Below are 288,358 nucleotides of genomic sequence, written 5' to 3'. Positions count from 1 at the left end.
CCAATCTCCTGAACCAGCGGGTCTGCACTTGCCTGCAGATCACGGCTGTCCTTGAAGCCTTCTGGTGTTTTCCTCACCAGGGCTTCTCCATCTTCCCGGGCTGCTCCACAGATGGGATTTTCATGAGGCAGCTGGTGAGGGCTCTTCAACAGCCTTTCCCGAACTCCCTTCAGCAGTTGCGTGGTGTTTCCCACTGACCAATACCCGGCATCTTGATTCAGGGCAGCCAGAGCAAGAAGCTGGAACGGGAGAGGACTGGCCTTCGGCTCGGATGATGCGACAGCTCCACGGGCTTGTGCGTCCGGTTCGGTCTTCTCCATGCCTTTTCCAGAGACTTCCTCGTTCTGGGCACACTGCCACTTTCTTCTTCGGAAGCTGAGTGCACTCTTTCCCAGGAACACCACCACTGCAGTGCACACCAGGATCTCCCAGCGAAACCCAGAGACTCGTGGCACATGTGGCCAACGTTCGTCTATCACCAACCCAGCAGCCCACAGCTGCTCCAGGACAGCCCACAGCGGCTCCAGAACTGTGTGGGGAGGCATTTGGATGGCCCCCAGCTGGCTCCAAAGAGCCTTGTGGCTTGGTCTCCGATCACCAGTGTCTTCTGGGCCACTAGGAAGTGCTTGGAACCCCTACGAGGGTTCCGTCTCCAACGCAAACCAGTGCCTGGCAACAGGAGCTGAAGGGAGGAGGGGTGGGGGAGGTGCACCTGAGTCTCCAAGGCACATCAGTGCCTGCAACCGGAGCTGACAGCAGGTGGGGTAGGGGAGGGGAATCGCTCTATTGTACACCTGAAACAAAGACAACCCTATCGATCAATTTCTCGGAAGTACAATTTCAACATTAAAAAAAATATATTTAAAAAGCAAACTAGGTATCCAAAGGAGAAAACGAACAAATATCCAAACACTGAGAAAGTAAACTTCTAGATGATCAAAGATCAAAGATCAAATCTCAATGCCTTGAAGTGAAGGAAAATGAACATACAACATATGAAAATGTGTGGGACACAGCACAATCAATGGACAGCACCATGTAGAGCAATCACTGCCTATGTTAGAAAGGAGGAGGAGCATCTGGGAGGCTCAGTCAGTTAGTCCAACTCTTGATTTTGACTCGGGTCACGATGAAACTCGAGGTTGTGAGACTGAACCTGCATTGTGCTGGTGCTGGGCATGGAGGCTGTTTAATAATCTCTCTCTCTCTCTCTCTCTCTCTCTCTGTACCCCTTCCCTGTCTCTCTCTCTCTCTCTCTCTCTGTCTCAAAACAATAAGCTCTCCACGTCAGAACCTAGAAAAAGATGAGAAAATAAAACTAAAGAAGAAAACCAAAGGAATCCTTCCACCCAGTTTCAAGATCTACAGCTATAGTAATCAAAAATGTGTGGTGTTGGTGAAGGGATAGACAAATGGAACAGTATAAAGATAGATAAGTGGAACAGGATCAAACCCAGAAAGAGACCAACCACCAACATGTCAATGGGATTCTGACAAAGGGGAAAAGCAATTCAATGGAGGAGTGACAGCGTTTTGAAGAAATGGTGCTAGAGCAAGTGGACTTCCAGAGACAAAGAAGAAGAAGGAGAAGAAGAAGAGGGAGGGGCAGAGAGGAGGAGGAGGTGGAGGTGGAGGACGAGGAGGACGAGGACCACAATCGAAGGCTCATCCTCTGTACAAAACTGAACTCGTGGCGCCTGGGTGACTCAGTCGCTGAGGCAGCCAGCTCTTAATTTCGGCTCTTGTCATGCTCTCAGGGTCCCGGGACAAAATCAGGCTCCAAGCTCACTGGGGAGTCTGCTTAAGGACGCTCTTTTCGCTTCTCCCTCCACCCCACGCCCCACTCATGCGCATGCTCACTCTCTCAAAAAGAAAAAAAAATTTGTTAAATTAACTCAAAATTAATCACCGCCTTCTAGGTAAAATGATAAATCTTCTAGGGAAAAAAATGTCCAGAATGGACAGCTAGGGAAAGAATCCTCCGACTGGACATCAAATCATGTTCCGTTCAAGAAGAGTTGATTCATTAGACATGATCCAACAATCAGAATTGGAAGTCTGTAATGTGTGAAACACCTTGTGAAGAAGACCCAAAAGGGAAGCTACAAACTGGGAGAAAATAGGTGCAAACCACATACCTGATAAAGGACTCCTGTCGGAAGGAGAGAACCTCAAAAGTTGACCCCCAAAGAAGCAAGCCATCCAGTCTGAAAAGAACAAAAACAAAAAAAATGGGCAAAAGACCGAAACACTTTACCAAAGAGTATACAGATGGAAATCCCATAAAAAGTTACCATCGGGGCAATTCAAATTCAAACTCCAATGAGCTCTCACTGCACACCTATCAGCATGATGCAAACCAAATGCACCCGAGAGGGAGAGAGAGACCCCACTCCCCAGTGCAAGGCAGGATGTGGAACGACTGGATCGCTCCTGCATCGCTGTTGGGAATGGAAGATGATAGAGCTCCCTCTTGAAAACAGTTCACAGTTCCTTTTCTTTTTCAAGGCCTGGATTTAAATTCCAGGGAACAAGCAGTAGAATATGCTTTTCGGGTGCACAGGATAGTGACCCAACCCTCCACACAGTTTCTCTGAAAACTAGACTTGCAACCACCCTAGGACCCCAGTCATTGCACTCTTGGCATTTCTCTGCGAGAAATCCAAACTTACGTTTGCTCAAAAACCTGTACAGGAACGGATCTGTGTCCTGATGGAAGCAGTGGGGCTGCCAAGGGGGTACAAGTGACTGCAGTGGTTGGATATTGACACTGGACAGCCTTGTAAGAGATGTTCTCATCTTGCTTCTTTGAAGGCCCCTTCCCATTCATGGTGGTCCTGGGGACAAGGAGAAAAGGAATGTCAACGATTTCAAGAAGTTGAAAGGATTTCAAGAAGTTGAAACCAAGCATTAGAACACCATCTCTTCTACATGAATTCATTCTCATATTCACCCCCAGTCTCCCAAAGCAGACAGGAGGGGTCTGGTCCAACAGGGGTTGCGGGCAGTGGCCCTTCCACAGGCCATCTCCCCTCCAGTCTAGAAGTCCAACGACCAGGTCCCAGGCTTTCAACTCATCTCATTCTCTAGGGGCCTTCTCTAGGGGCCCCAGGGAACTTCTGGGCTCTTTCTCTGCCTTCTAGGAGGCTCTGTGGGGCTGGGTCGAGTGCTCTCAGCCGACTTGGACCACACTGGAGGTGTCTCCCCTGCATTTGCCACCCTTCGACACAGGAGGATCAAGTGGGAGGATGTCCTCTCAGAGAGATCCATGGCGATCAGACTAGATGTCCTCTCTCTTCCATTGTTTACCCTCATCTCTCAGGCGTTTCTACCATCTCTTGATTTCCCTGGAATTTCAACCCCAGGAGAGGGGGGGTGGGTCAGAAGCCCAACATTTGGCTTCCCACTCCTGTCTTTCTTGAAGGTTTTCCCCGAACCAATGGGCCTAAAACAACATTCATAACCTGATATGGTTTCTGTGGGCCAGCCATCCAGGTGCAACTAGCCAGGTCCCTGTGGCTCAGGATCTCTCACAAGGCTGCAGTCCAGAGGGCCTCTGGATCTTCAGTCATCTGCGGGCTTGTTGGGGGTAAGTCTGCTTTTGAGCTCACTCAGCTGGCTGTGAGCAGCCAGAGGCCCTCCATTGCTGGAAGCAAGAAATAGTCATTCCTTGCCCCATGGGCCTCTCCAGCATAAAGCTCCCAAGGAGCAGCTGGCTTCCCTGGGAACAGATGAGGGAGGGAGGGACGGAGGGCGGGCAAGCCCAAGAGGAGACCAGTCTCTTTGTAAACTCACCTCCGAAGGGACATCCTATCACTTTGGCCACATTCTGTCCTTTACAAGGGAGTCAGTAGTTCTGACTCGAATCAAGAGGTGGAGTATGGAACACAAAACGATGTGTACCCAAGATGGGAATCGTTGGAGACCCTTAAAGGCTGCCCTCCCTACTTGGCTGGGACTTGACCTCAGCTAGCCACCACTATAATCTCTGCATCCTTATATTATTATATATTATGTTAGATTATATTATATGCACTATTATCTTTGCATAGAATCATCACATCCTAGGACGTGAACGAGGGGAACATTTTACCAAGCCCTTCTGGGATCCTTCAGCAGCTTGCCTAGAAGTTCCTTGCCCAAGGGTGCCTGTCAGTTCAGTGTCTGGCTCCTGATTTCGGTTCAGGGCTGATCACGTGATCTGGGAAATCCAGAACAGCGTCTGGTTCAGCACTTGTGTCCGAAGCCTGACGAGGAATCTCTCTAACTCGGCCCCTCCCCCGCCTGCATGTGTGTGCGTTCCTTTGTGAGTGTGTGTGTGTATGTGTGCGCCGTCACCCTTTCTGTCTCTCCGAAGAAGAAGAAGAAGAAGAAGAAGAAGAAGAAGAAGAAGAAGAAGAAGAAGAAGAAGAAGAAGAAGAAGAAGAAGAACAGTAGTAGGCATTGTAGTAGAAGTTATTGGCACAGCAGGTGATCATTAGACAACCCTGGTTTGGAACAGGAGCTCTGAAATTCACTAGCTGTGTGATCTTGGGGCAAGTTGTTTCCCCTGTCTGAACCTCAGTCAGACATGACACACTGGGTTATTGGGACGATTAAGGGATCGATACAAGACACTTCAAACCGTCCCTTGCTTGGCATAGAATCCCTTAATCAAATCCATTCTCAGTAGCAGTAGTCTCAGCCATTGGATATTTTTATTTTTATTTGTGTTACGCTGAACACTGAAAAATATTCTCTCACACTCATACGGCTCCAGGGAATATGGAGCATCAGGCTAAAGGATGGGGTGGATCTCAAGTCAAAGGAGCCATGGGTATGGCTGAAGGGGTCAGCACAGGAGCTTCTGTGCTCTGGTTGTGAGTGTTGGTGGCTGCTGGGCAAGGGAATCAGACCTGCAGGGGACCCGAGAACTTGGAGTCTGGCCAGTGCACCCTTGCTCCCTTCTTGGGCTTCCTGGGTTTCAGGGGAGCCTTTGGCCCTTGAGGGTATTTGGAGGCTGTGCCCGGAACAGCAGGAGCAGGAGCAGGAGGCCCCCCGGAGACAGGCTGGACCTTGGGCCCAGAGTTGGCCAGCTTCTGCCTGAGGCAATGGTTTTGGGCCTGGAGCCTTTGGAACTCCCTCTCTGCCCACAGGACAGCCTTCTGGCTCTCCTCACTCCTCTTCTCCACCAGGAGGCGCTCCCGCTCATGCAAGGAGGCGATTTGCTGCCATTCTCGGTGCAGGTCGGCGGCCATGTTCCTATAGAGGCCCAAGTGCCAGTGGGCAGCATCCGCCTTCCTGCGCACCTTGGCAAGCTCGTTCTTCACTTGCAGGCAGCGTGCCTTCTCCTCCATCATCTTCCTCTCCAGGTGTCTGAGGTGCTCTTCGCACAGCTTCGGCTCTGCCTCAAGCTTCAGGCGCAACTTCGGAATCTCACTGTCCAGGAGGGTGTTCCGAAGGTGAACAGGTCCTTGCTCAGCTTGGTGGCTTGTTGGGTTTCTTGGGAGCTCTTCATTCCTCTGACGTGCCTTCTTCAGTGCCCTGGACGGCTTTAATTGGTTCACGGGGCTCCCGCCTGAGGGCACGTGGTCAGGGGAGGAGGAGCCAGTCTCCACCTGCCTCCTTGAGCCCCCACCTTCCAGATGATCTCCAAGCAGCTCTAGCACATGCATCCCCTTCAGGAGGATCTGGCTGAGGGTGTGCTGTTGGCTCTGGCCCTCAGCGCTGGCCTGCCGCCGCACTCCTCCTTCAGGAAGCTCTGGCCTGCCTGCCTGCCCTGCCTCGTCCTGCACTCTCTGTCCACAGCTGCCAATCTCCTGAACCAGCGGGTCTGCACTTGCCTGCAGATCACGGCTGTCCTTGAAGCCTTCTGGTGTTTTCCTCACCAGGGCTTCTCCATCTTCCCGGGCTGCTCCACAGATGGGATTTTCATGAGGCAGCTGGTGAGGGCTCTTCAACAGCCTTTCCCGAACTCCCTTCAGCAGTTGCGTGGTGTTTCCCACTGACCAATACCCGGCATCTTGATTCAGGGCAGCCAGAGCAAGAAGCTGAAACGGGAGAGGACTGGCCTTCGGCTCGGATGATGCGACAGCTCCACGGGCTTGTGCGTCCGGTTCGGTCTTCTCCATGCCTTTTCCAGAGACTTCCTCGTTCTGGGCACACTGCCACTTTCTTCTTCGGAAGCTGAGTGCACTCTTTCCCAGGAACACCACCACTGCAGTGCACACCAGGATCTCCCAGCGAAACCCAGAGACTCGTGGCACATGTGGCCAACGTTCGTCTATCACCAACCCAGCAGCCCACAGCTGCTCCAGGACAGCCCACAGCGGCTCCAGAACTGTGTGGGGAGGCATTTGGATGGCCCCCAGCTGGCTCCAAAGAGCCTTGTGGCTTGGTCTCCGATCACCAGTGTCTTCTGGGCCACTAGGAAGTGCTTGGAACCCCTACGAGGGTTCCGTCTCCAACGCAAACCAGTGCCTGGCAACAGGAGCTGAAGGGAGGAGGGGTGGGGGAGGTGCACCTGAGTCTCCAAGGCACATCAGTGCCTGCAACCGGAGCTGACAGCAGGTGGGGTAGGGGAGGGGAATCGCTCTATTGTACACCTGAAACAAAGACAACCCTATCGATCAATTTCTCGGAAGTACAATTTCAACATTAAAAAAAATATATTTAAAAAGCAAACTAGGTATCCAAAGGAGAAAACGAACAAATATCCAAACACTGAGAAAGTAACCTTCTAGATGATCAAAGATCAAAGATCAAATCTCAATGCCTTGAAGTGAAGGAAAATGAACATACAACATATGAAAATGTGTGGGACACAGCACAATCAATGGACAGCACCATGTAGAGCAATCACTGCCTATGTTAGAAAGGAGGAGGAGCATCTGGGAGGCTCAGTCAGTTAGTCCAACTCTTGATTTTGACTCGGGTCATGATGAAACTCGAGGTTGTGAGACTGAACCTGCATTGTGCTGGTGCTGGGCATGGAGGCTGTTTAATAATCTCTCTCTCTCTCTCTCTCTCTCTCTCTGTACCCCTTCCCTGTCTCTCTCTCTCTCTCTCTCTCTCTGTCTCAAAACAATAAGCTCTCCACGTCAGAACCTAGAAAAAGATGAGAAAATAAAACTAAAGAAGAAAACCAAAGGAATCCTTCCACCCAGTTTCAAGATCTACAGCTATAGTAATCCAAAATGTGTGGTGTTGGTGAAGGGATAGACAAATGGAACAGTATAAAGATAGATAAGTGGAACAGGATCAAACCCAGAAAGAGACCAACCACCAACATGTCAATGGGATTCTGACAAAGGGGAAAAGCAATTCAATGGAGGAGTGACAGCGTTTTGAAGAAATGGTGCTAGAGCAAGTGGACTTCCAGAGACAAAGAAGAAGAAGGAGAAGAAGAAGAGGGAGGGGCAGAGAGGAGGAGGAGGTGGAGGTGGAGGACGAGGAGGACGAGGACCACAATCGAAGGCTCATCCTCTGTACAAAACTGAACTCGTGGCGCCTGGGTGACTCAGTCGCTGAGGCAGCCAGCTCTTAATTTCGGCTCTTGTCATGCTCTCAGGGTCCCGGGACAAAATCAGGCTCCAAGCTCACTGGGGAGTCTGCTTAAGGACGCTCTTTTCGCTTCTCCCTCCACCCCACGCCCCACTCATGCGCATGCTCACTCTCTCAAAAAGAAAAAAAAATTTGTTAAATTAACTCAAAATTAATCACCGCCTTCTATGTAAAATGATAAATCTTCTAGGGAAAAAAATGTCCAGAATGGACAGCTAGGGAAAGAATCCTCCGACTGGACATCAAATCATGTTCCGTTCAAGAAGAGTTGATTCATTAGACATGATCCAACAATCAGAATTGGAAGTCTGTAATGTGTGAAACACCTTGTGAAGAAGACCCAAAAGGGGAGCTACAAACTGGGAGAAAATAGGTGCAAACCACATACCTGATAAAGGACTCCTGTCGGAAGGAGAGAACCTCAAAAGTTGACCCCCAAAGAAGCAAGCCATCCAGTCTGAAAAGAACAAAAACAAAAAAAAAATGGGCAAAAGACCGAAACACTTTACCAAAGAGTATACAGATGGAAATCCCATAAAAAGTTACCATCGGGGCAATTCAAATTCAAACTCCAATGAGCTCTCACTGCACACCTATCAGCATGATGCAAACCAAATGCACCCGAGAGGGAGAGAGAGACCCCACTCCCCAATGCAAGGCAGGATGTGGAACGACTGGATCGCTCCTGCATCGCTGTTGGGAATGGAAGATGATAGAGCTCCCTCTTGAAAACAGTTCACAGTTCCTTTTCTTTTTCAAGGCCTGGATTTAAATTCCAGGGAACAAGCAGTAGAATATGCTTTTCGGGTGCACAGTAGAGTGACCCAACCCTCCACACAGTTTCTCTGAAAACTAGACTTGCAACCACCCTAGGACCCCAGTCATTGCACTCTTGGCATTTCTCTGAGAGAAATCCAAACTTACGTTTGCTCAAAAACCTGTACAGGAACGGATCTGTGTCCTGATGGAAGCAGTGGGGCTGCCAAGGGGGTACAAGTGACTGCAGTGGTTGGATATTGACACTGGACAGCCTTGTAAGAGATGTTCTCATCTTGCTTCTTTGAAGGCCCCTTCCCATTCATGGTGGTCCTGGGGACAAGGAGAAAAGGAATGTCAACGATTTCAAGAAGTTGAAAGGATTTCAAGAAGTTGAAACCAAGCATTAGAACACCATCTCTTCTACATGAATTCATTCTCATATTCACCCCCAGGCTCCCAAAGCAGACAGGAGGGGTCTGGTCCAACAGGGGTTGCGGGCAGTGGCCCTTCCACAGGCCATCTCCCCTCCAGTCTAGAAGTCCAACGACCAGGTCCCAGGCTTTCAACTCATCTCATTCTCTCGGGGCCTTCTCTAGGGGCCCCAGGGAACATCTGGGCTCTTTCTCTGCCTTCTAGGAGGCTCTGTGGGGCTGGGTCGAGTGCTCTCAGCCGACTTGGACCACACTGCCAGGTGTCTCCCCCTGCATTTGCCACCCTTCGACACAGGAGGATCAAGTGGGAGGATGTCCTCTCAGAGAGATCCATGGCGATCAGACTAGATGTCCTCTCTCTTCCATTGTTTACCCTCATCTCTCAGGCGTTTCTACCATCTCTTGATTTCCCTGGAATTTCAACCCCAGGAGAGGGGGGGTGGGTCAGAAGCCCAACATTTGGCTTCCCACTCCTGTCTTTCTTGAAGGTTTTCCCTGAACCAATGGGCCTAAAACAACATTCATAACCTGATATGGTTTCTGTGGGCCAGCCATCCAGGTGCAACTAGCCAGGTCCCTGTGGCTCAGGATCTCTCCCAAGGCTGCAGTCCAGAGGGCCTCTGGATCTTCAGTCATCTGCGGGCTTGTTGGGGGTAAGTCTGCTTTTGAGCTCACTCAGCTGGCTGTGAGCAGCCAGAGGCCCTCCACTGCTGGAAGCAAGAAATAGTCATTCCTTGCCCCATGGGCCTCTCCAGCATAAAGCTCCCAAGGAGCAGCTGGCTTCCCTGGGAACAGATGAGGGAGGGAGGGACGGAGGGCGGGCAAGCCCAAGAGGAGACCAGTCTCTTTGTAAACTCACCTCCGAAGGGACATCCTATCACTTTGGCCACATTCTGTCCTTTACAAGGGAGTCAGTAGTTCTGACTCGAAGCAAGAGGTAGACTATGGAACACAAAACGATGTGTACCCAAGATGGGAATCGTTGGAGACCCTTAAAGGCTGCCCTCCCTACTTGGCTGGGACTTGACCTCAGCTAGCCACCACTATAATCTCTGCATCCTTATATTATTATATATTATGTTAGATTATATTATATGCACTATTATCTTTGCATAGAATCATCACATCCTAGGACGTGAACGAGGGGAACATTTTACCAAGCCCTTCTGGGATCCTTCAGCAGCTTGCCTAGAAGTTCCTTGCCCAAGGGTGCCTGTCAGTTCAGTGTCTGGCTCCTGATTTCGGTTCAGGGCTGATCACGTGATCTGGGAAATCCAGACCAGCGTCTGGTTCAGCACTTGTGTCCGAAGCCTGACGAGGAATCTCTCTAACTCGGCCCCTCCCCCGCCTGCATGTGTGTGCGTTCCTTTGTGAGTGTGTGTGTGTATGTGTGCGCCGTCACCCTTTCTGTCTCTCCGAAGAAGAAGAAGAAGAAGAAGAAGAAGAAGAAGAAGAAGAAGAAGAAGAAGAAGAAGAAGAAGAAGAAGAACAGTAGTAGGCATTGTAGTAGAAGTTATTGGCACAGCAGGTGATCATTAGACAACCCTGGTTTGGAACAGGAGCTCTGAAATTCACTAGCTGTGTGATCTTGGGGCAAGTTGTTTCCCCTGTCTGAACCTCAGTCAGACATGACACACTGGGTTATTGGGACGATTAAGGGATCGATACAAGACACTTCAAACCGTCCCTTGCTTGGCATAGAATCCCTTAATCAAATCCATTCTCAGTAGCAGTAGTCTCAGCCATTGGATATTTTTATTTTTATTTGTGTTACGCTGAACACTGAAAAATATTCTCTCACACTCATACGGCTCCAGGGAATATGGAGCATCAGGCTAAAGGATGGGGTGGATCTCAAGTCAAAGGAGCCATGGGTATGGCTGAAGGGGTCAGCACAGGAGCTTCTGTGCTCTGGTTGTGAGTGTTGGTGGCTGCTGGGCAAGGGAATCAGACCTGCAGGGGACCCGAGAACTTGGAGTCTGGCCAGTGCACCCTTGCTCCCTTCTTGGGCTTCCTGGGTTTCAGGGGAGCCTTTGGCCCTTGAGGGTATTTGGAGGCTGTGCCCGGAACAGCAGGAGCAGGAGCAGGAGGCCCCCCGGAGACAGGCTGGACCTTGGGCCCAGAGTTGGCCAGCTTCTGCCTGAGGCAATGGTTTTGGGCCTGGAGCCTTTGGAACTCCCTCTCTGCCCACAGGACAGCCTTCTGGCTCTCCTCACTCCTCTTCTCCACCAGGAGGCGCTCCCGCTCATGCAAGGAGGCGATTTGCTGCCATTCTCGGTGCAGGTCGGCGGCCATGTTCCTATAGAGGCCCAAGTGCCAGTGGGCAGCATCCGCCTTCCTGCGCACCTTGGCAAGCTCGTTCTTCACTTGCAGGCAGCGTGCCTTCTCCTCCATCATCTTCCTCTCCAGGTGTCTGAGGTGCTCTTCGCACAGCTTCGGCTCTGCCTCAAGCTTCAGGCGCAACTTCGGAATCTCACCGTCCAGGAGGGTGTTCCGAAGGTGAACAGGTCCTTGCTCAGCTTGGTGGCTTGTTGGGTTTCTTGGGAGCTCTTCATTCCTCTGACGTGCCTTCTTCAGTGCCCTGGACGGCTTTAATTGGTTCACGGGGCTCCCGCCTGAGGGCACGTGGTCAGGGGAGGAGGAGCCAGTCTCCACCTGCCTCCTTGAGCCCCCACCTTCCAGATGATCTCCAAGCAGCTCTAGCACATGCATCCCCTTCAGGAGGATCTGGCTGAGGGTGTGCTGTTGGCTCTGGCCCTCAGCGCTGGCCTGCCGCCGCACTCCTCCTTCAGGAAGCTCTGGCCTGCCTGCCTGCCCTGCCTCGTCCTGCACTCTCTGTCCACAGCTGCCAATCTCCTGAACCAGCGGGTCTGCACTTGCCTGCAGATCACGGCTGTCCTTGAAGCCTTCTGGTGTTTTCCTCACCAGGGCTTCTCCATCTTCCCGGGCTGCTCCACAGATGGGATTTTCAGGAGGCAGCTGCTGAGGGCTCTTCAACAGCCTTTCCCGAACTCCCTTCAGCAGTTGCGTGGTGTTTCCCACTGACCAATACCCGGCATCTTGATTCAGGGCAGCCAGAGCAAGAAGCTGGAACGGGAGAGGACTGGCCTTCGGCTCGGATGATGCGACAGCTCCACGGGCTTGTGCGTCCGGTTCGGTCTTCTCCATGCCTTTTCCAGAGACTTCCTCGTTCTGGGCACACTGCCACTTTCTTCTTCGGAAGCTGAGTGCACTCTTTCCCAGGAACACCACCACTGCAGTGCACACCAGGATCTCCCAGCGAAACCCAGAGACTCGTGGCACATGTGGCCAACGTTCGTCTATCACCAACCCAGCAGCCCACAGCTGCTCCAGGACAGCCCACAGCGGCTCCAGAACTGTGTGGGGAGGCATTTGGATGGCCCCCAGCTGGCTCCAAAGAGCCTTGTGGCTTGGTCTCCGATCACCAGTGTCTTCTGGGCCACTAGGAAGTGCTTGGAACCCCTACGAGGGTTCCGTCTCCAACGCAAACCAGTGCCTGGCAACAGGAGCTGAAGGGAGGAGGGGTGGGGGAGGTGCACCTGAGTCTCCAAGGCACATCAGTGCCTGCAACCGGAGCTGACAGCAGGTGGGGTAGGGGAGGGGAATCGCTCTATTGTACACCTGAAACAAAGACAACCCTATCGATCAATTTCTCGGAAGTACAATTTCAACATTAAAAAAAATATATTTAAAAAGCAAACTAGGTATCCAAAGGAGAAAACGAACAAATATCCAAACACTGAGAAAGTAACCTTCGAGATGATCAAAGATCAAAGATCAAATCTCAATGCCTTGAAGTGAAGGAAAATGAACATACAACATATGAAAATGTGTGGGACACAGCACAATCAATGGACAGCACCATGTAGAGCAATCACTGCCTATGTTAGAAAGGAGGAGGAGCATCTGGGAGGCTCAGTCAGTTAGTCCAACTCTTGATTTTGACTCGGGTCATGATGAAACTCGAGGTTGTGAGACTGAACCTGCATTGTGCTGGTGCTGGGCATGGAGGCTGTTTATTAATCTCTCTCTCTCTCTCTCTCTCTCTCTCTGTACCCCTTCCCTGTCTCTCTCTCTCTCTCTCTCTCTGTCTCAAAACAATAAGCTCTCCACGTCAGAACCTAGAAAAAGATGAGAAAATAAAACTAAAGAAGAAAACCAAAGGAATCCTTCCACCCAGTTTCAAGATCTACAGCTATAGTAATCAAAAATGTGTGGTGTTGGTGAAGGGATAGACAAATGGAACAGTATAAAGATAGATAAGTGGAACAGGATCAAACCCAGAAAGAGACCAACCACCAACATGTCAATGGGATTCTGACAAAGGGGAAAAGCAATTCAATGGAGGAGTGACAGCGTTTTGAAGAAATGGTGCTAGAGCAAGTGGACTTCCAGAGACAAAGAAGAAGAAGGAGAAGAAGAAGAGGGAGGGGCAGAGAGGAGGAGGAGGTGGAGGTGGAGGACGAGGAGGACGAGGACCACAATCGAAGGCTCATCCTCTGTACAAAACTGAACTCGTGGCGCCTGGGTGACTCAGTCGCTGAGGCAGCCAGCTCTTAATTTCGGCTCTTGTCATGCTCTCAGGGTCCCGGGACAAAATCAGGCTCCAAGCTCACTGGGGAGTCTGCTTAAGGACGCTCTTTTCGCTTCTCCCTCCACCCCACGCCCCACTCATGCGCATGCTCACTCTCTCAAAAAGAAAAAAAAATTTGTTAAATTAACTCAAAATTAATCACCGCCTTCTAGGTAAAATGATAAATCTTCTAGGGAAAAAAATGTCCAGAATGGACAGCTAGGGAAAGAATCCTCCGACTGGACATCAAATCATGTTCCGTTCAAGAAGAGTTGATTCATTAGACATGATCCAACAATCAGAATTGGAAGTCTGTAATGTGTGAAACACCTTGTGAAGAAGACCCAAAAGGGAAGCTACAAACTGGGAGAAAATAGGTGCAAACCACATACCTGATAAAGGACTCCTGTCGGAAGGAGAGAACCTCAAAAGTTGACCCCCAAAGAAGCAAGCCATCCAGTCTGAAAAGAACAAAAACAAAAAAAATGGGCAAAAGACCGAAACACTTTACCAAAGAGTATACAGATGGAAATCCCATAAAAAGTTACCATCGGGGCAATTCAAATTCAAACTCCAATGAGCTCTCACTGCACACCTATCAGCATGATGCAAACCAAATGCACCCGAGAGGGAGAGAGAGACCCCACTCCCCAATGCAAGGCAGGATGTGGAACGACTGGATCGCTCCTGCATCGCTGTTGGGAATGGAAGATGATAGAGCTCCCTCTTGAAAACAGTTCACAGTTCCTTTTCTTTTTCAAGGCCTGGATTTAAATTCCAGGGAACAAGCAGTAGAATATGCTTTTCGGGTGCACAGGATAGTGACCCAACCCTCCACACAGTTTCTCTGAAAACTAGACTTGCAACCACCCTAGGACCCCAGTCATTGCACTCTTGGCATTTCTCTGCGAGAAATCCAAACTTACGTTTGCTCAAAAACCTGTACAGGAACGGATCTGTGTCCTGATGGAAGCAGTGGGGCTGCCAAGGGGGTACAAGTGACTGCAGTGGTTGGATATTGACACTGGACAGCCTTGTAAGAGATGTTCTCATCTTGCTTCTTTGAAGGCCCCTTCCCATTCATGGTGGTCCTGGGGACAAGGAGAAAAGGAATGTCAACGATTTCAAGAAGTTGAAAGGATTTCAAGAAGTTGAAACCAAGCATTAGAACACCATCTCTTCTACATGAATTCATTCTCATATTCACCCCCAGTCTCCCAAAGCAGACAGGAGGGGTCTGGTCCAACAGGGGTTGCGGGCAGTGGCCCTTCCACAGGCCATCTCCCCTCCAGTCTAGAAGTCCAACGACCAGGTCCCAGGCTTTCAACTCATCTCATTCTCTAGGGGCCTTCTCTAGGGGCCCCAGGGAACTTCTGGGCTCTTTCTCTGCCTTCTAGGAGGCTCTGTGGGGCTGGGTCGAGTGCTCTCAGCCGACTTGGACCACACTGGAGGTGTCTCCCCTGCATTTGCCACCCTTCGACACAGGAGGATCAAGTGGGAGGATGTCCTCTCAGAGAGATCCATGGCGATCAGACTAGATGTCCTCTCTCTTCCATTGTTTACCCTCATCTCTCAGGCGTTTCTACCATCTCTTGATTTCCCTGGAATTTCAACCCCAGGAGAGGGGGGGTGGGTCAGAAGCCCAACATTTGGCTTCCCACTCCTGTCTTTCTTGAAGGTTTTCCCCGAACCAATGGGCCTAAAACAACATTCATAACCTGATATGGTTTCTGTGGGCCAGCCATCCAGGTGCAACTAGCCAGGTCCCTGTGGCTCAGGATCTCTCACAAGGCTGCAGTCCAGAGGGCCTCTGGATCTTCAGTCATCTGCGGGCTTGTTGGGGGTAAGTCTGCTTTTGAGCTCACTCAGCTGGCTGTGAGCAGCCAGAGGCCCTCCATTGCTGGAAGCAAGAAATAGTCATTCCTTGCCCCATGGGCCTCTCCAGCATAAAGCTCCCAAGGAGCAGCTGGCTTCCCTGGGAACAGATGAGGGAGGGAGGGACGGAGGGCGGGCAAGCCCAAGAGGAGACCAGTCTCTTTGTAAACTCACCTCCGAAGGGACATCCTATCACTTTGGCCACATTCTGTCCTTTACAAGGGAGTCAGTAGTTCTGACTCGAATCAAGAGGTGGAGTATGGAACACAAAACGATGTGTACCCAAGATGGGAATCGTTGGAGACCCTTAAAGGCTGCCCTCCCTACTTGGCTGGGACTTGACCTCAGCTAGCCACCACTATAATCTCTGCATCCTTATATTATTATATATTATGTTAGATTATATTATATGCACTATTATCTTTGCATAGAATCATCACATCCTAGGACGTGAACGAGGGGAACATTTTACCAAGCCCTTCTGGGATCCTTCAGCAGCTTGCCTAGAAGTTCCTTGCCCAAGGGTGCCTGTCAGTTCAGTGTCTGGCTCCTGATTTCGGTTCAGGGCTGATCACGTGATCTGGGAAATCCAGACCAGCGTCTGGTTCAGCACTTGTGTCCGAAGCCTGACGAGGAATCTCTCTAACTCGGCCCCTCCCCCGCCTGCATGTGTGTGCGTTCCTTTGTGAGTGTGTGTGTGTATGTGTGCGCCGTCACCCTTTCTGTCTCTCCGAAGAAGAAGAAGAAGAAGAAGAAGAAGAAGAAGAAGAAGAAGAAGAAGAAGAAGAAGAAGAAGAAGAAGAAGAAGAAGAACAGTAGTAGGCATTGTAGTAGAAGTTATTGGCACAGCAGGTGATCATTAGACAACCCTGGTTTGGAACAGGAGCTCTGAAATTCACTAGCTGTGTGATCTTGGGGCAAGTTGTTTCCCCTGTCTGAACCTCAGTCAGACATGACACACTGGGTTATTGGGACGATTAAGGGATCGATACAAGACACTTCAAACCGTCCCTTGCTTGGCATAGAATCCCTTAATCAAATCCATTCTCAGTAGCAGTAGTCTCAGCCATTGGATATTTTTATTTTTATTTGTGTTACGCTGAACACTGAAAAATATTCTCTCACACTCATACGGCTCCAGGGAATATGGAGCATCAGGCTAAAGGATGGGGTGGATCTCAAGTCAAAGGAGCCATGGGTATGGCTGAAGGGGTCAGCACAGGAGCTTCTGTGCTCTGGTTGTGAGTGTTGGTGGCTGCTGGGCAAGGGAATCAGACCTGCAGGGGACCCGAGAACTTGGAGTCTGGCCAGTGCACCCTTGCTCCCTTCTTGGGCTTCCTGGGTTTCAGGGGAGCCTTTGGCCCTTGAGGGTATTTGGAGGCTGTGCCCGGAACAGCAGGAGCAGGAGCAGGAGGCCCCCCGGAGACAGGCTGGACCTTGGGCCCAGAGTTGGCCAGCTTCTGCCTGAGGCAATGGTTTTGGGCCTGGAGCCTTTGGAACTCCCTCTCTGCCCACAGGACAGCCTTCTGGCTCTCCTCACTCCTCTTCTCCACCAGGAGGCGCTCCCGCTCATGCAAGGAGGCGATTTGCTGCCATTCTCGGTGCAGGTCGGCGGCCATGTTCCTATAGAGGCCCAAGTGCCAGTGGGCAGCATCCGCCTTCCTGCGCACCTTGGCAAGCTCGTTCTTCACTTGCAGGCAGCGTGCCTTCTCCTCCATCATCTTCCTCTCCAGGTGTCTGAGGTGCTCTTCGCACAGCTTCGGCTCTGCCTCAAGCTTCAGGCGCAACTTCGGAATCTCACCGTCCAGGAGGGTGTTCCGAAGGTGAACAGGTCCTTGCTCAGCTTGGTGGCTTGTTGGGTTTCTTGGGAGCTCTTCATTCCTCTGACGTGCCTTCTTCAGTGCCCTGGACGGCTTTAATTGGTTCACGGGGCTCCCGCCTGAGGGCACGTGGTCAGGGGAGGAGGAGCCAGTCTCCACCTGCCTCCTTGAGCCCCCACCTTCCAGATGATCTCCAAGCAGCTCTAGCACATGCATCCCCTTCAGGAGGATCTGGCTGAGGGTGTGCTGTTGGCTCTGGCCCTCAGCGCTGGCCTGCCGCCGCACTCCTCCTTCAGGAAGCTCTGGCCTGCCTGCCTGCCCTGCCTCGTCCTGCACTCTCTGTCCACAGCTGCCAATCTCCTGAACCAGCGGGTCTGCACTTGCCTGCAGATCACGGCTGTCCTTGAAGCCTTCTGGTGTTTTCCTCACCAGGGCTTCTCCATCTTCCCGGGCTGCTCCACAGATGGGATTTTCATGAGGCAGCTGGTGAGGGCTCTTCAACAGCCTTTCCCGAACTCCCTTCAGCAGTTGCGTGGTGTTTCCCACTGACCAATACCCGGCATCTTGATTCAGGGCAGCCAGAGCAAGAAGCTGGAACGGGAGAGGACTGGCCTTCGGCTCGGATGATGCGACAGCTCCACGGGCTTGTGCGTCCGGTTCGGTCTTCTCCATGCCTTTTCCAGAGACTTCCTCGTTCTGGGCACACTGCCACTTTCTTCTTCGGAAGCTGAGTGCACTCTTTCCCAGGAACACCACCACTGCAGTGCACACCAGGATCTCCCAGCGAAACCCAGAGACTCGTGGCACATGTGGCCAACGTTCGTCTATCACCAACCCAGCAGCCCACAGCTGCTCCAGGACAGCCCACAGCGGCTCCAGAACTGTGTGGGGAGGCATTTGGATGGCCCCCAGCTGGCTCCAAAGAGCCTTGTGGCTTGGTCTCCGATCACCAGTGTCTTCTGGGCCACTAGGAAGTGCTTGGAACCCCTACGAGGGTTCCGTCTCCAACGCAAACCAGTGCCTGGCAACAGGAGCTGAAGGGAGGAGGGGTGGGGGAGGTGCACCTGAGTCTCCAAGGCACATCAGTGCCTGCAACCGGAGCTGACAGCAGGTGGGGTAGGGGAGGGGAATCGCTCTATTGTACACCTGAAACAAAGACAACCCTATCGATCAATTTCTCGGAAGTACAATTTCAACATTAAAAAAAATATATTTAAAAAGCAAACTAGGTATCCAAAGGAGAAAACGAACAAATATCCAAACACTGAGAAAGTAACCTTCTAGATGATCAAAGATCAAAGATCAAATCTCAATGCCTTGAAGTGAAGGAAAATGAACATACAACATATGAAAATGTGTGGGACACAGCACAATCAATGGACAGCACCATGTAGAGCAATCACTGCCTATGTTAGAAAGGAGGAGGAGCATCTGGGAGGCTCAGTCAGTTAGTCCAACTCTTGATTTTGACTCGGGTCATGATGAAACTCGAGGTTGTGAGACTGAACCTGCATTGTGCTGGTGCTGGGCATGGAGGCTGTTTAATAATCTCTCTCTCTCTCTCTCTCTCTCTCTCTCTGTACCCCTTCCCTGTCTCTCTCTCTCTCTCTCTCTCTGTCTCAAAACAATAAGCTCTCCACGTCAGAACCTAGAAAAAGATGAGAAAATAAAACTAAAGAAGAAAACCAAAGGAATCCTTCCACCCAGTTTCAAGATCTACAGCTATAGTAATCAAAAATGTGTGGTGTTGGTGAAGGGATAGACAAATGGAACAGTATAAAGATAGATAAGTGGAACAGGATCAAACCCAGAAAGAGACCAACCACCAACATGTCAATGGGATTCTGAAAAAGGGGAAAAGCAATTCAATGGAGGAGTGACAGCGTTTTGAAGAAATGGTGCTAGAGCAAGTGGACTTCCAGAGACAAAGAAGAAGAAGGAGAAGAAGAAGAGGGAGGGGCAGAGAGGAGGAGGAGGTGGAGGTGGAGGACGAGGAGGACGAGGACCACAATCGAAGGCTCATCCTCTGTACAAAACTGAACTCGTGGCGCCTGGGTGACTCAGTCGCTGAGGCAGCCAGCTCTTTATTTCGGCTCTTGTCATGCTCTCAGGGTCCCGGGACAAAATCAGGCTCCAAGCTCACTGGGGAGTCTGCTTAAGGACGCTCTTTTCGCTTCTCCCTCCACCCCACGCCCCACTCATGCGCATGCTCACTCTCTCAAAAAGAAAAAAAAATTTGTTAAATTAACTCAAAATTAATCACCGCCTTCTAGGTAAAATGATAAATCTTCTAGGGAAAAAAATGTCCAGAATGGACAGCTAGGGAAAGAATCCTCCGACTGGACATCAAATCATGTTCCGTTCAAGAAGAGTTGATTCATTAGACATGATCCAACAATCAGAATTGGAAGTCTGTAATGTGTGAAACACCTTGTGAAGAAGACCCAAAAGGGAAGCTACAAACTGGGAGAAAATAGGTGCAAACCACATACCTGATAAAGGACTCCTGTCGGAAGGAGAGAACCTCAAAAGTTGACCCCCAAAGAAGCAAGCCATCCAGTCTGAAAAGAACAAAAACAAAAAAAATGGGCAAAAGACCGAAACACTTTACCAAAGAGTATACAGATGGAAATCCCATAAAAAGTTACCATCGGGGCAATTCAAATTCAAACTCCAATGAGCTCTCACTGCACACCTATCAGCATGATGCAAACCAAATGCACCCGAGAGGGAGAGAGAGACCCCACTCCCCAATGCAAGGCAGGATGTGGAACGACTGGATCGCTCCTGCATCGCTGTTGGGAATGGAAGATGATAGAGCTCCCTCTTGAAAACAGTTCACAGTTCCTTTTCTTTTTCAAGGCCTGGATTTAAATTCCAGGGAACAAGCAGTAGAATATGCTTTTCGGGTGCACAGGATAGTGACCCAACCCTCCACACAGTTTCTCTGAAAACTAGACTTGCAACCACCCTAGGACCCCAGTCATTGCACTCTTGGCATTTCTCTGCGAGAAATCCAAACTTACGTTTGCTCAAAAACCTGTACAGGAACGGATCTGTGTCCTGATGGAAGCAGTGGGGCTGCCAAGGGGGTACAAGTGACTGCAGTGGTTGGATATTGACACTGGACAGCCTTGTAAGAGATGTTCTCATCTTGCTTCTTTGAAGGCCCCTTCCCATTCATGGTGGTCCTGGGGACAAGGAGAAAAGGAATGTCAACGATTTCAAGAAGTTGAAAGGATTTCAAGAAGTTGAAACCAAGCATTAGAACACCATCTCTTCTACATGAATTCATTCTCATATTCACCCCCAGTCTCCCAAAGCAGACAGGAGGGGTCTGGTCCAACAGGGGTTGCGGGCAGTGGCCCTTCCACAGGCCATCTCCCCTCCAGTCTAGAAGTCCAACGACCAGGTCCCAGGCTTTCAACTCATCTCATTCTCTAGGGGCCTTCTCTAGGGGCCCCAGGGAACTTCTGGGCTCTTTCTCTGCCTTCTAGGAGGCTCTGTGGGGCTGGGTCGAGTGCTCTCAGCCGACTTGGACCACACTGGAGGTGTCTCCCCTGCATTTGCCACCCTTCGACACAGGAGGATCAAGTGGGAGGATGTCCTCTCAGAGAGATCCATGGCGATCAGACTAGATGTCCTCTCTCTTCCATTGTTTACCCTCATCTCTCAGGCGTTTCTACCATCTCTTGATTTCCCTGGAATTTCAACCCCAGGAGAGGGGGGGTGGGTCAGAAGCCCAACATTTGGCTTCCCACTCCTGTCTTTCTTGAAGGTTTTCCCTGAACCAATGGGCCTAAAACAACATTCATAACCTGATATGGTTTCTGTGGGCCAGCCATCCAGGTGCAACTAGCCAGGTCCCTGTGGCTCAGGATCTCTCACAAGGCTGCAGTCCAGAGGGCCTCTGGATCTTCAGTCATCTGCGGGCTTGTTGGGGGTAAGTCTGCTTTTGAGCTCACTCAGCTGGCTGTGAGCAGCCAGAGGCCCTCCATGGCTGGAAGCAAGAAATAGTCATTCCTTGCCCCATGGGCCTCTCCAGCATAAAGCTCCCAAGGAGCAGCTGGCTTCCCTGGGAACAGATGAGGGAGGGAGGGACGGAGGGCGGGCAAGCCCAAGAGGAGACCAGTCTCTTTGTAAACTCACCTCCGAAGGGACATCCTATCACTTTGGCCACATTCTGTCCTTTACAAGGGAGTCAGTAGTTCTGACTCGAATCAAGAGGTGGAGTATGGAACACAAAACGATGTGTACCCAAGATGGGAATCGTTGGAGACCCTTAAAGGCTGCCCTCCCTACTTGGCTGGGACTTGACCTCAGCTAGCCACCACTATAATCTCTGCATCCTTATATTATTATATATTATGTTAGATTATATTATATGCACTATTATCTTTGCATAGAATCATCACATCCTAGGACGTGAACGAGGGGAACATTTTACCAAGCCCTTCTGGGATCCTTCAGCAGCTTGCCTAGAAGTTCCTTGCCCAAGGGTGCCTGTCAGTTCAGTGTCTGGCTCCTGATTTCGGTTCAGGGCTGATCACGTGATCTGGGAAATCCAGAACAGCGTCTGGTTCAGCACTTGTGTCCGAAGCCTGACGAGGAATCTCTCTAACTCGGCCCCTCCCCCGCCTGCATGTGTGTGCGTTCCTTTGTGAGTGTGTGTGTGTATGTGTGCGCCGTCACCCTTTCTGTCTCTCCGAAGAAGAAGAAGAAGAAGAAGAAGAAGAAGAAGAAGAAGAAGAAGAAGAACAGTAGTAGGCATTGTAGTAGAAGTTATTGGCACAGCAGGTGATCATTAGACAACCCTGGTTTGGAACAGGAGCTCTGAAATTCACTAGCTGTGTGATCTTGGGGCAAGTTGTTTCCCCTGTCTGAACCTCAGTCAGACATGACACACTGGGTTATTGGGACGATTAAGGGATCGATACAAGACACTTCAAACCGTCCCTTGCTTGGCATAGAATCCCTTAATCAAATCCATTCTCAGTAGCAGTAGTCTCAGCCATTGGATATTTTTATTTTTATTTGTGTTACGCTGAACACTGAAAAATATTCTCTCACACTCATACGGCTCCAGGGAATATGGAGCATCAGGCTAAAGGATGGGGTGGATCTCAAGTCAAAGGAGCCATGGGTATGGCTGAAGGGGTCAGCACAGGAGCTTCTGTGCTCTGGTTGTGAGTGTTGGTGGCTGCTGGGCAAGGGAATCAGACCTGCAGGGGACCCGAGAACTTGGAGTCTGGCCAGTGCACCCTTGCTCCCTTCTTGGGCTTCCTGGGTTTCAGGGGAGCCTTTGGCCCTTGAGGGTATTTGGAGGCTGTGCCCGGAACAGCAGGAGCAGGAGCAGGAGGCCCCCCGGAGACAGGCTGGACCTTGGGCCCAGAGTTGGCCAGCTTCTGCCTGAGGCAATGGTTTTGGGCCTGGAGCCTTTGGAACTCCCTCTCTGCCCACAGGACAGCCTTCTGGCTCTCCTCACTCCTCTTCTCCACCAGGAGGCGCTCCCGCTCATGCAAGGAGGCGATTTGCTGCCATTCTCGGTGCAGGTCGGCGGCCATGTTCCTATAGAGGCCCAAGTGCCAGTGGGCAGCATCCGCCTTCCTGCGCACCTTGGCAAGCTCGTTCTTCACTTGCAGGCAGCGTGCCTTCTCCTCCATCATCTTCCTCTCCAGGTGTCTGAGGTGCTCTTCGCACAGCTTCGGCTCTGCCTCAAGCTTCAGGCGCAACTTCGGAATCTCACCGTCCAGGAGGGTGTTCCGAAGGTGAACAGGTCCTTGCTCAGCTTGGTGGCTTGTTGGGTTTCTTGGGAGCTCTTCATTCCTCTGACGTGCCTTCTTCAGTGCCCTGGACGGCTTTAATTGGTTCACGGGGCTCCCGCCTGAGGGCACGTGGTCAGGGGAGGAGGAGCCAGTCTCCACCTGCCTCCTTGAGCCCCCACCTTCCAGATGATCTCCAAGCAGCTCTAGCACATGCATCCCCTTCAGGAGGATCTGGCTGAGGGTGTGCTGTTGGCTCTGGCCCTCAGCGCTGGCCTGCCGCCGCACTCCTCCTTCAGGAAGCTCTGGCCTGCCTGCCTGCCCTGCCTCGTCCTGCACTCTCTGTCCACAGCTGCCAATCTCCTGAACCAGCGGGTCTGCACTTGCCTGCAGATCACGGCTGTCCTTGAAGCCTTCTGGTGTTTTCCTCACCAGGGCTTCTCCATCTTCCCGGGCTGCTCCACAGATGGGATTTTCATGAGGCAGCTGGTGAGGGCTCTTCAACAGCCTTTCCCGAACTCCCTTCAGCAGTTGCGTGGTGTTTCCCACTGACCAATACCCGGCATCTTGATTCAGGGCAGCCAGAGCAAGAAGCTGAAACGGGAGAGGACTGGCCTTCGGCTCGGATGATGCGACAGCTCCACGGGCTTGTGCGTCCGGTTCGGTCTTCTCCATGCCTTTTCCAGAGACTTCCTCGTTCTGGGCACACTGCCACTTTCTTCTTCGGAAGCTGAGTGCACTCTTTCCCAGGAACACCACCACTGCAGTGCACACCAGGATCTCCCAGCGAAACCCAGAGACTCGTGGCACATGTGGCCAACGTTCGTCTATCACCAACCCAGCAGCCCACAGCTGCTCCAGGACAGCCCACAGCGGCTCCAGAACTGTGTGGGGAGGCATTTGGATGGCCCCCAGCTGGCTCCAAAGAGCCTTGTGGCTTGGTCTCCGATCACCAGTGTCTTCTGGGCCACTAGGAAGTGCTTGGAACCCCTACGAGGGTTCCGTCTCCAACGCAAACCAGTGCCTGGCAACAGGAGCTGAAGGGAGGAGGGGTGGGGGAGGTGCACCTGAGTCTCCAAGGCACATCAGTGCCTGCAACCGGAGCTGACAGCAGGTGGGGTAGGGGAGGGGAATCGCTCTATTGTACACCTGAAACAAAGACAACCCTATCGATCAATTTCTCGGAAGTACAATTTCAACATTAAAAAAAATATATTTAAAAAGCAAACTAGGTATCCAAAGGAGAAAACGAACAAATATCCAAACACTGAGAAAGTAACCTTCTAGATGATCAAAGATCAAAGATCAAATCTCAATGCCTTGAAGTGAAGGAAAATGAACATACAACATATGAAAATGTGTGGGACACAGCACAATCAATGGACAGCACCATGTAGAGCAATCACTGCCTATGTTAGAAAGGAGGAGGAGCATCTGGGAGGCTCAGTCAGTTAGTCCAACTCTTGATTTTGACTCGGGTCATGATGAAACTCGAGGTTGTGAGACTGAACCTGCATTGTGCTGGTGCTGGGCATGGAGGCTATTTAATAATCTCTCTCTCTCTCTCTCTCTCTCTCTCTGTACCCCTTCCCTGTCTCTCTCTCTCTCTCTCTCTCTGTCTCAAAACAATAAGCTCTCCACGTCAGAACCTAGAAAAAGATGAGAAAATAAAACTAAAGAAGAAAACCAAAGGAATCCTTCCACCCAGTTTCAAGATCTACAGCTATAGTAATCCAAAATGTGTGGTGTTGGTGAAGGGATAGACAAATGGAACAGTATAAAGATAGATAAGTGGAACAGGATCAAACCCAGAAAGAGACCAACCACCAACATGTCAATGGGATTCTGACAAAGGGGAAAAGCAATTCAATGGAGGAGTGACAGCGTTTTGAAGAAATGGTGCTAGAGCAAATGGACTTCCAGAGACAAAGAAGAAGAAGGAGAAGAAGAAGCGGGAGGGGCAGAGAGGAGGAGGAGGTGGAGGTGGAGGACGAGGAGGACGAGGACCACAATCGAAGGCTCATCCTCTGTACAAAACTGAACTCGTGGCGCCTGGGTGACTCAGTCGCTGAGGCAGCCAGCTCTTAATTTCGGCTCTTGTCATGCTCTCAGGGTCCCGGGACAAAATCAGGCTCCAAGCTCACTGGGGAGTCTGCTTAAGGACGCTCTTTTCGCTTCTCCCTCCACCCCACGCCCCACTCATGCGCATGCTCACTCTCTCAAAAAGAAAAAAAAATTTGTTAAATTAACTCAAAATTAATCACCGCCTTCTAGGTAAAATGATAAATCTTCTAGGGAAAAAAATGTCCAGAATGGACAGCTAGGGAAAGAATCCTCCGACTGGACATCAAATCATGTTCCGTTCAAGAAGAGTTGATTCATTAGACATGATCCAACAATCAGAATTGGAAGTCTGTAATGTGTGAAACACCTTGTGAAGAAGACCCAAAAGGGGAGCTACAAACTGGGAGAAAATAGGTGCAAACCACATACCTGATAAAGGACTCCTGTCGGAAGGAGAGAACCTCAAAAGTTGACCCCCAAAGAAGCAAGCCATCCAGTCTGAAAAGAACAAAAACAAAAAAAAAAATGGGCAAAAGACCGAAACACTTTACCAAAGAGTATACAGATGGAAATCCCATAAAAAGTTACCATCGGGGCAATTCAAATTCAAACTCCAATGAGCTCTCACTGCACACCTATCAGCATGATGCAAACCAAATGCACCCGAGAGGGAGAGAGAGACCCCACTCCCCAATGCAAGGCAGGATGTGGAACGACTGGATCGCTCCTGCATCGCTGTTGGGAATGGAAGATGATAGAGCTCCCTCTTGAAAACAGTTCACAGTTCCTTTTCTTTTTCAAGGCCTGGATTTAAATTCCAGGGAACAAGCAGTAGAATATGCTTTTCGGGTGCACAGTAGAGTGACCCAACCCTCCACACAGTTTCTCTGAAAACTAGACTTGCAACCACCCTAGGACCCCAGTCATTGCACTCTTGGCATTTCTCTGAGAGAAATCCAAACTTACGTTTGCTCAAAAACCTGTACAGGAACGGATCTGTGTCCTGATGGAAGCAGTGGGGCTGCCAAGGGGGTACAAGTGACTGCAGTGGTTGGATATTGACACTGGACAGCCTTGTAAGAGATGTTCTCATCTTGCTTCTTTGAAGGCCCCTTCCCATTCATGGTGGTCCTGGGGACAAGGAGAAAAGGAATGTCAACGACTTCAAGAAGTTGAAAGGATTTCAAGAATTTGAAACCAAGCATTAGAACACCATCTCTTCTACATGAATTCATTCTCATATTCACCCCCAGGCTCCCAAAGCAGACAGGAGGGGTCTGGTCCAACAGGGGTTGCGGGCAGTGGCCCTTCCACAGGCCATCTCCCCTCCAGTCTAGAAGTCCAACAACCAGGTCCCAGGCTTTCAACTCATCTCATTCTCTAGGGGCCTTCTCTAGGGGCCCCAGGGAACATCTGGGCTCTTTCTCTGCCTTCTAGGAGGCTCTGTGGGGCTGGGTCGAGTGCTCTCAGCCGACTTGGACCACACTGCCAGGTGTCTCCCCCTGCATTTGCCACCCGTCGACACAGGAGGATCAAGTGGGAGGATGTCCTCTCAGAGAGATCCATGGCGATCAGACTAGATGTCCTCTCTCTTCCATTGTTTACCCTCATCTCTCAGGCGTTTCTACCATCTCTTGATTTCCCTGGAATTTCAACCCCAGGAGAGGGGGGGTGGGTCAGAAGCCCAACATTTGGCTTCCCACTCCTGTCTTTCTTGAAGGTTTTCCCTGAACCAATGGGCCTAAAACAACATTCATAACCTGATATGGTTTCTGTGGGCCAGCCATCCAGGTGCAACTAGCCAGGTCCCTGTGGCTCAGGATCTCTCACAAGGCTGCAGTCCAGAGGGCCTCTGGATCTTCAGTCATCTGCGGGCTTGTTGGGGGTAAGTCTGCTTTTGAGCTCACTCAGCTGGCTGTGAGCAGCCAGAGGCCCTCCATTGCTGGAAGCAAGAAATAGTCATTCCTTGCCCCATGGGCCTCTCCAGCATAAAGCTCCCAAGGAGCAGCTGGCTTCCCTGGGAACAGATGAGGGAGGGAGGGACGGAGGGCGGGCAAGCCCAAGAGGAGACCAGTCTCTTTGTAAACTCACCTCCGAAGGGACATCCTATCACTTTGGCCACATTCTGTCCTTTACAAGGGAGTCAGTAGTTCTGACTCGAAGCAAGAGGTAGACTATGGAACACAAAACGATGTGTACCCAAGATGGGAATCGTTGGAGACCCTTAAAGGCTGCCCTCCCTACTTGGCTGGGACTTGACCTCAGCTAGCCACCACTATAATCTCTGCATCCTTATATTATTATATATTATGTTAGATTATATTATATGCACTATTATCTTTGCATAGAATCATCACATCCTAGGACGTGAACGAGGGGAACATTTTACCAAGCCCTTCTGGGATCCTTCAGCAGCTTGCCTAGAAGTTCCTTGCCCAAGGGTGCCTGTCAGTTCAGTGTCTGGCTCCTGATTTCGGTTCAGGGCTGATCACGTGATCTGGGAAATCCAGACCAGCGTCTGGTTCAGCACTTGTGTCCGAAGCCTGACGAGGAATCTCTCTAACTCGGCCCCTCCCCCGCCTGCATGTGTGTGCGTTCCTTTGTGAGTGTGTGTGTGTATGTGTGCGCCGTCACCCTTTCTGTCTCTCCGAAGAAGAAGAAGAAGAAGAAGAAGAAGAAGAAGAAGAAGAAGAAGAAGAAGAAGAAGAAGAAGAACAGTAGTAGGCATTGTAGTAGAAGTTATTGGCACAGCAGGTGATCATTAGACAACCCTGGTTTGGAACAGGAGCTCTGAAATTCACTAGCTGTGTGATCTTGGGGCAAGTTGTTTCCCCTGTCTGAACCTCAGTCAGACATGACACACTGGGTTATTGGGACGATTAAGGGATCGATACAAGACACTTCAAACCGTCCCTTGCTTGGCATAGAATCCCTTAATCAAATCCATTCTCAGTAGCAGTAGTCTCAGCCATTGGATATTTTTATTTTTATTTGTGTTACGCTGAACACTGAAAAATATTCTCTCACACTCATACGGCTCCAGGGAATATGGAGCATCAGGCTAAAGGATGGGGTGGATCTCAAGTCAAAGGAGCCATGGGTATGGCTGAAGGGGTCAGCACAGGAGCTTCTGTGCTCTGGTTGTGAGTGTTGGTGGCTGCTGGGCAAGGGAATCAGACCTGCAGGGGACCCGAGAACTTGGAGTCTGGCCAGTGCACCCTTGCTCCCTTCTTGGGCTTCCTGGGTTTCAGGGGAGCCTTTGGCCCTTGAGGGTATTTGGAGGCTGTGCCCGGAACAGCAGGAGCAGGAGCAGGAGGCCCCCCGGAGACAGGCTGGACCTTGGGCCCAGAGTTGGCCAGCTTCTGCCTGAGGCAATGGTTTTGGGCCTGGAGCCTTTGGAACTCCCTCTCTGCCCACAGGACAGCCTTCTGGCTCTCCTCACTCCTCTTCTCCACCAGGAGGCGCTCCCGCTCATGCAAGGAGGCGATTTGCTGCCATTCTCGGTGCAGGTCGGCGGCCATGTTCCTATAGAGGCCCAAGTGCCAGTGGGCAGCATCCGCCTTCCTGCGCACCTTGGCAAGCTCGTTCTTCACTTGCAGGCAGCGTGCCTTCTCCTCCATCATCTTCCTCTCCAGGTGTCTGAGGTGCTCTTCGCACAGCTTCGGCTCTGCCTCAAGCTTCAGGCGCAACTTCGGAATCTCACCGTCCAGGAGGGTGTTCCGAAGGTGAACAGGTCCTTGCTCAGCTTGGTGGCTTGTTGGGTTTCTTGGGAGCTCTTCATTCCTCTGACGTGCCTTCTTCAGTGCCCTGGACGGCTTGAATTGGTTCACGGGGCTCCCGCCTGAGGGCACGTGGTCAGGGGAGGAGGAGCCAGTCTCCACCTGCCTCCTTGAGCCCCCACCTTCCAGATGATCTCCAAGCAGCTCTAGCACATGCATCCCCTTCAGGAGGATCTGGCTGAGGGTGTGCTGTTGGCTCTGGCCCTCAGCGCTGGCCTGCCGCCGCACTCCTCCTTCAGGAAGCTCTGGCCTGCCTGCCTGCCCTGCCTCGTCCTGCACTCTCTGTCCACAGCTGCCAATCTCCTGAACCAGCGGGTCTGCACTTGCCTGCAGATCACGGCTGTCCTTGAAGCCTTCTGGTGTTTTCCTCACCAGGGCTTCTCCATCTTCCCGGGCTGCTCCACAGATGGGATTTTCATGAGGCAGCTGGTGAGGGCTCTTCAACAGCCTTTCCCGAACTCCCTTCAGCAGTTGCGTGGTGTTTCCCACTGACCAATACCCGGCATCTTGATTCAGGGCAGCCAGAGCAAGAAGCTGGAACGGGAGAGGACTGGCCTTCGGCTCGGATGATGCGACAGCTCCACGGGCTTGTGCGTCCGGTTCGGTCTTCTCCATGCCTTTTCCAGAGACTTCCTCGTTCTGGGCACACTGCCACTTTCTTCTTCGGAAGCTGAGTGCACTCTTTCCCAGGAACACCACCACTGCAGTGCACACCAGGATCTCCCAGCGAAACCCAGAGACTCGTGGCACATGTGGCCAACGTTCGTCTATCACCAACCCAGCAGCCCACAGCTGCTCCAGGACAGCCCACAGCGGCTCCAGAACTGTGTGGGGAGGCATTTGGATGGCCCCCAGCTGGCTCCAAAGAGCCTTGTGGCTTGGTCTCCGATCACCAGTGTCTTCTGGGCCACTAGGAAGTGCTTGGAACCCCTACGAGGGTTCCGTCTCCAACGCAAACCAGTGCCTGGCAACAGGAGCTGAAGGGAGGAGGGGTGGGGGAGGTGCACCTGAGTCTCCAAGGCACATCAGTGCCTGCAACCGGAGCTGACAGCAGGTGGGGTAGGGGAGGGGAATCGCTCTATTGTACACCTGAAACAAAGACAACCCTATCGATCAATTTCTCGGAAGTACAATTTCAACATTAAAAAAAAATATATTTAAAAAGCAAACTAGGTATCCAAAGGAGAAAACGAACAAATATCCAAACACTGAGAAAGTAACCTTCTAGATGATCAAAGATCAAAGATCAAATCTCAATGCCTTGAAGTGAAGGAAAATGAACATACAACATATGAAAATGTGTGGGACACAGCACAATCAATGGACAGCACCATGTAGAGCAATCACTGCCTATGTTAGAAAGGAGGAGGAGCATCTGGGAGGCTCAGTCAGTTAGTCCAACTCTTGATTTTGACTCGGGTCATGATGAAACTCGAGGTTGTGAGACTGAACCTGCATTGTGCTGGTGCTGGGCATGGAGGCTGTTTAATAATCTCTCTCTCTCTCTCTCTCTCTCTGTACCCCTTCCCTGTCTCTCTCTCTCTCTCTCTCTCTGTCTCAAAACAATATGCTCTCCACGTCAGAACCTAGAAAAAGATGAGAAAATAAAACTAAAGAAGAAAACCAAAGGAATCCTTCCACCCAGTTTCAAGATCTACAGCTATAGTAATCAAAAATGTGTGGTGTTGGTGAAGGGATAGACAAATGGAACAGTATAAAGATAGATAAGTGGAACAGGATCAAACCCAGAAAGAGACCAACCACCAACATGTCAATGGGATTCTGACAAAGGGGAAAAGCAATTCAATGGAGGAGTGACAGCGTTTTGAAGAAATGGTGCTAGAGCAAGTGGACTTCCAGAGACAAAGAAGAAGAAGGAGAAGAAGAAGAGGGAGGGGCAGAGAGGAGGAGGAGGTGGAGGTGGAGGACGAGGAGGACGAGGACCACAATCGAAGGCTCATCCTCTGTACAAAACTGAACTCGTGGCGCCTGGGTGACTCAGTCGCTGAGGCAGCCAGCTCTTAATTTCGGCTCTTGTCATGCTCTCAGGGTCCCGGGACAAAATCAGGCTCCAAGCTCACTGGGGAGTCTGCTTAAGGACGCTCTTTTCGCTTCTCCCTCCACCCCACGCCCCACTCATGCGCATGCTCACTCTCTCAAAAAGAAAAAAAAATTTGTTAAATTAACTCAAAATTAATCACCGCCTTCAACGTAAAATGATAAATCTTCTAGGGAAAAAAATGTCCAGAATGGACAGCTAGGTAAAGAATCCTCCGACTGGACATCAAATCATGTTCCGTTCAAGAAGAGTTGATTCATTAGACATGATCCAACAATCAGAATTGGAAGTCTGTAATGTGTGAAACACCTTGTGAAGAAGACCCAAAAGGGGAGCTACAAACTGGGAGAAAATAGGTGCAAACCACATACCTGATAAAGGACTCCTGTCGGAAGGAGAGAACCTCAAAAGTTGACCCCCAAAGAAGCAAGCCATCCAGTCTGAAAAGAACAAAAACAAAAAAAAAAATGGGCAAAAGACCGAAACACTTTACCAAAGAGTATACAGATGGAAATCCCATAAAAAGTTACCATCGGGGCAATTCAAATTCAAACTCCAATGAGCTCTCACTGCACACCTATCAGCATGATGCAAACCAAATGCACCCGAGAGGGAGAGAGAGACCCCACTCCCCAATGCAAGGCAGGATGTGGAACGACTGGATCGCTCCTGCATCGCTGTTGGGAATGGAAGATGATAGAGCTCCCTCTTGAAAACAGTTCACAGTTCCTTTTCTTTTTCAAGGCCTGGATTTAAATTCCAGGGAACAAGCAGTAGAATATGCTTTTCGGGTGCACAGTAGAGTGACCCAACCCTCCACACAGTTTCTCTGAAAACTAGACTTGCAACCACCCTAGGACCCCAGTCATTGCACTCTTGGCATTTCTCTGCGAGAAATCCAAACTTACGTTTGCTCAAAAACCTGTACAGGAACGGATCTGTGTCCTGATGGAAGCAGTGGGGCTGCCAAGGGGGTACAAGTGACTGCAGTGGTTGGATATTGACACTGGACAGCCTTGTAAGAGATGTTCTCATCTTGCTTCTTTGAAGGACCCTTCCCATTCATGGTGGTCCTGGGGACAAGGAGAAAAGGAATGTCAACGATTTCAAGAAGTTGAAAGGATTTCAAGAAGTTGAAACCAAGCATTAGAACACCATCTCTTCTACATGAATTCATTCTCATATTCACCCCCAGGCTCCCAAAGCAGACAGGAGGGGTCTGGTCCAACAGGGGTTGCGGGCAGTGGCCCTTCCACAGGCCATCTCCCCTCCAGTCTAGAAGTCCAACAACCAGGTCCCAGGCTTTCAACTCATCTCATTCTCTCGGGGCCTTCTCTAGGGGCCCCAGGGAACATCTGGGCTCTTTCTCTGCCTTCTAGGAGGCTCTGTGGGGCTGGGTCGAGTGCTCTCAGCCGACTTGGACCACACTGCCAGGTGTCTCCCCCTGCATTTGCCACCCTTCGACACAGGAGGATCAAGTGGGAGGATGTCCTCTCAGAGAGATCCATGGCGATCAGACTAGATGTCCTCTCTCTTCCATTGTTTACCCTCATCTCTCAGGCGTTTCGACCATCTCTTGATTTCCCTGGAATTTCAACCCCAGGAGAGGGGGGGTGGGTCAGAAGCCCAACATTTGGCTTCCCACTCCTGTCTTTCTTGAAGGTTTTCCCTGAACCAATGGGCCTAAAACAACATTCATAACCTGATATGGTTTCTGTGGGCCAGCCATCCAGGTGCAACTAGCCAGGTCCCTGTGGCTCAGGATCTCTCACAAGGCTGCAGTCCAGAGGGCCTCTGGATCTTCAGTCATCTGCGGGCTTGTTGGGGGTAAGTCTGCTTTTGAGCTCACTCAGCTGGCTGTGAGCAGCCAGAGGCCCTCCATTGCTGGAAGCAAGAAATAGTCATTCCTTGCCCCATGGGCCTCTCCAGCATAAAGCTCCCAAGGAGCAGCTGGCTTCCCTGGGAACAGATGAGGGAGGGAGGGACGGAGGGCGGGCAAGCCCAAGAGGAGACCAGTCTCTTTGTCAACTCACCTCCGAAGGGACATCCTATCACTTTGGCCACATTCTGTCCTTTACAAGGGAGTCAGTAGTTCTGACTCGAAGCAAGAGGTAGACTATGGAACACAAAACGATGTGTACCCAAGATGGGAATCGTTGGAGACCCTTAAAGGCTGCCCTCCCTACTTGGCTGGGACTTGACCTCAGCTAGCCACCACTATAATCTCTGCATCCTTATATTATTATATATTATGTTAGATTATATTATATGCACTATTATCTTTGCATAGAATCATCACATCCTAGGACGTGAACGAGGGGAACATTTTACCAAGCCCTTCTGGGATCCTTCAGCAGCTTGCCTAGAAGTTCCTTGCCCAAGGGTGCCTGTCAGTTCAGTGTCTGGCTCCTGATTTCGGTTCAGGGCTGATCACGTGATCTGGGAAATCCAGACCAGCGTCTGGTTCAGCACTTGTGTCCGAAGCCTGACGAGGAATCTCTCTAACTCGGCCCCTCCCCCGCCTGCATGTGTGTGCGTTCCTTTGTGAGTGTGTGTGTGTATGTGTGCGCCGTCACCCTTTCTGTCTCTCCGAAGAAGAAGAAGAAGAAGAAGAAGAAGAAGAAGAAGAAGAAGAAGAAGAAGAAGAAGAACAGTAGTAGGCATTGTAGTAGAAGTTATTGGCACAGCAGGTGATCATTAGACAACCCTGGTTTGGAACAGGAGCTCTGAAATTCACTAGCTGTGTGATCTTGGGGCAAGTTGTTTCCCCTGTCTGAACCTCAGTCAGACATGACACACTGGGTTATTGGGACGATTAAGGGATCGATACAAGACACTTCAAACCGTCCCTTGCTTGGCATAGAATCCCTTAATCAAATCCATTCTCAGTAGCAGTAGTCTCAGCCATTGGATATTTTTATTTTTATTTGTGTTACGCTGAACACTGAAAAATATTCTCTCACACTCATACGGCTCCAGGGAATATGGAGCATCAGGCTAAAGGATGGGGTGGATCTCAAGTCAAAGGAGCCATGGGTATGGCTGAAGGGGTCAGCACAGGAGCTTCTGTGCTCTGGTTGTGAGTGTTGGTGGCTGCTGGGCAAGGGAATCAGACCTGCAGGGGACCCGAGAACTTGGAGTCTGGCCAGTGCACCCTTGCTCCCTTCTTGGGCTTCCTGGGTTTCAGGGGAGCCTTTGGCCCTTGAGGGTATTTGGAGGCTGTGCCCGGAACAGCAGGAGCAGGAGCAGGAGGCCCCCCGGAGACAGGCTGGACCTTGGGCCCAGAGTTGGCCAGCTTCTGCCTGAGGCAATGGTTTTGGGCCTGGAGCCTTTGGAACTCCCTCTCTGCCCACAGGACAGCCTTCTGGCTCTCCTCACTCCTCTTCTCCACCAGGAGGCGCTCCCGCTCATGCAAGGAGGCGATTTGCTGCCATTCTCGGTGCAGGTCGGCGGCCATGTTCCTATAGAGGCCCAAGTGCCAGTGGGCAGCATCCGCCTTCCTGCGCACCTTGGCAAGCTCGTTCTTCACTTGCAGGCAGCGTGCCTTCTCCTCCATCATCTTCCTCTCCAGGTGTCTGAGGTGCTCTTCGCACAGCTTCGGCTCTGGCTCAAGCTTCAGGCGCAACTTCGGAATCTCACCGTCCAGGAGGGTGTTCCGAAGGTGAACAGGTCCTTGCTCAGCTTGGTGGCTTGTTGGGTTTCTTGGGAGCTCTTCATTCCTCTGACGTGCCTTCTTCAGTGCCCTGGACGGCTTTAATTGGTTCACGGGGCTCCCGCCTGAGGGCACGTGGTCAGGGGAGGAGGAGCCAGTCTCCACCTGCCTCCTTGAGCCCCCACCTTCCAGATGATCTCCAAGCAGCTCTAGCACATGCATCCCCTTCAGGAGGATCTGGCTGAGGGTGTGCTGTTGGCTCTGGCCCTCAGCGCTGGCCTGCCGCCGCACTCCTCCTTCAGGAAGCTCTGGCCTGCCTGCCTGCCCTGCCTCGTCCTGCACTCTCTGTCCACAGCTGCCAATCTCCTGAACCAGCGGGTCTGCACTTGCCTGCAGATCACGGCTGTCCTTGAAGCCTTCTGGTGTTTTCCTCACCAGGGCTTCTCCATCTTCCCGGGCTGCTCCACAGATGGGATTTTCATGAGGCAGCTGGTGAGGGCTCTTCAACAGCCTTTCCCGAACTCCCTTCAGCAGTTGCGTGGTGTTTCCCACTGACCAATACCCGGCATCTTGATTCAGGGCAGCCAGAGCAAGAAGCTGGAACGGGAGAGGACTGGCCTTCGGCTCGGATGATGCGACAGCTCCACGGGCTTGTGCGTCCGGTTCGGTCTTCTCCATGCCTTTTCCAGAGACTTCCTCGTTCTGGGCACACTGCCACTTTCTTCTTCGGAAGCTGAGTGCACTCTTTCCCAGGAACACCACCACTGCAGTGCACACCAGGATCTCCCAGCGAAACCCAGAGACTCGTGGCACATGTGGCCAACGTTCGTCTATCACCAACCCAGCAGCCCACAGCTGCTCCAGGACAGCCCACAGCGGCTCCAGAACTGTGTGGGGAGGCATTTGGATGGCCCCCAGCTGGCTCCAAAGAGCCTTGTGGCTTGGTCTCCGATCACCAGTGTCTTCTGGGCCACTAGGAAGTGCTTGGAACCCCTACGAGGGTTCCGTCTCCAACGCAAACCAGTGCCTGGCAACAGGAGCTGAAGGGAGGAGGGGTGGGGGAGGTGCACCTGAGTCTCCAAGGCACATCAGTGCCTGCAACCGGAGCTGACAGCAGGTGGGGTAGGGGAGGGGAATCGCTCTATTGTACACCTGAAACAAAGACAACCCTATCGATCAATTTCTCGGAAGTACAATTTCAACATTAAAAAAAATATATTTAAAAAGCAAACTAGGTATCCAAAGGAGAAAACGAACAAATATCCAAACACTGAGAAAGTAACCTTCTAGATGATCAAAGATCAAAGATCAAATCTCAATGCCTTGAAGTGAAGGAAAATGAACATACAACATATGAAAATGTGTGGGACACAGCACAATCAATGGACAGCACCATGTAGAGCAATCACTGCCTATGTTAGAAAGGAGGAGGAGCATCTGGGAGGCTCAGTCAGTTAGTCCAACTCTTGATTTTGACTCGGGTCATGATGAAACTCGAGGTTGTGAGACTGAACCTGCATTGTGCTGGTGCTGGGCATGGAGGCTGTTTAATAATCTCTCTCTCTCTCTCTCTCTCTCTCTCTGTACCCCTTCCCTCTCTCTCTCTCTCTCTCTCTCTCTGTCTCAAAACAATAAGCTCTCCACGTCAGAACCTAGAAAAAGATGAGAAAATAAAACTAAAGAAGAAAACCAAAGGAATCCTTCCACCCAGTTTCAAGATCTACAGCTATAGTAATCCAAAATGTGTGGTGTTGGTGAAGGGATAGACAAATGGAACAGTATAAAGATAGATAAGTGGAACAGGATCAAACCCAGAAAGAGACCAACCACCAACATGTCAATGGGATTCTGACAAAGGGGAAAAGCAATTCAATGGAGGAGTGACAGCGTTTTGAAGAAATGGTGCTAGAGCAAGTGGACTTCCAGAGACAAAGAAGAAGAAGGAGAAGAAGAAGAGGGAGGGGCAGAGAGGAGGAGGAGGTGGAGGTGGAGGACGAGGAGGACGAGGACCACAATCGAAGGCTCATCCTCTGTACAAAACTGAACTCGTGGCGCCTGGGTGACTCAGTCGCTGAGGCAGCCAGCTCTTAATTTCGGCTCTTGTCATGCTCTCAGGGTCCCGGGACAAAATCAGGCTCCAAGCTCACTGGGGAGTCTGCTTAAGGACGCTCTTTTCGCTTCTCCCTCCACCCCACGCCCCACTCATGCGCATGCTCACTCTCTCAAAAAGAAAAAAAAAATTTGTTAAATTAACTCAAAATTAATCACCGCCTTCAACGTAAAATGATAAATCTTCTAGGGAAAAAAATGTCCAGAATGGACAGCTAGGGAAAGAATCCTCCGACTGGACATCAAATCATGTTCCGTTCAAGAAGAGTTGATTCATTAGACATGATCCAACAATCAGAATTGGAAGTCTGTAATGTGTGAAACACCTTGTGAAGAAGACCCAAAAGGGAAGCTACAAACTGGGAGAAAATAGGTGCAAACCACATACCTGATAAAGGACTCCTGTCGGAAGGAGAGAACCTCAAAAGTTGACCCCCAAAGAAGCAAGCCATCCAGTCTGAAAAGAACAAAAACAAAAAAAATGGGCAAAAGACCGAAACACTTTACCAAAGAGTATACAGATGGAAATCCCATAAAAAGTTACCATCGGGGCAATTCAAATTCAAACTCCAATGAGCTCTCACTGCACACCTATCAGCATGATGCAAACCAAATGCACCCGAGAGGGAGAGAGAGACCCCACTCCCCAATGCAAGGCAGGATGTGGAACGACTGGATCGCTCCTGCATCGCTGTTGGGAATGGAAGATGATAGAGCTCCCTCTTGAAAACAGTTCACAGTTCCTTTTCTTTTTCAAGGCCTGGATTTAAATTCCAGGGAACAAGCAGTAGAATATGCTTTTCGGGTGCACAGTAGAGTGACCCAACCCTCCACACAGTTTCTCTGAAAACTAGACTTGCAACCACCCTAGGACCCCAGTCATTGCACTCTTGGCATTTCTCTGAGAGAAATCCAAACTTACGTTTGCTCAAAAACCTGTACAGGAACGGATCTGTGTCCTGATGGAAGCAGTGGGGCTGCCAAGGGGGTACAAGTGACTGCAGTGGTTGGATATTGACACTGGACAGCCTTGTAAGAGATGTTCTCATCTTGCTTCTTTGAAGGCCCCTTCCCATTCATGGTGGTCCTGGGGACAAGGAGAAAAGGAATGTCAACGATTTCAAGAAGTTGAAAGGATTTCAAGAAGTTGAAACCAAGCATTAGAACACCATCTCTTCTACATGAATTCATTCTCATATTCACCCCCAGGCTCCCAAAGCAGACAGGAGGGGTCTGGTCCAACAGGGGTTGCGGGCAGTGGCCCTTCCACAGGCCATCTCCCCTCCAGTCTAGAAGTCCAACGACCAGGTCCCAGGCTTTCAACTCATCTCATTCTCTAGGGGCCTTCTCTAGGGGCCCCAGGGAACTTCTGGGCTCTTTCTCTGCCTTCTAGGAGGCTCTGTGGGGCTGGGTCGAGTGCTCTCAGCCGACTTGGACCACACTGCCAGGTGTCTCCCCCTGCATTTGCCACCCTTCGACACAGGAGGATCAAGTGGGAGGATGTCCTCTCAGAGAGATCCATGGCGATCAGACTAGATGTCCTCTCTCTTCCATTGTTTACCCTCATCTCTCAGGCGTTTCTACCATCTCTTGATTTCCCTGGAATTTCAACCCCAGGAGAGGGGGGGTGGGTCAGAAGCCCAACATTTGGCTTCCCACTCCTGTCTTTCTTGAAGGTTTTCCCCGAACCAATGGGCCTAAAACAACATTCATAACCTGATATGGTTTCTGTGGGCCAGCCATCCAGGTGCAACTAGCCAGGTCCCTGTGGCTCAGGATCTCTCACAAGGCTGCAGTCCAGAGGGCCTCTGGATCTTCAGTCATCTGCGGGCTTGTTGGGGGTAAGTCTGCTTTTGAGCTCACTCAGCTGGCTGTGAGCAGCCAGAGGCCCTCCATTGCTGGAAGCAAGAAATAGTCATTCCTTGCCCCATGGGCCTCTCCAGCATAAAGCTCCCAAGGAGCAGCTGGCTTCCCTGGGAACAGATGAGGGAGGGAGGGACGGAGGGCGGGCAAGCCCAAGAGGAGACCAGTCTCTTTGTAAACTCACCTCCGAAGGGACATCCTATCACTTTGGCCACATTCTGTCCTTTACAAGGGAGTCAGTAGTTCTGACTCGAAGCAAGAGGTAGACTATGGAACACAAAACGATGTGTACCCAAGATGGGAATCGTTGGAGACCCTTAAAGGCTGCCCTCCCTACTTGGCTGGGACTTGACCTCAGCTAGCCACCACTATAATCTCTGCATCCTTATATTATTATATATTATGTTAGATTATATTATATGCACTATTATCTTTGCATAGAATCATCACATCCTAGGACGTGAACGAGGGGAACATTTTACCAAGCCCTTCTGGGATCCTTCAGCAGCTTGCCTAGAAGTTCCTTGCCCAAGGGTGCCTGTCAGTTCAGTGTCTGGCTCCTGATTTCGGTTCAGGGCTGATCACGTGATCTGGGAAATCCAGACCAGCGTCTGGTTCAGCACTTGTGTCCGAAGCCTGACGAGGAATCTCTCTAACTCAGCCCCTCCCCCGCCTGCATGTGTGTGCGTTCCTTTGTGAGTGTGTGTGTGTATGTGTGCGCCGTCACCCTTTCTGTCTCTCCGAAGAAGAAGAAGAAGAAGAAGAAGAAGAAGAAGAAGAAGAAGAAGAAGAAGAACAGTAGTAGGCATTGTAGTAGAAGTTATTGGCACAGCAGGTGATCATTAGACAACCCTGGTTTGGAACAGGAGCTCTGAAATTCACTAGCTGTGTGATCTTGGGGCAAGTTGTTTCCCCTGTCTGAACCTCAGTCAGACATGACACACTGGGTTATTGGGACGATTAAGGGATCGATACAAGACACTTCAAACCGTCCCTTGCTTGGCATAGAATCCCTTAATCAAATCCATTCTCAGTAGCAGTAGTCTCAGCCATTGGATATTTTTATTTTTATTTGTGTTACGCTGAACACTGAAAAATATTCTCTCACACTCATACGGCTCCAGGGAATATGGAGCATCAGGCTAAAGGATGGGGTGGATCTCAAGTCAAAGGAGCCATGGGTATGGCTGAAGGGGTCAGCACAGGAGCTTCTGTGCTCTGGTTGTGAGTGTTGGTGGCTGCTGGGCAAGGGAATCAGACCTGCAGGGGACCCGAGAACTTGGAGTCTGGCCAGTGCACCCTTGCTCCCTTCTTGGGCTTCCTGGGTTTCAGGGGAGCCTTTGGCCCTTGAGGGTATTTGGAGGCTGTGCCCGGAACAGCAGGAGCAGGAGCAGGAGGCCCCCCGGAGACAGGCTGGACCTTGGGCCCAGAGTTGGCCAGCTTCTGCCTGAGGCAATGGTTTTGGGCCTGGAGCCTTTGGAACTCCCTCTCTGCCCACAGGACAGCCTTCTGGCTCTCCTCACTCCTCTTCTCCACCAGGAGGCGCTCCCGCTCATGCAAGGAGGCGATTTGCTGCCATTCTCGGTGCAGGTCGGCGGCCATGTTCCTATAGAGGCCCAAGTGCCAGTGGGCAGCATCCGCCTTCCTGCGCACCTTGGCAAGCTCGTTCTTCACTTGCAGGCAGCGTGCCTTCTCCTCCATCATCTTCCTCTCCAGGTGTCTGAGGTGCTCTTCGCACAGCTTCGGCTCTGCCTCAAGCTTCAGGCGCAACTTCGGAATCTCACCGTCCAGGAGGGTGTTCCGAAGGTGAACAGGTCCTTGCTCAGCTTGGTGGCTTGTTGGGTTTCTTGGGAGCTCTTCATTCCTCTGACGTGCCTTCTTCAGTGCCCTGGACGGCTTGAATTGGTTCACGGGGCTCCCGCCTGAGGGCACGTGGTCAGGGGAGGAGGAGCCAGTCTCCACCTGCCTCCTTGAGCCCCCACCTTCCAGATGATCTCCAAGCAGCTCTAGCACATGCATCCCCTTCAGGAGGATCTGGCTGAGGGTGTGCTGTTGGCTCTGGCCCTCAGCGCTGGCCTGCCGCCGCACTCCTCCTTCAGGAAGCTCTGGCCTGCCTGCCTGCCCTGCCTCGTCCTGCACTCTCTGTCCACAGCTGCCAATCTCCTGAACCAGCGGGTCTGCACTTGCCTGCAGATCACGGCTGTCCTTGAAGCCTTCTGGTGTTTTCCTCACCAGGGCTTCTCCATCTTCCCGGGCTGCTCCACAGATGGGATTTTCATGAGGCAGCTGGTGAGGGCTCTTCAACAGCCTTTCCCGAACTCCCTTCAGCAGTTGCGTGGTGTTTCCCACTGACCAATACCCGGCATCTTGATTCAGGGCAGCCAGAGCAAGAAGCTGGAACGGGAGAGGACTGGCCTTCGGCTCGGATGATGCGACAGCTCCACGGGCTTGTGCGTCCGGTTCGGTCTTCTCCATGCCTTTTCCAGAGACTTCCTCGTTCTGGGCACACTGCCACTTTCTTCTTCGGAAGCTGAGTGCACTCTTTCCCAGGAACACCACCACTGCAGTGCACACCAGGATCTCCCAGCGAAACCCAGAGACTCGTGGCACATGTGGCCAACGTTCGTCTATCACCAACCCAGCAGCCCACAGCTGCTCCAGGACAGCCCACAGCGGCTCCAGAACTGTGTGGGGAGGCATTTGGATGGCCCCCAGCTGGCTCCAAAGAGCCTTGTGGCTTGGTCTCCGATCACCAGTGTCTTCTGGGCCACTAGGAAGTGCTTGGAACCCCTACGAGGGTTCCGTCTCCAACGCAAACCAGTGCCTGGCAACAGGAGCTGAAGGGAGGAGGGGTGGGGGAGGTGCACCTGAGTCTCCAAGGCACATCAGTGCCTGCAACCGGAGCTGACAGCAGGTGGGGTAGGGGAGGGGAATCGCTCTATTGTACACCTGAAACAAAGACAACCCTATCGATCAATTTCTCGGAAGTACAATTTCAACATTAAAAAAAATATATTTAAAAAGCAAACTAGGTATCCAAAGGAGAAAACGAACAAATATCCAAACACTGAGAAAGTAACCTTCTAGATGATCAAAGATCAAAGATCAAATCTCAATGCCTTGAAGTGAAGGAAAATGAACATACAACATATGAAAATGTGTGGGACACAGCACAATCAATGGACAGCACCATGTAGAGCAATCACTGCCTATGTTAGAAAGGAGGAGGAGCATCTGGGAGGCTCAGTCAGTTAGTCCAACTCTTGATTTTGACTCGGGTCATGATGAAACTCGAGGTTGTGAGACTGAACCTGCATTGTGCTGGTGCTGGGCATGGAGGCTGTTTAATAATCTCTCTCTCTCTCTCTCTCTCTCTCTCTGTACCCCTTCCCTGTCTCTCTCTCTCTCTCTCTCTCTGTCTCAAAACAATAAGCTCTCCACGTCAGAACCTAGAAAAAGATGAGAAAATAAAACTAAAGAAGAAAACCAAAGGAATCCTTCCACCCAGTTTCAAGATCTACAGCTATAGTAATCCAAAATGTGTGGTGTTGGTGAAGGGATAGACAAATGGAACAGTATAAAGATAGATAAGTGGAACAGGATCAAACCCAGAAAGAGACCAACCACCAACATGTCAATGGGATTCTGACAAAGGGGAAAAGCAATTCAATGGAGGAGTGACAGCGTTTTGAAGAAATGGTGCTAGAGCAAATGGACTTCCAGAGACAAAGAAGAAGAAGGAGAAGAAGAAGCGGGAGGGGCAGAGAGGAGGAGGAGGTGGAGGTGGAGGACGAGGAGGACGAGGACCACAATCGAAGGCTCATCCTCTGTACAAAACTGAACTCGTGGCGCCTGGGTGACTCAGTCGCTGAGGCAGCCAGCTCTTAATTTCGGCTCTTGTCATGCTCTCAGGGTCCCGGGACAAAATCAGGCTCCAAGCTCACTGGGGAGTCTGCTTAAGGACGCTCTTTTCGCTTCTCCCTCCACCCCACGCCCCACTCATGCGCATGCTCACTCTCTCAAAAAGAAAAAAAAATTTGTTAAATTAACTCAAAATTAATCACCGCCTTCTAGGTAAAATGATAAATCTTCTAGGGAAAAAAATGTCCAGAATGGACAGCTAGGGAAAGAATCCTCCGACTGGACATCAAATCATGTTCCGTTCAAGAAGAGTTGATTCATTAGACATGATCCAACAATCAGAATTGGAAGTCTGTAATGTGTGAAACACCTTGTGAAGAAGACCCAAAAGGGGAGCTACAAACTGGGAGAAAATAGGTGCAAACCACATACCTGATAAAGGACTCCTGTCGGAAGGAGAGAACCTCAAAAGTTGACCCCCAAAGAAGCAAGCCATCCAGTCTGAAAAGAACAAAAACAAAAAAAAAAATGGGCAAAAGACCGAAACACTTTACCAAAGAGTATACAGATGGAAATCCCATAAAAAGTTACCATCGGGGCAATTCAAATTCAAACTCCAATGAGCTCTCACTGCACACCTATCAGCATGATGCAAACCAAATGCACCCGAGAGGGAGAGAGAGACCCCACTCCCCAATGCAAGGCAGGATGTGGAACGACTGGATCGCTCCTGCATCGCTGTTGGGAATGGAAGATGATAGAGCTCCCTCTTGAAAACAGTTCACAGTTCCTTTTCTTTTTCAAGGCCTGGATTTAAATTCCAGGGAACAAGCAGTAGAATATGCTTTTCGGGTGCACAGTAGAGTGACCCAACCCTCCACACAGTTTCTCTGAAAACTAGACTTGCAACCACCCTAGGACCCCAGTCATTGCACTCTTGGCATTTCTCTGCGAGAAATCCAAACTTACGTTTGCTCAAAAACCTGTACAGGAACGGATCTGTGTCCTGATGGAAGCAGTGGGGCTGCCAAGGGGGTACAAGTGACTGCAGTGGTTGGATATTGACACTGGACAGCCTTGTAAGAGATGTTCTCATCTTGCTTCTTTGAAGGCCCCTTCCCATTCATGGTGGTCCTGGGGACAAGGAGAAAAGGAATGTCAACGATTTCAAGAAGTTGAAAGGATTTCAAGAAGTTGAAACCAAGCATTAGAACACCATCTCTTCTACATGAATTCATTCTCATATTCACCCCCAGGCTCCCAAAGCAGACAGGAGGGGTCTGGTCCAACAGGGGTTGCGGGCAGTGGCCCTTCCACAGGCCATCTCCCCTCCAGTCTAGAAGTCCAACAACCAGGTCCCAGGCTTTCAACTCATCTCATTCTCTCGGGGCCTTCTCTAGGGGCCCCAGGGAACATCTGGGCTCTTTCTCTGCCTTCTAGGAGGCTCTGTGGGGCTGGGTCGAGTGCTCTCAGCCGACTTGGACCACACTGCCAGGTGTCTCCCCCTGCATTTGCCACCCTTCGACACAGGAGGATCAAGTGGGAGGATGTCCTCTCAGAGAGATCCATGGCGATCAGACTAGATGTCCTCTCTCTTCCATTGTTTACCCTCATCTCTCAGGCGTTTCGACCATCTCTTGATTTCCCTGGAATTTCAACCCCAGGAGAGGGGGGGTGGGTCAGAAGCCCAACATTTGGCTTCCCACTCCTGTCTTTCTTGAAGGTTTTCCCTGAACCAATGGGCCTAAAACAACATTCATAACCTGATATGGTTTCTGTGGGCCAGCCATCCAGGTGCAACTAGCCAGGTCCCTGTGGCTCAGGATCTCTCACAAGGCTGCAGTCCAGAGGGCCTCTGGATCTTCAGTCATCTGCGGGCTTGTTGGGGGTAAGTCTGCTTTTGAGCTCACTCAGCTGGCTGTGAGCAGCCAGAGGCCCTCCACTGCTGGAAGCAAGAAATAGTCATTCCTTGCCCCATGGGCCTCTCCAGCATAAAGCTCCCAAGGAGCAGCTGGCTTCCCTGGGAACAGATGAGGGAGGGAGGGACGGAGGGCGGGCAAGCCCAAGAGGAGACCAGTCTCTTTGTAAACTCACCTCCGAAGGGACATCCTATCACTTTGGCCACATTCTGTCCTTTACAAGGGAGTCAGTAGTTCTGACTCGAAGCAAGAGGTAGACTATGGAACACAAAACGATGTGTACCCAAGATGGGAATCGTTGGAGACCCTTAAAGGCTGCCCTCCCTACTTGGCTGGGACTTGACCTCAGCTAGCCACCACTATAATCTCTGCATCCTTATATTATTATATATTATGTTAGATTATATTATATGCACTATTATCTTTGCATAGAATCATCACATCCTAGGACGTGAACGAGGGGAACATTTTACCAAGCCCTTCTGGGATCCTTCAGCAGCTTGCCTAGAAGTTCCTTGCCCAAGGGTGCCTGTCAGTTCAGTGTCTGGCTCCTGATTTCGGTTCAGGGCTGATCACGTGATCTGGGAAATCCAGACCAGCGTCTGGTTCAGCACTTGTGTCCGAAGCCTGACGAGGAATCTCTCTAACTCGGCCCCTCCCCCGCCTGCATGTGTGTGCGTTCCTTTGTGAGTGTGTGTGTGTATGTGTGCGCCGTCACCCTTTCTGTCTCTCCGAAGAAGAAGAAGAAGAAGAAGAAGAAGAAGAAGAAGAAGAAGAAGAAGAAGAAGAAGAAGAACAGTAGTAGGCATTGTAGTAGAAGTTATTGGCACAGCAGGTGATCATTAGACAACCCTGGTTTGGAACAGGAGCTCTGAAATTCACTAGCTGTGTGATCTTGGGGCAAGTTGTTTCCCCTGTCTGAACCTCAGTCAGACATGACACACTGGGTTATTGGGACGATTAAGGGATCGATACAAGACACTTCAAACCGTCCCTTGCTTGGCATAGAATCCCTTAATCAAATCCATTCTCAGTAGCAGTAGTCTCAGCCATTGGATATTTTTATTTTTATTTGTGTTACGCTGAACACTGAAAAATATTCTCTCACACTCATACGGCTCCAGGGAATATGGAGCATCAGGCTAAAGGATGGGGTGGATCTCAAGTCAAAGGAGCCATGGGTATGGCTGAAGGGGTCAGCACAGGAGCTTCTGTGCTCTGGTTGTGAGTGTTGGTGGCTGCTGGGCAAGGGAATCAGACCTGCAGGGGACCCGAGAACTTGGAGTCTGGCCAGTGCACCCTTGCTCCCTTCTTGGGCTTCCTGGGTTTCAGGGGAGCCTTTGGCCCTTGAGGGTATTTGGAGGCTGTGCCCGGAACAGCAGGAGCAGGAGCAGGAGGCCCCCCGGAGACAGGCTGGACCTTGGGCCCAGAGTTGGCCAGCTTCTGCCTGAGGCAATGGTTTTGGGCCTGGAGCCTTTGGAACTCCCTCTCTGCCCACAGGACAGCCTTCTGGCTCTCCTCACTCCTCTTCTCCACCAGGAGGCGCTCCCGCTCATGCAAGGAGGCGATTTGCTGCCATTCTCGGTGCAGGTCGGCGGCCATGTTCCTATAGAGGCCCAAGTGCCAGTGGGCAGCATCCGCCTTCCTGCGCACCTTGGCAAGCTCGTTCTTCACTTGCAGGCAGCGTGCCTTCTCCTCCATCATCTTCCTCTCCAGGTGTCTGAGGTGCTCTTCGCACAGCTTCGGCTCTGCCTCAAGCTTCAGGCGCAACTTCGGAATCTCACCGTCCAGGAGGGTGTTCCGAAGGTGAACAGGTCCTTGCTCAGCTTGGTGGCTTGTTGGGTTTCTTGGGAGCTCTTCATTCCTCTGACGTGCCTTCTTCAGTGCCCTGGACGGCTTGAATTGGTTCACGGGGCTCCCGCCTGAGGGCACGTGGTCAGGGGAGGAGGAGCCAGTCTCCACCTGCCTCCTTGAGCCCCCACCTTCCAGATGATCTCCAAGCAGCTCTAGCACATGCATCCCCTTCAGGAGGATCTGGCTGAGGGTGTGCTGTTGGCTCTGGCCCTCAGCGCTGGCCTGCCGCCGCACTCCTCCTTCAGGAAGCTCTGGCCTGCCTGCCTGCCCTGCCTCGTCCTGCACTCTCTGTCCACAGCTGCCAATCTCCTGAACCAGCGGGTCTGCACTTGCCTGCAGATCACGGCTGTCCTTGAAGCCTTCTGGTGTTTTCCTCACCAGGGCTTCTCCATCTTCCCGGGCTGCTCCACAGATGGGATTTTCATGAGGCAGCTGGTGAGGGCTCTTCAACAGCCTTTCCCGAACTCCCTTCAGCAGTTGCGTGGTGTTTCCCACTGACCAATACCCGGCATCTTGATTCAGGGCAGCCAGAGCAAGAAGCTGGAACGGGAGAGGACTGGCCTTCGGCTCGGATGATGCGACAGCTCCACGGGCTTGTGCGTCCGGTTCGGTCTTCTCCATGCCTTTTCCAGAGACTTCCTCGTTCTGGGCACACTGCCCCTTTCTTCTTCGGAAGCTGAGTGCACTCTTTCCCAGGAACACCACCACTGCAGTGCACACCAGGATCTCCCAGCGAAACCCAGAGACTCGTGGCACATGTGGCCAACGTTCGTCTATCACCAACCCAGCAGCCCACAGCTGCTCCAGGACAGCCCACAGCGGCTCCAGAACTGTGTGGGGAGGCATTTGGATGGCCCCCAGCTGGCTCCAAAGAGCCTTGTGGCTTGGTCTCCGATCACCAGTGTCTTCTGGGCCACTAGGAAGTGCTTGGAACCCCTACGAGGGTTCGTCTCCAACGCAAACCAGTGCCTGGCAACAGGAGCTGAAGGGAGGAGGGGTGGGGGAGGTGCACCTGAGTCTCCAAGGCACATCAGTGCCTGCAACCCGAGCTGACAGCAGGTGGGGTAGGGGAGGGGAATCGCTCTATTGTACACCTGAAACAAAGACAACCCTATCGATCAATTTCTCGGAAGTACAATTTCAACATTAAAAAAAAATATATTTAAAAAGCAAACTAGGTATCCAAAGGAGAAAACGAACAAATATCCAAACACTGAGAAAGTAACCTTCTAGATGATCAAAGATCAAAGATCAAATCTCAATGCCTTGAAGTGAAGGAAAATGAACATACAACATATGAAAATGTGTGGGACACAGCACAATCAATGGACAGCACCATGTAGAGCAATCACTGCCTATGTTAGAAAGGAGGAGGAGCATCTGGGAGGCTCAGTCAGTTAGTCCAACTCTTGATTTTGACTCGGGTCATGATGAAACTCGAGGTTGTGAGACTGAACCTGCATTGTGCTGGTGCTGGGCATGGAGGCTGTTTAATAATCTCTCTCTCTCTCTCTCTCTCTCTGTACCCCTTCCCTGTCTCTCTCTCTCTCTCTCTCTCTGTCTCAAAACAATATGCTCTCCACGTCAGAACCTAGAAAAAGATGAGAAAATAAAACTAAAGAAGAAAACCAAAGGAATCCTTCCACCCAGTTTCAAGATCTACAGCTATAGTAATCAAAAATGTGTGGTGTTGGTGAAGGGATAGACAAATGGAACAGTATAAAGATAGATAAGTGGAACAGGATCAAACCCAGAAAGAGACCAACCACCAACATGTCAATGGGATTCTGACAAAGGGGAAAAGCAATTCAATGGAGGAGTGACAGCGTTTTGAAGAAATGGTGCTAGAGCAAGTGGACTTCCAGAGACAAAGAAGAAGAAGGAGAAGAAGAAGAGGGAGGGGCAGAGAGGAGGAGGAGGTGGAGGTGGAGGACGAGGAGGACGAGGACCACAATCGAAGGCTCATCCTCTGTACAAAACTGAACTCGTGGCGCCTGGGTGACTCAGTCGCTGAGGCAGCCAGCTCTTAATTTCGGCTCTTGTCATGCTCTCAGGGTCCCGGGACAAAATCAGGCTCCAAGCTCACTGGGGAGTCTGCTTAAGGACGCTCTTTTCGCTTCTCCCTCCACCCCACGCCCCACTCATGCGCATGCTCACTCTCTCAAAAAGAAAAAAAAATTTGTTAAATTAACTCAAAATTAATCACCGCCTTCAACGTAAAATGATAAATCTTCTAGGGAAAAAAATGTCCAGAATGGACAGCTAGGTAAAGAATCCTCCGACTGGACATCAAATCATGTTCCGTTCAAGAAGAGTTGATTCATTAGACATGATCCAACAATCAGAATTGGAAGTCTGTAATGTGTGAAACACCTTGTGAAGAAGACCCAAAAGGGGAGCTACAAACTGGGAGAAAATAGGTGCAAACCACATACCTGATAAAGGACTCCTGTCGGAAGGAGAGAACCTCAAAAGTTGACCCCCAAAGAAGCAAGCCATCCAGTCTGAAAAGAACAAAAACAAAAAAAAAAAATGGGCAAAAGACCGAAACACTTTACCAAAGAGTATACAGATGGAAATCCCATAAAAAGTTACCATCGGGGCAATTCAAATTCAAACTCCAATGAGCTCTCACTGCACACCTATCAGCATGATGCAAACCAAATGCACCCGAGAGGGAGAGAGAGACCCCACTCCCCAATGCAAGGCAGGATGTGGAACGACTGGATCGCTCCTGCATCGCTGTTGGGAATGGAAGATGATAGAGCTCCCTCTTGAAAACAGTTCACAGTTCCTTTTCTTTTTCAAGGCCTGGATTTAAATTCCAGGGAACAAGCAGTAGAATATGCTTTTCGGGTGCACAGTAGAGTGACCCAACCCTCCACACAGTTTCTCTGAAAACTAGACTTGCAACCACCCTAGGACCCCAGTCATTGCACTCTTGGCATTTCTCTGCGAGAAATCCAAACTTACGTTTGCTCAAAAACCTGTACAGGAACGGATCTGTGTCCTGATGGAAGCAGTGGGGCTGCCAAGGGGGTACAAGTGACTGCAGTGGTTGGATATTGACACTGGACAGCCTTGTAAGAGATGTTCTCATCTTGCTTCTTTGAAGGCCCCTTCCCATTCATGGTGGTCCTGGGGACAAGGAGAAAAGGAATGTCAACGATTTCAAGAAGTTGAAAGGATTTCAAGAAGTTGAAACCAAGCATTAGAACACCATCTCTTCTACATGAATTCATTCTCATATTCACCCCCAGGCTCCCAAAGCAGACAGGAGGGGTCTGGTCCAACAGGGGTTGCGGGCAGTGGCCCTTCCACAGGCCATCTCCCCTCCAGTCTAGAAGTCCAACAACCAGGTCCCAGGCTTTCAACTCATCTCATTCTCTCGGGGCCTTCTCTAGGGGCCCCAGGGAACATCTGGGCTCTTTCTCTGCCTTCTAGGAGGCTCTGTGGGGCTGGGTCGAGTGCTCTCAGCCGACTTGGACCACACTGCCAGGTGTCTCCCCCTGCATTTGCCACCCTTCGACACAGGAGGATCAAGTGGGAGGATGTCCTCTCAGAGAGATCCATGGCGATCAGACTAGATGTCCTCTCTCTTCCATTGTTTACCCTCATCTCTCAGGCGTTTCGACCATCTCTTGATTTCCCTGGAATTTCAACCCCAGGAGAGGGGGGGTGGGTCAGAAGCCCAACATTTGGCTTCCCACTCCTGTCTTTCTTGAAGGTTTTCCCTGAACCAATGGGCCTAAAACAACATTCATAACCTGATATGGTTTCTGTGGGCCAGCCATCCAGGTGCAACTAGCCAGGTCCCTGTGGCTCAGGATCTCTCACAAGGCTGCAGTCCAGAGGGCCTCTGGATCTTCAGTCATCTGCGGGCTTGTTGGGGGTAAGTCTGCTTTTGAGCTCACTCAGCTGGCTGTGAGCAGCCAGAGGCCCTCCATTGCTGGAAGCAAGAAATAGTCATTCCTTGCCCCATGGGCCTCTCCAGCATAAAGCTCCCAAGGAGCAGCTGGCTTCCCTGGGAACAGATGAGGGAGGGAGGGACGGAGGGCGGGCAAGCCCAAGAGGAGACCAGTCTCTTTGTAAACTCACCTCCGAAGGGACATCCTATCACTTTGGCCACATTCTGTCCTTTACAAGGGAGTCAGTAGTTCTGACTCGAAGCAAGAGGTAGACTATGGAACACAAAACGATGTGTACCCAAGATGGGAATCGTTGGAGACCCTTAAAGGCTGCCCTCCCTACTTGGCTGGGACTTGACCTCAGCTAGCCACCACTATAATCTCTGCATCCTTATATTATTATATATTATGTTAGATTATATTATATGCACTATTATCTTTGCATAGAATCATCACATCCTAGGACGTGAACGAGGGGAACATTTTACCAAGCCCTTCTGGGATCCTTCAGCAGCTTGCCTAGAAGTTCCTTGCCCAAGGGTGCCTGTCAGTTCAGTGTCTGGCTCCTGATTTCGGTTCAGGGCTGATCACGTGATCTGGGAAATCCAGACCAGCGTCTGGTTCAGCACTTGTGTCCGAAGCCTGACGAGGAATCTCTCTAACTCGGCCCCTCCCCCGCCTGCATGTGTGTGCGTTCCTTTGTGAGTGTGTGTGTGTATGTGTGCGCCGTCACCCTTTCTGTCTCTCCGAAGAAGAAGAAGAAGAAGAAGAAGAAGAAGAAGAAGAAGAAGAAGAAGAAGAAGAAGAACAGTAGTAGGCATTGTAGTAGAAGTTATTGGCACAGCAGGTGATCATTAGACAACCCTGGTTTGGAACAGGAGCTCTGAAATTCACTAGCTGTGTGATCTTGGGGCAAGTTGTTTCCCCTGTCTGAACCTCAGTCAGACATGACACACTGGGTTATTGGGACGATTAAGGGATCGATACAAGACACTTCAAACCGTCCCTTGCTTGGCATAGAATCCCTTAATCAAATCCATTCTCAGTAGCAGTAGTCTCAGCCATTGGATATTTTTATTTTTATTTGTGTTACGCTGAACACTGAAAAATATTCTCTCACACTCATACGGCTCCAGGGAATATGGAGCATCAGGCTAAAGGATGGGGTGGATCTCAAGTCAAAGGAGCCATGGGTATGGCTGAAGGGGTCAGCACAGGAGCTTCTGTGCTCTGGTTGTGAGTGTTGGTGGCTGCTGGGCAAGGGAATCAGACCTGCAGGGGACCCGAGAACTTGGAGTCTGGCCAGTGCACCCTTGCTCCCTTCTTGGGCTTCCTGGGTTTCAGGGGAGCCTTTGGCCCTTGAGGGTATTTGGAGGCTGTGCCCGGAACAGCAGGAGCAGGAGCAGGAGGCCCCCCGGAGACAGGCTGGACCTTGGGCCCAGAGTTGGCCAGCTTCTGCCTGAGGCAATGGTTTTGGGCCTGGAGCCTTTGGAACTCCCTCTCTGCCCACAGGACAGCCTTCTGGCTCTCCTCACTCCTCTTCTCCACCAGGAGGCGCTCCCGCTCATGCAAGGAGGCGATTTGCTGCCATTCTCGGTGCAGGTCGGCGGCCATGTTCCTATAGAGGCCCAAGTGCCAGTGGGCAGCATCCGCCTTCCTGCGCACCTTGGCAAGCTCGTTCTTCACTTGCAGGCAGCGTGCCTTCTCCTCCATCATCTTCCTCTCCAGGTGTCTGAGGTGCTCTTCGCACAGCTTCGGCTCTGGCTCAAGCTTCAGGCGCAACTTCGGAATCTCACCGTCCAGGAGGGTGTTCCGAAGGTGAACAGGTCCTTGCTCAGCTTGGTGGCTTGTTGGGTTTCTTGGGAGCTCTTCATTCCTCTGACGTGCCTTCTTCAGTGCCCTGGACGGCTTGAATTGGTTCACGGGGCTCCCGCCTGAGGGCACGTGGTCAGGGGAGGAGGAGCCAGTCTCCACCTGCCTCCTTGAGCCCCCACCTTCCAGATGATCTCCAAGCAGCTCTAGCACATGCATCCCCTTCAGGAGGATCTGGCTGAGGGTGTGCTGTTGGCTCTGGCCCTCAGCGCTGGCCTGCCGCCGCACTCCTCCTTCAGGAAGCTCTGGCCTGCCTGCCTGCCCTGCCTCGTCCTGCACTCTCTGTCCACAGCTGCCAATCTCCTGAACCAGCGGGTCTGCACTTGCCTGCAGATCACGGCTGTCCTTGAAGCCTTCTGGTGTTTTCCTCACCAGGGCTTCTCCATCTTCCCGGGCTGCTCCACAGATGGGATTTTCATGAGGCAGCTGGTGAGGGCTCTTCAACAGCCTTTCCCGAACTCCCTTCAGCAGTTGCGTGGTGTTTCCCACTGACCAATACCCGGCATCTTGATTCAGGGCAGCCAGAGCAAGAAGCTGGAACGGGAGAGGACTGGCCTTCGGCTCGGATGATGCGACAGCTCCATGGGCTTGTGCGTCCGGTTCGGTCTTCTCCATGCCTTTTCCAGAGACTTCCTCGTTCTGGGCACACTGCCACTTTCTTCTTCGGAAGCTGAGTGCACTCTTTCCCAGGAACACCACCACTGCAGTGCACACCAGGATCTCCCAGCGAAACCCAGAGACTCGTGGCACATGTGGCCAACGTTCGTCTATCACCAACCCAGCAGCCCACAGCTGCTCCAGGACAGCCCACAGCGGCTCCAGAACTGTGTGGGGAGGCATTTGGATGGCCCCCAGCTGGCTCCAAAGAGCCTTGTGGCTTGGTCTCCGATCACCAGTGTCTTCTGGGCCACTAGGAAGTGCTTGGAACCCCTACGAGGGTTCCGTCTCCAACGCAAACCAGTGCCTGGCAACAGGAGCTGAAGGGAGGAGGGGTGGGGGAGGTGCACCTGAGTCTCCAAGGCACATCAGTGCCTGCAACCGGAGCTGACAGCAGGTGGGGTAGGGGAGGGGAATCGCTCTATTGTACACCTGAAACAAAGACAACCCTATCGATCAATTTCTCGGAAGTACAATTTCAACATTAAAAAAAATATATTTAAAAAGCAAACTAGGTATCCAAAGGAGAAAACGAACAAATATCCAAACACTGAGAAAGTAACCTTCTAGATGATCAAAGATCAAAGATCAAATCTCAATGCCTTGAAGTGAAGGAAAATGAACATACAACTTATGAAAATGTGTGGGACACAGCACAATCAATGGACAGCACCATGTAGAGCAATCACTGCCTATGTTAGAAAGGAGGAGGAGCATCTGGGAGGCTCAGTCAGTTAGTCCAACTCTTGATTTTGACTCGGGTCATGATGAAACTCGAGGTTGTGAGACTGAACCTGCATTGTGCTGGTGCTGGGCATGGAGGCTGTTTAATAATCTCTCTCTCTCTCTCTCTCTCTCTCTCTGTACCCCTTCCCTGTCTCTCTCTCTCTCTCTCTCTCTGTCTCAAAACAATAAGCTCTCCACGTCAGAACCTAGAAAAAGATGAGAAAATAAAACTAAAGAAGAAAACCAAAGGAATCCTTCCACCCAGTTTCAAGATCTACAGCTATAGTAATCCAAAATGTGTGGTGTTGGTGAAGGGATAGACAAATGGAACAGTATAAAGATAGATAAGTGGAACAGGATCAAACCCAGAAAGAGACCAACCACCAACATGTCAATGGGATTCTGACAAAGGGGAAAAGCAATTCAATGGAGGAGTGACAGCGTTTTGAAGAAATGGTGCTAGAGCAAGTGGACTTCCAGAGACAAAGAAGAAGAAGGAGAAGAAGAAGAGGGAGGGGCAGAGAGGAGGAGGAGGTGGAGGTGGAGGACGAGGAGGACGAGGACCACAATCGAAGGCTCATCCTCTGTACAAAACTGAACTCGTGGCGCCTGGGTGACTCAGTCGCTGAGGCAGCCAGCTCTTCATTTCGGCTCTTGTCATGCTCTCAGGGTCCCGGGACAAAATCAGGCTCCAAGCTCACTGGGGAGTCTGCTTAAGGACGCTCTTTTCGCTTCTCCCTCCACCCCACGCCCCACTCATGCGCATGCTCACTCTCTCAAAAAGAAAAAAAAAATTTGTTAAATTAACTCAAAATTAATCATCGCCTTCAACGTAAAATGATAAATCTTCTAGGGAAAAAAATGTCCAGAATGGACAGCTAGGGAAAGAATCCTCCGACTGGACATCAAATCATGTTCCGTTCAAGAAGAGTTGATTCATTAGACATGATCCAACAATCAGAATTGGAAGTCTGTAATGTGTGAAACACCTTGTGAAGAAGACCCAAAAGGGAAGCTACAAACTGGGAGAAAATAGGTGCAAACCACATACCTGATAAAGGACTCCTGTCGGAAGGAGAGAACCTCAAAAGTTGACCCCCAAAGAAGCAAGCCATCCAGTCTGAAAAGAACAAAAACAAAAAAAATGGGCAAAAGACCGAAACACTTTACCAAAGAGTATACAGATGGAAATCCCATAAAAAGTTACCATCGGGGCAATTCAAATTCAAACTCCAATGAGCTCTCACTGCACACCTATCAGCATGATGCAAACCAAATGCACCCGAGAGGGAGAGAGAGACCCCACTCCCCAATGCAAGGCAGGATGTGGAACGACTGGATCGCTCCTGCATCGCTGTTGGGAATGGAAGATGATAGAGCTCCCTCTTGAAAACAGTTCACAGTTCCTTTTCTTTTTCAAGGCCTGGATTTAAATTCCAGGGAACAAGCAGTAGAATATGCTTTTCGGGTGCACAGTAGAGTGACCCAACCCTCCACACAGTTTCTCTGAAAACTAGACTTGCAACCACCCTAGGACCCCAGTCATTGCACTCTTGGCATTTCTCTGAGAGAAATCCAAACTTACGTTTGCTCAAAAACCTGTACAGGAACGGATCTGTGTCCTGATGGAAGCAGTGGGGCTGCCAAGGGGGTACAAGTGACTGCAGTGGTTGGATATTGACACTGGACAGCCTTGTAAGAGATGTTCTCATCTTGCTTCTTTGAAGGCCCCTTCCCATTCATGGTGGTCCTGGGGACAAGGAGAAAAGGAATGTCAACGATTTCAAGAAGTTGAAAGGATTTCAAGAAGTTGAAACCAAGCATTAGAACACCATCTCTTCTACATGAATTCATTCTCATATTCACCCCCAGGCTCCCAAAGCAGACAGGAGGGGTCTGGTCCAACAGGGGTTGCGGGCAGTGGCCCTTCCACAGGCCATCTCCCCTCCAGTCTAGAAGTCCAACGACCAGGTCCCAGGCTTTCAACTCATCTCATTCTCTAGGGGCCTTCTCTAGGGGCCCCAGGGAACATCTGGGCTCTTTCTCTGCCTTCTAGGAGGCTCTGTGGGGCTGGGTCGAGTGCTCTCAGCCGACTTGGACCACACTGCCAGGTGTCTCCCCCTGCATTTGCCACCCTTCGACACAGGAGGATCAAGTGGGAGGATGTCCTCTCAGAGAGATCCATGGCGATCAGACTAGATGTCCTCTCTCTTCCATTGTTTACCCTCATCTCTCAGGCGTTTCTACCATCTCTTGATTTCCCTGGAATTTCAACCCCAGGAGAGGGGGGGTGGGTCAGAAGCCCAACATTTGGCTTCCCACTCCTGTCTTTCTTGAAGGTTTTCCCCGAACCAATGGGCCTAAAACAACATTCATAACCTGATATGGTTTCTGTGGGCCAGCCATCCAGGTGCAACTAGCCAGGTCCCTGTGGCTCAGGATCTCTCACAAGGCTGCAGTCCAGAGGGCCTCTGGATCTTCAGTCATCTGCGGGCTTGTTGGGGGTAAGTCTGCTTTTGAGCTCACTCAGCTGGCTGTGAGCAGCCAGAGGCCCTCCATTGCTGGAAGCAAGAAATAGTCATTCCTTGCCCCATGGGCCTCTCCAGCATAAAGCTCCCAAGGAGCAGCTGGCTTCCCTGGGAACAGATGAGGGAGGGAGGGACGGAGGGCGGGCAAGCCCAAGAGGAGACCAGTCTCTTTGTAAACTCACCTCCGAAGGGACATCCTATCACTTTGGCCACATTCTGTCCTTTACAAGGGAGTCAGTAGTTCTGACTCGAAGCAAGAGGTAGACTATGGAACACAAAACGATGTGTACCCAAGATGGGAATCGTTGGAGACCCTTAAAGGCTGCCCTCCCTACTTGGCTGGGACTTGACCTCAGCTAGCCACCACTATAATCTCTGCATCCTTATATTATTATATATTATGTTAGATTATATTATATGCACTATTATCTTTGCATAGAATCATCACATCCTAGGACGTGAACGAGGGGAACATTTTACCAAGCCCTTCTGGGATCCTTCAGCAGCTTGCCTAGAAGTTCCTTGCCCAAGGGTGCCTGTCAGTTCAGTGTCTGGCTCCTGATTTCGGTTCAGGGCTGATCACGTGATCTGGGAAATCCAGACCAGCGTCTGGTTCAGCACTTGTGTCCGAAGCCTGACGAGGAATCTCTCTAACTCGGCCCCTCCCCCGCCTGCATGTGTGTGCGTTCCTTTGTGAGTGTGTGTGTGTATGTGTGCGCCGTCACCCTTTCTGTCTCTCCGAAGAAGAAGAAGAAGAAGAAGAAGAAGAAGAAGAAGAAGAAGAAGAAGAAGAAGAAGAAGAAGAAGAACAGTAGTAGGCATTGTAGTAGAAGTTATTGGCACAGCAGGTGATCATTAGACAACCCTGGTTTGGAACAGGAGCTCTGAAATTCACTAGCTGTGTGATCTTGGGGCAAGTTGTTTCCCCTGTCTGAACCTCAGTCAGACATGACACACTGGGTTATTGGGACGATTAAGGGATCGATACAAGACACTTCAAACCGTCCCTTGCTTGGCATAGAATCCCTTAATCAAATCCATTCTCAGTAGCAGTAGTCTCAGCCATTGGATATTTTTATTTTTATTTGTGTTACGCTGAACACTGAAAAATATTCTCTCACACTCATACGGCTCCAGGGAATATGGAGCATCAGGCTAAAGGATGGGGTGGATCTCAAGTCAAAGGAGCCATGGGTATGGCTGAAGGGGTCAGCACAGGAGCTTCTGTGCTCTGGTTGTGAGTGTTGGTGGCTGCTGGGCAAGGGAATCAGACCTGCAGGGGACCCGAGAACTTGGAGTCTGGCCAGTGCACCCTTGCTCCCTTCTTGGGCTTCCTGGGTTTCAGGGGAGCCTTTGGCCCTTGAGGGTATTTGGAGGCTGTGCCCGGAACAGCAGGAGCAGGAGCAGGAGGCCCCCCGGAGACAGGCTGGACCTTGGGCCCAGAGTTGGCCAGCTTCTGCCTGAGGCAATGGTTTTGGGCCTGGAGCCTTTGGAACTCCCTCTCTGCCCACAGGACAGCCTTCTGGCTCTCCTCACTCCTCTTCTCCACCAGGAGGCGCTCCCGCTCATGCAAGGAGGCGATTTGCTGCCATTCTCGGTGCAGGTCGGCGGCCATGTTCCTATAGAGGCCCAAGTGCCAGTGGGCAGCATCCGCCTTCCTGCGCACCTTGGCAAGCTCGTTCTTCACTTGCAGGCAGCGTGCCTTCTCCTCCATCATCTTCCTCTCCAGGTGTCTGAGGTGCTCTTCGCACAGCTTCGGCTCTGCCTCAAGCTTCAGGCGCAACTTCGGAATCTCACCGTCCAGGAGGGTGTTCCGAAGGTGAACAGGTCCTTGCTCAGCTTGGTGGCTTGTTGGGTTTCTTGGGAGCTCTTCATTCCTCTGACGTGCCTTCTTCAGTGCCCTGGACGGCTTGAATTGGTTCACGGGGCTCCCGCCTGAGGGCACGTGGTCAGGGGAGGAGGAGCCAGTCTCCACCTGCCTCCTTGAGCCCCCACCTTCCAGATGATCTCCAAGCAGCTCTAGCACATGCATCCCCTTCAGGAGGATCTGGCTGAGGGTGTGCTGTTGGCTCTGGCCCTCAGCGCTGGCCTGCCGCCGCACTCCTCCTTCAGGAAGCTCTGGCCTGCCTGCCTGCCCTGCCTCGTCCTGCACTCTCTGTCCACAGCTGCCAATCTCCTGAACCAGCGGGTCTGCACTTGCCTGCAGATCACGGCTGTCCTTGAAGCCTTCTGGTGTTTTCCTCACCAGGGCTTCTCCATCTTCCCGGGCTGCTCCACAGATGGGATTTTCATGAGGCAGCTGGTGAGGGCTCTTCAACAGCCTTTCCCGAACTCCCTTCAGCAGTTGCGTGGTGTTTCCCACTGACCAATACCCGGCATCTTGATTCAGGGCAGCCAGAGCAAGAAGCTGGAACGGGAGAGGACTGGCCTTCGGCTCGGATGATGCGACAGCTCCACGGGCTTGTGCGTCCGGTTCGGTCTTCTCCATGCCTTTTCCAGAGACTTCCTCGTTCTGGGCACACTGCCACTTTCTTCTTCGGAAGCTGAGTGCACTCTTTCCCAGGAACACCACCACTGCAGTGCACACCAGGATCTCCCAGCGAAACCCAGAGACTCGTGGCACATGTGGCCAACGTTCGTCTATCACCAACCCAGCAGCCCACAGCTGCTCCAGGACAGCCCACAGCGGCTCCAGAACTGTGTGGGGAGGCATTTGGATGGCCACCAGCTGGCTCCAAAGAGCCTTGTGGCTTGGTCTCCGATCACCAGTGTCTTCTGGGCCACTAGGAAGTGCTTGGAACCCCTACGAGGGTTCCGTCTCCAAAGCAAACCAGTGCCTGGCAACAGGAGCTGAAGGGAGGAGGGGTGGGGGAGGTGCACCTGAGTCTCCAAGGCACATCAGTGCCTGCAACCGGAGCTGACAGCAGGTGGGGTAGGGGAGGGGAATCGCTCTATTGTACACCTGAAACAAAGACAACCCTATCGATCAATTTCTCGGAAGTACAATTTCAACATTAAAAAAAATATATTTAAAAAGCAAACTAGGTATCCAAAGGAGAAAACGAACAAATATCCAAACACTGAGAAAGTAACCTTCTAGATGATCAAAGATCAAAGATCAAATCTCAATGCCTTGAAGTGAAGGAAAATGAACATACAACATATGAAAATGTGTGGGACACAGCACAATCAATGGACAGCACCATGTAGAGCAATCACTGCCTATGTTAGAAAGGAGGAGGAGCATCTGGGAGGCTCAGTCAGTTAGTCCAACTCTCGATTTTGACTCGGGTCATGATGAAACTCGAGGTTGTGAGACTGAACCTGCATTGTGCTGGTGCTGGGCATGGAGGCTGTTTAATAATCTCTCTCTCTCTCTCTCTCTCTCTCTCTGTACCCCTTCCCTGTCTCTCTCTCTCTCTCTCTCTGTCTCAAAACAATAAGCTCTCCACGTCAGAACCTAGAAAAAGATGAGAAAATAAAACTAAAGAAGAAAACCAAAGGAATCCTTCCACCCAGTTTCAAGATCTACAGCTATAGTAATCCAAAATGTGTGGTGTTGGTGAAGGGATAGACAAATGGAACAGTATAAAGATAGATAAGTGGAACAGGATCAAACCCAGAAAGAGACCAACCACCAACATGTCAATGGGATTCTGACAAAGGGGAAAAGCAATTCAATGGAGGAGTGACAGCGTTTTGAAGAAATGGTGCTAGAGCAAGTGGACTTCCAGAGACAAAGAAGAAGAAGGAGAAGAAGAAGAGGGAGGGGCAGAGAGGAGGAGGAGGTGGAGGTGGAGGACGAGGAGGACGAGGACCACAATCGAAGGCTCATCCTCTGTACAAAACTGAACTCGTGGCGCCTGGGTGACTCAGTCGCTGAGGCAGCCAGCTCTTAATTTCGGCTCTTGTCATGCTCTCAGGGTCCCGGGACAAAATCAGGCTCCAAGCTCACTGGGGAGTCTGCTTAAGGACGCTCTTTTCGCTTCTCCCTCCACCCCACGCCCCACTCATGCGCATGCTCACTCTCTCAAAAAGAAAAAAAAATTTGTTAAATTAACTCAAAATTAATCACCGCCTTCTATGTAAAATGATAAATCTTCTAGGGAAAAAAATGTCCAGAATGGACAGCTAGGGAAAGAATCCTCCGACTGGACATCAAATCATGTTCCGTTCAAGAAGAGTTGATTCATTAGACATGATCCAACAATCAGAATTGGAAGTCTGTAATGTGTGAAACACCTTGTGAAGAAGACCCAAAAGGGGAGCTACAAACTGGGAGAAAATAGGTGCAAACCACATACCTGATAAAGGACTCCTGTCGGAAGGAGAGAACCTCAAAAGTGGACCCCCAAAGAAGCAAGCCATCCAGTCTGAAAAGAACAAAAACAAAAAAAAAAATGGGCAAAAGACCGAAACACTTTACCAAAGAGTATACAGATGGAAATCCCATAAAAAGTTACCATCGGGGCAATTCAAATTCAAACTCCAATGAGCTCTCACTGCACACCTATCAGCATGATGCAAACCAAATGCACCCGAGAGGGAGAGAGAGACCCCACTCCCCAATGCAAGGCAGGATGTGGAACGACTGGATCGCTCCTGCGTCGCTGTTGGGAATGGAAGATGATAGAGCTCCCTCTTGAAAACAGTTCACAGTTCCTTTTCTTTTTCAAGGCCTGGATTTAAATTCCAGGGAACAAGCAGTAGAATATGCTTTTCGGGTGCACAGTAGAGTGACCCAACCCTCCACACAGTTTCTCTGAAAACTAGACTTGCAACCACCCTAGGACCCCAGTCATTGCACTCTTGGCATTTCTCTGAGAGAAATCCAAACTTACGTTTGCTCAAAAACCTGTACAGGAACGGATCTGTGTCCTGATGGAAGCAGTGGGGCTGCCAAGGGGGTACAAGTGACTGCAGTGGTTGGATATTGACACTGGACAGCCTTGTAAGAGATGTTCTCATCTTGCTTCTTTGAAGGCCCCTTCCCATTCATGGTGGTCCTGGGGACAAGGAGAAAAGGAATGTCAACGATTTCAAGAAGTTGAAAGGATTTCAAGAAGTTGAAACCAAGCATTAGAACACCATCTCTTCTACATGAATTCATTCTCATATTCACCCCCAGGCTCCCAAAGCAAACAGGAGGGGTCTGGTCCAACAGGGGTTGCGGGCAGTGGCCCTTCCACAGGCCATCTCCCCTCCAGTCTAGAAGTCCAACAACCAGGTCCCAGGCTTTCAACTCATCTCATTCTCTAGGGGCCTTCTCTAGGGGCCCCAGGGAACATCTGGGCTCTTTCTCTGCCTTCTAGGAGGCTCTGTGGGGCTGGGTCGAGTGCTCTCAGCCGACTTGGACCACACTGCCAGGTGTCTCCCCCTGCATTTGCCACCCTTCGACACAGGAGGATCAAGTGGGAGGATGTCCTCTCAGAGAGATCCATGGCGATCAGACTAGATGTCCTCTCTCTTCCATTGTTTACCCTCATCTCTCAGGCGTTTCTACCATCTCTTGATTTCCCTGGAATTTCAACCCCAGGAGAGGGGGGGTGGGTCAGAAGCCCAACATTTGGCTTCCCACTCCTGTCTTTCTTGAAGGTTTTCCCTGAACCAATGGGCCTAAAACAACATTCATAACCTGATATGGTTTCTGTGGGCCAGCCATCCAGGTGCAACTAGCCAGGTCCCTGTGGCTCAGGATCTCTCACAAGGCTGCAGTCCAGAGGGCCTCTGGATCTTCAGTCATCTGCGGGCTTGTTGGGGGTAAGTCTGCTTTTGAGCTCACTCAGCTGGCTGTGAGCAGCCAGAGGCCCTCCATTGCTGGAAGCAAGAAATAGTCATTCCTTGCCCCATGGGCCTCTCCAGCATAAAGCTCCCAAGGAGCAGCTGGCTTCCCTGGGAACAGATGAGGGAGGGAGGGACGGAGGGCGGGCAAGCCCAAGAGGAGACCAGTCTCTTTGTAAACTCACCTCCGAAGGGACATCCTATCACTTTGGCCACATTCTGTCCTTTACAAGGGAGTCAGTAGTTCTGACTCGAAGCAAGAGGTAGACTATGGAACACAAAACGATGTGTACCCAAGATGGGAATCGTTGGAGACCCTTAAAGGCTGCCCTCCCTACTTGGCTGGGACTTGACCTCAGCTAGCCACCACTATAATCTCTGCATCCTTATATTATTATATATTATGTTAGATTATATTATATGCACTATTATCTTTGCATAGAATCATCACATCCTAGGACGTGAACGAGGGGAACATTTTACCAAGCCCTTCTGGGATCCTTCAGCAGCTTGCCTAGAAGTTCCTTGCCCAAGGGTGCCTGTCAGTTCAGTGTCTGGCTCCTGATTTCGGTTCAGGGCTGATCACGTGATCTGGGAAATCCAGACCAGCGTCTGGTTCAGCACTTGTGTCCGAAGCCTGACGAGGAATCTCTCTAACTCGGCCCCTCCCCCGCCTGCATGTGTGTGCGTTCCTTTGTGAGTGTGTGTGTGTATGTGTGCGCCGTCACCCTTTCTGTCTCTCCGAAGAAGAAGAAGAAGAAGAAGAAGAAGAAGAAGAAGAAGAAGAAGAAGAAGAAGAAGAACAGTAGTAGGCATTGTAGTAGAAGTTATTGGCACAGCAGGTGATCATTAGACAACCCTGGTTTGGAACAGGAGCTCTGAAATTCACTAGCTGTGTGATCTTGGGGCAAGTTGTTTCCCCTGTCTGAACCTCAGTCAGACATGACACACTGGGTTATTGGGACGATTAAGGGATCGATACAAGACACTTCAAACCGTCCCTTGCTTGGCATAGAATCCCTTAATCAAATCCATTCTCAGTAGAAGTAGTCTCAGCCATTGGATATTTTTATTTTTATTTGTGTTACGCTGAACACTGAAAAATATTCTCTCACACTCATACGGCTCCAGGGAATATGGAGCATCAGGCTAACGGATGGGGTGGATCTCAAGTCAAAGGAGCCATGGGTATGGCTGAAGGGGTCAGCACAGGAGCTTCTGTGCTCTGGTTGTGAGTGTTGGTGGCTGCTGGGCAAGGGAATCAGACCTGCAGGGGACCCGAGAACTTGGAGTCTGGCCAGTGCACCCTTGCTCCCTTCTTGGGCTTCCTGGGTTTCAGGGGAGCCTTTGGCCCTTGAGGGTATTTGGAGGCTGTGCCCGGAACAGCAGGAGCAGGAGCAGGAGGCCCCCCGGAGACAGGCTGGACCTTGGGCCCAGAGTTGGCCAGCTTCTGCCTGAGGCAATGGTTTTGGGCCTGGAGCCTTTGGAACTCCCTCTCTGCCCACAGGACAGCCTTCTGGCTCTCCTCACTCCTCTTCTCCACCAGGAGGCGCTCCCGCTCATGCAAGGAGGCGATTTGCTGCCATTCTCGGTGCAGGTCGGCGGCCATGTTCCTATAGAGGCCCAAGTGCCAGTGGGCAGCATCCGCCTTCCTGCGCACCTTGGCAAGCTCGTTCTTCACTTGCAGGCAGCGTGCCTTCTCCTCCATCATCTTCCTCTCCAGGTGTCTGAGGTGCTCTTCGCACAGCTTCGGCTCTGCCTCAAGCTTCAGGCGCAACTTCGGAATCTCACCGTCCAGGAGGGTGTTCCGAAGGTGAACAGGTCCTTGCTCAGCTTGGTGGCTTGTTGGGTTTCTTGGGAGCTCTTCATTCCTCTGACGTGCCTTCTTCAGTGCCCTGGACGGCTTGAATTGGTTCACGGGGCTCCCGCCTGAGGGCACGTGGTCAGGGGAGGAGGAGCCAGTCTCCATCTGCCTCCTTGAGCCCCCACCTTCCAGATGATCTCCAAGCAGCTCTAGCACATGCATCCCCTTCAGGAGGATCTGGCTGAGGGTGTGCTGTTGGCTCTGGCCCTCAGCGCTGGCCTGCCGCCGCACTCCTCCTTCAGGAAGCTCTGGCCTGCCTGCCTGCCCTGCCTCGTCCTGCACTCTCTGTCCACAGCTGCCAATCTCCTGAACCAGCGGGTCTGCACTTGCCTGCAGATCACGGCTGTCCTTGAAGCCTTCTGGTGTTTTCCTCACCAGGGCTTCTCCATCTTCCCGGGCTGCTCCACAGATGGGATTTTCATGAGGCAGCTGGTGAGGGCTCTTCAACAGCCTTTCCCGAACTCCCTTCAGCAGTTGCGTGGTGTTTCCCACTGACCAATACCCGGCATCTTGATTCAGGGCAGCCAGAGCAAGAAGCTGGAACGGGAGAGGACTGGCCTTCGGCTCGGATGATGCGACAGCTCCACGGGCTTGTGCGTCCGGTTCGGTCTTCTCCATGCCTTTTCCAGAGACTTCCTCGTTCTGGGCACACTGCCACTTTCTTCTTCGGAAGCTGAGTGCACTCTTTCCCAGGAACACCACCACTGCAGTGCACACCAGGATCTCCCAGCGAAACCCAGAGACTCGTGGCACATGTGGCCAACGTTCGTCTATCACCAACCCAGCAGCCCACAGCTGCTCCAGGACAGCCCACAGCGGCTCCAGAACTGTGTGGGGAGGCATTTGGATGGCCACCAGCTGGCTCCAAAGAGCCTTGTGGCTTGGTCTCCGATCACCAGTGTCTTCTGGGCCACTAGGAAGTGCTTGGAACCCCTACGAGGGTTCCGTCTCCAAAGCAAACCAGTGCCTGGCAACAGGAGCTGAAGGGAGGAGGGGTGGGGGAGGTGCACCTGAGTCTCCAAGGCACATCAGTGCCTGCAACCGGAGCTGACAGCAGGTGGGGTAGGGGAGGGGAATCGCTCTATTGTACACCTGAAACAAAGACAACCCTATCGATCAATTTCTCGGAAGTACAATTTCAACATTAAAAAAAATATATTTAAAAAGCAAACTAGGTATCCAAAGGAGAAAACGAACAAATATCCAAACACTGAGAAAGTAACCTTCTAGATGATCAAAGATCAAAGATCAAATCTCAATGCCTTGAAGTGAAGGAAAATGAACATACAACATATGAAAATGTGTGGGACACAGCACAATCAATGGACAGCACCATGTAGAGCAATCACTGCCTATGTTAGAAAGGAGGAGGAGCATCTGGGAGGCTCAGTCAGTTAGTCCAACTCTCGATTTTGACTCGGGTCATGATGAAACTCGAGGTTGTGAGACTGAACCTGCATTGTGCTGGTGCTGGGCATGGAGGCTGTTTAATAATCTCTCTCTCTCTCTCTCTCTCTCTCTCTGTACCCCTTCCCTGTCTCTCTCTCTCTCTCTCTCTCTGTCTCAAAACAATAAGCTCTCCACGTCAGAACCTAGAAAAAGATGAGAAAATAAAACTAAAGAAGAAAACCAAAGGAATCCTTCCACCCAGTTTCAAGATCTACAGCTATAGTAATCCAAAATGTGTGGTGTTGGTGAAGGGATAGACAAATGGAACAGTATAAAGATAGATAAGTGGAACAGGATCAAACCCAGAAAGAGACCAACCACCAACATGTCAATGGGATTCTGACAAAGGGGAAAAGCAATTCAATGGAGGAGTGACAGCGTTTTGAAGAAATGGTGCTAGAGCAAGTGGACTTCCAGAGACAAAGAAGAAGAAGGAGAAGAAGAAGAGGGAGGGGCAGAGAGGAGGAGGAGGTGGAGGTGGAGGACGAGGAGGACGAGGACCACAATCGAAGGCTCATCCTCTGTACAAAACTGAACTCGTGGCGCCTGGGTGACTCAGTCGCTGAGGCAGCCAGCTCTTAATTTCGGCTCTTGTCATGCTCTCAGGGTCCCGGGACAAAATCAGGCTCCAAGCTCACTGGGGAGTCTGCTTAAGGACGCTCTTTTCGCTTCTCCCTCCACCCCACGCCCCACTCATGCGCATGCTCACTCTCTCAAAAAGAAAAAAAAATTTGTTAAATTAACTCAAAATTAATCACCGCCTTCTATGTAAAATGATAAATCTTCTAGGGAAAAAAATGTCCAGAATGGACAGCTAGGGAAAGAATCCTCCGACTGGACATCAAATCATGTTCCGTTCAAGAAGAGTTGATTCATTAGACATGATCCAACAATCAGAATTGGAAGTCTGTAATGTGTGAAACACCTTGTGAAGAAGACCCAAAAGGGGAGCTACAAACTGGGAGAAAATAGGTGCAAACCACATACCTGATAAAGGACTCCTGTCGGAAGGAGAGAACCTCAAAAGTGGACCCCCAAAGAAGCAAGCCATCCAGTCTGAAAAGAACAAAAACAAAAAAAAAAATGGGCAAAAGACCGAAACACTTTACCAAAGAGTATACAGATGGAAATCCCATAAAAAGTTACCATCGGGGCAATTCAAATTCAAACTCCAATGAGCTCTCACTGCACACCTATCAGCATGATGCAAACCAAATGCACCCGAGAGGGAGAGAGAGACCCCACTCCCCAATGCAAGGCAGGATGTGGAACGACTGGATCGCTCCTGCATCGCTGTTGGGAATGGAAGATGATAGAGCTCCCTCTTGAAAACAGTTCACAGTTCCTTTTCTTTTTCAAGGCCTGGATTTAAATTCCAGGGAACAAGCAGTAGAATATGCTTTTCGGGTGCACAGTAGAGTGACCCAACCCTCCACACAGTTTCTCTGAAAACTAGACTTGCAACCACCCTAGGACCCCAGTCATGGCACTCTTGGCATTTCTCTGAGACAAATCCAAACTTACGTTTGCTCAAAAACCTGTACAGGAACGGATCTGTGTCCTGATGGAAGCAGTGGGGCTGCCAAGGGGGTACAAGTGACTGCAGTGGTTGGATATTGACACTGGACAGCCTTGTAAGAGATGTTCTCATCTTGCTTCTTTGAAGGCCCCTTACCATTCATGGTGGTCCTGGGGACAAGGAGAAAAGGAATGTCAACGATTTCAAGAAGTTGAAAGGATTTCAAGAAGTTGAAACCAAGCATTAGAACACCATCTCTTCTACATGAATTCATTCTCATATTCACCCCCAGGCTCCCAAAGCAGACAGGAGGGGTCTGGTCCAACAGGGGTTGCGGGCAGTGGCCCTTCCACAGGCCATCTCCCCTCCAGTCTAGAAGTCCAACAACCAGGTCCCAGGCTTTCAACTCATCTCATTCTCTAGGGGCCTTCTCTAGGGGCCCCAGGGAACATCTGGGCTCTTTCTCTGCCTTCTAGGAGGCTCTGTGGGGCTGGGTCGAGTGCTCTCAGCCGACTTGGACCACACTGCCAGGTGTCTCCCCCTGCATTTGCCACCCTTCGACACAGGAGGATCAAGTGGGAGGATGTCCTCTCAGAGAGATCCATGGCGATCAGACTAGATGTCCTCTCTCTTCCATTGTTTACCCTCATCTCTCAGGCGTTTCTACCATCTCTTGATTTCCCTGGAATTTCAACCCCAGGAGAGGGGGGGTGGGTCAGAAGCCCAACATTTGGCTTCCCACTCCTGTCTTTCTTGAAGGTTTTCCCTGAACCAATGGGCCTAAAACAACATTCATAACCTGATATGGTTTCTGTGGGCCAGCCATCCAGGTGCAACTAGCCAGGTCCCTGTGGCTCAGGATCTCTCACAAGGCTGCAGTCCAGAGGGCCTCTGGATCTTCAGTCATCTGCGGGCTTGTTGGGGGTAAGTCTGCTTTTGAGCTCACTCAGCTGGCTGTGAGCAGCCAGAGGCCCTCCATTGCTGGAAGCAAGAAAGAGTCATTCCTTGCCCCATGGGCCTCTCCAGCATAAAGCTCCCAAGGAGCAGCTGGCTTCCCTGGGAACAGATGAGGGAGGGAGGGACGGAGGGCGGGCAAGCCCAAGAGGAGACCAGTCTCTTTGTAAACTCACCTCCGAAGGGACATCCTATCACTTTGGCCACATTCTGTCCTTTACAAGGGAGTCAGTAGTTCTGACTCGAAGCAAGAGGTAGACTATGGAACACAAAACGATGTGTACCCAAGATGGGAATCGTTGGAGACCCTTAAAGGCTGCCCTCCCTACTTGGCTGGGACTTGACCTCAGCTAGCCACCACTATAATCTCTGCATCCTTATATTATTATATATTATGTTAGATTATATTATATGCACTATTATCTTTGCATAGAATCATCACATCCTAGGACGTGAACGAGGGGAACATTTTACCAAGCCCTTCTGGGATCCTTCAGCAGCTTGCCTAGAAGTTCCTTGCCCAAGGGTGCCTGTCAGTTCAGTGTCTGGCTCCTGATTTCGGTTCAGGGCTGATCACGTGATCTGGGAAATCCAGACCAGCGTCTGGTTCAGCACTTGTGTCCGAAGCCTGACGAGGAATCTCTCTAACTCGGCCCCTCCCCCGCCTGCATGTGTGTGCGTTCCTTTGTGAGTGTGTGTGTGTATGTGTGCGCCGTCACCCTTTCTGTCTCTCCGAAGAAGAAGAAGAAGAAGAAGAAGAAGAAGAAGAAGAAGAAGAAGAAGAAGAAGAACAGTAGTAGGCATTGTAGTAGAAGTTATTGGCACAGCAGGTGATCATTAGACAACCCTGGTTTGGAACAGGAGCTCTGAAATTCACTAGCTGTGTGATCTTGGGGCAAGTTGTTTCCCCTGTCTGAACCTCAGTCAGACATGACACACTGGGTTATTGGGACGATTAAGGGATCGATACAAGACACTTCAAACCGTCCCTTGCTTGGCATAGAATCCCTTAATCAAATCCATTCTCAGTAGCAGTAGTCTCAGCCATTGGATATTTTTATTTTTATTTGTGTTACGCTGAACACTGAAAAATATTCTCTCACACTCATACGGCTCCAGGGAATATGGAGCATCAGGCTAAAGGATGGGGTGGATCTCAAGTCAAAGGAGCCATGGGTATGGCTGAAGGGGTCAGCACAGGAGCTTCTGTGCTCTGGTTGTGAGTGTTGGTGGCTGCTGGGCAAGGGAATCAGACCTGCAGGGGACCCGAGAACTTGGAGTCTGGCCAGTGCACCCTTGCTCCCTTCTTGGGCTTCCTGGGTTTCAGGGGAGCCTTTGGCCCTTGAGGGTATTTGGAGGCTGTGCCCGGAACAGCAGGAGCAGGAGCAGGAGGCCCCCCGGAGACAGGCTGGACCTTGGGCCCAGAGTTGGCCAGCTTCTGCCTGAGGCAATGGTTTTGGGCCTGGAGCCTTTGGAACTCCCTCTCTGCCCACAGGACAGCCTTCTGGCTCTCCTCACTCCTCTTCTCCACCAGGAGGCGCTCCCGCTCATGCAAGGAGGCGATTTGCTGCCATTCTCGGTGCAGGTCGGCGGCCATGTTCCTATAGAGGCCCAAGTGCCAGTGGGCAGCATCCGCCTTCCTGCGCACCTTGGCAAGCTCGTTCTTCACTTGCAGGCAGCGTGCCTTCTCCTCCATCATCTTCCTCTCCAGGTGTCTGAGGTGCTCTTCGCACAGCTTCGGCTCTGCCTCAAGCTTCAGGCGCAACTTCGGAATCTCACCGTCCAGGAGGGTGTTCCGAAGGTGAACAGGTCCTTGCTCAGCTTGGTGGCTTGTTGGGTTTCTTGGGAGCTCTTCATTCCTCTGACGTGCCTTCTTCAGTGCCCTGGACGGCTTTAATTGGTTCACGGGGCTCCCGCCTGAGGGCACGTGGTCAGGGGAGGAAGAGCCAGTCTCCACCTGCCTCCTTGAGCCCCCACCTTCCAGATGATCTCCAAGCAGCTCTAGCACATGCATCCCCTTCAGGAGGATCTGGCTGAGGGTGTGCTGTTGGCTCTGGCCCTCAGCGCTGGCCTGCCGCCGCACTCCTCCTTCAGGAAGCTCTGGCCTGCCTGCCTGCCCTGCCTCGTCCTGCACTCTCTGTCCACAGCTGCCAATCTCCTGAACCAGCGGGTCTGCACTTGCCTGCAGATCACGGCTGTCCTTGAAGCCTTCTGGTGTTTTCCTCACCAGGGCTTCTCCATCTTCCCGGGCTGCTCCACAGATGGGATTTTCATGAGGCAGCTGGTGAGGGCTCTTCAACAGCCTTTCCCGAACTCCCTTCAGCAGTTGCGTGGTGTTTCCCACTGACCAATACCCGGCATCTTGATTCAGGGCAGCCAGAGCAAGAAGCTGGAACGGGAGAGGACTGGCCTTCGGCTCGGATGATGCGACAGCTCCACGGGCTTGTGCGTCCGGTTCGGTCTTCTCCATGCCTTTTCCAGAGACTTCCTCGTTCTGGGCACACTGCCACTTTCTTCTTCGGAAGCTGAGTGCACTCTTTCCCAGGAACACCACCACTGCAGTGCACACCAGGATCTCCCAGCGAAACCCAGAGACTCGTGGCACATGTGGCCAACGTTCGTCTATCACCAACCCAGCAGCCCACAGCTGCTCCAGGACAGCCCACAGCGGCTCCAGAACTGTGTGGGGAGGCATTTGGATGGCCCCCAGCTGGCTCCAAAGAGCCTTGTGGCTTGGTCTCCGATCACCAGTGTCTTCTGGGCCACTAGGAAGTGCTTGGAACCCCTACGAGGGTTCCGTCTCCAACGCAAACCAGTGCCTGGCAACAGGAGCTGAAGGGAGGAGGGGTGGGGGAGGTGCACCTGAGTCTCCAAGGCACATCAGTGCCTGCAACCGGAGCTGACAGCAGGTGGGGTAGGGGAGGGGAATCCCTCTATTGTACACCTGAAACAATGACAACCCTATCGATCAATTTCTCGGAAGTACAATTTCAACATTAAAAAAAATATATTTAAAAAGCAAACTAGGTATCCAAAGGAGAAAACGAACAAATATCCAAACACTGAGAAAGTAACCTTCTAGATGATCAAAGATCAAAGATCAAATCTCAATGCCTTGAAGTGAAGGAAAATGAACATACAACATATGAAAATGTGTGGGACACAGCACAATCAATGGACAGCACCATGTAGAGCAATCACTGCCTATGTTAGAAAGGAGGAGGAGCATCTGGGAGGCTCAGTCAGTTAGTCCAACTCTTGATTTTGACTCGGGTCATGATGAAACTCGAGGTTGTGAGACTGAACCTGCATTGTGCTGGTGCTGGGCATGGAGGCTGTTTAATAATCTCTCTCTCTCTCTCTCTCTCTCTCTCTCTGTACCCCTTCCCTGTCTCTCTCTCTCTCTCTCTCTCTGTCTCAAAACAATAAGCTCTCCACGTCAGAACCTAGAAAAAGATGAGAAAATAAAACTAAAGAAGAAAACCAAAGGAATCCTTCCACCCAGTTTCAAGATCTACAGCTATAGTAATCAAAAATGTGTGGTGTTGGTGAAGGGATAGACAAATGGAACAGTATAAAGATAGATAAGTGGAACAGGATCAAACCCAGAAAGAGACCAACCACCAACATGTCAATGGGATTCTGACAAAGGGGAAAAGCAATTCAATGGAGGAGTGACAGCGTTTTGAAGAAATGGTGCTAGAGCAAGTGGACTTCCAGAGACAAAGAAGAAGAAGGAGAAGAAGAAGAGGGAGGGGCAGAGAGGAGGAGGAGGTGGAGGTGGAGGACGAGGAGGACGAGGACCACAATCGAAGGCTCATCCTCTGTACAAAACTGAACTCGTGGCGCCTGGGTGACTCAGTCGCTGAGGCAGCCAGCTCTTCATTTCGGCTCTTGTCATGCTCTCAGGGTCCCGGGACAAAATCAGGCTCCAAGCTCACTGGGGAGTCTGCTTAAGGACGCTCTTTTCGCTTCTCCCTCCACCCCACGCCCCACTCATGCGCATGCTCACTCTCTCAAAAAGAAAAAAAAAAATTTGTTAAATTAACTCAAAATTAATCACCGCCTTCAACGTAAAATGATAAATCTTCTAGGGAAAAAAATGTCCAGAATGGACAGCTAGGTAAAGAATCCTCCGACTGGACATCAAATCATGTTCCGTTCAAGAAGAGTTGATTCATTAGACATGATCCAACAATCAGAATTGGAAGTCTGTAATGTGTGAAACACCTTGTGAAGAAGACCCAAAAGGGAAGCTACAAACTGGGAGAAAATAGGTGCAAACCACATACCTGATAAAGGACTCCTGTCGGAAGGAGAGAACCTCAAAAGTTGACCCCCAAAGAAGCAAGCCATCCAGTCTGAAAAGAACAAAAACAAAAAAAATGGGCAAAAGACCGAAACACTTTACCAAAGAGTATACAGATGGAAATCCCATAAAAAGTTACCATCGGGGCAATTCAAATTCAAACTCCAATGAGCTCTCACTGCACACCTATCAGCATGATGCAAACCAAATGCACCCGAGAGGGAGAGAGAGACCCCACTACCCAATGCAAGGCAGGATGTGGAACGACTGGATCGCTCCTGCATCGCTGTTGGGAATGGAAGATGATAGAGCTCCCTCTTGAAAACAGTTCACAGTTCCTTTTCTTTTTCAAGGCCTGGATTTAAATTCCAGGGAACAAGCAGTAGAATATGCTTTTCGGGTGCACAGTAGAGTGACCCAACCCTCCACACAGTTTCTCTGAAAACTAGACTTGCAACCACCCTAGGACCCCAGTCATGGCACTCTTGGCATTTCTCTGCGAGAAATCCAAACTTACGTTTGCTCAAAAACCTGTACAGGAACGGATCTGTGTCCTGATGGAAGCAGTGGGGCTGCCAAGGGGGTAGAAGTGACTGCAGTGGTTGGATATTGACACTGGACAGCCTTGTAAGAGATGTTCTCATCTTGCTTCTTTGAAGGCCCCTTCCCATTCATGGTGGTCCTGGGGACAAGGAGAAAAGGAATGTCAACGATTTCAAGAAGTTGAAAGGATTTCAAGAAGTTGAAACCAAGCATTAGAACACCATCTCTTCTACATGAATTCATTCTCATATTCACCCCCAGGCTCCCAAAGCAGACAGGAGGGGTCTGGTCCAACAGGGGTTGCGGGCAGTGGCCCTTCCACAGGCCATCTCCCCTCCAGTCTAGAAGTCCAACGACCAGGTCCCAGGCTTTCAACTCATCTCATTCTCTAGGGGCCTTCTCTAGGGGCCCCAGGGAACATCTGGGCTCTTTCTCTGCCTTCTAGGAGGCTCTGTGGGGCTGGGTCGAGTGCTCTCAGCCGACTTGGACCACACTGCCAGGTGTCTCCCCCTGCATTTGCCACCCTTCGACACAGGAGGATCAAGTGGGAGGATGTCCTCTCAGAGAGATCCATGGCGATCAGACTAGATGTCCTCTCTCTTCCATTGTTTACCCTCATCTCTCAGGCGTTTCTACCATCTCTTGATTTCCCTGGAATTTCAACCCCAGGAGAGGGGGGGTGGGTCAGAAGCCCAACATTTGGCTTCCCACTCCTGTCTTTCTTGAAGGTTTTCCCCGAACCAATGGGCCTAAAACAACATTCATAACCTGATATGGTTTCTGTGGGCCAGCCATCCAGGTGCAACTAGCCAGGTCCCTGTGGCTCAGGATCTCTCACAAGGCTGCAGTCCAGAGGGCCTCTGGATCTTCAGTCATCTGCGGGCTTGTTGGGGGTAAGTCTGCTTTTGAGCTCACTCAGCTGGCTGTGAGCAGCCAGAGGCCCTCCATTGCTGGAAGCAAGAAATAGTCATTCCTTGCCCCATGGGCCTCTCCAGCATAAAGCTCCCAAGGAGCAGCTGGCTTCCCTGGGAACAGATGAGGGAGGGAGGGACGGAGGGCGGGCAAGCCCAAGAGGAGACCAGTGCTTTGTAAACTCACCTCCGAAGGGACATCCTATCACTTTGGCCACATTCTGTCCTTTACAAGGGAGTCAGTAGTTCTGACTCGAAGCAAGAGGTAGACTATGGAACACAAAACGATGTGTACCCAAGATGGGAATCGTTGGAGACCCTTAAAGGCTGCCCTCCCTACTTGGCTGGGACTTGACCTCAGCTAGCCACCACTATAATCTCTGCATCCTTATATTATTATATATTATGTTAGATTATATTATATGCACTATTATCTTTGCATAGAATCATCACATCCTAGGACGTGAACGAGGGGAACATTTTACCAAGCCCTTCTGGGATCCTTCAGCAGCTTGCCTAGAAGTTCCTTGCCCAAGGGTGCCTGTCAGTTCAGTGTCTGGCTCCTGATTTCGGTTCAGGGCTGATCACGTGATCTGGGAAATCCAGACCAGCGTCTGGTTCAGCACTTGTGTCCGAAGCCTGACGAGGAATCTCTCTAACTCGGCCCCTCCCCCGCCTGCATGTGTGTGCGTTCCTTTGTGAGTGTGTGTGTGTATGTGTGCGCCGTCACCCTTTCTGTCTCTCCGAAGAAGAAGAAGAAGAAGAAGAAGAAGAAGAAGAAGAAGAAGAAGAAGAAGAAGAAGAAGAAGAAGAACAGTAGTAGGCATTGTAGTAGAAGTTATTGGCACAGCAGGTGATCATTAGACAACCCTGGTTTGGAACAGGAGCTCTGAAATTCACTAGCTGTGTGATCTTGGGGCAAGTTGTTTCCCCTGTCTGAACCTCAGTCAGACATGACACACTGGGTTATTGGGACGATTAAGGGATCGATACAAGACACTTCAAACCGTCCCTTGCTTGGCATAGAATCCCTTAATCAAATCCATTCTCAGTAGCAGTAGTCTCAGCCATTGGATATTTTTATTTTTATTTGTGTTACGCTGAACACTGAAAAATATTCTCTCACACTCATACGGCTCCAGGGAATATGGAGCATCAGGCTAAAGGATGGGGTGGATCTCAAGTCAAAGGAGCCATGGGTATGGCTGAAGGGGTCAGCACAGGAGCTTCTGTGCTCTGGTTGTGAGTGTTGGTGGCTGCTGGGCAAGGGAATCAGACCTGCAGGGGACCCGAGAACTTGGAGTCTGGCCAGTGCACCCTTGCTCCCTTCTTGGGCTTCCTGGGTTTCAGGGGAGCCTTTGGCCCTTGAGGGTATTTGGAGGCTGTGCCCGGAACAGCAGGAGCAGGAGCAGGAGGCCCCCCGGAGACAGGCTGGACCTTGGGCCCAGAGTTGGCCAGCTTCTGCCTGAGGCAATGGTTTTGGGCCTGGAGCCTTTGGAACTCCCTCTCTGCCCACAGGACAGCCTTCTGGCTCTCCTCACTCCTCTTCTCCACCAGGAGGCGCTCCCGCTCATGCAAGGAGGCGATTTGCTGCCATTCTCGGTGCAGGTCGGCGGCCATGTTCCTATAGAGGACCAAGTGCCAGTGGGCAGCATCCGCCTTCCTGCGCACCTTGGCAAGCTCGTTCTTCACTTGCAGGCAGCGTGCCTTCTCCTCCATCATCTTCCTCTCCAGGTGTCTGAGGTGCTCTTCGCACAGCTTCGGCTCTGCCTCAAGCTTCAGGCGCAACTTCGGAATCTCACCGTCCAGGAGGGTGTTCCGAAGGTGAACAGGTCCTTGCTCAGCTTGGTGGCTTGTTGGGTTTCTTGGGAGCTCTTCATTCCTCTGACGTGCCTTCTTCAGTGCCCTGGACGGCTTGAATTGGTTCACGGGGCTCCCGCCTGAGGGCACGTGGTCAGGGGAGGAGGAGCCAGTCTCCACCTGCCTCCTTGAGCCCCCACCTTCCAGATGATCTCCAAGCAGCTCTAGCACATGCATCCCCTTCAGGAGGATCTGGCTGAGGGTGTGCTGTTGGCTCTGGCCCTCAGCGCTGGCCTGCCGCCGCACTCCTCCTTCAGGAAGCTCTGGCCTGCCTGCCTGCCCTGCCTCGTCCTGCACTCTCTGTCCACAGCTGCCAATCTCCTGAACCAGCGGGTCTGCACTTGCCTGCAGATCACGGCTGTCCTTGAAGCCTTCTGGTGTTTTCCTCACCAGGGCTTCTCCATCTTCCCGGGCTGCTCCACAGATGGGATTTTCATGAGGCAGCTGGTGAGGGCTCTTCAACAGCCTTTCCCGAACTCCCTTCAGCAGTTGCGTGGTGTTTCCCACTGACCAATACCCGGCATCTTGATTCAGGGCAGCCAGAGCAAGAAGCTGGAACGGGAGAGGACTGGCCTTCGGCTCGGATGATGCGACAGCTCCACGGGCTTGTGCGTCCGGTTCGGTCTTCTCCATGCCTTTTCCAGAGACTTCCTCGTTCTGGGCACACTGCCACTTTCTTCTTCGGAAGCTGAGTGCACTCTTTCCCAGGAACACCACCACTGCAGTGCACACCAGGATCTCCCAGCGAAACCCAGAGACTCGTGGCACATGTGGCCAACGTTCGTCTATCACCAACCCAGCAGCCCACAGCTGCTCCAGGACAGCCCACAGCGGCTCCAGAACTGTGTGGGGAGGCATTTGGATGGCCCCCAGCTGGCTCCAAAGAGCCTTGTGGCTTGGTCTCCGATCACCAGTGTCTTCTGGGCCACTAGGAAGTGCTTGGAACCCCTACGAGGGTTCCGTCTCCAACGCAAACCAGTGCCTGGCAACAGGAGCTGAAGGGAGGAGGGGTGGGGGAGGTGCACCTGAGTCTCCAAGGCACATCAGTGCCTGCAACCGGAGCTGACAGCAGGTGGGGTAGGGGAGGGGAATCGCTCTATTGTACACCTGAAACAAAGACAACCCTATCGATCAATTTCTCGGAAGTACAATTTCAACATTAAAAAAAATATATTTAAAAAGCAAACTAGGTATCCAAAGGAGAAAACGAACAAATATCCAAACACTGAGAAAGTAACCTTCTAGATGATCAAAGATCAAAGATCAAATCTCAATGCCTTGAAGTGAAGGAAAATGAACATACAACATATGAAAATGTGTGGGACACAGCACAATCAATGGACAGCACCATGTAGAGCACTCACTGCCTATGTTAGAAAGGAGGAGGAGCATCTGGGAGGCTCAGTCAGTTAGTCCAACTCTTGATTTTGACTCGGGTCATGATTAAACTCGAGGTTGTGAGACTGAACCTGCATTGTGCTGGTGCTGGGCATGGAGGCTGTTTAATAATCTCTCTCTCTCTCTCTCTGTACCCCTTCCCTGTCTCTCTCTCTCTCTCTCTCTCTGTCTCAAAACAATAAGCTCTCCACGTCAGAACCTAGAAAAAGATGAGAAAATAAAACTAAAGAAGAAAACCAAAGGAATCCTTCCACCCAGTTTCAAGATCTACAGCTATAGTAATCCAAAATGTGTGGTGTTGGTGAAGGGATAGACAAATGGAACAGTATAAAGATAGATAAGTGGAACAGGATCAAACCCAGAAAGAGACCAACCACCAACATGTCAATGGGATTCTGACAAAGGGGAAAAGCAATTCAATGGAGGAGTGACAGCGTTTTGAAGAAATGGTGCTAGAGCAAGTGGACTTCCAGAGACAAAGAAGAAGAAGGAGAAGAAGAAGAGGGAGGGGCAGAGAGGAGGAGGAGGTGGAGGTGGAGGACGAGGAGGACGAGGACCACAATCGAAGGCTCATCCTCTGTACAAAACTGAACTCGTGGCGCCTGGGTGACTCAGTCGCTGAGGCAGCCAGCTCTTCATTTCGGCTCTTGTCATGCTCTCAGGGTCCCGGGACAAAATCAGGCTCCAAGCTCACTGGGGAGTCTGCTTAAGGACGCTCTTTTCGCTTCTCCCTCCACCCCACGCCCCACTCATGCGCATGCTCACTCTCTCAAAAAGAAAAAAAAATTTGCTAAATTAACTCAAAATTAATCACCGCCTTCTATGTAAAATGATAAATCTTCTAGGGAAAAAAATGTCCAGAATGGACAGCTAGGGAAAGAATCCTCCGACTGGACATCAAATCATGTTCCGTTCAAGAAGAGTTGATTCATTAGACATGATCCAACAATCAGAATTGGAAGTCTGTAATGTGTGAAACACCTTGTGAAGAAGACCCAAAAGGGAAGCTACAAACTGGGAGAAAATAGGTGCAAACCACATACCTGATAAAGGACTCCTGTCGGAAGGAGAGAACCTCAAAAGTGGACCCCCAAAGAAGCAAGCCATCCAGTCTGAAAAGAACAAAAACAAAAAAAATGGGCAAAAGACCGAAACACTTTACCAAAGAGTATACAGATGGAAATCCCATAAAAAGTTACCATCGGGGCAATTCAAATTCAAACTCCAATGAGCTCTCACTGCACACCTATCAGCATGATGCAAACCAAATGCACCCGAGAGGGAGAGAGAGACCCCACTCCCCAATGCAAGGCAGGATGTGGAACGACTGGATCGCTCCTGCATCGCTGTTGGGAATGGAAGATGATAGAGCTCCCTCTTGAAAACAGTTCACAGTTCCTTTTCTTTTTCAAGGCCTGGATTTAAATTCCAGGGAACAAGCAGTAGAATATGCTTTTCGGGTGCACAGGATAGTGACCCAACCCTCCACAGAGTTTCTCTGAAAACTAGACTTGCAACCACCCTAGGACCCCAGTCATTGCACTCTTGGCATTTCTCTGCGAGAAATCCAAACTTACGTTTGCTCAAAAACCTGTACAGGAACGGATCTGTGTCCTGATGGAAGCAGTGGGGCTGCCAAGGGGGTACAAGTGACTGCAGTGGTTGGATATTGACACTGGACAGCCTTGTAAGAGATGTTCTCATCTTGCTTCTTTGAAGGCCCCTTCCCATTCATGGTGGTCCTGGGGACAAGGAGAAAAGGAATGTCAACGATTTCAAGAAGTTGAAAGGATTTCAAGAAGTTGAAACCAAGCATTAGAACACCATCTCTTCTACATGAATTCATTCTCATATTCACCCCCAGTCTCCCAAAGCAGACAGGAGGGGTCTGGTCCAACAGGGGTTGCGGGCAGTGGCCCTTCCACAGGCCATCTCCCCTCCAGTCTAGAAGTCCAACGACCAGGTCCCAGGCTTTCAACTCATCTCATTCTCTAGGGGCCTTCTCTAGGGGCCCCAGGGAACTTCTGGGCTCTTTCTCTGCCTTCTAGGAGGCTCTGTGGGGCTGGGTCGAGTGCTCTCAGCCGACTTGGACCACACTGCCAGGTGTCTCCCCCTGCATTTGCCACCCTTCGACACAGGAGGATCAAGTGGGAGGATGTCCTCTCAGAGAGATCCATGGCGATCAGACTAGATGTCCTCTCTCTTCCATTGTTTACCCTCATCTCTCAGGCGTTTCGACCATCTCTTGATTTCCCTGGAATTTCAACCCCAGGAGAGGGGGGGTGGGTCAGAAGCCCAACATTTGGCTTCCCACTCCTGTCTTTCTTGAAGGTTTTCCCTGAACCAATGGGCCTAAAACAACATTCATAACCTGATATGGTTTCTGTGGGCCAGCCATCCAGGTGCAACTAGCCAGGTCCCTGTGGCTCAGGATCTCTCACAAGGCTGCAGTCCAGAGGGCCTCTGGATCTTCAGTCATCTGCGGGCTTGTTGGGGGTAAGTCTGCTTTTGAGCTCACTCAGCTGGCTGTGAGCAGCCAGAGGCCCTCCATTGCTGGAAGCAAGAAATAGTCATTCCTTGCCCCATGGGCCTCTCCAGCATAAAGCTCACAAGGAGCAGCTGGCTTCCCTGGGAACAGATGAGGGAGGGAGGGACGAAGGGCGGGCAAGCCCAAGAGGAGACCAGTCTCTTTGTAAACTCACCTCCGAAGGGACATCCTATCACTTTGGCCACATTCTGTCCTTTACAAGGGAGTCAGTAGTTCTGACTCGAATCAAGAGGTAGAGTATGGAACACAAAACGATGTGTACCCAAGATGGGAATCGTTGGAGACCCTTAAAGGCTGCCCTCCCTCCTTGGCTGGGACTTGACCACAGCTAGCCACCACTATAATCTCTGCATCCTTATATTATTATATATTATGTTAGATTATATTATATGCACTATTATCTTTGCATAGAATCATCACATCCTAGGACGTGAACGAGGGGAACATTTTACCAAGCCCTTCTGGGATCCTTCAGCAGCTTGCCTAGAAGTTCCTTGCCCAAGGGTGCCTGTCAGTTCAGTGTCTGGCTCCTGATTTCGGTTCAGGGCTGATCACGTGATCTGGGAAATCCAGACCAGCGTCTGGTTCAGCACTTGAGTCCCAAGCCTGTCGAGGAATCTCTCTAACTCGGCCCCTCCCCCGCCTGCATGTGGGTGCGTTCCTTTGTGTGTGTGTGTGTGTGTATGTGTGCGCCGTCACCCTTTCTGTCTCTCCGAAGAAGAAGAAGAAGAAGAAGAAGAAGAAGAAGAAGAAGAAGAAGAAGAAGAAGAAGAAGAAGAACAGTAGTAGGCATTGTAGTAGAAGTTATTGGCACAGCAGGTGATCATTAGACAACCCTGGTTTGGAACAGGAGCTCTGAAATTCACTAGCTGTGTGATCTTGGGGCAAGTTGTTTCCCCTGTCTGAACCTCAGTCAAACATGACACACTGGGTTATTGGGACGATTAAGGGATCGATACAAGACACTTCAAACCGTCCCTTGCTTGGCATAGAATCCCTTAATCAAATCCATTCTCAGGAGCAGTAGTCTCAGCCATTGGATATTTTTATTTTTATTTGTGTTACACTGAAAAATATTCTCTCACACTCATACGGCTCCAGGGAATATGGAGCATCAGGCTAAAGGATGGGGTGGATCTCAAGTCAAAGGAGCCATGGGTATGGCTGAAGGGGTCAGCACAGGAGCTTCTGTGCTCTGGTTGTGAGTGTTGGTGGCTGCTGGGCAAGGGAATCAGAATTGCAGGGGACCCGAGAACTTGGAGTCTGGCCAGTGCACCCTTGCTCCCTTCTTGGGCTTCCTGGGTTTCAGGGGAGCCTTTGGCCCTTGAGGGTATTTGGAGGCTGTGCCCAGAACAGCAGGAGCAGGAGCAGGAGGCCCCCCGGAGACAGGCTGGACCTTGGGCCCAGAGTTGGCCAGCTTCTGCCTGAGGCAATGGTTTTGGGCCTGGAGCCTTTGGAACTCCCTCTCTGCCCACAGGACAGCCTTCTGGCTCTCCTCACTCCTCTTCTCCACCAGGAGGCGCTCCCGCTCATGCAAGGAGGCGATTTGCTGCCATTCTCGGTGCAGGTCGGCGGCCATGTTCCTATAGAGGCCCAAGTGCCAGTGGGCAGCATCCGCCTTCCTGCGCACCTTGGCAAGCTCGTTCTTCACTTGCAGGCAGCGTGCCTTCTCCTCCATCATCTTCCTCTCCAGGTGTCTGAGGTGCTCTTCGCACAGCTTCGGCTCTGGCTCAAGCTTCAGGCGCAACTTCGGAATCTCACCGTCCAGGAGGGTGTTCCGAAGGTGAACAGGTCCTTGCTCAGCTTGGTGGCTTGTTGGGTTTCTTGGGAGCTCTTCATTCCTCTGACGTGCCTTCTTCAGTGCCCTGGACGGCTTTAATTGGTTCACGGGGCTCCCGCCTGAGGGCACGTGGTCAGGGGAGGAGGAGCCAGTCTCCACCTGCCTCCTTGAGCCCCCACCTTCCAGATGATCTCCAAGCAGCTCTAGCACATGCATCCCCTTCAGGAGGATCTGGCTGAGGGTGTGCTGTTGGCTCTGGCCCTCAGTGCTGGCCTGCCGCCGCACTCCTCCTTCAGGAAGCTCTGGCCTGCCTGCCTGCCCTGCCTCGTCCTGCACTCTCTGTCCACAGCTGCCAATCTCCTGAACCAGCGGGTCTGCACTTGCCTGCAGATCACGGCTGTCCTTGAAGCCTTCTGGTGTTTTCCTCACCAGGGCTTCTCCATCTTCCCGGGCTGCTCCACAGATGGGATTTTCATGAGGCAGCTGGTGAGGGCTCTTCAACAGCCTTTCCCGAACTCCCTTCAGCAGTTGCGTGGTGTTTCCCACTGACCAATACCCGGCATCTTGATTCAGGGCAGCCAGAGCAAGAAGCTGGAACGGGAGAGGACTGGCCTTCGGCTCGGATGATGCGACAGCTCCACGGGCTTGTGCGTCCGGTTCGGTCTTCTCCATGCCTTTTCCAGAGACTTCCTCGTTCTGGGCACACTGCCCCTTTCTTCTTCGGAAGCTGAGTGCACTCTTTCCCAGGAACACCACCACTGCAGTGCACACCAGGATCTCCCAGCGAAACCCAGAGACTCGTGGCACATGTGGCCAACGTTCGTCTATCACCAACCCAGCAGCCCACAGCTGCTCCAGGACAGCCCACAGCGGCTCCACAACTGTGTGGGGAGGCATTTGGATGGCCACCAGCTGGCTCCAAAGAGCCTTGTGGCTTGGTCTCCGATCACCAGTGTCTTCTGGGCCACGAGGAAGTGCTTGGAACCCCTACGAGGGTTCCGTCTCCAACGCAAACCAGTGCCTGGCAACAGGAGCTGAAGGGAGGAGGGGTGGGGGAGGTGCACCTGAGTCTCCAAGGCACATCAGTGCCTGCAACCGGAGCTGACAGCAGGTGGGGTAGGGGAGGGGAATCGCCATATTGTACACCTGAAACAATGACAACCCTATCGATCAATTTCTCGGAAGTACAATTTCAATATTAAAAAAAAAATATTTAAAAAGCAAACTAGGTATCCAAAGGAGAAAACGAACAAATATCCAAACACTGAGAAAGTAACCTTCTAGATGATCAAAGATCAAAGATCAAATCTCAATGCATTGAAGTGAAGGAAAATGAACATACAACATATGAAAATGTGTGGGACACAGCACAATCAATGGACAGCACCATGTAGAGCAATCACTGCCTATGTTAGAAAGGAGGAGGAGCATCTGGGAGGCTCAGTCAGTTAGTCCAACTCTTGATTTTGACTCGGGTCATGATTAAACTCGAGGTTGTGAGACTGAACCTGCATTGTGCTGGTGCTGGGCATGGAGGCTGTTTAATAATCTCTCTCTCTCTCTCTCTCTCTCTCTGTACCCCTTCCCTGTCTCTCTCTCACTCTCTCTCTCTCTCTCTCTGTCTCAAAACAATAAGCTCTCCACGTCAGAACCTAGAAAAAGACGAGAAAATAAAACTAAAGAAGAAAACCAAATGAATCCTTCCACCCAGATTCAAGATCTACAGCTATAGTAATCAAAAATGTGTGGTGTTGGTGAAGGGATAGACAAATGGAACAGTATAAAGATAGATAAGTGGAACAGGATCAAACCCAGAAAGAGACCAACCACCAACATGTCAATGGGATTCTGACAAAGGGGAAAAGCAATTCAATGGAGGAGTGACAGCGTTTTGAAGAAATGGTGCTAGAGCAAGTGGACTTCCAGAGACAAAGAAGAAGAAGGAGAAGAAGAAGAGGGAGGGGCAGAGAGGAGGAGGAGGTGGAGGTGGAGGACGAGGAGGACGAGGACCACAATCGAAGGCTCATCCTCTGTACAAAACTGAACTCGTGGCGCCTGGGTGACTCAGTCGCTGAGGCAGCCAGCTCTTCATTTCGGCTCTTGTCATGCTCTCAGGGTCCCGGGACAAAATCAGGCTCCAAGCTCACTGGGGAGTCTGCTTAAGGACGCTCTTTTCGCTTCTCCCTCCACCCCACGCCCCACTCATGCGCATGCTCACTCTCTCAAAAAGAAAAAAAAATTTGTTAAATTAACTCAAAATTAATCACCGCCTTCTATGTAAAATGATAAATCTTCTAGGGAAAAAAATGTCCAGAATGGACAGCTAGGGAAAGAATCCTCCGACTGGACATCAAATCATGTTCCGTTCAAGAAGAGTTGATTCATTAGACATGATCCAACAATCAGAATTGGAAGTCTGTAATGTGTGAAACACCTTGTGAAGAAGACCCAAAAGGGAAGCTACAAACTGGGAGAAAATAGGAGCAAACCACATACCTGATAAAGGACTCCTGTCGGAAGGAGAGAACCTCAAAAGTTGACCCCCAAAGAAGCAAGCCATCCAGTCTGAAAAGAACAAAAACAAAAAAAAAAAATGGGCAAAAGACCGAAACACTTTACCAAAGAGTATACAGATGGAAATCCCATAAAAAGTTACCATCGGGGCAATTCAAATTCAAACTCCAATGAGCTCTCACTGCACACCTATCAGCATGATGCAAACCAAATGCACCCGAGAGGGAGAGAGAGACCCCACTCCCCAATGCAAGGCAGGATGTGGAACGACTGGATCGCTCCTGCATCGCTGTTGGGAATGGAAGATGATAGAGCTCCCTCTTGAAAACAGTTCACAGTTCCTTTTCTTTTTCAAGGCCTGGATTTAAATTCCAGGGAACAAGCAGTAGAATATGCTTTTCGGGTGCACAGTAGAGTGACCCAACCCTCCACACAGTTTCTCTGAAAACTAGACTTGCAACCACCCTAGGACCCCAGTCATTGCACTCTTGGCATTTCTCTGAGAGAAATCCAAACTTACGTTTGCTCAAAAACCTGTACAGGAACGGATCTGTGTCCTGATGGAAGCAGTGGGGCTGCCAAGGGGGTACAAGTGACTGCAGTGGTTGGATATTGACACTGGACAGCCTTGTAAGAGATGTTCTCATCTTGCTTCTTTGAAGGCCCCTTCCCATTCATGGTGGTCCTGGGGACAAGGAGAAAAGGAATGTCAACGATTTCAAGAAGTTGAAAGGATTTCAAGAAGTTGAAACCAAGCATTAGAACACCATCTCTTCTACATGAATTCATTCTCATATTCACCCCCAGGCTCCCAAAGCAGACAGGAGGGGTCTGGTCCAACAGGGGTTGCGGGCAGTGGCCCTTCCACAGGCCATCTCCCCTCCAGTCTAGAAGTCCAACGACCAGGTCCCAGGCTTTCAACTCATCTCATTCTCTAGGGGCCTTCTCTAGGGGCCCCAGGGAACATCTGGGCTCTTTCTCTGCCTTCTAGGAGGCTCTGTGGGGCTGGGTCGAGTGCTCTCAGCCGACTTGGACCACACTGCCAGGTGTCTCCCCCTGCATTTGCCACCCTTCGACACAGGAGGATCAAGTGGGAGGATGTCCTCTCAGAGAGATCCATGGCGATCAGACTAGATGTCCTCTCTCTTCCATTGTTTACCCTCATCTCTCAGGCGTTTCTACCATCTCTTGATTTCCCTGGAATTTCAACCCCAGGAGAGGGGGGGTGGGTCAGAAGCCCAACATTTGGCTTCCCACTCCTGTCTTTCTTGAAGGTTTTCCCCGAACCAATGGGCCTAAAACAACATTCATAACCTGATATGGTTTCTGTGGGCCAGCCATCCAGGTGCAACTAGCCAGCTCCCTGTGGCTCAGGATCTCTCACAAGGCTGCAGTCCAGAGGGCCTCTGGATCTTCAGTCATCTGCGGGCTTGTTGGGGGTAAGTCTGCTTTTGAGCTCACTCAGCTGGCTGTGAGCAGCCAGAGGCCCTCCATTGCTGGAAGCAAGAAATAGTCATTCCTTGCCCCATGGGCCTCTCCAGCATAAAGCTCCCAAGGAGCAGCTGGCTTCCCTGGGAACAGATGAGGGAGGGAGGGACGGGGGGCGGGCAAGCCCAAGAGGAGACCAGTCTCTTTGTAAACTCACCTCCGAAGGGACATCCTATCACTTTGGCCACATTCTGTCCTTTACAAGGGAGTCAGTAGTTCTGACTCGAATCAAGAGGTGGAGTATGGAACACAAAACGATGTGTACCCAAGATGGGAATCGTTGGAGACCCTTAAAGGCTGCCCTCCCTACTTGGCTGGGACTTGACCTCAGCTAGCCACCACTATAATCTCTGCATCCTTCTATTATTATATATTATGTTAGATTATATTATATGCACTATTATCTTTGCATAGAATCATCACATCCTAGGACGTGAACGAGGGGAACATTTTACCAAGCCCTTCTGGGATCCTTCAGCAGCTTGCCTAGAAGTTCCTTGCCCAAGGGTGCCTGTCAGTTCAGTGTCTGGCTCCTGATTTCGGTTCAGGGCTGATCACGTGATCTGGGAAATCCAGACCAGCGTCTGGTTCAGCACTTGTGTCCGAAGCCTGACGAGGAATCTCTCTAACTCGGCCCCTCCCCCGCCTGCATGTGTGTGCGTTCCTTTGTGAGTGTGTGTGTGTATGTGTGCGCCGTCACCCTTTCTGTCTCTCCGAAGAAGAAGAAGAAGAAGAAGAAGAAGAAGAAGAAGAAGAAGAAGAAGAAGAAGAAGAAGAAGAACAGTAGTAGGCATTGTAGTAGAAGTTATTGGCACAGCAGGTGATCATTAGACAACCCTGGTTTGGAACAGGAGCTCTGAAATTCACTAGCTGTGTGATCTTGGGGCAAGTTGTTTCCCCTGTCTGAACCTCAGTCAGACATGACACACTGGGTTATTGGGACAATTAAGGGATCGATACAAGACACTTCAAACCGTCCCTTGCTTGGCATAGAATCCCTTAATCAAATCCATTCTCAGTAGCAGTAGTCTCAGCCATTGGATATTTTTATTTTTATTTGTGTTACGCTGCACACTGAAAAATATTCTCTCACACTCATAAGGCTCCAGGGAATATGGAGCATCAGGCTAAAGGATGGGGTGGATCTCAAGTCAAAGGAGCCATGGGTATGGCTGAAGGGGTCAGCACAGGAGCTTCTGTGCTCTGGTTGTGAGTGTTGGTGGCTGCTGGGCAAGGGAATCAGACCTGCAGGGGACCCGAGAACTTGGAGTCTGGCCAGTGCACCCTTGCTCCCTTCTTGGGCTTCCTGGGTTTCAGGGGAGCCTTTGGCCCTTGAGGGTATTTGGAGGCTGTGCCCGGAACAGCAGGAGCAGGAGCAGGAGGCCCCCCGGAGACAGGCTGGACCTTGGGCCCAGAGTTGGCCAGCTTCTGCCTGAGGCAATGGTTTTGGGCCTGGAGCCTTTGGAACTCCCTCTCTGCCCACAGGACAGCCTTCTGGCTCTCCTCACTCCACTTCTCCACCAGGAGGCGCTCCCACTCATGCAAGGAGGAGATTTTCTGCCATTCTCGGTGCAGGTCGGCGGCCATGTTCCTATAGAGGCCCAAGTGCCAGTGGGCAGCATCCGCCTTCCTGCGCACCTTGGCAAGCTCGTTCTTCACTTGCAGGCAGCGTGCCTTCTCCTCCATCATCTTCCTCTCCAGGTGTCTGAGGTGCTCTTCGCACAGCTTCGGCTCTGGCTCAAGCTTCAGGCGCAACTTCGGAATCTCACCGTCCAGGAGGGTGTTCCGAAGGTGAACAGGTCCTTGCTCAGCTTGGTGGCTTGTTGGGTTTCTTGGGAGCTCTTCATTCCTCTGACGTGCCTTCTTCAGTGCCCTGGACGGCTTTAATTGGTTCACGGGGCTCCCGCCTGAGGGCACGTGGTCAGGGGAGGAGGAGCCAGTCTCCACCTGCCTCCTTGAGCCCCCACCTTCCAGATGATCTCCAAGCAGCTCTAGCACATGCATCCCCTTCAGGAGGATCTGGCTGAGGGTGTGCTGTTGGCTCTGGCCCTCAGCGCTGGCCTGCCGCCGCACTCCTCCTTCAGGAAGCTCTGGCCTGCCTGCCTGCCCTGCCTCGTCCTGCACTCTCTGTCCACAGCTGCCAATCTCCTGAACCAGCGGGTCTGCACTTGCCTGCAGATCACGGCTGTCCTTGAAGCCTTCTGGTGTTTTCCTCACCAGGGCTTCTCCATCTTCCTGGGCTGCTCCACAGATGGGATTTTCATGAGGCAGCTGCTGAGGGCTCTTCAACAGCCTTTCCCGAACTCCCTTCCGCAGTTGCGTGGTGTTTCCCACTGACCAATACCCGGCATCTTGATTCAGGGCAGCCAGAGCAAGAAGCTGGAACGGGAGAGGACTGGCCTTCGGCTCGGATGATGCGACAGCTCCACGGGCTTGTGCGTCCGGTTCGGTCTTCTCCATGCCTTTTCCAGAGACTTCCTCGTTCTGGGCACACTGCCCCTTTCTTCTTCGGAAGCTGAGTGCACTCTTTCCCAGGAACACCACCACTGCAGTGCACACCAGGATCTCCCAGCGAAACCCAGAGACTCGTGGCACATGTGGCCAACGTTCGTCTATCACCAACCCAGCAGCCCACAGCTGCTCCAGGACAGCCCACAGCGGCTCCACAACTGTGTGGGGAGGCATTTGGATGGCCACCAGCTGGCTCCAAAGAGCCTTGTGGCTTGGTCTCCGATCACCAGTGTCTTCTGGGTCACGAGGAAGTGCTTGGAACCCCTACGAGGGTTCCGTCTCCAACGCAAACCAGTGCCTGGCAACAGGAGCTGAAGGGAGGAGGGGTGGGGGAGGTGCACCTGAGTCTCCAGGCACATCAGTGCCTGCAACCGGAGCTGACAGCAGGTGGGGTAGGGGAGGGGAATCGCCATATTGTACACCTGAAACAATGACAACCCTATCGATCAATTTCTCGGAAGTACAATTTCAACATTAAAAAAAAATATATTTAAAAAGCAAACTAGGTATCCAAAGGAGAAAACGAACAAATATCCAAACACTGAGAAAGTAACCTTCTAGATGATCAAAGATCAAAGATCAAATCTCAAATCATTGAAGTGAAGGAAAATGAACATACAACATATCAAAATGTGTGGGACACAGCACAATCAATGGACAGCACCATGTAGAGCAATCACTGCCTATGTTAGAAAGGAGGAGGAGCATCTGGGAGGCTCAGTCAGTTAGTCCAACTCTTGATTTTGATTCGGGTCATGATGAAACTCGAGGTTGTGAGACTGAACCTGCATTGTGCTGGTGCTGGGCATGGAGGCTGTTTAATAATCTCTCTCTCTCTCTCTCTCTCTCTCTGTACCCCTTCCCTGTCTCTCTCTCTCTCTCTCTGTCTCAAAACAATAAGCTCTCCACGTCAGAACCTAGAAAAAGATGAGAAAATAAAACTAAAGAAGAAAACCAAAGGAATCCTTCCACCCAGTTTCAAGATCTACAGCTATAGTAATCCAAAATGTGTGGTGTTGGTGAAGGGATAGACAAATGGAACAGTATAAAGATAGATAAGTGGAACAGGATCAAACCCAGAAAGAGACCAACCACCAACATGTCAATGGGATTCTGACAAAGGGGAAAAGCAATTCAATGGAGGAGTGACAGCGTTTTGAAGAAATGGTGCTAGAGCAAGTGGACTTCCAGAGACAAAGAAGAAGAAGGAGAAGAAGAAGAGGGAGGGGCAGAGAGGAGGAGGAGGTGGAGGTGGAGGACGAGGAGGACGAGGACCACAATCGAAGGCTCATCCTCTGTACAAAACTGAACTCGTGGCGCCTGGGTGACTCAGTCGCTGAGGCAGCCAGCTCTTCATTTCGGCTCTTGTCATGCTCTCAGGGTCCCGGGACAAAATCAGGCTCCAAGCTCACTGGGGAGTCTGCTTAAGGACGCTCTTTTCGCTTCTCCCTCCACCCCACGCCCCACTCATGCGCATGCTCACTCTCTCAAAAAGAAAAAAAAAATTTGCTAAATTAACTCAAAATTAATCACCGCCTTCTATGTAAAATGATAAATCTTCTAGGGAAAAAAATGTCCAGAATGGACAGCTAGGGAAAGAATCCTCCGACTGGACATCAAATCATGTTCCGTTCAAGAAGAGTTGATTCATTAGACATGATCCAACAATCAGAATTGGAAGTCTGTAATGTGTGAAACACCTTGTGAAGAAGACCCAAAAGGGAAGCTACAAACTGGGAGAAAATAGGTGCAAACCACATACCTGATAAAGGACTCCTGTCGGAAGGAGAGAACCTCAAAAGTGGACCCCCAAAGAAGCAAGCCATCCAGTCTGAAAAGAACAAAAACAAAAAAAATGGGCAAAAGACCGAAACACTTTACCAAAGAGTATACAGATGGAAATCCCATAAAAAGTTACCATCGGGGCAATTCAAATTCAAACTCCAATGAGCTCTCACTGCACACCTATCAGCATGATGCAAACCAAATGCACCCGAGAGGGAGAGAGAGACCCCACTCCCCAATGCAAGGCAGGATGTGGAACGACTGGATCGCTCCTGCATCGCTGTTGGGAATGGAAGATGATAGAGCTCCCTCTTGAAAACAGTTCACAGTTCCTTTTCTTTTTCAAGGCCTGGATTTAAATTCCAGGGAACAAGCAGTAGAATATGCTTTTCGGGTGCACAGGATAGTGACCCAACCCTCCACAGAGTTTCTCTGAAAACTAGACTTGCAACCACCCTAGGACCCCAGTCATTGCACTCTTGGCATTTCTCTGCGAGAAATCCAAACTTACGTTTGCTCAAAAACCTGTACAGGAACGGATCTGTGTCCTGATGGAAGCAGTGGGGCTGCCAAGGGGGTACAAGTGACTGCAGTGGTTGGATATTGACACTGGACAGCCTTGTAAGAGATGTTCTCATCTTGCTTCTTTGAAGGCCCCTTCCCATTCATGGTGGTCCTGGGGACAAGGAGAAAAGGAATGTCAGCGATTTCAAGAAGTTGAAAGGATTTCAAGAAGTTGAAACCAAGCATTAGAACACCATCTCTTCTACATGAATTCATTCTCATATTCACCCCCAGTCTCCCAAAGCAGACAGGAGGGGTCTGGTCCAACAGGGGTTGCGGGCAGTGGCCCTTCCACAGGCCATCTCCCCTCCAGTCTAGAAGTCCAACGACCAGGTCCCAGGCTTTCAACTCATCTCATTCTCTAGGGGCCTTCTCTAGGGGCCCCAGGGAACTTCTGGGCTCTTTCTCTGCCTTCTAGGAGGCTCTGTGGGGCTGGGTCGAGTGCTCTCAGCCGACTTGGACCACACTGCCAGGTGTCTCCCCCTGCATTTGCCACCCTTCGACACAGGAGGATCAAGTGGGAGGATGTCCTCTCAGAGAGATCCATGGCGATCAGACTAGATGTCCTCTCTCTTCCATTGTTTACCCTCATCTCTCAGGCGTTTCGACCATCTCTTGATTTCCCTGGAATTTCAACCCCAGGAGAGGGGGGGTGGGTCAGAAGCCCAACATTTGGCTTCCCACTCCTGTCTTTCTTGAAGGTTTTCCCTGAACCAATGGGCCTAAAACAACATTCATAACCTGATATGGTTTCTGTGGGCCAGCCATCCAGGTGCAACTAGCCAGGTCCCTGTGGCTCAGGATCTCTCACAAGGCTGCAGTCCAGAGGGCCTCTGGATCTTCAGTCATCTGCGGGCTTGTTGGGGGTAAGTCTGCTTTTGAGCTCACTCAGCTGGCTGTGAGCAGCCAGAGGCCCTCCATGGCTGGAAGCAAGAAATAGTCATTCCTTGCCCCATGGGCCTCTCCAGCATAAAGCTCCCAAGGAGCAGCTGGCTTCCCTGGGAACAGATGAGGGAGGGAGGGACGAAGGGCGGGCAAGCCCAAGAGGAGACCAGTCTCTTTGTAAACTCACCTCCGAAGGGACATCCTATCACTTTGGCCACATTCTGTCCTTTACAAGGGAGTCAGTAGTTCTGACTCGAATCAAGAGGTAGAGTATGGAACACAAAACGATGTGTACCCAAGATGGGAATCGTTGGAGACCCTTAAAGGCTGCCCTCCCTCCTTGGCTGGGACTTGACCACAGCTAGCCACCACTATAATCTCTGCATCCTTATATTATTATATATTATGTTAGATTATATTATATGCACTATTATCTTTGCATAGAATCATCACATCCTAGGACGTGAACGAGGGGAACATTTTACCAAGCCCTTCTGGGATCCTTCAGCAGCTTGCCTAGAAGTTCCTTGCCCAAGGGTGCCTGTCAGTTCAGTGTCTGGCTCCTGATTTCGGTTCAGGGCTGATCACGTGATCTGGGAAATCCAGACCAGCGTCTGGTTCAGCACTTGAGTCCCAAGCCTGTCGAGGAATCTCTCTAACTCGGCCCCTCCCCCGCCTGCATGTGGGTGCGTTCCTTTGTGTGTGTGTGTGTGTGTATGTGTGCGCCGTCACCCTTTCTGTCTCTCCGAAGAAGAAGAAGAAGAAGAAGAAGAAGAAGAAGAAGAAGAAGAAGAAGAAGAAGAAGAAGAAGAACAGTAGTAGGCATTGTAGTAGAAGTTATTGGCACAGCAGGTGATCATTAGACAACCCTGGTTTGGAACAGGAGCTCTGAAATTCACTAGCTGTGTGATCTTGGGGCAAGTTGTTTCCCCTGTCTGAACCTCAGTCAAACATGACACACTGGGTTATTGGGACGATTAAGGGATCGATACAAGACACTTCAAACCGTCCCTTGCTTGGCATAGAATCCCTTAATCAAATCCATTCTCAGGAGCAGTAGTCTCAGCCATTGGATATTTTTATTTTTATTTGTGTTACACTGAAAAATATTCTCTCACACTCATACGGCTCCAGGGAATATGGAGCATCAGGCTAAAGGATGGGGTGGATCTCAAGTCAAAGGAGCCATGGGTATGGCTGAAGGGGTCAGCACAGGAGCTTCTGTGCTCTGGTTGTGAGTGTTGGTGGCTGCTGGGCAAGGGAATCAGAATTGCAGGGGACCCGAGAACTTGGAGTCTGGCCAGTGCACCCTTGCTCCCTTCTTGGGCTTCCTGGGTTTCAGGGGAGCCTTTGGCCCTTGAGGGTATTTGGAGGCTGTGCCCAGAACAGCAGGAGCAGGAGCAGGAGGCCCCCCGGAGACAGGCTGGACCTTGGGCCCAGAGTTGGCCAGCTTCTGCCTGAGGCAATGGTTTTGGGCCTGGAGCCTTTGGAACTCCCTCTCTGCCCACAGGACAGCCTTCTGGCTCTCCTCACTCCTCTTCTCCACCAGGAGGCGCTCCCGCTCATGCAAGGAGGCGATTTGCTGCCATTCTCGGTGCAGGTCGGCGGCCATGTTCCTATAGAGGCCCAAGTGCCAGTGGGCAGCATCCGCCTTCCTGCGCACCTTGGCAAGCTCGTTCTTCACTTGCAGGCAGCGTGCCTTCTCCTCCATCATCTTCCTCTCCAGGTGTCTGAGGTGCTCTTCGCACAGCTTCGGCTCTGGCTCAAGCTTCAGGCGCAACTTCGGAATCTCACCGTCCAGGAGGGTGTTCCGAAGGTGAACAGGTCCTTGCTCAGCTTGGTGGCTTGTTGGGTTTCTTGGGAGCTCTTCATTCCTCTGACGTGCCTTCTTCAGTGCCCTGGACGGCTTTAATTGGTTCACGGGGCTCCCGCCTGAGGGCACGTGGTCAGGGGAGGAGGAGCCAGTCTCCACCTGCCTCCTTGAGCCCCCACCTTCCAGATGATCTCCAAGCAGCTCTAGCACATGCATCCCCTTCAGGAGGATCTGGCTGAGGGTGTGCTGTTGGCTCTGGCCCTCAGTGCTGGCCTGCCGCCGCACTCCTCCTTCAGGAAGCTCTGGCCTGCCTGCCTGCCCTGCCTCGTCCTGCACTCTCTGTCCACAGCTGCCAATCTCCTGAACCAGCGGGTCTGCACTTGCGTGCAGATCACGGCTGTCCTTGAAGCCTTCTGGTGTTTTCCTCACCAGGGCTTCTCCATCTTCCCGGGCTGCTCCACAGATGGGATTTTCATGAGGCAGCTGGTGAGGGCTCTTCAACAGCCTTTCCCGAACTCCCTTCAGCAGTTGCGTGGTGTTTCCCACTGACCAATACCCGGCATCTTGATTCAGGGCAGCCAGAGCAAGAAGCTGGAACGGGAGAGGACTGGCCTTCGGCTCGGATGATGCGACAGCTCCACGGGCTTGTGCGTCCGGTTCGGTCTTCTCCATGCCTTTTCCAGAGACTTCCTCGTTCTGGGCACACTGCCCCTTTCTTCTTCGGAAGCTGAGTGCACTCTTTCCCAGGAACACCACCACTGCAGTGCACACCAGGATCTCCCAGCGAAACCCAGAGACTCGTGGCACATGTGGCCAACGTTCGTCTATCACCAACCCAGCAGCCCACAGCTGCTCCAGGACAGCCCACAGCGGCTCCACAACTGTGTGGGGAGGCATTTGGATGGCCACCAGCTGGCTCCAAAGAGCCTTGTGGCTTGGTCTCCGATCACCAGTGTCTTCTGGGCCACGAGGAAGTGCTTGGAACCCCTACGAGGGTTCCGTCTCCAACGCAAACCAGTGCCTGGCAACAGGAGCTGAAGGGAGGAGGGGTGGGGGAGGTGCACCTGAGTCTCCAAGGCACATCAGTGCCTGCAACCGGAGCTGACAGCAGGTGGGGTAGGGGAGGGGAATCGCCATATTGTACACCTGAAACAATGACAACCCTATCGATCAATTTCTCGGAAGTACAATTTCAATATTAAAAAAAAAATATTTAAAAAGCAAACTAGGTATCCAAAGGAGAAAACGAACAAATATCCAAACACTGAGAAAGTAACCTTCTAGATGATCAAAGATCAAAGATCAAATCTCAATGCATTGAAGTGAAGGAAAATGAACATACAACATATGAAAATGTGTGGGACACAGCACAATCAATGGACAGCACCATGTAGAGCAATCACTGCCTATGTTAGAAAGGAGGAGGAGCATCTGGGAGGCTCAGTCAGTTAGTCCAACTCTTGATTTTGACTCGGGTCATGATTAAACTCGAGGTTGTGAGACTGAACCTGCATTGTGCTGGTGCTGGGCATGGAGGCTGTTTAATAATCTCTCTCTCTCTCTCTCTCTCTCTCTGTACCCCTTCCCTGTCTCTCTCTCACTCTCTCTCTCTCTCTCTCTGTCTCAAAACAATAAGCTCTCCACGTCAGAACCTAGAAAAAGACGAGAAAATAAAACTAAAGAAGAAAACCAAATGAATCCTTCCACCCAGATTCAAGATCTACAGCTATAGTAATCAAAAATGTGTGGTGTTGGTGAAGGGATAGACAAATGGAACAGTATAAAGATAGATAAGTGGAACAGGATCAAACCCAGAAAGAGACCAACCACCAACATGTCAATGGGATTCTGACAAAGGGGAAAAGCAATTCAATGGAGGAGTGACAGCGTTTTGAAGAAATGGTGCTAGAGCAAGTGGACTTCCAGAGACAAAGAAGAAGAAGGAGAAGAAGAAGAGGGAGGGGCAGAGAGGAGGAGGAGGTGGAGGTGGAGGACGAGGAGGACGAGGACCACAATCGAAGGCTCATCCTCTGTACAAAACTGAACTCGTGGCGCCTGGGTGACTCAGTCGCTGAGGCAGCCAGCTCTTCATTTCGGCTCTTGTCATGCTCTCAGGGTCCCGGGACAAAATCAGGCTCCAAGCTCACTGGGGAGTCTGCTTAAGGACGCTCTTTTCGCTTCTCCCTCCACCCCACGCCCCACTCATGCGCATGCTCACTCTCTCAAAAAGAAAAAAAAATTTGTTAAATTAACTCAAAATTAATCACCGCCTTCTATGTAAAATGATAAATCTTCTAGGGAAAAAAATGTCCAGAATGGACAGCTAGGGAAAGAATCCTCCGACTGGACATCAAATCATGTTCCGTTCAAGAAGAGTTGATTCATTAGACATGATCCAACAATCAGAATTGGAAGTCTGTAATGTGTGAAACACCTTGTGAAGAAGACCCAAAAGGGAAGCTACAAACTGGGAGAAAATAGGTGCAAACCACATACCTGATAAAGGACTCCTGTCGGAAGGAGAGAACCTCAAAAGTTGACCCCCAAAGAAGCAAGCCATCCAGTCTGAAAAGAACAAAAACAAAAAAAATGGGCAAAAGACCGAAACACTTTACCAAAGAGTATACAGATGGAAATCCCATAAAAAGTTACCATCGGGGCAATTCAAATTCAAACTCCAATGAGCTCTCACTGCACACCTATCAGCATGATGCAAACCAAATGCACCCGAGAGGGAGAGAGAGACCCCACTCCCCAATGCAAGGCAGGATGTGGAACGACTGGATCGCTCCTGCATCGCTGTTGGGAATGGAAGATGATAGAGCTCCCTCTTGAAAACAGTTCACAGTTCCTTTTCTTTTTCAAGGCCTGGATTTAAATTCCAGGGAACAAGCAGTAGAATATGCTTTTCGGGTGCACAGTAGAGTGACCCAACCCTCCACACAGTTTCTCTGAAAACTAGACTTGCAACCACCCTAGGACCCCAGTCATTGCACTCTTGGCATTTCTCTGAGAGAAATCCAAACTTACGTTTGCTCAAAAACCTGTACAGGAACGGATCTGTGTCCTGATGGAAGCAGTGGGGCTGCCAAGGGGGTACAAGTGACTGCAGTGGTTGGATATTGACACTGGACAGCCTTGTAAGAGATGTTCTCATCTTGCTTCTTTGAAGGCCCCTTCCCATTCATGGTGGTCCTGGGGACAAGGAGAAAAGGAATGTCAACGATTTCAAGAAGTTGAAAGGATTTCAAGAAGTTGAAACCAAGCATTAGAACACCATCTCTTCTACATGAATTCATTCTCATATTCACCCCCAGGCTCCCAAAGCAGACAGGAGGGGTCTGGTCCAACAGGGGTTGCGGGCAGTGGCCCTTCCACAGGCCATCTCCCCTCCAGTCTAGAAGTCCAACGACCAGGTCCCAGGCTTTCAACTCATCTCATTCTCTAGGGGCCTTCTCTAGGGGCCCCAGGGAACATCTGGGCTCTTTCTCTGCCTTCTAGGAGGCTCTGTGGGGCTGGGTCGAGTGCTCTCAGCCGACTTGGACCACACTGCCAGGTGTCTCCCCCTGCATTTGCCACCCTTCGACACAGGAGGATCAAGTGGGAGGATGTCCTCTCAGAGAGATCCATGGCGATCAGACTAGATGTCCTCTCTCTTCCATTGTTTACCCTCATCTCTCAGGCGTTTCTACCATCTCTTGATTTCCCTGGAATTTCAACCCCAGGAGAGGGGGGGTGGGTCAGAAGCCCAACATTTGGCTTCCCACTCCTGTCTTTCTTGAAGGTTTTCCCCGAACCAATGGGCCTAAAACAACATTCATAACCTGATATGGTTTCTGTGGGCCAGCCATCCAGGTGCAACTAGCCAGCTCCCTGTGGCTCAGGATCTCTCACAAGGCTGCAGTCCAGAGGGCCTCTGGATCTTCAGTCATCTGCGGGCTTGTTGGGGGTAAGTCTGCTTTTGAGCTCACTCAGCTGGCTGTGAGCAGCCAGAGGCCCTCCATTGCTGGAAGCAAGAAATAGTCATTCCTTGCCCCATGGGCCTCTCCAGCATAAAGCTCCCAAGGAGCAGCTGGCTTCCCTGGGAACAGATGAGGGAGGGAGGGACGGGGGGCGGGCAAGCCCAAGAGGAGACCAGTCTCTTTGTAAACTCACCTCCGAAGGGACATCCTATCACTTTGGCCACATTCTGTCCTTTACAAGGGAGTCAGTAGTTCTGACTCGAATCAAGAGGTGGAGTATGGAACACAAAACGATGTGTACCCAAGATGGGAATCGTTGGAGACCCTTAAAGGCTGCCCTCCCTACTTGGCTGGGACTTGACCTCAGCTAGCCACCACTATAATCTCTGCATCCTTCTATTATTATATATTATGTTAGATTATATTATATGCACTATTATCTTTGCATAGAATCATCACATCCTAGGACGTGAACGAGGGGAACATTTTACCAAGCCCTTCTGGGATCCTTCAGCAGCTTGCCTAGAAGTTCCTTGCCCAAGGGTGCCTGTCAGTTCAGTGTCTGGCTCCTGATTTCGGTTCAGGGCTGATCACGTGATCTGGGAAATCCAGACCAGCGTCTGGTTCAGCACTTGTGTCCGAAGCCTGACGAGGAATCTCTCTAACTCGGCCCCTCCCCCGCCTGCATGTGTGTGCGTTCCTTTGTGAGTGTGTGTGTGTATGTGTGCGCCGTCACCCTTTCTGTCTCTCCGAAGAAGAAGAAGAAGAAGAAGAAGAAGAAGAAGAAGAAGAAGAAGAAGAAGAAGAAGAAGAAGAACAGTAGTAGGCATTGTAGTAGAAGTTATTGGCACAGCAGGTGATCATTAGACAACCCTGGTTTGGAACAGGAGCTCTGAAATTCACTAGCTGTGTGATCTTGGGGCAAGTTGTTTCCCCTGTCTGAACCTCAGTCAGACATGACACACTGGGTTATTGGGACAATTAAGGGATCGATACAAGACACTTCAAACCGTCCCTTGCTTGGCATAGAATCCCTTAATCAAATCCATTCTCAGTAGCAGTAGTCTCAGCCATTGGATATTTTTATTTTTATTTGTGTTACGCTGAACACTGAAAAATATTCTCTCACACTCATACGGCTCCAGGGAATATGGAGCATCAGGCTAAAGGATGGGGTGGATCTCAAGTCAAAGGAGCCATGGGTATGGCTGAAGGGGTCAGCACAGGAGCTTCTGTGCTCTGGTTGTGAGTGTTGGTGGCTGCTGGGCAAGGGAATCAGACCTGCAGGGGACCCGAGAACTTGGAGTCTGGCCAGTGCACCCTTGCTCCCTTCTTGGGCTTCCTGGGTTTCAGGGGAGCCTTTGGCCCTTGAGGGTATTTGGAGGCTGTGCCCGGAACAGCAGGAGCAGGAGCAGGAGGCCCCCCGGAGACAGGCTGGACCTTGGGCCCAGAGTTGGCCAGCTTCTGCCTGAGGCAATGGTTTTGGGCCTGGAGCCTTTGGAACTCCCTCTCTGCCCACAGGACAGCCTTCTGGCTCTCCTCACTCCACTTCTCCACCAGGAGGCGCTCCCACTCATGCAAGGAGGAGATTTTCTGCCATTCTCGGTGCAGGTCGGCGGCCATGTTCCTATAGAGGCCCAAGTGCCAGTGGGCAGCATCCGCCTTCCTGCGCACCTTGGCAAGCTCGTTCTTCACTTGCAGGCAGCGTGCCTTCTCCTCCATCATCTTCCTCTCCAGGTGTCTGAGGTGCTCTTCGCACAGCTTCGGCTCTGGCTCAAGCTTCAGGCGCAACTTCGGAATCTCACCGTCCAGGAGGGTGTTCCGAAGGTGAACAGGTCCTTGCTCAGCTTGGTGGCTTGTTGGGTTTCTTGGGAGCTCTTCATTCCTCTGACGTGCCTTCTTCAGTGCCCTGGACGGCTTTAATTGGTTCACGGGGCTCCCGCCTGAGGGCACGTGGTCAGGGGAGGAGGAGCCAGTCTCCACCTGCCTCCTTGAGCCCCCACCTTCCAGATGATCTCCAAGCAGCTCTAGCACATGCATCCCCTTCAGGAGGATCTGGCTGAGGGTGTGCTGTTGGCTCTGGCCCTCAGCGCTGGCCTGCCGCCGCACTCCTCCTTCAGGAAGCTCTGGCCTGCCTGCCTGCCCTGCCTCGTCCTGCACTCTCTGTCCACAGCTGCCAATCTCCTGAACCAGCGGGTCTGCACTTGCCTGCAGATCACGGCTGTCCTTGAAGCCTTCTGGTGTTTTCCTCACCAGGGCTTCTCCATCTTCCTGGGCTGCTCCACAGATGGGATTTTCATGAGGCAGCTGCTGAGGGCTCTTCAACAGCCTTTCCCGAACTCCCTTCCGCAGTTGCGTGGTGTTTCCCACTGACCAATACCCGGCATCTTGATTCAGGGCAGCCAGAGCAAGAAGCTGGAACGGGAGAGGACTGGCCTTCGGCTCGGATGATGCGACAGCTCCACGGGCTTGTGCGTCCGGTTCGGTCTTCTCCATGCCTTTTCCAGAGACTTCCTCGTTCTGGGCACACTGCCCCTTTCTTCTTCGGAAGCTGAGTGCACTCTTTCCCAGGAACACCACCACTGCAGTGCACACCAGGATCTCCCAGCGAAACCCAGAGACTCGTGGCACATGTGGCCAACGTTCGTCTATCACCAACCCAGCAGCCCACAGCTGCTCCAGGACAGCCCACAGCGGCTCCACAACTGTGTGGGGAGGCATTTGGATGGCCACCAGCTGGCTCCAAAGAGCCTTGTGGCTTGGTCTCCGATCACCAGTGTCTTCTGGGTCACGAGGAAGTGCTTGGAACCCCTACGAGGGTTCCGTCTCCAACGCAAACCAGTGCCTGGCAACAGGAGCTGAAGGGAGGAGGGGTGGGGGAGGTGCACCTGAGTCTCCAGGCACATCAGTGCCTGCAACCGGAGCTGACAGCAGGTGGGGTAGGGGAGGGGAATCGCCATATTGTACACCTGAAACAATGACAACCCTATCGATCAATTTCTCGGAAGTACAATTTCAACATTAAAAAAAAATATATTTAAAAAGCAAACTAGGTATCCAAAGGAGAAAACGAACAAATATCCAAACACTGAGAAAGTAACCTTCTAGATGATCAAAGATCAAAGATCAAATCTCAAATCATTGAAGTGAAGGAAAATGAACATACAACATATCAAAATGTGTGGGACACAGCACAATCAATGGACAGCACCATGTAGAGCAATCACTGCCTATGTTAGAAAGGAGGAGGAGCATCTGGGAGGCTCAGTCAGTTAGTCCAACTCTTGATTTTGATTCGGGTCATGATGAAACTCGAGGTTGTGAGACTGAACCTGCATTGTGCTGGTGCTGGGCATGGAGGCTGTTTAATAATCTCTCTCTCTCTCTCTCTCTCTCTCTGTACCCCTTCCCTGTCTCTCTCTCTCTCTCTCTGTCTCAAAACAATAAGCTCTCCACGTCAGAACCTAGAAAAAGATGAGAAAATAAAACTAAAGAAGAAAACCAAAGGAATCCTTCCACCCAGTTTCAAGATCTACAGCTATAGTAATCCAAAATGTGTGGTGTTGGTGAAGGGATAGACAAATGGAACAGTATAAAGATAGATAAGTGGAACAGGATCAAACCCAGAAAGAGACCAACCACCAACATGTCAATGGGATTCTGACAAAGGGGAAAAGCAATTCAATGGAGGAGTGACAGCGTTTTGAAGAAATGGTGCTAGAGCAAGTGGACTTCCAGAGACAAAGAAGAAGAAGGAGAAGAAGAAGAGGGAGGGGCAGAGAGGAGGAGGAGGTGGAGGTGGAGGACGAGGAGGACGAGGACCACAATCGAAGGCTCATCCTCTGTACAAAACTGAACTCGTGGCGCCTGGGTGACTCAGTCGCTGAGGCAGCCAGCTCTTCATTTCGGCTCTTGTCATGCTCTCAGGGTCCCGGGACAAAATCAGGCTCCAAGCTCACTGGGGAGTCTGCTTAAGGACGCTCTTTTCGCTTCTCCCTCCACCCCACGCCCCACTCATGCGCATGCTCACTCTCTCAAAAAGAAAAAAAAATTTGCTAAATTAACTCAAAATTAATCACCGCCTTCTATGTAAAATGATAAATCTTCTAGGGAAAAAAATGTCCAGAATGGACAGCTAGGGAAAGAATCCTCCGACTGGACATCAAATCATGTTCCGTTCAAGAAGAGTTGATTCATTAGACATGATCCAACAATCAGAATTGGAAGTCTGTAATGTGTGAAACACCTTGTGAAGAAGACCCAAAAGGGAAGCTACAAACTGGGAGAAAATAGGTGCAAACCACATACCTGATAAAGGACTCCTGTCGGAAGGAGAGAACCTCAAAAGTGGACCCCCAAAGAAGCAAGCCATCCAGTCTGAAAAGAACAAAAACAAAAAAAATGGGCAAAAGACCGAAACACTTTACCAAAGAGTATACAGATGGAAATCCCATAAAAAGTTACCATCGGGGCAATTCAAATTCAAACTCCAATGAGCTCTCACTGCACACCTATCAGCATGATGCAAACCAAATGCACCCGAGAGGGAGAGAGAGACCCCACTCCCCAATGCAAGGCAGGATGTGGAACGACTGGATCGCTCCTGCATCGCTGTTGGGAATGGAAGATGATAGAGCTCCCTCTTGAAAACAGTTCACAGTTCCTTTTCTTTTTCAAGGCCTGGATTTAAATTCCAGGGAACAAGCAGTAGAATATGCTTTTCGGGTGCACAGGATAGTGACCCAACCCTCCACAGAGTTTCTCTGAAAACTAGACTTGCAACCACCCTAGGACCCCAGTCATTGCACTCTTGGCATTTCTCTGCGAGAAATCCAAACTTACGTTTGCTCAAAAACCTGTACAGGAACGGATCTGTGTCCTGATGGAAGCAGTGGGGCTGCCAAGGGGGTACAAGTGACTGCAGTGGTTGGATATTGACACTGGACAGCCTTGTAAGAGATGTTCTCATCTTGCTTCTTTGAAGGCCCCTTCCCATTCATGGTGGTCCTGGGGACAAGGAGAAAAGGAATGTCAACGATTTCAAGAAGTTGAAAGGATTTCAAGAAGTTGAAACCAAGCATTAGAACACCATCTCTTCTACATGAATTCATTCTCATATTCACCCCCAGTCTCCCAAAGCAGACAGGAGGGGTCTGGTCCAACAGGGGTTGCGGGCAGTGGCCCTTCCACAGGCCATCTCCCCTCCAGTCTAGAAGTCCAACGACCAGGTCCCAGGCTTTCAACTCATCTCATTCTCTAGGGGCCTTCTCTAGGGGCCCCAGGGAACTTCTGGGCTCTTTCTCTGCCTTCTAGGAGGCTCTGTGGGGCTGGGTCGAGTGCTCTCAGCCGACTTGGACCACACTGCCAGGTGTCTCCCCCTGCATTTGCCACCCTTCGACACAGGAGGATCAAGTGGGAGGATGTCCTCTCAGAGAGATCCATGGCGATCAGACTAGATGTCCTCTCTCTTCCATTGTTTACCCTCATCTCTCAGGCGTTTCGACCATCTCTTGATTTCCCTGGAATTTCAACCCCAGGAGAGGGGGGGTGGGTCAGAAGCCCAACATTTGGCTTCCCACTCCTGTCTTTCTTGAAGGTTTTCCCTGAACCAATGGGCCTAAAACAACATTCATAACCTGATATGGTTTCTGTGGGCCAGCCATCCAGGTGCAACTAGCCAGGTCCCTGTGGCTCAGGATCTCTCACAAGGCTGCAGTCCAGAGGGCCTCTGGATCTTCAGTCATCTGCGGGCTTGTTGGGGGTAAGTCTGCTTTTGAGCTCACTCAGCTGGCTGTGAGCAGCCAGAGGCCCTCCATGGCTGGAAGCAAGAAATAGTCATTCCTTGCCCCATGGGCCTCTCCAGCATAAAGCTCCCAAGGAGCAGCTGGCTTCCCTGGGAACAGATGAGGGAGGGAGGGACGAAGGGCGGGCAAGCCCAAGAGGAGACCAGTCTCTTTGTAAACTCACCTCCGAAGGGACATCCTATCACTTTGGCCACATTCTGTCCTTTACAAGGGAGTCAGTAGTTCTGACTCGAATCAAGAGGTAGAGTATGGAACACAAAACGATGTGTACCCAAGATGGGAATCGTTGGAGACCCTTAAAGGCTGCCCTCCCTCCTTGGCTGGGACTTGACCACAGCTAGCCACCACTATAATCTCTGCATCCTTATATTATTATATATTATGTTAGATTATATTATATGCACTATTATCTTTGCATAGAATCATCACATCCTAGGACGTGAACGAGGGGAACATTTTACCAAGCCCTTCTGGGATCCTTCAGCAGCTTGCCTAGAAGTTCCTTGCCCAAGGGTGCCTGTCAGTTCAGTGTCTGGCTCCTGATTTCGGTTCAGGGCTGATCACGTGATCTGGGAAATCCAGACCAGCGTCTGGTTCAGCACTTGAGTCCCAAGCCTGTCGAGGAATCTCTCTAACTCGGCCCCTCCCCCGCCTGCATGTGGGTGCGTTCCTTTGTGTGTGTGTGTGTGTGTATGTGTGCGCCGTCACCCTTTCTGTCTCTCCGAAGAAGAAGAAGAAGAAGAAGAAGAAGAAGAAGAAGAACAAGAAGAAGAAGAAGAACAGTAGTAGGCATTGTAGTAGAAGTTATTGGCACAGCAGGTGATCATTAGACAACCCTGGTTTGGAACAGGAGCTCTGAAATTCACTAGCTGTGTGATCTTGGGGCAAGTTGTTTCCCCTGTCTGAACCTCAGTCAAACATGACACACTGGGTTATTGGGACGATTAAGGGATCGATACAAGACACTTCAAACCGTCCCTTGCTTGGCATAGAATCCCTTAATCAAATCCATTCTCAGGAGCAGTAGTCTCAGCCATTGGATATTTTTATTTTTATTTGTGTTACACTGAAAAATATTCTCTCACACTCATACGGCTCCAGGGAATATGGAGCATCAGGCTAAAGGATGGGGTGGATCTCAAGTCAAAGGAGCCATGGGTATGGCTGAAGGGGTCAGCACAGGAGCTTCTGTGCTCTGGTTGTGAGTGTTGGTGGCTGCTGGGCAAGGGAATCAGAATTGCAGGGGACCCGAGAACTTGGAGTCTGGCCAGTGCACCCTTGCTCCCTTCTTGGGCTTCCTGGGTTTCAGGGGAGCCTTTGGCCCTTGAGGGTATTTGGAGGCTGTGCCCAGAACAGCAGGAGCAGGAGCAGGAGGCCCCCCGGAGACAGGCTGGACCTTGGGCCCAGAGTTGGCCAGCTTCTGCCTGAGGCAATGGTTTTGGGCCTGGAGCCTTTGGAACTCCCTCTCTGCCCACAGGACAGCCTTCTGGCTCTCCTCACTCCTCTTCTCCACCAGGAGGCGCTCCCGCTCATGCAAGGAGGCGATTTGCTGCCATTCTCCGTGCAGGTCGGCGGCCATGTTCCTATAGAGGCCCAAGTGCCAGTGGGCAGCATCCGCCTTCCTGCGCACCTTGGCAAGCTCGTTCTTCACTTGCAGGCAGCGTGCCTTCTCCTCCATCATCTTCCTCTCCAGGTGTCTGAGGTGCTCTTCGCACAGCTTCGGCTCTGGCTCAAGCTTCAGGCGCAACTTCGGAATCTCACCGTCCAGGAGGGTGTTCCGAAGGTGAACAGGTCCTTGCTCAGCTTGGTGGCTTGTTGGGTTTCTTGGGAGCTCTTCATTCCTCTGACGTGCCTTCTTCAGTGCCCTGGACGGCTTTAATTGGTTCACGGGGCTCCCGCCTGAGGGCACGTGGTCAGGGGAGGAGGAGCCAGTCTCCACCTGCCTCCTTGAGCCCCCACCTTCCAGATGATCTCCAAGCAGCTCTAGCACATGCATCCCCTTCAGGAGGATCTGGCTGAGGGTGTGCTGTTGGCTCTGGCCCTCAGTGCTGGCCTGCCGCCGCACTCCTCCTTCAGGAAGCTCTGGCCTGCCTGCCTGCCCTGCCTCGTCCTGCACTCTCTGTCCACAGCTGCCAATCTCCTGAACCAGCGGGTCTGCACTTGCCTGCAGATCACGGCTGTCCTTGAAGCCTTCTGGTGTTTTCCTCACCAGGGCTTCTCCATCTTCCCGGGCTGCTCCACAGATGGGATTTTCATGAGGCAGCTGGTGAGGGCTCTTCAACAGCCTTTCCCGAACTCCCTTCAGCAGTTGCGTGGTGTTTCCCACTGACCAATACCCGGCATCTTGATTCAGGGCAGCCAGAGCAAGAAGCTGGAACGGGAGAGGACTGGCCTTCGGCTCGGATGATGCGACAGCTCCACGGGCTTGTGCGTCCGGTTCGGTCTTCTCCATGCCTTTTCCAGAGACTTCCTCGTTCTGGGCACACTGCCCCTTTCTTCTTCGGAAGCTGAGTGCACTCTTTCCCAGGAACACCACCACTGCAGTGCACACCAGGATCTCCCAGCGAAACCCAGAGACTCGTGGCACATGTGGCCAACGTTCGTCTATCACCAACCCAGCAGCCCACAGCTGCTCCAGGACAGCCCACAGCGGCTCCACAACTGTGTGGGGAGGCATTTGGATGGCCACCAGCTGGCTCCAAAGAGCCTTGTGGCTTGGTCTCCGATCACCAGTGTCTTCTGGGCCACGAGGAAGTGCTTGGAACCCCTACGAGGGTTCCGTCTCCAACGCAAACCAGTGCCTGGCAACAGGAACTGAAGGGAGGAGGGGTGGGGGAGGTGCACCTGAGTCTCCAAGGCACATCAGTGCCTGCAACCGGAGCTGACAGCAGGTGGGGTAGGGGAGGGGAATCGCCATATTGTACACCTGAAACAATGACAACCCTATCGATCAATTTCTCGGAAGTACAATTTCAATATTAAAAAAAAAATATTTAAAAAGCAAACTAGGTATCCAAAGGAGAAAACGAACAAATATCCAAACACTGAGAAAGTAACCTTCTAGATGATCAAAGATCAAAGATCAAATCTCAATGCATTGAAGTGAAGGAAAATGAACATACAACATATGAAAATGTGTGGGACACAGCACAATCAATGGACAGCACCATGTAGAGCAATCACTGCCTATGTTAGAAAGGAGGAGGAGCATCTGGGAGGCTCAGTCAGTTAGTCCAACTCTTGATTTTGACTCGGGTCATGATTAAACTCGAGGTTGTGAGACTGAACCTGCATTGTGCTGGTGCTGGGCATGGAGGCTGTTTAATAATCTCTCTCTCTCTCTCTCTCTCTCTCTGTACCCCTTCCCTGTCTCTCTCTCACTCTCTCTCTCTCTCTCTCTGTCTCAAAACAATAAGCTCTCCACGTCAGAACCTAGAAAAAGACGAGAAAATAAAACTAAAGAAGAAAACCAAATGAATCCTTCCACCCAGATTCAAGATCTACAGCTATAGTAATCAAAAATGTGTGGTGTTGGTGAAGGGATAGACAAATGGAACAGTATAAAGATAGATAAGTGGAACAGGATCAAACCCAGAAAGAGACCAACCACCAACATGTCAATGGGATTCTGACAAAGGGGAAAAGCAATTCAATGGAGGAGTGACAGCGTTTTGAAGAAATGGTGCTAGAGCAAGTGGACTTCCAGAGACAAAGAAGAAGAAGGAGAAGAAGAAGAGGGAGGGGCAGAGAGGAGGAGGAGGTGGAGGTGGAGGACGAGGAGGACGAGGACCACAATCGAAGGCTCATCCTCTGTACAAAACTGAACTCGTGGCGCCTGGGTGACTCAGTCGCTGAGGCAGCCAGCTCTTCATTTCGGCTCTTGTCATGCTCTCAGGGTCCCGGGACAAAATCAGGCTCCAAGCTCACTGGGGAGTCTGCTTAAGGACGCTCTTTTCGCTTCTCCCTCCACCCCACGCCCCACTCATGCGCATGCTCACTCTCTCAAAAAGAAAAAAAAATTTGTTAAATTAACTCAAAATTAATCACCGCCTTCTATGTAAAATGATAAATCTTCTAGGGAAAAAAATGTCCAGAATGGACAGCTAGGTAAAGAATCCTCCGACTGGACATCAAATCATGTTCCGTTCAAGAAGAGTTGATTCATTAGACATGATCCAACAATCAGAATTGGAAGTCTGTAATGTGTGAAACACCTTGTGAAGAAGACCCAAAAGGGAAGCTACAAACTGGGAGAAAACAGGTGCAAACCACATACCTGATAAAGGACTCCTGTCGGAAGGAGAGAACCTCAAAAGTGGACCCCCAAAGAAGCAAGCCATCCAGTCTGAAAAGAACAAAAACAAAAAAAATGGGCAAAAGACCGAAACACTTTACCAAAGAGTATACAGATGGAAATCCCATAAAAAGTTACCATCGGGGCAATTCAAATTCAAACTCCAATGAGCTCTCACTGCACACCTATCAGCATGATGCAAACCAAATGCACCCGAGAGGGAGAGAGAGACCCCACTCCCCAATGCAAGGCAGGATGTGGAACGACTGGATCGCTCCTGCATCGCTGTTGGGAATGGAAGATGATAGAGCTCCCTCTTGAAAACAGTTCACAGTTCCTTTTCTTTTTCAAGGCCTGGATTTAAATTCCAGGGAACAAGCAGTAGAATATGCTTTTCGGGTGCACAGTAGAGTGACCCAACCCTCCACACAGTTTCTCTGAAAACTAGACTTGCAACCACCCTAGGACCCCAGTCATTGCACTCTTGGCATTTCTCTGCGAGAAATCAAAACTTACGTTTGCTCAAAAACCTGTACAGGAACGGATCTGTGTCCTGATGGAAGCAGTGGGGCTGCCAAGGGGGTAGAAGTGACTGCAGTGGTTGGATATTGACACTGGACAGCCTTGTAAGAGATGTTCTCGTCTTGCTTCTTTGAAGGCCCCTTCCCATTCATGGTGGTCCTGGGGACAAGGAGAAAAGGAATGTCAACGATTTCAAGAAGTGGAAAGGATTTCAAGAAGTTGAAACCAAGCATTAGAACACCATCTCTTCTACATGAATTCATTCTCATATTCACCCCCAGTCTCCCAAAGCAGACAGGAGGGGTCTGGTCCAACAGGGGTTGCGGGCAGTGGCCCTTCCACAGGCCATCTCCCCTCCAGTCTAGAAGTCCAACGACCAGGTCCCAGGCTTTCAACTCATCTCATTCTCTCGGGGCCTTCTCTAGGGGCCCCAGGGAACTTCTGGGCTCTTTCTCTGCCTTCTAGGAGGCTCTGTGGGGCTGGGTCGAGTGCTCTCAGCCGACATGGACCACACTGCCAGGTGTCTCCCCCTGCATTTGCCACCCTTCGACACAGGAGGATCAAGTGGGAGGATGTCCTCTCAGAGAGATCCATGGCGATCAGAATAGATGTCCTCTCTCTTCCATTGTTTACCCTCATCTCTCAGGCGTTTCGACCATCTCTTGATTTCCCTGGAATTTCAACCCCAGGAGAGGGGGGGTGGGTCAGAAGCCAAACATTTGGTTTCCCACTCCTGTCTTTCTTGAAGGTTTTCTCCGAACCAATGGGCCTAAAACAACATTCATAACCTGATATGGTTTCTGTGGGCCAGCCATCCAGGTGCAACTAGCCAGGTCCCTGTGGCTCAGGATCTCTCACAAGGCTGCAGTCCAGAGGGCCTCTGGATCTTCAGTCATCTGCGGGCTTGTTGGGGGTAAGTCTGCTTTTGAGCTCACTCAGCTGGCTGTGAGCAGCCAGAGGCCCTCCATTGCTGGAAGCAAGAAATAGTCATTCCTTGCCCCATGGGCCTCTCCAGCATAAAGCTCCCAAGGAGCAGCTGGCTTCCCTGGGAACAGATGAGGGAGGGAGGGACGGAGGGCGGGCAAGCCCAAGAGGAGACCAGTCTCTTTGTAAACTCACCTCCGAAGGGACATCCTATCACTTTGGCCACATTCTGTCCTTTACAAGGGAGTCAGTAGTTCTGACTCGAAGCAAGAGGTAGACTATGGAACACAAAACGATGTGTACCCAAGATGGGAATCGTTGGAGACCCTTAAAGGCTGCCCTCCCTACTTGGCTGGGACTTGACCTCAGCTAGCCACCACTATAATCTCTGCATCCTTATATTATTATATATTATGTTAGATTATATTATATGCACTATTATCTTTGCATAGAATCATCACATCCTAGGACGTGAACGAGGGGAACATTTTACCAAGCCCTTCTGGGATCCTTCAGCAGCTTGCCTAGAAGTTCCTTGCCCAAGGGTGCCTGTCAGTTCAGTGTCTGGCTCCTGATTTCGGTTCAGGGCTGATCACGTGATCTGGGAAATCCAGACCAGCGTCTGGTTCAGCACTTGTGTCCGAAGCCTGACGAGGAATCTCTCTAACTCGGCCCCTCCCCCGCCTGCATGTGTGTGCGTTCCTTTGTGAGTGTGTGTGTGTATGTGTGCGCCGTCACCCTTTCTGTCTCTCCGAAGAAGAAGAAGAAGAAGAAGAAGAAGAAGAAGAAGAAGAAGAAGAAGAAGAAGAAGAACAGTAGTAGGCATTGTAGTAGAAGTTATTGGCACAGCAGGTGATCATTAGACAACCCTGGTTTGGAACGGGAGCTCTGAAATTCACTAGCTGTGTGATCTTGGGGCAAGTTGTTTCCCCTGTCTGAACCTCAGTCAGACATGACACACTGGGTTATTGGGACGATTAAGGGATCGATAAAAGACACTTCAAACCGTCCCTTGCTTGGCATAGAATCCCTTAATCAAATCCATTCTCAGTAGCAGTAGTCTCAGCCATTGGATATTTTTATTTTTATTTGTGTTACGCTTAACACTGGAAAATATTCTCTCACACTCATACGGCTCCAGGGAATATGGAGCATCAGGCTAAAGGATGGGGTGGATCTCAAGTCAAAGGAGCCATGGGTATGGCTGAAGGGGTAAGCACAGGAGCTTCTGTGCTCTGGTTGTGAGTGTTGGTGGCTGCTGGGCAAGGGAATCAGACCTGCAGGGGACCCGAGAACTTGGAGTCTGGCCAGTGCACCCTTGCTCCCTTCTTGGGCTTCCTGGGTTTCAGGGGAGCCTTTGGCCCTTGAGGGTATTTGGAGGCTGTGCCCGGAACAGCAGGAGCAGGAGCAGGAGGCCCCCCGGAGACAGGCTGGACCTTGGGCCCAGAGTTGGCCAGCTTCTGCCTGAGGCAATGGTTTTGGGCCTGGAGCCTTTGGAACTCCCTCTCTGCCCACAGGACAGCCTTCTGGCTCTCCTCACTCCACTTCTCCACCAGGAGGCGCTCCCACTCATGCAAGGAGGAGATTTTCTGCCATTCTCGGTGCAGGTCGGCGGCCATGTTCCTATAGAGGCCCAAGTGCCAGTGGGCAGCATCCGCCTTCCTGCGCACCTTGGCAAGCTCGTTCTTCACTTGCAGGCAGCGTGCCTTCTCCTCCATCATCTTCCTCTCCAGGTGTCTGAGGTGCTCTTCGCACAGCTTCGGCTCTGCCTCAAGCTTCAGGCGCAACTTCGGAATCTCACCGTCCAGGAGGGTGTTCCGAAGGTGAACAGGTCCTTGCTCAGCTTGGTGGCTTGTTGGGTTTCTTGGGAGCTCTTCATTCCTCTGACGTGCCTTCTTCAGTGCCCTGGACGGCTTTAATTGGTTCACGGGGCTCCCGCCTGAGGGCACGTGGTCAGGGGAGGAGGAGCCAGTCTCCACCTGCCTCCTTGAGCCCCCACCTTCCAGATGATCTCCAAGCAGCTCTAGCACATGCATCCCCTTCAGGAGGATCTGGCTGAGGGTGTGCTGTTGGCTCTGGCCCTCAGCGCTGGCCTGCCGCCGCACTCCTCCTTCAGGAAGCTCTGGCCTGCCTGCCTGCCCTGCCTCGTCCTGCACTCTCTGTCCACAGCTGCCAATCTCCTGAACCAGCGGGTCTGCACTTGCCTGCAGATCACGGCTGTCCTTGAAGCCTTCTGGTGTTTTCCTCACCAGGGCTTCTCCATCTTCCTGGGCTGCTCCACAGATGGGATTTTCATGAGGCAGCTGCTGAGGGCTCTTCAACAGCCTTTCCCGAACTCCCTTCCGCAGTTGCGTGGTGTTTCCCACTGACCAATACCCGGCATCTTGATTCAGGGCAGCCAGAGCAAGAAGCTGGAACGGGAGAGGACTGGCCTTCGGCTCGGATGATGCGACAGCTCCACGGGCTTGTGCGTCCGGTTCGGTCTTCTCCATGCCTTTTCCAGAGACTTCCTCGTTCTGGGCACACTGCCCCTTTCTTCTTCGGAAGCTGAGTGCACTCTTTCCCAGGAACACCACCACTGCAGTGCACACCAGGATCTCCCAGCGAAACCCAGAGACTCGTGGCACATGTGGCCAACGTTTGTCTATCACCAACCCAGCAGCCCACAGCTGCTCCAGGACAGCCCACAGCGGCTCCAGAACTGTGTGGGGAGGCATTTGGATGGCCACCAGCTGGCTCCAAAGAGCCTTGTGGCTTGGTCTCCGATCACCAGTGTCTTCTGGGTCACGAGGAAGTGCTTGGAACCCCTACGAGGGTTCCGTCTCCAACGCAAACCAGTGCCTGGCAACAGGAGCTGAAGGGAGGAGGGGTGGGGGAGGTGCACCTGAGTCTCCAGGCACATCAGTGCCTGCAACCGGAGCTGACAGCAGGTGGGGTAGGGGAGGGGAATCGCCATATTGTACACCTGAAACAATGACAACCCTATCGATCAATTTCTCGGAAGTACAATTTCAACATTAAAAAAAAATATATTTAAAAAGCAAACTAGGTATCCAAAGGAGAAAACGAACAAATATCCAAACACTGAGAAAGTAACCTTCTAGATGATCAAAGATCAAAGATCAAATCTCAAATCATTGAAGTGAAGGAAAATGAACATACAACATATCAAAATGTGTGGGACACAGCACAATCAATGGACAGCACCATGTAGAGCAATCACTGCCTATGTTAGAAAGGAGGAGGAGCATCTGGGAGGCTCAGTCAGTTAGTCCAACTCTTGATTTTGACTCGGGTCATGATGAAACTCGAGGTTGTGAGACTGAACCTGCATTGTGCTGGTGCTGGGCATGGAGGCTGTTTAATAATCTCTCTCTCTCTCTCTCTCTCTCTCTCTGTACCCCTTCCCTGTCTCTCTCTCTCTCTCTCTGTCTCAAAACAATAAGCTCTCCACGTCAGAACCTAGAAAAAGATGAGAAAATAAAACTAAAGAAGAAAACCAAAGGAATCCTTCCACCCAGTTTCAAGATCTACAGCTATAGTAATCCAAAATGTGTGGTGTTGGTGAAGGGATAGACAAATGGAACAGTATAAAGATAGATAAGTGGAACAGGATCAAACCCAGAAAGAGACCAACCACCAACATGTCAATGGGATTCTGACAAAGGGGAAAAGCAATTCAATGGAGGAGTGACAGCGTTTTGAAGAAATGGTGCTAGAGCAAGTGGACTTCCAGAGACAAAGAAGAAGAAGGAGAAGAAGAAGAGGGAGGGGCAGAGAGGAGGAGGAGGTGGAGGTGGAGGACGAGGAGGACGAGGACCACAATCGAAGGCTCATCCTCTGTACAAAACTGAACTCGTGGCGCCTGGGTGACTCAGTCGCTGAGGCAGCCAGCTCTTCATTTCGGCTCTTGTCATGCTCTCAGGGTCCCGGGACAAAATCAGGCTCCAAGCTCACTGGGGAGTCTGCTTAAGGACGCTCTTTTCGCTTCTCCCTCCACCCCACGCCCCACTCATGCGCATGCTCACTCTCTCAAAAAGAAAAAAAAATTTGTTAAATTAACTCAAAATTAATCACCGCCTTCTATGTAAAATGATAAATCTTCTAGGGAAAAAAATGTCCAGAATGGACAGCTAGGGAAAGAATCCTCCGACTGGACATCAAATCATGTTCCGTTCAAGAAGAGTTGATTCATTAGACATGATCCAACAATCAGAATTGGAAGTCTGTAATGTGTGAAACACCTTGTGAAGAAGACCCAAAAGGGAAGCTACAAACTGGGAGAAAATAGGTGCAAACCACATACCTGATAAAGGACTCCTGTCGGAAGGAGAGAACCTCAAAAGTGGACCCCCAAAGAAGCAAGCCATCCAGTCTGAAAAGAACAAAAACAAAAAAAATGGGCAAAAGACCGAAACACTTTACCAAAGAGTATACAGATGGAAATCCCATAAAAAGTTACCATCGGGGCAATTCAAATTCAAACTCCAATGAGCTCTCACTGCACACCTATCAGCATGATGCAAACCAAATGCACCCGAGAGGGAGAGAGAGACCCCACTCCCCAATGCAAGGCAGGATGTGGAACGACTGGATCGCTCCTGCATCGCTGTTGGGAATGGAAGATGATAGAGCTCCCTCTTGAAAACAGTTCACAGTTCCTTTTCTTTTTCAAGGCCTGGATTTAAATTCCAGGGAACAAGCAGTAGAATATGCTTTTCGGGTGCACAGGATAGTGACCCAACCCTCCACAGAGTTTCTCTGAAAACTAGACTTGCAACCACCCTAGGACCCCAGTCATTGCACTCTTGGCATTTCTCTGCGAGAAATCAAAACTTACGTTTGCTCAAAAACCTGTACAGGAACGGATCTGTGTCCTGATGGAAGCAGTGGGGCTGCCAAGGGGGTACAAGTGACTGCAGTGGTTGGATATTGACACTGGACAGCCTTGTAAGAGATGTTCTCATCTTGCTTCTTTGAAGGCCCCTTCCCATTCATGGTGGTCCTGGGGACAAGGAGAAAAGGAATGTCAACGATTTCAAGAAGTTGAAAGGATTTCAAGAAGTTGAAACCAAGCATTAGAACACCATCTCTTCTACATGAATTCATTCTCATATTCACCCCCAGTCTCCCAAAGCAGACAGGAGGGGTCTGGTCCAACAGGGGTTGCGGGCAGTGGCCCTTCCACAGGCCATCTCCCCTCCAGTCTAGAAGTCCAACGACCAGGTCCCAGGCTTTCAACTCATCTCATTCTCTAGGGGCCTTCTCTAGGGGCCCCAGGGAACTTCTGGGCTCTTTCTCTGCCTTCTAGGAGGCTCTGTGGGGCTGGGTCGAGTGCTCTCAGCCGACTTGGACCACACTGCCAGGTGTCTCCCCCTGCATTTGCCACCCTTCGACACAGGAGGATCAAGTGGGAGGATGTCCTCTCAGAGAGATCCATGGCGATCAGACTAGATGTCCTCTCTCTTCCATTGTTTACCCTCATCTCTCAGGCGTTTCGACCATCTCTTGATTTCCCTGGAATTTCAACCCCAGGAGAGGGGTGTGGGTCAGAAGCCCAACATTTGGCTTCCCACTCCTGTCTTTCTTGAAGGTTTTCCCTGAACCAATGGGCCTAAAACAACATTCATAACCTGATATGGTTTCTGTGGGCCAGCCATCCAGGTGCAACTAGCCAGGTCCCTGTGGCTCAGGATCTCTCACAAGGCTGCAGTCCAGAGGGCCTCTGGATCTTCAGTCATCTGCGGGCTTGTTGGGGGTAAGTCTGCTTTTGAGCTCACTCAGCTGGCTGTGAGCAGCCAGAGGCCCTCCATTGCTGGAAGCAAGAAATAGTCATTCCTTGCCCCATGGGCCTCTCCAGCATAAAGCTCCCAAGGAGCAGCTGGCTTCCCTGGGAACAGATGAGGGAGGGAGGGACGAAGGGCGGGCAAGCCCAAGAGGAGACCAGTCTCTTTGTAAACTCACCTCCGAAGGGACATCCTATCACTTTGGCCACATTCTGTCCTTTACAAGGGAGTCAGTAGTTCTGACTCGAAGCAAGAGGTAGACTATGGAACACAAAACGATGTGTACCCAAGATGGGAATCGTTGGAGACCCTTAAAGGCTGCCCTCCCTCCTTGGCTGGGACTTGACCACAGCTAGCCACCACTATAATCTCTGCATCCTTATATTATTATATATTATGTTAGATTATATTATATGCACTATTATCTTTGCATAGAATCATCACATCCTAGGACGTGAACGAGGGGAACATTTTACCAAGCCCTTCTGGGATCCTTCAGCAGCTTGCCTAGAAGTTCCTTGCACAAGGGTGCCTGTCAGTTCAGTGTCTGGCTCCTGATTTCGGTTCAGGGCTGATCACGTGATCTGGGAAATCCAGACCAGCGTCTGGTTCAGCACTTGAGTCCCAAGCCTGTCGAGGAATCTCTCTAACTCGGCCCCTCCCCCGCCTGCATGTGGGTGCGTTCCTTTGTGTGTGTGTGTGTGTGTATGTGTGCGCCGTCACCCTTTCTGTCTCTCCGAAGAAGAAGAAGAAGAAGAAGAAGAAGAAGAAAAAGAAGAAGAAGAAGAAGAAGAAGAAGAAGAAGAAGAAGAAGAAGAAGAAGAAGAACAGTAGTAGGCATTGTAGTAGAAGTTATTGGCACAGCAGGTGATCATTAGACAACCCTGGTTTGGAACAGGAGCTCTGAAATTCACTAGCTGTGTGATCTTGGGGCAAGTTGTTTCCCCTGTCTGAACCTCAGTCAAACATGACACACTGGGTTATTGGGACGATTAAGGGATCGATACAAGACACTTCAAACCGTCCCTTGCTTGGCATAGAATCCCTTAATCAAATTCATTCTCAGGAGCAGTAGTCTCAGCCATTGGATATTTTTATTTTTATTTGTGTTACACTGAAAAATATTCTCTCACACTCATACGGCTCCAGGGAATATGGAGCATCAGGCTAAAGGATGGGGTGGATCTCAAGTCAAAGGAGCCATGGGTATGGCTGAAGGGGTCAGCACAGGAGCTTCTGTGCTCTGGTTGTGAGTGTTGGTGGCTGCTGGGCAAGGGAATCAGACCTGCAGGGGACCCGAGAACTTGGAGTCTGGCCAGTGCACCCTTGCTCCCTTCTTGGGCTTCCTGGGTTTCAGGGGAGCCTTTGGCCCTTGAGGGTATTTGGAGGCTGTGCCCGGAACAGCAGGAGCAGGAGCAGGAGGCCCCCCGGAGACAGGCTGGACCTTGGGCCCAGAGTTGGCCAGCTTCTGCCTGAGGCAATGGTTTTGGGCCTGGAGCCTTTGGAACTCCCTCTCTGCCCACAGGACAGCCTTCTGGCTCTCCTCACTCCTCTTCTCCACCAGGAGGCGCTCCCGCTCATGCAAGGAGGCGATTTGCTGCCATTCTCGGTGCAGGTCGGCGGCCATGTTCCTATAGAGGCCCAAGTGCCAGTGGGCAGCATCCGCCTTCCTGCGCACCTTGGCAAGCTCGTTCTTCACTTGCAGGCAGCGTGCCTTCTCCTCCATCATCTTCCTCTCCAGGTGTCTGAGGTGCTCTTCGCACAGCTTCGGCTCTGCCTCAAGCTTCAGGCGCAACTTCGGAATCTCACCGTCCAGGAGGGTGTTCCGAAGGTGAACAGGTCCTTGCTCAGCTTGGTGGCTTGTTGGGTTTCTTGGGAGCTCTTCATTCCTCTGACGTGCCTTCTTCAGTGCCCTGGACGGCTTTAATTGGTTCACGGGGCTCCCGCCTGAGGGCACGTGGTCAGGGGAGGAGGAGCCAGTCTCCACCTGCCTCCTTGAGCCCCCACCTTCCAGATGATCTCCAAGCAGCTCTAGCACATGCATCCCCTTCAGGAGCATCTGGCTGAGGGTGTGCTGTTGGCTCTGGCCCTCAGTGCTGGCCTGCCGCCGCACTCCTCCTTCAGGAAGCTCTGGCCTGCCTGCCTGCCCTGCCTCGTCCTGCACTCTCTGTCCACAGCTGCCAATCTCCTGAACCAGCGGGTCTGCACTTGCCTGCAGATCACGGCTGTCCTTGAAGCCTTCTGGTGTTTTCCTCACCAGGGCTTCTCCATCTTCCCGGGCTGCTCCACAGATGGGATTTTCATGAGGCAGATGGTGAGGGCTCTTCAACAGCCTTTCCCGAACTCCCTTCAGCAGTTGCGTGGTGTTTCCCACTGACCAATACCCGGCATCTTGATTCAGGGCAGCCAGAGCAAGAAGCTGGAACGGGAGAGGACTGGCCTTCGGCTCGGATGATGCGACAGCTCCACGGGCTTGTGCGTCCGGTTCGGTCTTCTCCATGCCTTTTCCAGAGACTTCCTCGTTCTGGGCACACTGCCCCTTTCTTCTTCGGAAGCTGAGTGCACTCTTTCCCAGGAACACCACCACTGCAGTGCACACCAGGATCTCCCAGCGAAACCCAGAGACTCGTGGCACATGTGGCCAACGTTCGTCTATCACCAACCCAGCAGCCCACAGCTGCTCCAGGACAGCCCACAGCGGCTCCACAACTGTGTGGGGAGGCATTTGGATGGCCACCAGTTGGCTCCAAAGAGCCTTGTGGCTTGGTCTCCGATCACCAGTGTCTTCTGGGCCACGAGGAAGTGCTTGGAACCCCTACGAGGGTTCCGTCTCCAACGCAAACCAGTGCCTGGCAACAGGAGCTGAAGGGAGGAGGGGTGGGGGAGGTGCACCTGAGTCTCCAAGGCACATCAGTGCCTGCAACCGGAGCTGACAGCAGGTGGGGTAGGGGAGGGGAATCGCCATATTGTACACCTGAAACAATGACAACCCTATCGATCAATTTCTCGGAAGTACAATTTCAATATTAAAAAAAAAAATATTTAAAAAGCAAACTAGGTATCCAAAGGAGAAAACGAACAAATATCCAAACACTGAGAAAGTAACCTTCTAGATGATCAAAGATCAAAGATCAAATCTCAATGCATTGAAGTGAAGGAAAATGAACATACAACATATGAAAATGTGTGGGACACAGCACAATCAATGGACAGCACCATGTAGAGCAATCACTGCCTATGTTAGAAAGGAGGAGGAGCATCTGGGAGGCTCAGTCAGTTAGTCCAACTCTTGATTTTGACTCGGGTCATGATTAAACTCGAGGTTGTGAGACTGAACCTGCATTGTGCTGGTGCTGGGCATGGAGGCTGTTTAATAATCTCTCTCTCTCTCTCTCTCTCTCTCTGTACCCCTTCCCTGTCTCTCTCTCACTCTCTCTCTCTCTCTCTCTGTCTCAAAACAATAAGCTCTCCACGTCAGAACCTAGAAAAAGACGAGAAAATAAAACTAAAGAAGAAAACCAAATGAATCCTTCCACCCAGATTCAAGATCTACAGCTATAGTAATCAAAAATGTGTGGTGTTGGTGAAGGGATAGACAAATGGAACAGTATAAAGATAGATAAGTGGAACAGGATCAAACCCAGAAAGAGACCAACCACCAACATGTCAATGGGATTCTGACAAAGGGGAAAAGCAATTCAATGGAGGAGTGACAGCGTTTTGAAGAAATGGTGCTAGAGCAAGTGGACTTCCAGAGACAAAGAAGAAGAAGGAGAAGAAGAAGAGGGAGGGGCAGAGAGGAGGAGGAGGTGGAGGTGGAGGACGAGGAGGACGAGGACCACAATCGAAGGCTCATCCTCTGTACAAAACTGAACTCGTGGCGCCTGGGTGACTCAGTCGCTGAGGCAGCCAGCTCTTAATTTCGGCTCTTGTCATGCTCTCAGGGTCCCGGGACAAAATCAGGCTCCAAGCTCACTGGGGAGTCTGCTTAAGGACGCTCTTTTCGCTTCTCCCTCCACCCCACGCCCCACTCATGCGCATGCTCACTCTCTCAAAAAGAAAAAAAAATTTGTTAAATTAACTCAAAATTAATCACCGCCTTCTATGTAAAATGATAAATCTTCTAGGGAAAAAAATGTCCAGAATGGACAGCTAGGTAAAGAATCCTCCGACTGGACATCAAATCATGTTCCGTTCAAGAAGAGTTGATTCATTAGACATGATCCAACAATCAGAATTGGAAGTCTGTAATGTGTGAAACACCTTGTGAAGAAGACCCAAAAGGGAAGCTACAAACTGGGAGAAAATAGGTGCAAACCACATACCTGATAAAGGACTCCTGTCGGAAGGAGAGAACCTCAAAAGTGGACCCCCAAAGAAGTAAGCCATCCAGTCTGAAAAGAACAAAAACAAAAAAAATGGGCAAAAGACCGAAACACTTTACCAAAGAGTATACAGATGGAAATCCCATAAAAAGTTACCATCGGGGCAATTCAAATTCAAACTCCAATGAGCTCTCACTGCACACCTATCAGCATGATGCAAACCAAATGCACCCGAGAGGGAGAGAGAGACCCCACTCCCCAATGCAAGGCAGGATGTGGAACGACTGGATCGCTCCTGCATCGCTGTTGGGAATGGAAGATGATAGAGCTCCCTCTTGAAAACAGTTCACAGTTCCTTTTCTTTTTCAAGGCCTGGATTTAAATTCCAGGGAACAAGCAGTAGAATATGCTTTTCGGGTGCACAGTAGAGTGACCCAACCCTCCACACAGTTTCTCTGAAAACTAGACTTGCAACCACCCTAGGACCCCAGTCATTGCACTCTTGGCATTTCTCTGCGAGAAATCAAAACTTACGTTTGCTCAAAAACCTGTACAGGAACGGATCTGTGTCCTGATGGAAGCAGTGGGGCTGCCAAGGGGGTAGAAGTGACTGCAGTGGTTGGATATTGACACTGGACAGCCTTGTAAGAGATGTTCTCGTCTTGCTTCTTTGAAGGCCCCTTCCCATTCATGGTGGTCCTGGGGACAAGGAGAAAAGGAATGTCAACGATTTCAAGAAGTGGAAAGGATTTCAAGAAGTTGAAACCAAGCATTAGAACACCATCTCTTCTACATGAATTCATTCTCATATTCACCCCCAGTCTCCCAAAGCAGACAGGAGGGGTCTGGTCCAACAGGGGTTGCGGGCAGTGGCCCTTCCACAGGCCATCTCCCCTCCAGTCTAGAAGTCCAACGACCAGGTCCCAGGCTTTCAACTCATCTCATTCTCTCGGGGCCTTCTCTAGGGGCCCCAGGGAACTTCTGGGCTCTTTCTCTGCCTTCTAGGAGGCTCTGTGGGGCTGGGTCGAGTGCTCTCAGCCGACTTGGACCACACTGCCAGGTGTCTCCCCCTGCATTTGCCACCCTTCGACACAGGAGGATCAAGTGGGAGGATGTCCTCTCAGAGAGATCCATGGCGATCAGAATAGATGTCCTCTCTCTTCCATTGTTTACCCTCATCTCTCAGGCGTTTCGACCATCTCTTGATTTCCCTGGAATTTCAACCCCAGGAGAGGGGGGGTGGGTCAGAAGCCAAACATTTGGTTTCCCACTCCTGTCTTTCTTGAAGGTTTTCCCCGAACCAATGGGCCTAAAACAACATTCATAACCTGATATGGTTTCTGTGGGCCAGCCATCCAGGTGCAACTAGCCAGGTCCCTGTGGCTCAGGATCTCTCACAAGGCTGCAGTCCAGAGGGCCTCTGGATCTTCAGTCATCTGCGGGCTTGTTGGGGGTAAGTCTGCTTTTGAGCTCACTCAGCTGGCTGTGAGCAGCCAGAGGCCCTCCATTGCTGGAAGCAAGAAATAGTCATTCCTTGCCCCATGGGCCTCTCCAGCATAAAGCTCCCAAGGAGCAGCTGGCTTCCCTGGGAACAGATGAGGGAGGGAGGGACGGAGGGCGGGCAAGCCCAAGAGGAGACCAGTCTCTTTGTAAACTCACCTCCGAAGGGACATCCTATCACTTTGGCCACATTCTGTCCTTTACAAGGGAGTCAGTAGTTCTGACTCGAAGCAAGAGGTAGAGTATGGAACACAAAACGATGTGTACCCAAGATGGGAATCGTTGGAGACCCTTAAAGGCTGCCCTCCCTACTTGGCTGGGACTTGACCTCAGCTAGCCACCACTATAATCTCTGCATCCTTATATTATTATATATTATGTTAGATTATATTATATGCACTATTATCTTTGCATAGAATCATCACATCCTAGGACGTGAACGAGGGGAACATTTTACCAAGCCCTTCTGGGATCCTTCAGCAGCTTGCCTAGAAGTTCCTTGCCCAAGGGTGCCTGTCAGTTCAGTGTCTGGCTCCTGATTTCGGTTCAGGGCTGAACACGTGATCTGGGAAATCCAGACCAGCGTCTGGTTCAGCACTTGAGTCCCAAGCCTGTCGAGGAATCTCTCTAGCTCGGCCCCTCCCCCGCCTGCATGTGTGTGCGTTCCTTTGTGTGTGTGTATGTGTGCGCCGTCACCCTTTCTGTCGAAGAAGAAAGAAGAAGAAAGAAGAAGAAGAAGAAGAAGAAGAAGAAGAAGAAGAAGAAGAAGAGGAGGAAGAAGAAGAAGAAGAAGAAGAAGAAAAACAAGCAGAAGAACAAGAAGAAGAACAACAACAACAGTAGTAGGCATAGTAGTAGAAGTTATTGGCACAGCAGGTGATCATTAGACAACCCTGGTTTGGAACGGGAGCTCTGAAATTCACTAGCTGTGTGATCTTGGGGCAAGTTGTTTCCCCTGTCTGAACCTCAGTCAGACATGACACACTGGGTTATTGGGACGATTAAGGGATCGATAAAAGACACTTCAAACCGTCCCTTGCTTGGCATAGAATCCCTTAATCAAATCCATTCTCAGTAGCAGTAGTCTCAGCCATTGGATATTTTTATTTTTATTTGTGTTACGCTTAACACTGGAAAATATTCTCTCACACTCATACGGCTCCAGGGAATATGGAGCATCAGGCTAAAGGATGGGGTGGATCTCAAGTCAAAGGAGCCATGGGTATGGCTGAAGGGGTAAGCACAGGAGCTTCTGTGCTCTGGTTGTGAGTGTTGGTGGCTGCTGGGCAAGGGAATCAGACCTGCAGGGGACCCGAGAACTTGGAGTCTGGCCAGTGCACCCTTGCTCCCTTCTTGGGCTTCCTGGGTTTCAGGGGAGCCTTTGGCCCTTGAGGGTATTTGGAGGCTGTGCCCGGAACAGCAGGAGCAGGAGCAGGAGGCCCCCCGGAGACAGGCTGGACCTTGGGCCCAGAGTTGGCCAGCTTCTGCCTGAGGCAATGGTTTTGGGCCTGGAGCCTTTGGAACTCCCTCTCTGCCCACAGGACAGCCTTCTGGCTCTCCTCACTCCTCTTCTCCACCAGGAGGCGCTCCCGCTCATGCAAGGAGGCGATTTGCTGCCATTCTCAGTGCAGGTCGGTGGCCATGTTCCTATAGAGGCCCAAGTGCCAGTGGGCAGCATCCGCCTTCCTGCGCACCTTGGCAAGCTCGTTCTTCACTTGCAGGCAGCGTGCCTTCTCCTCCATCATCTTCCTCTCCAGGTGTCTGAGGTGCTCTTCGCACAGCTTCGGCTCTGCCTCAAGCTTCAGGCGCAACTTCGGAATCTCACCGTCCAGGAGGGTGTTCCGAAGGTGAACAGGTCCTTGCTCAGCTTGGTGGCTTGTTGGGTTTCTTGGGAGCTCTTCATTCCTCTGACGTGCCTTCTTCAGTGCCCTGGACGGCTTTAATTGGTTCACGGGGCTCCCGCCTGAGGGCACGTGGTCAGGGGAGGAGGAGCCAGTCTCCACCTGCCTCCTTGAGCCCCCACCTTCCAGATGATCTCCAAGCAGCTCTAGCACATGCATCCCCTTCAGGAGGATCTGGCTGAGGGTGTGCTGTTGGCTCTGGCCCTCAGCGCTGGCCTGCCGCCGCACTCCTCCTTCAGGAAGCTCTGGCCTGCCTGCCTGCCCTGCCTCGTCCTGCACTCTCTGTCCACAGCTGCCAATCTCCTGAACCAGCGGGTCTGCACTTGCCTGCAGATCACGGCTGTCCTTGAAGCCTTCTGGTGTTTTCCTCACCAGGGCTTCTCCATCTTCCTGGGCTGCTCCACAGATGGGATTTTCATGAGGCAGCTGCTGAGGGCTCTTCAACAGCCTTTCCCGAACTCCCTTCCGCAGTTGCGTGGTGTTTCCCACTGACCAATACCCGGCATCTTGATTCAGGGCAGCCAGAGCAAGAAGCTGGAACGGGAGAGGACTGGCCTTCGGCTCGGATGATGCGACAGCTCCACAGGCTTGTGCGTCCGGTTCGGTCTTCTCCATGCCTTTTCCAGAGACTTCCTCGTTCTGGGCACACTGCCCCTTTCTTCTTCGGAAGCTGAGTGCACTCTTTCCCAGGAACACCACCACTGCAGTGCACACCAGGATCTCCCAGCGAAACCCAGAGACTCGTGGCACATGTGGCCAACGTTCGTCTATCACCAACCCAGCAGCCCACAGCTGCTCCAGGACAGCCCACAGCGGCTCCACAACTGTGTGGGGAGGCATTTGGATGGCCACCAGCTGGCTCCAAAGAGCCTTGTGGCTTGGTCTCCGATCACCAGTGTCTTATGGGCCACTAGGAAGTGCTTGGAACCCCTACGAGGGTTCCGTCTCCAACGCAAACCAGTGCCTGGCAACAGGAGCTGAAGGGAGGAGGGGTGGGGGAGGTGCACCTGAGTCTCCAAGGCACATCAGTGCCTGCAACCGGAGCTGACAGCAGGTGGGGTAGGGGAGGGGAATCGCTATATTGTACACCTGAAACAATGACAACCCTATCGATCAATTTCTCGGAAGTACAATTTCAACATTAAAAAAAAAAATATTTAAAAAGCAAACTAGGTATCCAAAGGAGAAAACGAACAAATATCCAAACACTGAGAAAGTAACCTTCTAGATGATCAAAGATCAAAGATCAAATCTCAATGCATTGAAGTGAAGGAAAATGAACATACAACATATGAAAATGTGTGGGACACAGCACAATCAATGGACAGCACCATGTAGAGCAATCACTGCCTATGTTAGAAAGGAGGAGGAGCATCTGGGAGGCTCAGTCAGTTAGTCCAACTCTTGATTTTGACTCGGGTCATGATTAAACTCGAGGTTGTGAGACTGAACCTGCATTGTGCTGGTGCTGGGCATGGAGGCTGTTTAATAATCTCTCTCTCTCTCTCTCTCTCTCTCTCTCTGTACCCCTTCCCTGTCTCTCTCTCTCTCTCTCTCTCTGTCTCAAAACAATAAGCTCTCCACGTCAGAACCTAGAAAAAGACGAGAAAATAAAACTAAAGAAGAAAACCAAAGGAATCCTTCCACCCAGTTTCAAGATCTACAGTTATAGTAATCAAAAATGTGTGGTGTTGGTGAAGGGATAGACAAATGGAACAGTATAAAGATAGATAAGTGGAACAGGATCAAACCCAGAAAGAGACCAACCACCAACATGTCAATGGGATTCTGACAAAGGGGAAAAGCAATTCAATGGAGGAGTGACAGCGTTTTGAAGAAATGGTGCTAGAGCAAGTGGACTTCCAGAGACAAAGAAGAAGGAGAAGAAGAAGAGGGAGGGGCAGAGAGGAGGAGGAGGTGGAGGTGGAGGACGAGGAGGACGAGGACCACAATCGAAGGCTCATCCTCTGTACAAAACTGAACTCGTGGCGCCTGGGTGACTCAGTCGCTGAGGCAGCCAGCTCTTAATTTCGGCTCTTGTCATGCTCTCAGGGTCCCGGGACAAAATCAGGCTCCAAGCTCACTGGGGAGTCTGCTTAAGGACGCTCTTTTCGCTTCTCCCTCCACCCCACGCCCCACTCATGCGCATGCTCACTCTCTCAAAAAGAAAAAAAAATTTGTTAAATTAACTCAAAATTAATCACCGCCTTCTATGTAAAATGATAAATCTTCTAGGGAAAAAAATGTCCAGAATGGACAGCTAGGGAAAGAATCCTCCGACTGGACATCAAATCATGTTCCGTTCAAGAAGAGTTGATTCATTAGACATGATCCAACAATCAGAATTGGAAGTCTGTAATGTGTGAAACACCTTGTGAAGAAGACCCAAAAGGGGAGCTACAAACTGGGAGAAAATAGGTGCAAACCACATACCTGATAAAGGACTCCTGTTGGAAGGAGAGAACCTCAAAAGTTGACCCCCAAAGAAGCAAGCCATCCAGTCTGAAAAGAACAAAAACAAAAAAAATGGGCAAAAGACCGAAACACTTTACCAAAGAGTATACAGATGGAAATCCCATAAAAAGTTACCATCGGGGCAATTCAAATTCAAACTCCAATGAGCTCTCACTGCACACCTATCAGCATGATGCAAACCAAATGCACCCGAGAGGGAGAGAGAGACCCCACTCCCCAATGCAAGGCAGGATGTGGAACGACTGGATCGCTCCTGCATCGCTGTTGGGAATGGAAGATGATAGAGCTCCCTCTTGAAAACAGTTCACAGTTCCTTTTCTTTTTCAAGGCCTGGATTTAAATTCCAGGGAACAAGCAGTAGAATATGCTTTTCGGGTGCACAGTAGAGTGACCCAACCCTCCACACAGTTTCTCTGAAAACTAGACTTGCAACCACCCTAGGACCCCAGTCATTGCACTCTTGGCATTTCTCTGCGAGAAATCCAAACTTACGTTTGCTCAAAAACCTGTACAGGAACGGATCTGTGTCCTGATGGAAGCAGTGGGGCTGCCAAGGGGGTACAAGTGACTGCAGTGGTTGGATATTGACACTGGACAGCCTTGTAAGAGATGTTCTCATCTTGCTTCTTTGAAGGCCCCTTCCCATTCATGGTGGTCCTGGGGACAAGGAGAAAAGGAATGTCAACGATTTCAAGAAGTTGAAAGGATTTCAAGAAGTTGAAACCAAGCATTAGAACACCATCTCTTCTAAATGAATTCATTCTCATATTCACCCCCAGGCTCCCAAAGCAGACAGGAGGGGTCTGGTCCAACAGGGGTTGCGGGCAGTGGCCCTTCCACAGGCCATCTCCCCTCCAGCCTAGAAGTCCAACGACCAGGTCCCAGGCTTTCAACTCATCTCATTCTCTCGGGGCCTTCTCTAGGGGCCCCAGGGAACTTCTGGGCTCTTTCCCTGCCTTCTAGGAGGCTCTGTGGGGCTGGGTCGAGTGCTCTCAGCCGACTTGGACCACACTGCCAGGTGTCTCCTCCTGCATTTGCCACCCTTCGACACAGGAGGATCAAGTGGGAGGATGTCCTCTCAGAGAGATCCATGGCGATCAGAATAGATGTCCTCTCTCTTCCATTGTTTACCCTCATCTCTCAGGCGTTTCGACCATCTCTTGATTTCCCTGGAATTTCAACCCCAGGAGAGGGGGGGTGGGTCAGAAGCCAAACATTTGGCTTCCCACTCCTGTCTTTCTTGAAGGTTTTCCCCGAACCAATGGGCCTAAAACAACATTCATAACCTGATATGGTTTCTGTGGGCCAGCCATCCAGGTGCAACTAGCCAGGTCCCTGTGGCTCAGGATCTCTCACAAGGCTGCAGTCCAGAGGGCCTCTGGATCTTCAGTCATCTGCGGGCTTGTTGGGGGTAAGTCTGCTTTTGAGCTCACTCAGCTGGCTGTGAGCAGCCAGAGGCCCTCCATTGCTGGAAGCAAGAAATAGTCATTCCTTGCCCCATGGGCCTCTCCAGCATAAAGCTCCCAAGGAGCAGCTGGCTTCCCTGGGAACAGATGAGGGAGGGAGGGACGGAGGGCGGGCAAGCCCAAGAGGAGACCAGTCTCTTTGTAAACTCACCTCCGAAGGGACATCCTATCACTTTGGCCACATTCTGTCCTTTACAAGGGAGTCAGTAGTTCTGACTCGAATCAAGAGGTAGAGTATGGAACACAAAACGATGTGTACCCAAGATGGGAATCGTTGGAGACCCTTAAAGGCTGCCCTCCCTACTTGGCTGGGACTTGACCTCAGCTAGCCACCACTATAATCTCTGCATCCTTATATTATTATATATTATGTTAGATTATATTATATGCACTATTATCTTTGCATAGAATCATCACATCCTAGGACGTGAACGAGGGGAACATTTTACCAAGCCCTTCTGGGATCCTTCAGCAGCTTGCCTAGAAGTTCCTTGCCCAAGGGTGCCTGTCAGTTCAGTGTCTGGCTCCTGATTTCGGTTCAGGGCTGATCACGTGATCTGGGAAATCCAGACCAGCGTCTGGTTCAGCACTTGAGTCCCAAGCCTGTCGAGGAATCTCTCTAACTCGGCCCCTCCCCCGCCTGCATGTGTGTGCGTTCCTTTGTGTGTGTGTGTGTGTGTGTGCGCCGTCACCCTTTCTGTCTCTCCAAAGAAGAAGAAGAAGAAGAAGAAGAAGAAGAAGAAGAAGAAGAAGAAGAAGAAGAAGAAGAAGAAGAAGAAGAACAGTATTAGGCATAGTAGTAGAAGTTATTGGCACAGCAGGTGATCATTAGACAACCCTGGTTTGGAACGGGAGCTCTGAAATTCACTAGCTGTGTGATCTTGGGGCAAGTTGTTTCCCCTGTCTGAACCTCAGTCAGACATGACACACTGGGTTATTGGGACGATTAAGGGATCGATAAAAGACACTTCAAACCGTCCCTTGCTTGGCATAGAATCCCTTAATCAAATCCATTCTCAGTAGCAGTAGTCTCAGCCATTGGATATTTTTATTTTTATTTGTGTTACGCTTAACACTGGAAAATATTCTCTCACACTCATACGGCTCCAGGGAATATGGAGCATCAGGCTAAAGGATGGGGTGGATCTCAAGTCAAAGGAGCCATGGGTATGGCTGAAGGGGTAAGCACAGGAGCTTCTGTGCTCTGGTTGTGAGTGTTGGTGGCTGCTGGGCAAGGGAATCAGACCTGCAGGGGACCCGAGAACTTGGAGTCTGGCCAGTGCACCCTTGCTCCCTTCTTGGGCTTCCTGGGTTTCAGGGGAGCCTTTGGCCCTTGAGGGTATTTGGAGGCTGTGCCCGGAACAGCAGGAGCAGGAGCAGGAGGCCCCCCGGAGACAGGCTGGACCTTGGGCCCAGAGTTGGCCAGCTTCTGCCTGAGGCAATGGTTTTGGGCCTGGAGCCTTTGGAACTCCCTCTCTGCCCACAGGACAGCCTTCTGGCTCTCCTCACTCCTCTTCTCCACCAGGAGGCGCTCCCACTCATGCAAGGAGGAGATTTTCTGCCATTCTCGGTGCAGGTCGGCGGCCATGTTCCTATAGAGGCCCAAGTGCCAGTGGGCAGCATCCGCCTTCCTGCGCACCTTGGCAAGCTCGTTCTTCACTTGCAGGCAGCGTGCCTTCTCCTCCATCATCTTCCTCTCCAGGTGTCTGAGGTGCTCTTCGCACAGCTTCGGCTCTGCCTCAAGCTTCAGGCGCAACTTCGGAATCTCACCGTCCAGGAGGGTGTTCCGAAGGTGAACAGGTCCTTGCTCAGCTTGGTGGCTTGTTGGGTTTCTTGGGAGCTCTTCATTCCTCTGACGTGCCTTCTTCAGTGCCCTGGACGGCTTTAATTGGTTCACGGGGCTCCCGCCTGAGGGCACGTGGTCAGGGGAGGAGGAGCCAGTCTCCACCTGCCTCCTTGAGCCCCCACCTTCCAGATGATCTCCAAGCAGCTCTAGCACATGCATCCCCTTCAGGAGGATCTGGCTGAGGGTGTGCTGTTGGCTCTGGCCCTCAGCGCTGGCCTGCTGCCGCACTCCTCCTTCAGGAAGCTCTGGCCTGCCTGCCTGCCCTGCCTCGTCCTGCACTCTCTGTCCACAGCTGCCAATCTCCTGAACCAGCGGGTCTGCACTTGCCTGCAGATCACGGCTGTCCTTGAAGCCTTCTGGTGTTTTCCTCACCAGGGCTTCTCCATCTTCCTGGGCTGCTCCACAGATTGGATTTTCATGAGGCAGCTGGTGAGGGCTCTTCAACAGCCTTTCCCGAACTCCCTTCAGCAGTTGCGTGGTGTTTCCCACTGACCAATACCCGGCATCTTGATTCAGGGCAGCCAGAGCAAGAAGCTGGAACGGGAGAGGACTGGCCTTCGGCTCGGATGATGCGACAGCTCCACGGGCTTGTGCGTCCGGTTCGGTCTTCTCCATGCCTTTTCCAGAGACTTCCTCGTTCTGGGCACACTGCCCCTTTCTTCTTCGGAAGCTGAGTGCACTCTTTCCCAGGAACACCACCACTGCAGTGCACACCAGGATCTCCCAGCGAAACCCAGAGACTCGTGGCACATGTGGCCAACGTTCGTCTATCACCAACCCAGCAGCCCACAGCTGCTCCAGGACAGCCCACAGCGGCTCCACAACTGTGTGGGGAGGCATTTGGATGGCCACCAGCTGGCTCCAAAGAGCCTTGTGGCTTGGTCTCCGATCACCAGTGTCTTCTGGGCCACGAGGAAGTGCTTGGAACCCCTACGAGGGTTCCGTCTCCAACGCAAACCAGTGCCTGGCAACAGGAGCTGAAGGGAGGAGGGGTGGGGGAGGTGCACCTGAGTCTCCAAGGCACATCAGTGCCTGCAACCGGAGCTGACAGCAGGTGGGGTAGGGGAGGGGAATCGCTCTATTGTACACCTGAAACAAAGACAACCCTATCGATCAATTTCTCGGAAGTACAATTTCAACATTAAAAAAAATATATTTAAAAAGCAAACTAGGTATCCAAAGGAGAAAACGAACAAATATCCAAACACTGAGAAAGTAACCTTCTAGATGATCAAAGATCAAAGATCAAATCTCAATGCCTTGAAGTGAAGGAAAATGAACATACAACATATGAAAATGTGTGGGACACAGCACAATCAATGGACAGCACCATGTAGAGCAATCACTGCCTATGTTAGAAAGGAGGAGGAGCATCTGGGAGGCTCAGTCAGTTAGTCCAACTCTTGATTTTGACTCGGGTCGTGATTAAACTCGAGGTTGTGAGACTGAACCTGCATTGTGCTGGTGCTGGGCATGGAGGCTGTTTAATAATCTCTCTCTCTCTCTCTCTCTCTCTCTCTCTGTACCCCTTCCCTGTCTCTCTCTCTCTCTCTCTGTCTCAAAACAATAAGCTCTCCACGTCAGAACCTAGAAAAAGATGAGAAAATAAAACTAAAGAAGAAAACCAAAGGAATCCTTCCACCCAGTTTCAAGATCTACAGCTATAGTAATCAAAAATGTGTGGTGTTGGTGAAGGGATAGACAAATGGAACAGTATAAAGATAGATAAGTGGAACAGGATCAAACCCAGAAAGAGACCAACCACCAACATGTCAATGGGATTCTGACAAAGGGGAAAAGCAATTCAATGGAGGAGTGACAGCGTTTTGAAGAAATGGTGCTAGAGCAAGTGGACTTCCAGAGACAAAGAAGAAGAAGGAGAAGAAGAAGAGGGAGGGGCAGAGAGGAGGAGGAGGTGGAGGTGGAGGACGAGGAGGACGAGGACCACAATCGAAGGCTCATCCTCTGTACAAAACTGAACTCGTGGCGCCTGGGTGACTCAGTCGCTGAGGCAGCCAGCTCTTAATTTCGGCTCTTGTCATGCTCTCAGGGTCCCGGGACAAAATCAGGCTCCAAGCTCACTGGGGAGTCTGCTTAAGGACGCTCTTTTCGCTTCTCCCTCCACCCCACGCCCCACTCATGCGCATGCTCACTCTCTCAAAAAGAAAAAAAAATTTGTTAAATTAACTCAAAATTAATCACCGCCTTCTATGTAAAATGATAAATCTTCTAGGGAAAAAAATGTCCAGAATGGACAGCTAGGGAAAGAATCCTCCGACTGGACATCAAATCATGTTCCGTTCAAGAAGAGTTGATTCATTAGACATGATCCAACAAATCAGAATAGGAAGTCTGTAATGTGTGAAACACCTTGTAAAGAAGACCCAAAAGGGAAGCTACAAACTGGGAGAAAACAGGTGCAAACCACATACCTGATAAAGGACTCCTGTCGGAAGGAGAGAACCTCAAAAGTGGACCCCCAAAGAAGCAAGCCATCCAGTCTGAAAAGAACAAAAACAAAAAAAATGGGCAAAAGACCGAAACCCTTTACCAAAGAGTATACAGATGGAAATCCCATAAAAAGTTACCATCGGGGCAATTCAAATTCAAACTCCAATGAGCTCTCACTGCACACCTATCAGCATGATGCAAACCAAATGCACCCGAGAGGGAGAGAGAGACCCCACTCCCCAATGCAAGGCAGGATGTGGAACGACTGGATCGCTCCTGCATCGCTGTTGGGAATGGAAGATGATAGAGCTCCCTCTTGAAAACAGTTCACAGTTCCTTTTCTTTTTCAAGGCCTGGATTTAAATTCCAGGGAACAAGCAGTAGAATATGCTTTTCGGGTGCACAGTAGAGTGACCCAACCCTCCACACAGTTTCTCTGAAAACTAGACTTGCAACCACCCTAGGACCCCAGTCATTGCACTCTTGGCATTTCTCTGCGAGAAATCCAAACTTACGTTTGCTCAAAAACCTGTACAGGAACGGATCTGTGTCCTGATGGAAGCAGTGGGGCTGCCAAGGGGGTAGAAGTGACTGCAGTGGTTGGATATTGACACTGGACAGCCTTGTAAGAGATGTTCTCATCTTGCTTCTTTGAAGGCCCCTTCCCATTCATGGTGGTCCTGGGGACAAGGAGAAAAGGAATGTCAACGATTTCAAGAAGTTGAAAGGATTTCAAGAAGTTGAAACCAAGCATTAGAACACCATCTCTTCTACATGAATTCATTCTCATATTCACCCCCAGTCTCCCAAAGCAGACAGGAGGGGTCTGGTCCAACAGGGCTTGCGGGCAGTGGCCCTTCCACAGGCCATCTCCCCTCCAGTCTAGAAGTCCAACGACCAGGTCCCAGGCTTTCAACTCATCTCATTCTCTCGGGGCCTTCTCTAGGGGCCCCAGGGAACTTCTGGGCTCTTTCTCTGCCTTCTAGGAGGCTCTGTGGGGCTGGGTCGAGTGCTCTCAGCCGACTTGGACCACACTGCCAGGTGTCTCCTCCTGCATTTGCCGCCCTTCGACACAGGAGGATCAAGTGGGAGGATGTCCTCTCAGAGAGATCCATGGCGATCAGAATAGATGTCCTCTCTCTTCCATTGTTTACCCTCATCTCTCAGGCGTTTCGACCATCTCTTGATTTCCCTGGAATTTCAACCCCAGGAGAGGGGGGGTGGGTCAGAAGCCAAACATTTGGCTTCCCACTCCTGTCTTTCTTGAAGGTTTTCCCCGAACCAATGGGCCTAAAACAACATTCATAACCTGATATGGTTTCTGTGGGCCAGCCATCCAGGTGCAACTAGCCAGGTCCCTGTGGCTCAGGATCTCTCACAAGGCTGCAGTCCAGAGGGCCTCTGGATCTTCAGTCATCTGCGGGCTTGTTGGGGGTAAGTCTGCTTTTGAGCTCACTCAGCTGGCTGTGAGCAGCCAGAGGCCCTCCATTGCTGGAAGCAAGAAATAGTCATTCCTTGCCCCATGGGCCTCTCCAGCATAAAGCTCCCAAGGAGCAGCTGGCTTCCCTGGGAACAGATGAGGGAGGGAGGGACGGAGGGCGGGCAAGCCCAAGAGGAGACCAGTCTCTTTGTAAACTCACCTCCGAAGGGACATCCTATCACTTTGGCCACATTCTGTCCTTTACAAGGGAGTCAGTAGTTCTGACTCGAAGCAAGAGGTAGACTATGGAACACAAAACGATGTGTACCCAAGATGGGAATCGTTGGAGACCCTTAAAGGCTGCCCTCCCTACTTGGCTGGGACTTGACCTCAGCTAGCCACCACTATAATCTCTGCATCCTTATATTATTATATATTATGTTAGATTATATTATATGCACTATTATCTTTGCATAAAATCATCACATCCTAGGACGTGAACGAGGGGAACATTTTACCAAGCCCTTCTGGGATCCTTCAGCAGCTTGCCTAGAAGTTCCTTGCCCAAGGGTGCCTGTCAGGTCAGTGTCTGGCTCCTGATTTCGGTTCAGGGCTGATCACGTGATCTGGGAATTCCAGACCAGCGTCTGGTTCAGCACTTGAGTCCGAAGCCTGTCGAGGAATCTCTCTAACTCGGCCCCTCCCTCGCCTGCATGTGTGTGCGTTCCTTTGTGTGTGTGTGTGTGTGTATGTGTGCGCCGTCACCCTTTCTGTCTCTCCAAAGAAGAAGAAGAAGAAGAAGAAGAAGAAGAAGAAGAAGAAGAAGAAGAAGAACAGTAGTAGGCATAGTAGTAGAAGTTATTGGCACAGCAGGTGATCATTAGACAACCCTGGTTTGGAACGGGAGCTCTGAAATTCACTAGCTGTGTGATCTTGGGGCAAGTTGTTTCCCCTGTCTGAACCTCAGTCAGACATGACACACTGGGTTATTGGGACGATTAAGGGATCGATAAAAGACACTTCAAACCGTCCCTTGCTTGGCATAGAATCCCTTAATCAAATCCATTCTCAGTAGCAGTAGTCTCAGCCATTGGATATTTTTATTTTTATTTGTGTTACGCTCAACACTGGAAAATATTCTCTCACACTCATACGGCTCCAGGGAATATGGAGCATCAGGCTAAAGGATGGGGTGGATCTCAAGTCAAAGGAGCCATGGGTATGGCTGAAGGGGTAAGCACAGGAGCTTCTGTGCTCTGGTTGTGAGTGTTGGTGGCTGCTGGGCAAGGGAATCAGACCTGCAGGGGACCCGAGAACTTGGAGTCTGGCCAGTGCACCCTTGCTCCCTTCTTGGGCTTCCTGGGTTTCAGGGGAGCCTTTGGCCCTTGAGGGTATTTGGAGGCTGTGCCCGGAACAGCAGGAGCAGGAGCAGGAGGCCCCCCGGAGACAGGCTGGACCTTGGGCCCAGAGTTGGCCAGCTTCTGCCTGAGGCAATGGTTTTGGGCCTGGAGCCTTTGGAACTCCCTCTCTGCCCACAGGACAGCCTTCTGGCTCTCCTCACTCCTCTTCTCCACCAGGAGGCGCTCCCACTCATGCAAGGAGGAGATTTTCTGCCATTCTCGGTGCAGGTCGGCGGCCATGTTCCTATAGAGGCCCAAGTGCCAGTGGGCAGCATCCGCCTTCCTGCGCACCTTGGCAAGCTCGTTCTTCACTTGCAGGCAGCGTGCCTTCTCCTCCATCATCTTCCTCTCCAGGTGTCTGAGGTGCTCTTCGCACAGCTTCGGCTCTGCCTCAAGCTTCAGGCGCAACTGCGGAATCTCACCGTCCAGGAGGGTGTTCCGAAGGTGAACAGGTCCTTGCTCAGCTTGGTGGCTTGTTGGGTTTCTTGGGAGCTCTTCATTCCTCTGACGTGCCTTCTTCAGTGCCCTGGACGGCTTTAATTGGTTCACGGGGCTCCCGCCTGAGGGCACGTGGTCAGGGGAGGAGGAGCCAGTCTCCACCTGCCTCCTTGAGCCCCCACCTTCCAGATGATCTCCAAGCAGCTCTAGCACATGCATCCCCTTCAGGAGGATCTGGCTGAGGGTGTGCTGGTGGCTCTGGCCCTCAGCGCTGGCCTGCCGCCGCACTCCTCCTTCAGGAAGCTCTGGCCTGCCTGCCTGCCCTGCCTCGTCCTGCACTCTCTGTCCACAGCTGCCAATCTCCTGAACCAGCGGGTCTGCACTTGCCTGCAGATCACGGCTGTCCTTGAAGCCTTCTGGTGTTTTCCTCACCAGGGCTTCTCCATCTTCCTGGGCTGCTCCACAGATGGGATTTTCATGAGGCAGCTGGTGAGGGCTCTTCAACAGCCTTTCCCGAACTCCCTTCAGCAGTTGCGTGGTGTTTCCCACTGACCAATACCCGGCATCTTGATTTAGGGCAGCCAGAGCAAGAAGCTGGAACGGGAGAGGACTGGCCTTCGGCTCGGATGATGCGACAGCTCCACGGGCTTGTGCGTCCGGTTCGGTCTTCTCCATGCCTTTTCCAGAGACTTCCTCGTTCTGGGCACACTGCCCCTTTCTTCTTCGGAAGCTGAGTGCACTCTTTCCCAGGAACACCACCACTGCAGTGCACACCAGGATCTCCCAGCGAAACCCAGAGACTCGTGGCACATGTGGCCAACGTTCGTCTATCACCAACCCAGCAGCCCACAGCTGCTCCAGGACAGCCCACAGCGGCTCCACAACTGTGTGGGGAGGCATTTGGATGGCCACCAGCTGGCTCCAAAGAGCCTTGTGGCTTGGTCTCCGATCACCAGTGTCTTCTGGGCCACGAGGAAGTGCTTGGAACCCCTACGAGGGTTCCGTCTCCAACGCAAACCAGTGCCTGGCAACAGGAGCTGAAGGGAGGAGGGGTGGGGGAGGTGCACCTGAGTCTCCAAGGCACATCAGTGCCTGCAACCGGAGCTGACAGCAGGTGGGGTAGGGGAGGGGAATTGCTCTATTGTACACCTGAAACAATGACAACCCTATCGATCAATTTCTCGGAAGTACAATTTCAACATTAAAAAAAATATATTTAAAAAGCAAACTAGGTATCCAAAGGAGAAAACGAACAAATATCCAAACACTGAGAAAGTAACCTTCTAGATGATCAAAGATCAAAGATCAAATCTCAATGCATTGAAGTGAAGGAAAATGAACATACAACATATGAAAATGTGTGGGACACAGCACAATCAATGGACAGCACCATGTAGAGCAATCACTGCCTATGTTAGAAAGGAGGAGGAGCATCTGGGAGGCTCAGTCAGTTAGTCCAACTCTTGATTTTGACTCGGGTCATGATTAAACTCGAGGTTGTGAGACTGAACCTGCATTGTGCTGGTGCTGGGCATGGAGGCTGTTTAATAATCTCTCTCTCTCTCTCTCTCTCTCTCTCTCTCTGTACCCCTTCCCTGTCTCTCTCTCTCTCTCTCTCTCTCTGTCTCAAAACAATAAGCTCTCCACGTCAGAACCTAGAAAAAGATGAGAAAATAAAACTAAAGAAGAAAACCAAAGGAATCCTTCCACCCAGTTTCAAGATCTACAGCTATAGTAATCAAAAATGTGTGGTGTTGGTGAAGGGATAGACAAATGGAACAGTATAAAGATAGATAAGTGGAACAGGATCAAACCCAGAAAGAGACCAACCACCAACATGTCAATGGGATTCTGACAAAGGGGAAAAGCAATTCAATGGAGGAGTGACAGCGTTTTGAAGAAATGGTGCTAGAGCAAGTGGACTTCCAGAGACAAAGAAGAAGAAGGAGAAGAAGAAGAGGGAGGGGCAGAGAGGAGGAGGAGGTGGAGGTGGAGGACGAGGAGGACGAGGACCACAATCGAAGGCTCATCCTCTGTACAAAACTGAACTCGTGGCGCCTGGGTGACTCAGTCGCTGAGGCAGCCAGCTCTTAATTTCGGCTCTTGTCATGCTCTCAGGGTCCCGGGACAAAATCAGGCTCCAAGCTCACTGGGGAGTCTGCTTAAGGATGCTCTTTTCGCTTCTCCCTCCACCCCACGCCCCACTCATGCGCATGCTCACTCTCTCAAAAAGAAAAAAAATTTTGTTAAATTAACTCAAAATTAATCACCGCCTTCTATGTAAAATGATAAATCTTCTAGGGAAAAAAATGTCCAGAATGGACAGCTAGGTAAAGAATCCTCCGACTGGACATCAAATCATGTTCCGTTCAAGAAGAGTTGATTCATTAGACATGATCCAACAATCAGAATTGGAAGTCTGTAATGTGTGAAACACCTTGTGAAGAAGACCCAAAAGGGGAGCTACAAACTGGGAGAAAATAGGTGCAAACCACATACCTGATAAAGGACTCCTGTTGGAAGGAGAGAACCTCAAAAGTGGACCCCCAAAGAAGCAAGCCATCCAGTCTGAAAAGAACAAAAACAAAAAAAATGGGCAAAAGACCGAAACACTTTACCAAAGAGTATACAGATGGAAATCCCATAAAAAGTTACCATCGGGGCAATTCAAATTCAAACTCCAATGAGCTCTCACTGCACACCTATCAGCATGATGCAAACCAAATGCACCCGAGAGGGAGAGAGAGACCCCACTCCCCAATGCAAGGCAGGATGTGGAACGACTGGATCGCTCCTGCATCGCTGTTGGGAATGGAAGGTGATAGAGCTCCCTCTTGAAAACAGTTCACAGTTCCTTTTCTTTTTCAAGGCCTGGATTTAAATTCCAGGGAACAAGCAGTAGAATATGCTTTTCGGGTGCACAGTAGAGTGACCCAACCCTCCACACAGTTTCTCTGAAAACTAGACTTGCAACCACCCTAGGACCCCAGTCATTGCACTCTTGGCATTTCTCTGAGAGAAATCCAAACTTACGTTTGCTCAAAAACCTGTACAGGAACGGATCTGTGTCCTGATGGAAGCAGTGGGGCTGCCAAGGGGGTAGAAGTGACTGCAGTGGTTGGATATTGACACTGGACAGCCTTGTAAGAGATGTTCTCGTCTTGCTTCTTTGAAGGCCCCTTCCCATTCATGGTGGTCCTGGGGACAAGGAGAAAAGGAATGTCAACGATTTCAAGAAGTTGAAAGGATTTCAAGAAGTTGAAACCAAGCATTAGAACACCATCTCTTCTACATGAATTCATTCTCATATTCACCCCCAGTCTCCCAAAGCAGACAGGAGGGGTCTGGTCCAACGGGGGTTGCGGGCAGTGGCCCTTCCACAGGCCATCTCCCCTCCAGTCTAGAAGTCCAACGACCAGGTGCCAGGCTTTCAACTCATCTCATTCTCTCGGGGCCTTCTCTAGGGGCCCCAGGGAACTTCTGGGCTCTTTCTCTGCCTTCTAGGAGGCTCTGTGGGGCTGGGTCGAGTGCTCTCAGCCGACTTGGACCACACTGCCAGGTGTCTCCTCTGCATTTGCCACCCTTCGACACAGGAGGATCAAGTGGGAGGATGTCCTCTCAGAGAGATCCATGGCGATCAGAATAGATGTCCTCTCTCTTCCATTGTTTACCCTCATCTCTCAGGCGTTTCGACCATCTCTTGACTTCCCTGGAATTTCAACCCCAGGAGAGGGGGGGTGGGTCAGAAGCCAAACATTTGGCTTCCCACTCCTGTCTTTCTTGAAGGTTTTCCCCGAACCAATGGGCCTAAAACAACATTCATAACCTGATATGGTTTCTGTGGGCCAGCCATCCAGGTGCAACTAGCCAGGTCCCTGTGGCTCAGGATCTCTCACAAGGCTGCAGTCCAGAGGGCCTCTGGATCTTCAGTCATCTGCGGGCTTGTTGGGGGTAAGTCTGCTTTTGAGCTCACTCAGCTGGCTGTGAGCAGCCAGAGGCCCTCCATTGCTGGAAGCAAGAAATAGTCATTCCTTGCCCCATGGGCCTCTCCAGCATAAAGCTCCCAAGGAGCAGCTGGCTTCCCTGGGAACAGATGAGGGAGGGAGGGACGGAGGGCGGGCAAGCCCAAGAGGAGACCAGTCTCTTTGAAAACTCACCTCCGAAGGGACATCCTATCACATTGGCCACATTCTGTCCTTTACAAGGGAGTCAGTAGTTCTGACTCGAATCAAGAGGTAGAGTATGGAACACAAAACGATGTGTACCCAAGATGGGAATCGTTGGAGACCCTTAAAGGCTGCCCTCCCTACTTGGCTGGGACTTGACCTCAGCTAGCCACCACTATAATCTCTGCATCCTTATATTATTATATATTATGTTAGATTATATGATATGCACTATTATCTTTGCATAGAATCATCACATCCTAGGACGTGAACGAGGGGAACATTTTACCAAGCCCTTCTGGGATCCTTCAGCAGCTTGCCTAGAGGTTCCTTGCCCAAGGGTGCCTGTCAGGTAGTGTCTGGCTCCTGATTTCGGTTCAGGGCTGATCACGTGATCTGGGAAATCCAGACCAGCGTCTGGTTCAGCACTTGAGTCCCAAGCCTGTCGAGGAATCTCTCTAACTCGGCCCCTCCCCCGCCTGCATGTGTGTGCGTTCCTTTGTGTGTGTGTGTGTGTGTATGTGTGCGCCGTCACCCTTTCTGTCTCTCCAAAGAAGAAGAAGAAGAAGAAGAAGAAGAAGAAGAAGAAGAAGAAGAAGAAGAAGAAGAACAGTAGTAGGCATAGTAGTAGAAGTTATTGGCACAGCAGGTGATCATTAGACAACCCTGGTTTGGAACGGGAGCTCTGAAATTCACTAGCTGTGTGATCTTGGGGCAAGTTGTTTCCCCTGTCTGAACCTCAGTCAGACATGACACACTGGGTTATTGGGACGATTAAGGGATCGAGAAAAGACACTTCAAACCGTCCCTTGCTTGGCATAGAATCCCTTAATCAAATCCATTCTCAGTAGCAGTAGTCTCAGCCATTGGATATTTTTATTTTTATTTGTGTTACGCTTAACACTGGAAAATATTCTCTCACACTCATACGGCTCCAGGGAATATGGAGCATCAGGCTAAAGGATGGGGTGGATCTCAAGTCAAAGGAGCCATGGGTATGGCTGAAGGGGTAAGCACAGGAGCTTCTGTGCTCTGGTTGTGAGTGTTGGTGGCTGCTGGGCAAGGGAATCAGACCTGCAGGGGACCCGAGAACTTGGAGTCTGGCCAGTGCACCCTTGCTCCCTTCTTGGGCTTCCTGGGTTTCAGGGGAGCCTTTGGCCCTTGAGGGTATTTGGAGGCTGTGCCCGGAACAGCAGGAGCAGGAGCAGGAGGCCCCCCGGAGACAGGCTGGACCTTGGGCCCAGAGTTGGCCAGCTTCTGCCTGAGGCAATGGTTTTGGGCCTGGAGCCTTTGGAACTCCCTCTCTGCCCACAGGACAGCCTTCTGGCTCTCCTCACTCCTCTTCTCCACCAGGAGGCGCTCCCACTCATGCAAGGAGGAGATTTTCTGCCATTCTCGGTGCAGGTCGGCGGCCATGTTCCTATAGAGGCCCAAGTGCCAGCGGGCAGCATCCGCCTTCCTGCGCACCTTGGCAAGCTCGTTCTTCACTTGCAGGCAGCGTGCCTTCTCCTCCATCATCTTCCTCTCCAGGTGTCTGAGGTGCTCTTCGCACAGCTTCGGCTCTGCCTCAAGCTTCAGGCGCAACTGCGGAATCTCACCGTCCAGGAGGGTGTTCCGAAGGTGAACAGGTCCTTGCTCAGCTTGGTGGCTTGTTGGGTTTCTTGGGAGCTCTTCATTCCTCTGACGTGCCTTCTTCAGTGCCCTGGACGGCTTTAATTGGTTCACGGGGCTCCCGCCTGAGGGCACGTGGTCAGGGGAGGAGGAGCCAGTCTCCACCTGCCTCCTTGAGCCCCCACCTTCCAGATGATCTCCAAGCAGCTCTAGCACATGCATCCCCTTCAGGAGGATCTGGCTGAGGGTGTGCTGTTGGCTCTGGCCCTCAGCGCTGGCCTGCCGCCGCACTCCTCCTTCAGGAAGCTCTGGCCTGCCTGCCTGCCCTGCCTCGTCCTGCACTCTCTGTCCACAGCTGCCAATCTCCTGAACCAGCGGGTCTGCACTTGCCTGCAGATCACGGCTGTCCTTGAAGCCTTCTGGTGTTTTCCTCACCAGGGCTTCTCCATCTTCCCGGGCTGCTCCACAGATGGGATTTTCAGGAGGCAGCTGGTGAGGGCTCTTCAACAGCCTTTCCCGAACTCCCTTCAGCAGTTGCGTGGTGTTTCCCACTGACCAATACCCGGCATCTTGATTCAGGGCAGCCAGAGCAAGAAGCTGGAACGGGAGAGGACTGGCCTTCGGCTCGGATGATGCGACAGCTCCACGGGCTTGTGCGTCCGGTTCGGTCTTCTCCATGCCTTTTCCAGAGACTTCCTCGTTCTGGGCACACTGCCACTTTCTTCTTCGGAAGCTGAGTGCACTCTTTCCCAGGAACACCACCACTGCAGTGCACACCAGGATCTCCCAGCGAAACCCAGAGACTCGTGGCACATGTGGCCAACGTTCATCTATCACCAACCCAGCAGCCCACAGCTGCTCCAGGACAGCCCACAGCGGCTCCAGAACTGTGTGGGGAGGCATTTGGATGGCCACCAGCTGGCTCCAAAGAGCCTTGTGGCTTGGTCTCCGATCACCAGTGTCTTCTGGGCCACGAGGAAGTGCTTGGAACCCCTACGAGGGTTCCGTCTCCAACGCAAACCAGTGCCTGGCAACAGGAGCTGAAGGGAGGAGGGGTGGGGGAGGTGCACCTGAGTCTCCAAGGCACATCAGTGCCTGCAACCGGAGCTGACAGCAGGTGGGGTAGGGGAGGGGAATCGCCATATTGTACACCTGAAACAATGACAACCCTATCGATCAATTTCTCGGAAGTACAATTTCAACATTAAAAAAAATATATTTAAAAAGCAAACTTGGTATCCAAAGGAGAAAACGAACAAATATCCAAACACTGAGAAAGTAACCTTCTAGATGATCAAAGATCAAAGATCAAATCTCAATGCATTGAAGTGAAGGAAAATGAACATACAACATATGAAAATGTGTGGGACACAGCACAATCAATGGACAGCACCATGTAGAGCAATCACTGCCTATGTTAGAAAGGAGGAGGAGCATCTGGGAGGCTCAGTCAGTTAGTCCAACTCTTGATTTTGACTCGGGTCATGATTAAACTCGAGGTTGTGAGACTGAACCTGCATTGTGCTGGTGCTGGGCATGGAGGCTGTTTAATAATCACTCTCTCTCTCTCTCTCTCTCTCTCTCTGTACCCCTTCCCTGTCTCTCTCTCACTCTCTCTCTCTCTCTCTCTCTGTCTCAAAAGAATAAGCTCTCCACGTCAGAACCTAGAAAAAGATGAGAAAATAAAACTAAAGAAGAAAACCAAAGGAATCCTTCCACCCAGTTTCAAGATCTACAGCTATAGTAATCAAAAATGTGTGGTGTTGGTGAAGGGATAGACAAATGGAACAGTATAAAGATAGATAAGTGGAACAGGATCAAACCCAGAAAGAGACCAACCACCAACATGTCAATGGGATTCTGACAAAGGGGAAAAGCAATTCAATGGAGGAGTGACAGCGTTTTGAAGAAATGGTGCTAGAGCAAGTGGACTTCCAGAGACAAAGAAGAAGAAGGAGAAGAAGAAGAGGGAGGGGCAGAGAGGAGGAGGAGGTGGAGGTGGAGGATGAGGAGGACGAGGACCACAATCGAAGGCTCATCCTCTGTACAAAACTGAACTCGTGGCGCCTGGATGACTCAGTCGCTGAGGCAGCCAGCTCTTAATTTCGGCTCTTGTCATGCTCTCAGGGTCCCGGGACAAAATCAGGCTCCAAGCTCACTGGGGAGTCTGCTTAAGGACGCTCTTTTCGCTTCTCCCTCCACCCCACGCCCCACTCATGCGCATGCTCACTCTCTCAAAAAGAAAAAAAATTTGTTAAATTAACTCAAAATTAATCACCGCCTTCTATGTAAAATGATAAATCTTCTAGGGAAAAAAATGTCCAGAATGGACAGCTAGGGAAAGAATCCTCCGACTGGACATCAAATCATGTTCCGTTCAAGAAGAGTTGATTCATTAGACATGATCCAACAATCAGAATTGGAAGTCTGTAATGTGTGAAACACCTTGTGAAGAAGACCCAAAAGGGAAGCTACAAACTGGGAGAAAACAGGTGCAAACCACATACCTGATAAAGGACTCCTGTCGGAAGGAGAGAACCTCAAAAGTGGACCCCCAAAGAAGCAAGCCATCCAGTCTGAAAAGAACAAAAACAAAAAAAATGGGCAAAAGACCGAAACACTTTACCAAAGAGTATACAGATGGAAATCCCATAAAAAGTTACCATCGGGGCAATTCAAATTCAAACTCCAATGAGCTCTCACTGCACACCTATCAGCATGATGCAAACCAAATGCACCCGAGAGGGAGAGAGAGACCCCACTCCCCAATGCAAGGCAGGATGTGGAACGACTGGATCGCTCCTGCATCGCTGTTGGGAATGGAAGATGATAGAGCTCCCTCTTGAAAACAGTTCACAGTTCCTTTTCTTTTTCAAGGCCTGGATTTAAATTCCAGGGAACAAGCAGTAGAATATGCTTTTCGGGTGCACAGTAGAGTGACCCAACCCTCCACACAGTTTCTCTGAAAACTAGACTTGCAACCACCCTAGGACCCCAGTCATTGCACTCTTGGCATTTCTCTGCGAGAAATCCAAACTTACGTTTGCTCAAAAACCTGTACAGGAACGGATCTGTGTCCTGATGGAAGCAGTGGGGCTGCCAAGGGGGTACAAGTGACTGCAGTGGTTGGATATTGACACTGGACAGCCTTGTAAGAGATGTTCTCATCTTGCTTCTTTGAAGGCCCCTTCCCATTCATGGTGGTCCTGGGGACAAGGAGAAAAGGAATGTCAACGATTTCAAGAAGTTGAAAGGATTTCAAGAAGTTGAAACCAAGCATTAGAACACCATCTCTTCTACATGAATTCATTCTCATATTCACCCCCAGGCTCCCAAAGCAGACAGGAGGGGTCTGGTCCAACAGGGGTTGCGGGCAGTGGCCCTTCCACAGGCCATCTCCCCTCCAGTCTAGAAGTCCAACGACCAGGTCCCAGGCTTTCAACTCATCTCATTCTCTCGGGGCCTTCTCTAGGGGCCCAGGGAACTTCTGGGCTCTTTCTCTGCCTTCTAGGAGGCTCTGTGGGGCTGGGTCGAGTGCTCTCAGCCGACTTGGACCACACTGCCAGGTGTCTCCCCCTGCATTTGCCACCCTTCGACACAGGAGGATCAAGTGGGAGGATGTCCTCTCAGAGAGATCCATGGCGATCAGAATAGATGTCCTCTCTCTTCCATTGTTTACCCTCATCTCTCAGGCGTTTCGACCATCTCTTGATTTCCCTGGAATTTCAACCCCAGGAGAGGGGGGGTGGGTCAGAAGCCAAACATTTGGCTTCCCACTCCTGTCTTTCTTGAAGGTTTTCCCCGAACCAATGGGCCTAAAACAACATTCATAACCTGATATGGTTTCTGTGGGCCAGCCATCCAGGTGCAACTAGCCAGGTCCCTGTGGCTCAGGATCTCTCACAAGGCTGCAGTCCAGAGGGCCTCTGGATCTTCAGTCATCTGCGGGCTTGTTGGGGGTAAGTCTGCTTTTGAGCTCACTCAGCTGGCTGTGAGCAGCCAGAGGCCCTCCATGGCTGGAAGCAAGAAATAGTCATTCCTTGCCCCATGGGCCTCTCCAGCATAAAGCTCCCAAGGAGCAGCTGGCTTCCCTGGGAACAGATGAGGGAGGGAGGGACGGAGGGCAGGCAAGCCCAAGAGGAGACCAGTCTCTTTGTAAACTCACCTCCGAAGGGACATCCTATCACTTTGGCCACATTCTGTCCTTTACAAGGGAGTCAGTAGTTCTGACTCGAATCAAGAGGTAGAGTATGGAACACAAAACGATGTGTACCCAAGATGGGAATCGTTGGAGACCCTTAAAGGCTGCCCTCCCTCCTTGGCTGGGACTTGACCACAGCTAGCCACCACTATAATCTCTGCATCCTTATATTATTATATATTATGTTAGATTATATTATATGCACTATTATCTTTGCATAGAATCATCACATCCTAGGACGTGAACGAGGGGAACATTTTACCAAGCCCTTCTGGGATCCTTCAGCAGCTTGCCTAGAAGTTCCTTGCCCAAGGGTGCCTGTCAGTTCAGTGTCTGGCTCCTGATTTCGGTTCAGGGCTGATCACGTGATCTGGGAAATCCAGACCAGCGTCTGGTTCAGCACTTGAGTCCCAAGCCTGTCGAGGAATCTCTCTAACTCGGCCCCTCCCCCGCCTGCATGTGTGTGCGTTCCTTTGTGTGTGTGTGTGTGTATGTGTGCGCCGTCACCCTTTCTGTCTCTCCAAAGAAGAAGAAGAAGAAGAAGAAGAAGAAGAAGAAGAAGAAGAAGAAGAAGAAGAAGAAGAAGAACAGTAGTAGGCATTGTAGTAGAAGTTATTGGCACAGCAGGTGATCATTAGACAACCCTGGTTTGGAACGGGAGCTCTGAAATTCACTAGCTGTGTGATCTTGGGGCAAGTTGTTTCCCCTGTCTGAACCTCAGTCAGACATGACACACTGGGTTATTGGGACGATTAAGGGATCGATAAAAGACACTTCAAACCGTCCCTTGCTTGGCATAGAATCCCTTAATCAAATCCATTCTCAGTAGCAGTAGTCTCAGCCATTGGATATTTTTATTTTTATTTGTGTTACGCTTAACACTGGAAAATATTCTCTCACACTCATACGGCTCCAGGGAATATGGAGCATCAGGCTAAAGGATGGGGTGGATCTCAAGTCAAAGGAGCCATGGGTATGGCTGAAGGGGTAAGCACAGGAGCTTCTGTGCTCTGGTTGTGAGTGTTGGTGGCTGCTGGGCAAGGGAATCAGACCTGCAGGGGACCCGAGAACTTGGAGTCTGGCCAGTGCACCCTTGCTCCCTTCTTGGGCTTCCTGGGTTTCAGGGGAGCCTTTGGCCCTTGAGGGTATTTGGAGGCTGTGCCCGGAACAGCAGGAGCAGGAGCAGGAGGCCCCCCGGAGACAGGCTGGACCTTGGGCCCAGAGTTGGCCAGCTTCTGCCTGAGGCAATGGTTTTGGGCCTGGAGCCTTTGGAACTCCCTCTCTGCCCACAGGACAGCCTTCTGGCTCTCCTCACTCCTCTTCTCCACCAGGAGGCGCTCCCGCTCATGCAAGGAGGCGATTTGCTGCCATTCTCAGTGCAGGTCGGTGGCCATGTTCCTATAGAGGCCCAAGTGCCAGTGGGCAGCATCCGCCTTCCTGCGCACCTTGGCAAGCTCGTTCTTCACTTGCAGGCAGGGTGCCTTCTCCTCCATCATCTTCCTCTCCAGGTGTCTGAGGTGCTCTTCGCACAGCTTCGGCTCTGCCTCAAGCTTCAGGCGCAACTTCGGAATCTCACCGTCCAGGAGGGTGTTCCTAAGGTGAACAGGTCCTTGCTCAGCTTGGTGGCTTGTTGGGTTTCTTGGGAGCTCTTCATTCCTCTGACGTGCCTTCTTCAGTGCCCTGGACGGCTTTAATTGGTTCACGGGGCTCCCGCCTGAGGGCACGTGGTCAGGGGAGGAGGAGCCAGTCTCCACCTGCCTCCCTGAGCCCCCACATTCCAGATGATCTCCAAGCAGCTCTAGCACATGCATCCCCTTCAGGAGGATCTGGCTGAGGGTGTGCTGTTGGCTCTGGCCCTCAGCGCTTGCCTGCCGCCGCACTCCTCCTTCAGGAAGCTCTGGCCTGCCTGCCTGCCCTGCCTCGTCCTGCACTCTCTGTCCACAGCTGCCAATCTCCTGAACCAGCGGGTCTGCACTTGCCTGCAGATCACGGCTGTCCTTGAAGCCTTCTGGTGTTTTCCTCAGCAGGGCTTCTCCATCTTCCTGGGCTGCTCCACAGATGGGATTTTCAGGAGGCAGCTGCTGAGGGCTCTTCAACAGCCTTTCCCGAACTCCCTTCAGCAGTTGCGTGGTGTTTCCCACTGACCAATACCCGGCATCTTGATTCAGGGCAGCCAGAGCAAGAAGCTGGAACGGGAGAGGACTGGCCTTCGGCTCGGATGATGCGACAGCTCCACGGGCTTGTGCGTCCGGTTCGGTCTTCTCCATGCCTTTTCCAGAGACTTCCTCGTTCTGGGCACACTGCCCCTTTCTTCTTCGGAAGCTGAGTGCACTCTTTCCCAGGAACACCACCACTGCAGTGCACACCAGGATCTCCCAGCGAAACCCAGAGACTCGTGGCACATGTGGCCAACGTTCGTCTATCACCAACCCAGCAGCCCACAGCTGCTCCAGGACAGCCCACAGCGGCTCCACAACTGTGTGGGGAGGCATTTGGATGGCCACCAGCTGGCTCCAAAGAGCCTTGTGGCTTGGTCTCCGATCACCAGTGTCTTCTGGGCCACGAGGAAGTGCTTGGAACCCCTACGAGGGTTCCGTCTCCAACGCAAACCAGTGCCTGGCAACAGGAGCTGAAGGGAGGAGGGGTGGGGGAGGTGCACCTGAGTCTCCAAGGCACATCAGTGCCTGCAACCGGAGCTGAGAGCAGGTGGGGTAGGGGAGGGGAATCGCTCTATTGTACACCTGAAACAAAGACAACCCTATCGATCAATTTCTCGGAAGTACAATTTCAACATTAAAAAAAATATATTTAAAAAGCAAACTAGGTATCCAAAGGAGAAAACGAACAAATATCCAAACACTGAGAAAGTAACCTTCTAGATGATCAAAGATCAAAGATCAAATCTCAATGCATTGAAGTGAAGGAAAATGAACATACAACATATGAAAATGTGTGGGACACAGCACAATCAATGGACAGCACCATGTAGAGCAATCACTGCCTATGTTAGAAAGGAGGAGGAGCATCTGGGAGGCTCAGTCAGTTAGTCCAACTCTTGATTTTGACTCGGGTCATGATTAAACTCGAGGTTGTGAGACTGAACCTGCATTGTGCTGGTGCTGGGCATGGAGGCTGTTTAATAATCTCTCTCTCTCTCTCTCTCTCTCTCTCTCTGTACCCCTTCCCTGTCTCTCTCTCTCTCTCTCTCTCTGTCTCAAAAGAATAAGCTCTCCACGTCAGAACCTAGAAAAAGATGAGAAAATAAAACTAAAGAAGAAAACCAAAGGAATCCTTCCACCCAGTTTCAAGATCTACAGCTATAGTAATCAAAAATGTGTGGTGTTGGTGAAGGGATAGACAAATGGAACAGTATAAAGATAGATAAGTGGAACAGGATCAAACCCAGAAAGAGACCAACCACCAACATGTCAATGGGATTCTGACAAAGGGGAAAAGCAATTCAATGGAGGAGTGACAGCGTTTTGAAGAAATGGTGCTAGAGCAAGTGGACTTCCAGAGACAAAGAAGAAGAAGGAGAAGAAGAAGAGGGAGGGGCAGAGAGGAGGAGGAGGTGGAGGTGGAGGACGAGGAGGACGAGGACCACAATCGAAGGCTCATCCTCTGTACAAAACTGAACTCGTGGCGCCTGGGTGACTCAGTCGCTGAGGCAGCCAGCTCTTAATTTCGGCTCTTGTCATGCTCTCAGGGTCCCGGGACAAAATCAGGCTCCAAGCTCACTGGGGAGTCTGCTTAAGGACGCTCTTTTCGCTTCTCCCTCCACCCCACGCCCCACTCATGCGCATGCTCACTCTCTCAAAAAGAAAAAAAAATTTGTTGAATTAACTCAAAATTAATCACCGCCTTCTATGTAAAATGATAAATCTGCTAGGGAAAAAAATGTCCAGAATGGACAGCTAGGGAAAGAATCCTCCGACTGGACATCAAATCATGTTCCGTTCAAGAAGAGTTGATTCATTAGACATGATCCAACAATCAGAATTGGAAGTCTGTAATGTGTGAAACACCTTGTGAAGAAGACCCAAAAGGGAAGCTACAAACTGGGAGAAAACAGGTGCAAACCACATACCTGATAAAGGACTCCTGTCGGAAGGAGAGAACCTCAAAAGTGGACCCCCAAAGAAGCAAGCCATCCAGTCTGAAAAGAACAAAAACAAAAAAAATGGGCAAAAGACCGAAACACTTTACCAAAGAGTATACAGATGGAAATCCCATAAAAAGTTACCATCGGGGCAATTCAAATTCAAACTCCAATGAGCTCTCACTGCACACCTATCAGCATGATGCAGACCAAATGCACCCGAGAGGGAGAGAGAGACCCCACTCCCCAATGCAAGGCAGGATGTGGAACGACCGGATCGCTCCTGCATCGCTGTTGGGAATGGAAGATGATAGAGCTCCCTCTTGAAAACAGTTCACAGTTCCTTTTCTTTTTCAAGGCCTGGATTTAAATTCCAGGGAACAAGCAGTAGAATATGCTTTTCGGGTGCACAGTAGAGTGACCCAACCCTCCACACAGTTTCTCTGAAAACTAGACTTGCAACCACCCTAGGACCCCAGTCATTGCACTCTTGGCATTTCTCTGCGAGAAATCCAAACTTACGTTTGCTCAAAAACCTGTACAGGAACGGATCTGTGTCCTGATGGAAGCAGTGGGGCTGCCAAGGGGGTACAAGTGACTGCAGTGGTTGGATATTGACACTGGACAGCCTTGTAAGAGATGTTCTCATCTTGCTTCTTTGAAGGCCCCTTCCCATTCATGGTGGTCCTGGGGACAAGGAGAAAAGGAATGTCAACGATTTCAAGAAGTTGAAAGGATTTCAAGAAGTTGAAACCAAGCATTAGAACACCATCTCTTCTACATGAATTCATTCTCATATTCACCCCCAGGCTCCCAAAGCAGACAGGAGGGGTCTGGTCCAACAGGGGTTGCGGGCAGTGGCCCTTCCACAGGCCATCTCCCCTCCAGCCTAGAAGTCCAACGACCAGGTCCCAGGCTTTCAACTCATCTCATTCTCTCGGGGCCTTCTCTAGGGGCCCCAGGGAACTTCTGGGCTCTTTCTCTGCCTTCTAGGAGGCTCTGTGGGGCTGGGTCGAGTGCTCTCAGCCGACTTGGACCACACTGCCAGGTGTCTCCCCCTGCATTTGCCACCCTTCGACACAGGAGGATCAAGTGGGAGGATGTCCTCTCAGAGAGATCCATGGCGATCAGACTAGATGTCCTCTCTCTTCCATTGTTTACCCTCATCTCTCAGGCGTTTCGACCATCTCTTGATTTCCCTGGAATTTCAACCCCAGGAGAGGGGGGGTGGGTCAGAAGCCCAACATTTGGCTTCCCACTCCTGTCTTTCTTGAAGGTTTTCCCTGAACCAATGGGCCTAAAACAACATTCATAACCTGATATGGTTTCTGTGGGCCAGCCATCCAGGTGCAACTAGCCAGGTCCCTGTGGCTCAGGATCTCTCACAAGGCTGCAGTCCAGAGGGCCTCTGGATCTTCAGTCATCTGCGGGCTTGTTGGGGGTAAGTCTGCTTTTGAGCTCACTCAGCTGGCTGTGAGCAGCCAGAGGCCCTCCATGGCTGGAAGCAAGAAATAGTCATTCCTTGCCCCATGGGCCTCTCCAGCATAAAGCTCCCAAGGAGCAGCTGGCTTCCCTGGGAACAGATGAGGGAGGGAGGGACGGGGGGCGGGCAAGCCCAAGAGGAGACCAGTCTCTTTGTAAACTCACCTCCGAAGGGACATCCTATCACTTTGGCCACATTCTGTCCTTTACAAGGGAGTCAGTAGTTCTGACTCGAATCAAGAGGTAGAGTATGGAACACAAAACGATGTGTACCCAAGATGGGAATCGTTGGAGACCCTTAAAGGCTGCCCTCCCTCCTTGGCTGGGACTTGACCACAGCTAGCCACCACTATAATCTCTGCATCCTTATATTATTATATATTATGTTAGATTATATTATATGCACTATTATCTTTGCATAGAATCATCACATCCTAGGACGTGAACGAGGGGAACATTTTACCAAGCCCTTCTGGGATCCTTCAGCAGCTTGCCTAGAAGTTCCTTGCCCAAGGGTGCCTGTCAGTTCAGTGTCTGGCTCCTGATTTCGGTTCAGGGCTGATCACGTGATCTGGGAAATCCAGACCAGCGTCTGGTTCAGCACTTGAGTCCCAAGCCTGTCGAGGAATCTCTCTAACTCGGCCCCTCCCCCGCCTGCATGTGTGTGCGTTCCTTTGTGTGTGTGTGTGTGTATGTGTGCGCCGTCACCCTTTCTGTCGAAGAAGAAGAAGAAGAAGAAGAAGAAGAAGAAGAAGAAGAAGAAGAAGAAGAAGAAGAAGAAGAAGAACAGTAGTAGGCATAGTAGTAGAAGTTATTGGCACAGCAGGTGATCATTAGACAACCCTGGTTTGGAACGGGAGCTCTGAAATTCACTAGCTGTGTGATCTTGGGGCAAGTTGTTTCCCCTGTCTGAACCTCAGTCAGACATGACACACTGGGTTATTGGGACGATTAAGGGATCGATACAAGACACTTCAAACCGTCCCTTGCTTGGCATAGAATCCCTTAATCAAATCCATTCTCAGTAGCAGTAGTCTCAGCCATTGGATATTTTTATTTTTATTTGTGTTACGCTTAACACTGGAAAATATTCTCTCACACTCATACGGCTCCAGGGAATATGGAGCATCAGGCTAAATGATGGGGTGGATCTCAAGTCAAAGGAGCCATGGGTATGGCTGAAGGGGTAAGCACAGGAGCTTCTGTGCTCTGGTTGTGAGTGTTGGTGGCTGCTGGGCAAGGGAATCAGACCTGCAGGGGACCCGAGAACTGGAGTCTGGCAAGTGCACCCTTGCTCCCTTCTTGGGCTTCCTGGGTTTCAGGGGAGCCTTTGGCCCTTGAGGGTATTTGGAGGCTGTGCCCGGAACAGCAGGAGCAGGAGCAGGAGGCCCCCCGGAGACAGGCTGGACCTTGGGCCCAGAGTTGGCCAGCTTCTGCCTGAGGCAATTGTTTTGGGCCTGGAGCCTTTGGAACTCCCTCTCTGCCCACAGGACAGCCTTCTGGCTCTCCTCACTCCTCTTCTCCACCAGGAGGCGCTCCCACTCATGCAAGGAGGAGATTTTCTGCCATTCTCGGTGCAGGTCGGCGGCCATGTTCCTATAGAGGCCCAAGTGCCAGTGGGCAGCATCCGCCTTCCTGCGCACCTTGGCAAGCTCGTTCTTCACTTGCAGGCAGCGTGCCTTCTCCTCCATCATCTTCCTCTCCAGGTGTCTGAGGTGCTCTTCGCACAGCTTCGGCTCTGCCTCAAGCTTCAGGCGCAACTTCGGAATCTCACCGTCCAGGAGGGTGTTCCGAAGGTGAACAGGTCCTTGCTCAGCTTGGTGGCTTGTTGGGTTTCTTGGGAGCTCTTCATTCCTCTGACGTGCCTTCTTCAGTGCCCTGGACAGCTTTAATTGGTTCACGGGGCTCCCGCCTGAGGGCACGTGGTCAGGGGAGGAGGAGCCAGTCTCCACCTGCCTCCTTGAGCCCCCACCTTCCAGATGATCTCCAAGCAGCTCTAGCACATGCATCCCCTTCAGGAGGATCTGGCTGAGGGTGTGCTGTTGGCTCTGGCCCTCAGCGCTGGCCTGCCGCCGCACTCCTCCTTCAGGAAGCTCTGGCCTGCCTGCCTGCCCTGCCTCGTCCTGCACTCTCTGTCCACAGCTGCCAATCTCCTGAACCAGCGGGTCTGCACTTGCCTGCAGATCACGGCTGTCCTTGAAGCCTTCTGGTGTTTTCCTCACCAGGGCTTCTCCATCTTCCTGGGCTGCTCCACAGATGGGATTTTCAGGAGGCAGCTGCTGAGGGCTCTTCAACAGCCTTTCCCGAACTCCCTTCAGCAGTTGCGTGGTGTTTCCCACTGACCAATACCCGGCATCTTGATTCAGGGCAGCCAGAGCAAGAAGCTGGAACGGGAGAGGACTGGCCTTCGGCTCGGATGATGCGACAGCTCCACGGGCTTGTGCGTCCGGTTCGGTCTTCTCCATGCCTTTTCCAGAGACTTCCTCGTTCTGGGCACACTGCCCCTTTCTTCTTCGGAAGCTGAGTGCACTCTTTCCCAGGAACACCACCACTGCAGTGCACACCAGGATCTCCCAGCGAAACCCAGAGACTCGTGGCACATGTGGCCAACGTTCGTCTATCACCAACCCAGCAGCCCACAGCTGCTCCAGGACAGCCCACAGCGGCTCCACAACTGTGTGGGGAGGCATTTGGATGGCCACCAGCTGGCTCCAAAGAGCCTTGTGGCTTGGTCTCCGATCACCAGTGTCTTCTGGGCCACGAGGAAGTGCTTGGAACCCCTACGAGGGTTCCGTCTCCAACGCAAACCAGTGCCTGGCAACAGGAGCTGAAGGGAGGAGGGGTGGACTCAGGTGCACCTGAGTCTCCAAGGCACATCAGTGCCTGCAACCGGAGCTGACAGCAGGTGGGGTAGGGGAGGGGAATCGCCATATTGTACACCTGAAACAATGACAACCCTATCGATCAATTTCTCGGAAGTACAATTTCAACATTAAAAAAAAATATATTTAAAAAGCAAACTAGGTATCCAAAGGAGAAAACGAACAAATATCCAAACACTGAGAAAGTAACCTTCTAGATGATCAAAGATCAAAGATCAAATCTCAATGCCTTGAAGTGAAGGAAAATGAACATACAACATATGAAAATGTGTGGGACACAGCACAATCAATGGACAGCACCATGTAGAGCAATCACTGCCTATGTTAGAAAGGAGGAGGAGCATCTGGGAGGCTCAGTCAGTTAGTCCAACTCTTGATTTTGACTCGGGTCATGATTAAACTCGAGGTTGTGAGACTGAACCTGCATTGTGCTGGTGCTGGGCATGGAGGCTGTTTAATAATCTCTCTCTCTCTCTCTCTCTCTCTCTCTCTCTGTACCCCTTCCCTGTCTCTCTCTCTCTCTCTCTCTCTGTCTCAAAAGAATAAGCTCTCCACGTCAGAACCTAGAAAAAGATGAGAAAATAAAACTAAAGAAGAAAACCAAAGGAATCCTTCCACCCAGTTTCAAGATCTACAGCTATAGTAATCAAAAATGTGTGGTGTTGGTGAAGGGATAGACAAATGGAACAGTATAAAGATAGATAAGTGGAACAGGATCAAACCCAGAAAGAGACCAACCACCAACATGTCAATGGGATTCTGACAAAGGGGAAAAGCAATTCAATGGAGGAGTGACAGCGTTTTGAAGAAATGGTGCTAGAGCAAGTGGACTTCCAGAGACAAAGAAGAAGAAGGAGAAGAAGAAGAGGGAGGGGCAGAGAGGAGGAGGAGGTGGAGGTGGAGGACGAGGAGGACGAGGACCACAATCGAAGGCTCATCCTCTGTACAAAACTGAACTCGTGGCGCCTGGGTGACTCAGTCGCTGAGGCAGCCAGCTCTTAATTTCGGCTCTTGTCATGCTCTCAGGGTCCCGGGACAAAATCAGGCTCCAAGCTCACTGGGGAGTCTGCTTAAGGACGCTCTTTTCGCTTCTCCCTCCACCCCACGCCCCACTCATGCGCATGCTCACTCTCTCAAAAAGAAAAAAAAAATTTGTTAAATTAACTCAAAATTAATCACCGCCTTCTATGTAAAATGATAAATCTTCTAGGGAAAAAAATGTCCAGAATGGACAGCTAGGGAAAGAATCCTCCGACTGGACATCAAATCATGTTCCGTTCAAGAAGAGTTGATTCATTAGACATGATCCAACAATCAGAATTGGAAGTCTGTAATGTGTGAAACACCTTGTGAAGAAGACCCAAAAGGGAAGCTACAAACTGGGAGAAAACAGGTGCAAACCACATACCTGATAAAGGACTCCTGTCGGAAGGAGAGAACCTCAAAAGTGGACCCCCAAAGAAGCAAGCCATCCAGTCTGAAAAGAACAAAAACAAAAAAAATGGGCAAAAGACCGAAACACTTTACCAAAGAGTATACAGATGGAAATCCCATAAAAAGTTACCATCGGGGCAATTCAAATTCAAACTCCAATGAGCTCTCACTGCACACCTATCAGCATGATGCAAACCAAATGCACCCGAGAGGGAGAGAGAGACCCCACTCCCCAATGCAAGGCAGGATGTGGAACGACTGGATCGCTCCTGCATCGCTGTTGGGAATGGAAGATGATAGAGCTCCCTCTTGAAAACAGTTCACAGTTCCTTTTCTTTTTCAAGGCCTGGATTTAAATTCCAGGGAACAAGCAGTAGAATATGCTTTTCGGGTGCACAGTAGAGTGACCCAACCCTCCACACAGTTTCTCTGAAAACTAGACTTGCAACAACCCTAGGACCCCAGTCATTGCACTCTTGGCATTTCTCTGCGAGAAATCCAAACTTACGTTTGCTCAAAAACCTGTACAGGAACGGATCTGTGTCCTGATGGAAGCAGTGGGGCTGCCAAGGGGGTAGAAGTGACTGCAGTGGTTGGATATTGACACTGGACAGCCTTGTAAGAGATGTTCTCATCTTGCTTCTTTGAAGGCCCCTTCCCATTCATGGTGGTCCTGGGGACAAGGAGAAAAGGAATGTCAACGATTTCAAGAAGTTGAAAGGATTTCAAGAAGTTGAAACCAAGCATTAGAACACCATCTCTTCTACATGAATTTATTCTCATATTCACCCCCAGGCTCCCAAAGCAGACAGGAGGGGTCTGGTCCAACGGGGGTTGCGGGCAGTGGCCCTTCCACAGGCCATCTCCCCTCCAGCCTAGAAGTCCAACGACCAGGTCCCAGGCTTTCAACTCATCTCATTCTCTCGGGGCCTTCTCTAGGGGCCCCAGGGAACTTCTGGGCTCTTTCTCTGCCTTCTAGGAGGCTCTGTGGGGCTGGGTCGAGTGCTCTCAGCCGACTTGGACCACACTGCCAGGTGTCTCCCCCTGCATTTGCCACGCTTCGACACAGGAGGATCAAATGGGAGGATGTCCTCTCAGAGAGATCCATGGCGATCAGAATAGATGTCCTCTCTCTTCCATTGTTTACCCTCATCTCTCAGGCGTTTCGACCATCTCTTGATTTCCCTGGAATTTCAACCCCAGGAGAGGGGGGGTGGGTCAGAAGCCAAACATTTGGCTTCCCACTCCTGTCTTTCTTGAAGGTTTTCCCCGAACCAATGGGCCTAAAACAACATTCATAACCTGATATGGTTTCTGTGGGCCAGCCATCCAGGTGCAACTAGCCACGTCCCTGTGGCTCAGGATCTCTCACAAGGCTGCAGTCCAGAGGGCCTCTGGATCTTCAGTCATCTGCGGGCTTGTTGGGGGTAAGTCTGCTTTTGAGCTCACTCAGCTGGCTGTGAGCAGCCAGAGGCCCTCCATGGCTGGAAGCAAGAAATAGTCATTCCTTGCCCCATGGGCCTCTCCAGCATAAAGCTCCCAAGGAGCAGCTGGCTTCCCTGGGAACAGATGAGGGAGGGAGGGACGGAGGGCGGGCAAGCCCAAGAGGAGACCAGTCTCTTTGTAAACTCACCTCTGAAGGGACATCCTATCACTTTGGCCACATTCTGTCCTTTACAACGGAGTCAGTAGTTCTGACTCGAATCAAGAGGTAGAGTATGGAACACAAAACGATGTGTACCCAAGATGGGAATCGTTGGAGACCCTTAAAGGCTGCCCTCCCTCCTTGGCTGGGACTTGACCACAGCTAGCCACCACTATAATCTCTGCATCCTTATATTATTATATATTATGTTAGATTATATTATATGCACTATTATCTTTGCATAGAATCATCACATCCTAGGACGTGAACGAGGGGAACATTTTACCAAGCCCTTCTGGGATCCTTCAGCAGCTTGCCTAGAAGTTCCTTGCCCAAGGGTGCCTGTCAGGTCAGTGTCTGGCTCCTGATTTCGGTTCAGGGCTGATCACGTGATCTGGGAAATCCAGACCAGCGTCTGGTTCAGCACTTGAGTCCCAAGCCTGTCGAGGAATCTCTCTAACTCGGCCCCTCCCCCGCCTGCATGTGTGTGCGTTCCTTTGTGTGTGTGTGTGTGTGTGTATGTGTGCGCCGTCACCCTTTCTGTCTCTCCAAAGAAGAAGAAGAAGAAGAAGAAGAAGAAGAAGAAGAAGAAGAAGAAGAAGAAGAAGAAGAAGAAGAAGAAGAAGAACAGTAGTAGGCATAGTAGTAGAAGTTATTGGCACAGCAGGTGATCATTAGACAACCCTGGTTTGGAACGGGAGCTCTGAAATTCACTAGCTGTGTGATCTTGGGGCAAGTTGTTTCCCCTGTCTGAACCTCAGTCAGACATGACACACTGGGTTATTGGGACGATTAAGGGATCGATAAAAGACACTTCAAACCGTCCCTTGCTTGGCATAGAATCCCTTAATCAAATCCATTCTCAGTAGCAGTAGTCTCAGCCATTGGATATTTTTATTTTTATTTGTGTTACGCTTAACACTGGAAAATATTCTCTCACACTCATACGGCTCCAGGGAATATGGAGCATCAGGCTAAAGGATGGGGTGGATCTCAAGTCAAAGGAGCCATGGGTATGGCTGAAGGGGTCAGCACAGGAGCTTCTGTGCTCTGGTTGTGAGTGTTGGTGGCTGCTGGGCAAGGGAATCAGACCTGCAGGGGACCCGAGAACTGGAGTCTGGCAAGTGCACCCTTGCTCCCTTCTTGGGCTTCCTGGGTTTCAGGGGAGCCTTTGGCCCTTGAGGGTATTTGGAGGCTGTGCCCGGAACAGCAGGAGCAGGAGCAGGAGGCCCCCCGGAGACAGGCTGGACCTTGGGCCCAGAGTTGGCCAGCTTCTGCCTGAGGCAATGGTTTTGGGCCTGGAGCCTTTGGAACTCCCTCTCTGCCCACAGGACAGCCTTCTGGCTCTCCTCATTCCTCTTCTCCACCAGGAGGCGCTCCCGCTCATGCAAGGAGGCGATTTGCTGCCATTCTCGGTGCAGGTCGGCGGCCATGTTCCTATAGAGGCCCAAGTGCCAGTGGGCAGCATCCGCCTTCCTGCGCACCTTGGCAAGCTCGTTCTTCACTTGCAGGCAGCGTGCCTTCTCCTCCATCATCTTCCTCTCCAGGTGTCTGAGGTGCTCTTCGCACAGCTTCGGCTCTGCCTCAAGCTTCAGGCGCAACTTCGGAATCTCACCGTCCAGGAGGGTGTTCCGAAGGTGAACAGGTCCTTGCTCAGCTTGGTGGCTTGTTGGGTTTCTTGGGAGCTCTTCATTCCTCTGACGTGCCTTCTTCAGTGCCCTGGACGGCTTTAATTGGTTCACGGGGCTCCCGCCTGAGGGCACGTGGTCAGGGGAGGAGGAGCCAGTCTCCACCTGCCTCCTTGAGCCCCCACCTTCCAGATGATCTCCAAGCAGCTCTAGCACATGCATCCCCTTCAGGAGGATCTGGCTGAGGGTGTGCTGTTGGCTCTGGCCCTCAGCGCTGGCCTGCTGCCGCACTCCTCCTTCAGGAAGCTCTGGCCTGCCTGCCTGCCCTGCCTCGTCCTGCACTCTCTGTCCACAGCTGCCAATCTCCTGAACCAGCGGGTCTGCACTTGCCTGCAGATCACGGCTGTCCTTGAAGCCTTCTGGTGTTTTCCTCACCAGGGCTTCTCCATCTTCCTGGGCTGCTCCACAGATGGGATTTTCAGGAGGCAGCTGCTGAGGGCTCTTCAACAGCCTTTCCCGAACTCCCTTCAGCAGTTGCGTGGTGTTTCCCACTGACCAATACCCGGCATCTTGATTCAGGGCAGCCAGAGCAAGAAGCTGGAACGGGAGAGGACTGGCCTTCGGCTCGGATGATGCGACAGCTCCACGGGCTTGTGCGTCCGGTTCGGTCTTCTCCATGCCTTTTCCAGAGACTTCCTCGTTCTGGGCACACTGCCCCTTTCTTCTTCGGAAGCTGAGTGCACTCTTTCCCAGGAACACCACCACTGCAGTGCACACCAGGATCTCCCAGCGAAACCCAGAGACTCGTGGCACATGTGGCCAACGTTCGTCTATCACCAACCCAGCAGCCCACAGCTGCTCCAGGACAGCCCACAGCGGCTCCACAACTGTGTGGGGAGGCATTTGGATGGCCACCAGCTGGCTCCAAAGAGCCTTGTGGCTTGGTCTCCGATCACCAGTGTCTTCTGGGCCACGAGGAAGTGCTTGGAACCCCTACGAGGGTTCCGTCTCCAACGCAAACCAGTGCCTGGCAACAGGAGCTGAAGGGAGGAGGGGTGGGGGAGGTGCACCTGAGTCTCCAAGGCACATCAGTGCCTGCAACCGGAGCTGACAGCAGGTGGGGTAGGGGAGGGGAATCGCCATATTGTACACCTGAAACAATGACAACCCTATCGATCAATTTCTCGGAAGTACAATTTCAACATTAAAAAAAAATATATTTAAAAAGCAAACTAGGTATCCAAAGGAGAAAACGAACAAATATCCAAACACTGAGAAAGTAACCTTCTAGATGATCAAAGATCAAAGATCAAATCTCAATGCATTGAAGTGAAGGAAAATGAACATACAACATATGAAAATGTGTGGGACACAGCACAATCAATGGACAGCACCATGTAGAGCAATCACTGCCTATGTTAGAAAGGAGGAGGAGCATCTGGGAGGCTCAGTCAGTTAGTCCAACTCTTGATTTTGACTCGGGTCATGATTAAACTCGAGGTTGTGAGACTGAACCTGCATTGTGCTGGTGCTGGGCATGGAGGCTGTTTAAAAATCTCTCTCTCTCTCTCTCTCTCTCTCTCTCTCTGTACCCCTTCCCTGTCTCTCTCTCACTCTCTCTCTCTCTCTCTGTCTCAAAACAATAAGCTCTCCACGTCAGAACCTAGAAAAAGATGAGAAAATAAAACTAAAGAAGAAAACCAAAGGAATCCTTCCACCCAGTTTCAAGATCTACAGCTATAGTAATCAAATATGTGTGGTGTTGGTGAAGGGATAGACAAATGGAACAGTATAAAGATAGATAAGTGGAACAGGATCTAACCCAGAAAGAGACCAACCATCAACATGTCAATGGGATTCTGACAAAGGGGAAAAGCAATTCAATGGAGGAGTGACAGCGTTTTGAATAAATGGTGCTAGAGCAAGTGGACTTCCAGAGACAAAGAAGAAGAAGGAGAAGAAGAAGAGGGAGGGGCAGAGAGGAGGAGGAGGTGGAGGTGGAGGACGAGGAGGACGAGGACCACAATCGAAGGCTCATCCTCTGTACAAAACTGAACTCGTGGCGCCTGGGTGACTCAGTCGCTGAGGCAGCCAGCTCTTAATTTCGGCTCTTGTCATGCTCTCAGGGTCCCGGGACAAAATCAGGCTCCAAGCTCACTGGGGAGTCTGCTTAAGGATGCTCTTTTCGCTTCTCCCTCCACCCCACGCCCCACTCATGCGCATGCTCACTCTCTCAAAAAGAAAAAAAAAATTTGTTAAATTAACTCAAAATTAATCATCGCCTTCTATGTAAAATGATAAATCTTCTAGGGAAAAAAATGTCCAGAATGGACAGCTAGGGAAAGAATCCTCCGACTGGACATCAAATCATGTTCCGTTCAAGAAGAGTTGATTCATTAGACATGATCCAACAATCAGAATTGGAAGTCTGTAATGTGTGAAACACCTTGTGAAGAAGACCCAAAAGGGAAGCTACAAACTGGGAGAAAATAGGTGCAAACCACATACCTGATAAAGGACTCCTGTCGGAAGGAGAGAACCTCAAAAGTTGACCCCCAAAGAAGCAAGCCATCCAGTCTGAAAAGAACAAAAACAAAAAAAATGGGCAAAAGACCGAAACCCTTTACCAAAGAGTATACAGATGGAAATCCCATAAAAAGTCACCATCGGGGCAATTCAAATTCAAACTCCAATGAGCTCTCACTGCACACCTATCAGCATGATGCAAACCAAATGCACCCGAGAGGGAGAGAGAGACCCCACTCCCCAATGCAAGGCAGGATGTGGAACGACTGGATCGCTCCTGCATCGCTGTTGGGAATGGAAGATGATAGAGCTCCCTCTTGAAAACAGTTCACAGTTCCTTTTCTTTTTCAAGGCCTGGAGTTAAATTCCAGGGAACAAGCAGTAGAATATGCTTTTCGGGTGCACAGGATAGTGACCCAACCCTCCACACAGTTTCTCTGAAAACTAGACTTGCAACCACCCTAGGACCCCAGTCATTGCACTCTTGGCATTTCTCTGCGAGAAATCCAAACTTACGTTTGCTCAAAAACCTGGACAGGAACGGATCTGTGTCCTGATGGAAGCAGTGGGGCTGCCAAGGGGGTAGAAGTGACTGCAGTGGTTGGATATTGACACTGGACAGCCTTGTAAGAGATGTTCTCGTCTTGCTTCTTTGAAGGCCCCTTCCCATTCATGGTGGTCCTGGGGACAAGGAGAAAAGGAATGTCAACGACTTCAAGAAGTTGAAAGGATTTCAAGAAGTTGAAACCAAGCATTAGAACACCATCTCTTCTACATGAATTCATTCTCATATTCACCCCCAGTCTCCCAAAGCAGACAGGAGGGGTCTGGTCCAACAGGGGTTGCGGGCAGTGGCCCTTCCACAGGCCATCTCCCCTCCAGTCTAGAAGTCCAACGACCAGGTCCCAGGCTTTCAACTCATCTCATTCTCTCGGGGCCTTCTCTAGGGGCCCCAGGGAACTTCTGGGCTCTTTCTCTGCCTTCTAGGAGGCTCTGTGGGGCTGGGTCGAGTGCTCTCAGCCGACTTGGACCAAACTGCCAGGTGTCTCCTCCTGCATTTGCCACCCTTCGACACAGGAGGATCAAGTGGGAGGATGTCCTCTCAGAGAGATCCATGGCGATCAGAATAGATGTCCTCTCTCTTCCATTGTTTACCCTCATCTCTCAGGCATTTCTACCATCTCTTGATTTCCCTGGAATTTCAACCCCAGGAGAGGGGGGGTGGGTCAGAAGCCAAACATTTGGCTTCCCACTCCTGTCTTTCTTGAAGGTTTTCCCCGAACCAATGGGCCTAAAACAACATTCATAACCTGATATGGTTTCTGTGGGCCAGCCATCCAGGTGCAACTAGCCAGGTCCCTGTGGCTCAGATCTCTCACCAGGCTGCAGTCCAGAGGGCCTCTGGATCTTCAGTCATCTGCGGGCTTGTTGGGGGTAAGTCTGCTTTTGAGCTCACTCAGCTGGCTGTGAGCAGCCAGAGGTCCTCCATTGCTGGAAGCAAGAAATAGTCATTCCTTGCCCCATGGGCCTCTCCAGCATAAAGCTCCCAAGGAGCAGCTGGCTTCCCTGGGAACAGATGAGGGAGGGAGGGACGGAGGGCGGGCAAGCCCAAGAGGAGACCAGTCTCTTTGTAAACTCACCTCCGAAGGGACATCCTATCACTTTGGCCACATTCTGTCCTTTACAAGGGAGTCAGTAGTTCTGACTCGAATCAAGAGGTAGAGTATGGAACACAAAACGATGTGTACCCAAGATGGGAATCGTTGGAGACCCTTAAAGGCTGCCTCCCTACTTGGCTGGGACTTGACCTCAGCTAGCCACCACTATAATCTCGGCATCCTTATATTATTATATATTATGTTAGATTATATTATATGCACTATTATCTTTGCATAGAATCATCACATCCTAGGACGTGAACGAGGGGAACATTTTACCAAGCCCTTCTGGGATCCTTCAGCAGCTTCCCTAGAAGTTCCTTGCCCAAGGGTGCCTGTCAGTTCAGTGTCTGGCTCCTGATTTCGGTTCAGAGCTGATCACGTGATCTGGGAAATCCAGACCAGCGACTGGTTCAGCACTTGAGTCCGAAGCCTGTCGAGGAATCTCTCTAACTCGGCCCCTCCCCCGCCTGCATGTGTGTGCGTTCCTTTGTGTGTGTGTGTGTGTATGTGTGCGCCGTCACCCTTTCTGTCTCTCCAAAGAAGGAAGAAGACGAAGAAGAAGAAGAAGAAGAAGAAGAAGAAGAAGAAGAAGAAGAAGAAGAAGAAGAAGAAGAAAGAAGAAGAAGAAGAAGATGAAGAACAGTATTAGGCATAGTAGTAGAAGTTATTGGCACAGCAGGTGATCATTAGACAACCCTGGTTTGGAACGGGAGCTCTGAAATTCACTAGCTGTGTGATCTTGGGGCAAGTTGTTTCCCCTGTCTGAACCTCAGTCAGACATGACACACTGGGTTATTGGGACGATTAAGGGATCGATACAAGACACTTCAAACCGTCCCTTGCTTGGCATGCAATCCCTTAATCAAATCCATTCTCAGTAGCAGTAGTCTCAGCCATTGGATATTTTTATTTTTATTTGTGTTACGCTGAACACTGAAAAATATTCTCTCACACTCATACGGCTCCAGGGAATATGGAGCATCAGGCTAAAGGATGGGGTGGATCTCAAGTCAAAGGAGCCATGGGTATGGCTGAAGGGGTCAGCACAGGAGCTTCTGTGCTCTGGTTGTGAGTGTTGGTGGCTGCTGGGCAAGGGAATCAGACCTGCAGGGGACCCGAGAACTTGGAGTCTGGCCAGTGCACCCTTGCTCCCTTCTTGGGCTTCCTGGGTTTCAGGGGAGCCTTTGGCGCTTGAGGGTATTTGGAGGCTGTGCCCGGAACAGCAGGAGCAGGAGCAGGAGGCCCCCCGGAGACAGGCTGGACCTTGGGCCCAGAGTTGGCCAGCTTCTGCCTGAGGCAATGGTTTTGGGCCTGGAGCCTTTGGAACTCCCTCTCTGCCCACAGGACAGCCTTCTGGCTCTCCTCATTCCTCTTCTCCACCAGGAGGCGCTCCCGCTCATGCAAGGAGGCGATTTTCTGCCATTCTCGGTGCAGGTCGGCGGCCATGTTCCTATAGAGGCCCAAGTGCCAGTGGGCAGCATCCGCCTTCCTGCGCACCTTGGCAAGCTCGTTCTTCACTTGCAGGCAGCGTGCCTTCTCCTCCATCATCTTCCTCTCCAGGTGTCTGAGGTGCTCTTCGCACAGCTTCGGCTCTGCCTCAAGCTTCAGGCGCAACTTCGGAATCTCACCGTCCAGGAGGGTGTTCCGAAGGTGAACAGGTCCTTGCTCAGCTTGGTGGCTTGTTGGGTTTCTTGGGAGCTCTTCATTCCTCTGACGTGCCTTCTTCAGTGCCCTGGACGGCTTTAATTGGTTCACGGGGCTCCCGCCTGAGGGCACGTGGTCAGGGGAGGAGGAGCCAGTCTCCACATGCCTCCTTGAGCCCCCACCTTCCAGATGATCTCCAAGCAGCTCTAGCACATGCATCCCCTTCAGGAGGATCTGGCTGAGGGTGTGCTGTTGGCTCTGGCCCTCAGCGCTGGCCTGCCGCCGCACTCCTCCTTCAGGAAGCTCTGGCCTGCCTGCCTGCCCTGCCTCGTCCTGCACTCTCTGTCCACAGCTGCCAATCTCCTGAACCAGCGGGTCTGCACTTGCCTGCAGATCACGGCTGTCCTTGAAGCCTTCTGGTGTTTTCCTCACCAGGGCTTCTCCATCTTCCTGGGCTGCTCCACAGATGGGATTTTCAGGAGGCAGCTGGTGAGGGCTCTTCAACAGCCTTTCCCGAACTCCCTTCAGCAGTTGCGTGGTGTTTCCCACTGACCAACACCCGGCATCTTGATTCAGGGCAGCCAGAGCAAGAAGCTGGAACGGGAGAGGACTGGCCTTCGGCTCGGATGATGCGACAGCTCCACGGGCTTGTGCGTCCGGTTCGGTCTTCTCCATGCCTTTTCCAGAGACTTCCTCGTTCTGGGCACACTGCCACTTTCTTCTTCGGAAGCTGAGTGCACTCTTTCCCAGGAACACCACCACTGCAGTGCACACCAGGATCTCCCAGCGAAACCCAGAGACTCGTGGCACATGTGGCCAACGTTCGTCTATCACCAACCCAGCAGCCCACAGCTGCTCCAGGACAGCCCACAGCGGCTCCAGAACTGTATGGGAAGGCATTTGGATGGCCCCCAGCTGGCTCCAAAGAGCCTTGTGGCTTGGTCTCCGATCACCAGTGTCTTCTGGGCCACTAGGAAGTGCTTGGAACCCCTACGAGGGTTCCGTCTCCAACGCAAACCAGTGCCTGGCAACAGGAGCTGAAGGGAGGAGGGGTGGGGGAGGTGCACCTGAGTCTCCAAGGCACATCAGTGCCTGCAACCAGAGCTGACAGCAGGTGGGGTAGGGGAGGGGAATCGCTCTATTGTACACCTGAAACAAAGACAACCCTATCGATCAATTTCTCGGAAGTACAATTTCAACATTAAAAAAAATATATTTAAAAAGCAAACTAGGTATCCAAAGGAGAAAACGAACAAATATCCAAACACTGAGAAAGTCACATTCTAGATGATCAAAGATCAAAGATCAAATCTCAATGCATTGAAGTGAAGGAAAATGAACATACAACATATGAAAATGTGTGGGACACAGCACAATCAATGGACAGCACCATGTAGAGCAATCACTGCCTATGTTAGAAAGGAGGAGGAGCATCTGGGAGGCTCAGTCAGTTAGTCCAACTCTTGATTTTGACTCGGGTCATGATTAAACTCGAGGTTGTGAGACTGAACCTGCATTGTGCTGGTGCTGGGCATGGAGGCTGTTTAATAATCTCTCTCTCTCTCTCTCTCTCTCTGTACCCCTTCCCTGTCTCTCTCTCACTCTCTCTCTCTCTCTGTGTCTCAAAACAATAAGCTCTCCACGTCAGAACCTAGAAAAAGATGAGAAAATAAAACTAAAGAAGAAAACCAAAGGAATCCTTCCACCCAGTTTCAAGATCTACAGCTATAGTAATCAAATATGTGTGGTGTTGGTGAAGGGATAGACAAATGGAACAGTATAAAGATAGATAAGTGGAACAGGATCTAACCCAGAAAGAGACCAACCATCAACATGTCAATGGGATTCTGACAAAGGGGAAAAGCAATTCAATGGAGGAGTGACAGCATTTTGAAGAAATGGTGCTAGAGCAAGTGGACTTCCAGAGACAAAGAAGAAGAAGGAGAAGAAGAAGAGGGAGGGGCAGAGAGGAGGAGGAGGTGGAGGTGGAGGACGAGGAGGACGAGGACCACAATCGAAGGCTCATCCTCTGTACAAAACTGAACTCGTGGCGCCTGGGTGACTCAGTCGCTGAGGCAGCCAGCTCTTAATTTCGGCTCTTGTCATGCTCTCAGGGTCCCGGGACAAAATCAGGCTCCAAGCTCACTGGGGAGTCTGTTTAAGGATGCTCTTTTCGCTTCTCCCTCCACCCCACGCCCCACTCATGCGCATGCTCACTCTCTCAAAAAGAAAAAAAATTTTGTTAAATTAACTCAAAATTAATCACCGCCTTCTATGTAAAATGATAAATCTTCTAGGGAAAAAAATGTCCAGAATGGACAGCTAGGTAAAGAATCCTCCGACTGGACATCAAATCATGTTCCGTTCAAGAAGAGTTGATTCATTAGACATGATCCAACAATCAGAATTGGAAGTCTGTCATGTGTGAAACACCTTGTGAAGAAGACCCAAAAGGGAAGCTACAAACTGGGAGAAAATAGGTGCAAACCACATACCTGATAAAGGACTCCTGTCGGAAGGAGAGAACCTCAAAAGTTGACCCCCAAAGAAGCAAGCCATCCAGTCTGAAAAGAACAAAAACAAAAAAAATGGGCAAAAGACCGAAACCCTTTACCAAAGAGTATACAGATGGAAATCCCATAAAAAGTTACCATCGGGGCAATTCAAATTCAAACTCCAATGAGCTGTCACTGCACACCTATCACCATGATGCAAACCAAATGCACCCGAGAGGGAGAGAGAGACCCCACTCCCCAATGCAAGGCAGGATGTGGAACGACTGGATTGCTCCTGCATCGCTGTTGGGAATGGAAGATGATAGAGCTCCCTCTTGAAAACAGTTCACAGTTCCTTTTCTTTTTCAAGGCCTGGATTTAAATTCCAGGGAACAAGCAGTAGAATATGCTTTTCGGGTGCACAGTACAGTGACCCAACCCTCCACACAGTTCCTCTGAAAACTAGACTTGCAACCACCCTAGGACCCCAGTCATTGCACTCTTGGCATTTCTCTGAGAGAAATCCAAACTTACGTTTGCTCCAAAACCTGAACAGGAACGGATCTGTGTCCTGATGGAAGCAGTGGGGCTGCCAAGGGGGTAGAAGTGACTGCAGTGGTTGGATATTGACACTGGACAGCCTTGTAAGAGATGTTCTCATCTTGCTTCTTTGAAAGCCCCTTCCCATTCATGGTGGTCCTGGGGACAAGGAGAAAAGGAATGTCAACGATTTCAAGAAGTTGAAAGGATTTCAAGAAGTTGAAACCAAGCATCAGAACACCATCTCTTCTACATGAATTCATTCTCATATTCACCCCCAGTCTCCCAAAGCAGACAGGAGGGGTCTGTTCCAACAGGGGTTGTGGGCATTGGCCCTTCCACAGGCCATCTCCCCTCCAGTCTAGAAGTCCAACGACCAGGTCCCAGGCTTTCAACTCATCTCATTCTCTAGGGGCCTTCTCTAGGGGCCCCAGGGAACTTCTGGGCTCTTTCTCTGCCTTCTAGGAGGCTCTGTGGGGCTGGGTCGAGTGCTCTCAGACGACTTGGACCACACTGCCAGGTGTCTCCCCCTGCATTTGCCACCCTTCGACACAGGAGGATCAAGTGGGAGGATGTCCTCTCAGAGAGATCCATGGCGATCAGAATAGATGTCCTCTCTCTTCCATTGTTTACCCTCATCTCTCAGGCATTTCTACCATCTCTTGATTTCCCTGGAATTTCAACCCCAGGAGACGGGGGGTGGGTCAGAAGCCAAACATTTGGCTTCCCACTCCTGTCTTTCTTGAAGGTTTTCCCCGAACCAATGGGCCTAAAACAACATTCATAACCTGATATGGTTTCTGTGGGCCAGCCATCCAGGTGCAACTAGCCAGGTCCCTGTGGCTCAGGATCTCTCACAAGGCTGCAGTCCAGAGGGCCTCTGGATCTTCAGTCATCTGCGGGCTTGTTGGGGGTAAGTCTTCTTTTGAGCTCACTCAGCTGGCTGTGAGCCGCCAGAGGCCCTCCATGGCTGGAAGCAAGAAATAGTCATTCCTTGCCCCATGGGCCTCTCCAGCATAAAGCTCCCAAGGAGCAGCTGGCTTCCCTGGGAACAGATGAGGGAGGGAGGGACGGAGGGCGGGCAAGCCCAAGAGGAGACCAGTCTCTTTGTAAACTCACCTCCGAAGGGACATCCTATCACTTTGGCCACATTCTGTCCTTTACAAGGGAGTCAGTAGTTCTGACTCGAATCAAGAGGTGGAGTATGGAACACAAAACGATGTGTACCCAAGATGGGAATCGTTGGAGACCCTTAAAGGCTGCCCTCCCTACTTGGCTGGGACTTGACCTCAGCTAGCCACCACTATAATCTCTGCATCCTTATATTATTATATATTATGTTAGATTATATTATATGCACTATTATCTTTGCATAGAATCATCACATCCTAGACATGAACGAGGGGAACATTTTACCAACCCCTTGTGGGATCCTTCAGCAGCTTGCCTAGAAGTTCCTTGCCCAAGGGTGCCTGTCAGTTCAGTGTCTGGCTCCTGATTTCAGATCAGGGCTGATCACGTGATCTGGGAAATCCAGACCAGCGTCTGGTTCAGCACTTGAGTCCCAAGCCTGTCGAGGAATCTCTCTAACTCGGCCCCTCCCCCGCCTGCATGTGTATGCGTTCCTTTGTGTGTGTGTGTGCCGTCACCCTTTCTGTCTCTCCGAAGAAGAAGAAGAAGAAGAAGAAGAAGAAGAAGAAGAAGAAGAAGAAGAAGAAGAAGAAGAAGAAGAAGAAGAAAGAAGAAGAAAGAAGGAGGAAGGAGGAAGGAGGAAGGAGGAGAAATAATAAGAAGAAGGAGAAGGAGAAGAAGAAGAAGAAGAAGGAGAAGGAGAAGGAGAAGGAGAAGGAGAAGGAGAAGGAGAAGGAGAAGGAGAAGAAGAAGAAGAAGAAGAAGAAGAAGAAGAAGAAGAACAGTAGTAGGCATTGTAGTAGAAGTTATTGGCACAGCAGGTGACCATTAGACAACCCTGGTTTGGAACGGGAGCTCTGAAATTCACTAGCTGTGTGATCTTGGGGCAAGTTGTTTCCCCTGTCTGAACCTCAGTCAGACATGACACACTGGGTTATTGGGACGATTAAGGGATCGATAAAAGACACTTCAAACCGTCCCTTGCTTGGCATAGAATCCCTTAATCAAATCCATTCTCAGGAGCAGTAGTCTCAGCCATTGGATATTTTTATTTTTATTTGTGTTACGCTGAACACTGAAAAATATTCTCTCACACTCATACGGCTCCAGGGAATATGGAGCATCAGGCTAAAGGATGGGGTGGATCTCAAGTCAAAGGAGCCATGGGTATGGCTGAAGGGGTAAGCACAGGAGCTTTTGTGCTCTGGTTATGAGTGTTGGTGGCTGCTGGGCAAGGGAATCAGACCTGCAGGGGACCCGAGAACTTGGGAGTCTGGCCAGTGCACCCTTGCTCCCTTCTTGGGCTTCCTGGGTTTCAGGGGAGCCTTTGGCCCTTGAGGGTATTTGGAGGCTGTGCCCGGAACAGCAGGAGCAGGAGCAGGAGGCCCCCCGGAGACAGGCTGGACCTTGGGCCCAGAGTTGGCCAGCTTCTGCCTGAGGCAATGGTTTTGGGCCTGGAGCCTTTGGAACTCCCTCTCTGCCCACAGGACAGCCTTCTGGCTCTCCTCACTCCTCTTCTCCACCAGGAGGCGCTCCCGCTCATGCAAGGAGGCGATTTGCTGCCATTCTCGGTGCAGGTCGGCGGCCATGTTCCTATAGAGGCCCAAGTGCCAGTGGGCAGCATCCACCTTCCTGCGCACCTTGGCAAGCTCGTTCTTCACTTGCAGGCAGCGTGCCTACTCCTCCATCATCTTTCTCTCCAGGTGTCTGAGGTGCTCTTCGCACAGCTGCGGCTCTGCCTCAAGCTTCAGGCGCAACTTCGGAATCTCACCGTCCAGGAGGGTGTTCCGAAGGTGAACAGGTCCTTGGCTCAGCTTGGTGGCTTGTTGGGTTTCTTGGGAGCTCTTCATTCCTCTGACGTGCCTTCTTCAGTGCCCTGGACGGCTTGAATTGGTTCACGGGGCTCCCGCCTGAGGGCACGTGGTCAGGGGAGGAGGAGCCAGTCTCCACCTGCCTCCTTGAGCCCCCACCTTCCAGATGATCTCCAAGCAGCTCTAGCACATGCATCCCCTTCAGGAGGATCTGGCTGAGGGTGTGCTGCTGGCGCTGGCCCTCAGCGCTGGCCTGCCGCCGCACTCCTCCTTCAGGAAGCTCTGGCCTGCCTGCCTGCCCTGCCTCGTCCTGCACTCTCTGTCCACAGCTGCCAATCTCCTGAACCAGCGGGTCTGCACTTGCCTGCAGATCACGGCTGTCCTTGAAGCCTTCTGGTGTTTTCCTCACCAGGGCTTCTCCATCTTCCTGGGCTGCTCCACAGATGGGATTTTCAGGAGGCAGCTGGTGAGGGCTCTTCAACAGCCTTTCCCGAACTCCCTTCAGCAGTTGCGTGGTGTTTCCCACTGACCAATACCCGGCATCTTGATTCAGGGCAGCCAGAGCAAGAAGCTGGAACGGGAGAGGACTGGCCTTCGGCTCGGATGATGCGACAGCTCCACGGGCTTGTGCGTCCGGTTCGGTCTTCTCCATGCCTTTTCCAGAGACTTCCTCGTTCTGGGCACACTGCCACTTTCTTCTTCGGAAGCTGAGTGCACTCTTTCCCAGGAACACCACCACTGCAGTGCACACCAGGATCTCCCAGCGAAACCCAGAGACTCGTGGCACATGTGGCCAACGTTCGTCTATCACCAACCCAGCAGCCCACAGCTGCTCCAGGACAGCCCACAGCGGCTCCAGAACTGTGTGGGGAGGCATTTGGATGGCCACTAGCTGGCTCCAAAGAGCCTTGTGGCTTGGTCTCCGATCACCAGTGTCTTCTGGGCCACTAGGAAGTGCTTGGAACCCCTACGAGGGTTCCGTCTCCAACGCAAACCAGTGCCTGGCAACAGGAGCTGAAGGGAGGAGGGGTGGGGGAGGCGCACCTGAGTCTCCAAGGCACATCAGTGCCTGCAACCGGAGCTGACAGCAGGTGGGGTAGGGGAGGGGAATCGCTATATTGTACACCTGAAACGAAGACAACCCTATCGATCAATTTCTCGGTTGTACAATTTCAACATTAAAAAAAAATATATTTAAAAAGCAAACTAGGTATCCAAAGGAGAAAGATAACAAATATCCAAACACTGAGAAAGTCACATTCTAGATGATCAAAGATCAAAGATCAAATCTCAATGCATTGAAGTGAAGGAAAATGAACATACAACATATGAAAATGTGTGGGACACAGCTCAATCAATGGACAGCACCATGTAGAGCAATCACTGCCTATGTTAGAAAGGAGGAGGAGCATCTGGGAGGCTCAGTCAGTTAGTCCAACTCTTGATTTTGACTCGGGTCATGATCAAACTCGGGGTTGTGAGACTGAACCTGCATTGTGCTGGTGCTGGGCATGGAGGCTGCTTAATAATCCGTCTCTATCTCTCTCTCTCTGTACCCCTTCCCTGTCTCTCTCTCTCTCAGTTTCTCCCTGTCTCAAAACAATAAGCTCTCCACATCAGAACCTAGAAAAAGATGAGAAAATAAAACTAAAGAAGAAAACCAAAGGAATTCTTCCACCCAATTTCAAGATCTACAGCTACAGTAATCTAGAGTGTGTGGTGTTGGTGAAGGTATAGACAAATGGAACAGTATAAAGATAGATAAGTGGAACAGGATCAAACCCAGAAAGAGACCGACCACCAACATGTCAATGGGATTCTGACAAAGGGGAAAAGCAGTTCAATGGAGGAGTGACAGCATTTTGAATAAATGGTGCTAGAGCAAGTGGACTTCCAGGGACAAAGAAGAAGGAGGAGAAGAAGATGGAGGTGCAGAGAGGAGGAGGAGGTGGAGGTGGAGGACGAAGAGGACGAGGACCACAATCGAAGTCTCATCCTCTGTACAAAACTGAACTCGTGGCGCCTGGGTGACTCAGTCGCTGAGGCAGCCAGCTCTTAATTTCGGCTCTTGTCATGCTCTCAGGGTCCCGGGACAAAATCAGGCTCCAAGCTCACTGGGGAGCCTACTTAAGGATGCTCTTTTCCCTTCTCCCTCCACCCCAAGCCCCGCTCATGTCATGCTCACTCTCTCAAAATGAAAAAAAAAATAATTTTTTTAATTAACTCAATATTTATCACCGCCTTACATGTACAATGATAAATCTTATAGGGAAACAATTTCCAGAATGGACAGCTAGGGAAAGAGTCCTCCGACTGGACATCAAATCATTTTCCATACAGGAAAAGTTGATTTATTAGACATGATCCAAGAATCAGAATTGGAAGTCTGTCCTGTATGAAACACCTTGTTAAGAAGACTTTAAAAGGTAAGCTACAAACTCGAGAAAATAGGTGCAAACCACAGACCTGATAAAGCACTCCTTTCTCAAGTAGAGAACCTCAAAAGTTGACCCCCAAATAAGCAAGCCATCCAGTCAGAAAAAAAAAAAAAACAACAAATTGTGCAAAAGACCGAAACACTTTACCAAAGAGCATATAGACGGAAATCACATGAAAAGTTGCCATCGAGGAAATTAAAATTCAAACTCCAATGAGCTCTCACTGCACACCTGTCACCATCATGCAAAACAAATGCATCTGAGAGGGAGAGAGAGACCACACTACCCCATGCAAGGCAGCATGTGGAATGACTGGATCGCTCCTGCATCGCTGTTGGGAATGGAAGATGATAGAGCTCCCTCTTGAAAACAGTTCACAGTTCCTTTTCTTGTTCAAGGCCTGGATTTAAATTCCAGTGAACAAGCAGCAGAATATGCATTTTGGGTGCACAGTATAGTGACCCAACACTTCCACTCAGTTTCTTTTTAAAAAGCAAACTAGGGGGGCGCCTGCGTGGCTCTGTGGGTTAAAGCCTCTGCCTTCAGCTCAGGTCATGATCCCAGGGTTCTTGGGTCCAGCCCGCATCGGGCTTTCTGCTTAGTGGGAGCCTGCTTCCTCCTCTCTCTCTGCCTGCCTCTCTGTCTGGTGTGATTTCTCTCTGTCACGTAAATAAAATATTAAAAAAAAAATTTTTTTAAAAAGCCAACTAGGTATCCAAATGAGAAATATAACAAATATCCAAACACTGAGAAAGTAACATTCTAGATGATCAAAGATCAAAGCTAGAATCTCAATGCACTGAAGTGAAGGAAAATGGACATACAACATATGAAAATTTGTGGGACACAGCTAAATCATTGAACAGCACAATGTAGAGCACTCAGTGCATATGTTTGAAAGGAGGAGGAGCATATGGGTGTCTAGTTCAGTTAGTCGAACTCTTGATTTTGACTCGGGTCATGATCAGACTCGGGGTTGTGAGACTGAAGCTGCATTGTGCTGGTGCTGGGCATGGAGGTTGCTTAACAATCCCTCTCTCTCTCTCTCTCTCTCTCTCTCTCTGTACCCCTTCCCTGTCTCTCTCTCTCTCTCTCTCTCTCTCTCTCTCTGCACCCCTTCCCTGTCTCTCTCTCTTTCTCAGTCTCTCCCTGTCTAAAAACAAAAGGCGTCTCAAAAAAATAAGCTCTCTGCTTCAGAACCTAGAAAAAGAAGAGAAATAAAACTGAAGAAGAAAACCAAATGATTCCTTCTACCGAATTTCAAGATCTATAGCTAGATTAATCAAAAGTGTGTGGTGTTGGTGAAGGGATAGACAAATGCAACAGAATAAAAATAGTTAAGTAAAACAGAATCAAGGACCCAGAAATAGACCGACCCCAATTTGTCCAATGGGGATTTGACAAAGGTAAAAAGCAGTCAATGGTGGAGTGACAAGTCATTTTTATGACTATTATATGCTGATATCTGTATTAACATCGTCACGTTTGTATAATTACTCTGGCTTTAATATAATTCCCTAGATTATATACTGAGCAGAGAGCTATACTTCAGTGGCAGGCATTGGATCTCTGTTTACCAAATTGGTTTAGCTTTTATTTCCCTTGGGCATGAACCTACACTACTTTTCTAATTTTCTCTTGCAATAAGGAGTGGTCATGGAACTGACTTGCATCTAAGGACATGCACACAAATGTAAGGGAAAACATGGAGTGTACAGGCCCATTTAAAACAAACAATCCAAAAACTCCAACACTCCTTCAAAATGACTGTTAAGAGCCCTGCACTGAAGGAAAGTGAGCCTGTCTTCCAGGACAAAAAACCCTGGTGCCTCCAACATCCTCCACCAGTGACTGGTTTTACCTGAGAGAAAATGTACCTTCTAGAATGGGACTGTACTGAGGTTTAAATTTGTTAGAGCATCTATTGCTAACCAATACAGTTTTCCTTCTCAGTGTTCTCAGCAAAAAGTTAATTATCCCATCCTGGTGGATTTCTACCTTTCTGAAAGGAAATATGTCAACACCTGGATTGCTTGATGAATAAGGTAAAAAGATAGTTAAAACTATTAGGCCATAAGAAATAAAGGCCATAACATGATACTTTTATGCTAGGTAGCATAATATCTTACACACAGAATGAAGGAAAGAGTCAGTAAGGAAAGGAATAAACAAATAGTTCATACATAGATTTTCCCTTCTTTGCTCTACTGGGAAGACATAGTTCCTGGAAGTACGTAGCCTAAATGAGAAAGGAATCACCAGATTTCTGAAGGTCTATGATTGTATGTAAAACCTCTCGATAGTCCACCTACTTGAGCTTCAGTAGACTGCAGGACAAAACACAACATATTCCCTTCTTGACTCACATATACATTTGGGCTTGGGGTTAGAAGAAAGGAAAGAGAAGCATCCAAGAGGAAAGTCCTCTAACTCAACATCTTTTCATTTTTACCTATAATTTTTGGATGATGTGTTTTAGCACACTAGATGATATGTGGTATGTTTTCACGGTGCTAAAGAATCAAGAAAAAAATCACCTACAATTTATCACTATTATCATCTATTTACTAACAATATAATTACTCCTTTATTCATTCACTGAGCAAATATTTATGGAGCACCCACATGTGATGGGCACTCCACGTATCCTGTTCCTATAGTACTTTTATTTTGATGGGGGGCCAGAATCAATATGGGAAGTAAAGAGAGAAATAATAAATAAACAAATAAAATAGCATGATAATTTAGAGAGTGATAAGTTCATGAAGATAATTTCAAAAATTAAAAACACAGTTTATGGTAATAGGATAAGATTCTCAAAGAGTGTCACTGAAGACATGAGTCATGAATACTGCGACTCTTGTCATTTCATTCAGTGCTGTCCCTCCAGCACCTAGAAAACTCCCTGGTATATACTAGGAATTAATAAATAATAGCTGAATGAGAATTGCAAGAGCAAAGATTCATCCCAGAGTGTTTAAGGAAGAGACAGAAAACCACAGGGGCCACAGTGTAATGAGCTGGGTACAACATTATTTGCCAACTCACAGAGGAAGTCAGGGGCCCTATTATGTGGGGCCTTGTGGGCCATGGTAAGAGATCTGGACCATAGTAAGGAAGAGGTTCCAGACTTTTCTTTGAGTGTAATGGGATGCCAGGAGATGATTATAAGCAGGAGAATGCTTTGCGCTTACATTTGTTTTAAAAGGTCTCCAGCTGTTTCCTGGAGGCTGTGTCATAGGGATGGTGGACAAAAGCAGGAGCAAGGAAGGAGAAGTTGTAACTGGGAAGAAGGTGGGGATCTTGGAAGTGACAAAAGTGGTCTGATTAGCGATCTATTTTGGTAGAATTCACAGGGCACCCAGAATGGTGAGGAAAAACTGGGAGAATCTAGTTCAGTTTCATCCCACTCTAACTGGGAAAAAAAAAAAAAAAAAACAGAACATTGAAGTAGCTTAGTCAAATACCTATGTTTATTCATAATTCCCTCTTTTTCTCCTCTCCCACATTTTGCATTAGAAATTCTTCAAGCTTTACTTCTCAGTCCCATTATCACTGCATTCTTCTTTGTTACTTATCTTCTCAGGAAACTGGTGCTCTCTTGAAATGATTCCCACGATTGTATACACTGAGCTTTACACATATATTTTCAAACTCTTGCTGGGTGTTCCCCTGTGGATGTCTTATAACGATCCTGACAAAAACCCTTTATCTTCTCCCACCCTGCTCCTTCTGAATAATCATCCCTGTCAACCAGACAGAAATCTCACAGTAACCTGATCTTGCTCTTCACTCCTCATCTCCCACATCCAACAGTTTTCAGTTTTCTTCCCTTCTGCCCTGTCAGAGTTCTACTCATTCTACAATGCCTTACATGAGGCCCTTTCCCTCATAATGCAGCCCCAAATACTCCAATTAGAACTTGCCACGGGGCGCCTGGGTGGCTCAGTGGGTTAAGCTGCTGCCTTCGGCTCAGGTCATGATCTCAGGGTCCTGGGATCGAGTCCCACATCGGGCTCCCTGCTCAGCAGGGAGACTGCTTCCCTCTCTCTTTGCCTTGCCTCTCTGTCTACTTGTGATCTCTGTCTATCAAATAAATAAATAAAATCTATAAAAAAAATTAAAAAGAACTTGCCATGTCTTCCTCCACTATCCCAGGTAAATACTTACCCGTATTTCTAATTTTTGCCTGTTTCGTAGCCATTCACATTAAAATTAGCAAATATATCACCATAAACCCATACTCCACAAAATTCCCACAACTGCAGTTCTATATATATTAGGTACTTGAAATGTTAAAAATACATAAGCATCCTATAATGTAGACATTTACTATAAGCCAGATTGATTAACAGAATCAAGATGCTTCCAACTGGTGGCCAAAGAGAATAACTTAGTAATTAACAAAATAATTACCATGGTGGGTGATTCCATTTTCTAATAATGCTTGTCCAAAGTGTACATCTTCCTCAGGCCTGTGAATCTCTCCAATTTCCAAGAGCCATGACACAAATTCACTGCAATAGAAATCCAGTGAAATAGTTAAAGAGTTTTCCCACACCTGCCTCCCCAAGAAGTCTATTTCTACCATGCTTTCATCAAGCAGCTTTGGAAGGAGCCTCAATATAAAGAAATATTTGCAGTGCATTTAAGCTTGCATTTTTTCACATATGCGAAGCCCCAAATTATTTAAATTTTACTCTATCCTAGAAAACTCATTTCCATTCATTCATGCTTACCTAAACCCTATTATATAATACCTATTCAACTTACGGAGACCTCTAATAAACACCAAGGGAAATTCTTAGAGTAGTTTTAACTGTAAAGAGAATACAACAAGATCCTAAAGATAGCAAACAGACAAAATAAACAGAATAATAATGACTGAATATAAGAGATAGACTGGAATATGGCTTTCTAGGCACAGAAAACCAGTGTGTTTGAACTCTAAGAAGGCAAACCCCAAAAAACTGCACACCCCATATGGTAGATGGAATTCTAAATGTGTTCTCTTACCCCATTATCAAGAATCCCATCCCTTGGTTTTGTAACCAAATCCTAATCTGGGTAGTGGTATGGATGAATTTTGTATAGGAAACTAAAATTCCAAGTCAGTTGACCTCAAAATATGTAAATTATTCAAGTGAGCTTGACCCAGTCAGTTGAGTACTTTGAAGCAGAGAGTTTTCTCAGGCTGGTGGCACAAGAGTAAGAGACAAATTAAAAGCACAAGAAAGATTCAGTGAGCCACTGCTCACTGCTGCCTTAGAAGATAGAGGGGCCATGTACCAAGGAACACAGGCAGCTTCTGAGAGTGGTCCTGGCCAACAGCCAGCACAGAAGTAGGACTTATTCTTACAATCACGGGGGACTGAATTCTGTCAACAACCTGAATGTGCTTGCAAGTGAATTTTTCTTCAGACCCTTAAGATAAGGCTCAGCACTTGATGTTGGTCTTGATTTTGACCTGTGAGACCCTAAGCAGACAGCCCAGCATTGCTCCCCCTCAACTTCTTTCTGACGTATAGAATTATGAGCTAATGAATAGGTGTTCTTTCAAGGCACTAGGTGTGTTGTTATTTATTTATTCTGCAGCAATATAAAATTAGTACACACCAATAGTTTTACTATACTGTTTTCAAATTTTGAAGTTATTTAGTGGGGCACATGGGTGGCTCAGTTGGTTGTTTTGGCTCAGGTCATGATCTCGGGGTCCTGGGATCAGTCACACCTCCTGCTCTCTGCTCAGCAGGGAGTCTGTTGCTCCCACTCCCTCTGCCCCTCCCGATGCTTGTGCTCTCTCTCTCTCTCCTCTCAGATAATAAATAAAACCTTTAAAAATACATAAACAAATAAATAAATACGTTTTTTGTTTTTTTTTATAAATACGGTTTTTAATAAATTCATTCTTGAATTTAAATGTCAGCTGGGGGGTGGGGATGGAGGGACCTGGGTGGCCTAGTCGCTTAAGCATCTGCCTTTGGCTCAGGTCATGTTCCTGGAGTCTGGAAATCGAGCCCCACATTGGGTTCCCTGCTCACTGAGACATCTGTTTCTCCCTTTGACCCTCCCGCCTGTTGTGCTCTCTCTCTCTGATTCTCCCTCTCTCTCAAATAAATAAATAAAATCTTAAAAAAAGGAATATTCCAGCACAAAACCACCCATCAGAACTGTCTACCACATCCATCTGCTGTGGCTGTGAAAGGCCAGGGAGGATGAACAAACCACATCTTTCACCATTTTGGGGTGTGGGGTGGAGCCCCACATCACAGATAAGTAGGATGATATTTTATAACACAGGAAAGCACCAGCTTGGTACTGTTTTTTGGGCCATGTGGTATCAGTAAAAGAACACTAAGTAGAGAAACATTTTACAATAAAATACTTTATTGTGCTCATGTTATAAAAATATAACATTTGAAATTTACATAAAGTAATGGATACATTTTAGAATGGTTTCAACTTTGCACAGAGGTCAGAGAAGACAAGCTATACAAGGTGTCAGGAAATTACTTTTCCATTTATTTCAAAACCAAAAGCAACACCTATGGCTAAAGTCAAATAACCGAGGGGCATGGAATTCTAAAAATGGATATCTAGTCTAAAAAGTACATTTTAAGGCAGAAGAAGTTGTTAAAGCCATCCAAAAGAAAGAAAATTTTAAAAAGAAGTAAAACTTCAGTTTTTTCTTCAATAGCACAAAAATAATAATACCAATTCCATGATGTCTGGGTAGCTCTGTCAGTTAAGCATCTCCCTTTGGCTCAGGTCATGATCTCAGGGACCTGGGATCAAGCACCAAATTGGGCTCTGCACTCAGCATGGAGTCTGCTTGTCCCTTTCCCTCTGCTCCCCTCTCTCTCTCTCTCTCTCTCTAATAAGTAAAATCTTGGGGAAAAAAAAGCATATCAACTCCACAGTGCCGTCACAGGATTAAATGAGCTGATGTATGTCAGGAGCTCAGCACAGTGTATGGCACATTTTGAGCACTTATGAAACGTCAGTGGTTGACAAATGGGTTGAGCTGGTTGGTATGTAGCGAAAGCATCATTCTCTGTTCTGATGTCAGCAGATTCCTGAATATGCCAAATTAAAATGAGGAAAAGAACACACCGTAAGAACTTCTATTAATTAGGAGCATAGGGGAAGGAAAGAGAAGGGATAAGAAAGGAAGTTACTGGCTGGCTTTATCATGGGACCTACAGAAATCACAAGATCCCATCAACACTCTGCGAAAGGATCCTGATCCAGTCAAAAACAATCTCAAACTTGGTCTATAATTAGTAACTAGTAACTAAGCTAGTGTGCTGTTACGGAAAAAGCCACAATGAACAAACTAAAATTTGCCAAGTCTCTCCTGTGTATCAGGCACTGTGGAGAACGCTCACATATCATTGTAACTAACTAGCACTTTGGCCGTGTAAGATCATGTTAACTCTTTTTTTTAGTATTATTATTATTATTATTATTATTACCATATAATGTATTATTTGCCCCAGGGGTACAGGTCTGTGAATCATCAGGCTTACACATTTCACAGCGCTCATTAGAGCACAAACCCTCCCCAATGTCCATCACCCAGCCACCCTCTCCACACTCCACCCACGTGTTAACTCTTTAGTTAACAAGACTCCAGCTCCTTTAATTAGGAAAACTTGACCCTGGGTCAGCCTTGGAGCTCTGTTTCCCTGGAACCTGATGGAGGCAGGGCATCTGCTGGGTTACCAGGCAGCATTGATCATGGCCAAAATGACTCCTGATGGCTATATGGAATATGGATACATTCTTGGTGAGAAGCTATAGCTTGAAGTGACTCCTATAAACAGGCATGTTCCTCTGACAACCCCGGAAGTTATGCCCCAGAGGTGGGTTTCTCTCCCACAAGAGCCGTCAGCTGGGGGCCTACCAACAGCAACAGCAGCTTACTGGCAGCTGAGTGCTCTGCTGTGAGGACCCCAGCCCCTGAAGGAGGGGCCCCATGCTGCCCTGCAGGCCAGGGTTTCCTGGCTTATATTCTTCTACCTGGGTTGGCAGCCGGTGTGGCCTATGGTTATTTTATGGTATCTGCATAACTTATCGAGAAGACATTCTGGTAGGCATTACAGGTAAGCACTATGATCATCTTCATGTTTAGAGAGGAAAAAGACATTTAAACTTCCCACATCACTCAACTAGCCAGAGGTAGGACCAGATTTGCATGGAGACAGTCTGACTGCGAAGTGTGGGCTTTGAACTACCACTCCAGTCTGCTTCTACAGAGTTGACATTGGCATTCACTGGTTGTATGAAGGCGGGCCTGGTAAACTCCCTGAGAGCTGGTTTCTGAATCTTTAAAAAATATAAAGATTATAAATGCAGAGTATGCATCTGAGGATTAGAAATATATGGAAACAGCCAACACGGGGCATGGCTTAAGGCAGCCGCCCTTCCCTTTGGTTCTGCACCCTTCACCCGGCAGGGACTTCCACGTGCTGCTGCCCGCAGACCCCAGTGGACTGACAGTGGGTCTATGCTCAAAACCCAGGCAACCTCTCTGCCTGTTGCTCTGTGCCAGGCCCCTTGCAGGACCCTCTTTTTCAGATTCCTCATCGATGGTCCTTCAACCTGAGCCCAGTTGTCAAAGTGCTGATGAGTCTCGGGTTTGGACTCTGTGTCTTACATTCTTTGGTTCTCTGACTTGTAGGCCCTGTACTCACATCCTTGCTAGACTTCCTCCCCCTTCAGTGAACCTGCTTCCTGCCAGCCCTGCCTGACCCCAGTGTCTGCTTCCCCCTCAGAACACCATACATCTGAAATGGTTGACGTCAGGGATGGATGGATAGAGGTCTAAAATCTTCCATGATTGCGGGCTCTAGGTCCATTCCTTCACCTCACTATCATCCAGGAAATGTTGACAGTAAAAAGATATTCAAAAATGCCCAGAGGAATGCTTTTTTTTTAAGATTTTATTTATCCATTTGACAGACAGAGATGATAAGTACGCAGAGAGAGAGAGATGGAAGCAGGCTAACCGCCGAGCAGAGAACCCGATGCGGGGCTCGATCCCAGGACCCTGAGATCATAACCTGAGCTGAAGGCAGAGGCTTTAACCCACTGAGCCACCCAGGTGCCCCGGAATATTTTTTTTAAAGAAGAAAAGCAAATCATTGAAGGAAGGGTAGTTGATACATGACATAGTGAAAATATGAAAGAAATCCATGCACCCAGACTATGGACCTTACCTTCCAAGGAAGCATTTAAGGAATGTGGTCAGTTTTCTTTTTCTGTCTTTGGTCATATTTCCTTGTTTGCACATCATCTTGTAGAGTTTCTCACCCTGTTCTGAGATCACTACCCAGGTGTCTTGCTCCATTCCTAATTTTAAACCTATCGAAAAGGAAACCAAGGACAGGTAACTGAAAAAGTCTCCTCACTCACTCTTGCCTGCATGAGACCAAAATTTATTGCACATCAAGCATGGGCAGGGGGTTGCAGATACAGAGCTCTCTACCACAGGGCACCTGGGTAGCTCAGTCAGTTAAGTGCCTGCCTTTGGCTCAGGTCATGGTCTCAGTGTCCTGGGATGGAGTCCTGAATCGAGCTCCCTGCTTAGCAGGGAGTCTGCTTCTCTCTCTCCCTCTGCCCCTCCCAATGTGCATTAGTTCTCTCTCTCTCACACACACACACATAAATAAAACCATAAAAAAAATACCTGAATTTGGAGCATAGGGGAAGAGAAGGGGTCAAAAGGAAGTTAATGGGTGGCTTTATCATCGGACCTACATAAATCACAAGATTTCTGTGATTTTTATTTTCAGTCTTCTAACTACAAAATTTTTTACTAGAATTTTTATTTTTTACAATGGAGGAGGAATTACCATTTGTCAGTAACAGAATAATTTTTATTTTTTTAAATCTTTTTTTTTTAAGATTTTATTTATTTATTTGACAGAGAGAGAGATCACAAGTAGGCAGAGAGGCAGGCAGAGAGAGAGGAGGAAGCAGTCTCCCTGCAGAGCAGAGAGCCCGATGCGGGGTTCGATCCCAGGACCCTGAGATCATGACCTGAGCCGAAGGCAGCGGCTTAATCCACTGAGCCACCCAGGCGCCCCCAGAATAATTTTTATTAAGAATAGAGCCTGTTAACATAAACAAATTAACAGAACATGCTTGTCTGCTTGCTTTGCTTTCGTTTTTCCCTTCCTTCTTTCCCTCCTTCCTTTTTCACTTCAGATTTATCTATACGCATAGCCATTCTGAAAAAATAAAGGTTCAACTTGATGAAACATTTATTTTACCTTTGAAATGATTTGCTATGCTATCTGAATTGATTGCTAGATTCAACAAAACTTAAAAGAATCAGCTATGTATTCATAATCTTTGTTTTAAATTTTTCTCACAGGCTCTCCATCCCAGGTCAATCAAAGGAGATAAGTATTTGAAATGCTTTGGAAGTTCTCAAACAAATGTGTACTATGAATATTTTAATAGAAGTAGAAGTTTTGCATGTTCTTCAAGGGAAAATTTCTGAAGTTGGAAGAAACGGTTCTTTGTGTCCTGAAATTTTATCAGCAATGAGGTATTTTGCTCCTAAGTCTCTGGGAAAAAGGAATAACACTGCTTTTTGTCTTATCAGTTATTTGGTAAAGAAATTAGTAGTAACACAAGCATTTCTGTTTCCTAGCTGAATTACCTAGTAATACATGTCAGATAGGTATCAATGGCTTTAATGCCTTGTTCCCTCCTACAAAAAATCACTAAGTGAGAAATCCTGATAAATTGGTGGGGAAAAAAGATCAAATTGTACATGTCTACACACCCTCCTCCACGAATGTGTCACCTTACAGGGCCCGTATCACAAACAAGCATCAGTTTTTCAGACTCAGGATCCTCCCTTCCACAATCAGACCGAGATTAGCTGAGTGAAGCCAGCACTGCCTCTTAAAAGATCCCACAGTCCCACTAGTGCTACTCCTCTTTTAATCATACTCCAGGTAAAGAAAATCACAAGAACCACACGCAACCTGCAGTGATAAAATATTGAACTTATTTTAAAATGAACATAATGTATTCTTCCTATAGAATAACCGAGGAAACACAAGTTCATGTGCCAGGCTGATGCTCTTGACCCTGCATACCGAAGTCCTGGGCCAGTCACCCCTGTAAGCTGGGTCTTCCTTCCTTCCCTTCCTCCCTGGATTATTTGATCCTGGCCTTGCTCTCTCCACACCCTGCTGACTCTTCCTTCAATATTTCATCAGGCCATTCCTTACTTCAAAAGCCTTTGGTAGCTCACCACTGAACCAAGTGAAAACATGGAAGCTTGCTTTTGTGCTTCTCCTTAAACTGACCCCACCCTATCGAACAATGCCATTTTCGACTGCGTTCTTCTGTGGCCAGGCCACCCTTTGCAGCTTTTCTCCTTGTCCTGTCAATACTTACTTACAGTACTTACTTACAATACTTACTTACAATACTTACTTACTTACAGAACTTACTATTCTGCAGGCTGATGCTCCCATCAAGCAACCCAGCTCTGCTCTCTGCCACAAGCAACTCCTTCTTCCCTTTACAGTATACCCAAATCCTTCATGAAGCCTTGCCTAACCATTACAACCTGTGCATTCAGACTTCCCTTGGAAAATAAATGATTAAACTCAGAACTACACAAGTCAAGGCGCCTGGGTAGCAGTGAGTTAAACCACTGCCTTCAGGTCGTGATCTCAGAGTCCTGGGATCGAGCCCCGCACGGGCTCTCTGCTCTGCAGAAAGCCTGCTTCCCTCTCTCTCTCTTTGCCTGCCTCTCTGCCTACTTGTGATCTCTGTCAAATAAATAAAATCTTTAAAAAAAAAAGAGCTAGACAAGTCAGCATGAGATTGCATGTGGTCATTGCTTCGTGAACAGAAAGCAAGACTGTAACTGACTGTTAACACTCTGCCAAGTCAAGTAATGGGTTAATTGCTGCAGCAATATAGTATTTTGAAAGAATAGGTTATATCACCTAATAATTTAAATTGGAAAGACAGGGGATGCCTGGGGGTTGGTTAGGTGTCTGCCTTCGGCTCAGGTCATGATCCCAGGGTTCTGGGATCCAGCCCCACATCAGGCTCCCTGCCCAGCTGGGAGTCTGCTTCTCCTTCTGCCACTCACCCTGCTCATTTCCTCTCTCTCCCCTCTCTCTCAAATAGATAAAAGGTATCTCCAAAAAGATACGATTTTGTGAAGCAAATCTAGCATTATAGTAAACACTATTTAGTTTTTATTTAAATTCCAGTTAACATGTAGTATAATTAGTTAGTTTCAGGTGTACAATATAGTGATTCAACACTTTCATACAATACCCAGTGCCTCATTGCAAGTGCCTCCTTCATCCCCATCACTGATTTTACCCATCCCTTCACCTTCCTCCCCTTTGATAACCATCAGTTTGTTTCTAGTTCACCTCTTTCTTTCACCTATGATTATTTACGTGAACGCTATTTCTTGAAGGCAGGAATATTCTGTGCTTAGAATTTTGGATATATTCTCAAAGCAACCCTATGAATGAGAGGGTACTGTCCTCTTCATTTTATGGATAAAAATACTTAAAGAGGATTCGTCATTGGTCCAAAGTTGTTTGCTCAGCATCAAAACCAGGAATCCTATCTCGCTTTGTCTACTTCTTAGCCTATATATCCATTTCTTGGTAAAAAAAAAAAAAAAAAAAATCTATTTGCTCTCTCAAATAGATAAAATCTTTATAAATAAATAAATTGAAAGGATAATGTTCCTTTTTAAAGTTTATGTGCTAGCCACTTTCTATCACTAATTTTAAAAATCATAAATAATTTTAAACATATGTGTAAACATGAATGTATACATACATACAACAGGCCTCAAAATGTATAAAGATCACAATGATATCCGTTACCAAATTACCACTTCTTTCAAAATAAGAATTAGTGATATAAAAATGGCTTCATAATTTCAATCAAGCACATTTTTAATAACTTCATTCTAAAATATAAATTTGAATTCAACTTATTAAGAACAGTAACATAGAGAGCATGGAAGGGATGTGTGGGTGGCTCAATTGGTTAAGCATCTGCCTTCAGCTCAGGTCATGATCCGAGTCCTGGGATCCAGCCCCATTAGCCCACGGCAGGCTCCCTGCTCAGTAGGGAGTCTGTGTCTCCCTCTGCCCCTCTCCTCCATGCTCTCTCTCTCTTTCTCTAATAAATTAAATCCTAAAACAAAACACAGAAAAGCCCAACAGTGCTTTTCCTTAGTAGAAATTTAAAAATATTTTTTAATGAAAGAATAATTTATTAATGCCATATGCAGGAATTTGCAAACTTCAATGGATCTAAAATATAATTCTACAGGAAGTGTTAAAAAGGAATGGATTTAAAATTGTCATTCATTAAATGTAGAATATCCAAACTGAACTGTCTCCAGGCACCGATGTTTTTCCCAAAAAGAGAAAAATCCAAGGGGCAGCCCTGAACAACTCACTAATTACTTTGAAGTTATACAGTTTGCAAATTCCTCACTCTTAACTCAGCATAGTTTTACATAGAGAGATGAGGTTTTTCAAAAACTGATACTACTATAACTCTCAGTGGAAATACTGGTATCTTTTCTATAGTGTGAGTTTTAATGAGATGAAAGCTAGCCACGTACTGTATACTCAAGCTAGGAAATAGAAGAAACTGCCAAAAAATTTATTCAAAACATCAAGAAACTGATATCTAAACAATGTATTTAACCCTTATCCTGATGATCAATGGTGTGAATGCATAAATTTCTAGGAGAAATTTTAAAAAATTACAATTTACTCACATTATGAATAATTAATGCTGAAAAAAATTACTTTTTGGAATAAATCTTTGATTCTATCAAATAAGATTTTCTGGCATCCAAAATCATTTGACATTATTTATGGCAAAAAAAAAAATTTTAAAGGTTGTAACAGATTTTTCCTTTTAAAACTAGAAGTGACCCCACTGACCTTTTTTCAATTCCCAGGAACACTCCTTTAAATTAATAACATTGAAAATTTAACTGTATCAAGAAGGAACTAATATTTCTTGGTAGTCTTTTCAACATTGTAAAGTTATGCTACTTTTTTATTAAGAAAGTATTCAATAGCGCTTATACTGCAGTAGCATGGTTGTAAAGGTAATTATGGTTTGTCTATTTTATCGATGCTTAAGTAACAATAAATATATCTTATGTGGATGATAAGACATGAAGACAAAGATGACTACAATTCAAAAAATGATTCTACTTAACTGAAAAGAGGATACAAAACTATAGAGGTTCATGTTTTTAAGCATTTCATTTTATTTTTTTTAAGATTTATTTATTTATTTATTTGACAGACAGAGATCACAAGCAGGCATAGAGGGAGGCAGAGAGAGAGGAAGGGAAGCAGGCTCCCTGCTGAGCAGAGAGCCGGATGCTGGGCTGGATCCCAGGACCCTGAGATCATGACCTGAGCCGAAGGCAGAGGCTTTAACCTACTGAGCCACCCAGGTGCCCCAGCATTTTAAAAATCTATGCATAAAAAGAAAATGGAAATATTTAAAAATTCTCATTTACTTCTTTTTAGGTGATGAAATTACCTAGTATTTGCAATTTATTTCTCTATTATTTCCAAATTTTCTCTAATAAGCAAAATTTAATTTAAAAAACTCAATGAGTTTAATATCTTTAAATGGTCTAAAATATTTATATTGAAAATGACAGCTGAAATATTTCCTTAAGAAAATCAATTCACACTAAAGAACACCTTAAAGAATAAAAAATTTCCATCTTATTCAATTCACATTTGACCATTGTATTGAAATTTGTGGTTTGCCTAACTCCACTACAGACCACATTTTCTAAAGGTTACCATTTTGCCCTCTCTCCAACTACACAAATAAATTAGTTCTTAAGAAAGAATATAAATGACCTGTTGTTACTTTCCGAATGAATGTCTAAGCGTATACTATGAAAATTACCAAGGAAGTTAACTGCAGAAAGTTCAAAAGCTTTCCTAGGTAGGTCTTAAGTTGGATACTTTTTATGCATCATGTTCAAACTAATATCTCAGAAAGAATCTTCAAGGAATAATTAAATTAGAATTAACCAAAATGAGAGTTGGGTCTAGACAATGGAGGAATAGAAATTTGGAGACAAACTCAATGGCAACCATCTTCCTTCAACATAAGCAGTAATGGATAACATGGATATATTAAAACAAACAAATTTTCACATTTCTACATGTCATATCATTATTGCATTATTTTTTTGTATTCTAAGATATAACTGATGTAATTCAATTTATAAAACATTATAAGTAAGAGTGTAATCAAGTTTATTTTTCAAAAGATTTAAATAGTTACACACTGGCTAAAAGCTTAGTCTCATTCCAAACGCAATTATTTCTTCTGCAAGTTTTGAGCTAAATCATTGTGATCAGTGTCTGATGGAGTCCTTTACTTAGAAAAGTATTTTACTTATACCTACAGTATGCAAAAATACCTAGTATTTTTATAATATATTCAAATAGGCGGGGGAACATTTAAACTTGTCATCAAAAGTTTTAAGCATGGGGGCGCCTGGGGGCTCAGTGGGTTAAAGCCTCTGCCTTCAGCTCAGGTCATGATCCCAGGGTCCTGGGATGGAGCCCCGTGTTAGGCTCTCTGCTCGGCAGGGAGCCTGCTTCCTCCTCTCTCAAATATTCCAGAACTTTGGTATAGTGTGTCTAAGACTGGTCTTTAATCTTTAAATGTAACACGAAGTTAAAATATCCAGGTTTATAGATGAACATTTATAATAATGAATTATGTGGCTAAATGTGTTTGTAGTTGAATCACTGAACATTCAGGAGAGATTATTTTAAAAACAGGTTTTTTTAATTAAAGAGGAAAGATTCTAAGAAATGATTCAGGAGGATTCCAGAATACCTAGTCACTCAAAAGATTTCAATTAACTTGAACTATTCCATTTGACTCATTGACAAAAGTCTGCCTAATAATTTAATATACTGAAATAATTATTCATTTGTTCCATTTGTTGTACAGACACATCTGACAAAAGTGAAGGCATAAATATTCACCAACTTCAGCGTCCCTCTCCTCCCCACCCCTGCAGTTAGATATCAGCCCTGAAGCAGGAGGAGTAGGTACAGGGAGGGGTCACAAGGTGCTGTCCCAGTCTTGAGTTCCTTCCTTGAAAGAGAATCTATATTCCTAGCTCATCTGTCTAAAGCCTCATCAGAACTTAGTAGTCCTTCATCCCTACTGAAAGAAACTAATTAAATAGATTAGTTAACCTGATTAGGGTTTGTCGGCCCAGGCCTTCACCATCTTGCACTCCTATGTTCATTATGAAAGTCACCTCTAAATGTCCTTTGCTAATAACCCTAAATAAATGCTACCAATTAGGGATTCAGGCCATATAGTATGCAAGTTGGCATCATAGAAAGCCAGGATAGAGAAGAATGCCGAGAAGTTTAGTATGTAGATAATTGCTTATTCTCCCAGGTAGGACATATTATTGTGGTCTCTTGCAAAAGAGAGTTTCTTGTAAGTTGATACATCATACTTCAATCATTTTTAAAAAAGTTTTATTCACAGGCAAAGAATCATGGTGTGGAATCTAACACTGGGTCCTATTTTCCAAAGCGTTAATTTACTTTGTGATCTTGTGAGTTCTGTATAGGCTTTTAAATTTCTCTTGACCCATAGATAGTAACACTCAGTATGAAATTCCACTAAGTGTCTGATCAATATTGTTAACACTTGGCTTAAAAAGAGAGCTCTTCGGTCCCTTCAGAAGGTGGTTCTATTAAAGTGTATCAACTGAAAAGCTTCTGCTTTGAAAATAATTTTGCTCTATGTTTTAATGGAGAATATTTGATATCCCAATTTTCTGATTTCCCTTCTAATTAATTGTTTTAGTGGTTATCAGATACACATTGCAGGAACGTTCATAATGGCAGAAAAACTAAAACAAACAAATAGAAACCTAAAGTCCACTGATAAGAGAGTGAGTAATTAAGTTGTTATCAATATAGTTGTGATAATATTCAACCAATGGAATATTATGCAACAGTTAAATGAATAAACTATTCCTATACATATGGATAAATAATTTACAAACTATATTGTATACAAAATATAAATTGCAGAAAGCAAAATACATTATCATACTTATAGAGCTCATTAACAAGCCAAACTAAGCCATATCATGCTTTATGTATTAACTATTATACATTATTTTTTTAAATACTAGTTTCTCCTGAGATTAATAGCATTAGTAAATTCCAGAGCTGAGATTCCTAATCAGCACTCTTGTCTTTTGTGAATGTAAATCTAGAATTCAATTCATCAAGTCCCCAGGTTTTGCAGTTAAAATACTGTGGAAATTTGGAAAAGGTTCAGTTTACTCATACTCACTAAACAATCTTTAGAGCTTCAATAGTACTTGGTTAAGGGGATGAAGTATCCTAAAATGAAGGGACTAGATGGTATTAGTCTTACTACTTCATTTTGGGAAGTGAATAGACAATCATTTTTATGCAGTATTTCCATTTCTAGTCACTATGCATTTTGTCCATATTATATACCCATTAAGGATATTTGCTCAAAAACTAGGATTTTAGGGGCACCTGGATGGTTCAGTCAGTTAAGCATCCAACTCTTGATGTTGGCTCAGGTCATGATCTCAGGGTCCTGGGACTAAGCCCCATGTCAGGCTCTGCACTTCAATGGGGAGAGTCTGCTTCTCTCCCTCTCCCTTTGCCCCTCCTGCTGCTCACTATCTCTCTCTCTCTCAAAAAAAAAAAAAAAAAAAAAACCTTCAGGATTTTAATTTTACAAAATCTTTTCTGTTGTTTACCAATTTAACAAGGAAAGTCATAAGACCATAAATGATATCATCACTGTACATGGCTAATCTTGCAAAAGCTTTGCACTTGAAAGCAGGCATGTATGAGATCAATTGTAATAAAAAAAAAACTCATTCTCAAATGGATGCCTTTAATAACTGCACCTAGATGGATGTCTTAATTGACTTCATAGGTAAAATCCTTTCATGATGTATATCAAATCATCATGTAGTACAATTAAAATATATTACAATGTTACTTGTCAACTAGTCCTCCATAAAGCTGGATAAAAACAATTGTACCTAAACAACTTGAATCACGTTATAATATCTTAATGAGTTATATACAAGTAAAATTAACAGCCTTTTCTACATCTTCCTGAAACGTATTTCTATGAGTCCCAATCTTGCTGCAAAATACAAAGAATTTAGAAGAGCATAGTAAAAAAAATAGTCAAAATGATTCATTTTCATATGTGGTAAAAAGCATCTTTTTTAAAAAACAAAGCTCATTAAGGCAGGGATTAACAACAACTATCTTTTTTTGAAAGATTTATTATTTCTTTATTTATTTTAAAGAGAGAGAGCATGTGTGAGATTGGGAAAGGGCAGAGTGAGAGAGAGAGAAACTCAAGCTGACACCAATTTGATGCAGAGCCTGATATGGGGCTCAGTCTCACAAACCTGAGATCATAACCGGAGTTGAAACCAGGAGTTAGACACTTAACCAACTGCACCACCCAGGCACCCCATAACTATCTTTTGACTTTAACCCTAACCTGTTCCCTTTCAGCAAGACACATGGGTAGTTCTATGCTTTCTCAGCATCACTGTATTTTTGAACTCATGTCTCCTGCTAGGGCATTCTGATACTATAATCCAAGAGGCAGAACTCCCATGTCATCAATACAGCTGCCAGCTCAGAGAACTTGCTCTTGACATCTTGTTCATTGACTTAGGAAATCCCATTTCAAAAGATGAAGAATGACGTTCCCTTAATCTTGCCTCAGAAATCAGTCAGTTTTTGAGTTTCTCATTTTCATGTTACCAAAAATCTTTGGTTACACTGTCCTCATTTCTGAACCTAGAATAAACACTCATGCAAACCCAGCATCCTCAACCCATCTGTTTCACCTTTAAATTTCAGGAAGCCTTTTAGTACCTTTCAACTGAAAATAATGTATCCTAGATATGGTTAGGAAGAAGTAAAGAAAGGCTCAGGAAATTTCCCAATTAAGTTCAGCTTTATTATTTTGCTTAAATAACTGTAAAACATTTCACCAGAAGTTCAAGGAAACATCCTATATATTAAGTACCTCCTGAAGAAAAAATTATATCTCTACTTTAAAAAAAATAACATGCATCAGTAACACTGCTACATTAAATTACTTAAATTAATGATAACTAAGCTATACCAGGAACTTGCATGGGTTTCATTCACTCACTTATTCATTCATTTATTCACTTATTCAACAAATACCTCTTGAGTGTCTATTACATGGTACATGGCAGGTCCAGTCTCTGGGGAAATAGCACAGAATAAGTAGCAAGACCAGTATTCTCATTGATTTTACCGTCTAATCCAGCAAAGGTGGCAACAAATAAATAAATAATGAAGAAACTATTAGCAAGAATGTTCTAGGTATTGATATAAAATTGCCGGGAAGCTATACTAGATGGGGAAATCAAGGAAAATATTTCCAAGGAAGGGGAGGAAATGACTGGGAAACAGCACTGGGAAACACGGAATACATATTCACCTTTCCTACAGAGCCTGAGGCATGTTGGGTAGCAACAGAAAATTTTTTTTTCCTCCAAAAGCTTCCTGGGAAGGTAGTGTTATTGAACGACAGTCACATTTCAGTCAGGTTTTACAAGAAGGTAACGAGAAGAATCAGAAAACAGGCTAAGAGTATGTGAATTTTACTGAGGAGATCCTGAGTTCCCGGGAGCACAGAGGAAAAGGTTGAAACTGTGAGACTGATAATTTCTTTTTTCTTAAAAAATATTTTCCAAGGTTAATAAGTTATTTCTGAAGTAGTACCTGTTTATCACCTTACCTGTCTTTCCTTTTGCAATACACCAGAAGATTATCAAAAAGAAAAAACACCCGTTCTTGAATATTTCCAGAAGAAATTTTCAGCAAGACGCCACACATTAGCATCTCAGTGCAGATGTCAGTGATCTTGGATCCCTAGGTTAAAAAAAAGAAAAAGAGAGAGAGAGATATGATGTCTGATTACTTAACAGAAACTTTTGTGTGTAATTCTTTTTCTCATTAAAAGTCTGTTTTTATTTCAAGATACAATATACGGACAGAATAAAAGTTGAAACACCATAAATATTTATACACTGGATGGAGGTCTCTTTTCCTCCCAGACTCCTCCTCATCAGTCTCAGCAGATACAACTGTGGTTAGGAGACTCTGGGTCTTCTTTTAGCTTTCTTACACATGCAGGCATACATAAGCATGGATGATACATGTTACCTATGCTCTTTTACAAGGAGATGATTTCAAACTGATGCATAAAATTCATGTCTCTAACACTTCTCTCCCCCTCCTCTCTTCCCCTGGTATGGGAAAAGAGCTCCACGGATATATCACAAAGTACATTAAATTCTCTAAATTTTTAACGGGTCTCAACTCATTTATCCACTCCTTGGATGGAGAGAAGAAAAAAGAAGAAATTAAAGAAAAAAAAAAACTATTTAAAGAGAGCAACCTTCCATACAGCTTTAACCCAAGGTAAAAGTTAGCATAGGTACACTTGTTCCTTAAATAAGCCTTCACTGAGTGCATGCTAAGCTCAGATGACTAGTGACAAAACTAAGTCTTCACACAAGAACTAACCACTGAGAGGACACACAGATGGAAAGAACCTGAATCATGAACAGAGGAAAGCTGCCCAATGAAGCAGAGTACAAGCATTGGATGGTTGTGTGAGCTGATTAAAAGTCTGTCCTTTGAGCCATTATAAAAGTGGAAGTGTATTTGTTTCTACATCCTAAACTATCACAACTAATGCACTGAGTTAGACAAAACAAAAAACAAAAAAAAAATTTTTCAGTAGATGGCTGATAAGCATGCTCTGTTTTCAATATGTCTGGTCCTTAAATCTAGGGATAAATATCTGATTCTTTTTCAACTCATGCTTTTATTTTTGTTTTTGATATTTAAAAATCAGACCACGAATTGTAAATTTCATATTTCCACAGTAATCATTGATACGGTTTATCTGATTATAAAAATTTAAATTACATGTCAGTAAGAAATTTCCCAAATGGGAAGTTAAGAGAATGTGATTGTGCTGAGTATCTGCATTACAAACACATTTTATTTATTTTTTATTTTTTACTAACTTTATTTTTTTAAAGATCTTATTTATTTGTCAGAGAGAGAGAGAGACAGAGAGAGCACAAACAGGGGGAGCAACAGGCAGAGGGAGAAGCAGACTCAATCCCAGGACCCTGGGATCATGATCTGAGCCGAAGGCAGGGGCTTAAATGAGTGAGACACCCAGGCATCCCTACACACATATTTTATTTTTTGTTTTTATATTTAACTTAAACTTAAAAAAAAAATAATTTTAATTCCAGGAGAGTTACCAAACAGTGTTATAGTAGTTTCAATTGTATAATATAGTGACTCAGCAAGTCCATACCTTATTCAGTGCCCATCACAATAAGTGTATTCTTAATCCCCCTCACCTCTTTCACGCTTCCCCCGGACTCACCTCCCCTCTGGTGACCATCCATTACAAAATACTTTAGATTTAAGACATTTCCCTTTTTCTCGTCTTTCATCATAAAGGTGGACATATAACTAGAGATCTATCAAAAATTTATACAATTTCATATCCTTCCTCATGTGATAATTAAGTAAAAACTGTCATCAAATTCGAATATAAATCCCAATTTCAGTGGCAATGATTTCTTACTTAAGTACTATCCCTACCTCAGAAAAAAAATTACGATAGAATACTATTAAAAATGGAAATAAGGAAACATCACATTGATTCTTGCACAAGGACCTATACAATGTTATGAAAGCGGTTTTATTGATAACAATTTTACGAAACGTACAAAATACATCACGTTACATTATTTCTCATGGTAGCCCAAAAAAGTAAAGCAAAGAAGCTAAGTTTTTATCTAATTAAATGGGAGCTGCAAGGGAGGAGCAAGATGGGGGAGGAGTAAAAGACTTAAATATCATCAGGTCCAGGGGTTCAGCTAGAGAGTCATCAAACCATTCTGAATACCTACAAATTCAACCGGAGATCAAGGAGAAGATGACCAGTAATTCTAAGAAGAGAAAACAGACCACTTTCCAAAAGGTAGAACATGCAGAGAAGTGAATCTGAGGCAACAGATGGGAAGACAGACTGGGGGGAAAGGGCCAGCTCCCAGCAAGAGAGGGAGCAGCGGAGCACAAAAAAGGAACTTTTAGAAATCCACTCCACTGAGGGATGTCATTGTAGAGGCTAAGGGGTAGGGGGGTGGGGGTGGGGAGATCACTCGTGGGGATAGTATGGTCTCAGCACACACGGGGTCAAAAAAAAGACCAGGGGTGTCTGAGTGTGGCAAAGCTCCCAGGTATAGAGCAGGGAAAGCCGGCTGCAGAGACAGAGCCAAGGAGGGAGAACTAAGCTCAGGGTTACCTTAAACCATGATCTGAGGCATAGTTGGGCCACTACTCTCCCAGCAGGAACCCCACAAGGGGCAGATCAGGGGAGAACCCCCCTTCCTCCTCAAAGAGGAGCTGCGTAGGAGCACAGTGCCGGAATCAGCTGGGTTTGGAGACTCCAAATGGGGCCATTCCACAGAGATAGAAAAACTCAGTCACAGGATGGGTGAGCTTGGAGTGCAGCCAGAGACCAGGGAGACAGAGGGATTAACTGCTTTTCTCTGAGGGTACACTGAGCAGTAGGGCCCCCAAGCACTCAGCTCCTCCAGGGCCAGAAATTGAGAGGCCACCATCTTCATTCTGGTTCTCCAAAGCTATACAGAAAGTGTTCAGGAAACAAAAGCTCCCGAAAGCAAACACGAGCAGATTACTTAGCCTGGCCCCTGGCAAGGGTGGTGCAGTTCCACCTCAGGCAAGGACATCTGAGAATCATGGCAACAGGCCCCTCCCCAGTAGATGTGCAAGAACATCTAGCCAAGAATAAGTCCCCTACTCAATAAGAACTGCAGAACTCCAGAGCTAGGGGAAAGCAACACATAGAATTCATGACTTTTTTACCATGATTCTTTAATCTTTGAAAGTTAACTTTTTAAATTTTTTTTTCCTTATTCTATTTGTAAAAATTTCCTCCATCTTATTTTAACGTTTTTTAACTATTTTATCTTATCAATACCTTTTTAAAAATCTTTTTAAATTTTCATTGTTATACTCATATTCTATCCCTTCATTGTATTTAACTTTATTTTTTGGATATATACAGGTTTTTTTTTCTTTAAAATTTTGGAACACAGATTCTTCTAATAGATCAAAATATACCCTAAATCTAGCACATGTCTTTGTTCTAGTCTCCAGCCTGATCACATTCTTTCCTCTTTTTTCCTCCTTTTTTAAAGAATTTATCATTTCCTATTTTAGAATCTTTTTAAATTTTCAGCTTTACAGTCATATTCCATCCTTTCATCATGTTTACGTTATTTTGTCTGTTCTATTCACCAGTCTAATATATATAATTTTTTCTATTTTCCTTTTTTCCTCCTTTGTTTTCCTCCCAATTTTGGGTCTCTTCTGACTTGGTTAGTATATAATTTTCTGGGATCACTGCCACCCTTTGTTCGAGAGAACATCTTTTTTATCTGGAAAAAATGACAAGGTGGAAAAACTCACCACAAAAAAAAAAGAGAGAGAGAGAGAGAGAGAACAAGAGGCAGTACCGGTGCCTAGGGATCTAATCGATACAAACATTAATAATATCTCAGAACTACAGTTCAGAATGATGATTATCAAGGAGCTAGTTTGGCTTGAAAAAAGCATGGAAGACCCTATAGAATCCCTTTCTGGAGAAAAAAATCCCTTTCTGGAGGAATACAAGAATGAAAATCTAAGTTGAAATCGAAAAAAGATTTTAATGAGGTGTAATAAAAAAATGGAGGCTCTTACTTCTAGGATAAATGAGGCAAAAGAGAGAATTAAGTGATTTAGAAGACCAAATAATGGAGAATAAAGAAGCTGAGAAAGAGACAAACAACTACTGAACCACAAGGGCAGAATTTGAGAGATAAATGATACCGTAAGATGAAATAATATTGGGATAATTGGGATCCCAGAAGAAGAAAGAAAGAGAGAGGCAGAAGGTTATTTTGGAACAAATTATAGCAGAGAATTAATTTCCCTAACTGGGTAAAGGGAACAAGCACCAAAATCCAGGAGGCACAGAGAACCCCTCTCAAAATCAATAAAAATAGGGGGGAAGGGAGTCGGGAGAGGGGGGTGGGGTTATGGACATTGGAGAGGGTATGTGCTATGGGGAGTGCTGTGAAGTGCGTAAACCTGGTGAATCACAGACCCGTACCCCTGGGGATAAAAATATATGTTTATAAAAAGATAAAAATAAATTAAAAAAATCAATAAAAATAGGCCCACACCCTATCATCTAATAGTAAAACTTACAATTCCCAGTGACAAAGAGAAAATCCTGAAAGCAGCCCAGGACAAGAGGTCTGTAAACTCCAACAGTAAAAATATTAGATTGGAAGCAGACCAAGCTACAGAGATCATGCCAAAAGGGCTGGCATGATATAATCAGAGTAAAATAATGAGGAAAATATGCAATGAAGAATACTATATCCAGTTAGGCTGTCACTGAAAATAGAAGGAGAGATAAAAAGCTTCCAGGACAAAGACTAAAAGAATTTGCAATCACCAAACCAGCCCTACAGGAAATACTGAAAGGGGTCTTCTAATCAAAGACAGAGCCTAAAAGTAACAGACCAGAAAGGAACAAAGACAACATACAGTAACTGTAACCTTACAGGCAATAGTAGGGCACTAAATGTAGAGCTTTCAATAGTTACTCTGAATGTAAGTAGGCTAAATGCCCCAGTCAAAAGACACAGGGTATCAGAATGGATTAAAAAAAAAGAAAAGAACAAGAATGAAAAGACCCATCGATATGCTGTCTGCAAGAAACTCATTTGAGACCTAAAGACACCTCCAGATTTAAAGTCAGGGGGTGTAAAACAAGTTACCATGCTAATGGACATCAAAAGAAAGTTGGCATAGCAATCCCTACATCAGATAAATTAGATTTTAAGCCAAAGACTATAGTAAGAGATGAGGAAGGACACTATATCATACTTACAAGGTCTGTCCAAAAAGATCTAACAATTTTAAATATCTATGCCCCTAACATGGGAGCAGCCAATTATATACACCAATTAATAACAAAATCAAAGAAACATATCGATAATAATACAATAATAGTAGGCAACTTTAACAACCCCTCACTGAAATAGACAGATCATCTAAGGAAAAGATCAACAAGGAAATGAAGCCTTTAAATGACACATTGGACCCTATGGAAATCACAGTTATATTTAGAACATTCCATCCCAGAATAACAGATTACACATACTTCTCTAGTGCACATGGAACATTCTGTAGAATAGATCACATCCTGGACCACAAATCAGGTCTCAACTGGCATCAAAAGATTGGGATCATTCCCCACATATTTTCAGGCCACAATTCTTTGAAACTAGAACTCAACTACAAGAGGAAAGTTGGAAAAAAAACTCAAATACATAGAGACTAAAGAGAATAATGCTAAAGAATGAATGGGTCAACCAGGAAATTAAAGAATTTTAAAAAATCATGGAAATAAATGAAAATGAAAACACAACTGTTCTAAATCTTTGGGAAACAGCAAAGGGAGTCCTGATAGGAAAGTATATAGTAATACAACCCTTCTCAAGAAACAAGAAAGGTCTCAAGGACACAACCTAACCCTACACCTAAAGGAGCTGGAGAAAGAACAGTAAAGAAAGCCTAAACCCAGCAGGAGAAGAGAAATCATAAAGATCTGAGCAGAAATCAATGAAATGGAAACAAACAAACAAACAAAAAAACCCAAAAACAAACAACAACAAAAAAACAAAACAGTAGAACAAGTCAACAAAACTAGGAGCTGGTTCTTTGAAAGAACTAATAAGATTGATAAACTCCTGGCCAGACTTATCAAAAAGAAAAGAGAAAGGACCCAGATAAATAAAAACATGAATGAAAGAGGAGAGATCACAACCAACACCAAAGAAATACAAACAAATATAAGAACATATTATGAGCAACTATTCAGCAAATTTGACAATCTGGAAGAAATGGATGAATTCCTAGAGACATATAAACTACCACAACTAAACCAGGAAGAAACAGAAAACCTGAACATACCCATAACCAGTAAGGAGACTGAAGCAGTCATTTAAAAGAAAAAAATCTCCCAGCTAACAAAAGCCCAGGGCCAGATGGCTTCTAAGGATGTCTACCAAGCATTTAAAGAATTAACACCTATTCTCCTGAAACTATTCCAAAAAACAGAAATGGAAGGAAAACTTCCAAACTCATTTTATGAAACAAGCATTACCTTGATCCCAAAATCAGACAGAGACCCCATCAAAAAGAATTATAGACCAATATCCTTGATGAACATGGATGCAAAATATCTCACCAAAATACTAGCCAATAGGATCCAACAGTACATTAAAAGGATTATTCACCACAACCACGTGGGATTTATTCTTCGGCTGCAAGGTTGGTTCAACATCTGCAAATCAATCAATGTGATACATTAATAAAAGAAAGAACATGAACCATATGATACTTTTAATAGATGCTGAAAAAGCGTCTGACAAAGTACAGCATCCTCTCTTGATCATAACTCTCCACAGTGTAGGGATAGAGGGTACATACCTCAATATCATCAAAGCCATCTATGAAAAACTCACAGCAAATATCCATTCTCAATATCCGTTCTCAGAGAAAAACAGAACTTTTTCTCTAAGGTCAAGAACACAGAAGGGATGTCCACTATCACCACTGCTATTAAACATAATACCAGAAGTACTAACCTCAATAATCAGACAGGAAAAAGAAATTAAAGGCATCCTAATAGGTAAAGAAGAAGTGAAACTCTTGAGTCTTTGCAGATAGGATACTTTATGTGGAAAACCCAAAAGACTCCACTCCAAAACTGCTAGAACTCACACAGGAATTCAGTAAAATGTAGGGATATAAAATCAGTGCACAGAAATCAGTTGCATTTCTATACACCAACAACAGGACAGAAGAAAGAGAAATTAAAGGGTTGATCCCATTTACAATTGCACCCAAAACCATAAGAAACCTAGGAATAAACCTAACCAAAGAGGCAAGGAATCTGTGCTCAGAAAACTATAATGTATTCATGAAAGAAATTGAGGAGGACAAAAAGAAATTGAAAAGTGTTCCATGCTCATAGGTTGGAAAAACAAATATTGTGAATATGTCTATGCTACCTACCTATAGCAATCTACACATTTAATGCAATTTCTATCAAAATACCATCAATTTTTTTTCAAAGTAATGGAATAAATAATCTTAAAATTTATATGGAACCAGAAAAAACCCCAAATAGCTAGAGGAATGTTGAAAAGAAAACTAAAGTTGGCAGAATCACAATTCCGGACTTCAAGCTCTATTACAAACCTATAATCATCAAGACAGTATGGGACTGGCAGAAAAACAGACACATAGGTCAATGGAACAAAATAGAGAGCCCAGAAATGGATCCTCAACTCTATGGTCAACTAATCTTTGACAAGGCAGGAAACAACGTCTAATGGAAAAAAGACAGTCTCTTCAACAAATGGTGTTGGGGAAATTGGACTGCCACATGCAGAGGGATAAAGCTGGACCATTTACTTACACCACACATAAAAATAGACTCAAAATGGATGGAATACTTCATTGTGAGACAGAAATCCATCAAAATCTTTGAGAAGAACACAGGTAGCAAAACCTCTTCAACCTCAGCTGCAGCAAATTCTTCCTAGAAACATCAGAAAAGGCAAGGCAAGTGAGGGCAAAAATGAACTATTGGGATTTCATCAAGATCAAAAGCTTTTGCACAGCAAAGGAAACAGTCAACAAAACCAGAAGACAACTGACAGAATGGGAGAAGATATCTGAAAATGACATATCTGATAAAGGACTAGTACCTAAAATCTATAAAGAACTTACCAAACTCAACACCCAAAGAACAAATAATCCAATCAAGAAATGGGCAGAAGACATGAACAGACATTTCTGCAAAGACGACATCCAGATGGCCATCAGACACATGAAAAAGAACTCAACATCGCTCGGCATCAGGGACATACAAATCAAAACCACAGTAAGATACCATACCATACCAATGAGAATGGCTAAAATTAACAAGTCAGGAAACAACAGATGTTGAAGAGGATGGGGAGAAAGGGGAACCCTCCTACACTGTTGGTGGGAATGCAAGTTGGTGCAGCCACTCTGGAAAACAGTATAGAGGTTCCTCAAAAGGTTTAAAATAGAGCTACCCTATGACTTAGCACTCTCACTCCTGGCTATTTACCCTAACGATACAAATGTAGTAATCTGAAGGGGTACATGCACCCAAATGTCTACAGCAGTAATGTCCACAATAGCCAAACTATGGAAAGATCTGCAAGATCCCTGAAGATCTCTTCTGAACCTTCTCCAGTTTGTGAGGGTCTCCCTCAATATGGAACATCCCCAGAAGTGAACACGACCACCCAGATGCAAGCTGCCGAATAAATCATGTAGTCATATCAGTATTTCTCCAGACCCCTACAATATATATCTTGATTCTATAAGATTGGATTAACACATTTATGGCAATCCCATCTTACAGCTAATTCCAAGTGCTCCATTAGTCAACAACGCCTCTGGATCATTTTCCTCTATTGTATGCTTAAATAGTTTGACTTTTGATTTAATCTAGATTGGTATCATAGCCCTTACTAATATACAAATACATTATGTTTGGGGGCACCTGAGTGGCTCAGTTGGTTAACTGTTTCTTTTCAGCTCAGGTCATGATCCCAAGGTCCTGGAATGGAGCCCTGGGCCAGGCTCAGCCTGCCTCTCCCTGTCCCTGTCCCTCCACTTGTGCTCTCTTTCTCTTTCAAATAAATACAATTTTTAAAAAATCTTTAAAAACTACATTATGTTTAAGTCATTACCATAAGTTCCCATTAGCTCCTAGCTCCTGATCAAAAACCAGAATAATATTAATTGACCTCTGTGAGGTAAAACACTTCTTTTCAAAAACAGCCCAAAGCATCTGTTTAATAATCTATTAATGAAACTTTGTGGGGTAATGACATCGAGCCCAACAATCTTGTTATCTTTTAAAGTATATCTCACAATATAAACATAACATCACTCCTATTATATTTTACTAAATAATACCGAGACGTTTCTATCCCTGTAATGATATGTCTTTAATATTTAACAGCAAGCTTTAAGAATCAGTACATTAGGTACCTTTACCATCTTCTACCAGAGTAGAATAGTAATAGTATTAGATAATAGTAATCTACTATTATCACATGAAATGGCCATTAAATAATTCCCAGAGGATGGCTTATGCACTTAAAGGAATCTTTGTTGAACCTACACATTTGTCTAAAAAAAATTCCTTCTAAATGAATGGCCTATAGCATTTCTCTTTATACCATGTGTATAAGCTGTAAATGGTCAAGAAGAACCATTGTGCCCTTGATTTACCATGATTGAATCTGTGCATTATTACTAGGACAATGGCAACTAGAAATCAGTAAGAATCTCTTAACTACAGAGACGTACAATGTTAGAAATATTAAAAATTTGACCAAGTGTATATACCGTCTTCTGTATAGTCATGATATATGCCTCTCACTTCAAATCCATCCCATGTACAAGTAGACACTTAATAAGCATCTCTTTTTAAATAATGTTGTGTTAATTTCCCCTTGCTTACATGATAAATCTACCTTTCTCTGTAGCTAAAACAAAGGAAAACAAAACAAAACCCTCATGACTTTATCTTTAAAGTAAATGAAATGTATGATATTTCGAAATTACATGCAATTTTTTTTCATTTACCTAGAAATCCCAGGAGAGCTTCTGGGGTTAGAAATAAAGAAGTCAAGCTACAAAATTCACCGAAGAAATTGAAATATAGTATGGCTATGAACATCAGATTACTAGGTAAGAGTCAGGAGCACTAAAGTCTATCAAGATGACAATGTCAGGCAAGTGAACTAGAATATAAAAAATGTGGAAGCAGTAAAACAAGCCAGGCAGATCATCAGAAGACAGCAAAGCCTCTAGGGCAATGGGTCTCAAAGGTTAGAGTTTGGGAGACACACCTGATATGCTTCTTCAAATTCCCAGGTTCCCTGGTCCTACCTTCGGAGATTGAAACTGAGTAAAGCTGGGGTAGGTCCCACGTCATTCCAGTAAATGCTGATGCATGTGGAACACTCTTAAGTAAAATTGCCCTGGAGGCTTTGAGTACCTGAATCCAGGTGCTCAAGTGCATCCTATGGCAATCCTGCTGACAGGGAGATAGAGGTGAGCACAGGTCTCTGCGTGAGGTAGTCCTGACTGCTTCCTAGTTCCAGGGCAGATAGGCATTGATCGTGTTACCATGGTCGCAAATATACCACATGGTCACCTCTGGTATATTTCATCACTGGTGAATATTCAATTATACCTAAGTAATGTTACATAATCTAGTTAGTGTTTTATCTTCATTTTGAAAATTGATGCTAATTTTTAAATCTAGAAATCTGTTCTTTGGCAATTCCATATTTATTCATTGAACAATCATATATGATAAACACTTTTCTCTAGATGAATACTAAAGTTAGGGTTTTAACATTTATATAACATGCCGAACAATGTGTTAAACATTTTTTCCTGAATTAGAGATTTCCTAAATCTCTAGCAAGTTGGCTTCTCTGTAAAGTTTTAGGAAGCAAGAGGGAGAGAGGGAGATGGGAGAGAGGGAGAAAAGGAGGAAGGAAGGAAGGAAGGAAGAAATATGGAGGGAGGGGTGCCTGGGTGGCTCAGTGGGTTAAGCCGCTGCCTTCGGCTCAGGTCATGATCTCAGGGTCCTGAGATCGAGTCCCGCATCGGGCTCTCTGCTCAGCAGGGAGCCTGCTTCCCCCTCTCTCTCTCTGCCTGCCTCTCTATCTACTTGTGATCTCTCTCTGTCAAATAAATAAATAAAATCTTAAAAAAAGAAATATGGAGGGAGGACAGGAGGAAGGAAGATAAAAGGGAAAGATGTTTGGTTAGATCAGTTTTGTACAGTCTTTCATGGGTCACCACGTAGATGTTGAAGGCGGAAACAAATAAACAAACAAACAAACAAGAAAGTAAGAGGGGGTACCTGGGTGGCTCAGTGGGTTAAAGCCTCTGCCTTCGGCTCAGGTCATGATCCCAGGGTCCTGGGATACAGTGCCGCATCAGGCTCTTTGCTCAGCAGGGAGCCTGCTTCCTCCTCTCTCTCTGCCTGCCTAGTTGTGATTTCTCTCTGTCAAATAAATAAAATATTAAAAAAAAGCAAGAGGGCTTGTATAAATCATTAATTTGGACTATCTGAAAGCTATTGCCCAAAATGTAATATGTATATGTACATATTCAATACAGAATTTTTTTTAAAGATTTTACTTATTTATTTGACACAGACAGAGAGAGATCACAAGCTGGCAGAGAGGCAAGCAGAGAGAGAGGGGGGAAGCAGGCTCCTTGCTAAGCAGAGCCCAATGTGGGGCTCGATCCCACGACCCTGAGACCATGACCTGAGCCGAAGGCAGAGGCTTTAACCCACTGAGCCACCTAGGCGCCCCAGTACAGATATTTTTAAATAATGTTTATCTATATGATTCAGACTTTTGCTGTCTCAGCAATCCCTTAAAAAATAACCAAAATAATGTACTTTTTTCATCTAGATGATTTATCCTTTTTAACATGCATTTCCCTTTAAGAAGATTTTACCATGTAAAATCACACCTGTGATGAATTATATATATAGAACTAAATACAGCAAAGCCCCAGCAAGACGTTCCATGGATGGTTCTCATCCTGACCACTTTTATTTTTTTTTCTTTTTTTCTGACCACTTTTATTAAATCAGGAAAGGGAGGCTGAGTGGCCGTTCAAGGGGAGAAGTAACCACCCATTAATAACTGCACCATGGGTGGGAATCTACTCATCCAGTGCCTCTCCTTCCAAAAGCTTCTCTTTCTAGTCCAGTCTGTGGAAACCCATCTCATCCCTCCTCCTTCACCTTGGTCCCAGCAGGTGCAAAGGCTTGGGACTTGACCCCTGTTCCAGATTCTAGTGGAAGAAACAGATATGAAAGCATAGAATTAAATGCAGTGTGATCACTGCAGTAACAGAGTAGCAACAAAATGAGAGCTGGCCTGAATTAACACTCTTAGAGATAACTGTGTGTGTGTGATTATTTATCATTAACTATATAGTTCATTCCATGTCGTGGTTTCAGGTTTCAATCACTCTTTAGGGATTTTCTTTGTCAGACAAAGTACACCATTTCAGTATCACCTTCTGATAGGGTGAAAAGATCAGTATGAAATGGATAGAGCAAACCATGACTTCAGTCACTAAAGCCAGGACCCAGCGGCAGTCCATGTTGGCAACACTCCTCACCAAAGGCTCCTCTTTCCACTGTGGGTGTCTCATGGTCAAGATCCAGCCAGAAAATGGTGACAATTCAGAATCTAATTTGTTAAGAAGCTGAATAATTTTGATTCTATGAATTGGAGGTATAATCAGGTGTGAATTATATAGTCAGCATACATGAAAGACTAGTAAATTCAAAGTGCCATTACAGAATTTAATGTAATTTAATTTAATGTGGAATATGATGAATTTCCATAGGTGGACACAAGTTAGGTGACAAAGTATGCTTTCAGAAAATGACAACACCCAGAAAAGACAGTCAGGAGCGTGTGGATTTATTTTATGGCCCCTTTTCTAATTTCCAGTGTGTCTTCAAACATTAAAATGATTTATGAAGCACTGCAACAATAGAACAAAGCCCCACCTCTGAAAAAGACCCAATGAAAATACTATTGCTAAACCACATCTGGATTATTTGAAAGGTAAATCTTTTTATGTTAAGTTCTCTTAATATGTTATGGAAGGGTTCATTACTGATTCTTTGCAGCTATGAGGAGGCAAAAAATCACTATAATAGGAAACTAGTCACTAATTATCTGACTCCACTGTCAGCGCTCCCTGCTTAACACCAGAGTCTACCCCATTCATCTTGTCAACTCAATGTTGAATGTCAATACTGGAAAAACGCAGACTGCAGAGAGAAGGCATAATCTTGGCAAAGGAGGAGGATGACAGGAGGCCCTGAAACTTCCCCCAATCATATACAAAGCACTGACAGATGAAGATCTAACAAGAGCTAGACCCACTTACTGTGGAAGAAAAGAAAACTGACAAGAATGACAACTAGGTGGGCGTCTCATAAGAGAATGATTTCAGTATCAAAGGAGTGTCTCGAGAAAATGAATGAAGCATTTGAATATTCTTTCAAAAAACCTTTTAAAACTACTAGAAAAGTTAAACATGAAATGAAGAATATCACATCATTTTATCATAGAATATCATAAAATGTATGTCCCACAGCAAGATTCAGGATTTGGTTCACTCTTTTTGAGATTCAATTTATTAACTGATGTTTTAACCTAGATTCTGTCATCTATTACATAAAACTAATAACATAAATGTTCGTTTTTTCGAAATGAAGTCCCAATCAAGCTTCCCCCCTCCCACTTAGGAAATTCTGCTCCCTTTCTACATAAATTGACTTTCAATGGCCTTCTTCCCAAACCAACTATCCTTAAGTAACAAGGGCCATCTATAAATCAATTCTGTCTCAAGGCAGTAGACAAATTTGTATCTACCAAATCACCTTGTAGAAAAGAAAAAAAAATTCTCATCACAACGTCTGTTAGACTCATAAAGTAAGAGAACATGACTTGAAGTCAATATACTGTCAGACACAATCATATATAAAAAGCAGGAAATGGATGTTAAAACGGTTTTGTGCCATTATATTTCTCCACGCAGAAAGCCAAGAGGTGTCAAATTTCTATTCTGTTTCTATTTCATAAAATGCAGTAACTATTTTGATCTTATTTTTTCCAGCACCTTCATATATTAATAATTCTCCCTCTTATCTTTTAATATGATTGTTTTCAGATTTGAGAGATCTATTCCAAACAGGGCTATCACAGATATAAAGCTGAATTACCAAGTGATATAATGCTTTTTGATTCTCCCTTGTCTACAGAGTTCATTAGGACTCCAAAGATTAGAGTTACCATTACAATACTATCAATCAGCCAAAAAGCAGACCAAGACGGCGACTGGTCCTGCTCTATGAAATGAATCAGTGACTCTGACTAATGAACTTCCTTTCCAAGCACACTGATCACTGCCCTACAATTACCTTTGGTAGAATATCCTGTGCAATGCTCTGAATGTTGGAGAAGACATAAAACTGAGATATCATAAATTACTAATAAAAGGCAGAACTTCAAATATGAGCAATTAAACTACAGATCTTCTATAATGGCAGTCACTATGTAAATGATGACAAACACCTAATTTCTATAGTCAATTTACTTCTAAATGGCAAGCAATCAACGTAATCTAAAGAATTAGCTTAATTTTTTTCTGAGTACATACAATATTACACGGTGACAAGGAATATAGGTTTAAACTCTGCCATCCATTAGCTGTAAGCACTTGGGGTAAATCATATGGGCCCTCACTTTTTAAATCTGTGTAATGGGGATTATAATACCTCAGCCAACTGTTAAGGGCTCACCAAGATTGCATACAATGGAAGATCAGCCTTTCCTCAAAAGGAAAGTGGCTGACTGGCCAACAAGGACCTCTGTCCTCCCCTAGGCAAGACTACAGGAATCTTAGATTTTGATCTTGAATCTTGAGTGATGTAATAGAACGGTAGAAAACATTATTAGAGTCTATCCATTTTACTCAGGGCACTGATGAACCTACCTACCTGTTTTGGCTGCCTAGACACCCTTGAGAGTGTAGCTTTTCTACTGATTCTGTGAGCGACTCCATATCTTTTTAAATTAATTTTTCTTTTAGTTTCTGTGACTTGGAGGTATCTAACCTTAAGTGAAGTGATATAATACCTTCAGTAGTCAGGAGCTTGTATTAGAGAAATAGGAATTTCTCAACGGTAAAAATCCTACCATTGAACCAGAGCTTTAAAATACTTCTCATTTGCATAGGATTTTACAGTATTCAAAGCACTTCCACTTATTTCATTTGACTCCTGTAATAATCCACATAGTATGTGGGAGAGGTCTGATATATCATCCCCAAAGTAAGGGTTAGAATCCGGACTAGAGAAAATCATGTTTCACCTCTGTGTCATCTAATTTGGGACCATAGATTTCAATCACTTGTTTACCTAAATTCAACATAAAGGAATGTAAAGATAATTTATAGCACAAAATATTAGACAGGCAAGATACCAGACAGATTTTACTACAAAAAGCCTTCATCTGATTAAAGAGAAAATAAGACTGGATAATTAAGTGACTTACATGAAATAAATAATCCACCTAAGGTGAAAACAATGCTAATTCATGCTGTATCAGATTCAGATCCCATTCAAGAAATTTTATAGTTACTGGAGCGAGGGTGTCATCCCTCAGGTGGTCCTCAAGGGTCTGCAGGAGCTTGGGGAAGGAACTAGACAGGGAGTTGTTTCCCAGCCTTCTTAGCTCAAGACTTCTCACCTCAAAGGCTTTTTAAGAAACTGTCCATTCTTGGCCAGCATGCCACCTGACATCTGCCCTTGGCCATGTCCTAACCCCATGAGAGCTACTTTAAACATACACAAAGCTGTCTGCAAGCTGAGCAGTAATCTTTGTTTGCAATTCAGAGAAAGCTCTGTAACTATCATCCTTCCCTCCCAGGGCCTGCATTCATCCTGTAAGACTACCCCTCTCTCCTGGACAAATCGGGAGTCCTATCAGCAGTTTCTCCAAAGCTTCCAGGAACAGACCAGGTGTGAGTATTATAAGAGCTTTCCCCCTCTCTCCAAGCTGGTGGACTGAGATGAGGAATCATGTTCTTATCAAAAGTTGCCAACCAGTTAGCTGGGCCTTCCTCCAAGCTCCATTCCCTCAATGTCCCAAAACCCCCCAAAGTAGCCTGGCTGTGTCTTATGCAATTATATTCAAATCCTACTCAAATAGAATCTGCGTCGCTGCCCTTTTTTGGGACCTGACACTCATATGGTCTCCTCTGTGCCTGCTGGGACTGTAGTTATATCTAATTTCCTGCAGCCAGTTTTCTCTGTCCCGATGCTGCATTTTCCTCTTGCACTTCAACTGTTGGTTGTAAACAGAGAGCGCTGGTGAGATTGAGGCACCCCCTGTTAGGGGCTGTAAGTAACGGAACATGATCCACACACATTCTTCCTCTGAGTAACTGCCATGCCCAGAGCAAGAAATATCAACTTTATAAAGAATCTCTTAATTCTGCAGTAGATACAATTTTTTTTAGAATATACATGAGGAGGAACAAAATTATGACAGATTCCATTCCCCTAGAGTACCGAGAAGAACCTGTGAGGTTTTGTTTTGGGAAAAGGCTTGGCAAATATCAATGAGAAACCCTGCAATTTAAAGCATGTTCAGTTTTTCTTCCAATGCTCGCGTGACAACAGAACGACAAAAGCAAACTTCAGTCCATTTTTCTCAACCCAGCAGGACAACCGCTCCCCAAGAAAGGAATTATCATCATGAATCAACTGCAAAACACACAACCATTTTAACTGACTGAAATAATTAGCATTCATGCTGAAATGGGAGGTCCCCCTGGACACTTGAAATGAAAGAATATAGATGAAGAGAAAACTTCCATCCCAGTTGGATTTGAAAACTTTCATGGTGATGGGTGGATAAACTGGGGAATTCCCGGAGGTCAACGTTTGAGGTTCCTTTGCAAATCTGAATGGATATAATTTTTGAATGGATTTAATTTTAGATCAAAACGGAAACTAACATATTGAAGATATGAAACAAATCAGTCAATTATAAGGTCCTAAATATAGAAAGCAATTCACTCGAATTTGTGTGAAAACATTATTTGGTTGGAAACATTTTAAATCTTCTCTATCCCTTTAAAAAATGTCTTAATTGCTTTACTTTATAAAACTAAATGTTCCCAGTTGAAAGCTCATCTCTTCTCAATTAAGTCAATTTAAAGACAAAATTTCAGTTTATGCTTTATATAGCACTAAAATAACATAGGGCTCCAACCCCATGAAATAACAGGGATTCAAAGTTACCATGGATGAAAACATATAACAGAGTCTGAATATCACTCTTTGTTTGCTTCTTTTATCATCTAAAAAAATCTTTCTTTAATGAGTCATAAATCCGTAAGACTTTTCATCTTGAATGGACCTTGAAAATCACATCATAAGAGAGTTTCTTCATTTAGAAATGATGAAATAATTGCAAAGAAATGCAGTTTAAGAGATTAAGTGACCTTAACATGATGAAATTCATCATCAAACACCTAATTTAGAATCTGAAAATAACAGTATCATAGAACACATACCGGGCGTTACTCCCCTTCCTTACTCTCTCCAGGTTTCAGGCTATGTACTTATTGACCAAAGGAAGGCAGGGAAAAGGATAATCAAGATGCACAAATACTGAAATACCAAAGCTTATAACCCACACAACATCAGAAGGCTCTATGACAAAGCTTTCAGGTTGACGTTAAGTCAATTAACTTGCCACTCTAAAGATATTTAAAAATAATAATGACAGCACTTTGCAGAAATGGTTATAGCCCTCTGGCATTATCTGGGAAAATGACCATTTATGGCTCCATCCAATGTCAACAATTCTACATGCAGCATAAGACATAACACAACTATTTTAAGCTCCACTGTTGAGTAGAGTAAATGTACCTCCCAGCCTTCAATGTGAGACTGCCATTCCTCTAAACTTCTAACTTCTCTATCTGCCTCTTGGCCTCGTTTATGTTGGGGTAGACAGCTTTCATGGCTTGGAGGGCTTCCATTACTGCTGCGTAGACACTGTGTTTCCTTGGAGTCCGCTTCAGCAACTCCTGTTTATACACACACAAAAAAAAACAAATCGCCTTTTGATCTTCAGCTTTCTGGTACAGCAGGTTCAGAATGACCAGGAAATGAGAACTGCAGAGATCGTGAGAGCCACCTTCAGAAGGGACATCACAAACTCCACTGAAATTCAGATCAATGAATGTACGTTACCCTGACACACATTTTGCAGCTCCTTTAATTTTTTGGCCTTAAAATTATTTTGTTTTAAAAACTAAATTAGATTTCTCCTTTTCAATTGTCAAGTATCTCACCTGCAGCATGTAATTTGTTTTTAAGATTGACCTCTGCTCCAACAGAAATAAATAATAGAAATAAATGCTCTTTAAGGGCTTCATCCCCCCATTGCAAACAGTTTATCAAAATATTTTTTCCAACCCCGCACGGTGTTGTCCCCAGAGGAACCGTATGAAACACAACAATGTACATCTCACTGTATTTCCAGTGATGTTTCAGCATCCTTACATACGTTAGCGCCCCTTATAAACACAGCCACCCCTTTCCCTAGCCCTGTGTTGAGGAACCCTAAGAAATTCATGACTGCTTAACACACTGTTATTTCCTTGTCTAAGAGGACTGTACAGATCATGAACTGTCTTCATAATAGCAGAGGTGGGTTGTCACTTTAGACTGGCTTATGAAAGCCAACTCTCTCTCCATGCGTCTACAAAGAATATCTTCTAAATGAGCTCCCACAGATCTCCATGATGATGAAAACTGTGCCAGCATATCCAAGTACCCAAATAATACCACGACCAAATCTGTAAACTTTTACCTGTCTTCCCAAGGGTGACTGTTATTATCCCCCATTTTATGGAGATGGTAAATGACAAAAGCGATAAAATCAATTTCTTAAAGTCATTCAGGTAATTAGAGATCACTTAGTACCAGAGCAGGTATTATAAAAGCCAGGTTTCCTACCAGACTATGCTGCAGGATCATCTAAACACCAACACTCTTCGGATTTGACTGGCATGGCTTGACACAATTCAGTCAATAAACTAGATCAAGGGGATCAAAGAGTCAACTGTGCTGAGAACAGACCGGATTCACTAAGACAATGAAGCTTTAACACCTCCTAAAAAGCTCTAAAATTTTAGTGGCATAGAAGCCTCTTCTGGCTGTGGCAGAGAAAAGGGATCAGTAAATCCTCTTCCTAAAAAAAAACAACTGTAAACTCAGCAAAATTGTCAAAAATATCAACTTCAGGGCTCTGGAAATCAACTAAAGTCAAACAAAAAAAAAACAGAGAAGTGTTTTTTCATGAAAAACTGTGGAAATTTCTGGTAAGAAAGGTGGGAGTCTATAGCATTCTCACAAGAGCTTCTTCCACCTTCCCCCTGCCTCCTTGTGCTTCCGCCCTCCTCAGCTCGCCCTGCACAGTGGCCCTATCAAAATGGTGCTTCCACAGTGGCTCTCCTGCAGTGGCCCCATCACACGGGCCCTGACATAGTGATAGACCCTGAAAACCTGCTTTCAGGTGGGGCTGCAGAAAGTAAATATCTCACTCCTGAGGGTGTTGTCAATAAAGTTAGCACACTATATAAGAAAAATGGAGAATGCCCACAATTCCTTTGGCCTGAGATTATAGCCCTCTTCGGAGCACATATCAGGCTGTGCATCTGTAGAAAAGACCCAAGGGGGAAGTGGTGTCCCCATGGAAAGGAAAACCTAGATCTGACTTGAAAACTGCCTACCCTCTGAATGTCTCCCCCACCCCCCCTAAAGTAACACATAGATCCATAAACAAGATGATTAACGATGTTTGGTCACCTCTGACAAACCACAGACAGAACTAAGTTAAGCAGTTACTGGAGTGACCCCTAAAAAGAGAGGCTAAATTAAAAAACAAAAAATTGAGTAGAGAGAGCAGTTGCACATACAAGAGTCACAGGTTCTTAAATCAAGTCCAGGAAAGTTACAAAAAGACAAAACAGAACAACACAAACAAAAAACAACAACCAACTTCAGGAAATAGACTTGATAAATTAAGATGAATATTGTTCTTAGAGCAATCACCCCCCAAAAAAATAGTTCAAAAAAATCAACAGAGGAAATAAAACAGTACACTAAGGAAGGTAAAGGAGGAACAGAGGGGCAACAACAAAAACACATACAGAAAAAACAATAAAATGGTACCTGTCAATACAACAATACCAATAATTCAGTTAAAGATCAATGAATGGAACACTCCAATCAAAAGTCAGAGATGATCAGGCTGGATAAAAAAATCAAGATCCATAATGATGTACTGTAGTTGGCTAATTGAATTTAAATAAAGTAAAATAAAAAAAAAATAGGCAAGATCCAACTATATACTGTCTCCCAGAGACATGTTTTAGATTCAAAGACCTAAATAGTTTGTAAGGAAAATACTGGAAAAAGATACACAAACAGTACAAGAAGTGCCATGGCTATAATAATATCAGCCAAAACAGACTTTAAGAAATATCCCTAGGGACAAAGAAAAACATTTTATGATCAATAGAAATACAAATACAAGCACTTTCAATGAATATATATTTAACAACAGAGCCCCAAAACATATAAAACAAAACTGACATAATTGAAAGGCAAGACAGACAATTTAACAATTATACCTATAGATTTCAATATCCTACCCTCAATAACTGACAGAACACCTAGAGGAAAAGAGAAAGAAGAGAACAACAACACTATGAACAAAACTGACCTAACATTTATAGAACATTCCACCCAACAGTTACAGAATATGCATAGTTTTTAAGCACACATGGAGCATACAGAGAGGGGGAAAAAACAAAAAAACAAAAAACTCCAGGACAGACCATATGCTAAACCATAAAAATGTCTTAATGAATTTAAAAAGATTTAAATGATTTAATTATGTTCTCTGACCAAAATGGAATTAAATTTAAAAAGTCAACTACAGGAAGAAATCTGGAAAATTCCAACCTTGGGAAATAAAGTAACGGAATGTTAAAACTCATCATTCTAAGATTTTACCCTACTGACAAGCTCAAAAGTCAACCGGCCAGAGATTTCTGGATGCTGGAAAAACACATGAAACTCCTAGGCCAGAGCTACAGGAATTTTTTTTTTTCCTGAAAGCAATAGCAGTAGCCAGAGTATCATTATTTTGGGGCCATTTTGCCAAGGCTCAGTTCCCAAATCGCAACACAAGAAAGACCAGGTGGCCCATGCACATGGATACCAGGAAAGGAGACGTGAGTCTAAGAACCATGCATCTTTCATGAGGGCAGCAGGCGTGACTGCCCGCCACTTAGGAAGAAGAGAATATCTCTACCTTCTGATATAAACATCCTTTATATCATGATATAAACATCCTTTATATCATGATATAAACATCCTTTAAAGATCAGCCAGAAAAAAAGCAGTCAGTTCCTCTGCTCAGAAAATGTGCAGGGACACAGTCCCATGCAGAACTGCCTTCCAAGACAAACTCTAAATAAAGAATAGACGACAGATATTACGAAGGCAATGAGACCTTTTCAATAACTGAATGAAACTGAAAACACATGTAAAATTTTATGGAATAAAACTAATGCAGTGTGTAGGACAAAATCATAGCTTTAAACACCTACGTCGGAAAAAGCAAAAAGTCCCAATAAAAACTCTTGACAAACTATGAATATAGTGGAACTTCTTCAACTGGAAGAGGACATCTGTGACAACAGTAAACTTCACACTTCATGATGAAAAACTGATTGATTTCCCCCAAGATCAGAAACAAGGCAGGCATGTCTGTTCTTATCACTTCTATTCAATAGTAAACTGGTTCTAACCAGTGCAAAACCCAGGGGGAAAAAAAGACATCTATATTGAAAAGGAAGTAATATAACTGTCTTTACTCTCAGATGACTTCATTCTATATGTAAAGTGTCCTAAATAATCTACCAAAAAACTACTAGAACTAATACATGAATTTAAAGCACACGATACAAAAATATACAATAAACAAAAATAAATAAAAGTCAAATGCTTATATGGTAGCAATGAACAGTCCAAAAAATGATATTAAGATCATTCCTCTTAGTGAAATAAGTCAATCAGAGAAAGACAACTATCATACGATCTCCCTGATATGAGGACGTGGAGATGCAACATGGGGGGTTAGGGGATAGGAGAAGAATAAATGAAACGAGATGGGATTGGGAGGGAGGCAAACCATAAGTGACTCTTAATCTCACAAAAAAAAAAAACAGGTTTGCTGGGGGAGGGGGCTTGGGAGAGGGGGAGCGGGCTTATGGACATTGGGGAGGGTATGTGCTATCGTGAGTGCTGTGAAGTGTATAAACCTGGCGATTCACAGACCTGTACCCCTGGGGATAAAAATACATTATATGTTTATCAAAAAAATAAGAAATAAATAAAAAATTTAAAAAAAGAAAAGAAAAAATCATTCCGATCACAGCAGCATCAAAAAGAGCAAAATACTTGGGAAAAAAATTAACAAAGTAAGTATAAAACCTGAATACAGACTTCTTAAATAAAATGAAAATATGTTCATATGGAAAAAATTTAATAAATCCTACTTCAACAAAATGTAAGAATTTTGATGTCCAAAAGATAACATTTTTAAACAAACCACACTGAGTGGAAATATTCACAAATTATATGTCAGACACAGAAGATGTGTTCCAAAATAAAGAACACTTATAGCTCAATATAAGATAAACATCTCAATTTAAAAATGGAACAAAAGATTTGAATAAGCATTTCACCAACAGGATATATGAATGTCTAATAATAACATTGAAAGCATGCCTGGTATCAATGGTCATGAGAGAAATGCAAATAAAAATCAACTTGAGATAAACTACACATCCACTAACCCAGCTATAATTGTAACTGGTAATACCACATGTTTGCAAAAATATAAAGAAACTGCAAACGTTCATTGCCGGTGTATATGGCACAGTCATTTTGGCAGTTTCTTAAATATACACTTACTATGACCTAGCAATTCCACTCTTAGCATCCATGCAAGAGAATGAAAATATCCAGACTTGTACATGAATGTTCATCTCGCCATCGTTGATAAAACAGTTCAAACTGGACATTTCCTGACTTTTTCTATACTAATACCTCTCTCTGAAAAGATCTTCAAGGCCCATCATTAATCATACTTGCTTGCTGACCCAAAGTCCATACACCGGCAAATGGATAAATAAAATATGGTATAGCCATACAACGAATACTATCCGGCAATAAAAATGAATGGCATATGGATACATGTTACAATGGAGATGAACCTCAAAACATTTACTCAGTAGAAGAAACCAGGTGTAAAATATTACATTGAACGATTCCATTTATAAGAACTATCCAGAAAAGGCAAACTACAGAGATTGAAAGTAAATCAATGATTGCCTAGAGTTTACAGGGGTTGTAGAGATGAGCCATGAGCAGGCATGAGGGACTTTTCAGGGTGCTAGAAATCTCTATAACTGGATAGTGGGGATGGTTCCTCCACTCCACAATTGGCTAAATAGTATTGAATTGTACACTTAAAATGTGGTCCTCACGGGCAATTAAATTGTCCAAATTACTACCAAAATATGCATTTCTCTGTGCTATCCTAAAGAAATAAAACATATATTCTTGGCACCTGGGTGGCTCAGTGGGTTAAAGCCTCTGCCTTCAGCTCAGGTCATGATCCCAGGGTCCTGGGATCAAGCCCCACATCCGGCTCTCTGCTTAGCGGGGAGCCTGCTTCTCCCTCTCTCTGCCTGCCTCTCTGCCTACTTGTGATCTCTGTCTGTCAAGTAAATAAATAAAATCTTTAAAAAAAACATATATTCTTACTCTATCTGTGGAAAGTGAGTAAGGAACTTATGTAGGAGAAAGTTCAATCTTTAAATTTCTTCCTTCCTGTGACGGCCCCACTTACAGCTCTCTTAGCAAAAGCAAATGAAACCCTAGGAAGCTGAGGGATATACAAGAGATGATGAACTCTGGCATAAATGTCTTCTCTCACTAAGAATCTCACTAAGAATCTGAGGTTCTCACAAACAATTCAGTCAGCCAGGAGAGGCCATTTTCAGTGTTTTCCCATCCATGAGCTTCTGCCAACTCTCCCTTCTTACGATTAGGGTCCTTTGGGACTCTAGTCTCCTAGTCCGGACACATTTAAAGCATTGTCCCATGAGTAATTTTTGCACCACATTGACGCTAGTCCTTGGTTCCTTAGAGAGCCTAGCAACAAATCACAGCGTATGGTAACACTCATATATATACTTACCAAAAGAAATGTGCGGATTGTTCTTATTTTGTTAAGTTCGAGAAGCAATTTCTGTGCCTTCTCATGGTTACTACAATATTCATCATAGATACGAAACTTGTCTTTCTGTGAATTTGAATAAGGATAAGTTAGAGTCATGGTAATACCTATTTGGAAAGATCAACCTGTGTGATGTTTGCGAACATATTTTATGTGTCCAAAGCGTTTACTATATTTTGGGAGCTCTACTCTATGTATGTATCTAAGCACACTTCATTTACCAATTTTCTGATTCAAGAAGAATAATCTAGGAAAAAAGGTTATACGAACTAGAGTCCAATATGATGTATGCAATACTAAGTAAATGAGCCAAATGGTAGCAAATTACAGAGAAGAGATTATTTAGCTTTCCTGAGACGGTTCAGATACAGCTTTAAAAAAAAAAAAGTAGTATCTGAGTAAGGTTGAGAGAGATGAATGCATCATTCCCAGGCAGGTGAGGGAAGAAAGCATTTTAGGAACAGGGAAAAGCATGTGCCTGATCATGCAGGAATAGAGAGACCTAGTACCCTGCAGTTCACATGCACCAATCTGGACAGCTGTGCTTAGGAGGGACACGGACAAACAAGAGAATATTCAGCAACAAGTGACTAAGATAATGATGGACTCTGGAGACTCTACTCTAATATGAGACTCTCTGTGACAAAGTATGAGAGGTCATTTCAAGAATAATCATTTGTTAGTATAATAAAGTAAGGAAATGGTAGCTACTTTCAGACAGCTGTCATAGTGTAATGGGACTTACAACACTGTGTAGCTCCAAAACACAAAACTAAGACCACTGGGTGGACATTGCAGGGCAATCCATAATGGGCAGTGGTAGGCAGATTCAGGATTAACATAAAGATCTTCTAGTGTTTATAGCTTTCATTAAAAGTGATCAAGTAGGAAAAGATAAATAACCTTCGTATTTGCCACAGAAGGGGTACTTTCAAAAAGGGAGTAATTTCACCATCATGACCTCTAAGCATCCTTCTGTCATTAGATTTTTCTCTCAGTGGCTAGGATTAGTATCTACCAAAGCAACTCCAATAAGAGGAAGACACAGAAAATGTATTGATCAAATATTAGAGCCGAAGTACACCCTCTGGAATTTCCATGACATACATTTGGAAAGCAACACTGAGTGCTATTTTATATAGCCAGCAAAAAATATTTTGAGTTACTTATATTTTGAGTTACTTATTTCAAGAGATGGTATGACCCAAAAGGAAATACGCTTCAGAAATAGTTTAGCTAAATTCATGGATGACAGATTCATAGTGTGTTACTGAGGAAATGGATGTCAGAGTGCAAGATTCCCATGTGAGGCTCTGGACTAAGTCAGCAGATGCTCCAGCTGGCAGAAGATGTGAATTCATTCATGAAGAGGAACAGTCTGCATTAAGTGGACACAAACATGCGTGGTTTCCAGTCATACCCAAGGAAAGTACGGCTTGATCTTCCTGCGCCAAGGAGCCTCTCTCCATTTAATATTAAGTACCTTTATGAAATATTTCCTGATTATAAAAAGAACATATGCAGCTTTGCCCACTCCAGACAGAATTACAGACCTAAAAATTACATACCATTAACTTTCTAAAGGCTAAATGGAAATAAAAATAAACAAAAATTGACTTCTGTGACAAAATACTCTTTTGCATTTTTAAATAAAACATCAATTGTATGGCATTTTGGTACAGAGAGGAATTCAGGTGGGTGAAAATTAGCATCAGTGGAATGTTATAAATAGCAGCGCTATTTTTTTTTTTTGCTATGAATGCCCTTCATTTCTGAAAATAATTTTCATTTTATAGGTGATTTCTTTATAAATCAATTGCACAAATAATTTCAACTATCCTGTCTAAAGAGACTAAAATGCCAAGAACTAACTTGTTGGAAAAAAGAAAAGGCTGTTTGTTCTTCACTGAATAAAATGGATGATGTGAGGACCTCACCCCTTTCCTGGCTCTCAGTGGAAGATTTCATTGGCCTTAAAAGACCCCAAACTTTCGGTGTCACATTTTACTTCTACACTGAGTTCTCACATGCTACTGTGCCAAAAGCTAAACCTTAAAATCTGGGGGATGGGGCAGAGCTTCTAAAATAAACAGAAATTGATCTTACAAAGTGAAGAAAGCGGGTTCCCACTTCTTGTTGAGTGTTAGGTTCTGGATGCAGGCATTCTTCCACGCCTTTTAAAAATGCCTTAGGTACAGCAAGGATATCTTCAATATTTGAGAACAGCATCTACAAATAAATATAATAAGTGCAATAATGAAGCAGGTCAAAAAAAAAAGTCCATGAGAGGATAGTATTCTCTTTGCAAGCTGAAAATTTCAGGGCATGCTTATCCTTTCTACCCACGCAGAGGGAGGGCAGAGGACCAATTTTGTCTGGACATCCTTTCTACTCCTACAAAGCTCTGGGAACCAGGAACCCATTCCTGGCTCTCAGGAAAAGCCCGAATAACTAAATCCAAGCGTGACAGTCCCCAACCCATTAGTGAGAATGGGCAGCAGGTAACATAGTGCAGGCAGATTTGCTGGCAGGCTTTTGGGGGCAAAGGCTTCTTTGGTCTCTGGAACAGCATCCTGGAATGGACAGCTTCCCCTCTGGAAAGGTGCTGTGTCTGGAAGTGATAGCTTGGACAGCTACAAGGTCATTTTGCAGGGATGAGAAGAGCCAGCCCTGGGCAAAGCAGATAACCTGGATGAAAGTGAAGAGCTAGACAGAACCTGGCAATCTTATCGACCTCTCTGAGTCACAGGTCCTGAACCTTCTCTTCTGTCTGGAGTCCCCAAATGAGAGCTGATGTGTCTTCAACTTGTTTGAATAATAAGTGTCTATTGCTTGGGACCAAAAGCACACAAACTAAAATGCTCCCATGGTAAGAGAATTTGAAAGTTCATTTTTAATTTATAAAAATATAGAAGAGCCTATAAAAATCCTTGGGAATTTTTTTTTTTTTGTAAAATAAAACAGCAAATCAGCACCAAAAATAAACATCAATAATAATTTAGGCAGCTTAAATGAATAATAACAGTAGTGTATATAATTTTCATTTACCTCCTCCCCCTTTACAAAAGTCTTCATCATTTTCCTTTCCTGCAGCCTAAAAGGAAAGGCTTATACATGTGTTTCTGAGTTGAAGACATTATGCAGACATTTTCTGCACCACGGAACCACCCAAATCATTTACTCTTTGGTGATCAAAGATTGAAGTCACATTTGTCCACATCTTGCCTTCCTAAGCCACCTCAGGCAAATCTCCCACCCTGGGCTCTGTTCCCCCCTCCTCACAGACACTGAGGTTCTTGGTCATGTGTTTTTCTTCCTCTTTTCAAACTGCCCAAAGGCCTCAGCAAAAAATTGTTCCATGTCCTCTACGCCTCTACGTAATCATCACTCTGTTTCTTTTCCCAAACCCTCTTTCCCTTTATCTCAGGGTCGCCCACACAAGTGACTGGCACAGAACTTATAGTGGAACTGAGGAGAAGCTCAAGAGCCTAGAGTAACATCCCACAGAAGAAATTTTAACTAAAAGGGAATGTGTGCTTGGGTTGAGGGCAGACTGTGCCTCTTCTCACCTTCACTGTTTCTTCTGTTACATTTTGATCAATTTTTGATGCAGCACACTGGTTTATTCAGTGTAAGAATACCTGCATGAAACAAACAAAAAAAAAGATATTGTGAAGGCAACATTAGGTTAATAAAATAACACGGTGTTGATTAGAACTAAATTTTTTATAGGAAACCAGAGTTTAAAAACCCAGTAACTCCTGAGAATAATAGTTTAGTTGTAAAAGGTGAAACCCTGGTTCACAGTGGTTTCTCCCTGGGAATTATATCCTTCAGAATTTGGGGGCAAGGGGCGCCTGGGTGGCTCAGTGCGTTAAGCCGCTGCCTTCGGCTCAGGTCATGGTCTCAGGGTTCTGGGATCGAGTACCGCATCAGGATCTCTGCTCAGCGGCGAGTCTCCTTCTCTCTCTCTCACTCTGCCTGCCTCTCTGTCTACTTGTGATATCTCTCTGTCAAATAAATAAACAAAATCTTTAAAAAAAAAGAATTTGGGGGCAAGACCAAAAGTGATCATGTATATATGAACTAAACTTATCCACCACGATCTCAATGTTCTGTGGTAAACAGTTAGGAGTCAAAATTTCCTAAATTTCTAAGTCTTGCGAAGAACAAAACACCAAAATCTAATGAAAAATGAGACTTCTAATTTAAAAAAAGGGGGGGGTCAGAAATTCCAAGGTGATTCTTTGGAACTGAGATAGACTGAGGGAAGGAAGTAGGGAGTCAAAGACCAAAAGAGAATGAAAGAGAAAAAGAGAAAGAAAGTGACTCTTCAAGAAGGAATGAAACAATTTCCCTTCCTTCTTAACTACCCCCTCCCAAATTTTAGAAAGCCAGATTTTGTATTTCTGGGATCCGGTCAGGGCTCTTCAAAGCCCTATGGTAGGCAAAACATTTCCTTAGTATTTCAAAGATCTGGACTCTCCTTAATAAGTCATTAATTAAGCTTGGACCCATGACCAAGTAAGCTATTATTTTAGCAAAGGAAGAAAAGAGTGGAAAGAGCTATTTATATTGGGCCTTAAAAGAGAAACTTTGGAAGGAAAAGGAGAAGTGACCTTCCATCCAGTAAATCTGGCTTGTGTCTTCAAGACATTGCTCATTAACCACCTAGTAACCAGGTGAAATCATGGTTTCTCTTGTCTGTCTTAAGAACTTCAAGCACTGGGGTGCCTGGGTGGCTCAGTGGTTTGAGCCTCTGCCTTCGGCTCAGGTCATGATCTCAGGGTCCTGGGATCGAGCCCCGCGTCGGGCTCTCTGCTCAGTGGGGAGACTGTTTCTCCCTCTCTCTCTCTGCCTGCCTCTCTGCCTACTTGTGACCTCTCTCTGTCAAATAAATAAATAAAATCTTAAAAAAAAAAAAGAACTTCAAGCACTACCAGCCAAGTTGGGGAATGATTACACAGCCCATCAATCCCCAGGGCACACAGAGTCTCCAAGGAACCTCTGGATACTATATCAAACAAATGAAGACTAAAGTAAGAATCCCATTTTTGACATGCTATATTTACAAACACTTAAGAGATTAAGAAAACCCAGTACTGCTCATAACGTTCCACAGTTATCACCCTCAAGCACATTGGAGTAAGAATATGAAATGGCACAGGGGCGCCTCGGTGGCTCAGTTGGTTAAGCATCCAACTCTTGATTTCAGCTCAGGTCCTGACCTCTGAGTTGTGAGATGGCGCCACCCATCAGGCTCTGGGCTGAGTGTGAAGCCTACTTTAGATTCTCTTTCTCTTTCTCCCTCTGCCTCTGCCTATGCCCCTCACCCCTCCCTCTCTAAAAAAGGGGGGGGTATAAAATGGCACCACATTTCTGGGAACAACTTGACCATATATCTCAAATTTTTAAATGGGCATACCCTTTAACCCAGAAATTCTTACCTCCATGAATTTATCCCAAGAAAACTTTCAAACAAGACGAAATAGTAATTACAAAAGTGAAAACATTGGAAACAACCTAAATGCCCATTAAAAGGGAATCATTTATATTATGGTACATGCAAATTACAAAATACTATGCAGAACTATAATCATAAATGGAATGTGATAAAAATTTCATAGAAATATGTATAGACAGATGTCTATAAAATATTGTGTCATGAACAAATTTATCAAACAGCGTTCTTGATAGGTGTACACATATATGTACGCACATATACATATTACATGCAAGTATATAAGCATAAATATATTTGTGAAATGGCAGTGTGCATCCATACTAAGAAAAAATATGCAGCACATATCAAAATGCAGCAGTGGTTAAAGTGACCTTTGTATGCCTCCTTATGCACAGAATATTTGGCTGTGAGCATACGGCAACATTACTAAAAAGAAAAGCAAAACTATTTAAAAGAAACAAAACAAATGAGCCATAGGACCTCATTCCTAGCATTAGCTTCAAACCCCTCTCTATATCCGAGTCAATCAGTTCATGTTTCAGTCTATAACTACAAAGCCACATCAATACTAACAGCCTCAACAGAATGAAATAATTCAGCTGAATTAAATAAACTTAATAAGAAAGGAATGGAGGGCACCTTGTCTTTTTAATTGGAAACATGTGATGTGATTTTTGAACTATTATCTAGAGTTCAGTAAAATTGCTCATGAGAAGAGATTTCAAATTTTCTGACTTTGCCCGTTTTAATCACTATCAGTCTCATTTTTAATTTTAGATTTGGTTTTGTACGCTCTTATCAAAAAGGCTCCATCAGTTCTTTCCACTTAGTTTTAAAATAGCATGGTGGTGTAGTCGCCTAGTTTACATTTCATGTTGACCACACAGTAAACAGGTAACCTCCCATGCAAGCAAAACCGAAAGTTACCTCTACATTTATAAACCTTTTCCTAGGAGCTGAACACAGTCACATTCTGAAGCCCATGAATTAAAGTAAGGAGACAGTACGAATGAATCAAAATAGGAGTTAGAAAGGCACATACAAACTAAGAAAGTAAACTGTTTCTTCACCTGACTTTTTATCTTCTTAGCCTCTGGGACAACATGGAACTTTTTGTTTAGCTGTATATGAAAGAAAACCTGGAAATTGTTAACATTTCTGATGAGGCATTTATCTTCCTAAGAGCTTGATTTTATATACACAGTTCAGTCAGATTTCAGATAGTTTGCCTAGAGCACAAAATCACGAAATCTGACATACTGGACAAAACACGTACGTCTACCTCTTTAAGATAAAGAAAAATAACGTGTTTTCAGAATCCTCTTGTAACAACCAGCATCTACAAAGTCCTTTCTGATTTTGTAATTGGAGCATTTAATTTTTCTCCAATCAGTCAAAGAAGCATTAATACCCTAAATACAAAAATACATGAGGGATTTCATATGCTGTTTTATCTCTGCATTCATTAATTCCCTTTGGTCCAGAGTTTCATCAGAATTAGGTCATCTTCACTTTGATACGAATACACTGAAAATAAGTACCAGAAAAACTTATAATGCCAGTGGTTCTCAAGCTTTTTATGGTGCATGAAATCTGGAGAGTTTCTTCTAATTGTAGATTGCCCTATCCCCAGAAGGTCTGACTCAGCAGACTAGTTGAGGACCCAGGGGTAAGTTCACCAGATGATTCTGATGCATTCGGTCTAGAGACCACATCTGATGAACACTCCTGGGAATTCATTCTTCCAAAGATGAAAGAAACAGACTGTGAAGAAAAAACAAGTGAGTGAGTCTCAATAGCAAAAATGGGTTCCGTTATTTCTTCTTCATTTTCAAACACTATGTCAGCTCCCTCTATGCACAATAACCTCTGGATCTGCCACTTGGTGCTCCTGATCATCACACCAGAGGATACCCTTTGGACCATGAACCTCAAATATGGGCTGCATAAATGGGGCATAATAATATCTAAAGCCTAGGGAGATGCAGAGACCAGTGAGCTAAGACAGACTACACTGCATTTGGAAGTTGGAAGAGGTGAGGCTCACAGTTGCCCCTTCTTGTACCTTCCAGCTTGCAGGTGTGTTAGCATGAACTCAGTTTGCCAGCATTCCCCTCACAATGATTACACAACACATTCCTAGATTCGCTGCAGTCAGGGACTTTTCTTTCCCTACACCAAGAACAGAACTCGTCATCTCCTCTTCAATTTCTTCTGTATTGTTTTTTTCCTACCATATCTTTGGTAAAACAGGATAAATGCCATATATTAATTAAAGCTTAAGAAAGCTAAAAATGTCACAAATGTGCTACCAAGAAAGTAAAAGGAGGAAGAAAACTCATGAGGATAGAGACAAGACAGCAATTCCCTTCCTCCATGTCTGTCCATCTGGGCCACTGCTTGCTCAAAGGGTAAGGCAAACTCCATGACGAATATTATTCTCAGAATGTACCAGTTTACTTTATAATTCTGATGTACTAATTTATCTCTTTCAACTCATTTTTTGTCCTTCCCACTCTTTCCATCAGGCATGCACAGCAGATCACTCTTAAAAGTCACACAGACATGTTCATTGCTATAACATTTTCAGATAGTTGTGGATATTCTTCTTTAATACAACACCAAATCTCAGGTCATTTCTTAAAGGGTAGTCATGATTTTTAATCTGAAACCAACCATATCAGTGAACTCTCCACACTCTGTTGCATTAACACCAACTGATCTATCTGCAGTTTGAAGAGATCTATTATATATGCTTGATGCTATAAGGTATTTTAGCAATGATTCACTGGGAGTTAAACATATCTTCAAGATATTAACACATTTTCTTATTTAATATCAAAGAAAACCCACATCACAATAGTATCAGTATCCAACTCATTAGAAAAATCTGTAAGTATGAGGAAAGTATCGAACTCATAAATTTTCCAAAACTCAAAATTCACTTGCAAACTTGAATTTATCATCATCAGCAAATACTATCAGTTGTTTTCCTTGAGGTGACAAGCTTACTTCATCCTTTTTGGAAAAAAACTATCTGCCAAATGCCTGAATGCCAGGAAACTGAAACATAGTTTATCTCACAGTTGTTATTTCAAGTAAATATAATGTTCCATAGCAACTCAATCACAAATTCTAGTCCCTGGAGACAACCATATTTTTGAGTATGAGCAGAAGTACTAGGTATACTTCCCATTTCATCACACAGAATATTAAAAAGACACATGCTCAAGAGTCAGGACTTAATAAAAGTCGTAATTTTTACAGCTTTAAGTGAAATTGGTATCCCCTTGTCACTCCCTCATGAGTGAGGACCAGGAAGTATGTCATGGCTACTAGTAGAGTTTGGTGCCACTGCTGGATTCACACTAAAACATCAGCAGTTTTACACCTGACTGATTTTCCCCCACCAGTGTAAGCAACAGCACAGTAGCGGGTTGGGGGGGGGGGTGGAAGCAAATAAACTCTTAGTATTACCACGAGAATAGCTTTAACCTTATATATTCTCCAAAAGGATTTTTGCAAAACCCCAAAAACCTGCAAAGCACACGTTGAGAACCACTGTTTTAGGTATATAAAACATATCAATAAACAAAATAGTCAAGAATTTCTGCTCTTATTCTAGTGGGAGGAGGCAGACGATATGCAATAAACATAATAAACATATTCAGCGTACTAGAAGCTAGGTGCTAAAACTGAGCAACGAACTTACTGTAATAATAACATATCTACACACAATTGAAAAAAATTATTATTAAATGTTACCAAACATTTAAATTATAACAAGTCTCTACAATCTCTTTCAGAAAACAGGAGTAGAAGAAACATTTCCTAACTTGTTTTATGAGGCCAGCATCATCCTAATACCAAAACCAAAGACTTCACAAGAAAATAATGGACCAATATCTCTTATAAGTATAAACGTTCTAAGTGGGGCACCTGGGTGGCTCAGTGGGTTAAAGCCTCTGCCTTAGGCTCAGGTCTTGATCTCAGGGTCCTGGGATCAAGCCCCACATAGGCTCTCTGCTCAGTGGGGAGCCTGTTGCCTCTTCTCTCTCTGCCTGCCTCTGCCTACTTGTGATCTCTATCTGTAAAATAAATAAATACAATCTTTTAAAAAGTTCTAAGCAGGGGCGCCTGGGTGGCTCAGTGGGTTAAAGCCTCTGCCTTCGGCTCAGGTCATGATGCCAGGGTCCTGGGATCGAGCCCAGCATCTGGCTCTCTGCTCAGCAAGGAGCCTGCTTCATCCTCTCTCTGCCTCCTTCTCTGCCTACTTGTGATCTCTGTCTGTCAAATAAATAAATAAAATCTTTAAAAAAAAGTTTTAAGCAAAATATTAACAAGTAAAAGCCAAAAATGTCTAAAAACAATTGTACTCCACAACCAAGGGGAATTTACCATAGGTATGCAAAGCTGGTTCAACATTCTAAAATCAGTTAATGAAATCCATCTCATTACCGATCTAAAAAGAAAAATCATACGATCTGATCAAAAGATGAAGAAAAAAGCATCTGACAATTCCAACACCCACTCATGACAAATACTCAGTAAACTAAGAATACAAGGGAATGTCCTCAACATTATTAAAAAAAAAAAAACTTTTAAAAAAACCCTACAGCTAACATCATATATAATGGTGAGAAACTAGAAAATTTCCCATTACAATCAGGACCAAGGCAAGAATGTCTCCTGTCACCACTCCTTTTCAGCATTGTCCTCCATTTCCTAGCTAATACAGTAAGACAAAAAGGGAAGTAAAAGGCTTATAGTTTGGAAAGGAAAAATATAACTGTCTTTGTTCACAAACGATATGATTGTCAGTGTGGGAAATGCAAAAGAATTGACAAAAAACCTCCTGGAACTTAGAAGCAATTATAGCAAAGTTGCAGGATACGTGGTTAATATACAAAATTCACTCACTTTCCTCTGTGCCAGCAATGAACAAATGGAATTGAAATTAAAAACAGAATACCATTTACATTAGCACCTCCAGAAATGAAATACTTAGGTATAAATCTAACAAATATGTACAACAGGAGGAAAGCCACAAAACTCTGATAAAAATATACCAAAAGAGACTAAATAAATGGAGAGAGGCAGTCCACATTAATGGATAGGAAGACTCGATAATGTCAAGATGCTAGTTCTTCCCAACCTGATTTAACACAACTTTAATCAAAATTCTAGCAAGTTCTTTGGTGGATATCAACAAAACGATTATAAGTTTATATGGAGAATGAAAGACTCAGAATAGTCAAAACAGTACTAAAAAAAAATAAGGAAAAAGTCACAAGACTGACACTACTGGATTTCAAGGCTTAATATAAAGCCATAATCAAAACAGTATGGAATTGGTCAAAGAACAAATAGATAAATGAAATACAACAGAGAGCCCAGAAACAGACTCACACAAATATAGTCAACTAAGCTTTGACAAAGGAGCAAAGGCTATGCTATACAATGGAGAAAGGATAGTCTTTCTAACAAACAGTGCTGGGAACAACTGGACATCTACATGTAAAAAGATTAGAAAAAAAAATCTAGACACAGACCTTATATCCTTCAGAAGAATTAGCTCAAAATGGATCAGAACCAAAAATAAAATACAAAACCCTAAAGTGCCTAGAATTAACATAGGGGGAAATTTTCTAGGTGACCCCACATATGGTGATGACTTTTTTAGATGTAACACCAAAGGCATGATCCATGAAAAAAAATAATTGACAATCCAGACATCATTAAAATTAAAAACTTTTCCTCTGTGATGACAAGAGAATGAGAAGACAAGCCACAAACCAGAAAGTATTTCCCTAAGAATTATATGACACATGTGATAAAGAATCATAGTCCAAAATGTACAAAGTAAAACTCAACAATAAGAAAGTCAACAATGAAATTAAAAAATGGGCAGAACTGAACAGACACCTCACCGAAGATATACTCATGGCAAATAGGCATATGAAAAGGTGTTCAAATCTTGTGTCATTAGGCAGCTACAAATTAAAACAACAATGAGATACTACACACCTATCAGAAAGGACAAAATCCAAAATACTCAGAGTGCCAAAGGCTGGCAGGATGGGGAATAATCAGAAACACTCACTCATTGCTGGTGGGAATGCAAACTGATACAGCCACTCTGGGAAACAGTTTGGCATATTCTTACCATAAATGTTCTCACCATGCCAATTCAGTGATCGTGTTCCTTAGAAGTTACCCAAATGAGCTGAAAATTTATCCATAACAAAACCTGCACCTGCCAGTTCACAGCAGCTCTATTCATTAATGACAAAAGTGGGAAGCAATCAAGATGTCCTTCAGTAAATGAATGGATAAATACATCCAAACGATGGAATATTCTCAACCTAAAAAAGAAATGAGCATGATCTGGCCCCTCCCTCCTCTCATATTCTGTCTCATCCCAGCTTCCCCATTCTGGGCCACTGCCCAACCACAGCCACCTCTCTGTGCCTCCCCAACAAGCCACGCCTACTTCCACCTTGGCACCTTTTCACAACCTGCTTCCTCAGCCTAAAACCCTCTTCATCTGGCTGCCTCCTACTGTCACTCACTCCTAAGCTTCAGGTCTTTCATGGCCATCCAGTCTAAGTGTTCCCTTTCCCACCCCCCATCATTACCTACCTACCCCATTACTCTACTTTATCTACCCTATGGCACTACCTGCTCCTCCATGTCCCATTTTATGTATTTGTTTACTAGTCCCCCACCTTTATACCAGAGCTCTGTGAAGGCAGTCTACCTGTTTTGTTCACTCGGGTTTCCCCCGTGTCTCCCAACAATGCCTGGCACTTGGTAAGCACTCAATAACTTTAGTGGTATAAGTAACAAATATTTTCTTCACTAGAGGGTCTTTGTTTCTAAAGACCACCAGACTGTGTAGTATTAATTCCCTTAGTGTATTATCTTCCCAGCTATTAGAATACAGCTAATCATCAGCAACTTAGAATATAAGAATATCATACAATCGCTTTTCTTTTTCATCATCATATACCAGGGTACCTCAATATTAACACTCTGGACACTTGTGCCAGAAAAATGTTGGTTGTGGGGTTTGTCCTGTACATGTAGGATGTTTAAGTGTTTCATGGCCTGCACTGACTAGATGCTAACAGCAACTACCATCCCAGTTGCAACCACCAAAAATGTCTCTCCACATTGCCATGACTCAGCACCCCCACAGTGGTGCAGTTGAGCGCCCCTGGTATATACAATCCCAAAATACCTATAGCATTATTAAGGAAATTCACAAATTTGAGACTAAAAGCTTCTGCATTATCAACATCTCTGGGCTACATGATAAAAATTTTTTCTGGCTTCCTGGGTTTTAAGCAATGTCCCATATTTCTCCATATATCTTATTTCAATGATTTTGTTAGATTATAAGTAAAAAGTCCACCACATTTTTATAAAATTATTAGGCAGAATTTAAAGTTCCTTTCAAACAAAGCAGATTTTTTAAAGCTCCCTTTGTTGTGTAGTTTCAACTCAGACACGATGAACAACAATTATAAAATACTTGGAGTTTGCATGTCTGTCCTCCATCAGACTATATAACGCTACAGAAAATGTATGGGCAGCATGTTTTCATCTTTTGGAACAGATATTAGTTTGTCCCTAGACTACCATGACAACATTCCACCCATACAAAGCTCCAAAAACAGAGAATAATAAATCACTTGTCACTCGTTCAGTAGCACTGAAGACTAACCCTCTTGGGCATCTATCTCTCTACAAACCATTAAAGGAAAATACATGTCACCCTGGGTTACTCAGATAGATGCCTAAAAAGATCACAGGGATACCAACTAGTATGTCAATATCCAGAGGAAAAAATCTTGGAATGTTGGTGTTTTTTCATGATTCAGAAGCAAAAGGATTTATTACATCCTATTTGTTGAGAGCCTGTCAATATGTACTCAATTTCCCACAAAAGGATGTTTTATTCTTTCTCAAAACAACTATTATTTCAAAATTAACATCACCAACATCTAGACGAAGATCATTTTTCACCATACAACCATACTTTTTAAACTTCCTTGGCTGAAACTTCTCCAGGATTTGAGGATAATTAAAACATTATTTAGTGTCTTCTGTTTGACCTCAATGTGTTAAAAGGCAGCATGACAGAATTCTGCTCTTCAGGACTTCTCGGGGGCAAGAATTCATGAAGGATCAGCATGTAATTGGTAATCTAACCACATACAAGGCACAAGATTTTAAGGATGGTTAATAGGTGGTTAGAGAGCCACTAGTGAAAATGGACAGAAGATGAAGGAAAAACCAAAACCATGATCAATGGAATCTCAGAGATGCATAAAATGGAAAGGAGAATAAGAATCAGAATACTTATTAAGTGATTTCAAAGCATACCAAGCTTTTCTGAAGTGTGTTTTTTGCCAATTTTTGTTATTTTGTTAAGTTTTTGGTTTTCTCTTGTGTGTTTTTGTGATTTCAATTCCTAGGTCTCATCCTCACCGCTCAGCCCATAAAAGATAAATAATAGCCATCTTTCTTGGATATTTAACTTCCATTGACTTAAGGCAGTGAGTTAAGTCTAAAGCGGAGATAGAAAGCAGTAGAGGTATTTTGAACATAACACAATTGGTTAAAATATTGTTTCAACTGCTACCATTTAAGGAAATAAAAACATTTACATAAAAATCAATCATTACAGTCCCTCTTCAAATGCTAGGGAAAAAAAAAATCAACACAGGTTCCACATTCCTGAATGGTAGCAATAGCCTGGAGCAAAAGCAACCACAAGTTCCCTTCACTGGCTGCAGTCACCACTATGCCCTGTTGCCCCCAGACCAAAACTAAATGGCAATTGTTTTTTATTCTCAACACTAATGTTGTCATTTAATTTATATAAAATTCATTTTACTGATTTTTGTGACTTAGAAATCTCTGCGGCCCTTTAAATTTTCAGCACATAATCTTGAGGTTTTGCCAAGGCCCTGTTACCTTTTATAAAGCTTTCTTTAATAGTAATCATTCTGTTAGGGTCCGTGATCAAAGGACAAAAACCAACACAAAGTGAAAGTCAAGCAAAGCTTTACTTCCACCATGCATTGAAAATCAAACCAACCAGTGGGGGCCCTCTCTTACGAAGAGGCGACCACAACAAGGACACCGACTCTGGAGGTTCCCGTTACAGGGCGAGGCGGTTCCCATTACCAAGCGAGGCGAAGCGAGGCCAGGCCAGGCCGCTCCCCTTACAAGGCGAGGTGGCGAGGCGAGGCGAGGCGAAGCGAGGCCAGGCCAGGCTGCTCCCCTTACCCGGCGAGGCGGCGAGGCAGCGAGGCAAGGCGAGGCGTGGCCAGGCCAAGCCGCTCCCCTTACCAGGCGAAGCAAGGCGAGGCAAGGCCAGGCCGCTCTCCTTACCCGGCGAGGCGAGGCCAGGCCAAGCCGCTCCCCTTACCCAGCGAGGCGAGGCCAGGCCAAGCCGCTCCCCTTACCCGGCGAGGCGAGGCCAGGCCAAGCCGCTCCCCTTACCCGGGGAGGCGAGGCCAGGCCAAGCCGCTCCCCTTACCAGGCGAAGCAAGGCGAGGCAAGGCCAGGCCGCTCTCCTTACCCTGCGAGGCGAGGCCAGGCCAAGCTGCTCCCCTTACCCGGGGAGGCGAGGCCAGGCCAAGCCGCTCCCCTTACCAGGCGAAGCAAGGCGAGGCAAGGCCAGGCCGCTCTCCTTACCCGGCGAGGCGAGGCCAGGCCAAGCCACTCCCCTTACCCGGCGAGGCGAGGCCAGGCCAAGCCGCTCCCCTTACCCGGCGAGGCGAGGCCAGGCCAAGCCGCTCCCCTTACCCGGCGAGGCGAGGCCAGGCCAAGCCGCTCCCCTTACCCGGCGAGGCGAGGCCAGGCCAAGCCGCTCCCCTTACCAGGCGAGGCAAGGCGAGGTGAGGCCAGGCTGCTCCCCCATGAGGCGTTGAGGCTGCGAGGGAGGCGGGGAAGCAAGGCGGCGAGGGCACTCCACGGCGAGGGAGGCTGGGAGTCCGCTCCCCAGCGAGGGAGGTGGGAAGGCCGCTCCCCGGCGAGGGAGGTGGCGAGGCCGCTCCCCAGCTTCCCGGTGAAGTTCATGATGCTCAGCTCCCCACGATTACAATGCTCAGGACAATGCTGGTCCCAAGGACCCCATGCTGCCGCCGACGACTTTGACGCTACCACTACTACCCCAAAGACGATTACTACTCCCCTGCCTCACAGACTAACCTTTATAGAGGTGCTTGAGCCTGGCCCACACACAGGTGGCCAATGAGAATGCAACACACAAGGAAAACTGCACAGTCACCCTGGGTCAGCAATAGGGGTGGCCAATTGAATCCCAATTCACCACAGCAAATATATGTGTACCCCACTGATTGGATGTCTCCATCCAACCTGGCCCGCCCCCATATACGGGGCCTGCAAGCAAGTTCCTCTGGGAGGGGCAGGGTCAACCCAAGCCCACAAGGAAATGGCGCTCTCTGGCCAACCAGGCCCTTACAATTCCACACTTCTAACTTCTATTTGATTTTATTTTCAAAGTTTGCTTATTTTTAGTAATCTCTACACCCAACAAGGGGCTTGAACTCAGCATCCTGACATCAAGTCACATGGTCCCCTGACTGAGCCCCTAGAGTTCTAAGTTTTAAAATGGCACTTGGTCTTAAAGTATTAGAGTGAAAAATCCCCCCGAAGAGAAGAGAAAAAGCTTGAAGAAAAAGCACGAAGAAAACCGGAGCCTATTGACTTAACGTCTGTTTTTCCAAGGCATTAACAATTATATTAGATGTTAATTCTCACATAAAGTTTACATTTTTTTTTTCAGATGGGCCTGTCATTTTACTTTATCAGCCTGTGTGAGTTCTGTCCATACCAAGATCATGTAGCACATCACTGAAATCAAAGCCATAGTGTGGCCTTACTCCACATACATTGTTCAACTTTTCTTAGTACTTTGTGCTCTAAGTCTTCTCAAGGATGATAGATAGGCTGCAGTCTCTATAAACACCTTACAGTTTGGTCTTGAATTAATTTTTTCTACCTTCTTTGCATTTGTTAGCTTTTAAATTTCTGAAATGTGTAGAAAATATGACTGAAGAGACTCGGCCAACTAAGCCACCCAAACATCCCAAAGTACTATTATTATTAACCTAATTTAATGTGTGAGGAAACCAAGGCTCAGAACCTTGGCTGCATTCCCTGCCTATGAGACATCCTGTATCTGCATAGGTGTGTGGTAGGTGTTTATAGGTGTGTTGAGGAGGATTAGCTCTGAGGGGTTTCAAAACAGCAGACTATAAACATTGGGCACTTCTTTTTTTTTTTTCTTTTACTAGATTTTTTAACCATTTTATTTATTTTTTCAGCGTTAACAGTATTCATTGTTTTTGCACAACACCCAGTGCTCCATGCAAAACGTGCCCTCCCTATTACCCACCACCTGTTCCCCCAACCTCCCACCCCTGACCCTTCAAAACCCTCAGGTCGTTTTTCAGAGTTCATAGTCTCTTATGGTTCGCCTCCCCTTCCAAATTTTTTTTTTATATAAACATATAATGTATTTTTATCCCCAGGGGTACAGGTCTGTGAATCGCCAGGTTTACACACTTCACAGCACTCACGATAGCACATACCCTCCCCAATGTCCATAACCCCCTCCCCCTCTCCCAATCCCACCTCCCCCCAGAACCCCCAGTTTGTTTTGTGAGATTGAGTCATTTATGGTTTGTCTCCCTCCCAATCCCATCTTGTTTCATTTATTCTTCTCCTATCCCCCTAACCCCTCATGTTGCTTCTCCATGTCTTCTTAATCTTATTTATTTAGTTGGTTTTTTCCTGAAGTTTGGTGTATCACTGACCATTCCGGAAAAAGACATCAATCACCCAAAACAATATAAGGAACACAAGATCATCATGAATCAAATGACACTTGGAATATATAAGCCAAGAGAAATTTATTGCCAAAAGTCACTTTATTAAAAAAATATTTAATAGTTTAAAATAAAGTAAAATGACAGGCCAATCTGAAAAAAGTTCTACAGAAAAGTCAGGTACAGAAAAGAAGACTAATATCCTTGGAGCTGCCTTAGCTCTTCTGAATGCTATCAACTCTTTATAGCACCAAGAGAACCATTAAACAAACATGGCGCATTAGGCGAGATTATAGAACAAAAATTAAAATCTATTCCTTTATGTATTACAAGTCATAATATTTGTAAAAGAGCTCAAAGTCAGATGAAAATAATGAACCTTTCATTACATTCTGAATTAATAACAAAAAAGGGTATTTCCAATATCTCAGAATTTTGGGTGCCATTTAATAAGATAAAAGTATGTTTCCGGTGTTGGTGATTGATATGGGATAAAATGAATTACCAAGGGCCATTCATAAACTTATAAGAACATACTTGTGAAAATGTTTCCTCAATAAAATGCCGGCTCAATTAACTTATTTTTAATATTGCACAAATATTTAGTCAGAGATGCCAGGAGACTATTGTGGTTCTAATATAATACTTCAGATTGTGCTGCTCAGGAATTCACAGTGATATCAGATAACTTAAAAAACACAGCACAATGAAAGAAAAGGCTAAGCAGGAAGTACAAAGCACACTATATAGATAATATTCTCAAGCACAAATTTTTCTCTGGCACAGGAAACTGGTCATTTCCCAAATTTAAAGTGCAGAACACTATTCCTGTTTAAGTCATTATTTGAGAATTTAGTTCCCATGAAAAGGAAATGTAGCAGCAAGGGAAGGAAAAGTATTTAGTGCTGGAAAACAACCCAGAGAAATGACTTGAGGATCCCAACACAAGGATTCATCTCTGCCTGGTATCCAGACCTCTTTTTTTTTTTCACACTCTGTTCTAGCTCACTATGAAATCCCACAAGGTAGAGAAGAAAGGCTTTTTAAATTTGCTTCATGATACATGTATGCTTGAACTAATTTAAAGAACGTTTTTTATTTAGAAATTTCTGTATCGGGGCGCCTGGGTGGCTCAGTGGATTAAGCCGCTGCCTTCAGCTCGGGTCATGATCTCAGGGTCCTGGGATTGAGCCCCGCATCGGGCTCTCTGCTCCGCGGGGAGCCTGCTTCCTCCTCTCTCTCTGCCTGCCTCTCTGCCTACTTGTGATCTCTCTCTCTCTGTCAAATAAATGAATAAAATCTTAAAAAAAAAAAAAGAAATTTCTGTATCTATTTTACCTTTTCTTCAGAACTCCTAAAATTGTTCATTCCTATCCTTAAGACACATATGACTTTTCTACCAACATCCTTTTGCTCCTTCCGACTTACCATACCCCCTTCTCTCCTTTCTTCATGTCTAGATATTCAACATACCATCCACTTCTCAGTCTGTAGTTCTGTTTCCTTTCCATTTTCATTCCATTTGAACTCTATTTCTAAAAGGAACTAATGTATAGTAATGTTAACAGTTAGTTTGGGGCTAGTACACATCAGTGGAACAGAAGAGAGCCCAGAAAACACTCTGAGTAGGAGGGAATTCTGTATCTGAAACCGGTGGCGCTTTATTTTTTTTTAATTAATTTACTCATTATAGAGAAAGAGCGCACTTGCGAGCATGCACAGGGGAGAGGAGAGAGGGGCAGAGGGAGGAGAAGAGAGAGAATCCTCAAGCTGACTCCATGCTGGCCCACAGCCCCACTGGAGCCCAATCTTACAACCTTAAGACCATGACCTGAGCCGAAATCAAGAGTCTGAGGCTTAACCAACTGACCCACCCAGATGCCCCATGAAGCACGTGGTACTTTCAGTCAGTGGGGAAGGAATGCACAGGTGTTGAGACAACAGACAGTCCAGTTTGCAGACTTTGTCAACATAAAAAAAAAAAAAAAAAAAAGAAAGAATGTGAGGTGGTTTAAAGTTTGAATTCTGGAGCCAGTCTGCCTGGATTCAAACCCCAGGTCTACCAAATGCTAGATACAAGACATCTCACCAGTAAATTTACCTCCCTGATGCAGTCCCAACATCGTAAAATGAGAATAATATGGTATTTATTCTTATAGCCTTCATGCAAAGTTTAAATAAATTAATATTTGTGAAGCAACTATTACCTCAAAAACCAATATATCCCTGTTAGCTAGAACTACTAATTTTTCCTATTTTATATCACCAAATATACTTGCCAGATGTTATTCTCATTAAATGACAGTACATTTAATCTCTGAAAGACCTTCAAGAAGAATCAGTCTTTTATACAACATGTGATAATCAATGCATTAACAACAGGATACATCATATATGTATAAATATGTAAAATATATTTATTTTGTCTTTAAGCCACTTATAATTTTTATTCATAATTTGCTTTGTAAAAATACATTAACAATATTTAAAAAGGCAAATATCTGAAAGATTTTGCTTATACACTCAGGAAATATGAGAAAAAATAACTGAAAATCTGGGATAACAATTATTATCAATAATCCCACTATGTTTCAAAAGCCAAGAGGAAAATGAAATAGGAAATATCATAGTCTGTATACTTCATGAACCAAGTAGGAGCCTGGAAAATACTATTAATGAGTTCATTTCCGTAGATATTAGCTTGCAGCTCCATCAACAGCTGAATATTCATGAAGCAACTTGGATGCAGGTAAACGAGAAAACTTCCCTTACACGAAAACAGCAATTATAACAACAACAAAAATTTATGCATTTTTTTCTGACCTGGGTTATGTAAAATAACAAAGAAAAAGCTAATGTCCATTCAAAACTTTATGAATTTTGTTATATAACCACAAAGATACAAGAGATTTGCTTACTGCTCCAAAACAGCAAACACCCTCTAACACCAGTACTTTCTGTGTTTCAGAACACTTAAATCATCCTAGATCCTCAAGAAGCAGCCTTAATGGGATGTACATGAAATTGTCCCTAGGCTGAGTGCACATTACTAACATGGTTTAGGGCAATTATTTGCAGAGCTTAGAGCTTGAAAATGCAAACAATATAAAGAACAAACTAAACAGTAAACTAAAATCTAATCAGAACTACACCCAATATTTGGGGGTTTGTCTGGAAGTCCTAAGTGCCCAGCAAGAAGACGTCAGGCAGCAATGATATTATTCAGGGAGATGGGAGCATGTGTCCTGCTGTCATTGGTCTGAAAGTTATACGTATATACAGATGCTCTTTGATGTGGAGTGGGGAGAAGTGGAGGTGGGAGGAAGGGAAAATGGCACCTACCGGGGAATAATTTTTATTGTCATGGCCTCTTACAAATGCAATAGGATTTAGATTTGGACCCTAGAGCTGATAAAGAACTGGAATAAAATTCAGAAATGAAGTGGCACGTGACTTTATAGTGCCGAGTCACACTGTAGAGGTGGGTTATCAGCTTGAAACTCAGGAATTGGTGTCCTTGCTCATCCCAGTTCCCTGGACCTAAGGAGATGGCAGAGTATAGGACCTTGTTGACCATTATGAGAACTTTGACTTTTACTCATAGTGCAATGGGGAAGGTTTCCAACTGAGTAGTGACAGGACTTGGCCTATGTTTTAGATAGACTCCGGTACCATTCTGATAATAAAAAATGAGATGCAAGCTCAGAAGCAGGAAGATGAGTGATGAAGCTACTGCATCTCTCATTTGGTGAAATGAATTCTATTAGTATCTCCATAATTATAAATGTTTTTCACACATCCATATGCACACACACACACACACACACACACACCCCATTTCAATTAATAAACACCGATCCAAGTAATCCCATTTTTTATTTCTCAAAATCATTTAAAATGCCAGTTAAGGGGCGCCTGGGTGGCTCAGTGGTTTAAGCCGCTGCCTTCGGCTCAGGTCATGATCTCAGGGTCCTGGAATCGAGTCCCACATCTGGCTGTCTGCTCGGCAGGGAGCCTGCTTCCCTCTCACTCTCTCTGCCTGCCTTTCTGCCTACTTGTGATCTCTCTCTGTCAAATAAATAAATAAAATCTTTAAAAAAAATATGCCAGTTAAGGAACAGATGCACGGCTATTTCTTCTGTTCTGTTTCTCTTTTTCATTTAAATATTCCCTTCTGTTCTATAGACTGAACTAAGGAAGCCATCAAAAACTATGACTTATAAACAGTGTCAACAATTGCTTTCTTATGTATCACTTCATTAAGTGAAGAATAAATGGGATGTGGCCATACTGGTTTCTTTCTCATTCCAAAGTGATAGAAATGAATGATGAACTCCCTGGGTCAAAAGTCCACACTCGCTGGAATATTTGTTCAGAAATGAGAAATGTTTTATACATTTTCATATATGGATGGTGACTGTTTAAAATATTAAACATTATTTGAATCAAGAAAATTGCCCAAATACTAAACTAAAAAAGCTAAAATAAGAGTATTTCATATAAATTGGCATTGCCCTTTTCTCAGTGGAAAGAAATATAAACAACTCTGAATTCTCAGTTGGCTAAGTAAAGACAGACATAACTGCTTTGATGCCTATTCACTAAAGAATTAATTAATAAGAACACATATGAATAAAGGGACATGAAATAATTAGCCATTGCCACATGAACAGAAAAAGAAAATCAGGTACAGAATAATTAAGGTTACTGGTCAAACTTACTATTTCTATCACAGATAGAGCAATAATATTTAATTTACTAATTATTTAATAAATAAAGTGTCCATTTTTTTCACCAGTTATATAAATTAACTCAATTAATGTTTCGATAATCCTCTAAGTTTGGATATAATCTTAGCTGAATTTTAACAATGGAGAAACTGAGTCTCAAAGAAGTGAAGTAACGTCTCCAAGGTCAAGCAGCCAGGATATGAGGGAGCCTGGAATAAATTCCTGCTTGACTCAGCACCAACTCTCCCATGGCTCACTGGATTATGAGACCCACACTCCCCCACAGGGAAATTAAAACAGTCAGGTCAGGAGACCTCATGCAGAGGCTGAAACAGACACCAAATGATGTTCAGTTTCTAAATTTGATTTCCAAAGTTCCTAGCCCTGCTTTGGAAAAGGATGGCACTCCCTCATATCTTTGAGCACAGAAATCTTCTGCTTAAGGCTACTTGATTTGATTGTAGGGACTTTTTCCTAAAATGAATAAAAAGCACAAAATTTGAGTAAGCTCTTGTATCTGTAACAGAATATTGCTTACAGAAGACAATTTCTGAAAATCCTGTCCTCTTAACCTAATTATAGCATGTAAGTTAAGACCACATTAAAGAGCACAATACAATTGAATACCTACTTTCAGCTAACGAATTCCATCAATTACCAGGGGCAGACCAAAGTCTGCCTGGTTAGCATACTACCCACTAATTTCACCTACAATATGTAGGAAATGGCCTTTCACCAGTTGAGGAATTTAGATACTTTGTTTTCATCCAAAATTATTGTATTACTACTACAGAGAGAAATAAGGGTTTAGGAAACAGGATACATCCCATACCCTGAAACCCTGAATCAGTCTTCAGACATCCAAAACAATGTACTAATGAATTCAAAACAGCATAAAATCTCCTTTGAAGATGACCAATGGAGTTAATAATGATAATAATTATCCTAAGCATTCATTCTCCATAAAGCTAACTGTTGCTTTTATGATGTTAAATCTAAGTTTTGCCCCCACCGAGACACCATTAATTAGGGAAATTAATAGGCAAACCACAGACTGGGGAAAAATATCTGTAATACATAAGTCTGACAAAGGTTCCTTATGTAGAATATACAAATATTTAAATCAATAATAAAAAAAGAAATACTTTACAATTTTTTAACGGGTAAACATTTGAACAGAAAGAAGATACAAAAATGCTAATAAACGCTTAAAAGAGCAGCTTGGATCATCAGTTATCAGGAACAATCAAATTAAAATGAAAATAAGATACACTAATACCAGGAACTAAAATAATAAAGACTAACGATACCAAGTGTTGGGGAGAATGTGGTTTTATCTAGGACTACAAATGACACTCTAAAAATAAGTTAAAGTGCCAATTCTCAATCATCTTCAGGTGAGCAATTTATATCACAGTCTGTCTGTGATACGTAAGCAGTGAAAATAAAAAAATTAAAACCCGTAATAAAAGGCTTATTAAGAAAATGTTATGCATTATACTAATTTTAAGGAATCTAAGCATGAAAAGCCATGTAATTCTATTCGGTAGCTTTACAATAACTCTAAACCTTATACTTCCCATTATCTGTAAAACTTTATTATATATCATTATGTATGGAGGGCAATCAACATAAAGAGTGTACTAAGTAAACTGTCTAAAAGAAGAAGAGAAAACTATGGAGCAGGAAGAAGGGAAGAAAAGAAAAAAGATGAAACAATTCTTCCCCTCAAAATGTTTAAAATTTAGTTTTAGGATAGAATTATATACCTATCGAGTTATACTCAAATTGTATAGCTCTCCTTTGCATATACTGTCTTCTAGGGTCTAACCCCCATGTCCTCTCCAGGCACAGCTCTTACTCTTAATGTGTCCTGGATTTTATACGGTCTGACACATAGCACAAGCTCCATACACATGTGTTAACTCATTATCTGGACTTTTGGTGAAGCAATTCTCCTGAATACTGAGTCAGCAATGGTAGTTACTGATAAAATTCTTAAAGACCAGGATTAAATCTGTTTCCCTGGTTCTCTCACAGAATCTAGCCCAGAATCTCACGCATAACAGATGCATAACGAAAACGTGTTAAATTCTTCGGGTATAACGATTTCATTTCTCCAGTGTTCTTTTTTGAATTCCAATTTTCCAACAACTGCTTAATATATGATTATATGTAAATAACTCAGAGTCATCTGTATTATCTTCTGCAAGTACAGGAAGAGATTTAAGAGAAACAATTAGTCGACATCAAAAGGCTGTAATCAGTGAAAGAATCTTCTCTCTTCTCTACCAGAAAACTTAGAATAATACATTCAGTGACAATATTAAGGCAACTCCTACTGAATTTTTGTTCTGGTATCTATGCCATGTCGAATAACTGTCAAAGGCAAAAGAGAAGATTCGTGGGCTGGCTAATGCAGGTTTTTTCCTGTTGCCTATCAATAGCCACCTCCTCCATGACCCATGCTGCGGGTTTCTGAGATAGTAAGTGTAGTCTATAGCCTTGGGACAGAAGCAAGCATGAGGGGCACCTGGGTAGCTCAGTGGGTTAAAGCCTCTGCCTTCAGTTCAAGTCTTGATCCCGGGGTCCTGGGTTAGAGCCCCACATCGGGCTCTCTGCTCAGGGGGGAGCCTGCTTCCCCCTCTCTCTCTGCCTGCTTGGGATCTCTGTCAACTAAATAAAATCTTTTAAAAAAAAGAAGAAGAAGAGGAAGCAGCAAGCATGATCTGGCTTGCACCAGATGTATGCTTTAACCAGTGGAATCACCCAGGACCACATGATAGTAGATGAGCAATAATCAGTTTAAAATTATATAAATCATTCCTACAGAACTTCATCTGCCTTTTTAAATATTATCGCTCAGCCATTCCTCGTCTCAAAGTCATACTCTAATTCCAGTCATTTCCCTTCAATCACCAGTGTCATTGATAAGAACTGCAGCCACCATTGCAGTGGTGAAGGAAGGTTTCAATCCATCCTCCAGGGCCTAGATCAAAGCCCACTTCCTTCCAGAAGATTTCCTCCAATCCTTTGGCCCATATTTTTTTTCTTAATTAGATAACCAATAGAATTACTAGATAAAATACTCAATACATAGCTACCAAACTGAAGTAGTAATTCTAAATTTTCAAAAAGTTAGACATTAGTATTCTTTCTAAGAAACTAGAATTTTATGTACAAATTGAACATTTCATCTTCAATCATATGATTACAAATGGATCTGGAAAAAGAACACAGTCCAATAAAATGTGCTGTATGGTTAGAAAGTCGAGTTGAAGCATGGCATTAATTTCAGGACCTACCTGTATTTAAAAGAAACAGAATTTATAAACAGGAGAACAACTATCTCTAAATACTTATAAATCTAGAACAAATTTTAATAATTATTTCCTCATCATTAAAAGAAAAAAATACAGAATATTTTGAAATCTGTTTACAAACTTAAGCCAAGGATAATTTTGAACAGTTCAAGTTCTGAAATAAACAATCCATCATCTTCAAAACTTATTTTTTAAAATAAACAGTGAAATTTTTTTCATAACCTTAGGTTTTCCAAGAGAAATGGATTCATCTGAAGTTTTTCCTTAAGAATAACTAATTACATTGCCCCTGTTTTTCTAAGGTACCAGTTATGACCCCCTACATCTCCTAAAAGAACTCAGTTTGATTCCTCTAACAAGAAGACAGTTCCTATTACGTTCAGACGAATAACTCAAACTCATGGAATCTGAACCGTTGCTATAGAAGCTATGAAAAATAAGCCTTTGACTGTTTCTAAATCAAAGTGCTATCATTCAGGTCCCATGGTTATATTGCCTTTAACAATGACATTTCTTGCAAAACACTGCACTGTTTTAAGAATATCTAAACTATTGTGCTGTATTAGAACACTAAGGGAGAAATCTATGTCTCAAAATTTGCTTATAACTAATGTTCCTTAACCTTAGGTATTACTTAGAAAGGCTCAATATCTGACCAAATCAGATTTGAAGCAATGTTCCTTAAATTATAAAACACTTTATTTTTCCAAGTTCTTAAATACTTCTCAGACTGTATGTTTGTTGAATGAATAAATACTAAGAAAATGTTCATCATACTTCCCAGCTGAGACTAATTAATGCACATGCAGAAAAATGAAAAATTTATACATGAAAATTAAGCAACACCAGGATATTAAATTGATGGGGGCAGGTTATATCTTAACACCTGTGTTTATGATATCATGATACCCTCATCTGTGCTGAACCACTGACCACAGAGATGACAAAAAAACTGGAGAGAGATCCTAGCTATGACCTTCAGATCAATAAGACATTCCCACACCTGCAGCTTAATTTAGTGTCACAACGAACAGTATATACCAGTTTCAGAAGGGTAACTATCACAAAGAGCTAGTGTAGATCAATGCAGGTCCTGTCTGTGGAAAGACTAGTCCCCAAAAGAATCTACATGCTTTCTTTTCACAGAACTTAATGCATTGCTCATATTGTCTTCGGTATCTCTGTCCTTGACTAGGGCTTCCCTTAATGGAAGCCTTCTCCTTCATGAGAACGAAGAACAGTGAAGACAGCATAATTTGTAACAGAGGTTTGCTAGTTTAAAAGTTGAGGAAGATTCATATTAAAAATTAAAGATTTTGGGGGTGCCTGGGTAGCTCAGTGGGTTAAAGCCTCTGCCTTTGGCTCAGGTCATGATCTCAGGGTCCTGGGGTTGAGCCCTGCATCTGGCTCTCTACTCAGCCCGGAGCCTGCTTCCCCCTCTCTCTCTGCCTGCCTCTCTGCCTCCTTGGGATCTCTATCTGATAAATAAATAAAATCTTTAAATAAATAAATAAATTTTAAAAATTAAAATTCCAGACTTTTTAGAGTACCTCTTAAAACATCAGATGCGCTAACTATACTTGGGGCTACACATCTGCCTGCCAGCAACTGGCTAGAGCAGAGGGGTGCTGCCCTCCTTGTGCTCCCCAGGCCTCACCACTCCCTAGTGTTTGCCCCTGAGCAGCTTTGGCCATTTTTGTTCCTTGCCTTACCTCATGGGCATTTTATTGAAACCTTTGGTGTAAGCCTGTGAACTCTGCAGTTAGACTACCTGGATTTAAATCCCAACACTTCCCAGTTGTATGACCCTGGGCGTATTACTTTCTTCCCTCTCCCTGCTCTTTTGTTTTCTCCTTGTAACGTTATAATAATTTTCACTACTTTATAGAGTTGTTGGGGAAATTAAAAATAACTTGGACATCAAGTACAGAGCCCAGTGAATCCATAAATGTACTTATTATTAAGGAAAACATACAGACACACACGAGTGGGGCTAGATTAAACTCCCCCTGCCCCACTGCATTAGGTGTATAGAGCTATAACCTCAGAGGCTTTCAGCCTTAGGCCAAGGGAACATGGACCACAGCCCCGGTAGCACAATCTCGGTAGGCTGCTGGGGACCTTGAGTGAGGTGGATCCAGGCTGAAACACAGTGCATTGTATCAGTTATGGCTGGCATTCTCCTCGAAGTCCCAGGACTGTTCTTATACCTAGCTACACTTTACAGCCACCTGGGGAGAGTTTCAAAACTAAAGAAAACAATGCCCAAGCCCTACACCAAACCAAGCAAGTCAGATCTATTGAAGTGGATCTAGATATATCTTTAAAGCTCCCTAGGTGTTTCTAACGTACAGACAGGCTTGAGAACCACTGTTCCATGACACAGAGAGCACCAGCCCTCCCCAGCCACGTCTAGGACTCTCAAAAGATCCAACAAAGGGGTTCACATTTTTAAAAATGAGCAGCTTAGGAAGCATTAAAATACAGAAATTACTAATTTATCTGGCAGGAAATATTCATTTTGCAAACATGTCTGCATTATGGATTAAGTGAGTTCTATTTTTCAAAAATAGGAAGATCACTGTTTACAAATGTGGTATTTCTTCAAGTGAATCCCCACACAAGTGATTTTAAATGCCTGTTTTAAGTGCATTCCACAGACTGAGGGGCAATAATTTTGAGTCTTCGGAAGGTGACTGAATTTAGCAATACCACAGTAATTAATTAAAGGTTGACATATAAAGCTAGTTTTACTTAATAGTGAGACAACTTTAAATTTTTATAATGAAGTCATAGCTTTCTACTTAAAAATAACAAAGTCATCAATAGTTTTGCAGGAAATATAGAGCAACATTATTAAAATGTTGCTAATATATGTGTAAGTTCTATGCTAATTTGGGTAAACAGTTTAAATGCTTATCAAACTACATGTATAGAAAATAAAATATTAGCATTATTCTTTAGCAGTCTTTAATTAGATCTGGAAATTTTTAATTATTAAAATATCTAAGATTTAGATGTTTTTAAAATACATTTAAAGATCATTCTTAGGCAAACTTTAGGTAGAGGGATAACTAATTTGGGGAAAACTCTATTTTGAGGAAATCTAATATTCTTTGTAGTTGCTAAATTAGGATGCCACATGTATTTAAATGTAAATTCAGATATGCCCCCACTTATTTTAGCATGAATCTTTTAAATCAAATATTAACACTTTTTTAAATTTCTTTTTCCATATCTGTATCTCAGGTACTAATTTCCTTCTCATTTCCCCCAAACAAGGTCACAAACCCAGATCTCTACAGGGTAGGGAAATCACAAAAAACAGCAAAGTAGTGCGGGCAGTCAGGTCCCCAGGCAGAGGCCACAAAACAGCAGTCTGGAAATATGGCCCATACACATGATTAGTTTGCTTGCTCTGCATTTTAAAAATTTGGAAAACTCGGATAAAAATCCAGAATTCCAGCTTACCCTGGAAAAGCAGGAGCTCCTGGAACATTGGGGTCACAGTCTTTAGCAACAGTTGACTGGACGTGAGTATCGCTGCCCCTTTGGATGGGGCACAGGCTCCCTCCACCTGACCAGTTACCACCACCTGCTTGTTATGTATGCGTTGCCTGCTTTACTTCTGGAAGCTTCTGAGTTTCCAACAAAAGGATAAACTAATCAAGTAAGAGACCCCTAATTCGGGCCCAAGACTCCACATCTGGGGGGGGGGGCTAGAAGACAAAAAAACGAGTGGCGGGCAACAACCCTGGGAAACAAAGAAGACATGCCAAGTCTCCTATATATATTTTGGGGAGTCAGGAAATGGTGTGGTTCAATGGAAAGAGAAGAGTGGGGAACACCTGTGCTTGAATCATGGGCTCTCCCACTGTCATTGGTGGGACCTTGAGTGGAGCTCACCCTCTGGGGATAATGGGGCTACCAATTTCTCTCTCAGTAAAGAGTCCCTAGGGTGATGAGGAGTGCACCGTGTCACGCACATTCAGGGCTTAGGAGACTTATGGAGTGGTAGGAGAAAGAACATGGGATTTGGTAGTGAAATCTGGCTTTGAATGCCAGCTGCACTCCGTCATCTCCGTGAGCTTCAGTTTCCTCCTTGGAAGCAACATCCCTAGAGAAGGGTTGCCAGGAGAATGTCTGCTATGGAGTGGATTGACTTTCACCAAACCTCTATCATCAGCAGCCCTACTGCTCTGATTCCAGTCCTCGTCCCACTGCAGGGGCAAGTGGAGGAGTGCTGGCTAGCACTTAGGCCAGGCAGATGCTATGTGGCTGTGCACTCTGTAGCATTTTAGAAATGAAAAGAATGGGAAGAGAGACAATCCAAAAACTGTATGACTAGAAGGCAGAAGTGCTCAAATATTTTCTGTGGTATCAGAATGAGGCATCCATGATGTGTGGAGGCAGAAGGTGAACAGGAAGATGGAAGGTGGTCATTCAAATGGAAAAAGTATCTTTGAGTACCTGCTATTCTGCCTTATGGGACAGCAAAGACACTGGGTATACTTATGTACGTGGGAGTAGCCACATGTACACACACACACACACACACACACACACACACACACTTTCTGGTCCTCCAAAATTCCCAATGAAAAAGACAGACACATTCAAATACCTAATATGAGGCTTGTCTTAGTAAGAACAGTCTAGAAAGAAGGATGATCAGAGTAGGGAAGGAAGAAGTCAAATGCAGGTGGGGAGATCCTAGACAGATGCTTAGAAAAGGTGGAGTTTGAACATCTCAGACCGAGAAGGGTTTCCAAAAAGAGGAAGAAATGGGGTATCGGGTATCTCGAAAAGGCAATGATCTGAGGCCAGACCCAAGGGCAGCAGCTACCAGATCTATGTGGGAACAGTCAGTCCAGTGCATAAGATGGGGGCTTGAGGGAACAAGGCAGGTGATGAACTTGAAATATACCTGGAGAGGAACTGTCAGTCTGCGACTTCATTCTGGACACACTCAGTAATTGAATCTTTGCTCCCAATGCACACAGCTTGCCCATAGATAACCTCAGAATCCCTGCAGTAGTACAGCAGGTTGGAAAGAAGCAATAAATATCTTAAAGGTGCCCAGTCAGGACAGAGAAAAAGAATCGGGCTTTATGATGTCAAGAGTGGCTCTGAATTGATCTATTTAGCATTGCTAGCTAACGGTCTCGCTAGCTTACCTTCTGGGGAATGTTGACCAGCTTTACATAGTTCCAGAAAGATGAAGATATTGATAATAAAAGGAGAGCAAACACATCAGAAATGAGTGATTCTATTCATCTTTAACTTTGGTTTCAGTGACTTCTAAACTCTGACACATTATCTCTATTCCCCTGACCAGAGCTGGAAAGGCCACAGGGTCACTTGAATTTCCCAGCCTTGCTGTTCTTCTTGGACCCCAGGTTGTTGGCACCGTGTTCCAGAATTTCCTAAGGTGCCAGGAACGCAAGCTGGTGCCAGGGATGCAAAGTCAAACCCCTGCCTTTGGAAGGTTACAGAAGGAGAGAAGTAATATAAATGGAAATCAATGTCTTAAACCCAGTGAGATAAATCAGTGCTCCATGAAGTGTTACAGAGAGTTCATAAACCAAGCCAACTATTGTATCTACATGCTCCCTGCATGCTCAGGCAGTACAGTGTCCTGACAAAGAGCAGAAGCTCAACTCTAAGACGTGGTTCAAATCCCAGCTGTGCCACTTATCAGCAGGGTGATTCCGGGGCAATCACTTCATCTCTCTGTGCCTCAATATCCCAACCATAAAAAAGGCAGAATAAGAGTGCCTACCTCATGGGATTACTGTGAGAATTAAAAGAATTTACATACATGGTACACTTAATACTATGCATTGCACACTAAAATATTTTCATTTGTATAACCTGATTAGTGCAAAAGAGAGCCTAGAAATGTTAATCTTTCCTGCATTTCTCCTGTCTCCAGCCAAAAGAAGCATTATGAAAATGAACTTTTTTCTCAATGCACATTTGCCAACCAAGTGAAATTAACCTTGAACTTCCATCTCCCAAGTGACAGCTGCCTGAGATCTTTCCACCCGTACATGAGTCTTCTTATTCATCAAGCTTCCTGAAAGCCTCCAGCAGAGCTGTTCCCTGCTAGAAACCTCATGGTCCTGATAATAGAATTAAAGAGACATCATTCTGGATATTTCTGGTGGGAAGCACTGGTTGTAAGCAAGGTTGGAGCAGCTCCATACCCAGATAATCTGTGGACCTTAGCCAAGTCCAAATGCCCTATCCAGACATTGCACTCAAATTGCCTCCAATGGCCTAGCTGCTCCTCTCCCTTCCAAACGTTTGGTCATGCCAGGGAAGAGAGATTCCTTCCCGATTCCCCTTTAGGCAACTACATTTCACACCCTCCCCAGGATTCTCTGCCTCTGGTTTTGGGATTCTCAAGCTTCATGGCTTAGCAGTGAGAGGTCTGCTGTTCCAGACTAAAAAGTTGTTTTCCCATCCCTGAAAAGAAGGAAAAATAAGTTTTGTCAGCGCACAAGGAGACTTACTTGTCAGCTGCTCTGATCATGGCATTTAGATCCAAAGTGGTACCTTCTCAGTAACTCATCAGGTTTTTAAAAAGATAACTTGGGGGTGGTGCCTGGATTCCTCAGTTGGTTAAGTGACGGCCTTTGGCTCAGGTCATGATCCCGGAGTCCCAGGGTCGAGTCCAGCATCTGGCTTTCAGCTTCACAGGGAATCTACTTCTCCCTCTCACCCTCTCCTCTCTCATGCTCTCACTCACTGTCTCTCTCTCAAATAAATAAATAATATCTTTAAAAAAAAAACAGACATTAGTAAGATGCCAAATCTAGAGTTCAGAATGATGATTATTAATGTCCTAGCTGGGCTCAAAAAAAAAAGCATGGAAGAAATTAGAGAATCCCTTTCTGGAGAAATGAATCCCTTTCTGGAGAAATAAAAGAACTAAAATCTAACCAAGTTGGAATTAAAAAGGCTATTAATGAGGTGCAAAAAAAAATGTCGGATCTTATTGCTGGGATAAATGGGACAGAAGAGAGAATTAGTGATAAAGAAGACCAAATGATGGAGAATAAAGAAGCTAAGAAAAATAGATAAACAACTACTAGACCACAAAGGGAGAATTTGAGAGTTAAGTGATACCATAAGACAAAACAATATTAGAATAACTGAGATCCCAGAAGAAGAAGAGAGAGAGAGAACAGCACAAATATATTGGAGCAAATTATAGCAGAGAATTTCCTTATTTGGGGAAGGGGACAAGCATCAAAACCCAAGAGGCACAGATAACCCCCCCAAAATCAATAAAATAGGTCCACACACCATCATCAAATCGTAAAGCTTACAAGTCTCAGTGACAAACAGAAAATCCTGAAAGCAGCTTGGGACAAGAGGTCTGTAAAATACAATGATAGAAATATTAGATTAGCAGCAGACCTAGCCACAGAGACCTGGCAGGCCAGAAAGAACTGGCATGATATATTCAGAGCACTAAACAAGAAAAATACACAGCCAAGAATACTATATCCAGCTAGGCTGTCATTGACTATAAGAGAGATAAAAAGCTTCCAGGACAAACTGAAATTAAAAGAATTTTAATCAGCCCTATAGGAAATACTGAATGGGGTCCTCTAAGCAAAGAGAGAACCTAAAAGTAACAGACCAGAAAGGAACAGAGAGAATATACATTAACAGTCACCTTACAGGCAATACAAAGAAGCACTAAACTCATATCTTTCAATAGTTACCCTGAATGTAAATAGGCTAAATGCCCCAATCAAAAGAAACAGGGTATCAGAATGGATTTAAAAAAAAAAAAAAAAGACCCATTGTTATGTTGTCTTCAAGAAACTCATTTGAAATAATCTTCGACAAAACAGGAAAAAATATTCAATGGAAAAAAGACAGTCTCTTCAATAAATGGTGCTGGGAAAACTGGACAGCGATATGTAGAAGAATGAAATTCGACCATTCTCTTACACCGTTCACAAAGATAAACTCGAAATGGATAAAAGACCTCAACGTGAGACAGGAATCTATCAGAATCCTAGAGGAGAACATAGGCAGTAACCTCTTCGATATCAGCCACAGCAACTTCTTTCAAGATAAGTCTCCAAAGGCCAAGGAAACAAAAGCAAAAATGAACTTTTGGGACTTCATCAAGATCAAAAGCTTCTGCACAGCAAAGGAAACAGTCAACAAAACAAAGAGGCAACCCACGGAATGGGAGAAGATATTTGTAAATGACAGTACAGACAAAAGGTTGATATCCAGGATCTACAAAGAACTTCTCAAACTCAACACACACAAAACAGATAATCATATCAAAAAATGGGCAGAAGATATGAATAGACACTTCTCCAACGAAGACATACAAATGGCTATCAGACGCATGAAAAAAATGTTCATCATCACTAGCCATCAGGGAGATTCAAATTAAAACCACATTGAGATACCACCTGACACCAGTTAGAATGGCCAAAATTAGCAAGACAGGAAACAACGTGTGCTGGAGAGGATGTGGAGAAAGGGGAACCCTCTTCCACTGTTGGTGGGAATGCAAGTTAGTGCAGCCACTTTGGAGAACAGTGTGGAGATTCCTGAAGAAATTAAGAGTAGAGCTTCCCTATGACCCTGCAATTGCACTGCTGGGTATTTACCCCAAAGATACAGATGTAGTGAAAAGAAGGGCCATTTGTACCCCAATGTTTATTGCAGCAATGGCTACGGTCGCCAAACTGTGGAAAGAACCAAGATGCCCTTCAACGGATGAATGGATAAGGAAGATGTGGTCCATATACACAATGGAGTATTATGTCTCCATCAGAAAGGACGAATACCCAACTTTTGTAGCAACATGGACGGGTCTGGAAGAAATTATGCTGAGCGAAATAAGTCAAGCAGAGAGAGTCAAGTATCATATGGTCTCACTTATTTGTGGAGCATAACAAATAACATGGAGGACATGGGGAAATGGAGAGGAGAGGGAGTTGAGGGAAACTGGAAGGGGAGATGAACCATGAGAGACTATGGACTCTGAAAAACAACCAGAGAGTTATGAAGGGGTGGCGGGAGGGGGTGGGGTGGGGTGGGAGGTTGAGGAACCAGATGGTGGGTAATAGGGAGGGCACGTACTGCATGGAGCACTGGGTGTGCTGCCAAAACAATGAACACTGTTATGCTGTAAATAAGCAAATAAAAATAAATTAATTAATTTTAAAAAAAAAAGACCCATTGTTATGCTGTCTTCAAGAAACTCATTTGAAACCCAAGGACACCTCCAGACTTAAAGTGAGGGGGTGGAAAACAAGTTATCATGCTAACGGACAGCAAAAGAAAGCTGGAGTGGTAATCCTTATATCAGATAAATTAGATTTTTAACACAAAGACTACAATAAGACATGAGGCAGGACACTATATCATAAAGGGTCTGTCCCACAAGAAGATAAAACAATTGAAATATCTATGCCTAACATGGGTGCAGCCAATTATATAAACCATTTAATAACAAAATCAAAGAAACACATCAGCAATAATACAGTAATAGTAGGGGACTTTAACACCCTCCTTACTGAAATTGACAGTTCTAAGCAAAAGATCTACAAGGAAATAAAGGCTTGAAATGAAACACTGGACCAGACGGACATTACAGATATACATTCCATCCCCAAACAACAGAATACACATTCTTCTCTAGTGCACATGGAACATTCTCCAGAATAGATCACATCCTGGGTCACAAATCAGGTCGCAACCAGTACCAAAAGACTGGAGAATCATTCCCTGCATATTTTCAGACCACAGTGCTTTGAAACTAGAACTCAAAAACAAGAGGGAAGTTGGAAAGAACTCAAATACATGCAGGCTAAAGAGAATCCTACTAAAGAATGAATGGCTGAACCAGGAAATTAAAGAAGAATTGAAAAAACTCATGGAAACAAATGATAATGAAAACACAACCATTGAAAATCTGGCAGGCAGATTTTCAAATCAGGCAGTCCTGAGAGGAAAATATACAGCAATACAAGCCTTTCTCAAGAAACAAGAAAGGTCTCAAATACACAACCTAATCCTACACCCTACACCTAAAGGAGCTGTAGAAAGAACAGCAAAGAAAGACAAACCCAGCAGAAGAGAAATAATAAACATCAGAGCATAATAAAAATCAGAACAGAGATCAATGAAATCAAAACCAAAAATTAAAAAAAAAAACAACAGTAGAACAAATCAAAGAAACTAGGAGCTGGTTCTTTGAAAGAATTAATAAGATCGATAAACCCCTGGCCAGACTTACCAAAAAGAAAAGAGAAAGGACCCCAATTAATAAAGTCAAAAATGAAAGAGGAGAGATCACAACCAACACCAGAGAAACACAAATGATCCTAAGAACATACTAGGAGCAACTACACACCAGCAAATTTGACAATCTGGAAGAAATTAATGCATTTCTAGAGACATAAAAACTACCAAAACTGAACCAGAAAGAAATAGAAGACCTGAACAGACCCATAACCAGTAAGGAGATTGAAGCGGTCATGAGAAATTTCCAAACAAACAAGAGCCAGGGCCAGACGGCTTCCCAGGGGAATTCTACCAAGCATTTAAGGAAGAATTAATTCCTATTCTCCTGAAACTGTTCCAAAAAGGAGAAATGGAAGGGAAACATCCAAACTCATTTTATGAGGCCAGCATTACCTTGATCCCAAAACCAGACGAAGACCCCATCAAAAAAGAGAATTACAGACCAATATCCTTGATAAACACGGATGCAAAAGTTCTCGCCAAAATACTAGCCAATGACATCCAACAGTACATTAAAAGGATTACTCACCAAGACCAAGTGGGATTTATTCTACAGCTGCAAGATTGTTTCAACATCCACAAATCAGTTAATGTGATACAATATATTAATAAAAGGAAGAACAAGAATCATATGATACTCTCAATAGATGCTGAAAAAACATTTGACAAAGTACAGTAACCTTTCCTGATCAAAACTCTTCAAAGTGTACGGATAGAGGGCACATACCTCAATATCATCAAAGCCATCTATGAAAAACCGACAACAAGTATCATCCCTCAATGGGAAAAAACTGAAAGCTTTTCTGCTAAGGTCGGGAACACAGCAGGGATATCCATTATCACCACTGCTATTCAACATAGTACTAGAAGTCCTAGCCTCAGCAATCAGACAACAAAAAGAAATTAAAGACATCTGAATTGGCAAAGAAGTCAAACCCTCACTCTTTGCAGATGATAGGATACTTTATGTGGAAAACCCAAAAGACTCCACTCCAAAACTGCTAAAACTCATACAGGAATTCAGTAAGGTGTCAGGATATAAAATCAATGCATAGAAATCCATTGCATTTCTTAACACCAACAGCAAGGCAGAAGAAAGAGAAATTAAGGAGTTGATCCCATTTACAATTGCACCTAAAACCATAAAATACCTAGGAACAAACCTAACCAAAGAGACAAAGAATCTATACTCAGAAAACTATAAAGTATTCATGAAAGAAATTGAGGAAGACACAAAGAAATGGAAAAATGTTCCATGGTCATGGATTGGAAGAACAAATATTGTGAAAATATCTATGATACCTAAAGCAACCTACACATTTAATGCAATCCCTATCAAAATATCACCAATTTTTTCAAGGAAATGGAATAAGTAATCCTAAGATTTTTTTAAAAGATTTTATTTATTTGAAACAGAGAGATCACAAGTAGGCGGAGAGGCAGGCAGAGAGAGAGGGGAAGCAGGCACCCTGCTGAGCAGAGAGCCCAATGTGGGGCTCGATCCCAGGACCCTGGAATCATGACCTAAGCCGAAGGCAGAGGCTTAACCCACTGAGCCACCCAGGCACCCCAATAATCCTAAAATTTATATGTAACCAGAAAAGACCCTGAATAACCATAGGAATGTTGAAAAAGAAAATGAAATTTGGTGGCACCACAATTCCAGACCTTAAGCTCTATTACAAATTGTCATCATCAAGACAGTATGATACTGGCACGAAAACAGACACATAGATCAGTGAAACAGAACAGAGAATGCAGAAATGGATCCTCAACTCAATGGTCAACTAATCTTTGACAAGGCAGGAAAAATGTCCTATGGAAAAAAGACAGTGTCTTTCAATAAATGATGTTGGGAAAATTGGGATAGCCACATGCAGAAGAATGAAACTGGACCATTTCCTTATAACACACAGAAAAACAGACTCCAAATGGATGAAAGACCTCAATGTGAGACAGGAATCCATCAAAATCCTTGAGAACACAGGCAGGAACCTCTTCAACCTCAGCTGTAGCAATTTCTTCCTAGGAACATCATCAAAGGCAAGGGAAGCAAGGGCAAAACTGAACTATTGGGACTTCATCAAGATCAAAAGCCTTTGCACAGCAAAGGAAACAGTCAACAAAACCAAAAGACACCTGACAGAATGGGAGAAGATATTCGCGAATGACATATCAGATAAAGGGCTAGTATCCAAAATCTAGTAAAGGACTTACCAAACTCAACACTCAAAGAACAAAGTAATCCAATCAAGAAATGGGCAGAAAACATGAACGGACATTTCTCCAAAGACGACATTCAAATGGCGAATAGACACATGAAAAAGGGCTACACATCACTCACCATCAGGAAATACAAATCAAAACCCCAGCGAGATAGCACCTCACACCAGTCAGAATGGCTACAATTAACATGTCAGGAAACGACAGATGTTGGTGAGGATGCAGAGAAAGGGGAACACTCCTACACTTCTGGTGGGAATGCAAGCTGGTGTATCCACTCTGGAAAACAGCATGGAGGTTCCTCAAAAAGTTGAAAATAGAGCTACCCTATGACCCAAGAATCGTACTACTGGGTATTTGCCCTAAAGATACAAATGTAGTGATACGAAGGGACCCATGCACCCCAATGTTTATAGCAGGAATTCCACAATAACTAAACTATAGAAAGATGCTAAATGCCCATCAACAGATCAATGGATAAAGAAGATGTGATATATATACAATATATATATGTGATATATATATAATATACATACATACATATACATATATATGTATATATATGCATATATATACATATATATACATGTATATGTATATATATGTATATGTATGTATACATATATATACATACATACATATACATACATACATACATAACATGGCACACTATGCAGCCATCAAAAATCCTGAAATCTTGCCCCTTGTAATGATGTGGATGGAACTAGAGGGTATTATGCCAAGGAAAATAAGTCAATCAGAGAAAGACAATTATCGTTTGATATCTCTGATATGAGGAATTTGAAAGGCAGTGCCGGGAGTCATCGGGGGTTGGGAGGGAAAAAAATGAAACCAATGGGGCTGGGGAGGAAGACAAATCATAAGAGACTCTTAATCCCAGGAAACAAACTGAGAGTTGCTGGGGGGCGGGCGAGGGAAGTGATAGGGGGCTGGGTTATGGACATTGAGGAGGTTATGTGCAATGGTGAGTGCTGTGAATTGTATAAGACTGATGATTCACAGACATGTACCCCAGGAACAAATAATACATGAAATATTAGTAAAAAAAAATGTATTAAATATGTAACAATGAAGCACATAATTCAGAGGAAGCTGACATGCAAATTTACAATTACATTTGCTAAAATGGAGGTGTTTGGAACACCATGGGAACAAAGGAGAAAATAGCACCCAATTCTTTCTGGGAGGAACGTGTGTTAAAAGACAGCGTTTGAGCTAGAACGATGGGGCTGGTTGTCTGTAGATAGCTAAAGGAAGGGGACAGCTGTAGGTCAGGGTGGTCAGGAAAGATTACTCCAGCATCAGTGAAAGGATGCATTGGTGGCAGGTCCTCAAGAACCAGTACAGTTATCCATCAGCTTTCTTCCCATTAGCCAAAGATCTACTGCCAAAGTCATCTAGCAAATCACTTGAAAAGATACCTTGGGTATCTGATTTATTCCAGTGCTAATTGCAAATCAGCTATTCACATTTTCAGATTACTAACCGAGTACACTTATTTCTAGAATCTGAAAGTAGTCCCTTACCAATATGACTGTTAAGTGTGGACAATATTATTTAACACTATATAGACAACTGATTGTTTGAAGATTCTTTATATATGAAGTAAGGAGAATAAGAGCTAAGTGAATTTAAAAAAAAGATGTTGCATTTCATCATGTTATATATCTACATGTTATATATAGACATATAGAATCTTTCTACAACCCATTCCAGGAATAAGATACAAAAATCATTTCCAAGCTGTCAAAGGCAAGATCATAGAATCTGCATTGAGGTAACAGAACTCTTCAGGAATTTACTTGCATTTAACTTAGAAGTAATTCTAATAGTCTAGTAGTCGAGTTTCTCCACAAATAACTTCCTTCTGTCCCTTCCTTCTTTCCCTGTTGAACAGCTATCATTTCCTATCACTGTGCTAGAATAACAAGAGGACAGGCATTCAGAAGGGTTTGAAGAACTGGCCACAGATATTTGGTGCTTCTTGCTTGTATTAGTGTGAGGAAGACCAGAAAGGAAATACAAACACAGCTCTAAGGAAAACAAAACAGTATGTGGGACCCATATAACATGGAAAACATGAAACCTCAGCATTTAGGTGTCTCTAATAACTAGTGATTATAATCACACTTGGTCATAAAAAGATTAAATTTTAGCCTTCTGTTCAATTAGGACATGTTACATTTTAGAATGATTGCCTACTAAAATCATTAAAATGAAAATGTTGATGGTTATGTTGTTCTCAGCTCCTGGAAAACTTGTCCATGTCTTTGAAGGGTCTAAGAAGTCTCTTCAATTTCCCACCTAAGTCATAAAATACATGCTTATTAGCAAAGGAAGATGAAGATTGTCTACAGATTAGATAAGCCATTTATTGCTGGCATACGCAAACCTCACCCTCCTCATAACAGCATTTCCTGAGATCAGGGAGCCCAAGAGGAACAGCCCAAGACAGTAAAAGAAAATGCAAGTTTAGAAAAACTACTGAAAAACCAATGAAAATTACATTATCTCCTAATAGTTAGCCCATGGTATTACTTTGCCTACTAAGAATAGTATGTGAACACACACACACACAAAGTGTGTTTATAGGGAAGCAAATTAAGTATGTCTTTACTACCCCCTGTTCTCTTCAGATTATACCTGAACTGCTTTGTGGGTTGAAAGTAATCCAGTAGAGTCCAGTAAGGAATACTGGAAATGAAACATTATACCAATCTTAATATATACATGTTATCTACATCACTATCATGCATCCGAATGTTCTGAGAAAGGAAACACTCGTATGTTCATTCACCTATATGCACAAAAACTAGCAGGTTTTACCACCTTTGTCAATTTTGTAAGGCAAGATGATGGCTCAGAAGGTATCTTCAGTTTTATTTGGTAAGAAATTAGTACTTTTTCTATATGTTGATGTGAGTTCTTATTCTGAGTGGGCATTGCAGTTACTGTGAGCCCAGAGTTGTTTTAAGTAATTATTGTGTTGTCAGCTTTGAAAGCAATCATCTCCATCTTGCTTACAAGCTCACAGTGGTGTCCAGTTTGTGACAGGTGTTCATTAAGCATATTTTGGGAATCAAAATTTGCCTGCCCTTTTGTCTTTCAGTTGTCTAACTTTATACCTCTTCCCCTATCCTAGGCCTTGGGTTCCCCAACATCCTTAATCTTCCTTCATCATGCTCCCTATCTCTCCTCACTGCAGCTCTCTTAGCAGGACTGGCTTTTCATGAAGGTTCTTCTTAGTGGTATCACATTGCAGTACACCTCTCTCTAAAACTAGCAGGGATGATGTTTTGGCTCCTTAATGTCAGCAGGTGTTCTGTAGGTTCATTGGTGAGGTTAATGGAAATGATTAAGAATCAGGTTGTGATGGGGTGCCTGGGTGGCTCAGTGGGTTAAAGCCTCTGCCTTCGGCTCAGGTCATGATCCCAGAGTCCTGGGATCGAGCCCCACATCGGGCTCTCTGCTCGGCAGGGAGCATGCTTCCTCCCCTCCTCTCTCTCTCTCTCTGCCTTTCTGCCTACTTGTGATCTCTGTCAAATAAATAAATAAAATCTTTAAAAAAGAAAAAGAATCAGGTTGTGATATCTGACGTATAAATATATATGAAACAAAATAAACTGCTGCTACCTCCTTATAGGTCTTCATTCTGACCTCATATTTTATACAAAAATATGTATTTTATAAATATCTTATATTTATATATTTGTGTTTATATGCCAATTGACTAAAGGACATGATATCATTGAATCTAAAACCCACCAGTGTGTAGTTTGCTGCAGGAGCAGGAAACTTTCGAAAGAGCTTTTACTTTTCCATTGCTAAGAATACCACTTGACATTAGAGCTTTCTCTCTGTAGGCTAGAGTATTACCTAGATTCACTTCTGCAGTGGTTTTCAATGATTCTTTCTTACCTACACCCTAAAAGAATTTTGAAGCATTATTTCCTCACACATTTTAAAGTTGGCATCTAATATATCTCACATGGTTAGTTAGCTACAGTGGATACAGATTTTCAGTGTGTTGTAAATATTGGTATTAAAAAAATACACCATACTTTTAAATGTACCAAGAGGAACCTAAACACCATTTAGTAGTGGGAAATTTTACATCACTTTTTTCTCTATGAACTATTTTCATCCCATTTCTTGTGCCAAATTTTCTCCAACCTGCAAATCTTCTCATTCATCCTTTTATACTTCTGTGCAACCCAAGGCAGTTCATTTTGCATTTTGACCCAATCTCACTAAATGGTATCACTTCTACCCAGAACCTCAAGCCAGTAACGTAGAAATCATTCTTTTATCTTCCTCACTTACCCCAGTCATCAAGTCCATTTTTACTCCACCTCCCGTATCAAACCAAATCTCTCCAAGTCTCTCCAGCACCCGGAAGAGGTCTAACCAGAATTCTTAAGAGGAAATTTGTCAGGGAGCTGTGGTCCAACAAAAGCATATAGAGGAAAAATCTGAAGCAACTTATATTTTATTTAGAAAATATCATAGTTAAAATGCCAGTCACACAGGCACCAAACACAACTGGAGCCCTGCTCAGCACACAACCAAGATACTTTATTCTAAGTTCCATGAAATGAGGTTTTGCTTAAAATTGATGAAATGCCAGCCAGAGTCTTCTCTAAACAAGTAAGTCCTAATTGCCTCATTTGCTTTAAGTTTATAGGATGCCATAGGCACTACTGAGGAAGGTATTTCACTTAGCTTCAAAAAAAATTAAAAAAAAATTTTAATGTAACAAAGTGTGTTTCAAAAGTTGTAGATGATAGCAACTTAGAAGCTATAGCAAATTCTGCAGTAAGGAACAATGCAACCAGATGTGATTTGAGGGTATAAGTACACTGGGCAGCTAATCAAACGCAGTCCAGCAAGAAATATAAAAAGACGAACTGTGAAAAGAAAAAAGGAAACACAAAAATGTCTGTTCAATGAAGAAAACAGCTGTATCATGCTAGGTCTGAATTGTTTGGTCTTCTTTTTCTTCTATTTCTCTGATTTTATTTGGGGAGGATTAAAACCAGATTCTCAATGGGCAAAATAAAGGCTATTCAAATTTTCTGACTAGCGTGTAAAACAGTTTTATTTTTTGCAAAACAGTTTAAATTTGAATTTAAACACAAAAAAAATACAACTTTGAACAATCTCTTTCAACTGATTTTTGTTTTTTACTCTTAGAACATAACATTTCGTATTTACATGGAATGGAGAAGATTTAATTCAGAAAAATTCATTTAACAAAGACATATTAAGTACCTCTTATGCACCAGGCTTTAGGAGTCTGGTGTTGACCAAAGACACAAATGTACTTTTCCTTGAGAAGTTTTGTTTTTTAAAATTTATTTTATAGAGCAAGACCAGGAGCAGGTGGGGGTGGGGGCAAAGTGAAAGGGAGAAGGAGAGAATCTCGGCCAGACTTCCTGCATCTCAACCAGATGCTCTGTTGAGCATGGAGCCTGATACGGGCTCGATCTCAAGACCCTGAGATCATGACCTGAGCTAAACTCAAGAGTCAGTCACCTAACTGAGCCATCCAGGCACCCCATTCTTGAGAAGCTTTTAATAAAATTATTATATATAAAACTTTCTAGCAAGGGCTGCTTTATGAGGTAGAGGTAGATAAAGGGAGGATATTCAAGTAAACAGTAATAACAACTAGAATTTATTGAACTTAGTATATGCTACGTTCTATGCTATATTATAGGTATGATTTTATTTAATTCTTAGAACAATCCTATGATGTGAGACTATGAATTCTACCATATTGTTGTGAAATATGACCCTCAGAGGGTTTAAACTCAATGTCATAGCTAGTGAGCGGTAGAGCTAGGATTTGAATGGAAATTTATCTGCTTTCATGGTTCAGGCTTAGGAAGCAGGCTGTATTACAGAGGGTAATTGAACATTTTCCACAGTGTGGAGAAGATGCCTCCTTTGGATGCAAGATTATGCTAAATCTCCAAAACTACGCTTTAATGCTAAAGTCCCAGAGATGGAATTAAGGGAAATCAGTTATTTGCTCTAGGATTTCAATTAAAAAACTATTCTTGCCCACCATCATATCCTTAGCAGGAATCTGACTCTAGTTAAAGTCCTCTGAATATAGATAGAGACAATACAGCTGATACTCTTTGCAGATTTACTGGAAGTTTAAAAGCTTCCAGACCAAGATATACACCTAAGGTGGTCCTGGCTTTGGGTACAGTTTTCCCACCAAACACAGTCCGCCCATCACTGATGGGTTGCTTTCCTCGATCCTAATGGGACTTCCCCTCACCCCACAACTGAGAGGATGCCTGCTTGCAATTCTGGAAACCTATGCTGCTCGTTGCCCCTCTTGCTACTCATTCTACTACCTCACAGTTTATTTGTTAGTGAAGTTCTTCTAATTCAGTTCTTACCACCATGATGATCCCTTGTCCTTTCACCTCCTCCCTATTCCATCAAAACTGACTAATTGGCCCATAATTCTCTGAGATCTGATTGCCTAAGTAACTCTGTTTCCATGGGACCCTTCTCTTGGGCATTTGTCTTAGAAGAAGACAATCCATCAAACCACTGAGATTTTAAATTTTATTTTTTCAGTGACAGTCTAATTTGATGAAAGAGCCCTTTGTAGAACTGGGGTATGGGGGGGGGGGGGGCTTTGTGCAAGCTCTCAAATCACACCACTAATCCACTGCCTACCTATAACCTTGATGCTACAGGGCAGTTTTGCTCTGAAACACATTTGTTCTTTGGCGGAGATCAAGGTCTTGTTCATTTTAAGATCAGCAAAATCGTATTTTTCTGCTAAGAGCCACATTCCTAAGTTAGAGGGCTTCTAGAAATGGGTGAGAGACACACTCTGTCAATTCTATCACTACACGAGTATTTTCTTGGACTTTTGTCTCTTAATAGGGATGTAAGAGTGTTAGTAGAGAGGATGGGATAAATTATTATTTAGTCTGCATGAATATGGTTCTTTTGGACAGTTCATAAATATAAAAGGGCTGCTGTGTTTTCACTTCCCACTGAGTAACATCCAGAGTCTACCTTTATCAAGTTTAACTCTTGCTCAAATGTTTAAAAGAAATCAGATCTCATCTACTAAAATAACAAGCTCAGACAAGTCTACATATTTTTTTAAACCTCAGTCTTAGTTATTCCCTGGGGCTGTTTGGACATGTCAGGTATTTTATTTTTTAAGCTGATGACAGTAACTTTAAAAGGTTTGGCTTGTGTCAGAAAACTTTGGGAAAAGTGTTACTGCATTGCCCTTCACCTTTCAACTTGGACACTCAGCCATGTTATAAAACTTTTATAGAGTAATTGCACAGAAATAACCAGCACTGGTTATAATAAGTTAACTTGAATTCCTTTCCCTGGACAGGCTTCTCCATGCTTAGTGGACACTCCTTTACAACACTGAACTTTAGCACTAGAAATAGTAAAAGGAAGAAGTTTGTGTTGCTTGAAAATTCTGGTATAGTGTAAACTATTTTGTTATAGCATACTGCTGCTTAAAAATGTATCTAGTACGAAAGCCTTAGAATGCATAAGTCCTTACTCATAACTATTAATAAGGATAATATATCAGCAAATTTGACATTCCAATTCTAGCATCAATTCCTCCTTGATACCTGGGAAATGTATATGACATATTATTCATATATATCTCCATCCCAACAGGGCGACAGTACTGAACTGCACAACTCTAGGGGTACCATTCACTTTGAGGGGTATTAATGTCGACCCATTCCCAGGAGATCTGTAGGATACAATCTTCCGGTTTTACACTGACAGCCTGGAATCTGCCAATACAATTCTTGCCTTAGCATGGGAAGTACTTACTGCTTCTCAATTCAGAATATCTGGGAAGAGATTAAGACTTTGTTATCCATGAGTTATGAGAATTGTTTTTGTTCAATGGCAGCTATTTTACTTACTCCTTCTTATCACTCCTATTGAAGTCCATCTGTTTATTCACTCTCAAAGCACCATTCTATCTTGCTGTGAGTGAAAGGGAAGATGTCCTAGGGTCCAGAAATGGAATACGCATACATTTCCCACTATACTGGTACATTAGGTACCAAGGAACATTTTATAAGCTGTCTTGGAAATCTATCAATAACAATGAATGTATGTAGAAACATTAAAAAAAGCCAACTCATAAGTGAATGTTTGGAGCACAGTCTGTACCTCAATATATGTATGTCTATGTATCATGTGCATGTATATGTATATATGTTATTCTTTGGGAGTTATTGTCCTTGTTCCACTAGGGAGAAATAATCAAATGCCCAAGGAGATGAATATCTAGGCAAAAGTGGATAACCACATAGAAAAAAATAAATCTTGACTATTTCACACAATATGCAAAAATTCCATGAGGATTGTAGTTGTAAATGAGAAGACAAGATTTTTTGGGAAAAAAAAAATAGAATGTCTTCAAATCCTCAGTATAGGCAAAGATTTCTAAAACAAAACAAAAAAACACAGGAAAGTGTTAGACAAAAAAATCTGATGAATTAGACTACTTTAAAATGAAGAAATTCTATTGATAAAAAGGTACCACGGAATGGGAGAGGATATTTACACTTTTTTTGCAAATTTTAATTATGACTACCATATATTTTCAATAAGATGTCATATCCAAAATACATAAAGGACTCCTACGACTCAAGGGTAATCCAGTAGAAATATGAGCAAAGGACTTGAACAGGTACTTTATGAAAAAAGACATTGAAAATTGCCAAACACACCGATGGCTCATCAGTAATCGTCAGAGTAATGCAAATTAATCTCAGTGTAGTACCGTCACTGGGATGGCTCAAATGAAAGGCAAATAATACCACATACAATTGACTCTTGAATAGCACAGAGGTTAGGGGTACTGACACCTGTGAATTTCAAAATCCATGTGTAACTTTTGACTCCCCCAAAACCTAACTATTGTTGACTGGAAGCCCTACTGATAACACAAAGTCAGTTAACACATTTTGTATGTTACATGTATTATATATTGTATTCTTCCAACAAAGCATGCTGAAGAAAATGTTAAGAAATCCTTAGAGAAAATACATTTACAGTACTGTTAAAAAAAATCCAGTAAAGAAGTGGACTTGAGCAGTTCAAATCCAAGTTTTTAAGGCTCAACTGTATTAGCTAAGTTATGCAACAACTACAATGCTTGGTGATGAAAATGTACACTGCAACTTCTTGGGAGAAATTAGTAGTATCTACCCACTAAAGCTACCCAATGTCTCAGTAAGTTCTACCATATACCCAACAGGACTATGTCCCTATGTCTACCAGAAGACATAAAGGAATATTTATAGTAGTAATACTTGTCATAGCCCCAAACTGAAAACTCAATGTCTATCAACAGAATAGATACTTTGAGATAAGAGAATGGAAGAACTTAAAATTACATGCACAAACATTGATACCTCTCCTGAACACAATGTTGACTGAAAGAATCCCAGACCTAAAGAGTACGATTCCATTTACATAAAATTCAGACACAGGTAAAACTAAGCAACAGTGTTAAAAGTTAAATGGTGGTTATCCCTGGGGAGAGAAGCAAGGACTGAGAGGAACTCAAGAGAGATTCTAGGTGCTGGTTAATTTTCAGTCTTTGGTTATCAAATACATAGGTGTGTTCACTTTCTGTAAAGTCATTCAACTGAACACGTATCGTTTGTGCATATTGTTTTGTGTGTTATTCTTATATATGAGGCCAATAAAAGTTCACATTGAAAAAACACCCTAAACACCCCCCAAAACAAAAGAATTTTATAGGTATTCTATTCATGAAAGCTTATTGATTAAAACACTGCTTGGTGTTATCCTGCTTTTTACAGAAAGGGCATTTTTGCTCAAACATATGTCTCTGTGTTAAAAACCTTACTTGATATTTGGAAGAGAAAACACTCTTGAGACAAAATGCTTCTAAGCATCTGTTTTGAATGGATTTCAATGCCTCTAAAAGTCGTTTTATTGATAATTTGCTAAGCTAAACATTTTCAATTTCATATCATTGACTTGAATACTACTATGTTTTTACTACTAGAAGATCAACAAATGCTTATGCTAATCGGCTTGATATGTGGGATGCCAGAATGGAAATTTCTTTGTCTACATAAAGTAGTCAAGCTGAAAAGTACCCAGGGATATCCATACACGGTCATGCTTTCAATGGATAGGAAACTACAAGCAAGAACTCCTTAGCCAACACCCTCACTAAATTCAGCAACATGCCACCGAGTTTTATTTGTTCTTGTGTAAATGGCTCTCTTCCTTACATAGTTCAATCTAATATTAGGCTTAAATCCAAGGATGTTAAGACTTAATTATCTCATTTCCTCCATAAGTGATACAGCATGTTACTACTTGGCTATAATTGTTAACTGTGTTCCTAACACAGACTTGGAGGTGAGGTGTGCTAGGGACTGTGTATTGTTTTTGACGGTAGACATGGAGGATGAGGCATACATATAAAAAAGGACTTGCATGCAGGATTAGACTTAAAGCTATTCATTGATCTTTTCTAAAGATTAGTATTAAAATGCATTTTCCCAGTGTTCCTAACCTCATGTCACTCTGAACAGAGGAATAGGTAAGTTGAGTATGCTGTTTCCCATTTAACCAAGTATAACTTAATTTAGACATTTGAGTGCTTGCTACTTCCAAGCAATGAAACATAAGCTTTTCACATGACTACACATATGAGCATACACAAAACATACATAGAACACTCTACCATCAAGAAAAAATCCTTTAGGTATAGATTACATGGTTCTATTTTTTTTTAATTATATATCTGGACATTACGTGTCTTCCAAGTTCTAGTTCTAGATCTTCATCTGTCTGACAAATATTTCCACTCAGAATGTTCCTCTATTACCTCAAAAGGATCATGTCTAAAATTCCATCCCTTATTTCCAGTTCTAACTAGCTTTCCTATATTAACAATAATGCATACCATAAATATTCCAGTTACTTAATGTCCTAAGTTTGAAGTCACCTTTTACCCTCATTGTAGTTTTAATTCACATTTGCCTAATGGCTAATTACAAACTATTTTTCATATATGAATTTGGCCATTTGTACATCTTTTTGGTGATGTGTTCAAATATTTTGTCTTTTGCTGGGTTGTTTTCTTTAGTTTCAAGCGTCCTTTATATATTCTAGATACAAGTCCTTTATCAAATATATGCTTTGTAAATATCTTCTCTCAGCCTGTGGCTTGTCTTTTTATTCCTTTAACAGTATTTTTTATTATTAAAATTAAAAACTTCTGCTCTTGGAAGCTCTTCTAGTAGATTGTGCTTCTCGGTACTGGATCTAAGAAATTTTTGCATAACCTAAGGATCATAAATATTTCCTCCTACATTTTCTTTTTTTTGTTGTTTGTGTTTTTTTTTTGTTTGTTTATTTACAGCATAACAGTGTTCATTGTTTTGACATCACACCCAGTGCTCCATGCAGTACGTGCCCTCCCTATTACCCACCACCTGGTTCCTCAAACTCCCACCCCCACGCCCCTTCAAAACCCTCTGGTTGTTTTTCAGAGTCCGTTGTAGCAACATGGACAGGACTGGAAGAAATTATGCTGAGCGAAATAAGTCAAGCAGAGAGAGTCAAGTATCATATGATCTCACTTATTTGTGGAACATAACAAATAACATGGAGGACATGGGGAGATGGAGAGGAGAGGGAGTTGAGGGAAACTGGAAGGGGAGATGAACCTCCTGCATTTTCTTATAAAAGTTCTATATTTCCAAGTTTTACATTTAGGCTTATAATCCATTTTGATTTTAAGTGGTATAATACATAGATTTTTAAATTTTTTCATATAGTGCTATCCAGCGACATTTGTTGTACAGATCTCCTTCATTTTCTTTGCACCTTTGTGAAAAATCAGTGGACAGTATACAGGCGATTCTAAATGAATTATTTATAATGTGCCATTGTTCTAGTAATCTTGCCAATAATCATACTGTCTTGATTACTACAGTGTTTTGTTTTGTTTTTAAAGTCCTGAAACCATGTATCATTAAGTCCTTCAACTTTTTTAACTTTTTAAAATATTTTTAGGTCATTTCCATTGAATTTAGAAACAGATGAATTTCTAAAAAAAATATTTTCTGGTATTTGGATTAGGATTGCGTTGAATCTTTAGATCAATTTGGGGTGAAAAAAAGGACTTACTTTGTTCCTTGTACTAAAAGAAATGTGTTTTAAGCAACTTGATTATTTTGGACTTTAATATATCTATTTTTTTGCTTTTTAGTGCTCGAGGTTCATTAATCTTCTTGGATCTAAGTTTTGATCCAATTTCTAAGTTTTTGTCCATTATTTTTTAAATATTTTATTTGGCTGCTTGATATTTTGTCATTTAGTCTGGATTTTAAACAGTTGTTTCTGTGCTTCATTTAGTTTGTATTTCAATGTCTTCTTTAAATTCTTCTTCCTTGCCCAATTTATTATTCACTCATCCAGTGTATATTTAGACAGTTTTATCTCTAGAATTTTAATTTGTGTCTTTCATGTTTTCCATCTCCACTTACATGCTCTATCTTATCTACCCTTTTGTACATATGGAATATTATAAAATGACTGTTAAAAAACGTTCTTGCCCAGTATGGTACTGGCACAAAAACAGACACATAGATCAATGGAACAGAATAGAGAGCCCAGAAATAGACCCTCAACCCTATGGTCAACTAATCTTCAACAAAGCAGGAAAGAATGTCTGATGGAAAAAAGACAGCCTCTTCAACAAATGCTGTTGGGAAAACTGGACAGGCACATGTAGAAAAATGAAATTGGACCATTTCCTTATACCACACAGGAAAATAGACTCAAAATGAATGAAGGACCTCAATGTGATAAAGGAATCCATCAAACTCCTTGAGGAGAACACAGGCAGCAACCTCTTCAATCTCAGCCACAGCAACGTCTTCCTAGGAACATTGTCAAAGGCAAGGGAAGCAAGGGCAAAACTGAACTATTGGGACTTCATCAAGATCAAAAGCTTTTGCACAGCAAAGGAAAACAGTTAACAAAACCAAAAGACAACTGACAGAATGGGAGAAGATATTTGCAAACGACATATCAGATAAAGGACTAGTATCCAAAATCTATAAAGAGCTTAGCAAACTCAACACCCAAAGAACAAATAATCCAATCAAGAAATGGGCAGAAGATATGAACAGACATTTCTGCACAGAAGACATCCAGATGGCCAACAGACACATGAAAAAGTGCTCCACATCATGCAGCATCAGGGAAATACAAATCAAAACCACATTGAGATACCACCTCACACCAGTTAGAATGGCTAAAATTAACAAGTCAGGAAATGACAGATGCTGGCGAGAATGCGGAGAAAGGGGAACCCTCCTACACTGTTGGTGGGAATGCAAGCTTGTGCAACCACTCTGGAAAACAGCATGGAGGTTCCTCAAAAAGTTGAAAATAGAGCTACCTTACGACCCAGCAATTGTACTACTGGATATTTACCCTAAAGATACAAAGGTAGTGATCTGAAGAGGCACATGCACCCGAATGTTTATAGCAGCAGTGTCCACAATAGCCAAACTATGGAAAGAACCTAGATGTGCATCAACAGATGAATGGATACAGAAGAGGTGGTATATATATACAATGGAATACTATGCAGCCATCAAAAGAAATGAAATCTTGCCATTTGCGACAACGTGGATGGAACTAGAGGGTATTACGCTTAGCGAAATAAGTCAGTCGGAGAAAGACAACTTTCACGTGATCTCCCTGATATGAGGAAGTGTAAATGGAATATGGGTGGATTGGGGGGTGAGAAAAGAATAAATGAAACAAGATGGGCCCGGGAGGGAGACAAACCATAAGAGACTCTTAATGTCACAAAACAAACTGAGGGTGGCTGGGGGGAGTGGGGTAGGGAAAGGGTGGTGGGGTTATGGACATTGGGGAAGGTATGTGCTATGGTGAGTACTGTGAGTATGTAAACCTGGCGATTCACAGACATGTACTCCTGGGGCTAATAATACATTGTTTGTTTATAAAAAAAATTTTTAAATTAAAAAATAATAATAAAAAAATAAAATGTAAAAAAAATGTTCTTGCCTGCATATTCTATCACTGGCAGCATTTGTGGGTCTGTTTCTATTGATTAATTTTTCTCCTCATCATGACTTACTTTCCTACTCTTTTGCATGGCTGGTACATTTGATTGGATGACATTGAGAATTTTACCTTGTTGGGTTCTGGACATAATTGTTTTTGAGTTACAGTTGACACGAAATATTAGTTTCAGGCATACAATATGATTCAATGCTTATATTGTGAAATGATTACCACAGTAAGTCTAGTCACCATCAATTCCCATAAAAGGTTACAAACTTTGTTCTTGTAATGCAAATCTTGAAGATCCACTCTCCTGGGAACCTTCTAATATGCAACACCATTGGCCATAATCACCAGGCTCACACCACATTCCTATTCATTTCACAGCTGGAAATCTGTACCTTCCCTTTCATCCATTTTGCCTGCCCACCAGGCCCTTTCTCCACTGGTAACCAGCCCTCTGTTCTTTGTATTCATGAGTTTTGTTTGTTCATCTTTGTTTTTTAGATTTTACATGCCAATTATATCATATGTATTTGTCTTTCTCTGACTTATTTTACTTAGAATGATACCCTTGAGGTCCTTCATGTTGTTACAAATGACAAGATTTTATTCCTTTTATGGCTGAGTAGTGTTTGTGCATGTGTGTGAATAGTATATATATGCATGTATGTGTGTCTCCTATCTTTATCCATTCATCCATCAATTGACACTTAAGGTTGTTTCCATCTTGACTATTTATCTTTTTTGTTGTTGTTCTTATGAATATTTTTGAAGTTTATTCTTTGACACTGTTAGATTACTTGGAAACAATTGGATTCTTCTATAACTTTCTTTAAAATGTCAGGATTAGAGCAGGCTTCATTCCATAGACACTTTTGTTTCACTACTGAAGGTAGATCGTTCTGAGTAGTCTTCTGATATCCTATGAGTCACTGGGGTTTTCTACTCTAGCCTTCAAGAAGAGAAACTATTTTTGCTCTGAGATATAGGAATTGTTCTCTAATATCTTGTTGGTGATTCCCTCAGGCTTTGGTGGTTCACTCATTTTTTTATTAGTATTCTTACTCCCCATTCCTTTTCATACTCCTCCCTATAAGCTTTTGCTGTCTTGAACTCCCAGAAGATCATCTCAACTCATGGGAGAGACTGCTAGACTCCATCAGGATTCTCCCTCTATATCCTGCTCCCTTCCTCTCTCTACTCAGTAAACTGGAGTTTCACAACCTCTGATCTTGTGCTGACTTTGTTTCCAACCTGTGATCACTGTCCTGTCATCTTTAATGTTGAAGATCTAAAAACCTTGTTTCATATACTTTGTTTTACTTAGTTGTTTCAGGAAGGAGGTTATATCCAATCCTTGCTACTCCATCTTGGTCAAGTGTAGAAGTTGTTACGGCTTTTTAAACTTCTTGTGCCAATCTTTGTACAACTCACCTAATAGGTCACAGCATATCATCTGATATGTGAACTATTTGACTACTGTAATTTTTCTAACAATGTTCCCTATTCTCACTCTCTACTACTTGCAATTCATTCACTTTAACTCAGTCACAATAATTTTAATGTACAATGACTTTCTTCAAAATCAGTGACGTTTCCCTTTGGCTTTAGGATGCAATCCCAATTTCTAGTCTAGCATGCAATATTCTCCACAATCTGACCTCCATTTAACTTTCAAAACTTACTTTTCATTATTCCAACCAGGCTGAACTAAACAGGGCTTCCCAACGTTGTTTGTGCACATCACTCTCTTTGTCTTGTTAGGATATTCTCCCCATGAAGAAAACTCTTCTTTATGCCTATTCAAGTTCTACCCATTTTTCAAGAAAGTGTTTAATTCCCACTTTCTTTTTAGATCCTTTAAGACCCTACTCCATGAAGTTTCTACGTGTATTTTTTTTTTTTTTGGTTTTACTGCCTAAAACTATTGCCTTGCCTACCAAGATGGTAATTTAATAGGTTTTTTGACAATTTTCCTAGTAACTTTTCAGAACAAAGCTTAGAAGTTCAGGTTCTTTTCATTCTTAAAAATTAATTTTTGATAGGCAAGTCTGATTTTTCCCCTCACTAGATGATACATCTCCTGACATCAGAAGCTTGTCTTATACACCATTACCTTCATGCTTAAGCTCATCACTGTGTCTAGGAGGGTAATATTTCATGGTCAATCTCTGTCCTGTTCACATTCTTTTGCTAAAAATGTCAATATAAGTTTCTTATCTGTGATAACCTGTCAGCTCTGCAAAGCTTCAAGGTGAAAGGCTGTAAGAACTCTTCCTTTAAGTTCTTATCTCCTTTACTATTACCCCTTCAGGAAAAAATTATCAGCTTCATATGTGGAGTGATTCTCCAACAGGGTGAGGAATGCCAACAGAACACCTTAATGCCAAACAAACAATGAGACACCTCAGTCTCTCCACAGCACAAGGCTCTCCTGATGCGTGGTAAATCTGTGTTCTAGTAAAGGTCCCAGTCATCTTTCATCTTAGAGAAGTAGAGATTTTGTCCACTCTCTCAGAAGCTATGGGCATTCAAAAAGCAGGGTCTTTTTTGTTGGGTATCCAGATATGTCAAACAACTCCCAGTACCCTAAAGAGAATCTTCTCCCTATATTTTGAGATTCCCAGCCAGTGGCTTTTCCTTTTTTTGTACTCTGGCTCACATTTAAAGAACAGAGTTGCTAACTACCAGGATATAAAGACCATGGCGCCTGCAAAAGGTCATTCTCATTGCTACTAACTAGCCTTTTCCTAATTTGCGGTATATGCCACCATTTCCTTGACGTAGGAAGTGATCCAAGGGTACTGACTGATCTCTCTTTAACATTTTTTCAGCCTGGAATTTTCTTCCACCAGACATAGGCATGGGTCACTTTCACTTCAGTCATAGCCCTAATCGGTCACTGTTTTATTGGAGGCAACTTCCTCAACCTCACTTTCTATCTTCTTATCTTGTTGGGTTTCATTATAATGCTTACAGCCACTTGATACATTTATTCATTTGTTCTTCTCTTCTCCATCATAATATAGGTGGAGTCTATATGCTTAGAATAATACGTAGCATGTAGTAAATGCTCAACAAAGCATTTGAAAGAATGGGTAGAACCGATTTTGCTTTGGTCATGCTCTCATTTAGACTCTAAGGCAAAATTCATGTTCTGGTCAACACCTAATCATTTTGGTGCTGGCAGAGCATTACATGACCTCCCCCTTCCTTTTGTCTCTGACTTCTCTCATCAAGCAGTACTCACATGAGTAGCCAACATGAATGGCTCAGGTCAACTATCTGTGATATATCTACATGACAGAAAATCAAGTCACTAGGATCTTTTTTTGGATCACATTTCCCCCTTAGCCTAGGCTACTACTACCCAACCATTTGTCATTTAATTCCTCAACTCTCATACAAAACCCGGTCCAACACACACTAGTGTTAAAAAAAAATTTTTTTTAATATACATATATATATGTGTAGCCGAAAAGAAAGTGGTGATAACAGGAATTATGAGTTTTTTGGGCCTAACCACTCTGCCCTGGCTGACCACAAACCCACTTTATATTGCAAAAGAAAGCTGTCGGAGCCTTTGCTTTGAGATATAAACTCTCAAAACTCTAATAAAACAAAACAGAACTTTATTCATGTTTAATGGTTGTATTCCAAGCAAAGATTTCACAATCACAAACCATATGAAGGAACAGTTTATATGCTGATATTGTTCTTAGGGAACATGTCAGCTAAAGAACAAATTTATAGACACAAGTTAAATACACAAGGGGAGAGGTTGGGAGTGGCTTCTAAGAAATAGTAAAATTTAAGCATTTAGGGAATGGAAAAATACATAGAATTGACTTTTACTTAAGTGTGGGAGAGTTCAGAAAAATAATTTTGAAAAACAATTCAATTAAACTACATTTTGGTATATAATAGATACCTACATATAGTCTTACTTTGCTTTAGGTCTTCAGAGGCCAAAGAATCTCATGGATTACTCAAAGTTACCTCTACCTGTCAGGGCTCAAATTCCTCCTTTTCTTCTTTGTTAAATTTGATATCTTAACTCCAGAGATAAATTAGCTCCTCTAGGAAACAAGATAGCAAACTAGGACAAAAAAAAAAAAAAAAAAAACAGGAATTTCCAACAAGATGCATCAGGAGTGCCAGATAATTACAGTGAGCAAGTCATCCTGGTTCATCCAAGACTTTTCAGTTTTAGGACTAAAATTCAACAATCAGGGAAACCATGGAGTCCTGGGCAAACTGGGATGGCTGTCACCCTTACAGATACCTGTCTATAGGATAACAAGTCCCATGTTATCAGATCAGACCCAAAACTATTTATTTGGTTTTGTGAAGTCATTGCCTGATGTACCAAGAACAAAACAATGGACTGGGTCTTAAGGTCTATAACACATAATGAGCTTTTGTATCTGGCAGACATCTTCTTGCCTAAATACTATGTTTTGCTGTTTACTAGCCCTGTGAGCTTTTGCAAATCCCTTAACTATTTTGACCTTCTGCTAGTAGGACTGCTTGTAACATGGAAATAGGAAGTTACTTAGTGTGGTGCCTAGTGTTAAGTATCTCTATGTATTTAGTATAAGTCCATCATTAGTTTTTGATGTGGTATTCAATGATTCATTAGTTGTGTATATTTTTAATAAGCTGCAGTGGATGGTATCTCCTACTCTTCATCCTCATCATTATCATGGCCCTTAGAATCAAAGGTTCAGGCTCTTTCATTATCTATTATTGTGACCCTGGTTAAGACTTTTCACTGCCCTAGACCTCAGTTTTCTTACCTGTAAAGTGAAGATAACTATAGAAATCATCCTTGTACTGGAAGATTATTATAAAATCAAATGAGAAAATGTAGGTTAAGAGAAATGTATATTGTAAAGCCAGATTCAAATGCAAAGATTCAAAATCTGCTACTGTGTCAGTGCTGAATGAAGGACTGGACCTCCTGAAATGAAATGGATAACAGTAGTTACACTTATTTAAAAAGTCAGTTGGCATATTGCATGTGGTGCTAATTATTAAACCTCAAGAAAGAGAAAACAATCAGGGAGAGTCTAAGATGGCAATGTAGGAAAATCTTGAACTCGACTCCTCTGCAAACTAACCAAATCTATATTGCTCTTCTTATAGAGCAATTCCTTCTGAAGAACTGAGGCCTGATCGAACAACTTCTGCACACTGAAGAATGGCAAGAGAGATGGAGATACAGTAATGAAGGAGACCCCCAACCCTGATGCTGCAAACTGCCATAGGAAAGGACAGTACTGAAGGGCAAGGAACAGATTTTTCTGTCCTGGGAAACATGGTGGTGGGGAAGGAGAAGCTGCCGTTTTAAATTCTAGTTGCCCTTTCAAAGGAACTAGCCCTGAAGCCCTGCCAAATGTCAGGGGATCTGCTAGAATGCTCCCTGGATCTAAGGGGCTGGTAAGTACAATACTTTATGCTACCCCTCCACTTTGAGAGTACAGATGGGGAGAGGATCTGGGCACCATAGTTGGCCTGCTGCTTCACGGAGAACTGGGGTTCTACTGCACGCCATCTCCAGCTGTCCCACCAAGGTAGCCGCAGTACAGTGCATACTGGAATACCCCTTGGCAGTGCTCCCTTAGCTCTAGCAATTTTGCTAAAATGGCACAGGCACAAATCACTACACCACTTCAGCACCAGAATTTTAGGAACACCCCCAGTGCAGAGCACCTCAGAACCTCTCAGCCTATAACTGCTTTAGATTCAGACAACTCACAGAACACCCTTAAGCAAAACACACAGGGACCTCCCCGCTGGCCCCACAATTTGGTGCCAGCTCAGCCCCAGCTGTCCAACCAGGACACCCCCTAATGTGGAATGTTCTGGGATCCTGCAGCCCACATTGCCTCAGCTCCAGCCACCCTGCCAGTGCACCCTCTATACAGAGTGCCCCATGGAACCATGGCTGTCATCTACTTCAGCTTCAGTTGTCCTGAAAAAGCATGTTCTCTACATAGAAAGCCCTGGAAACTTCCAGCTTGTACCCACTTCAGCTTCAGCAACCCTGCCAAGGTACTGTCTATAAAGAAATCCCCAGGACCATACCAGTCCGTGCACACTTTAGCTCCAACAATCCCACCAGGGTGGCCCCAGCAAAGAATGACACACGACACCCCCCACCAGCCACAGCTCTAGTCAGCCACCCAAAGTCACCAGGCACACAAGTGTACACTGGTGATGGCCACACACAAGACTATTACTCTAAGTTTAGGAGAAGTAGCTTTTACACCTAATTCATAGAAATATACTCGGAAAAGTAAAAGGAATATGTTCTAAAAGAAACAAAACCTCAGAAAAAGAACAAAACAGATAAGTAATCTCTCTGATAAAGAGTTCAAAGTACTGATCATAAAAGTGCTCATTGGACTGGAGAGAAGAATGGATGAACTTAATGAGTACTTCAACAAAGATCTAGAAAATAAATATAAATTACCAGAGTTGAAAAATAACTGAAATGAAAGGTAAGCTTTGGGAAATCAGAGGATACGTAAGAATGGATAGGTGATCTGGAATACTGGGTAATGGAAAGTACCTAAGCTCAACAGCAAAAAGAAAAAAAAAATATTAAATGAGTTTAGGGTAAGTGATATTTTGATAATATCAAACAAACATTTGTATTATAGTAGTCCCAGGAGGAGAAGAGAGGTGGGGCAGCAAACTGACTTGAAGAAATGATAGCAGAAAACTTACCTAACCTGGGAATAGAAATAGACATTGAGTTCAGGAAGGACAGAAAGTACCAAACAAGAAAAAGCCACTGAGGTCGACATCAAGACACATCATAATTAAAATGGTAAAGATTAGGGGCACCTGGGTGGCACAGTCCGTTGAGTGTCCACCTCTTGGTTTAGACTCAGGTCATGATCTCAGAGTCTGAGATCCAGCCCCACGTAGGGATCCACACTAAACACAGGGTCTGCTTACAGTTTCTCTCTACCTCTCCCTCAGGCCCTCCCCCACTGCATGCTTACTCTCTATAATAAATCTTTAAAAAAATAAGATGGCAAATATTAAGCATTAAGACAATTTTAATAGTAGCAAGAAACAACTAGTTACATACAAGGGAAACCTCCTAACAACAACATCAGATGACTTTTGTCAGAAACTGACGATATCATGCCACTCCCTTCTGGCCTACAAAGTGCTGGAAGGTAAACAAAACAAAACAAAACAAAAACCTACAACTGAGAATACTCTACCTGGCAAGATTATCATTCAGAATTGAAGGAGAAAGTTTCTTAGATGAACAAAATTTAAGAGTTTATCACTACTAACCTGGCCTCATAAAAAATGTTAAACATACTTTAAGAAAAAAGACCTTAATTATAAGAAAATTATGAAAGAAAAAATTTCACCAGTAATGCAAACATACACTAAAGGTGGTAGAACAGCCACTTATAAAGCTAGTATAGAGATTAAGAGACAAAAGTAATAAGATATTACTAGTTGCAGGGACTGGCAAAATAAAGATATAAAATAGGAGAGTATACATAAAAAACATGGAAGTAGGAAGAATGAAACTTCCTTAGCATGTATTCAAACTTAAGATAACTTAATATAGATTGACTTAGGATGTTATATATGAACATTATGGTAATCACAAACCACAAACTTACAACAGATGCACAAAAAGTGAAAAGAAATGAAATCAAGCATAGCACTAAAACTCATCGATAAGGACAAGAGAATTACAAAAATAATCAGAAAGCAACTAACAAAATGGCAAATACAAATCAATTATTTTAAGTGTAAATGGCCTAAATACTCTAAAAGACATAAGGTGACTGAATGGTAAACAAAACACCTAATACCCATCTATATGCTGCATACAAGACACTACAGACTTAAAGACACATACAGACTAGCAGTGAAGGATAAAATAAGTTACTCCATGCAAATTGAAATGAAAAAGAAAAAAGCTGAGTAGAAATACTTAGACATAATAAACTTTAAACAAGGACTATAATAAGAGACAAAGGGCACTGCATAATGATAAAGGGATTAATCCAACAAAAGCCTATAACACTTATAAATATCTATGCACCCAACATTGGAGTACCTAAACACAAAGCAAATACTGACACAGAGGAGGAAAGTGACAGTAATACAGTAACAGGAGGGGACTTTGACACCCCATTTACATCAGTGGATAGGTCATCCAGGCAGCGGGGAAAAAGGCAGTAAGAAAACAATGTTTTTGAATAACAAATTAAATCAGATACACTTATATAAACAGAACAACCAAAATATACATTTTTTCAAGTGCACATGGAACATTCCCCAGCATAGATCATATGGTAGACCACAAAACAAGTTTCAATAAATTTGAAATGGAGATCATATCAAACATTTTTTTTCTGGCCACAATGGTATGAAACTAGAAATCAATTATGAAAGAAAAAAAAAACTGGAAAAAAAGACATGTAGGCTAAACAACATGCTACTAAACTACCCATGAGTCAGTGAAAAAAATCAAAGAAAAAATAAAATACATGGAGACAAATATGAAGACATAGTGGTCCAAAACCCTTGAGACACAACAATACCATCCTAAGAGAAATTTATAGCAAGAAAAATCTACCTCAAGAAACAACAGAAATCTAAAGTAAACAATTGGTCCTTACATCTAAAGGAACTAGATAAAGAACAAACAAAACCCAAAGCCAAAAGTTAGTACAAGAGAGGAAATAAAGATCAGAGAAAAAACAGATGCAATAGGCACTAAAAAATTACCAAAACAGAAAATATCAGTAAAATCAAGAGCTTTCTTTAAAAATATAAACAAAATGATAAACTTTTAACAAGACTCACGAAGAAAAATAAAGAGTACCCAACTGAAATCAGGAAGAGGAGAAATAACAATCAACACCACAGAAATACAGATTAGAGATTATCAAAAATTATATGCTAACAAATTAGACAATTTAGAAGAAATGGATAAATTTCTAGAAGCATACAATCTTCCAAAGGAAATAGAAATAGAAAATAATGAACATATGATTGGTAATAAAATTGAATTGGTCATCAAGAAACTCAAGAAACAAAAGTCTGGGGCACCTGGGTGGCTCAGTGGGTTAGAGCCTCTGCCTTCGGCTCAGGTCATGATCCCAGGATCCTGGGATCAAGCCCCACATCGGGCTTTCTGCTCAGCGGGGAGCCTGCTTCTCCCTCTCTCTCTGCCTGCCTCTCTACCTACTGTGATCTCTGTCTGTCAAATAAATGGATAAAATCTTTAAAAATAAAAAAAGAAAAGAAACAAAAGTCCAAGACTAGACATATTCACAAGTTCTAGAATATTTAAAAGAAGAGATAGTATCTATTCTCAAACTATTTCAAAAAGTAGAAGAGGAAGGAAAGCTTCTGAATTCATTCTATGAGGCTAGCATTACCCTGATACCAAAATGAGACAGAAACACTACAAAGAGGAACAGGAGGAGAAGAGATTACAGGCCAATATCAGTAAAGAATACAGATGCCAGAATTCTTGAAAAAACCACATTTAACAATATGGTAAAACAATCATTCACCACAATCAAGCGAGACTTAATCTGGGAGTATAAGAATGGTTCGATATTTACAAAATCAATTGATACTACATTAATAAAGTGAAGGATAAAAATGGTATCTTAATTGATGTGGAAAAGTCGTAACAAAACTCAACATCTGTTCATGATACAAACTCAAAAGTGGGATTACATGGAACACATACCTCAAACATAATAAAGACCACTTATGGAAAAACCCATAGGTAATAGAACACTTAATTGTTAAATATCGCTTTTCCTCTAAGAGCAAGAGCAAGACAAGGATTCCACTCTCACCACTTTTATTCAGCATAACCTGAAGTCCTAACCGCAGCAATCAAGTAAGAAATAAAAGCCATCTAAATTGGTAAAGAAGAAGTAAAACTGTCACTATTTGCAGATGACATGATACCATAAATAAAATCCCTGAAAACTCCACCAAAAAAAAGTAGCAGAAAACAAAATTTTAAAAGACTCCATTTAAAGTTACACAAAAAAAGAATAAAATACTTAGGAATAAACTTAAGAAAAAGATGTACCCTGAAAACTGTAAAACATTGATGAAATGGAAAAGTACATGAACAAATGGAAGATACTACGTTCATGGATTAGAATACTATTGGTAAAATGTTCACTCCACCCAGAGCAACCTACAGATTCAAACCAATTCCTGTGAAAATACCAACAGCATTTTTCACAAAACTGGAATAGTCCTAAAATTTGTATGGAACTACAAAAGTCCTGAATAGCTAATACAATCTTGAGAAAGAGCAAAAACTGAGGTATCAAAATACCTGATATTTCAAGATTATATTGCAAAGCTGCAGTAATCAAAAAATTATGATAATGGCACATAAATCAACACACAGATCAATGGCACATTAGGAGAGCCCAAAAATAAATTCACGCTTGTATGGTCAATCAATTACACGGAGGCAAGAATATACAATAGGGAAAAGACAGTCTCTTCAATAAATGGTGCTGGGAAAACTAGACAGCTACATGCAAAAGAATGAAACTGGACCACTTTCTTACACCACACATAAAATAAACTCAAAATGCATTAGTGAATCTAAATGCCAGACTTGAAACCATAAAATTCCTAGAGGAAAACATAAGCACTAATCTGTTTGAGGGTGGCCATAGCAACATTTTTCTAGATAGGTCTCCTGAGGCAAGGGACACAAAAGCAAAAATAAACTATTAGGGCTACACCAAAATAAAAATATTTAGCACAGCAAAGGAAATGATAAACAAAATGAAAAGACAACCTATTGAATGGGAGGAGATATTTGCAAATGATGTATTTGATAAGGGGTTAACTTCCAAAATATTAATTTGGATAATTAATACATAAAGAACTTACACTACTCAACAAACATAAAAAAAATCTGATTAAATGGGCAGGGAACCGAATATACATTTGTCCAAAGATGACCTACAGACACATGAAAAAGTGCTCTCCATCACTAACGAGGGAAATACACATCAAAACCACAATGAGATCTCCTTTTAACTGTCAGAATGGCTACTATCAACAAAAATTAACAAGTGTTGGTAAGGTTATGGGGAAAAAAAGAACCCTCATGCAAAGGTGGTGGGAATATAATCTGGTACAACCACTATGGCAAACAGTACGGAGTTTCCTCAAAAAATTAAAAATAGAAATACCATTGATTTAGTAATTCTATTGTTATGTATTTATCCTCAAAATTGAGAACAGTAGCTTGAAAAGATATTTGCATCCTAATGTTCATTGCATTATCATTTATAATAGCCAAGACATGGAACAACTCAAAAGTCCACTGATCTATGAATAGATGAAGATATGTTTAGGTGTACACACACACAGAAAATAATACTCATCCATAAATAATGAGCTCTTGCCATTTGCAACAACATGGATGGACCTAAGGACTATTATGCTCAGTGGAATAAGACAATGAAGGACAAATGTTGTAGGATTTCACCTGTGCATGAAATCTAAAAATCAAATCAGAAGCAGATGCAGGGGCGCTTGGGTGGCTCAGTCAGGTAAGCATCTGCCTTCCTCTCAGGTCATGATCTCGGGGTCCTGGGATCAAGCCCCATGTTGGGCTCCTGGATCAGCAGGAGGCTGCTTCTCCCTCTCCCTCTGCTCATGCTCTCTCTGTCTCAAATGAATAAATAAATTCCCCATAAATACAGAGAACAAACTTGTGGTTGCTAGAGGGCAGGAGGCTGTGGGATGGGTAAAATGGGTGAAGGGGGAAAGGAAGTGAAGGTTTCTGGTTATGGAAAGAGTCATAGGGATAAAAGGTAGGATATAGAGAATATAGGCAATGATACTGTAATAGGATTGACTGGTGACACATGGTAATTACACTTGTGAGCATAACATAAGGTATAGATTTGAATCACTATGTTGTACAAATGAAACTAGCATAACTTTGTGTGACCAGCTATACTTCAATAAATAAAACAAAAAAAATGAGCCTTAAAGTATCCCAAAAATACCCCCCCAAAATAGACAAAAAGACAGACAAAACAAATTTGAAGAGGGTCTAGAGAAGGGCAATCCAACAGCCAAGCAGACAGAAAAGATGTAGGATAGCCAGACAATGACTCAATTCTAAGCAATAATGACTTGAGAAAGTTAACTCTAGAATTTTTTTTGCCAGTTCCCCACAAAGAGAATACTCCATGCTTCTTGAAAGGAAGATTTTAGGGCAAATACACATTGGTACTCTTTATTCCTTAAGAGCCATCAAATCACAGGCTCATTAACCCAAGATTTAAAGCCTAGAAATGAACTACCTCATAAAGTTCTAGCTACCTTACTAAGAACTTGTTATGCATGTGTTAACTACAAGCTATATCCCTAACTCTGAGGTCTGTGTGGAAGAAAACATTTGTGATATCATCTTTGGAATATGACCCATTCTTGAAATTCTTGCCTATCTTTTTTTCTATGATATTATATAGTTTTGGACTACTTTTGGTTTTTGTTTGGATGAATAAAAATAAATGATTCTAACATTCATTTGTTTGACCATCCATTGATCTATCTACACATCCACTAATCCATTTTGAACTCTTATGATCCTTGCATTGTGCTGAACATTATAGATATATAAAATATAGTGATTAAGTAAGTCCCTACATGCTACTACAATTCCTCAGATTTAAATATAACATCCCATCATTTGTTGTAATCCAACTCATTTTTTTAAACATCTTGTGCTTAATATCTTCTGAAACATTCCAAAAATGTCATCCACTAAAAATCACCAAAGACTCAGTGACGCTTTTCCATTTGTCCATTTTGGGAAAGTACTCTCATGTCTAGGTCTCTAGTTATAGACACACACATATTCACATAATAGCTCTCATGCCCACTCAGAACTTAAATGTAAGCTTAAGTATAGGAATTATTTTTATTCATCTTCATAGCTCATTGATACTCAATGCTGATAACATTTCCTAACATTTCATTTGGGAAAGACGGGACTGATCTGGGTAGAATATTCTCATGTTATTATTAATATATTAGAGGTTAATATATTTAAAGTTTTCAATGGTGACAGATTTACAGTAACAATTATTAACTACTACCAAAAATTAGAAGTTTAGAATACTTGTAATTATGTCAGATAAACTTAAGCCAAGAAATTTGGTTTTAGGGGGGCGCCTGGGTGGCTCAGTGGGTTAAGCCACTGCTTTCGGCTCAGGTCATGATCCCAGGGTCCTGGGATTGAGTCCCACATCGGGCTCTCTGCTCAGCGGAGAGCCTGCTTCCATTCCTCTCTCTCTGCCTGCCTCTCTTGTGATTTCTGTCAAATAAATAAATAAAATCTTTAAAAAAAAAAAAAAGAAATTTGGTTCTAGTAATCTTATGGAGGCATTGATCTTTACAGTCTTACATCCAAAGAACCACATCAGTGTTTATGCAAATTTATGTTATTTTAAACTAAAAGTGCATATGAAACAATATTAGTATTGAAGAAGTACTTTAGAGAGGTTAAGAATTGCCTTCTATACTTAGGAGTTAAAAATATAAAGTCAGAAAATACCATAGCAGAGCAACAGTTTTTTTTTTTTAATTTCTTCAGTATATATTTAAGTTTTGGATATGTTGCAGGGAATATGTCAATTACATATTATATTTTTAATGTTTTATCTACAAAAGATATTTAAAGAGAAAATAAAATGCTTATGAATAAAAATGAGATGGAAAATATAATTGTATTACATAGTTGGTATAGTACAAGTTTATCTACAATAGGCTTACTGTACAAATATTTTAATAAAACAGTTTACAGCGAGTGACTCATGTCTAAGCACATGGTATTCCCTGAATGAAACTTTGTACATGAACTTGAAAATTACATTCTGAGAACTATATTTGTCATTTTTCTCTCGATACAAAAGGGAATCTTAGAAAAACAAAATGAGGGGAAGTTCACAAAATTACCAAATAAGTTTTTAAAAGTAAGGCTTATTGGCCTTATACATCTGTTCAGAGCTCATGTTATGTATTTATGTAAGTGTATAGATCTATGCTTGTGATCAAGACTAGTGGTGCTCAGTATCTTTATTTTCATATTTTTATTTAGCATATCACAGTTTATTTCTTCAGCTCCTTTACATCTAGGTGGCCCTGAGGGACTAGTCTGGTCAATGGCATGAGAGAAGAAGTAATATGTACCTCTTTCAAACCTGGCCCCTGAAACTTCACTTGAAATCATCTTCGCCTTCACTTTCCTCATGTGATGAGGGGTGCGAGAACCCACTGAAAGACTGAGAAGAGATTAAAAGAGCTTGGATCCCTCAATGACTGTGGAATACAGCATCGATAGCCTACCAATTGAGTCATGAGCAACAAATCTTTCATGTTTCCTACATATTTCTGCAACTACGGTTGTGATATTTAATTTCAAGATTTAAATATCTTGGTTCAATACTTTACCAAGTTACCTCATAGACTTGTTATTTTTAAATTTATCTAATATTTTACCTACAGAACTTTGAAATGGTAAATAGATTTCAGGATACTGGCCTCTAGTGAAAATAACCAAGTATTACAAAGAACAGGATGATTTTAGAAGAAGAATATTAATTGCAGGGGCCTAAACATGAACTGATTAAATTAAAACAAAACCTCAGACAAACCTTGGGTACCGACTTCAAAACTTCTTTTGTTGATAGAGAATAATTCCCTTATGAACTACGCTGGAGTTAATTAACACATCTTTCTGCACTAACAGTTGCTTGTGCAGGGATGAAAAACAGATTTAAAGAACAAGTGATTGTTGCAACTTGAGTGTGATGAAGGCATGTTTCCCTTGTTACATTGTGAACTGTGTGCTGGCAGCTGCCTGAAAAATATTTATTTTATTCTTTATTTAAACTCAGTGAGCCAACTTACAGTACATCATTAGTTTCAGATATAGCGTTCAATAACTTATCAATTGCATAAAACACCCACTGCTCATCACATCATGAGCCTTTCTTAATGTCCATCACCCAATGACCCCATCCCCTACCCACCCCCCCTCCAGCAACCCTGTTTTCCATAGCTAAGAATCTCTCATAGTTTTTTTCTCCCTCTCTGATGACTTTTCCCTCCCTTCCCTTATGATCCCTCTATGCTGTTTTATTCCACATAAAAGTGAAACCATATGATAATTGTCCTTCTGATTGACTTATTTCCATCACCGTAATACCCTCCAATTCTATCCACATCAGTGTAAATGGTATTTATCCTTTCTAATGGCTGAGTAATATTGTATATATTACATTGTATATATGTACTACATCTTTATCCATTCATCTGTCAATGGACATCTAGACTCTTACCACAGTTTGGCTATTGTGGACATTGCTGCTATGAGCATTGGGGCACAGGTGCCCCTTTGGATCACTACATTTATACCTCTGGGGTAAATACCTTGTAATGTAATTGCTAGGTCATAGGGTAGCTCTATTTTTGACATCTTGAAGAGCCTCCACACTCTCCATACCACTTTCCAGAGTGGCTGTACCAGCTTGCATTCCCACCCAGAGTGTAAGTGGGTTCCCCTGCCTCCACATCCCTGCCAACATTTGTTGTTTCCTATCTTGTTCATTTTAGCCATTCCAACTGGTTTGAGGTGGTATCTCATTGGGATTTTGATTTGTCTAAGTCTAATAATACAATTCACCATTGCACTATTTTTAGTGAAACATTTCTGTAAAGAATTTTAATGACCAACAGTAAACCTTGCCCTGGGAAGGTGTTTTTTGTTTGTTTGTTTTGTTTTGTTTTTAACAGTGAAGCTTATTTTTCTTGCCATAATTTATTATGTGTAAATCATGTCTTCCTTATCTATATTACTTCAAAACTGGGCATTATAGGCTATTTTTACTGAAGCTAGTAACACACAGAAATGTTGATAGTTACATAATAGGTTTATTAAGTGGCAACAGCAAAACATAATCCATTAGTGGGAAGTTGGTATCCTTTGCCATTAAATCATAGGTCTCTATAAAAGTGTTAACCTCTTTGAATCAAATTGGGGCACAGATAATCAGTACAAAGTAATACCGAATGTAGTTCCAATGTAATCTTTATTAGTTAATAGAGTAGAGTTGTGAAAGTAGATATATATTCACTAAGTTATACCAATTAGCATAAACCCATAAGCCTAGGGCACAAAGAACTCTAGTGAGGACTAGTTCACACAAACAGGAATAGAAACTTGAAAATTCCAACGACGACTTAGAGCACCAACATTATTGTCCATCTCTAGCTAGTAAAGCTGATGGCTGCAACAGTAACAGTGTGTTGGTGACTGAAAAGACTGACCCCAAACAAGAAAATAACTGAAATGAAGTTCTGCCTATTTCCCATGCAGCACTGTAAACTGTATGACCCAAGATCACCATTACCTTATTCTGCAGCACTATCTTAGAAGAAAAATGACAGGATACTCAGAACTATTACTAGAGCTATCTCCTGTCAGGTATGCATTCATGCACACACCCAGATGTCTTTGCCAAGCCAACACATCTAATTAGGGCCTTTCAATCCCTTAGGGTAGTGTAGAGAATACCATGGGCCACACTGGAATCAGGACCTCTGGTTTACTCCTGGAATTAAGAGAAGGTGGGAAAGGGGGCCTGGCATATTGCAAGTCATCAAAATTACTTATTGAATGGATAGTCTTATATGTAAGGGAGTTCCTATTTCAGAGAACTTTGAGAAGTACCTTAAAAGACTTGCTCCCATGAACTTGTTTGAAAGCAGATCTAGAAGACACAACAGGGATCCTGCTCTGGGCTGTCCTCTAAGAGTAATGCTTCCTAAGCCTTTCTACATCATGACACACACAGAAAATGATAGTATTTGCATGAAATAGTGGTTAAATGGAGGATTTTGGAATCCTGCATAAGGTGGAGGTGACAGGAAACCTGAGGGCTGATGAGATGGATCCTCCAGCACATGGTTTGGAAGCTATGTTCCAGAAAAGATGAATAATACTGAGAGTCCATTGAGGGATCTAGCTATTGCTGGTATTATTTAACAGATTCTATCACCCACTGAGTACTTACCATATGCCAGCAACTACACCCAACACTTAATGCACACTATTTCTTTTTATCCTTAAAGTAATCTAGGGACTCTACTTTTGGTAACGACAGCATGAGAAGGTCAGATGACTGCTCCATAGAAAATGACCATACACTGGACAAAACCATTTATGACAATAATTTCAGGGCACTGGAAAATAACCAAAGGTAGGCAACAACTTGGGAAATACTAACTCATGTAAAACTGCTACTGCATTGAGTAATAACTAAGAATTAACTTTTGGAGGGGAGGTGGGGGTCTGGGAGCATTCCCAAGCTCCACCAACTACCAAACACAGGCAGTGAAAATCCAGCTTTATCAGCTGGAGGTGACAGACTCAGGATCAGGCAGCAAAGCAGTTAGAAATTTCAGAGGGGGATTTTGGATGTGAGAAAACTATAGAGCAGCTGATACAATAAGCTTTCCATATATACCTGGCTAACTGCTAACCCATGCATGCTTATTGGATACCCCAGGAAACCTAACAAAAATTAAAAGAAAGCATGTGAATTTGCCACACATCTGAATGCACACTGAAATCTATACACAAAAGAAGAGGATGAAAGCCTTACTAAGTCAAAGTCTCTGAATACAATCTCTGCCTGTTACCATTTGACCCCTGAACTATGCAGGTGCAGAGGGATTCCTTAGAGAACTGTGAAAAAAAATCTATGGTTGGAGATTTCAGTTTGACTCCAGGCATGTTAAAGTCTAAATCCCTTCAAAGAACAAAACCGATTTCAGATTCACTGTGAGTACAACTACAAATACTTTTTTCCTATTTTTTGACCAAAAAATATGAGATGTGAAAGGAACAGGAATAACCCATATCTAGGGGAAAAGACAGCCATTAGAATTTGACATTGAGTGGGCTCAGAGGTTGGATTTAAGACAAAGACTTCAAACAGCTATTATAAATACATTAACAAATAAAAAGAAATCCTGTTCAAGGAATATTCAAATAATGAACAAATAGTAAATACTAAGAGAAGGAAACTAAAAGAACCCAATGGCTATTGTAGAGAAGAAAAGCATATTAATGGAAATGAAAAATATATGGTATATACTGAAACAGATTTGAAATGGTGAAGAAAAAAACAATGAATGAAAAATCAGTAGATCGCGATCTAAAAACAGAACAAGAAATTAAAAATAAACAGACTTGAAGATCTGTGGGTCAATATCAAGCACTGCAAAATATAGCTCAGCCATGACCTCAAGGTAAATTTTGTTAAAGCTGCACATGTACCCTGCCCAGCCATTGCTGCATACTATGCCCCACACCTTGTGCCTCCAACTGCTGGTGCATAGCCCCCAGCCACTATAGCATTTCAAGAGATCTGGCGTACGATTTGCGGCCCAATGGAAATTTTGCTAATACTGCTGCCCACTCCCATGTTCCCTGGTGGGCATGCTCCCTCAGAGCTGCTGTGCCTGGGTCCCACTAACACTACAGAGAATAAGCACAGCCCACAATAGGCACAATAGGCAGAATGTCAGTGCAAATAAGTTCACTGAAAGGAAAAGTGACTCAGACACAACATCAGAGTATAGGCATCACACACAGGATACTCTTTTGAAATGCCAGATTCTGTGAACAGGGTACACTGTATTGCAGGGCACTCTAAGACCTCTTTTTGATAAAGTAACTCTTTTCAAGAGCAGAAGACATAGCTGATTTTCTCAACACATATAGACACAGAAATGCAGACAAAATGAGGAGACAGAGAAATTTATCCCAAATGTAAGAACAGGACAAGGCCATGGCTATCGAGATCTAAGTGAAACAGATATAAGTAATATACCTGACCAAGAATTTAAGGCAATGATCAGGAGGGTACTCCCTGGACTTGAGGCAAGAGTGGAGGACATGAATGAAACCCTTAACACAGAGATAAGGCATGACATAGAAGAGATAAAGGGCTCAATAAACAAAATGAGAAAAGTGCTTGATAGAATGAACACCAGGATAGAAGCAGCAGGAAAATTTAGTGACCTAGAAGACAGAATGGGAAGTAAACTGAAGAAAAGAAATAGAAATTACAAAAAACAATACATTTAAGGAACTCAGTGACTTCAAACATGACATTTGTATTGTAAGAGTTCCAGAAAAAAGGGAATAGGGAGCAGAAAATTTATTTGAAGAAATAATAGCTGAAAACTTCCCTAATCTGGGGAGGGAAACATATCTAGATCCAGGGGGCACCAAAAACTCCTATCAAATCAACAAAAGCAGACCGACACCAGAACATATATTAAACTGGCAAAATATAATGATAAAGAGAATATTTTAAATATATTTTTTAGGATTTTATTCATTTGCCGGGGGGGGGGGGGAGAGAGCAAGCACAGGCAGACAGAGTGGCAAGCAGAGGCAGAGGGAGAAGCAAGCTCCCTGCTGATCAAGGAGCCCAATGTGGGACTCGATCTCAGGATGCTGGGATCATGACCTGAGCCGAAGGCAGCCGCTTAACCAACTGAACCACCCAGGCGTCCCAAAACAGTATTTTAAAAGCAGTAAGATGAAAGAAGTCAGTAACTTACAAACAAAAACTCATAAGGCTAGCAGGAGGTTTTTCAACAAATTTTTGCAAGCCAGAGTAGAGTGGCATGATATATCCAAAATGCTGAATGGGAAAAATCTGCAGCCAAGAACACTCTATCCAGCAGGACTACCATTCAGAATAGAAGAAGGGATAAGGAGTTTTCCCAACTAAAACTAGGAGTTCATGACCACTGTACCAGTCCTGCAAGAAATATTAAAGGGAATTCGTTGAGTGGAAAGGAAACCCCAAAAGTGACAATACAGAGGAAACACAAAAGTACTAAAATGATTCTTTCCTCTTAAAAAAAAAACAAAAACAAAACAATAAACCACAGAGTCAAAGAACTCACACAATAAAAGGATATAAAATATCAACATACACCTAAAATGTGGGGAGGTAAGGAGCAAAGAATGGTCGCAAAGTTAAACGACAACCAACTTAATATGGAAAAATATATGTAGAAGAGGATATAATCACTTAAAAAAAGGCCAAAAATCATGAAAAAGAGAAATATTAGAGAAAAACTTCAAAAAATATAACAAGTAATCAAATGGCAATAAATACATATCAATTAATTATTTTGAATGTAAGTGGACTAAATGCTCCAAACAAAAGACAGAGGATTGAAAAAAAAAATAGAATGGATTGGGGAAAAAAGAAAAAAAGATCCACCTATATACTGCCTATAGGAGACTTGTTTTAGGCCTAGACACCTGCAGATTGAAAGGGTATGGAGAAACATTTATCATGTAAACGGATGTCAAAGGAGGTTGGAGTAGCAATACTTATTTCAGATAAAAATGACCGTAAAGTTTTATTTTAGAGAGAGGGCATGTGTGAGCAGGGAAAGGGATAGAAGGGAGAGGATCTCAAGTGGTCTCCCCACTGAGTGCAGAGCCTGATGTGGGGCTCAATCCCACCACTGCAAGATCATGACCTGAATTGAAATCAAGATTCCGATTCTCCATCAACTAAGCCACCCAGATGCCACCAGATAAAAAACCTTAAATCAATGACTATAATAAGAGATAAAGAAGAACACTATATAATCATAAAAGGGACATTCCAACAAGAAGATATAAGTTATAAATATTTATGCACCAAACATGGAAACACTCAAATATATAAAACAGTAACAAAGGAGCTAATAATAATAGGGGGCTTTAAACACACCATTAACAGCAATGGTCAGATCATATAAATGGAAAATCAAGGAAACAATGGCTTTGAATGACACACTGGAATAGGATATTTTGAATATATCTGCTAAATAGATCTATCTTAAAAGAAAACACATTCCTTTCAAGTGTACCACACAGAACATTCTCCAGAACAGATCACATGCTGGTTCACAAAACAAGCTTCAACAAATTCAGGAAGATCGAAGTCCTACCATGCATCTTTTACTGACCACAATGCTATGAAGCTAGAAGTTAACCGCAAGAAAAAAATCTGCAAAGAACACAAATACATGGAGTTTAACATGCTTTACTGAACAATGAATAGGTCAACCAGGAAATAAAAACAGAAATAAAGTACATGGAAACAAATGAAAATGAAACACAATGGTCCAAAATCTTTGGATGCAGTAAAAACAATTCTAAGAGGCAACTATATAGCAATACAGGCCTATTTCAAGAAGCAAGAAAAATCTCAAACAACCTCACCTTACATGTATGGAAAAGGGATAACATACAAAGCCTAAAGGCAGCAGAAGGAAAGAAATAAGGAGTAGAGCAGAAATAAAATAGAAATTTTAAAAATTAAATAGATCAATGAAACCAAGAAATGATTCTCTGAAAAAAATTAATAAAATTGATAAACCTCTAGATAGACTTATTAAGAAAAAAGAGAAGGAGCTCAAAATCACAAGTAAGGAGAAACAACCACCAATGCCATAGAAATATAAACAATTCTAAGAGAAAATTATTAAAACCCATATGCCAACAAATTGGGCAAACTGAAAGAAATGGGTAAATTCCTAGAAACATAGAAACTCCCAAAACGGATATAGGCAGAAATAGAAAATTAGAACGGACTGATAACCAACAAAGAAATTGAATCAGTAATCAAAAATCTTCCAACAAACAAAAATCCAGGACAAAATGGCTTCACAGATGAATTCTACCAAACATTTAAAGAAGAGTTAATACCCCTTCTTCTCAAACCATTCCACAAAATAGAAAAGGAAGGAGAGCTTCCAAATTCTATGAAGCCATCATTACCT

Source organism: Meles meles, chromosome 1 (genome assembly GCF_922984935.1).
Source record: "Meles meles chromosome 1, mMelMel3.1 paternal haplotype, whole genome shotgun sequence".
Taxonomy (NCBI): Eukaryota; Metazoa; Chordata; class Mammalia; order Carnivora; family Mustelidae; genus Meles; species Meles meles.
The sequence above is the reverse complement of the archived record's forward strand: the minus strand, read 5'-3'. Positions refer to the sequence as shown.